This window comes from Schistocerca nitens, chromosome 2 (assembly GCF_023898315.1).
Source record: "Schistocerca nitens isolate TAMUIC-IGC-003100 chromosome 2, iqSchNite1.1, whole genome shotgun sequence".
Lineage (NCBI taxonomy): Eukaryota > Metazoa > Arthropoda > Insecta > Orthoptera > Acrididae > Schistocerca > Schistocerca nitens.
In genome coordinates this window covers 591,170,695-591,382,162 of record NC_064615.1, presented here as the reverse complement: position 1 = coordinate 591,382,162, position 211,468 = coordinate 591,170,695, and the positions used below count along the sequence as shown (strand labels likewise).

The window sequence follows — 211,468 nt, the reverse complement described above, 5'->3', positions numbered from 1 at the left end:
ATTCATTCGTTAGGGGTAAATAATTTTTTTTTTCAAAAAAATGTGTGAGAATTAGAGGCAATGTGTCTGAGGTTTTGTGTACTTAGTTACAGATTTTCTACTGCGCGATTTGAATTAAAGAACTGCGACATGTATTTAGCTTTTCCCGCAGGTGGAAAGGACTTTAGCCTTTAGCGGTGAGGCTTGATTGTACTGGCTTAAATAGCGAACGATTATGAAAATGTTTCTTTATTATTGGTTACGTATATCGTGTAGAACGCGTACGTCGCACACGAAATTGCAGCAGATTATGAGTCATAGTTTCTTGCATGATTTCAGTGACTTAAGACTTTTTTTCATTTTTGTTTATTTATTTATTTTTGACGCATGGTTGTCTACGCACAATGGCGCATCAACAACAACTAACCAAGAAAATTATATCTTGCCACTTTAATTCCAGTAAGTTGGTCTTTATTTCATTACATGGAATCTCTGCGACACTCAGGTGTTTGGGCTGTAATTTAAAGTACCTTTTTTTCCTGGCCTTATCCCATGTGTCGTCACGGGGAGGGTGTGTTAATCTGTATCTGGCAATGTGTTAGGAGAGGGTTGCCGGATGTCCTCCTTCCTGTCGCTACCCCCCCCCCTTCCCCCCACCCCTCCCGCCTCGGGCCGGAAATCGTGCGCCCCTTGTGTATGGCTCAAATGGCTTTGAGCACTATGGGATTCAACATCTGAGGTCATAAGTCGCCGACCCTTGTGTATGCGACTAGTGTTATCCATGTGAAAGTGTTAGAACTTTTTTTCGAAAATAGGTGATCGTCCTTTCCTCGCGCTTTACGAGATTAGAATAATAGAAAATTGTGATTGTGATTCGATGAAACCTCTCCCAGGAACTTCAATGTGATTTGCAGAGTATCCATGTAGATGTAGATAGAAATGTTTGCGGAGAGTGTAACTGAGGCGGGATGTGGATGCCAGACAGCTATTCATCTACTCACATGTGGGAAATTGCCTAAAAACCACGTTCAGGATGGCTTGCATATCTGCCCTTGTCGTTAATCCACCGGGTGGATTCGATGCGGGACCGAAGCGTCTCCCCGAATTCCGGAAGCGGCATGCTAACGCACGCGGCTTTTAAAGCAGATAGAAAGCAACTGCAGTACCAAGAGAACAAGTGAAAAAGTAGTGTTAACTTATCAGCTACTGAATACATATGCAGTGAGCTTTCAAAAAATTCCGAATAACTGTTAAGGTGGGCAGAAAGGTGACCTGGATAATGAATTTGATAGGCTCATTGCATAGTAATTACGATTCTTAGAACTTCAGATCACAAAAATTCTTTAGTATGTGTAATTTTCTTTAGCAAATACATACCATATTTTAATGTTGCTGTAAACATCAACTAAATTTCTGCTTTCTAGCCGCGCGGGGTAGCCGCGCTGTCTAGAGCGCCTTGTTACGGCTGCCCCCGTCTGAGGTTCGAGTCCTCCCTCGGGCATGGGTGTCTGTGTTGTCCATAGCGTAAGTCAGTTTAAGTTAGATTAAGTTGTTTGTAGGCTTAGCGACCGATGACCTCAGCAGTTTGGTCCCGTAAGACCTTAACACAAATCCAAATTTTCTGCTCTCTAGGTCCGGTAGTTTTGAATAACATCCTGACCGTGGATAACAAGACAAGTGAGTCCAAATAACAGTCTAACTATCCAAATTTACGTTTTTCGTTGTTTTGCAAAATCACTCCACCTGAATGTCAGGTGGTTACATTTAAGGCCACGGTTGAATTCTTGTCCAATCCACGCTGTTGCTACGTCGCTAATAACTTCATCGTCAACGGAACGTAAAAACTGAAACTTTATTAACTCTTTTAACCAATTATATCAAGGTTCTTGAGCCTACGACTGCCTCATGTGGTGGCTTCACAACGACACCTAACGGAACGGCAATTCCCCGTTGTAAGAGTCATTGGTTCATACCAGAGGTAACACAGAGTAGCCTTACGTCACTCCCAGAGGCGCTATTTCTCAGATGATCTCATTCTTGTTGGTCGAACAACTGAGCAGAACGAAAACAAGACTCCCTAGAAATTACACAAAGGATTTTTGTCCGAAATTTTCATAGCGAAACGAAAAGTGAGCAATAGACAATTGGAGTATCAAACTGACCAGTGAGAGATGTACTACTACAATCACTGTAATTAAGAAAAAATAGAAAACATATTGATATTTAAATATATTATATTTTTCAGAAAGACTTGAAAATTAAAAAAATTCAAAAGGGTCAAACGTTTATGGAAATGAGTAGTCTAAAAGTAAGAAATAAAATAGAGTATAGAAACATTTTACGCGCCTTTGAATAATGCTCAAAGTCATGTGCAGCAAATTTCATCTAGTACTCTTTACAGTTTTGTGTTAAACATTGAACTTAACATTCTCATCTCATTTGCTGTGCATGATTTCGAGCACAATTCAAACGAGAGTCAAATGTTTCTGTAATAAGCTTCATAACTTCTTTTTAGGCATATCTTTTCACAAAATATTTGACCTTTTTTAATTTTTTCAAATTTTGCAAACTTGTGTTTTGTTCAGTGGAACGGTAAAACGAATCGCGTTGGGACATTCCCTCGCTTTAAAAGCGGGTATGTGATGGGATCGACTGTCAGTGTGACTTCTAGTAGCTCATTCCACATGCTACGTCGCTGGGTAAACGAGAGAACTTGAAGAGTCCTCGTCGCCTAGAGATGTGTGAAGATATCTACTTCTTAAAACGATCGTTGTCTGCGTTGGAAACAGTTGTGAAACTTCCGTAATATCCTAATTCGCAAATGAAGACACACATTTATTTCCTTGTGAGTAACGTTATTCGTGTAAATCACAACAGGGGCTTGGTTGCGTTTGTTCGATGACGTAATCATAGTCGCGGCCACATCACCAAAATACGTTGACGTTAAAAGAGCAAAATTCAGTTGTTGCCATTATTAAAGAATAATGAATATAAATGAATTCGAAACTGACAATATATGTAAAGTTAAATTTGGCGCTTTTTGACTGATAATATTGCAGCACATGCAGGAATTGAATTCTCATCCTCGTGAGAAAAAAGAAACTTATGCAGGAACGCAGTAATTTAAAAATTTTGAAAGACGCCGCTGCATTTATAAAAATTTAAAGACAGAAATTTAATTCCTGATTTTTTTCAATAAATTTGTGATCAAACCATTCGGTTTAATTTCTGTGTAATGTAGAAATATAGGCTAATTTCCATTCCCACGTAGTGCATTGTTCAACAATTCACCTGTTCTGGACATTTACGTGCATATAGTACTTGAATCTCTGCGACCCAGCTTGCCACGCCAGATGAGATAGCAAAGCCATAGAAAGTAATCGTCCATTCTCGATCGCTCTGTCTCTCTCTCTCTCTCTGTCTCTACGGCCAATTCCTTGCCTGCCATTGACTTACTTCAGTTAGTGTTGCAACTCTTTGACTTCCCTTTCAACGAACAAGAAAAGATTCCACGTGATACAAGATACTAAAGGTTCGGACTCCTTCAGTTAGCGTGTTTGTATTATAACAGTGTATTTTAAGAGTAAGACGCATTAGCTGTGTCAAAACGCGTGCGCAGGCAAGTGAGTGTGTGTCTGTATCGAGATAGGATGAGAGTGAAGTGATGGGCTTTTATCGAAGGTATTATGACATCGATTTCTAAGTATTAAACAGCTAAAACACATTCCTCTTGGAAGTCGTAATATGGACTGATAACCACGATATTGCGTACTTACTCAAGCTGGTTCGGTATTTTTTTTGGCCAGATGCACTTCCTATTGCCATAAGGTCATACTAATCAGGGAAGGGCTGTGGGGAATGTAAAAATCGTTCACGCCACGATTCATCTAAATAAACTCATGCAGAAAGTTGAGTGAAGCAGCGTACTGCAGACTTGTCGAAAAATTCACTGGAAATCTTCGAGTGGTTGAAAGACACTAAATGCGTCGATTTTTCGTTATGTTGTTTAAGGAGAGATAGGTCCTCCAATTTGAAAAGAAGAATAAAAAAATGAAGTTAGTTAAAGAAGTCGAATATCTTGAACAATTAAAATTACAGAAACGTAAGTAATCAGAAATTTTTATTCTGTTTCGTAAACTTAATTGTTCGATGAGACTTGTGAGAAATACACTGAAGAGCCAAAGAAACTGTTACACCTGGCTAATATCGTGTAGGGCCCCCGCGAGCACACAGAAGTTCCGCAACACGACGTGGCATGGGCTCGACTAATGTCTGAAGTAGTGCTGAAGGGAGCTGACACCATGAATCCTGCAGGACTGTCCGTAAATCCGTAAGAGTGCGACGGGGTGGAGATCTCTTCTGAACAGTACGTTGCAAGGCATCCCAGATATGCTCAATAATGTTCATGTCTGGGGAGTTTGGCGGCCATCGGAAGTATTTAAACTCAGAAGAGTGTTCCTGGTGCAACTCTGTAGCAATTCTGGACGGGCGGTGTGTCGCATTGTCGTGCTGGAAATCTGTCGAAATCCACAATAGACATGAATGGATGCCTGTAATCAGACAGGATGCTTACGTACGTGTCACCTGTCAGAGTCGAATCTAGACGTATCAGGGGTCCCGTATCACTCCAACTGCACACACCTCACACCATTACAGAGCCTCCACCAACTTGAACAGTTCCCTGCTGATATGCAGCGTCCACGGATTCATGAGGTTGTCTCCACACCCGTACACGTCCATCCACTCGATACAATTTGAAACGAGACTCGTCCGACCAGGCAACATGTTTGCAGTCATCAACAGTCCAATGTGGTGTTGACGGGCCCAGGCGGGGCGTAAACCTTTGTGTCGTGCACTCATCAAGGATACATGAGTTGGACTTCGGATCCGAAAGCCCATATCGATGATGGTTCGTTGAATGGTTCGCACGCTGACACTTGCTGATGGTCCAGCAATGAAATCTGCAGCACTATGCGGAAGGATTGCACTTTTGTCACGTTGAACGATTCTCCTAAGTCGTCCTTTGTCCCGTTCTCGCAGGATCTTTTTCTGGCCGCACGATGTCGGATACCTGATGTTTTACCGGATTCCAGATATTCACGGTACACTCGTGAAATGGTCGTACAGGAAAATCCGCACTTCATCGCTACCTCGGAAATGCTCTGACCCATCGCTCCGGTGCCGACTATAACACCACGTTCAGACTCACTTAAATCTCGATAACCTGCCATTATAGCAGCAGTAACCGATCTAAGAAGTTCGCCAGTCACTTGTTGTTTTACATATCCGTTGCCGACCGCAGCGCCGTATTCTGCTTGTTTACATGTCTCTGTATTTGAATACGCATGCCTAACCAGTTTCTTTGGCGCTTCAGTGCATATTGTCAATTTTTTGTCTCCAGAGATTCCGCAAACATTGTTTTCAAAAATAAATTTGAAGATGACAATTAACAAAGAAAAATCACCTAAAATGCTCTCTTACTACTTAGTCCGCACATTGCTTCAAGTGACTGTACTAACTACGCTTACGACCGAAGATGAGCTGACAAAAACTTTTGTGATAAGAAATATATACTAATTTCCATGGCGCAACAGCTATGTAGCAGTTGTAAAATTTTATTTTATCATGAAACCTTGTCGGAATAAAATCCATAAAATAAATAACGTAGCCGTTCCACTCGACGAACAGTCACAGCTACGCCCTGTCACGAGTCACACTGTAGAAATATCGTGCAACAACAACGCTGATATCAGGCAGAATACCTGACACCTCAAGATATCCAAAAAATATGAATTACAAATTTTCTGCTCACAAGTATCCGAGCACTCCTAGACAACGCGGAACTGACTTGTAGATGTATGAGAGGCGGATCCACCACTATAAAAGGAGATGGGGAGTATTACGTTGTCAGTATGAGGCAGTAAACAGCAGAAACGGTCGGTCAGTTGAGTGGTCATTAGATGTCAACTGAGTAACAGATCCATCAGGGATATTTCAGCCTTTCTAAAGTTGCTCAAATCGGCTGTTGGTGATATGATTGTGAAAATGCAAAGGAACAGCTGCAGCTAAACCAGGGCCAGACAGACCTCACGTACCGACGGACAGGGACTGTCGAGCATCGCGGATGGTGGTTGTCAATAAGAGCATGAAATCAGCGGAAAGAACAACACGTGAGTTCTAAAGTGCTACCACTGAGAGGAATGATGACCCACGCTATACTCTATGGCAATCCGATGGAAGAGTTTGAGTCCGACGAATGCCTAGAGAACGTTATCTATCATATGTGTAATACCTACAGCGAAGTAAGGAAGAGGTGGGGTTACAATATGGGGCTGTTTTTCGTGGTTAGGTTGTTGTTCCCGTTATTGAGTTTAAGAAAACGCTAAATGCGGCAGGATATGAGCAAATTTTGGAGCATTGTGTACTGAGTACGATGCAAAAGCAGTTCGAAGACAGTGAATTTTTGTATCAGTATGACTCAAATTCTGAAGGTTGTAACCTCCCCGCAAGAATTTGAAAGTCTATGATTATAGAAATAAACGTGCCAAATGTTGTCTTCCCACAAAAGTGAATAATAAAAATGTGAGCCAAGCGTAACCTCCTTGCAAAATTAAAGAATGAAGATTGCTCATTAAACCCACAATAATGTTAATTAAATAATGAACCATGAACTGAATGTAACATCTCAACAGAGATAATTAAACCTGACAAATTTTATAAGGGCAGCACCGCTGACCTTCGGCCCTGTGAAATAATTAAACCTGAATAGAAAAACCAAAATTCTTACCTCAGTAAAAATGCATGTATATCTGCTCTTATTTTTCGGCACAGCTCCGTGCAATGCTGGCCTATATTTAATTCTGATTCTTGGAGGAAATGCATAGGAAATATTCTTTGAATTGAAATGAATGCTTTTTCTTCAAAAGAGTAGAAAAATTCTTTAAATTGAAATGATTACTTTTCTTTAAAAGATTTACTTTATAGAAAAATTATTATTGGGGCATTTTTAAACAAATTAATTACAATTAACATACGTTATTAGCTGAGCGCAATGCTGCTTCATTACCTTCTACAATAATACACACCGTTCACCACAATCCTGACCAGATTCGGAAGAACAGCACGCCAACGACGTATGGCGACGCCTGCTCAGTACAACCATCCACTCGCTACAACTACTGGCGACTGACTACTACTACTGCAGACAGAGTGCAACTCGCAACTGTTCCTGCCGACTCGCTACACGCAACTGCACCAGACTGCTACTACTCTCCAACTGTCGACTCGCGCGGTCAAGCGCAGACTAGCAATGATAAATAACTCTCTGGTCAGAGATTCTGTCATGCCTCGCCATCGCTGGTACTGAATACATACGTGTTTCAAGGTGGCAGGGGTAAAATACAGGGAGCGAAAGGCTATTTACAATTTGTACAGAAACCAGATGGCAGTTATAAGAGTCGAGAGCATGAAAGGGAAACGGTGGTTGGGAAGGGAGTGAGACAGGGTTGTAGCCTATCCCCGATGTTATTCAATCTGTATATTGAGCAAGCAGTAAAGAAAACAAAAGAAAAATTCGGAGTAGGAATTAAAATACATGGAGAAGAAATAAAAACTTTGAGGTTCGCCGACGACATTGTAATTCTGTCAGAGACAGCAAAGGACCTGGAAAGGAGGGTATAAGATGAACATCAACAAAAGCAAAACGAGGATAATGGAATGTAGTCGAATTAAATCGGGTGATGCTGAGGGAATTTGATTAGGAAATGAGACGCTTAAAGTAGTAAATGAGTTTTGCTATTTGGGGAGCAAAATAACTGATGATGGTCGAAGTAGAGAGGATATAAAATGTAGACTGGCAATGGCAAGGAAAGCGTTTCGGAAGAAGAGAAATTTGTTAACATCGAGTATAGATTTAAGTGTCAGAAAGTAGTTTCTGAAAGTATTTGTATGGAGTGTAGCCATGTATGGAAGTGAAACGTGGACGATAAATAGTATAGACAAGAAGAGAATAGAAGCTTTTGAAATGTGGTGCTACAGAAGAATGCTGGAGATTAGATGGGTAGATCACCTAACTAATGAGGAGGTATTGAATAGAATTGGAGAGAAAAGAAATTTGTGGCACAACTTGACTAGAAGAAGGGATAGGTTGGTAGGGCATATTCTGAGGCATGAAGGGATCACCAATTTAGTATTGGAGGGCAGCGTGGAGGATAAAAATCGTAGAAGGAGACTAAAAGATGAATACACTAAACAGATTCAGAAGGATGTAGGTTGCAGTAGGTACTGGGAGATGAAGAAGCTTCACAGGATATAATAGCATGGAGAGCTGCATCAAACCAGTCTCAGGACTGAAGACCACAACAACAACAACAACATGACAGTGCACCTTGTCATAAAGCAGCATCTGTGAGACTATCGTGAAATGGACTGTCTGCCGGGAGTTCCGAGCTGAACCCAATGGAACGCTTTTGGGATGAGTTAGAAAGTCGACTTCGCTAATGAACACAGCGTTCAACATCAGTATCTCCTCTGGCCTTGGTTCTTACGGAAGAATGGCCGGCCATTCCTCCACACACTTTCAGACACCTCATTGAAACTGTGCCCAGCAGAGTTCAAGCCACCAAAAGGCGAAGAGTGGACACAACCCATATTAATATCTGCCAGTAGATGACCGCATACTTTTGATCAATGCCTGTCATCTGCAGAGCTTTACGAACTGCCCAGTCTGTCAGCAAGAAAAGGTTATGCATCCAAAATAGCATAACGGCTCATACATGCGAAATATCCACGTCTACATCTGCACTCTGCGAATCACTGTGTAGTGTGTGGCAGATGGCATTTTTTATTGTGCCATATGTTAGAATCCCTTCTCGTTCCATTCATGTATGGGGAGTAGGAAGAATGACAGGTTGTACGCCTCTCTGCGAACAGCTATTTGCCTGATTTTATCAGCGCGATCTCTGTACGAGATACTTACACAGAGTGTTCAGGAATATTCGTAGTTTCTGCCATGAAAAACAACTCCTGAAGTCTTCCGAGCATGTTTTCACGAGGTGTGTGGTGTTTTCCTTTGTGTGGCCACCTATTAAGATTCATTAATATTCACGGTAAACTCTCTCGCCATTCAAAAAGGACAGTGACCATAGCTTCTCCCTACTTTGCATGCACTCGATGTTTCTTCTCGTCCAGTCTCAAGTGGATCCCATGCACTCGAACAACGTTCTAGGATGAGTCATACAAGTGTTTCGTCTGCAACCTCTTTCTATACGTCTGGAGTTCCCCAGTGTACTATCATTTGCTATATCTACAACTCAGCGTAGAAGGTCGTTCCTATTCATATATGCACACTTTGATACACTCAAACATGCGCCAGGCAATGTAAGTGTAACACAAAGTGAGAGGGAGCAAAATAAATTCCTCGGGCTGAGAGTGTATGTGATGTTGTTTCAGTGATTACAATATCGAGTCAAACTTATAAATAACCTGACGGTATGACCCCAGTTATAAGTATGACGTTGCATCCCCTGTGGTATGGATGCATGCACTGATTCGGTTCGGAATGGTGTTATGAAGCCATTTTACTCTCTCTAGAGGCAAACTGTCCCAAAACTGTAGCAACTGGTTCTCGATATTCTGGTCGCTGACACTGGGACGGAACTGACGTGCGAGCTGGTCCCTGGTTCCATCAGGGACAGATCTGGGATCCTGTCCTCAATAGGTAGATAAATATATATTCAGCGATCACAGGCCCTGCCTCCATTCCTTCCTGTTTTGTGCCCGGTTCCACCAGATGTCTTCAATTCACAGGGCTGCTAGGTCCTTCGCCAGGTCGTCCATCAAGCGCTGCCTTGGTCGTCCAATGGGGCGTTTGGTTTTTGGTTTCCCCGCTAGTGCCATCTTCGCCTGTTTTCCATCCTGCATACGGGCTATATGGCCCACCCATTGTATTCTTTTGCTCTTTATCTTCTGCAGGATAGTTGGTTGTCGCATCAGAAGGTAGAATTCCTCGTTTTTCCTCCTCCTCCATTCTCCATTATCTAAAACTGGTCCCCATATCTTCCTCATTACTCTTCTTTCAAATATTAATAGTTTTTCCCTTTCTCGCTTAGTCATGCTCCATGTTTCTGAACCGTACATTATTGCTGCGCGTACCACTGTGTTGTAGATTTTCATCTTCGTGTTCACTGAGATCGATTTAGAGACAAGCGTCTCTCTGATGGTATGCATGCATTTCGTTCTCATGCTATTCTTTCCTTGATGTCCTTTTTATGTTATTGTCCGTGGTAAACCACGATCCCAAGTATTTGAAGTGGTTTACTCTCTTGAACCTCTTGTCATCTATCTCAAGAAATTCTATCTGCTCTTGTCTTCTTCCTAATTGCATGAACTCTGTTTTGTCTCTATTCACTTTGAGCCCTACCTCTATAGGACTACCTCAAAATCATGCAGACAGTTTATAAAGAAACATGTCAAGTGTGGAGTATTGCCCTGTTGAAAAATGGCACCACGATATTGCCGCATGAGAGGTAATACGTAAGGAAGGAAGTCTGTGACGTATCGTTGTGCCGTCAGAGTTTTCTCAGTCACTACCATCCCGTGACATGAAGTCATACCCAATGACTCCCCACGTCGTGACGCCAGGAGAACACCGCTGTGCCTGTCCAAAACGTTGGAAGACTGGAGCCTTTTGGAAGACTGGGGCCTCTTCCCAAGTCTTCGTCATACTCGCCGAAGATGATCATCCGGGCAGAGCAGAACAGTGGTTCACCACTGAACACAACACGAAGCCATTCACCAGCAGTCCGTGCTTACAGGTACGGCATCACTACAAAACAGTTTTTTGTGTTGTGGTGTTAATGGCAGCCTACACATGGGACTGTAATTCCCTCATTCACTTCTGCTGGTCTCCGACAAATGGTGCGGATTGACACAGAATGTCGCAGAGATTCCATTCCATGTTCTCGGTTGTCAGTAGCAGATCTGAAGGGGTTACAATGCCCTTGCTGCACATTACATTCCTGCCGGTGGTGTGTACACTTTGACACTGACATCCGACCAAGTCTTCTGGTTGCTTCACTTTTCTCTTACTGGTTCCCACTGCTCCAAGGTTAAAATTATTCATAATGGTAAAAGCAAAACTGCAACTATTTAGTCTAGCAAATCTGCAACTTTGACCGGACATAATTTCGTCAGATGTAACTGTATAATCTTTGAAAAGCCTGAACCTGCAGTTAATGCTATTTGTTGAGTCATTAGTGTATAACATGAACAGCAAAGACACTGTTGACTTCCCTGGGGTACATAAGAAGTTTACTTCAACATACACAGCCTCTCTCCTTCTCAGTAATAGTTGAATGTCCGAACACTTATCGAGTTCCATTGCAGGCGTGTAAGCAATTTCAGGTGTCTTTCCACTGTATGAGTAAAGTTTCTTGGCGTCTTCAAAGGGCAGCTGACTATACTGCCATAAGCACGAAGAATTCTCATCACCTAATAGAGTACAAAAGAGAATCCTGAACACTTTACAGCAAAATGAGGAAATAATAAAGAAAAGAAGTTGACATTTGGGTGATAATCTTTCCTCTTCCTTTCATCGGAATCGCCCGTGACCATCAGAAATAAATGGCTTACGGCCTTGCACGAAAAACAATATACCACAAACTGTCATCGTGGAAAAGGTTAGTCGGTGTGAGTTGACTACTATCTACTGAAAGATCCTTAAGAGTACGAGACGAATCAGTTTCTTTCATCGTTCATTGAATAACTATATACTATTCAAATTCATATGATTTATCCCTGTTGGCCAAACGATACTATATGTTTACAGACATTTTGTGTCGTGATGAAAATAATTGCTCTTAGTGTCGTACACATTCACTGCTCTCCACGCCGGAATGTCTTATCCCCAACTCGTATTACGTATTTGCGAATTGCCTACGCACACAGTAAAAAAAAATCCGGCGTAAAAGCGTGTGATAATATGTTATCGCATATCTCTGAGAACAAGCTACAAATAAATTGTTGTTGTTTTGAACATGGTATGCACTGAAATTTCCAACTTATTTGCTCTGTCACTGGTGTGCAATCCGCTGCAGCAAGCTGTCTCGTATATTCGAATTATTGACAAGTTAAATATTATATCTGAACTGGAGAATGGAGCGAATAATATCGACGGGCAACACTCTAATTTAAATAGTGCCGAACATCGGCTTCGCTTCGTTAACGATTCTTTCTTTACTTTTATAAGTTGTAGCACTTCGTGTGCTGTACATTGGTTTCTTGTTTAATAACACTAACAAAAAGTAGTGATAAACTGACGTTAATTTACTCTACTACAGGAAAAATAGGTAGTGACTCATATTATACGGTTGAGCCAACTGTGGAATATTATACGTCTATTATTTGTTTCTTTTCTAGTGGGCCCGCAGCATACCTGAGGTCGAAGAACGACATATTTTTATTTTTTGGTAGAATCGCACTATTTATTTATTTACTTGTAGTGATACAAGTTACAGACGAGCCCATTTTGCCATTATAAAGCTTACTGCGAAGATTTCGTAGTAGGTAAAATATTTCTTGAAGGGTGTCATCTTGCTTTCAGCTGTCAGAATTTTATTTTACGACTGCAATTTCGACATTAAGCAATTTTCAAGCATTTACAAAACACAATACAACGTAATGAAAACAATTTGCAGAGGGGTTAACAGTAGGTACAACCAATCTTATAGTTTGTTGACATCCATACACCCTATTTACAGGATTTTGACATACAGGTTTACGTTAGGCAGGCATAACGACATAATATGTACATCAAAGAATGGTGAAACTCATGTAAGGTATTAATTTCAATAGACAATGTCTGAAGCACAAAGTGACTCCCAAATAGGTTTGTGTTCTGATAAATTCGAAACGTAGTGTTGCAAAACATTGTAAAAATCATGTAGTGAACGACTCTGGATAAAATGTGAAATACGTGACAGACTTAAACATAAGCAAGAGTTCAATAGAAAACTGTATCTGTGCCATACGACATCAGGAAGAGAAATTAGTCCGCTACGGTTCGACTCCGTTTATGAATTAATTCACGAATGCAAACAAATTATTAGTAGTGAAGTGGGGACAAGACATGCTTGTAAGCTGGACAAATTAAGGTACCTGCAGGCAAGTAATACTACTTTTGGATTTGATCACGCTGAATGCAATTTCAAATTTTTAAAGCCAGGCTAACTAATACCGCCGTACCTATAGCTGACATGAATATTTTAGATAAAGGGTTAAAGTACAATGCAACACCAACCATGAAGACAGAAGAGCTCTAGATATGTGCCAGTTACCGGTCCATGAAGAAAACGGAATTACGAACACAGTTGCTAGTATTATTGCAGAACAAATAAAACCCAACAAAGAGAGGGACACTAATAAGATCAAAGATGATTTTTACCGTATGTGAAATTAACAACAAATAAAGCTATTTTCCAGAAAGGAGATAAGGACACTCGTGTATTTATTATAAATGGGAATGATTATGTTATTAAGGTACATAATTTTATTGCTACTAATAAAATGAAGAAACTGAATAGAGATCCTACCAACAGATTCAATGCTTTAATCAGGAGCACTTTAAAAAGTGTAATTTCATCCAAACAAAGAGGGAAGACAATGAATGTTTGGTCATGAACCCACGAACACCCACACTCCGTGCTCAACCTAAGGTCCATAATATCATATATCCGATATGCCCTGTAAAGAATAGTATTGGTAGTCATGCATACAGAAATAGTAAGAAACTTAATACTATGATAAAAAATATACTTTTGAAACAGACTACAAGTTTAAAATGCCATTGATGTAGCTACCCAAATTAAAGAAATACCCCATACCTAAAAAAGGAAAATTTGTTCCATTTGATATAGTAAATCTATTTAATAATATTCCAATAATAGAAATCATTGACATTTCAAAAACAGAACCTACTCAAACACAAAAAATTGGAGTAGCTGAAACAGGAAATTATTGAGTTGCTACAGTTGATCTTATCTTTCAACTATTTTAAAGATGAGTATGTACTCACAACCAAATGGTGTTGCTATGGGCAGCTGTGTTGCTAGCACACTGGCAGATGTTTCTATAAATCATATAGAGAACCAGTTCTTTGAAAAATTTACTGGTACGTCTACTCAGATTTTATATTACAAAAAGTATTTAGAGGATGCTCTTGTTCTTTTCAATGACACAGTTGCTGAAATCGAAAGTATGCTTCCACAATATAACAGTGTACGTCCAAAAACTGTTTTTACTGTGGAGTTAGAAAAATCAACAGTCAATTAATTTCTAGATATGATAATAAAGAATGGCAATGTCGCCCACAAATTCGGAATATTTCGGAAACCAACTTGCTCTGACAGCATAATCTACTACATTTGGTGCGACCCAGAAATGCATAAGAAAGCCTTTTTTCACTGTTTGACCAACAGAATCATTAACCTCCCATTATAACAGAAAGAAATTACCGAAAAGTTGTATATAATAAAACATTTAGCACTAAACAACAGCTACAGTGCTGATAAGGTAGATAAAACGTATACTACTAAATTATATAACAAAAGTAGCAATATCGATAAAGAAATAACATTAACAAGAGAAGCAGAACCAGAAAAAACGAAATGCACTGATTTACTTTATTATGGTGCCATATCATAAAGAACAGCCGATAATTTTCGTAAAAGTAATGTACGAATCAGGTACCGCACGAATAGCAAAGTAGGGACAATAATAATCACGCACAGATCCCACGAAACAAAGCCATTTATACACTCCGGGATTCATAAAACCAAATGTGATGAATGTGAAAATTTCTGTGTGGGGCAAACAGGTTCCACCAGATTCAGAGAGTACACAAACATAAGCGAAAATTACGTTGTTCTCTCTGCCTAACATAAACCTATACGTCGAAATCTTGTAAATACAATATATGAATGTCAACAAACTACAAAATTGGTTGTACCTACTGTTGATCCCTCTGTAAGTTGTTCTCGTTACGTTGTATTGTGCTTTGTAAATGCTTGAAAATCTCTTAATGACGAAATTGTTATCGCGAGATAAAATTCTGACAGCTGAAAGCAAGATGACAACTTTTAAAAAAACTATATAAGTTGAGGACCCATATTACAAAAAAGTGAGGTATCATATTGTTCCTTACGTCTATATTAGTCTACGTGTATGTATGGCACATTATGCTTACGTCTTAGCTGGTTGACGTGGTCCATGTTGCATCCTGAAGCGTAAATAATGTCGGCTGTCTTTTTATTATGTTATGATCACGTTATTTGTGTATACTTCTATTTGCGATAACCTGATAAAATTATTTTGGACAGCCTTTTCGACATTTGCTAATCCAGCGTTGCGACATGTTAGGCCGGTATTACACTATCAAGTTTCTTTGTCAAAGATTTGATCAAAGATGTGATCCAATATTCCGTCCAATATATTTGACAAAGATCTTTGACGTAGCGCTACAAGGGGTATTACACTGTCATCAAATTTTTCGTCAAAGTTCAAGATGGCTGACAACAACTTGTTATTAACCGCAGCAGTTCTACGTACTCCAATTGCATTCTGTGCACATGCGGAAAAGAAGTGGGGGGGAAATGGAACCATACATACGAGGTTGACAGTCTTAAAAGTCCTGGGATTACAACTTGATAATAAATTCAGTTGGGAGGAGCACACCACAGAACTGCAGAAACGCCTTAACAAATCTGTATTTGCAATTCGAGTGTTAGCAGACATAGTCAACATAAAAATGAAAAAGCTTGCATACTTTCATTCCATAATGTCATATGGGATAATATTTTGGGGTAAATCTTGAAGTCAAACAAAAGTTTTCAAGGTCCAAAAGCGTGTAATACGTATTATTTGTGGAGTAAATTCACGGACGTCCTGCAGAAACCTCTTCAAAGAACTGGGTATACTAACTACTGCCTCTCAGTATATTTACTTCTTAATAAAATTTGTCGTAAATAATATATCTCTTTTTCCAACAAACAACTCAGTTCATACATACAATACCAGGAACAAATATGATCTGCACAAGGACTTAAAAGCACTTACTTTAGTTCAAAAAGGGGTCCACTACTCAGGAACACTCATCTTCAATAATTTGCCAGGAAACATAAAAAATTTAGTTAGAAATAAGGATCAGTTTAAAAGGAGCCTGAAAGACTTACTACTGCCCAACTCCTTCTACTCCATTGGCGAAATTTTTAATAGAAACAAATGATGTATTGTATTTATTCATACTATTAGTATTTTTATTTCAGCTTAAAAAAAATCGACATGTTCCACATCCACGAGGATTCCTCAGCACGGAGCTATGGAACGAAAAACTAATCTAATCTGGGTGAAGCCGTGGGTTTTACGACGACACGATAAAAGCATTCAACAAAACTTGTTACGTGAGCTTACAGTGGAAGACGTCAAGTCGTACATCAATTACTTAAGAATGGATGAGCATACATTTCTGTATGTGCTCAATGAAGTGTATCCTTATATCACAAAGCACAATTTTCACTTAAGAACTGCTACATCTTCAGAAGACAGGCTCACTATAACACTCCGATTCCTTGCTACAGGAGAGGGTTATGTTAGGTTATGTTACGTTAGGTCAGGTCTCCAATCTTCTTAATCTATTTTTGTATTCAGGGTGCCTCACGTTGTAAAGCGCCTCATAAGCTTCAGACATCTCTATTAATTCTGTAGTTGTCGGCACACACCAATTGTATTTACCGGCAATGGTTATAAAAACACTACAGACGACAGAACGCTGCAGCGATGCTAGCGCTCCGCGTGGTAACATATCGCATTGCAGTGAACAGAAGACAAGCGATTTCTTTGATCAAATATACGGTCTCGGCCTAGATTTGATCAAATATTGGACGACATTTGTCAAAGATCCCTATTACACTATCAAATATCTTTGACAAAGATATTGGACAAAGATATTGGACAAAGAAATTTGATAGTGTAATACCGGCCTTAGCAATGGAACTTTTGTTTCGTGGAAAGTCAGTGATTAAGTCTGATTTTCAGAGATATTGTTTTGTGGTTTTTGCAGACATGATATTTGTTCTGTTATTTTGTGTTTATCATCGTGTAACTTGTCTCACTACCAATAAATAAATATTTAGTGCAGGCCTGTACTAAAAAATAAAAATATGTCTTTCCATTTATGTTTTGTACATTGCACTCTCATGTGCTGGCACCATTTGCGACTGTAGAACAAATTTAGCAGAAATATTTCCAATGACGATCATACGGATGTATTTCTATTAAAATTACTTATTTCGCTGCTATGACGACATGATCTGTAACTGGGAATTATTCGTCTCGTGTCCTGTCTTGGATCTCATACTATCAATCTTTCCGCTTCCTTCGAGCGACTCGTGGAGCAACAACTCTAATTGGTTCAATAGGATGTCAGTAAGGGTCAACAGCAGCCCGAGTACTGAAGGCAGAAAACAAGATTCTCTTTCGTCACGACAAGAAACTGTGAAATAGACTGTGAGAAGACTCAGTCTGTGACCAACATAATTACCATCACTCGGCCGGCCGCTGTGGCCGAGCGGTTCTAGGCGTTTCAGTCCGGTACCGCGCTGTCGCTAGGGTCGCGGGTTCGAATCCTGCCTCGGGCATGGGTGTGTGGGATGTCCTTAGGTTAGTTAGGTTTTAGTAGTTCTAAGTCTAGGGGACTGATGACTTCAGATGGTAAGTCCCGTAGTGCTTAGAGCCATGTATCATCACTCGTTTCTGCGTTTCTGTACGATAACTAGACGCTGAAAGAAACCGCGTATGGAGCAACGGTCGCGTATCTGTCTGATGCATGGTAATGCGTCATTAAAACTCTGAACAACTTGAATTGGCCGATGTAGATGTAACTTTTATATTTAAAAATTAATAACTTCAAAATGTCTCTAGTATTGGTAAAAAATAAAGCATCCACTGACAGACATTGGCCACCGCTAAATTGGCTATTTATTTACATAAAATAAGTACAGTTTGAATCATCAGTAAAAATATTGATTCCTATTATTAAAAGCCTCATGCGAGTGAAAAGTAATTTGTAACACAATAAGAATAGATTTAGCATGGGACAATATATCTTACAAGCAATCTATAGATGTGCAATTCTTCGTAATAACTGATTAATCATAATGGTATGCATATACAAGGCACTCTGAGACTACACGCAGATCAGAGGCCACACGCAAGATTTACATGTGGGTCGCAATGAAGCTGACAGATTGCAACATTTCAGAGGTATTAGCCTGTAAGCACGAGTTGTGCGCTATATTTAAATGTGTAGCTTTTAATAGTAATATGAACAACAAATGCATATTGTGAGTTGTGCAGCTGCGCGGAATGGCCGCGCGTTTTAAGGCGCCATGTCACGGATTGTGCGACCCCTCCGGCAGAGGTTCGAGTCCTCCCTCGGGCATGGGTGTGTATGTTGTTCTTAGCATAAGCTGGTTTAAGTAGCGAGTAAGTCTACGGACCTATGACCTCAGCAGTTTGGTCCTAAAGAAATTCACACACATTTCAACATTTTGAGTTGTGCAACAGCAAATTCATGGGTGTTAAAGGACTGTAGTCATATTGGCCAGGTTCAGTCCGTTTTACGCGCTCGTAGAGGCAAGACCTGCAAGGATGCGCGACAAATCAGTCGCTTCTAAAAGTGTTAGAAGGTTTTCGTAAGGATCTGCAAAATTTCTTTGTTTCCTCGTGGACTTAGAAAAGTTTACTACTCTAAGCTGGAGCGTGATGTTGACGACAATAAATTCTAGAAAATTCGTACATTCCTAAAATTTTCTTATTGAGACTAAAGGACCTTTGATGATTTTCGTGGAACACCAAATTATTTTCAAAAAGTACCGCACTTACAACTCGAACACTGAACAGCAGTTAAAAGAGAAATCAAATAAAGTTGTCGTTGCACGCACACCATTAAGGCACATGTACAATACACATTTCGTTTAGTACGCTGCAGGCAAGATTTGTTGATGATGTTTATTTTCCCCTAGCCATATTCTGCGTGTAATTCAATAAACTACCAGGAAATATAACAATAGAAATAGGACGATGCGACGGGTGTGTGGCCGTCCTCAGGGCAACACTCACGAACATTAAAGCTGGCCAGACACTTTTATTAAGCCCTTGCACCAAAAGATTGTATTATATGGTCCCATTTCGTCTATGAATGTTTATTTCATAATTCTTCAGTAAAGTAAAAAATGTTGTTGGAAATGCATCGATAGCAAATGAGCAAAGGTAAACCTCCAACTATAGTAACTGGGGAAAAATGAGTATTCCTGTTTGTGACAGAAAAAGCAAGCCTTAAGAGGCTTTATCCTTTCCTTCTAAAAATAAATACTCTCTTGATTGCATAACCTATCGTCGTTTTACCGTATTGTCACCTCCTGCCTGTCCGCCCCTGGTAGCTGAGTGGTCAGCGCGATGAACTGTCAATCCTAACGGCCCGAGTTCGATTCCCGGCTGGGTCAGAGATTTTCTCCGCTCAGGGACTCGGTGGTACGCTGTCCTTATCATCATCATTTCATCCTCATCGACACGCAAGTCGAAGAGGCGTCAACTCGAAAGATTTGCACCAGACGAAAGGTCTACCCGACGGGAGGCCCTAGCCACACGGAATTTCCATTTCCATTACCTCCTGCCTAGCAGAGAGCCATATAAGCCTTCTATCGTTGCAGATGTAACAAACATATTTGATATTCGCATTAACAGAGTGCAATAGCAGTATCAGCAGTCACCTCGGGAGAAAAAAAAAAAACAGTCGTTAAAGTGCAAGTTCCAAAGACTCTGTGCTATTTGCCATATCATTAAATGTAATAAATTTAAATATAGTGCACATCTTTCGCAAAAACTGCGAGCCTTAATGGGCTCTAACTTTATCGTAGAGATGTACACATCTCATAGTACTGAAACTTTTTATGAGCATAAGGTCGCAACTTTTAGCAACGCCTCCAGGAACCTGAAACTGCCTTCGTTCTCTGACAGATCAGCATCCGCTTGGTAGAAAATAACTGGTTACTATCATACATAGCAGCCACACGTGATAGCCTAGTTGGTACTCCGCTATCTGAAGTCAATAACAGTGGCGTAAATAGGCTGGGACAACTGGGACCCTCGATGACGAAAGGCACCCAGGCACCCAAAATAAAGAAAAAGAAAATTTTAAAAATAAAAAGATAAACATATATAAATCTCTTATGTCCTTTATCTATATCAAAGATCAGTCTGCATTAGGAATCAAATGTCAGTGAACTAAATGTAGAGAACGAAAATGTCGAGATGTGAGCAAATGTTGGGGGCAGGATTACAGCGGAGCATACGTCGTGAGTGGAGCACACAATGGCGTGAAAAAGATAAACAAGTCACAATTTAATTTATGACGATTTCCTGATATGGTCAGCTGTGTTAGACGCGATATCCGAATATAAAGACGGTTGTTATTCTTATTGCAGCAGCTTATTCTCCTAGATCGCTCAAAAATACTCAATGATTACTACCTTCAGTGAAATTAATCTCCATCTTCAGATCATTTGTGCAGAAAAAATTTGACAGAGTCAGTCCACTTCTTCGATTGATCGCATTAGTGGGACACAACTTAGGGAGACGATAATCCCTAATATCGGCTCTCGTCGTACAATAAGAGAATAGCTGTGCGAAAGGCGCTCCATAGTTACAAATAAAATACATGAGACGCGTATAAAATGTTTTCATGCTGTGTCCTTGTTGACATCTGATAGGTCCCACTCTATAAATGTTTTGGAGAGGTCCAGTGGTGTTACTCGTGGTGTCATGGTGTGGGGAGCCATTCGGTATGATTTCAGGTCACGGCTTATAACCCTACCACTACTATTGTAATTTAGTATAATTTTACCTAAACAACAAAAAAACCTGTCTCTTGCTGTCACGTATACTACACTACTGGCCATTACAATTGCTACACCAAGAAGAAATGCAGATGATAAACGGGTATTCATTGGACAAGTATATTATACTAGAACTGACATGTGATAACATTTTCACGCAATTTGGGTGCATAGATCCTGAGAAATCAGTACCTAGAACAACCACCTCTGGCCGTTATAAGAGCCTTGATACGCCTGGGCATTGAGTCAAACACAGCTTGGATGGCGTGATGCCCATGCAGCTTCAACACGATACCACAATTCATCAAGAGTAGTGACTGGCGTATTGTAACGAGCCAGTTGCTCGGCCACCATTGACCAGACGTTTTCAATTGGTGAGAGATCTGGAGAATGTGCTGGTCAGGGCAGCCGTCGAACATTTCCTGTATCCAGAAAGGCTCGTACAGGACCTGCAACATGCGGCCGTGCATTGTCCTGCTGAAATGTAGGGTTTCGCAGGGATCGAATGAAGGGTAGAGCCACGGGTCGTAACACATCTGAAATGTAACGTCCACTGTTCAAAGTGCCGTCAATGCGAACAAGAGGTAACGTGAGACGTGTAACCAATGGCACCCCATACCATCACGACGGGTGATACGCCAGTATGGCGATGACAAATACACGCTTCCAGTGTGTGTTCACCGTGATGTCACCAAACACGGATGCGACCATCATGATGCTGTAAACAGAACCTGATTCATCCGAAAAAAATGACGTTTTGCCATTCGCGTACCCAAGTTCGTCATTGAGTACACCATCGCAGGCGCTCCTGTCTGTGATGTAGCGTCGAGGGTAACCGCAGCCATGGTCTCCGAGCTGATAGTTCATGCTGCTGCAAACGTCGTCGAACTGTTCGTGCAGATGGTTGTTGTCTTGCAAACGTCCCCATCTGTTGACTCAGGGATCGAGACGTGGCTGCACGATCCGTTACAGACATGCGGATAAGACGCCTGTTATCTCGACTGCTAGTGATACGAGGCCGTTGGGATCCAGCACGGCGTTCCGTATTACCCTCCTGAACCCACCGAGTCCATATTCTGCTAACAGTCATTGGATCTCGACCAACGCGGGCAGCAATGTCGCGATACGATAAACCGCAATCGCGATAAGCTACAATCCGACCTTTATCAAAGTCGGAAACGTGATGGTATGCATTTCTCCTCCTTACACGAGGCATCACAACAACGTTTCAACAGGCAACGCCGGTCAACTGCTGTTTGTGTATTAGAAATCGGTTGGAAACTTTCCTCTTGTCAGCACGCTGTAGGTGTCGCCACCGGCGCCAACCTTGTGTGAATGCTCTGAAAAGGTAATCATTTGCATATCACAGCATCTTCTTCCTGTCGATTAAATTTCGCGTCTGTATCACGTCATCTTCATGGTGTAGCAACTTTAATGGCCGGTAGTGTATATTCCAACAGAACAAATAGTAGTGTTACGGGAAAAGCCAAGTATAACCCTCTTAGTAAATTTCAGTTTACTTTGCAAATAAAGTACACCATGGGACGATGGCCCTGTTAATAGGAAAAGCTAATCAATAGAGTTACCCTTTTAACAGGATTTGACCGTGTGTTGTGTCTAATGGATAAGTAAATCAGACTATTCAATTCTTTTCCTAAGATTTTACCGAGCGGTTAAATAGAAACGCAGTAGGAATAATATTATACTGAAGCTAGGACAAAGTGGCTCCAACTTGATTTAGTGGCTTAAAACATTTACTAATGTTCGTCAGCCTATCGAGGCGATGAAACAGTGAAGTATTTGGAAAAGCAGACGTATGAATTTTGCCTACTTTCTTCCTACTGTTTAATTTGGTCCTTCAAATTAAATATTACTCCACGTAAAAAATATTGGTGCAGACACTGGAATTTCTTTTTGACTGCTATACCCTTATACATTACGTTTTTAAAAGCAAAAAATCGCAGTAGGTAACGTCAAGGAAGCTAAAAAAAATTGGCCAGGGGGGATCTATAGAAAAGCATTTTCTATAATAAAATACTTAAATACTAAAATATTTAAATACTAAAGTACACACGTTTTATACTGATCATCTCACTTCAAGAAAACCTCTTTCTCCCTGGAATTTACTTTCAAAAGGTATTATTCTTTGAACTGACTCTACATAGTCATTTACCAGATTGTAGTAACTTGGCTATACTCTGATTGAATTTTACTTAAGCAAACTTTTACTATAACATTTTGCAGTTGTTAAGAAAACACAAAAACAATTTAAATGGTGCCTCTTTATATTAATTTGGCACTTCATAAGTTTGTAAAATAGGATACTCGGATTCATCAAACACCAGGAAGGAACCCTATATAGGTGTATGATTATGATGAAATAACAGGGGAACAACTTTCTTTAAAGTTCAAGTATGTTTACTAAAACGCAGTTTAAATTAATGTACAAAAGTAAATTTACTATAAAAAGTCTTATCTGGTGGCTGTACGCTTGGGTGTAACGAAGAATTATGGCTGTTACACTATCCACAGTATGGCCTGCAAGTCTCTTGCCGCACGGGCTCAATTTCTCTCCTTGGCGTTGGTCAAATCTACGTACAGTAACCCAACAACTCGCAGCTTTGCCGTAAGCTGTTTGCAGTCTCCATCCGAGGCATTTTGTGCGAATTTTCAGGCAAAGCTTCTCCTGCTCCACAAAGGTGTTGCCTCAGTCACTGCTGCCCACAGACTGTGTGACTTACTTCCCAACTTGCTCTAGGTAGCGCGCCAATTCGCCCTTGCCACCTTTTCCACTCCCCAGAGCCACTTTCGTTTTAAACAAACTCACACTGGCTTTTACACAACACCTATTTCTTATACTGTTGCTAAGCGTGAGCATTTCTTAAATTGTCAAATTTACATCAATATGAACAATTTATAGTCGGCCGTTCTGGTCGAGTGGTTCTAGGCGCTTCAGTCGGGAACCGCGCTCCTTCTACAGTCGCAGGCTCGAATCCTGCCTCGGGCATGAATGTGTGCGAAGTCCTTAGGTTAGTTAGGTTTAAGTAGTTCTAATTCAAGGAGACTGATGACCTCAGATGTTAAGTCCCATAGTGCTTAGAGCCATTTGAACCACTTGAACAATTTATACACAGAAATATTTTTAAATACGAAAGGTTATCAGAAAATTATTTAACGGAATAAACAATTTACATAGTATTTTACGCACTGGTAAGCGGGCTCATATTGCCAAGTTCTTTGTTAATATCACTCGAATTTGTCATCGCTGAAATAACATCGCATACCCTCTCAACTTGTAAAGTTTTATTTCATTGCCCTCACCACTTTTGGGCTCTTTACTTTTTTTATCAGGTGAAGTAGAATGAGAATGTCACGCAGCGTAAACATCAAGGTAAATCGATGGTTACAGGGATAAATCACATTAAAGATTTAGTTGTAATATTGTAAGCAAAACCATCAGAGAAGAAAAATATATGTATTATCAAAGAAGAAAGAACGATTATGGTCTAATGTCCCGTCCATGAGGATGTCATTAGATACGAAACACAAGCTCGAACTGGGGAACGAAGTCGGCCGCGCCAATTCAAAGGAACCATTCAGACATATTCCATAAGCAATTTAGGGAAACCACGGAAAAACGAAATTTGGATGGTTAGACAGGGCTTTTAACCAGCCACTTCTCGAATAGCAGTATAGTGTTCCCACCGCATGCATTTTCAAGAAAAAATAATGTCAAGAAAAAATAATGTTTTCCAGCAAAAAGGTAAAAACTACCATGAACATATTTAAAAAATAATGTCAAGAAAAAAAGGATCACTGAAATGCGGAAAATATTCTGTAAGCAAATAACGAAATGGCAACGGCCTTGCCACAGTGGATACACCGGTTCCCGTGAGATCACCGAAGTTAAGCACTGTCGGGCGTGGCTGGCACTTGGATGGGTGACCATCCAGCCGCCATGTGCTGTTGCCGTTTTTCGGGGTGCACTCAGCCTCGTGATGCCAATTGAGGAGCTACTCGACCGAATAGTAGCGGCTCCGGTCAAAGAAAACCATCATAACGACCGGGAGAGCGGTGTGCTGACCACACGCCCCTCCTATCCGCATCCTCAACTGAGGATGACACGGCAGTCGGATGGTCCCGATGGGTCACTTGTGGCCTGAAGACGGAGTGCTAAATAACGGAATGATCAAAGGAAGTCACAAAATTGTAGACACTGTCACTAAGTTTTTATGGAAGCATCAAAGAATTTAGGTTGAACACTTCCTTAATGGATAGATTACACTTCCCAAGAAAAGCGTTCCAAAATCCAAAACAAATTTAATAATTTTCAGTGCTTGCCTTTTTTCCCTTAAATACGAGTATTAGGCGGCATACGCAGATCAGTTGCCAGTGTTTGTTGCATAGTTAATTTTCCATAACAGAATTCTCCGTAAAGTGGGGTTCCAAATATCGGTTTCAATTGCTTGGCAAATAATTCCTGCGTGGCGGGATCGATGAGAGCGGCGCCCGATTACGGGCGGTATTTCTGCAGAGACTGTTGGCATACTGTCAGCAATATACCTCCGTATGTGGGGTCCTGTATTGGGCGGACCTAAATTCTCTTTATAGATGTTGACGACAGATTCCTTGCATCGAAACAAAAACAAAATGTTTAGTAAATACGGGTTCTAGAATGCAAACGTAAGGGCTATGAGCACTTGCTTATCTTCGCTACTGTGAAAAACATCTCTTCTATTGAACACGTGCTCATAGCTCGTAAGATATTGATGTTAGAGCACATGTTTACTTGATATTTTTTGTTTTGGTCCTTACTGCCTCCTTCCAAAATACGGAAAGTAAAGAGCTTGTAGTAGAAGAGATGTTTTTCGCAGTATCAAAAATGAACAATTCCGCGTAGCTCTTAAGGTATGCATTTTAGAGCCCATGTTTACTAGACTTGTTTTTTGTTTTGGTGTAAGGAACCTACCCTCAAAGTCTGTAAAGGGAATTTAGTTACACCCTGCATGAACTCATCATCGACGGGAATACTTGTTGTGTCAGACCATGGGAACACAAGGCCGTAAGAGCTCATGAGCAAGTGATACTTACTATTATACATTACGAGGGCAGTTCAATAACTAATGCAACACATTTTTTTTCTGAAACAGGGGTTGTTTTATTCAGCATTGAAATACACCAGGTTATTCCCCAATCTTTTAGCTACACAACACTATTTTTCAACGTAATCTCCATTCAATGCTATGGCCTTACGCCACCTTGAAATGAGGGCCTGTATGCCTGCACGGTACCATTCCACTGGTCGATGTCGGAGCCAACGTCGTACTGCATCAATAACTTCTTCATCATCCGCGTAGTGCCTCCCACGGATTGCGTCCTTCATTGGGCCAAACATATGGAAATCCGACGGTGCGAGATCGGGGCTGTAGGGTGCATGAGGAAGAACAGTCCACTGAAGTTTTGTGAGCTCCTCTCGGGTGCGAAGACTTGTGTGAGGTCTTGCGTTGTCATGAAGAAGGAGAAGTTCGTTCAGATTTTTGTGCCTACAAACACGCTGAAGTCGTTTCTTCAATTTCTGAAGAGTAGCACAATACACTTCAGAGTTGATCGTTTGATCATGGGGAAGGACATCGAACAGAATAACCCCTTCAGCGTCCCAGAAAACTGTAACCATGACTTTACCGGCTGAGGGTATGGCTTTAAACTTTTTCTTGGTAGGGGAGTGGGTGTGGCGCCACTCCATTGATTGACGTTTTGTTTCAGATTCGAAGTGATGAACCCATGTTTCATTGCCTGTAACAATCTTTGACAAGAAATTGTCACCCTCAGCTACTTGACGAGCAAGCAATTCCGCACAGATGGTTCTCCTTTGCTCTTTATGGTGTTCGGTTAGACAACGAGGGACCCAGCGGGAACAAACCTTTGAATATCCCAACTGGTGAACAATCGTGACAGCACTACCAACAGAGATGTCAAGTTGAGCACTGAGTTGTTTGATGGTGATCCGTCGATCATCTCGAACGAGTGTGTTCGCACGCTCCGCCATTGCAGGAGTCACAGCTGTGCACGGCCGGCCCGCACGCGGGAGATCAGACAGTCTTGCTTGACCTTGCGGCGATGATGACACACGCTTTGCCCAACGACTCACCGTGCTTTTGTCCTCTGCCAGATCACCGTAGACATTCTGCAAGCGCCTATGAATATCTGAGATGCCCTGGTTTTCCGCCAAAAGAAACTCGATCACTGCCCGTTGTTTGCAACGCACATCCGTTACAGACGCCATTTTAACAGCTCCGTACAGCGCTGCCACCTGTCGGAAGTCAATGAAACTATACGAGACGAAGCGGGAATGTTTGAAAATATTCCACAAGAAATTTCCGGTTTTTTCAACCAAAATTGGCCGAGAAAAAAAATGTGTTGCATTACTTATTGAACTGCCCTCGTATTTTATCAGAGAGCTGAAACTGTATAGTGCAATGACGACTCTAGTGTCAATCATTTGATAGTCACATATCGTGATCGGTAACTGTGCTGTGTTTTGTGTACGGTGATCTATTTATTTACTTGTCTAATAAAGCTTGTTTCATCCAAGTTCTTCTAAGCATGTATTCCGACAATTGTGTGACGATGGAGAAGCTAACAAAGGCCTGCATCATACTCTGTAACATTTCCAAAACGTCAGGAGCATAAAATCGTAATTTTTTTCTGACTGAAAATGGTATGGTCAGTTACATCTTTTTTGTATGATTCAGTTTTTGACAGTTGCAGTAGGCGTTACTCCAACAACTGTATTTGTTGCTTTCTGAAAACTAAATGATTTCGCATTAGGAAGTATGGATTACAAGCAAAAAGGTCTTTAATTCCCTGTGGTCATATAGTTATTTGCTTTAAATTATTGTTTCAAATTATAATAGGAGCCCTTTTTACGCAAAGTACAAATTACTCTGTGAATCAATCTTGGTATGGTTTAGTGTTGCCAATCGTACGATCTGGATCATATTATACATGTACTTTAATATAAGATTTTGCATTAACATACGATCCACGCTTCGGATCGAACGTATATTGTACAGTCTTATGAAACGCTTATTATTGTTAAGATTTCAGCTTTTTTTATTATTTTAATTTATATGATTTGTTTAGCTTTTGTCAATTTTTTTTACAAATACGATTTGAGCAGCCTACATGCCAGTCTGTCCAGCTGCGCGATTCCCCAGTTTCATTACGCTGCAGTTGCATAAATCAGCTTAAGTTATTCCCCGAGATGAAGCCCTTGGGGAATTCGCCATATTGACTGCTTTGCATACTACGCAGTGCTCTTTCATAATCGAAAACGATTACTATTAACTTGTTGGCTCAGGTGAGGGCAGTGAGCATTTATAATGTGTTAAACAGTGCAAAACTGTGTCCATCGACAGAGAAGACAGTGAAAGTGGTCCTAGTACTCCCAATAAATGTACAACGGCCGCGTTTAAACGTAAGAGGCGAAAACAAAAATATAGAAAAGTCTGAGAATCTAATCCTGAATTTAAAGGTTGGTTGTGCGCTGATAAATCAAACTCAGAAAGGGCTAGATACAGAATCTGTAACATAATTTTTGTGTCTGGATCAGGATGTGTTAAGAAACATTCTAAAAGCGAAAATCATTTCAAAAAGGTGAAGGTGGTGTCATCTAAAAGCCAGACGATTTTTAGTAGATTTGTGAAATCAGCTACTACTGAAGTGTCTTTAAATAATCAGGCTCACATTGCTGAAATTAAATTGGCAGGATTCGTGGCAGAACACAATCTTCCTTTCTGTGCTGTAGATCACCTGGGTGGCGGAGTTGAGAATTGCTTTCCTGATTCTAAGATAGCCGACACTACCGTAAACGTTCCCAGGTCGTAAAGAACGTGATAGGAGAGAGCCATAAGAACGGACTTGCAGAAAACTGAGACATACAAAATTCAGTGTTCTTACTGTTGAGTCAATCAGACGTAGGCCCTGATGAAACGACGTGTGCCGTGGTTAGATGTTTTGATAAAGACACAAATAAAACTGAAAGTAAATTTTGGAATCTTTGTGGAATTTTTCAGCAGAGTGAATGTAATAAGGCAAACGAAGGTGCAACACGTAAAAATCTTTATCCTAATCTAATGCTTTCATTTGCTGAGTGTAATGTTTCTGAAAACAATATTATAGGATTTGCTTCTGATGTTTGTAATTCTATGATGGAGTCAAGAAACTCTGTTGCTAGGTTAAAAGAAAAATATCCTGGACTAATTATTCTCAAATTTATATGTGACTTGCTTCACATATGTGCCAGTGAATCTTGTAAATGTCTTCCCAGACGTTGTGAAGACCTAGCTAGGGACATTCATAACCATTTTAAAGCAGTGCTAGATTTGAAAAGTCTTTAGATATCAAAATTCATAAACTGTTGCGTCCATCGCAGACAAGATGGCTATTTTTGCAGGCCGTTGTAGTGAAATTTTTAGAACAGTTGAATGCTTTGCGTCAACATTTTGATTCTAAATACCTTGAGGAGAGGCTGGTCGCGGCAAAAGAAATTCATCAATCTCTCAATGACCATTTTTTAAAATTATTTTATTTATTTTTGACGTACATTTTATCGAAATTCACAGATTTATATTATCTCGATAGTGGTTGTTATTATTGACTTACATGAAAAGATGATAGAAGGGTACAAGGAAATGTTGCTTTGCTACATGGACCGACAGTATGTTTTTTGCGAAACATATTTAATTTTTATAAATCATTTCCTAACGAAAAACTTAAAACTCAATAGCGTTAAAATAAGGAGAAGTTAACGTGAAATAAACGGACGCTGCTATTTTTATGTAGTGCCAGTATAAAACCCCGGCCGGGGCCGGCCACGATTTCTCCCCAATGCACTGCAACTATCATTATAGCACTCTAATTCCGTTATCCTAGACGATAAGCATGTAAGTGAGAGAAGTTTAGAAAAGGATTGAAATTATGCTTGAAGTCGCTAAGTGCTTTCATTACGAAATACTGGATGATTATAGGATAGATAATTTGCGCTCCATTTTAAGCAGAAGTGCGTTTTTGACGCATCTCATTGTTTCTGATGTCATATCTCCTTATCTATTGGCTGCACAGTGTTATTAAGTTGCAGGTGCATTCAGTGATACTACGTATATGCAAAATGTGTGGCGAATGGCATTAATAGTAAAAGAAATGATAAATTTAAACGTCACGCCTGACGTTGACGTTTTACTGCAAGCCAATGTAAGCAGAAGTTAGCTTTTGATATGTCTAAGTGTCTACCACGTCATACCCCCCTGAAGTATGTGCCGTACAGTGATATAATTTTGCAGGTACATTCAGTGACTTAAGTATGAACTGTCCGCAAAGTGTGTTAGAAATAGCATTAGTAGTAAAGAAGTGAAAGATTAAAACGTCATGGCAGGTGCTGAAGTTTGACCACACGAACAGCAAAAATGTAGTAAGCGGTTAACTTTTTTCCTTCCACCATTTTGTAGGGGGTGTCAGCAAGGAAGAATTTCGTAAAGGTTCGAAGCTGTATGCAAAGTTTGTTGGAAGCTGCTAAGTGTTGCCATTTTCGAGTAGTGGATGAACAAAGTTCGAATATTTGAGTGCCATCAGCTTCAAGACAAATACTTAGTTTCTAATTTTAATTCTATCTTATAGTGTTAATACTCTTAATGAGTAGATCACAGTAGCATGCTAATTTTTTTTAAATTCGATCAATAAGTACGCGAAATATTGAAAATGAGCTTTTTGTTGCCCCTTAACGCCGTTAGATAGGCCACCTGCAACAAAAATTCCAGGCTGGACATCCAAAAACGGATTTTATATAATGTAGTTATGTTACGACCCCTTGACGAAATGTATGCTAATTTCGATGCAATTATGCGATCCAGTAACGCTGAAAGGTTGGCAACGCTGGTATGATTTTATATATGGTTTGTCATTTTACAAATTTCGGATCTACAACGGGTAGTTACACATTTTAAATTATGACCGATAATCATGTGGATAAGGTATAACGTGCAAAGTGTAAATTAATCTGCAATTGAATCTTAGAATTCTAAATGTAGAAGGGTAGTCATGGGGCTAAAGTGCGGTATTGGATGCCCTCCCCCATTCCACTCCCACACCTCCTCCCTGAAATCTTGTTGTGGAGAGGCTGACCTGTAGGAAAGCCCAACGTTTACGTTCATCCTTATCTAAGTGCACTTTTCCGTATTTAACGCACTTTTCGTCATAAAAAGTAAAACTGTAAGATAAATTCAGGAAACGTGTATTAGATAACGGGCAAGTCTCCAAGTGTTTCGGTAAAAAAAATAAACTACGAAAAATGTAAGGGGTGTCTGCTACGTAACTTTGCAAAATTTGGCTCTATATGTAACTATATGTAAGCAGGGTAATCTTTTCATGAGAAAGACTGTCATTTCAATAAACTTACGATCAACCAATAACTTCATTGCATATTCGACTGCTTGCATGGTTCCAATACACGCTTTGTGGGGCGGTGACACGGTGCTCAGTGCAAAAGAGTTTTTGCTTTGAATGTGAAATGAATTATACGACAATCGAAATCAACGTAATCTTGCTATACAACGTTCGTCTCTGAAATGAATGTTATTCTTTGAAATTTTTGTGTAGAAAAGGGTGTACTAAAACAGACGAAAATGTATCCTAAACTAAATTTTACAGACCGTATCTTTTACTTGTACATGCTCGGCCTGTGACCATCTGGGATTACAGGATTTAAATGAAAGCTGCTGACACTCTCAAGAGACGGCGTATATAAAGTATTAGTGTGCCATACACAGAGGAAATATTGTTAATAAACGGTAAGAGACACAATTTCGTAATTTTCTTACACACTATCACGTACTACGCCCCTTTCTTTTGACTTCCGAAAGCCTGGCGGAGGCTTGTTCGATTTGCTTCAGTGTGGTCGGGGTGTTGCCTCTGTATGGCACTCTACTTCTTTGGCTGCCGCTCTTTTCACTGTCGGTGATTCAACACTATCGCCACCACCACTTGTTTTACTGACTTTACGTCTTTCTCTTATAACGAATTTATCTGTCTTACAACATAAGTTAAAATTTGTATCGAGTACCACAATAATAAAAAGAAATTGAATGGCGATAGTTTAAAAATCAGTTCAGAAATAAAAAGATTGTGATGTGATACTTTGAATAAAGAAAACGAATCGGCGCATAGCAGTCACGAAAACACAGGGTGTAAGAAAAATTACGGCACAAACTGCAGGACACTTTCCTCTCAAGTAGAAGAAGAAATTATGTTATATGAACATGGGGTCTGGAAACGCTTTGTTTCCATATTACAACTCATTTTCTCCATCTCATTAATCATGGGAAAAACAGACGAACAGAATGCACCAGCATACCACATAGTGCTCTTTTTCACAGGAGATGTTGAATATGTTCAGTCTGATCTCTTTGAAGTGTCGCTTCATCTGTGAACAGTACCGTTGCACTAAAATTAGCGTTCACTCTTCGTTGAATAAACCATTCACAGAAGAGTACCCGTGCAGGATGATCAGCTGCTGATAGTACCTGCTCCCGCTGTAAATCTACATCTACATCAATACTCCGCAAGCCACCTGACGGTGTGTGGCGGAGGGTACTTTCAGTACCTCTATCGGTTCTCCCTTCTATTCCAGTCTCGTATTGTTCGTGGAAAGAAAGATTGTCGGTATGCCTCTGTGTGGGCTCTAATCTCTCTGATTTTATCCTCATGGTCTCCTCGGGAGTTATACGTAGGAGGGAGCAATATACTGCTTGACTCGTCGGTGAAGGTGTGTTCTCGAAACTTCAACAAAAGCCAGTACTGTGCTACTGAGCGTCTCTCTTGCAGAGTCTTCCACTGGAGTTTATCATCTCCGTAACGCTTTCGCGATTACTAAATGACCCCGTAACGAAGCGCGCTGCTCTCCGTTGGATCTTCTCTATCTCTTCTATCAACCCTATCTGGTACCGTTCCCACAGCGGTGAGCAGTATTCAAGCAGTGGGCGAACAAATGTACTGTAACCTACTTCCTTTGTTTTCGGATTGCATTTCCTTAGGATTCTTCGAACGAATCTCAGTCTGGCATCTGCTTTACCGACTATCAACTTTATATGATCATTCCATTTTAAATCACTCCTAATGCGTACTCCCAGATAATTTATGGAATTAACTGCTTCCAGTTGCTGACCTGCTATTTTGTAGCTAAATGATAAGGGATCTTTCTTTCTATGTATTCGCAGCATATTACACTTGTCTGCATTAGGATTGAATTGCCATTCCCTGCACCATGCGCCAATTTGTTGCAGATCCTCCTGCATTTAAATGGTGGGGATACAGCTGGTCCTCGTGTAACACTCACCAGACACTCATGTAGTCAACATTCAGTGTTGCAGCTACATGTCTTGTACTAACACTAGGGTCGTCGTCAAGAGCATGAAGAACAGCCGTTTCCACTGCGATGTCCTCCTCCTTCCAGGCCTCACCCGGTCGCGAGGATTCGACGACTCCACCCACTGGAAACCCCTTTCTTGTCCCATGCGGCCGTATACGAAAACCGCTATGCAGCAGCGGCGCTTCGCGACAGACTGTGGGAGGTGTGCTTAAGCCTCGTCCGTGTCGGCGCCGCCCACGACGCTACATTGACATACAGCATCTTTGCGGTGGTGGACAGCTAGCGTGAAGCTGGTCTATGAACGTTGACACCGCAACATACATACATATCAAGACACTTCTACGGTTAAGGACAGCAGCAGGGGGAAAAAAACATAAGTAATCAGTCTCTCTTTCTCGAAAGTTTCCTGTCACTTTTATTGCTTTCACAGGGGTAGAGCTGTGTACTTTCAAGTTATGTATACAAAAAAGAAAAAAGAATCAGTGGGTGGTCGGAACAGAAAAAGGGAAGATGGTGGGAAACAGTTACCCATAAAGAAACGCACGCACACACACACACACATAAGGTAGCCGGCCGGACTGGCCGTGCGTTTCTAGGCACTACAGTCTGGAACCGAGCGACCGCTACGGTCGCAGGTTCGAATCCTGCCTCGGGCATGGATGTGTGTGATGTCCTTAGGTTAGTTAGGTTTAATTACTTCTAAGTTCTAGGTGACTAATGACCTCAGACGTTAAGTCGCTTACTGCTCAGAGCCATTTGAACCACACATAAGGTATGTTACCAGCGGTTGAGCCTATTCGCCACATTTCATGCGCTCGTCAGCTTCGGCTAAGTGATGTAGTTCCCCTGACACGACCTCGTCAGGGTCCGAGTACCCACTTGAGACTCCACCACTGCCGACTATGCCTTCTATATGACTCGACTCCAAACTGCCCCCTCCACTCCCAGAGAGGCATGTCTCAACCTCCACCTTCATTCTTGGCTTAGCACTGGCTTGCCATCTGGAGTTTTCATTTCTATATACACACATAAAAAAAAGTTTTGCGTCACCTCGGTTCAGAGAGTTTCGGAACCTGTACATAAAACTGGAATAGAGATCAACATAAACATCATTTCCGCCCTTTTTATTCCTCAAGAAACCCCCACACTGCAAATTGTACAACCATACAGCGAGACCTTCAGAGGTGGTGGTCTAGATTGCTGAACACACCGGTACCTCTAATATCCAATAGCACGTCCTCCTGCATTGGTGCATGCCTGTATTCGTCATGCCAACCTATCTACAAGTTCATCAAGGCACTGTTGGTCCAGATTGTCCCACTCCTCAACGGCGATTCGACGTAGATCCCTCAGACTGGTCGGGGGGTCACGTCGTCCATAAACAGCCCTTTTCAATCTATCCCAGGTATGTTGGATAAGGTTCATGTCTGGAAAACATGCTGGCCACTCTAGTCGAGCGGTGTCGTTATCCTAAAGGAAGTCATTCACAAGATGTTCACGATGGGGACGCGAATTGTCGTCCATCAAGACGAATGCCTCGCCAATATGCTGCAGATACTGTTGCACTATCGGTCGGGGGATGGCATTCATGTATCGTACAGCCATTACGGCGTCTTCCTTGACCATCTGCGGCGTACGTCGGCCCCAGATAATGCCACCCCAAAACAGCAGGGAACCTCCACCTGCCTGCACTCGCTGGACAGTGTGTCTAAGGCGTTCAGCCCGACCGGGTGTCTCCAAATACGTCTCCGACGATTGTCTGGTTGAAGGCATATGCGACACTCATTGGTGAAGAGAACGTAATGCCAATCCTGAGCGGTCCATTCGGCGTGTAGCTGGGCCCATCTGTACAGCACTGCATGGTATCGTGGTTGCAAAGGTGGACCTCGCCAAGGCCGTCGGGAGTGAAGTTGCGAATCATGCAGCCTATTGCGCATGATTTGAGTCGTAACACGACGTCCTGTGGCTGCACAAAAAGCATTATTCAACATGGTGGCGTTGCTGTCAGGGTTCCTCAGATCCATAATCCATACTCGTAGGTAGCGGTCATCCACTGCAGTAGTAGCCCTTGGGTGGCCTGAGCGAGGGTCATCGACAGTTCTCTGTATCTCCTGCATATCCGAATTACATCGCTTTGGTTCACTCCGAGATGCCTGGTCACTTCCCCTGTTGAGAGCCCTTCCTGGCACAAAGTAACATTGCGGACGCGATCGAACCGTGGTATTGGCCGTCTAAGCATGGTTGAGCTACAGACAACACGAGCCGTGTACCTCCTTCGTGGTGGAATGACTGGAATTGATAGGCTGTCGGACCCCTCCATCTAATGGGTACTGTTCATGTATGGTTGTTTACATCTTTGGGCGGGTTCAGTGACATCTCTTAACAGTCAAAGGGACTGTGTCTGTGACACAGTATCCACAGTCAACGTCTATCTTCAGGAGTTCTGGGAACCGGGGTGATGCAAAACTTTTTTGATGTGTGTAGCTAGTTCTCTTTTCTCCAAAGATTTCTTTAATTTTCCTGTACGACTCATTTATATTTCCTATAGTTATGCGTGCTTTTACAGCTTTTTCTTCTCCCCTAGCTACTTCCGCTCTGCCACCATGCACTTTGTCTCAGTTTCATTTTTAGACGTTCGTATTCCCTTTTTCACGATTCATGTCCCTATTTTTGTAATTTCAACGTAAGTAATGATTGCTTTGGTTCTTACATGTTCTGAATTCTCGTTACGTTCATCATTAACACTGGACTCGCATTCGGGAGGACGACGGTTCAAACCCGCGTCCGGCCATCCTGATTTAGGTTTTCCGTGATTTCCCTAAATCGCTTCAGGCAAATGCCGGGGCGGTTCCTTTGAAAGGACACGACCAACTTCCTTCCCTATCCTTCGCTAATCCAATGGGACCGATGACCTCGCTGTTTGCTTCCCTCCCCCAGATCAACCAGCCAACCAACCTCATTATGTACCAGGGGACGTCATACTGGTATATTTCAGTTCAACGACAATTTTATGGAATACATATTCATTCCTGAAGCTCTAGTGCCGCTTCCGTGCAGCAGCACACAGGAAACAGAATGTATACTAACATCTTATGTTTATAAATTCACCATTCCGTTGCTGTCATGTCATTCACATTGACATCAAAAGGAAGCTCATCGGTATTAAGCGATTCATTCCTCCCAACGACAGATCCAAGCCTGGTGTGTAGTTGCCTTTTCAAACTAGCACGTAATATGCAACTTTGTTAGGAATATAACCGTTTGGCATGTACGTGCGCCAACATCAACAGTGACAGAAATTTATACATTTTGCAAGGATCATATAATATATATGATCTAAACCGATATTTACATCGTTTCGTGAAGAGTTGAACAATAAATGAAAATGCGGATATTTTTAAAAAATGAAATGCAGAACAACTGTTGACTACCGGAAAGGTAACTCTATCGGGCCCCAACAGACAGAATTGATCAGTCTCACAGATTGAGCATTTGCCTGATAGTAAGACAGCAAATGTGAACGGTGTAAAATTGAAGTCATTATCTGTTCGACACTAAACTGTTTCATAAACGCACACCGCTCTTCCACAAAGACTCATTAACGTGGAAACTTGTTCTGTTTATGACCTTGACAGAACTATGAGTCTCAGAGTAAGAAATCCACCTCGTAAATCAACAGCGTCGCTGCAGGAGATTACATAAAATCGAAACGCAGGCGTTCCAGCACATCGACACGTCACCACTGAAACAGCTGCTACTGTGTGCATTCTCCAGTCATGCAGCAATTGTTACATAACATTGTACTAAATACATAAAAAGAGTCGAGAAAATCAAGGTGGCGTCGCCATCGCCGCAAAGTTTAAATGCGCACTTGAAATTTCCTCGGGAGGACGGGTATTATGTAACGCTACGGGTTTATATTACTTTGTTTCACTTCGCTTCTGGTCACTGCAAAATAGGTCTGGATGTTGAGCACAAATCAGTGACCGTGCACAAAGAGCGGTTGCGTGTTGTGCCGAAGGCCGTTGATACGTTCGTTGTGTTGGACCTCGCTGTACCTAGCGGAATCCCTTTCGTACATTTCATCACTGGCCCGAAGATGGTATTCGCGGGTCCTCATTCTTCACTAAATACTGGTTCCTGAAAATTTGTAAGTAGGCTTTCTCGAGATAATTGATGCCTCTCAGAGTATACCAGTTCAGTTTTTCAGTATTTCCGCGACTCTGTCCTATGAATCAAACAAACCTGTGACAATTCATTCTGTCCTTCTTTGTATACGTTCAATAGTATCTGGTAATCCTATTTGGTATGAGCCCCTACGCTTGAACAAATCCTAAGACTGGATAGGGCAGCGTTTTGTCTCCTTGTAGACTGGCTTCATTTTCCCAGTGCCCTACCATTAGATATGTGGATTCTGTGAAATACAGGTATCTGAAATGCAAATACAAGATGCAAAATACCTCTTTTTAATTGGGTATTTGAAATATTTTTTTCAAAAAGCATTTTCTATTTTATTTGCAATAAATATACATATCTTATATTTGTAAAATGAAGAACGCTTCTCATGAATTTTTGTCATACTTTTTAGTTTTCATTCATTTAATGAGCAATTTGTTTAAGCAAAAATATTTCCACGATGAACAGGTATAACCATGACCCTAATTATTAGAAAAGGTAGGAAAAATTGAGTACACATCATATGTTCACTATTATTGTTTCTTTAATGTAAAACCTACCGAAACCATCATATAACGTCTAGCGATCTCGAAAGGAAGTGAAGGAAGGAGGGAGTGAGGTCAATATTGCATTTTTGTATGATTATGAGATTACTCACAGGCAAACCTAAGAGGGTCCATTCAATGTTACAGTGATGACTATACCTTTGTAAACAGCGTCTATATCTACACGGTAGCTGAAAAACTTCTTTTTCATATCGTCTGTAAGATTAATATCGATAGTTTTTATCAGCCAGCGATAATTTCGATACTACTGTTGTACTAACGATGTCAGTGCAGACAAAGATTTGAATAAATCGTTTAAGGCTTTAACTGAAGGTGCACAGCGTCCCACTAAAAATTATGTGCCGGAAAATATAATAAAAAGTTGCAGAACAATACATAGAATATGTAGAGGAAGCAAATGGAGCTTTCAGAAAGGTCAATATTGTATGTACCGCTGGTACTCGATCATCACTAAGAGAAGCTATGCGGGTGTAACGCCCCATTCGACTGATTGTGAAACATCTGAACGAAAAGGTTTACCTCTGGCTTGCAGGAGGTTCAAGTAAACACACAGTTAAAATAAAATAGCTGGACAGATTGTGGACACTCGTTCCGAACTTGATGTAAGGCTGACAAAAATCGTGAGAACTATTACTGACAATGGATCAAAGCTTTTAAAATATACGAAAAAGTTTCGGATACAGGAACAAGTGAAAGAGATTCAGCTCATATTCCAAACATTTAAGCTGTGCATGATAATGTTGTTGTTGTTGATGATGATGATGATGATGACGATGATGCTGTGTTGAGCCTAACAGAATTTCCGGCGACATCTGACGGTTCTGAAGAGTTGTAGCTGCCCAATCATGAAAGGTGCGCCACACACACACTTCATTCGACAGCATAGAGAATATGGATAAGGCCGGATCCCAAAGTAATTCATACATAAAACTTTATCATGCAGCCATGTCAAAAAATCAAACATTTTGGAATCTGTGTTCAGTGTCTCCTAAAGCTTGTGAAACCTATTTAGCATCAACTGGAAAATCCCCATCATATCCATGTCCAGCATAATGGAATTTGTACTACAATTCTATTCAAGATCCACTCACAGTCAAAGATTCTGCAAATGAAACTTTTATGGAACTGGGATCAGCAGATTTTAAAGAAACTGAAATACAGTTTTAATGAATACATAAGCTATTCAAAACCTACTAGTGACGGCATCAGTAGTTTAGAAGGGGACAAAGATACCTACTATGGATGTCTTTTGCCAGAATTAACTGAGAATGCAAAGGAGTCTAAGCAGCTTGCAAATGAATAATCCTAAGCACTGTGGTGTTCTGATAGAAGGTCTTAATAGGCGTTTTGAGGCAATCTATAAATTAGGGGAGCCAAAGGCAAAGGGAGCAATTAGCATCCGCATCTTATCCTTTTTTCAAAGTGAATGGGTGCCGAAAGGTATAAGGGAATACCTTAATGAACAGTTACGTCATAAGTGCGGAAGATGAAAGAAGAAGGAGAAGGAGAAGACAGGAAGAAGTTGCAACATTCTGATAAAAAAAGGAAAGGTTGAATCTTATTATATGTTTGTTGAGGACCCTGAGCAATTAGCATCCGCATCTTATCCTTTTTTCAAAGTGAATGGGTGCCGAAAGGTATAAGGGAATACCTTAATGAACAGTTACGTCATAAGTGCGGAAGATGAAAGAAGAAGGAGAAGGAGAAGACAGGAAGAAGTTGCAACATTCTGATAAAAAAAGGAAAGGTTGAATCTTATTATATGTTTGTTGAGGACCCTGATTCTGCTGTAGTCAGTGATAGTACCCATACTGCAACAGACCTAGAAACACTACAATATTTAAAAGATATTGACAGTAGTTTAGAATCCTTGAACAGATATTCAACTGTAGAAAAACTTTTCCTGAGATATAATACTTGTTTACCATGTTCTGCTCCTACTGAATAACTATTTTCCTTTGGTGGAATGATGATGAGGCCACATAGGTGGAACACGAAAGATGAAAAATTTGAACAGTTATTGTTGTTAAAGTCAGCGAAATAAATGGCGTGTAAAATGTTTACCAACTACAGGTATTTTATTTGAAAAAAGGTACTTTGAAAATACGCAATTTGCATTTTGTATTTAAATACTTTTATTTAAAACCATTTTGTAGTTACATCCGAAGTACGAGGCGTGTTTTTTAAGTAAATACCGTTTTGAAATTAAAAAAAAGACGTGCTAAGATATCTCAATACTTTTATTTTTACATGAAAGCCTGTACCTTAATCTACGCACTGACGCCATTACAGTCTGATTCTTCCTTGTTTGCGTTGTGTACCGAGTGTTTAAGATGCCTCCGTTAATCGTGAGTCCCGCCGACTGTGATGTACGGGCTGTTATAAGATTTCTTAGTGCTAAAGTCCTAAAACCGATCGATATTCATCGTGAGATCTGTGCAGTTCACGGAGAATGGAATTGTAAGTAAGTGAGTGTGAACATTTAAAGATGGCCGCACAAATGTCTATGATGAACAACGGAGTGGGCGTCCTTCGGTCGTTAATGAAAGTCTGGCGCAGGAAGTGGACAATAAGGTGAGAGAAAACAGACGCTTTACGATTTCCTCCTTGCGAGATGACTTTCCTAATGTTTCTCGTAGTGTTTTGTATGGCATTGTGACTGAGCACTTGAATTACCGAAAATTGTGCGCACGTTGGGTACCGAAAACGTTGACGGATGTGCACAAAACCAAACGTTTAGACAGTGCATTGACTTTCCGTGAGCGGTACCACAACGACGGTGATGATTTCTTAAGCCAAATTGTTACGGGCGATGAAACATGGGTGGCCTACGTCACACCAGAATCAAAGCAACAGTCCATGGAAGTTGAGCAAGGGCATCGTTTTGCTGCAAGACAATGCCCGTCCGCATGTGGCGAATCAGACCAAAGATCTTATCACATCTTCTCGATGGGAAACTCTAGATCATCCTCCGCACAGCCCCGATCTTGCGCCCAGTGACTACCATCTGTTCCTGCACTTGAAGAAACACCTCGACTGTCAGCGTCTTCAAGACGATGACGAAGTCAAAACACTGGTGATGCAGTGGTTAACAAGTCAGGCGGCAGACTTCTATGAGGAGGGTATTCAAAAACTGGTACAACGTTATGACAAGTGCCTCAATATTGACGGAAATTATGTAGAAAAGTAGATTAAGGTACAGGCTTTCATGTAAAAATAAAATTATCGAGTTATCTTAGCACATCTTCTTTTAATTTCAAAACGGTACTTACTTAAAAAAAACACGCCTTGTGGAACAAATAACCAAATATTTGCATTTTGAATTTAAACATTTTTAATAAATAATTTGCCCATCTCTGCCTACCATTTAATAAAAGTCTGTTATCTGCTTCACCTACAATTCAGCCTCTGTAATCATTCCATTGCATAACTACACAAATTGCTACACGCGTCAGGTTTTTAGAGATTCGTCATTTTGACAATTGTTTCTATGTTGTCTGCGTGGAGAACAGCTGTCGTAGAGGGCCGTCAGCTATCAAAAGTCTCTCCCATTCGGCATTAATATCCATTTACAAGTAGGACGAACCGCTCGAGTCTGTGTGTGTGTCCACATTCATGGGCTGCAACCCAAACTTTAGTATGTCGTAACTTGGATACTCCCAGGTGCCACTAGATGGTGCCAGCGTATAGGAAAGTGATGCATAAATATAACAGCACGTGGGCGGAACCGTGTCGGGTGATTGTAAACACAAAAACTGGACGACAATCAAATGCTTCGCCTTTCTGTTTACGAGTTTAAATTTGTCTACACAATAGCAAAGGGAGCCAAGAACACTGACAGAGTGAACCTTAAGCAGTACATAAACCACGCAGCAGTAATTCCAAAGCTGCTATTCGGTGACATGACTTTTGTTTGTAAATTCACCCACTCGAAGATTCTCGTATTTTATTTTGCTTGACAGTGTCCAAACTGGGTTACTGATGATTGGCAAAGTGCAGTGTAGGCCTATCTCAAAATTACCATTTTTTCTCGTTTACAAGACAGATGAACCTCAGTGTGTCCGACGCAAAAACACGCGAGAACAAACACTTTGCAACCACTAACGAAGAAATTATAGGTACGGCGAAGGAGGTGGAGGGGAGTGGGGAACAAGTAACTTTATTGCTGGACGAGTGTTTTCTTGATATTTTCTAGGAATATTATTAATCTATGTGGAAGGCATCCCCACAGATTTGGCTACGAGCTAATGGTTTCTCGATAGTGACGTTCATCCGTGTTAAGCGTTCTCCCTTGTCTATAACGCGCATACTTCCGTGTTGATTATTTTCCTTGGGAAGGAGATGACCTTTCAACGACATGATACACCCTCCTCGATTGTTGGAGGAGCACTATTGAGGCTTTAATATTAGCAAACTCTCCGGATCTTAACTGAATTGTTCATGACCGGGATCACCTTCATTTTTGTGCGTTGTCTCGATCACGTCAAGTCGCATCCATCAACAGACGCTGGAAGCACCACTCCAGATTGTTATGGAAACATATCAGTATTATCCTTCTTGTCTAGTACATCTGTTGTATGTACAGCAGACGGCCGTTACTCTGAACACTAACAATGGTGTGTGATGGTAGAGCATATGTGGCCGTGGTAAGGGAGCATTAGAGTGGGTTAGACGCCAAGTTCACTATATTCGTTCATCGTCAGGCATTTATTCCAATACAAGATGAAAATCTGTTCCAGGCCACCTATTATTACACTCACGCAATGCCTTGCCTTCATGTAATACTCATCTGCTACTTGCCATCTTTCATTATGTCGCCATCCAGGTCGTTTCTTATCACAAGAAACCCAACAAAATATTTTTCTTGGACCAAATTTCGTCAGTTTCTCTGGCGCAATGATACCCTTCTTGTCTGCCTTACCATTTACCCGTCTCCTTCTCCTTATCGATACTTACAACTCCTTTTTTAACGACATTTTGGTGTTCTCAGTTTTAGAATGTTTTACGTCCATGCTTCACTAACATAAGCTAAAACTGAAAGTATGTCTTTTTGAATAGCTGCATGCATATAGGCAATTTACATCTGAATGCAGGATTCATTTACCAAATCAGTTTGAAATCCTTTTTGTTCTCCTTTTTCTACCTTTCATTGTTCAAACTCTCGTCGTTTTCAGTTTCTCTGAGTACACGTTCGTCGTCTCAATCAATAACGTTATTACTGAGGTTCGTTATCTGCTTCTCGATTGAGTATCCAATCTTCCTTCGTGATCTTCTGCAGTGGAAATAAAGAAATTAAGGTCATTTATAAATAAATATATTTTAATAGCCTTTCAGAGACTGGTCGCCAAGTATTTAAGTTCTAATAATAATATTGGGAATATTTGTTTACTTGTTATCAGGGTCCAAGGTTACCGTGGACTGTATCACTACATGGTATTTTAAAATACCTGAAAGCACCTGAAAATCATTATGCAGGTAATGATTATTTAATGTAATCGTTAAACGAAAAGCACAACTTTTGTTAAAGCCCTCCGTTACCCGCTTGCTTGGGTCCGTCCTCATGTCACCATTGTTGTTCGCTTCGATTATGCCGCAGAAGTTTCGTTGGGATGCCTTTTTTAAACATCTTCCACACAGCCCGATCCCTTTCTGCACGATTTCTATATTTGTGGAGCCCTCAAGAAAGACATTCGTGGATGTCGATTTCCTTCGGAAGGATAGGCGCACTCCTGGATACAATCATCGTTACGCCGGCAATCCCAAATATTTTTCCACGAAGGCATTGACACAATGGGATAAGAGCATTAACAGTTACGCCGATTACTTTTGAAATAATAGATAGTTTGCTTTATTTTTTCCATCTGTCTCGTTTTCATTTGACTGCACCTTGTACGATCGTTCGCGACCGTTTACAAACGGTCGGTACACGAAAGGCGGGAAGTAGCTGTGCAGTGCTACAGACTGAGTGAAAAAATGACGCCTTCAGTCAACAAATTTATGGCTGCGGTGCCCACTATGAAGCGGATGTCCATTAGTGTCGTCTGTCACTGTCGATATTTCTCTTTTGACAAATAAAACAAAGAAGTGCACAGAAAGAATAAAAATACTAACAAGGCAAGAGGGTGACCTCGAACGCTCAGACACGTACGAAAATGTGCTTAGAATATAAATCGCTCATCTGAAAAAGAATGGTATGACACATCGCGTAATTAATATGGCGTTTGATATTGGACAGTTTGGATGCAAAAGTGACGCTGAATGTGAAAAAGCGGCTGTAGTCAGATGTGTATATTGTTCCGTTCCACTTTGCTTTGACCACTTCATTGAAATTCTACACTTGCTCTTTGAACAGTGAATAGCTGTGCAACACAATCAGAACGGTAGAATAAGTTTGTTATTCAGATAGCGTGATTATTTTAGCCAGAGATAAATACAGCAATACTTGACGTCATTTGAAAACGTGTCCTGTTGCAACGACATTTTGTTACTTTGCAGTACCAAAGTTTCTCTCTCTTAGAGCTTGAACAGGGGACCATTCAAAGGCCTGTGGTTGTAAGACGCACAGTATGGATGGGAATGGGTTATACTAATGTTTCTGAAATGAGCGATTTATATTTATCATATTTTCGTGCTGTTCCGAGCGTTCTAGGTCACGCATTCCCCTTACAAACCCAACAATGATCAATGTCATGTTCCATCTTGATCGATTACACACCGTTATCGCATATCAGCTTAAGCCATCACCAGAAATCTGCCAGATAAGAAAGAAATAAGCGGAGCACTTTTAAGAAAAACATACATTTTTCATATAGAAAAAAATATTGTTGAAATGGTGATACCTGAGGCCGCAGTGCATTGAAGTTGTGTAGTCAGTAAAAATAAAAAGCGATCAAGATGGAACAATGTGTTAATTGGTGCTTCTATGGTCATCGACTCGTATTACGATTTTGTGCTATTTATTGACAGTAACTTCTACAAAGACTTCAAGAGCTCTACATTAGAACAGAGAGGGACTCTTAGGATGAATACATGCTGGGTATGGGCGAAAATACGGGACACCAAAAACAGAAAACGTTACCACGCCCAGCAGGGTGTAGGACATTCAGTTCGCATTCAAAACAGCTCCCAGTCGTCTCGGAACGAATAAACACAGGTTCTCTATGGTTTTCAAGGGAAACGTACGCCATACCTCCTGCGAAATAGTGGCAAGTTTAGTTAACGATGATGGAGATGGATAGCGATGACGCACCCTTCTCTCCTAAGCAGACCACAAATTAATGTTGAGGTCTCGTGACTCTAGTGGCCAGGTCAGATGTCACATTTCATTCTCGTGCTCACAAAACCAGTCCTGGAAGACGAGGTCCCTATCGTCTTTGGACGCAATATAACCACCAGGGAACAGACGTTGTAGCACGGAAAGAATCTGATCAGCTACAATTGTCACATTACCCTTGGCAGTAAAGCGACCTTGCAGAGTAGTCATGGCGGCCATATTATACCACAATAAGGCTGCCATATCGTCACCGATCCACGGCAATGCTACACTCTTGGAATGTAAACTCGACCAGAGGTTGGAAATAGTGTGACGCACGACTCATCTGTTCAAATGACTTTATTCCGGTGCTCCATAGTCCAGGGTTTATGGCTTCGCCACCACGTTTTCCTGTTAACGAGCATTTGCATAACTGGTGAATGGTTTTGGAATTCCAGTTCATCCTACAACTTGCTGCTCATGGAGCTCCCTTCGTTGTACTCTGATACTGACAGGGTTCGCGAGTGTAACAATCAGTTCTGCAGTGACTTTGCAGCTGTCACCATCTTATTTTCCGTCACAATCCCCTTCAATGACTGTCACGATAACTCAATACACACTTTCGTCCGCGTTGTGACTTAGAGAATGATGTTTACCTCTTTCCAAGTATACGGCATAAATCTTCGATAGGGTGTCTCTTGAAACGCCAAACTCTTCGGCTCCCTAGGTTACGGAAGCACACACCACACGAGCACCAAGAATCTGCCCAAGCTCGAATTCACTAAGTTCCCACACAATGTACTCACAACTACGCAGAACACTGTTCTGAGCACGACTGATACTTGCAACGCATTGACGACGTTGCACAGGTGCCATTCGTAATCAGTAGAGACCGGATAAAAACAAAAAATGTCGTGTGACTAGGGCCTCTCGTGAGGGTAGACCATTCGCCGGGTGCAAGCCTTCCGATTTGACGCCACTCCGGCGACTTGCGCGTCGATGGGAATGGAATTATGATGATTAGGACAACACAACACCCAGTCCCTAAGCGGAGATAAACTCCGACCCAGCCGAGAATCGAACGTGGGTCCTTAGGATTAAGATTCTGTCGCGCTGACCCCTATGCTACCGGGTGCGGACAGTAGAGACCGGATATATGCATCATGAACATTAAAATGTGCATGAAAATGCTTAAAAATGCATGAAGAGTGTCGAAATATGCAAGATCAAATAATAAAAAACAGGTAGTTTCTGCGTGCATTACATCTCAAGGTCAAACCTGTGCATATTAGTTACGTAGAAGAGCGCCGGTCACGCGAAAAGTCGGTACATTTAGAGCGCTGATATTATTTTCTGTATACTTTCTGGCAGAAGTCAGGAAGGGGGCCTTTCTGGGATTATTTTCTAAAAATTCGCAAAACGGGGACGCATACCGTGTTTCAAGAATTGTTCCTTCTTTGTAATTGTTGTCGTTAACAAGGGGACGCGATGCGAGTGAGTCGCAGCGAAACAATCGATATGTACAGGACTAACTCTGAGATATATCGCAAGCAGAGGGGCACGGTCGAAAACTCCGTATTATTCTATTTGAAAAACAACATACAATCATGAATTTTTTAAACAGCGTAAACTTTTAATTAATACTATTGGACCAAAGCATCATTTACAATTTATTTTATATTTTTCTACTATTGCAAACAAAAACGACCAAACGTTCGGTAGTAAAATTGTGTATTCGATCACTGAAAACATTTTTATAAGCAGAAAAGGACCGTTCTACATCAACTGTGGTAACTGTGCAGTATTTGAATTTTGGTGCTATGTTAGCCCTTATTGTTTCTGGTAAAAGTTCAACTGTACCATTAATAAAACTGGGTTATTGTTTAAAATGCTTTCGAGCTTTTCTTTACGTTTTCTTGGGAATATCTCCGGCAATGGGGAATTTGCTAGAATAATTTTATTCATCAATTGAATAGATTCATTCAACCACAAACTTTGAGTTTCAATCTTTTTAATACTTTCATGGAATATGGGAAAAATGAGCGCTATCACAGCAATGTCTTTTTTAATACAGGGATCATTAAAAGCTTCCTTGCACTGGCAAACTGCCAAAGCCTCTGCACTATCGAAGTTGTTTACTACGCCTCCAATGACCTCGAAATGTTCACTGTAAAACAACACAGCTTCGACCCACGTACTCCTCTTTGTAGCTCTTGATACGAGGAGGAGCCTTTAGAAACACTTTCTTTGCGGATGAAATCAGTTTATTTACAATGACAAACGTGGAACGAACTTCTTCAACAAGAGCGATGTACTCCCTGTGCAAAGCACGTCCCATGAATCAAATTGGGATAAAATACTCTGACTGCTTTTCTTGCTTTGATCATATAGGGAGCAGCATCTTAAATAAACACAAACACCTATTCATCTGCAGAAGATTCTACAAATATTTTTTTAATACTCTCATTTACAAATCTGGCGATCTTAGAATGATTTACTTTTTCAAGATCTTTGCAGGCCGCTAAATAGGAAGAAGAAGGCTCTTCTTTTAAAGCACCAACAATTAAATTTGCCATATAATGGCCACAAGTGTCTGTAGTTTCGTCAACTGAAATCCAGATAATGCTGACCTTGAGTTCATTGCGTATTTCTTCCAGAAAAATTTACGTAAATTGTCGGTACGTAATTTTTACGCAATGTTGATTCATCTCATACATTTTGATTTATGCAGTATTTGAGTAGGAAGCCTTTGAGAATAGGGTTCGTAGGTTTGTGAAGAGGAATATTGCTTGCAATGAATGCTTCACATAGATCCACGTTAAATCAACTTTTTTGGTTACCTTTGGACAAAGACCTGCTACTGCAACTTGCTGTTGTCAGAAGTTGTTGTCATAGTCCTTTCTTCTGCATTCCTGCGATATGAGGAGTTGTCTTGACATGCTGGTCTATTTGAACTTTTTTGTTGTTGTTGGACGAAACGTTTTTCTCGCAAACTCTGCAATGTAAAACAATTCCGTCGTATGTAAACGTCCCAGGATGGTCAGCTATCCACGACACGACGTTTCTTTTATGGGCGGCATGGCGCACTACACGTCGTAAACTGGTTCAGCAGTGGACAAGTAAATAGAAAACGAAACTGAAACAATGGACGTGCCGACGTGTACGGTATGACAGAGGATGGGATGAACAGGGGAGGGGGGGGGGGAGGCGGATGATCATCGTTGACTCTGTCTGCCTATTCCTGTCCCTCATCTGTAATGATTTCGCTAGGCAGTGGCCTCTCGGTTAGCAACTGCAGGCAGTCCTAGCTCGCGGTCTATATGTGAGACATGAAAACTAAATCGAGCTAGAGATCGCCCGTCTAATTTTTTAAAATATTGTAAACATAGAGCGAAAATATGCATCGTCATTAATTTTTAGTTATAATACGCAATAATCGGTGACAAGGGGCCAAATGTGCAAATGCATATGCAACATGCAAATGCATACAATCCGATCTCTAGTGATCTGATCTTCCCCCATGAACCATGGACCTTGCCGTTGGTGGGGAGGCTTGCGTGCTTCAGCGATACAGATGGCCGTACCGTAGGTGCAACCACAACGGAGGGGTATCTGTTGAGAGGCCAGACAAACATGTGGTTCCTGAAGAAGGGTAGCAGCCTTTTCAGTAGTTGCAGGGGCAACAGTCTGGATGATTGACTGATCTGGCCTTGTAACATTAACCAAAACGGCCTTGCTGTGCTGGTACTGCGAACGGCAGAAAGCAAGGGGAAACTACAGCCGTAATTTTTCCCGAGGACATGCAGCTTTACTGTATGATTAAATGATGATGGCGTCCTCTTGGGTAAAATATTCCGGAGGTAAAATAGTCCCCCATTCGGATCTCCGGGCGGGGACAACTCAAGAGGACGTCGTTATCAGGAGAAAGAAAACTGGCATTCTACGGATCGGAGCGTGGAATGTCAGATCCCTTAATCGGGCAGGTAGGTTAGAAAATTTAAAAAGGGAAATGGATAGGTTAAAGTTAGATATAGTGGGAATTAGTGAAGTTCGGTGGTAGGAGGCACAAGACTTTTGGTCAGGTGATTACAGGGTTATAAATACAAAATCAAATAGGGGTAATGCAGGAGTAGGTTTAATAATGAATAAAAAAATAGGAGTGCGGGTTAGCTACTACAAACAGCATAGTGAACGCATTATTGTGGCCAAGATAGACACAAAGCCCATACCTACTACAGTAGTACAAGTTTATATGCCAACTAGCTCTGCAGATGATGAAGAAATTGATGAAATGTATGACAAGATAAAAGAAATTATTCAGGTAGTGAAGGGAGACGAAAATTTAATAGTCATGGGTGACTGGAATTCGTCAGTAGGAAAAGGGAGAGAAGGAAACATAGTAGGTGAATATGGATTGGGGGGAAGAAATGAAAGAGGAAGCCGCCTTGTAGAATTTTGCACAGAGCATAACTTAATCATAGCTAATACTTGGTTCAAGAATCATAAAAGAAGGTTGTATACCTGGAAGAATCCTGGAGATACTAATAGGTATCAGATAGATTATATAATGGTAAGACAGAGATTTAGGAACCAGGTTTTAAATTGTAAGACATTTCCAGGGGCAGATGTGGATTCTGACCACAATCTATTGGTTATGAACTGCAGATTGAAACTGAAGAAACTGCAAAAAGGTAGGAATTTAAGGAGATGGGACCTGGATAAACTGAAAGAACCAGAGGTTGTAGAGAGTTTCAGGGAGAGCATAAGGGAACAATTGACAGGAATGGGGGAAAGAAATACAGTAGAAGAAGAATGGGTAGCTCTGAGGGATGAAGTAGTGAAGGCAGCAGAGGATCAAGTAGGTAAGACGACGAGGGCTAATAGAAATCCTTGGGTAACAGAAGAAATATTGAATTTAATTGATGAAAGGAGAAAATATAAAAATGCAGTGAATGAAGCAGGCAAAAGGGAATACAAACGTCTCAAAAATGAGATCGACAGAAAGTGCAAAATGGCTAAGCAGGGATGGCTAGAGGACAAATGTAAGGATGTAGAGGCTTGTCTCACTAGGGGTAAGATAGATACTGCCTACAGGAAAATTAAAGAGACCTTTGGAGAGAAGAGAACCACTTGTATGAATATCAAGAGCTCAGATGGCAACCCAGTTCTAAGCAAAGAAGGGAAGGCAGAAAGGTGGAAGGAGTATATAGAGGGTTTATACAAGGGCGATGTACTTGAGGACAATATTATGGAAATGGAAGAGGATGTAGATGAAGATGAAATGGGAGATAAGATACTGCGTGAAGAGTTTGACAGAGCACTGAAAGACCTGAGTCGAAACAAGGCCCCGGGAGTAGACAACATTCCATTAGAACTACTGATGGCCTTGGGAGAGCCAGTCATGACAAAACTCTACCATCTGGTGAGCAAGATGTATGAGACAGGCGAAATACCCACAGACTTCAAGAAGAATATAATAATTCCAATCCCAAAGAAAGCAGGTGTTGACAGATGTGAAAATTACCGAACTATCAGTTTAATAAGTCACAGCTGCAAAATACTAACGCGAATTCTTTACAGACGAATGGAAAAACTGGTAGAAGCGGACCTCGGGGAAGATCAGTTTGGATTCCGTAGAAATGTTGGAACACGTGAGGCAATACTAACCTTACGACTTATCTTAGAAGAAAGATTAAGAAATGGCAAACCTACGTTTCTAGCATTTGTAGACTTAGAGAAAGCTTTTGACAACGTTAACTGGAATACTCTCTTTCAAATTCTGAAGGTGGCAGGGGTAAAATACAGGGAGCGAAAGGCTATTTACAATTTGTACAGAAACCAGATGGCAGTTATAAGAGTCGAGGGGCATGAAAGGGAAGCAGTGGTTGGGAAAGGAGTGAGACAGGGTTGTAGCCTCTCCCCGATGTTATTCAATCTGTATACTGAGCAAGCAGTAAAGGAAACAAAAGAAAAATTCGGAGTAGGTATTAAAATTCATGGAGAAGAAGTAAAAACTTTGAGGTTCGCCGATGACATTGTAATTCTGTCAGAGACAGCAAAGGACTTGGAAGAGCAGTTGAACGGAATGGACAGTGTCTTGACAGGAGGATATAAGATGAACATCAACAAAAGCAAAACGAGGATAATGGAATGTAGTCAAATTAAATCGGGTGATGCTGAGGGGATTAGATTAGGAAATGAGACACTGAAAGTAGTAAAGGAGTTTTGCTATTTAGGGAGTAAAATAACTGATGACGGTCGAAGTAGAGAGGATATAAAATGTAGACTGGCAATGGCAAGGAAAGCGTTTCTGAAGAAGAGAAATTTGTTAACATCGAGTATAGATTTAAGTGTCAGGAAGTCGTTTCTGAAAGTATTTGTATGGAGTGTAGCCATGTATGGAAGTGAAACATGGACGATAACCAGTTTGGACAAGAAGAGAATAGAAGCTTTCGAAATGTGGTGCTACAGAAGAATGCTGAAGATAAGGTGGGTAGATCACGTAACTAATGAGGAGGTATTGAATAGGATTGGGGAGAAGAGAAGTTTGTGGCACAACTTGACTAGAAGAAGGGATCGGTTGGTAGGACATGTTTTGAGGCATCAAGGGATCACAAATTTAGCATTGGAGGGTAGCGTGGAGGGTAAAAATCGTAGAGGGAGACCAAGAGATCAATACACTAAGCAGATTCAGAAGGATGTAGGTTGCAGTAGGTACTGGGAGATGAAGAAGCTTGCTCAGGATAGAGTAGCATGGAGAGCTGCATCAAACCAGTCTCAGGACTGAAGACCACAACAACAACAGTGATCTGATACAACGGGGCAACCTACAGGCTTGGCTATCAGTTGTACGTACGTTCAAGCAAGCATTTCTCGTGATGTTTCCATATTTTTGCCCAACTCCTGTACATATTCAATAATCTAGCAAGGCATGTTAAATGTGTTGCAGGCGATTAAGTGGAAGTCAAAAAAAGAAACAAATTTTTGTTGGGGAACTGCTTCTATGAGGTGCACCAATAAAGTAATGAGACTGATTTTCTTTGCAAGATGTGGCAACCCTGCTGGCTTGCGTAGGGACAGTATCTTTGTCCTTGGTCTATAAGCTGCTTCTAGTCCTAGTTGCACATCGATGCAAGTGCTCAGTCGTGAGTTATGCTGTTATAAGTTAACACGCGTTTGTGTCTCTCGTCACAGAAATGGAACCGCATAATACTGCGCAACCTTATGCCACTTCTTTTTGCTTTAAATTGCGTGAAAACGCGACGGCAACTTACGGTAAGATTCAGAAGGCTTTTAGAGAGGAGGTTATGTCAAGAGCTCAAGTTTTTCCTTGGCAGAAAATGGTTAGTGAAGGCAGAGCGAATGTGGAAGATGAAGACCGCAGTGGACGACCATCAACCTCACAGACGGATGTCAACTTGGCCAGGGTGCGTGAACTCGTACGATCTGATCGAAGATTATCCGTGAAAATGATTGCAGAAGAACTGAACATCGATCGAAAAATGGTTCGTCTAACAATAACTGAAGACCTTGGTATGAGAAAGATTTGTGCAAAAATGGTCCCCAAAACTCTCACACCACAACAACGAGAAACACGGAAAAATGTGGCAGCCGATCTGTTAGAGCAAACGGAAATCAATCCAGAATTGTTGAGCCATGTTATCACTGGTGATGAAAGTTGGTTTTTTCAGTACGGTCCAGAGACAAAACGCCGAAGTTCGCGATGGTACTCAGAGGGATCACCCAGACCAAAAACAGCTCGCATGTCAAAGTCAAAAGTGAAATGCATGCTTATGTGTTTCTTTGATTCCAAGGGAATTGTTTATAAAGAGTGGGTGCCTCCTGGACAAACAGGTAACCAATATTACTACAAACAAATTTTAGAAAGACTTCGTAAAAGAGTTCTTCGTGTCTGTGCCAACATTGCTGATAATTGGATTCTGCATACGATACTGCGCCATCCCATACTGCTCTGTCACTACAGCAATTTTTAACCTCAAAACAAATTTAGATACTACCACAGCCACCTTATTCACCAGACATCGCTCCGTGCGCCTTTTTTTCTATTTGCAAGAGTCAAAACGGCGGTCTAATGGTTTAAATGGCTCTTAGCACTATGGGACTTAACATCTGAGGTCATCAGTCCCCTAGACTTAGAACTACTTAAACCTAACTAACCTACGGACATCACACACATCCATACCCGAGGCAGGATTCGAACCTGCGACCGTAACAGCAGCGCGGTTCCAGACTGAAGCGCCTAGAACCGCTCGGCTACACTGTCAAGGGACACCATTTTCAAACAATACAAGATGTCCAAAAAGCTGTGACGAGGATCTTGGAGCATATTACAGAAGACGAGTTCTAGAAATGTTACCATCAATGGCAGAAGCGCTGGAAAAAGTGTACGCAGTCAGAAGGAGACAACACTAAACTTGACTAAAAGGAAAAGCAACTTTTTTTTAACATCAGTCTCATTAGTTTACTGTCGCACCTCGTACCAACCTAACGTTGTTGGTAACAGTGCATTTCTTATTAGCGCAATAGTTGTTGTTGTTGTTGTTGTTGTGGTGGTGGTATTCAGTCCTGAGACTGGTTTGATGCAGCTCTCCATGCTACTCTATCCTGTGCAAGCTTCTTCATCTCCCAGTACCTACTGCATCCTACATCCTTCTGAATCTGCTTAGTATATTCATCTCTTGGTCTCCCGGTATGATTTTTACCCTCCAAGCTGCCCTCCAATACTAAATTGGTGATCCCTCGATGTCTCAGAACATGTCCTACCAACCGGTCCCATCTTCTAGTCAAGTTGTGCCACAAGCTCCTCTTCTCCCCAATTCTATTCAGTACCTCCTCATTAGTTATGTGATCTAACCATCTAATCTTCAGCATTCTTCTGTAGCACCACATTTCGAAAGCTTCTATTCTCTTCTTGTCTGAACTATTTATCGTCCACGTTTCACTTCCACAAATGGCTACACTCCATACAAATACTTTCAGAAACGACTTCCTGACACTTAAATCTACACTCGATGTTAACAAATTTTTCTTCTTCAGAAACGCTTTCCTTGCCATTGCCAGTTTACATTTTATATCCTCTCTACTTCTACCATCATCAGTTGTTTTGCTCCCCAAATAGCAAAACTCCTTTACTACTTTAAGTGTCTCATTTCCTAATCTAATTCCCTCAGCATCGCCCGACTTAATTCGATTACATTCCATTATTCTCGTTTTGCTTTTGTTGATGTTCATCTTATACCCTCCTTTCAAGACACTGTCCATTCCATTCAACTGCTCTTCCATATCCTTTACTGTCTCTGACAGAATTACTATGTCATGGGCGAACCTCAAAGTTTTTATTTCTTCTCCGTGGATTTTAATACCTACTCCAAACTTTTCTTTTGTTTCCTTTATTGCTTGCTCAATATACAGATTGAATAACATCGGGGAGAGGCTACAACCCTGTCTCACTCCCTTCCCAACCACTGCTTCCCTTTCATACCCCTCGACTCTTATAAGTGCCATCTGGTTTCTGTACAAATTGTAAATAGCCTTTCGCTCCCTGTATTTTACCCCTGTCACCTTCAGAATTTGAAAGCGAGTATTCCATTCAACATTGTCAAAAGCTTTCTCTAAGTCTACAAATGGTAGAAACGTAGGTTTGCCTTTCCTTAATCTTTCTTCTAAGATAAGTCATAGGGTCAGTATTGCCTCACGTGTTCCAACATTTCTACGGAATCCAAATTGATTTTCCCCGAGGTCGGCTTCTATCAGTTTTTCCATTCGTCTGTAAAGAATTCGTGTTAGTATTTTGCAACTGTGACTTATTAAGCTGATAGTTCGGTAATTTTCACATCTGTCAACACCTGCTTTCTTTGGGATTGGAATTACTAGTACTATATTGTATTCCATAGTATACAGTATTCCATAAGGTATTCTGCTGTATTGCACCTAACTAAACTCCATAACACTGACATCATTGCAGATCGAAGATCTCCTGATTTGTGGAGAATAAGTTTCGCGTAATAAAGGGTGTAAAAAAGAGTGGTTGTGTTGTGCGTGCAGGAAGAGGGCGGCGAGGAGCGGAGCGCGTGCGCGGTGTGCGGCGGGCCCGCGCAGGAGGCGTGCGCGCTGTGCGAGCAGACGTCGTACTGCGGGCCGCAGCACCAGAGGCAGCACTGGCCGCTGCACCGCGCCGGCTGCTCGCCGCTGCGCGTCGCCACGTCGCCGCAACTCGGCAGGTCAGCCACCGGCGGCACGCGCTGAGGCTGGAGCAGTAGCCGAGCTCTACTCGACTGCAAATAAATGTTTCATAACCTACCAAAACTATAATCAAAATAAGAGGAATGCATAGAAAGCAAAGAAGATTAGAGTTTAGTGTACCGTCAATGTTGAGGTGTTCATAGACTTAGTACAAGATCGGATTGCCTGACGAAGAAATGAAAATTGGCGGGGGACATTTCAAATTTACCATCGCGGCAGTAGATCTAAAGTTTTAGCGAAACGCGGAAAATCTAAATCGTGATGCTCTGACGGGTATTTAGACCCTTCTTTTGTCCAGTACGAGTCCAGTGTTTCACACACAGTGCCATCTCGCTGAATGTTGTTGTTCTTGTGGTCTTCAGTCCAGAGACTGATCTGATGCAGCTCTCCATGCTATTCTATCCTGTGCAAGCTGCTTCATCTCCCAGTACCTACTGCAACTTATATCCTCCTGAATCTGTTTAGTGTATTCGTCTCTTGGTCTCCCTCTACGATTTTTACCCTCCACGCTGCCCTCCAATACTAAATTGGTGATCCTTTGATGCCTCAGAATATGCCCTACCAACCGATCTCTTCTTCTAGTCAAGTTGTGCCACAAACTCTTCTTCTCCCCAATTCTATTCAATACCTCCTCATTAGTTATGTGATCTACCCATCTAATCTTCAGCATTCTTCTGTAGCACCACATTTCGAAAGCTTCTATTATGCTCCCCAATTAGCAAAACTCATTTACTACTTTAAGCGTCTCATTTCCTAATCAAATTCCCGCAGCATCGCCCGATTTGATTCGACTACATTCCATTATCCTCGTTTTGCTTTTGTTGATGTCCACCTTATATCCTCCTTTCAAGACACTGTCCATATCGTTCAACTGCTCTTCCAAGTCCTTTGCTGTCTCTGACAGAATTACAATGTCCTCGCTGAATGTAACGGATATAAATACACTACTCCGCTACCCTTCCCGCAGTGCACTTCGTCTTCCGATATATTTAGGTGGAAACAATATATTGGTTGACTCTTCTAGAAACGTACGCACAGCATCTCTCTGTATCGTCTGCCACGGGAATTGGACGAGCAACTTACTAAACGAGTTCGTGAGGAGATGTCCGGGTCTTCTTTGAATCTTCTCTGTCTTGTCTATCACTCTCCACCCAGTAAGGGTCTCCACCTGTGAAGCAGTACTCAAGTACTGGTGGAAAAAGAGTTTCATAAGGCACCTCTTTCGTAGCTGCATACATACACTCCTGGAAATTGAAATAAGAACACCGTGAATTCATTGTCCCAGGAAGGGGAAACTTTATTGACACATTCCTGGGGTCAGATACATCACATGATCACACTGACAGAACCACAGGCACATAGACACAGGCAACAGAGCATGCACAATGTCGGCACTAGTACAGTGTATATCCACCTTTCGCAGCAATGCAGGCTGCTATTCTCCCATGGAGACGATCGTAGAGATGCTGGATGTAGTCCTGTGGAACGGCTTGCCATGCCATTTCCACCTGGCGCCTTAGTTGGACCAGCGTTCGTGCCGGACGTGCAGACCGCGTGAGACGACGCTTCATCCAGTCCCAAACATGCTCAATGGGGGACAGATCCGGAGATCTTGCTGGCCAGGGTAGTTGACTTGCACCTTCTAGAGCACGTTGGGTGGCACGGGATACATGCGGACGTGCATTGTCCTGTTGGAACAGCAAGTTCCCTTGCCGGTCTAGGAATGGTAGAACGATGGGTTCGATGACGGTTTGGATGTACCGTGCACTATTCAGTGTCCCCTCGACGATCACCAGTGGTGTACGGCCAGTGTAGGAGATCGCTCCCCACACCATGATGCCGGGTGTTGGCCCTGTGTGCCTCGGTCGTATGCAGTCCTGATTGTGGCGCTCACCTGCACGGCGCCAAACACGCATACGACCATCATTGGCACCAAGGCAGAAGCGACTCTCATCGCTGAAGACGACACGTCTCCATTCGTCCCTCCATTCACGCCTGTCGCGACACCACTGGAGGCGGGCTGCACGATGTTGGGGCGTGAGCGGAAGACGGCCTAACGGTGTGCGGGACCGTAGCCCAGCTTCATGGAGACGGTTGCGAATGGTCCTCGCCGATACCCCAGGAGCAACAGTGTCCCTAATTTGCTGGGAAGTGGCGGTGCGGTCCCCTACGGCACTGTGTAGGATCCTACGGTCTTGACGTGCATCCGTGCGTCGCTGCGGTCCGGTCCCAGGTCGACGGGCACGTGCACCTTCCGCCGACCACTGGCGACAACATCGATGTACTGTGGAGACCTCACGCCCCACGTGTTGAGCAATTCGGCGGTACGTCCACCCGGCCTCCCGCATGCTCACTATACGCCCTCGCTCAAAGTCCGTCAACTGCACATACGGTTCACGTCCACGCTGTCGCGGCATGCTACCAGCGTTAAAGACTGCGATGGAGCTCCGTATGCCACGGCAAACTGGCTGACACTGACGGCGGCGGTGCACAAATGCTGCGCAGCTAGCGCCATTCGACGGCCAACACCGCGGTTCCTGGTGTGTCCGCTGTGCCGTACGTGTGATCATTGCTTGTACAGCCCTCTCGCAGTGTCCGGAGCAAGTATGGTGGGTCTGACACACCGGTGTCAATGTGTTCTTTTTTCCATTTCCAGGAGTGTATTTTCAAATATTTAATGGGTCTGATCGTTTCTACTGGTTCATCGACAAGCGTGTTAACCTACGCCTATTTACACACAAAACGTTATATTTGTATATGTCGAGCGTTAACTACTAATCCCAACACCAAGCGTAGATCCTCCATTTCGCTACAGTTTTCTAGCACTGCGACTCATCTCCACACAGCAGTGTAATCTATCAACAGCGTCACGGAGCGTCATCCACTGGGTCATTTATATACGCTGCCTGGCAAGAATGTGAAGCACCCACAAGACATGATCGGACGGCAATGTAACTCTGTACATGTACACACCATCGATGTGAACGTAAATGATTAGAACTGCAATTCACCGTGATAGGGAGAACGGCTACCAGAGTGCATTAATATTCTTCGAGTTTAATGTTGTGAAACGCCTGCTAAACCCACTGGGCAGAACAGGTGATTAGGATTGTGGAAAGGGCCAAATAAGGTTGGGGTCAGTTACACCTGAAAATTGTAATTTATTGTAATTTAATAACACCTTTAAACCAATAGGGCACATCACCGAACCTTTAGAACTACGAATTTCAAAAAGCAATTCTTTCACCGCTGAAGGCCTCCAAACAAGAAATCTTAAAAATCAACAAGATAAAAATGCAGTTAAAATAGTAAATTTTATATATATATAATTTCTTTTAAAGCATTGGCTATGATAGATTATAAACAAACAATTAAACACCGGTGAGAAGGACAATAACAAAAACAGCACTCAGAAGCCCCCAGGGAGGTCGGTCGCCCTCGTTCACTTATGTGAGACAGGTGGTGAACCCAAGTACACTTGACCCGTCGGAACCCAACCAGGGGACAGCCACGCACCGATCGACAAAACGACCTGCTTGCCATCAATCGGTACATGAGAACTCAAACACGAAAGGTTACGAACGTAATTATCCACAATGAAATATGTATTAGCTGTCAAAACTACACACCATGTTGGACAGCGACAACAGGTGAGGAAAGGACGCTGCTTAAAATTACGTTAGTGACCAGGGCAGGTAGCGGGAACACTAACGGCCACAAGGTAGAAAATTCCGCTGGTACACTTGAATTTGAAATAAGATAATATAGTTAACTTCACCCAAAAGGAACACTACCTGAATTTACGTCAGTGGCCAGGACAGGTAACCAAAACACTAACGGCCACAAGGCAGAAAATTCCGCTGGTGCACTCGAATTGTAGTAAACCAATATAGTTAATTGAACCGCATGGCAGCTAAATTTCAGCAATAGAAACACTCGGTGCCGCTCACAGGAAAACCTCCCCAACAGCGAACCACCGAAACGAACCGCACAACATGAATGGACGTGGCTTGGTTAGTTGAAGCCGGCCGCGGTGGCCGAGCGGTTTTAGGCGCTTCAGTCCGGAACCGCGCGACTGCTACGGTCGCAGGTTCGAATCCTGCCTCGGGCATGGATGTGTGTAATGTTCTTCGCTTAGTTAGGTTTAAGTAGTTCTAGGACTGATGACCTCAGTCCCATAGTGCTCAAAGCCATTTGAACCATTTGGGCAGTTGAAACCACTACTCAACTTTGACGTCCTGGGTCGGTGAACCACGAAGCTCGTAGTGATCGGACAGTTCCACATGCGCTCCGACGCTGCGCAGGGACCGCCAGCAGACTCTGCCGACTGCTCGGCGCGGAGATAACTTCCCTGGTCCGCAGCAACCGACCGACTTCTCTCAGAATGCCGACAACATCTAAAATAGTCGTCAGTGGAAGTAACGCCAACTACACACACAACCTGACAAACACTTGCACGAAGACCTGAACGTTACCCAACACTAACTAAACACACACGAAGACAATTCGGGAGTCGATGCACACACACACACACACACACACAGCCGACTCATGAACGCTCGGCGAGCCAAAACGCGTCGTCCGGTAGGACGACCGACCGACGATCCACCAAGACAGTGGCCCGGATCAAGAGATGCGTGGCGGCAATGGTCGGGCGAGCCATGTCGACGCAGACCTCACTGCTGCTCCAACCCGACTGCACTAGTGCCGCATTGCAACTCCCCGACTGGCAGGTCCGGACTGCGCTCCAGGCGCGTTAAAACTGACTGGCCGACCCGAACTCGCGACCCGAACTGGCTTACGACAGACAACGACCAGGAAGTAATAGCAGTCGAGCAAAGATACTACGAGAGGGGATATATCGATACGCCGGTCAGTCAGGCAAAGCAGCAACTCAGTGACAGTAGTAATTTAAATTAACGTAGTGAGGTGGAAGTACGTTAAAAACAGGGTGTAAAGTACATGATGGCGGGAACACGAGCCACGCACGGCTCATGTTGTTAATAGGGCTACTAGGATACATAAGGGGTATTAACAGCATCGGATGCTGAATGACCATTGTGAAAGATACAGAGATGCCGTGTACTCGTATAATACAGCGTAATCAGAACCTGAGAGAGTCTGAATGGGGTCTCATTGCGAGCCTCCGTTCGGCCGACTAGTCAAATAGGTCAGCATCCATATTTGTAGATCATTCGGATATTACACTGACTTGAAGTTGGACTGCATGGGAACGTGAGAGCAGACATATTCATCGTCAAGGCTGCGGTCAACCACACGTGACCACCACAAGGGACAACTGCCGTACTGTGCACCACCCACATCGTAACACGTTCACATCTGCGTCATCCATCCGAGAACAACAACAGTACTCCCTGCAACTTACGGTGTCATCTTGCAGCGTTAGTCGGGGACTAGCACCGGCCAGGCTACGAAATTACCATCCCATGCGTAAGCTGTCGTTTGTAGTAGTGCCGCGACTGACAAGCGTGGACTGCTGATGAATGGCGTCATACTGCGTTTAGCGGTGAATCGTGGTGTTCCACTATCCTGGATGACAATCTTTGACGGCCAGCCCCTGTGGCCGAGCTGTTCTAGGCGCTTCAGTCCGGAACCGCGCTGCTGCTACGGTCGCAGGTTCGAATCTTGTCTCGGGCCTGGATGCGTGTGATGTCGTTAGGTTAGTTAGGTTTAAGTAGTTCTAAGTCTAGGGGACTGATGACTTCAGATGTTAAGTCCCATAGTGCTCAGAGCCATTTGAACCATTTTGATGAATATGACAGCAACCTGGGAGGAGGTCACATTCTTTCAATGCTTTGGAGAGGCGCAGTGACGCCATGGTATGGGGAGCCATCGCGTATGACTTCAGATCACGGCTGTAAGTGACAGAGGGAACTCTGCGGACAGAACTGTATGCATGCACATCCTGCATCCTCGGTGTTGTCCCTCATCCGACAGTATCGAGGTGTTATTTTCCAACAGGATAACGCTCGTCCCCATATCTCATCTGTATGAGCCGTCTGCGTGATGTTGAGGCGCTCCAGTGGCCAGCAAGATCCCCACATCAGTTTCCCATAAACACGTGTGGGAGCAGCGCAGACGTCAACTCCGTTACAGTACCAGTATCCGGGATATCAAGGAGCAGTTACAACAGCAGTTCACTCATGTGAGGAGACGACGACAGGTTCCTCAAACGAATCAGTGCATGCATTCAGGCCACTGGGGGTGCAACGTCATACTGATAACTGGGCTCATAGTGCAAAGATCTTTGTAAATTTGACTCGCTGTTGCAATAACTGAAATAACATCACATATCCTCCAAATTTATGAAGTTTCATTTCGCTTCCTCTTGCCTTTCTGGTTGCTTAACTTTACTTTGCAGTCATTGTATACCGGTTCCTGTCAGGTGAGTGACGTTAAGCGCTGTCGGACTTGGCTAGCACTTCGATTGGTGACGATCCGGTCTGCTGAGCGCTGTTGGCAAGCGTGGTGCACTCAGCCCTTGTGAGGCCAACAGAGGAGCTACTTCATTGAGAAGTAGCGTCTCCGGTCTCGTAAACTGACATACGGCCGGGAGAGCGGTGTGCTGACCACGTGCCCCTCTATATACACATCCAGCGCCGCCTGTTGACTGAGAATGACACGGCGGCCGGTTGGTGCCGTTGGGCCTTCATGGCCTGTTCGGGCGTAGTTTTAATTATTGTCTACTATGAACAGCAAAGTCATGGTATGTTAAAGGAGCCGACAGTATTAATGTGGATAAAATCGGGAACCGAAACCAGAAGCACTAACTGATACTGGTGAACAAACGGTAGAAACACAAATGCTTTTTCTGTGGTCTTCGTCAATGCAAATTCAACCCTCGAACTGCCTGGCTGGGTCACCAGATCGCTGCCGCGGAAGACAACTATTACCTTAAGACGATGGGTCTCAACTGGTCATGTCGAGGTTTGCAGCGACACTGTTGTGTCAGACTTGCTTGAGTACGTGGTTGCTAGCATCCACTCGTACGAACTCGTAACGCAGCAGACTTCTAGGCTTGGGAGAGATGAGCAAAGGCATTCAAGCAGGAGGTCCCCACTCTGGTGAAGGAGAAGTGCTATCAGTCAGTCCCGCCTCCAAAAAACGCCGCACAGGCGACAATTGTTAATATTATTTATACCAAAATAGACAAGGAACCCTAGTGCGTGTCGACACGCGAGGCGAAATGAGCACTCTTCGAATAGTTCCGTGATTCTCTGGGACATCAGTCACGAAGAAATGGCCGCCTGTTTACTACTCATGGAAGATGGAGATTAGAGATCTTTACCTATGAAAAGCCATGTCGTTTTGATTTAGAAAAGAAAGCTTTCTCTGCGTCATGGGTGCGCCGAACCAGCGACGGTCAATTTTCGACCTGTGGTGCAGAATGCTTCATTTGCGCATCTCGACTCTCCGCTCTTAGCGCTGGTACCACTATAGCTCTCGCAGCACATGAATTTTTCGCACCACCTACGTACTCCTTGAATAAATGCTTATGCTCAAAGGAAGAAAAGATATAGCTATTGAACTTCATTGTTCACCCAGGAAGTATGAATTAAAAAACACCTACAGCAACAATTTTTCGTATGTTATTAAGTACACGATCCTCTGTGGGTCCATCACCAGGTGTAATTTGTCTTAATGCATGTTTTATTTTTTTCTCTTGAATGAGGTGAAATGCTTATTTCTGTCATGAAAAGGTTTGATCTTAGGTTATGAGTTTCGTTAAATCAAACGCAGAGGATATGTGCGAAATAGTGGAAAAGATGAACAGAGTAAACTTGCCACATAATCCAAGAAAAGCATTTTTAACGTTTTAGCACAATCATGGGGAAAAGAATGTATGGCGGCGCTAAAACGTTAACAACACTTTTCTTGCAGTGTGTGGTACGTATTTTCCAGTATTTCGCACATATTTTCCGCGTTTGGCTTAACGAAATTCATAACCTAACATCAAACCCTGTCATGACAGGAATATAAATTTCAACTCATTGAAGAGAAAAAATAAAGCGTGTATTAAGACACATTACACCTGATGATCGACCCGCAGGGTCCGAAATGCATCGTGTACTTAATAAAATACGAAAAATTATGACTGAAGGCGCTTTTTAATTCATACTTCCAGTCCACTGAATAAAGTCACGTTTGAAGCTGCAAAATATGGATAAAATAAATTCAGTGCTGGTTCCCTGAAATTTTCCTTTTTCCCAAGATTTCCTCAATTAGCGGAGCCCTATACAAGCGTGCCTGCCATAGGCCACACAGCCACCTTAATTTTCAGCGAATACCTTACAGCAGATAGGTGACGAGCGCTTGCAACGCCTGTAGATGATGCACAGACCTTCAGGTCACAGTAGAAATGATCCTGTGTGGTACGCCTGAAGTCACTTTTACGACTGAAGATTCCTCTCCTTTAAGACAGACATGGTGTGTTGTATTTGCCAGGTGCTCTTCAGTCAAGTCACAAAGCTTGTCTGATATTCCGCACGCTCGTGTTTTGTTCTCGAAGTGTCACAACGGAACTGTATCGCACGTCTTTCGGAAGTCGAAACGCACGGCGTCAGCGTGGGCGCTTGTTTCTACTGCTTTGTATGTAGGTCTCGTGGACAGACAGAGAGATGTGAGTTTCAATGGATCGTTTCTTTCTGAATCCACCTTGACACCGACAGAGGAAACTTCCAGTCTCCTGGGAAGCATAAAATGTATTCCAAAATTCGATAATGAACTGACATCAGCGATATAGTCCTATAATTGTGGGAATGTGTTCGACAACGTTCTGATAATTGAAAGGATGTACCATAGTACGATATTCCTCAGTGAAACAATGCTGGAAAACGCAATTTAGTATTTCTTAAAATTGTTTCTCATATCGTAGATACAATATTACTTTCGAATTCGTTGAATGCTTAAAGCACGGCTACCCTTTACGCTTATTTTGGCTTCATTCGGTTTTTGTGTGTCAACAAGGCTCTTGGTAAGATCAAATCAGTAGTGGTGTTCTCTTTGTATTCGTAGCAGTTTTCTAAAACGGCTGTTATAAAGAAAAGAAACGACAGCGGTTCTTTCTCATCTCTCACATGTTGACTCGACACATACTTATCAAAGACCCACTGTACAATACTCTTGAAATTTGTCTACTTATTCTCAACATTTATATTGCTTTTAACCTGTCGTATTAGGGTTTGTATGCTTTTTACAAAGTGAACAGTCTGATCTTGTTCCCTAACTTATTCTGTTCGCTTTTAGAGGCAGGCGGTTTAGAATAATCCTGCAACTCAAATTTTCAGTAGGTTAACTCTTTCATCCTTTGTCGTAACCGTCGTTCTTGAAAGTCTGCAATAAGGCGTAATTTATTGTCCTAGTTGTAGTTCGGTAAACTTAGTCCGAAACTCATTAAGTTAGAACTCACCGAAAATATTGTCTGTTAATAAAGACAATCGGTAGTACTTTTCCTTGAAATTTTATTTCGTATTATTTTTCTTTTGGTATAGGAAGCAAATCGTAATTTACTGTGCCAGCAGTGACGATGCTACTTTTATAGAAATTGGCAAGGTCAGTAGAAGCATACGTTCGCATATGCTGTCTAACCTCGATTATCGTCCCTTTTGGGACCAGGAGATGGTCGCAACACTAAAATGACCGGATAATAAGAGAAAAACGAAACAAGGCATTTAAGGAATTCAAAATAATGTAACAAAATAAGATTAAGTAAAAAATTACATTTCTAATGAAGAGAATGGAAAACAGGAAACTTAAGCATCCAATTAATTTCTTAAACCTTGACTTTGCGACTGCATCTACCCCTTCTTGGCTCACAAAATGTCCGTAGATGATAGCGTTGGCTGTTGCTCCAAGTATATGTGGGCACTCTGGAATGCATCCTTCGCTGCAGACTGGCTGATCTTTTAGTCTTCTTCGTTTTATTTATCATCTGACTCCTCTTAATCAGCACTATACTGTTGCAAAACAAAATTGATGATCTGATCATCTTCAAGTTCTTCGTTGGTAACAGCAGCAACGTCTCGATCTGTGCAGGATGGATATAACTCTGAAGAATTTGTAAATTCTGCAGTGTCTGGGTCAAGAATTTCTCGAAGTTCTTCTCTTGGTTTAGACTTTGACAAAATTTCCTTCGTGATCTGTGTAGCCCGGTTTCTTTAAGCTGTTCCCAAGCTTGAGCAAGTGTGTAAATTGCATCTTTTATGTTGAAGCTTTTTGTTGCCTCAGTAAGAGCGCAACCCTCTTCTGTTTTCTCTAACAAAGCGCATTCTTCACCTCACCGTTTTTGGTGCAACTGATAAGCTTTTTTCTTTTACGATGGAACTGAAAGTAGGATTCCCTAACGTCTTCCACACAGCGACACCCAAGAGTTCAAGTTTGGGTTTTTTCAATACTTTTCTAGTTTCCAAAGTATTCCAAAACTTTCACGCTCGAAACGTAAATCATGTCAGAGATTTGATAAATTAATTTCAATAGCTTGTTGCTTCGCTAAATTAAATAAATTCTTGGGATTGATTTCTGCCCAATCATCATTTATATCCAGCATTACGAAAAACTTCCGTTGTTGTAAACACCCTAAACCTTGTTCCCCTGTCACCTCCGTAACTATAGTTTCAATAGTATAAAATTATGTCCCATTTGTGATTTTTGTATAAAGACGACGTACTGAATGTCTATCTTGCTGAGGTAATTAGTGTCTCAGTGGTCCAGGTTTTGATTCTCTGTCGTTATAAGTTTTTCTGGGGTTAAATGCACCTTCCCTTCGGGCGCGGGCGATGTTTTCTTTATGTCGAAATGTCAAGCCACGCTGCCGCTTGGATTGTGCCGTGAATTGTGGACCCCTCGATAAGCGGCTGGATGAGGTGGTTGACAGGGTCAGTAGCATCGTGCCATATAAATCACAGTGCTGTTCCAACCAGCTTTCTGGGTAATGCTTCAATTAATTACGGGAAGAAGGAATGCTTAAAATGTCCTATGATGTTGCAGAGCGACATCCTAGTCACAAAACTGATCACATTTTAAAATAAGATGGTGGTAATCGACGACGTCATGAGTACTTTGAAGGACATGATGAAACTGCCTCAGCTCTCTACACTCCAATGACGGTAAGACGAAGCCTAATGACGTCCTGCTAGCAAATCTACGTACTTGCAGCGTGTGTGTACAGTTATCAGAACTTCCTCGCTTGCAACAACTGAATTTGTTGCAGGCCCTGCAGAATAATTTCGCGAAATATGAAAATCATTCTCATTTAACTGAAAATTTGAAATCGCTAGCGCAGAGGCCTTTCCCAGGTGAGTGATCAGCTCGTCTGTGTGCCATGCGGAGGACTCTGATTTAATTCCTTGTACTCCCAAAATGAGGATGCTATTTGAAGCAGAAATAGCGGCTACGAGATCTGGAAAGCTGACAAAGGCTGAGGCCATGCTCCTCCATACAATATCGAAATGACAATATGTGGTAGAGGATGACATGACGCCCGGTCGCCATCAAGGGGTCTTCCAGGCCTTAGGTTTAGCAGACAAGAGCATAGCGAGGACCAGATTAGAGTAAGGAAGACAAGCGACTGTTGAGGTTTGACGTGGAATTGAAAACTTCACCTTCAGCACGTGGGCAGGAAGGAAGGAAAATGAGAACTGAGCGGCTCGTCGACAAAGTGGCGATTAGAGACAATGCACCTGATTAGTCGGCTAAGTTGGATAGATGGCGATGTAGGAGGCAATCGGCCGTTTTCCGTTTCACGGTAACCACAAAAAAGTTAACTCTGGATCCCGAGTGTGAAGCAACACAGGGCAGCAAAGGAAGAGCCTCGGAGCGAACTGGTGCTTACATAGAGAATAAAATCAGATAATTTTGGGCATAAACTGCGACATGGATGTTGATGGAACTCTCCCACCTGTCTCCGTCTCCTCCTCCCCCCCCCCTTCCCCCTCTCCCCACGCCTCGCCTCCTTCTCTCCCTCTCTGGAATTTCTCCGCTCTTTCCGTTACTCTTTCTCCCGACGCCGCTGCTCATGTGTGCTTGCGTTCAGGGACACCAGACCGAAAGGACGAATAATGAGGTCAACACGATCCAGATGTCGACGGAACATAATGAATCCCGTCGCAAATAGCAATAGTCGTAGATACACACACACTCATGTGCACGTACACACATACACACACACAGAGAGAGAGAGAGAAGGGGAGGGAAGGGAGAACGCAGATAATTCTCCAAAGATCAAGGAATCTAGTTATTGCTGACATGTTAATAGTTATGCTGATAACAAGTGAAAACTATAATAAAACCGACATTTAATTTCGTAGTATGATCCAGATGACAAGTATCTACGTACTGCGCAAGCAATCCATCTTTTCTAAAACTAAAACTAAACTCCTCCCGAACAGGCCATGAAGGCCCTACGGTACCGACCGGCCGCCGTGTCATCCTCAGCCCACAGGCAACGACAGCTGACAGCAGTCTCTTTCGAAGACAACTTTTCTCAGATGCTGAAAAAGACTAGGATGGCGAAATACGTAATATATCTTACAGCTCGTTTTGACAATAGGGATATTTGCTTTTATGCGCCTCGACACCATTTTGAAATCAATGCCGCTTCTGCTTTACGTGTTACGAAAGAATATGAAAGCATCTAGCACCTTTTGAATTACAGACGGTACGTGACTACTGCTTTTACACAGCAGTCTGTAGCTGCGCTGTTAGCAAGTGCATGGTTCAGCAGAACTCCTAGCAAATTCCAATTACGTTGTCCATAATGGTTGCACTGTTTGCTCGAGAGGGCGAACATTGTTTACATTTGTTGTGAACAGTCGAGCCTCTACTACTGGTGATTACAAACACTTGGATACAAAGCATGTGCATATTAACAACATTTCCAAGTGCATAGCTACCCACACTTCTTTTAATTAACACTGTTATCTGTATCAAGATGTTTTACATTGTGAGCTAAAATCCAAGCATGAACTCAAACAAATATAAACATGTCCGTATACTGTCAAGGTCCGCAGCTCGTGGTCTCCCGGTAGCGTTCTCGCTTCACGAGCACGGGGTCACAGGTTCGATTCCCGGCGGGGTCAGGGATTTTCACCTGGCTCGAGATGACTGGGTGTTGTTGTGTCATCATCGTTCATCCCCATTGCGGTCGGAGGAAGGCAATGGGAAACCACCTCCACTAGAACCTTGCGTAGTACGGCGATGCGGGTCTCTCGTATCGTCCCCTACGCTCTGTTACGGAGTATGGGACTTCATCATCATACTGTCAAGACCAATGCTGTTACGGGATAAAACTATGTTTCTCTGTGACTTTTTACATCTACATCTACACTGATCAGCCAGAACATTATGACTACTTAGTTAATAGCCGGTATGTTCACCTTTGGCACGGCTGACAGCCATGACGCGTAATGGCGTGGAAGCAGTGGTGTGTTGGTAGGTCACTGGAGGAAGCTGGCACCACATCTGAACACACGAGTCACCCAATTCCCCTTATCGAACACACGATAAGTCGTTCAGTTTCCGAAATGCTCGTCCCGAGCCTCCAGGCCATCACAGTCTCCCCTCTATCAAACTCAGATAGATCGTGCGCCTTCCCCGTTCTGAACACAGACAGCACGCTCACTGATACTATGTGCCCCGTGCGTGTGTCTGACAGTCATTTGTCGCCAGGCGACGCTACTGCCGCCTGGACAGGGCTATATTGACAGTAAGTCGGTGGTCATAATGTTCCGGCTGATCAGTGTTCATCTACATGACTACTTTGCAATGCGAAATCAAGTGCCTAACCACCGAACCACCTTCAAACTTTTTCTCTGTCGTTCCATTCTCTAACAACTCGCGGGAATAACGAACACTTGAATCTTCCCGTGAGAGCTCTGATTTCTGTTATTCTGTTACAATACCTTGGCGGGGTCACGGGTAGTAGATACCTTGAGAAGTGGTTCCGCAACAATAACATTTCTATTTTCAGAGTTCCTGGCAGATAAAAATGACCGTTACTAAAGCTTGAGAGACCACAAGCAGAGTCTGTTTTTATCGATACCACTTCGATCTCTCGTGCATATGAGCACCTCGTGGTTTCAGTTTTACAGTCATACCATATGTAATTTTTTACTCTTTTATAACGGCCTGTGAGAGAGTTGATGGAATCCTTTGCGCATGCTTTGCACGAATTCATACCTGTTTGTAAGCTCTTGATGTTGAATATCATCTTTAATATGCATGTATCGCAAGCAGACGTTATCGGTTTTGTTACTATCTTATATCTTATCAGAATTTTAGTTTCCCAGATTGAGACTGTGGATCGAGAATCGAAGACAATCTGCTAATTTTGGTAACTCTCACAGTTAAGATCCATATCGGTAAACTATTTTTCCTGCATCTCAGCTAAAATGCAACCTGTACGACGAAAACTTCGTGATTCTTGACTTTTCTATAACCCTATAGTCACAAGTTTTGTTTGCTCGTGAGATATCGTTTACACTGCCAACCGCAGACAGACAGCCACGTATTATCCTCGTTTAACAGAACGTTCACTGACGAAATTCTCCACGACACTGAGATTTATTCATCTCAAGGTAAAAATGAACTGCCACTCGACGGTTTTGCAGTTTGGTTTTGGATACAAAAAAGTGAATGCGAATTTACTTAAGGAGCACCATTTTTCAACAATCAACGGTATATTTCCTTTACTCTTGTTTCATGTGGTATACCTGTGAATATTTGGTATAGCTTTCTAGTAACTACGCTGAAACAGATTGCTTCTTCGGAGGGTCTCAATTATATGTATTCCTCATACTCCAATGGAGGCCACACAAACTCTTTAAACCCAATTTCTTTCCCAGACCAACTTAATCTTATCAGCGAATTGACACTGACATTTGTTTGTGCTTCCGATAATGTGCTCGCATTCGTGACAGTTAAATACCACCCAGCCAGTCAGGTTTGGATTCCATAACTCGCTTAAAAAAAGGCTGATACAGGACACGGCTTGTCCCATTTGCGAAAAGGAGTTTGTGCTTCTTCCTCTATGACCTTCTTGTCGACTGGACGTTGAACGCCAATTACCCGTCCATCCCTACACGTTTTTCTCTGCTGTTTCACTTCTGATCCGCACACATTTTGCTTTATTAATACTATTATGAATATGAAAGTAGGAGAGGGGATGAGTTACTATGAACAGTTCAGTGATAGCATTGTTCTCATCAGATTCGACAACAGACCAACGTCGACAACGATAGTTCAGGTACATATACCAACGTCGCAAGCTCAGGATAAGGAAATAGAGAAAGTGTATGAGGATAGAGAGTGGGTAATTCAGTATATGAAGCGAGATGAAAATCTAATAATCATAGGGGTAGGAGTAGAAAGGGTTACAGCAGAATACGGGCCTGACAGTAGGAATGAGAGAGGAGAAAGACTAGTTGAACTCTGCAATAAATTTCAGATGATAGTGTAACAGCGAATACTCTGTTTAAGAATTACGGGCGGGGGGGATATACTCGGGAAAGATCAGAAGGCACGGGAACATCCCAGTTGGATTACATCATGCTCAGACAGAGACTCCGAAATCAGTATTGGGTTGTAAGGCGTATCCAGGTGGAAATATAAACTCATTACAATTTAGCAACGATGAAGAGTACACTGAAGTTTAAGGAAATCGTTCGGAACAATCAGTGTGGTAGGAAGTGGGATACTGAAGTACTGAGGAATGGTGAGACGCGTTCAGAGTTCGCTAAGGATGTGGATACTGCGATAAGGAATACCAAAGCAGGCAGTTCAGTTGAAGATGAGTGGACAACTCTAAAAAGGGCAGTCGCAGATACTGGGCGGACAAACATAGAAGCAAAGAATATAACTCCGAAGAAACCTTGGGTAACAAACGAAATACGTCAATGGATAGACGAAAGAAGAAGTACAAATCTGTTTAAAGGAGAGGAATGCAGCTATATAATAAATCAATTAGGAATGAAATAAATAGGAAGCGGAGGGCAGCCAAGGCGAAATCACTGCAGGAAAAATGTGAAAAAATCGAAAAAGAAATGATCGTTGGAAGGTTTGACTCAGCATATAGTAAAGTTAAAACAATATTCGGTGAAATTTGGTTAACATTATGAGTCCAATGATAATTGCAGTGATAAACGCAGAAAATGGTGGGGATCGGTGGAAAGAGTACGCTGAAGGCGTCTATGAGGGGGTGGGGGACTTGCTGATGACGTGGTAGAAGAAGAAATTTGAGTCGACATGGAAGACATAGGGATTCCAGCATTAGAATCTGAATTTGAATCTCTGGAAGACAGGAGATCAAATAAGTAAGACGGTCAGATAACATTCCATCGCAATTCATAAAATCATTGCGGGAAGTGAAAATCAAACAATTATTCAAGTTGGTGTATAGAATCTATGAGACCAGTGAAGTACCATCATACTCTCGGGAAAATATCATTCACACAGTTCCGAATAAAGTGAGAGCAGATAAGTGCGAGAACTTCCCAGCATTTAGCTTAATAGTATTCGCATCAAAGCTGCTGACAAGAATTATATACAGAAGAATGGAAAAGAAAATTGAGGATCTGTTAGATAGCGGTTAGTTTGGGTTTAGGAAAAGTAAAAACATCAGAAAGGCTGTTTGATATTGTGCTTGAAAATGGAAGCAAGACTAAAGAAATATCAAGACGCGCTCGTAGGATTTATGAGTCTATAAAACGCGTTCGACAATATAAAATGGTGAAGATGTTCGAAATCCTGAGAAAAATAGAGGTAATATTCCCTCAAGAAAAGCGAAGAAGGATTACAGGATCTGGTGAATAGAGTAAACGGTCTAATGAGTACAGAATATGGACTGAGATTAAACCGGAAGAAGACAAAAGTAATGACAAGTAGCAGAAATGAGAATAGCAAGAAACTTAACATCAAAATTGGGGATCACGAATCAGAAGAAGTTAAGAAATTCTACTACCTCGGAAGCAAAATAACCCATGACAGTCGAAGCAAGGAGGACATAAAAAGCAGATTAGAATATAAAAAGAAGGCATTCCCGGTCAAGAGAAGTTTGCTGGTATCAAACATAGCCTTTAATATGAGAAATAAATTTCTAAGAAAGATCGGTTGGAACACAGCTTTGTATGATAGTGAATCATGGACAGTGAGAAAACTGGAAGAGACGAGAATTGTAGTGTTTGAGATGTGGTGCTACAGAAGAATGCCGAAAATTGTGTACGTTGAAAGGATAAGTAATAGCATATTCTCTGCAGAATCCCAGCGACAGGATCATAAGGAAAACTGACATCAGGTTTCTACGGGAAGCTGTAACTGGTAAAAACTGTAGAGGAAGACAGAAATTGAAATACATCCAACAAATAATTAAGGACAGAGGGTGAAGAACTACTCTGAGGTGAAGAGGTTAGTACAGGAGAGGAATTCATAGCGGACCGAATCAAACCAGTCAGAAGACGAATGACACAAAAAAATACTGTAGTGAATGCAGTGAAGCTTTTCTACATTTTTACGTTTAATATAGTTCAAAGAGCAAAATCTTTCTACGTTCAGTGTATTTCTAATTTTCTGTTATTGACCCCTAGGAAATGTAGATAAAAAAATACGCACAACATACCAAAACAAACGAGTAGAACAATGTGTTCCACTCTCCTGTGTACTAAGACACATACGCTAAATATAGTCACATGTCACATTAAACACACAAAGGCTCCTTTCCACTGGTGACGTATCCTACTACAACACGCCGAGAGAGGCTTGGTTTGACGTAGTTAGCTGGGTACAAATGCAGGAATAAGCAGAATAACAGCAATTACTGTCGTTCTTGCACGCTCTGTTTTATGCATTTGTTCCTGTATCATGGACACGATGCGTCTTCAGGCATTGGCTCCTTTACAATCTATTACAGACCCCGCCCTCTTTTTACGTTCTATGAGGGTAGTTTAGAAACTTAAAAAAATTCGGGAGTGGAACAGAGAAGGTGCGGAATGCTAAAAATAGTGGAAGTAACTTCGGCAACACAACGTAACGTGATCTGCAGAATATAGACGGGTATAGAGCCAACTGCCAATTTTCAGTCATTCTAAAAACTCTGATGGCACCCCCATGCCCATTTTCTTTAAGACTTTAAACCCTTTCCTCAAATATTCTAATGTTTCTTCTGTCACTTTGTTCGCACTAGTTTCAACTTGTTTAATATCACCATATTTCAAATATCTCTTTGAATTTCAAAGCCACGACCTGCGAACGTACAGTTGACAAAGTTATTATTTATCAGTTTGTTTATCTTTAGCCGTGAAAGGTGCCGCACTGGTTTCATTTTCGTGAGGAGGGGGACTCGAAGTCCGTCCGGCCATTTTGTGGTGTCCCTAAATCACTGTAGGCATGTATCGGGCTGTTTCCTCATCGATATTACGGACACTTTCTTCCATCATACTTTTCCAGCTAGGAATACCTAGACATCGACGAGCTGTTAAACTGAAACTTCCTTTCCCTATTCGCGGTATCCGTAGCGGCATGTTACGCACTATGCACTCGTGACTAGTCGACGCGCTTGTCCTGCTTTGAGTAGGAAATAAAAGATGTAAAAAAAAATCTTCAGAGGCTCAGATATCGAAGAACACTGCCTAAACGCGCAAGGAACTTGATATAGGTTTAATAGTAAAGATTATACTGAAGGCAATACTTCATTAGCTATCACACTCGGCTTTGCCGTCCATAGTTTGAAATATCGATACGTTTCAGTATTATTGCGAATCTTAAGGTAATTTCCATGAGTCATGAAAATAATATGTATTGTATGATGAAACATATGTACAGAAAAGTGGCTATTTACAGGGTGTTTCAAAAATGACCGGTATATTTGAAACGGCAATAAAAACTAAACGAGCAGCGATAGAAAGGCACCGTTTGTTGCAATATGCTTGGGACAACAGTACATTTTCAGGCGGACAAACTTTCGAAATTACAGTAGTTACAATTTTCAACAACAGATGGCGCTGCAAGTGATGTGAAAGATATAGAAGACAACGCAGTCTGTGGGTGCGCCATTCTGTACGTCGTCTTGCTGCTGTAAGCGTGTGCTGTTCACAACGTGTAAGTGTGCTGTAGACAACATGGTTTATTCCTTAGAACAGAGGATTTTTCTGGTGTTGGAATTCCACCGCCTAGAACACAGTGTTGTTGCAACAAGACGAAGTTTACAACGGAGGTTTAATGTAACCAAAGGACCGAAAAGCGATACAATAAAGGATCTGTTTGAAAAATTTCAACGGACTGGGAACGTGACGGATGAACGTGCTGGAAAGGTAGGGCGACCGCGTACGGCAACCACAGAGGGCAACGCGCAGCTAGTGCAGCAGGTGATCCAACAGCGGCCTCGGGTTTCCGTTCACCGTGTTGCAGCTGCGGTCCAAATGACGCCAACGTCCACGTATCGTCTCATGCGCCAGAGTTTACACCTCTATCCACACAAAATTCAAACGCGGCAACCCCTCAGCGCCGCTACCATTGCTGCACGAGAGACATTCGATAACGATATAGTGCACAGGATTGATGACGGCGATATGCATGTGGGCAGCATTTGGTTTACTGACGAAGCTTATTTTTACCTGGACGGCTTCGTCAATAAACAGAACTGGCGCATATGGGGAACCGAAAAGCCCCATGTTGCAGTCCCAGCGTCCCTGCATCCTCAAAAAGTACTGGTCTGGGCCGCCATGTCTTCCAAAGGAATCATTGGCCCATTTTTCAGATCCGAAACGATTACTGCATCACGCTATCTGGACATTCTTCGTGAATTTGTGGCGGTGCAAACTGCCTTAGACGACACTGCGAACACCTCGTGGTTTATGCAAGATGGTGCCCGGCCACATCGCACGGCCGACGTCTTTAATTTCCTGAATGAATATTTCGATGATCGTGTGACTACTTTGGGCTATCCGAAACATACAGGAGGCGGCGTGGATTGGCCTCCCTATTCGCCAGACATGAACCCCTGTGACTTCTTTCTGTGGGGACACTTGAAAGACCAGGTGTACCGCCAGAATCCAGAAACAATTGAACAGCTGAAGCAGTACATCTCATCTGCATGTGAAGCCATTCCGCCAGACACGTTGTCAAAGGTTTCGGGTAATTTCATTCAGAGACTACTCCATATTATTGCTACGCATGGTGGATATGTGGAAAATATCGTACTATAGAGTTTCCCAGACCGCAGCGCCATCTGTTGTTGAAAATTGTAACTACTGTAATTTCGAAAGTTTGTCTGCCTGAAAATGTACTGTTGTCCCAAGCATATTGCAACAAACGGTGTATTTCTATCGCTGCTCGTTTAGTTTTTATTGCCGTTTCAAATATACCGGTCATTTTTGAAACACCCTGTATATAGAAAGAATGGTTACTTAATAATGTCACACTGGCGTTCGATCGTACAGCATGTTCAAATTCACTTACCAACAGTGTAGTCAGGCAAGCAAAAGCCGAAAGTCAGCACCAATGGATTTGAAGAACGTAGATGAATACAGTCACACTCTCCGAACAAATGTATTGTAAGCATGGTTCTAGGTAACTAAATGTTTTGAGTTTGCGGCGTTCACAGTCATAGCTTCGAATTAGTAACCATAGCACTTACCACTATCCCTTCCACATTTTGGTGCATACTACGACCGCCTCCAACACAAACTAGAAAATATTATTTGAAGGGTTCTCGGATGTTCAGCCGCATACAACCGTCATATGCCCACGATATTTCGGCGAATTACCGTTCCGCCATCATCAAGTGCTGCATCAGCATAAATCGCGGGAAAGACTCAGATAACATATTACAAAATGTTAGTTTCTAAATCGCCGTAAATAAATGTTGGATTCAAATCTAGCCACTTCGCAGTTCAGTTGAAAGACATTGATAATGATAATAATAATTGGTGTTTTACAATTTGAAGGGACATAATGACGTAAACTAATTTTGTCCGCAATAGTAGTTGCTGCCCTGAGTGCATTCAACACACCGAAAGTATAAGATGCAACGCCTTCAGTTTCAAATATCCGTTCTTCACTGTATTATACGAAGCATTTCGGCCCTTGAAAGTCTATCGTCAGGTGTAATTAGATCCTTACATCAGTCCTCTCGTTCCTGTTACGATAAAGTTAAGCGTTAAATTTTGAAAATCCAGAACAGAAGAAAGCAAAAAAACAAAGAAGGCTAAAAAGAGAAAATTATGAGGGATTAACCGTAGAGGCGGGGAGAAACATTTCTTGACGCCGTGTGCCATTTATTATGGACAACGGCACTTCTAGATAGTTCAAGGCACACAAGTTCACGCACCCATCAAAACTATTCACGGATATGGTATACTAAGAGTTAAACTTTCTATGAAACTTTTCGTTCCGTGTATTTCTCGATTGGCAATCTACAGATTTTCTCTTAACTTGAGCATTTCTGAGGCGTCATCTCGCTTAAAACAAGAGATCGGATACATAGCAATCTAGTTACACGCTACGATAGGACCAAAAGGACCAAGGTGCATCGTGTAATATAAGAAAATACGATATTTGTGACTGAAGACGTTGCTTATTATACTTCCCTTGTAATGCCATAGCTCCTCTCCACTTGGATGTCGCCAAATTATTTTTCATTTTGAACTTTACGTTGCGGAAAATGAACGGGTAATACATGTGTTGGCGGTACACGCAACCATCTGATCTCTGTTGGTCATGAGGTGACCATTGTATGGTCGTCAGAGGCCACTACACTTTGCTGTCTTCAATTTTTTTCACCTTACTACCCGAGCATGAGAACTCCAGAGTGTGTGCAAGCTGTGATTCCCAGTGAGACGAGATGTTAGTGAACATTCAGACTATCTTCGAGACTTCGGCCAAGAGCGCTAATAGGGACACAAAAGGAGTGACCTTTTCCTTCTTGCATTTTTTATTTTAAAAAGATATCTAGACGAATCTTCCATGAACAAATCTAAACGAACGGCTGCCGTCTTCCTATTCAAAACAGTGTCAAATGGTTCTAAGCACTATGGGACTTAAACTCTGAGGTCATCAGTCCCCTAGACTTAGAACTACTTGAACCTAACTAACCCAAGGTTAGCGCGGTTCCACACTGAAGCGCCTAGAACCTCGTGCACCAGCAAAGCCTCCCCCTTGCCCGATGACTGTTTGCGCAGTCGGCACGATACCCCGCGTGCAATTGTTGATGCCACTTCTGATCATCACATCACAGTTTCTACAGACAGGCGCACCCCACGCGTCAAGCAATTCACCGACTTCGGTCCAATACATAACAGATACTCAGACGAGCATCAGGCCTTCTGGGTGTCCGAGGCAAAAGGGACAAGTATGAAACACTTATACTGAACATAATAAGGAATCCTAACAGTTTTGTTAACTAGTAGAGTGTCTGAGGAATTTTATTTTAGAAGCTGAAAAGAAAAGAAATTGTAAGATTTTTAAACAACTGAAAATGACAACGAATGCTGAAAAAGCGGAACTGAGGGTCATTAATGCAACTCAACGACGTTTCAGTGCAGAGTTCCACAGAAACTGTCCCGATACCAAGAGAAAAAGGCGAGGAAAACAACGTTTCCAGAGACAGGATCTGTTGCTAGAAGGCGTGGTGGCACATCGCCAAGTGCATCAGCGGAGATTGTTAGTCGCAATTCAGATACCTTTGTAAGAAGTCCGTTCGTATGGTGTCATGTGAGTTCGATGACCCAATATCAGCTGTCCACCAAGTGCTACACGAGTCCACAAAGCGGCCCGAATATGGGATAGCGAACGTCCTCATGACGCCATTAAGTATCAACGAGACAGGCGAAAGGACAAGCGTTTGATGTGGCCAGGAGGATGAAATTATTGAACCTTTTCTCTTTGCAGAGACAACTATAATTGGTCGTTCGTATCATGATCTGTTAGTTAATTTGTTCCCTGAGGTAAGACGTCGACACCCACACCTGCTCTTCCAGCAGGATGGAGCATCTACACACTGGAATGCGGAAGTTCATAAAGCATTAAGTAACGGATTGCCACAAAGATGCACTGGGAAAAGTGGTCCAATCCGATGGCCAACCCGGGCGCCTGACTCTACTGCTCTGGATTTCTTCCTGTGGGGCTATTTTAAGGATAGGGTGTACCGTATCAGACAGACAACTCGGGAACACCTTTGTTGGAGAATTAGAGCTACAAATGAAACAGACATGCGACAGACGACAAAGAATGCCTGGAAACAAACCGAATATCGATTATCCATACTCTGTGCCACTCTTTGTACTTATGTAGCAGTGTGAGGGTGAACAAACAAAACTTCAAAATTTGTGCATCCATTGTTGTATGTATCTTCTTTACGTATCGAATACATGTCGTGTTACAGACATTTCAAACTAGGGCGTTTCGTCTCCGACACCCTGGATTATTTAAAAAAGCCAACAGATAACTGCAATACCCAGTTCCGACTAGTTATGGACTCTCAATTGTATGGCAAATGAAACTGTGAACCATCTCCCAAATATTCCCAACTGGAATCTCCCCTGTCCCACCACCAAGCCAACTGGCATTTGACTCAAAAGAAGTGAGCTTTACAACGAGTCGGAACACGGGCAGCTCGCTATAGCCCACGGAGTAGAAAATGAAACGCACTGCAACTCATCACCAAACCGTAAGCACCAAACAGGTTGATTGCCGACAGGTACCTGGTGGCGACGCGCGACCTCAAGGCGGGGGAGCTGTTGCTGAAGGAGCAGCCGGTGGCGGTGGGCCCCCGCGCTGGGGGCGGCCGCTCGCCGCTGTGCCTGGGCTGCTGGAGGCGGCTGCCCGCGCCGCCCCCCACCTGCCCCCGGTGCTCGGCCGCGCCGCTCTGCCCCGGCGGCTCCTGCCAGCACGATGACTCCGAGGTGAGCGCTCACTTCAGCACTCAGTGCTCTAATATGAGGGACAAGGATGCATCTTCCCCTTTGAACCGGAAACAAAATACCGTCTGTACGCACTACTGTGCACGCTTACGCTTCTCATTTGGTTCTACACAAATACACTGCCTGATCAAAAGTATCCGGAGGCCCAATCTCAGATATTAATACAGGGCGTGTCTACCCTTCGCCTTTATACCGGATTGAACTCCGCTGGGGACACTTTCAGTGAAGTATCTGACTGTATGTGGAGGAACGACAACCCCTTCTTCCTCAAGAGCAGCAGTCAGAGAAAGTTACGAGGTTGGACGCTGGCGTCTGGAGCCAAGTCGACGCTCTGACTCATCCGAAAGGTGTTCCGCTGGGTTCAGGTCGGGACTCTGGGCAGTTCACTCCACTTCAGGAGTGTTATTGTCCACAAACCATTGCCTCCCAACATGCTGCGTTATGACAGCGCGCATCGTCATGCTGATACAAACATTATCTCCGAACTGTTCCTCTACTGTGCGCTGTTCAGAATGCTGTAGAATGTTTTCATATCCTTCCGTATTTGTCTTCTTAAGCGTAATAATGGGACCGCACCCTAACCGTGAAAAAAGACCCCATACCGTAACACCACCTCCTCTGTATTTCACCGTTTGCACTACACATCATGGCAGTAAGCGTTCTGCAGGCATTCGCCAAACCGTAATATTTGAATCGGATTGCCACGGGTAATAGCGTGATTCATCCATCCAATTCACCCGTTTCCAGTCATCCACTGTCCAGTGGCGTCGGTCTTTACAACATTTCAGGTGTCTCTTGGCGGTGAGTACAGAATTAGGAGGAGCTCCTCGACCGTTGTACCCCATTCTTTTTAACTCCGTGTGTTACAAATACCACATTCAAACTGTAATGTCGTCTTATTTCTCATCATTTGTTAAATGTATCTCCGCATAAAACCTTTATTTGCCCCTTTTTTCGTTCATGTAAGTTCATGTAACTATCGTAATGTTTTCCTAGATAAACACATTGTCATTTTTGTAGCTTCTGTATAAACAGGATTCATTTGACGCCTGGTGATCATCATAGAAGATTTTGGAGGTGATCAGGCACCAATGCACGTCCCAGGCATGCATTCATACGGACTCGGTAAGGAGGTGGCTCAGACACGTTTTGGGTCGATACGTAAGCCACATCTCATCACAATGAAGGGCTACTTGAGGTCTGAGTAATATCAGAAATGAATCCTTCAATCTCTTGCCCAACCTTACAGAAACCTGTGCAGATAATATGGCAGAGGCAGTGCAGCTGGTAATAAAGTCGTATAATGGCAAACGCAATTTTATTTCAGGTCTAACGCACTACGTGCGATGTAGGTTATGACAGTGATTCAAATGTATTAGCTACTATACTCTCTACTGCAAGAAGAAGAAATTATGTGCGATGAGCAGAACTCGTTGAGCTTAGGGCAGGCTTGAGGGTTTCTAGCAGAAGGTTAGTTTCTCAGCTGGACGCCCACACTGTGGCTTTAGTGCGAGTGATTGGTAGGGACCTGATTGTGGCTCCATGGAGAGAGCCGGTCGGAACAGCTTTTTAGAAACCGTCAGTCCCTTGATGGAAGTTGCTGCCACAGTTGAGTTTCTTACAGGACAGTGATTCGTCACTACACAGTACCTACACTATGTAATCAAAAGTATCCGGACACTTCGCTGAAAATTACTTAACAAGCTCGTGGCGCCCTCCATTCCTAATGCTGGAATTCAGTATGATGTTGGCCGACCCTCAGCCTTGATGACGGCTCCCACTCTCGCAGGCATACGTTCAATCAGGTGCTGGTAGGTTTCTTGGGGAATGGCAGCCCATTCTTCACGGAGTGCTGCACTGCTCTTCAACAGTAGGAAGTAAGAAGGTGCTTAAGACATCAATGAAGACCTGTGATATGATAGTGCCACGCGAAACAAAAAGGGATGCAAGACCCCTCCCTGAAAAACACGACCAGACCATAACACCACTGCCTCCGAATTTTACTGCTGGCGCTCACGCTGGCAGATGACGTTCACTGGACGTTCGCCATACCCACACCCTGCCATCGGATCACCACACTGTGAACTGTGATTCATCACTCCACACAACGTTTTTCCACTGTTCAATCGTCCAATGTTTACTCTACTTACACCAAGCTAGGCGTCGTGTGGCATTTAACGGCGTGATGTGTGGCTTATTAGCATCCACTCGACCATGAAGTGCAAGTTTTCTCACCTCCCACCTAACTTTCATAGTACTTGCAATGGATCCTGATGCAGTTTGGAATTCCTGTGTGATGGTCTGGATAGATGTCTGCCTATTACACATTACGACCCTCTTCAACTGTCGGCGGTCTCTCTCAGTCAACAGACGGGGACGGCCTGTACGCTTTTGTGCTGTACATGTCCCTTCACGTTTCCACTTCAGTACCACATCGGAAACGGTGGACCTAGGGATGTTTAGGAGTGTGGAAATCTCGCGTACATACGTATGACACAAGTGACACCCAATCACCTGACCACGTTCGAAGTCCGTGAGTTCCGCGGAGCGCCCCATTCTGCTCTCTCACGATGTCTAATGACTACTGAGGTCGCAGATATGGAGTACCTGGCAGTAGGTGGAAACACAATGCACCTAATGTGTAAAACGTATGTTTTTGGGGGTGTCTGGAGACTTTTGATCACATAGTGTACCCTCGGATATGATTACACTTATTTCTTGAACTAGCTTTTGAGGGCCGGCTGAAGTGACCGTGCGGTTCTGGGCGCTGCAGTCTGGAACCGTGAGACCGCTACGGTCGCAGGTTCGAATCCTGCCTCGGGCATGGATGTGTGTGATGTCCTTAGGTTAGTTAGGTTTAACTAGTTCTAAGTTCTAGGGGACTAATGACCGCAGAAGTTGAGTCCCATAGTGCTCAGAGCCATTTGAACCATTTTGAAGCTTTTGAGGTTTCTCAAGCTCATTTTCAGATGAGACATGTGGAAGTATAAATATTCATATTTTTAGCAATCTCCAACTTACTCGAGCTTGCTTCACTATAACAAGATGGAAAAAGGCTTTCATGTATAGTCTTGGGTTCTAGTTATACACTGAGGTGGCTATAGTCATGGGATAGCGAATTGCACAAATACAGATGGCGGTAGTACCACACAAGGTATAAAAGGACAGTGCGTTGGCGGAGCTGTCCTTTGTACGCAGGTGATTCATGAGAAAAGGTTTCCGGTGTGATTATGGCTGCACGGCGGGTATTTACAGACCTTGAACGCGAAATGATAGTTGGAGCTAGACGCATGGTATATTTATTTCGGAAATCGTTAGGGAATTCAGTATCCCGATATCCACAGTATCAAGAATGAGCCGAGAATACAAAATTTCAGGCGTTACATCTTATCCCGGCCTTCACTTAACGACCGAGAAAAATGGCGATTCCTAGAGTTATGAGTGCTAACAGACAAGCAACACTGCGTGAAATAACCTGAGAAATCAGTGTCGGACGTACGACGAAAGTAACGGTTAGGACAGTGTAGCGAAATTTGCCATTAATTGGCAAACCCGACGGGGCAGACGTGCCATTAATGGGCGGACGACCGCCGCAAGTACCTTTACTGACAATAGGACATCGCCTGCAGCGCCTTTCGTGGGCACGTGACAATTTTGGTTGGACCTAGACGACTGAAAAACAGTGGACTCGTCAGAAGAGTCCCAATTTCAGTTGCTAAGAGATGGTGGTAGGGTTCGAGTCTGGCGCAGACCCCACGAAGCCATGGACCCAAGTTGTCAACAAGTCGCAACGCAAGCTGGCGGTGACTCCATGCAATGGACTGGATCCTATGGTCCATCTGAACCGATCATTGACTGGAAATGGTTGTGTTTGGCTGCTTGGAGACCATTTGCAACCATTCGTCGACTTGATGTTCCCAAAGAACGATGGTATTATTGTGGATGACAGTGCACCATGTTACCATCCACAATTGTTCGTGACTGGTTTGAAGAATATTCTGAACATTTCGAACGAATGATCTGGCCACTCAGACCGCCCGACATGAATCCCATCGGACATTTGTGGAACATAATCGGGAGATCAGTTCGTGCACAAAATCCTGCGCCGGCAACACTTTCGCAATTATGGACGGCTCTAGAGGCGGCATGTCTCAATATTTATGCATGGGACTTCCATGCGACGTCTACTTGCTGCACTACGCCGGCTAAGGGGATGTCCGACACGATATTAGGAGATACCCCACGATTCTTGTCACCTCTGGGTATGGTAAGCTGTGTCGAAAAACCAATTTTTAGTTTACTGCGGTAGCATGGACGCTATTGGTAATAGCATCCACCTTGCGGCTTTCATTTTCGTTGCCTGGATGAAGCATTTTCCTATAACTATTTTAATGGTGTATGTGACGAAATTTAATTAATGTAACTGTCAACGAATAACTGCTTGCAGCTTCTGATAAAAATTCGAAACATAGCGCTTGTGGTAATAGTACTTTGGAAGATTTTCTGCTATTTCCCAGAAATTTAGCCGACTTACTGGTGCGGCCAAACAGATACGCTTACCGAGCGAGGTGCTGCAGTGGTTAGCACACTGGACTCGCATTCGGGAGGACGACGGTTCAATCCCGCGTCCGGCCATCCTGGTTTAGGTTTTCCGTGATTTCCCTAAATCGCTCCAGGCAAATGCCGGGATTGTTCCTTTGAAAGGGCACGGCCGACTTCCTTTCCCATCCTTCCCTAATCCGATGAGACAGATGAAAAAAATGGTTCAAATGGCTCTGAGCACTATGGGACTTAACATCTGTGGTCATTAGTCCCCTAGAACTTAGAACTACTTAAACCTAACTAACCTAAGGACATCACATACATCCATGCCCGAGGCAGGATTCGAACCTGCGACCGCAGCGGTCACGCGGTTCCAGACTGAAGCGCCTAGAACCGCACGGCCACACCTGCAGGCGAGACAGATGACCTCGCTGTTTGGTCTCTTCCCCCTAAACAACCCAACCCAACCCAGATACCCTTGTGAGACCGCAGCCACATTCTGCAAAAGTAAAGAAGTAAAGTCGCACGTTATTCTTGTCTGGGGGACCCCGAAGGACTGCTTCAAAATGTAATTGAAAAGACATTCTATCTTTATAGGACAATAGCACCTTTCGTTCGCAAAGTGAGTGAGTTGTATGTTTGAGTGTTTTGTGATAAGTGTAGATGGCTGTATTTGGTGTGTGAAGTGTGGTGTCATCTTTATTTTGAACGATGAAATGAGAAGGGGAGGGTGAAACCTGGTGCCGGCACATTGCCTGCTACTCTCAAATAGCATCAAGGGGGCTACCGAGCTTAACGTTCCCATCCAATGGACGGATCACCATCGACAGAATAACATGCCATCACTTCTTGAGACGCTGCAGGCAGGTTGGGAATATAATCCACGACATCGGCACAAATTCTGGTGATCCGCAACTTTGGGTCACTGCCCTTTCCTCCCCTTTGCGTAAAGTGCTTATATTCGCGAGTGCAGAAATGATAGCTTAGCATCGCACAGGTCACTGCGCCGTTATTTCCTCGTGCTGCCAGGGCGCTGTATGTGGTGTGGTGTGATGGTTGCGTGCAGTGCTGCGCGCTGCGGGAGGCCGGCGAGGCGGGGGCGCGGCTGCTGCGTGCGGGGGTGGAGGCGGTGCTGCCGCTGCGCTGCCTGCTGCTGGCGGCCGCCCGGCCAGACAACTGGCGCCAGCTGCTGCAGCTCGAGGCGCACGCCGAGCGGCGCGGGCCCGGCACCGCCGTCTGGAGCCACAACGACGCCACCGTCGTGCAGGTCAGCAACTACCGCCTGCGTCGTCAATGTTGTGGTTGTTATTGTGGTCTTCAGTCCGAAGACTGGGATAATACAGTTTTCGATACTAGTCTATTCTCTTCCTCTCTGCATAACTAAAGCAACATACACCACTGGCCATTAAAATTGCTACACCGCGAAGATGATGTGCTACAGACGGGAAATTTAACCGACTGGAAGAAGATGCTGTGATATGCAAATGACGAGCTTTTCAGAGCATTCACACAAGGTTAGCGCCGGTGGCGACACCTACAACGTGCTGTCATGAGGAAAGTTTCCAACCGATTTCTCATACACAAACAGCAGTTGACCGGCGTTGCCTGGTGAAACGTTGTTGTGATGCCTCGTGTAAGGAGGAGAAGTGCGTACCATCACGTTTCCGACTTTGATAAAGGTCGGATTGTAGCCTATCGCGGTTGCCGTTTATAGTATCGCGACATTGCTGCTCGCGTCGGTCGAGATCCGATGACTTAACAGAATATGGAATCGGTAGGTTCAGGAGTGTAATACGGAACGCCGTGCTGGATCCCAACGGCCTCGTATCACTAGCAGTCGAGATGACAGGCATCTTATTCGCATGGCTGTAACGGATCGTGCAACCACGTCTCGATCCCTCAGTCAACAGATGGGGACGTTTGCAAGACAACAACCACTGCACGAACAGTTCGACGACGTTTGCACCAGCATGGGCTATCATCTCGGAGACCATGGCTGCGGTTACCCTTGACGCTGCATCACAGACAGCAGCACCTGCGATGGTGTACTCAACGACGAACCTGGGTGCACGAATGGCAAAACGACATTTTTTCGGATGAATCCAGGTTCTGTTTACGGCATCATGATGGTCGCATCCGAGTTTGGCGACATCGCGGTGAACGCACATTAGAAGCGTGTATTCGTCATCGCCATACCGGCGTATCACCCGACGTGATGTTATGGGGTGTCATTGGTTACACGTCTCGGTCACCTCTTGTTCGCATTGAGCGCACTTTGAACAGTGGACGTTACATTTCAGATGTGTTACGACCCGTGGCTCTACCCTTCATTCGATCCCTGCGAAACCCTACATTTCAGCAGGATAATGGACGACCGCATGTTGCAGGTCCTGTACGGGCCTTTCATGATATAGAAAATGTTCGACTGCTCCCCTGGCCAGCACATTCTCCCAGTTGAAAACGTCTGGTCAATGGTGGCCGAGTAACTGGCTCGTCACAGTACGCCAGTCACTACTCTTGATGAACTGTGGTATCGTGTTGGAGCTGCATGGGCAGCTGTACCTGTACACGCCATCCAAGCTCTGTCTGACTCAATGCCCAGGTATATCAAGGTCGTTAGTACGGCCAGAGGTGATTGTTCTGGGTACTGATTTCTCAGGCTCTATGCACCCAAATTGCTTGAAAATGTAATCATATGTCAGTTCTAGTATATTATATTTATCCAATGAATACCCGTTTATCATCTGCATTTCTTCTTGGTGCAGCAATTTTAATGGCCAGTGGTGTAGATCTGTTCGAACCTGTACGTAGTGAGGCCTTGGTCTCGTGGTCAAATTTTGGTCTTCTGACGTTGCAATTTCCTATAGATCTCAGAATTGTCTGCAAACAGTGTCATGGAACTTCTGACATTATGTGCTCTCATAACCCACCTGTTCTGCTGCTGCCGGCCGCGGTGGCCGTGCGGTTCTGGCGCTGCAGTCCGGAACCGCGGGACTGCTACGGTCGCAGGTTCGAATCCTGCCTCGGGCATGGGTGTGTGTGATGTCCTTAGGTTAGTTAGGTTTAAGTAGTTCTAAGTTCTAGGGGCTTATGACCTAAGATGTTGAGTCCCATAGTGCTCAGAGCCATTTTTTGTTCTGCTGCTACTACTTTTCTGATGACAACGTAATGCTCTCTGCCTCCTTTTATACTGACGGATTCACCTCTCACGTCATCTAGTTTTCAGTTCTGCGTTACATACGAGTGTCCAGATATTTCTGGTCTGGTATTGCCAGATTAATTTAATTAACTGTGACGACTATGTGGAAATTCAGCACGCTGCCTGACCCAAAAAGTGAAGCACTCGTAAGCGGAGGCCACAACGAAACGAAAGTTCACAGTTCAGAGAGTATGTGATGTTATTTCAGTGATTAAAAAATGGAATCAAATTTACAAACATCTTTGCAGTGTTCGTGACTTGTCTGTATGATGTTGCGCACCATCTGCCTTGGATGCATGCAGTTATTCAGTTGGCAACATTGTCACTAAGCCAGTGTATCCCTTCCCGGGGCAAGCTGGCCCACAACTGCTGTAACTGGTAACAGGTATCCTGGATACTGGGACTGGGACGGAGTTGAGACTACAGTGGTCCGACACATGTTGTATTGGAGACAGATCTGAGGATCTTGCTGGCTGATAGAGTACATCGGTATCACGCAGAAAGTTCGTAGAGATATGTGCCATATGTGAACGAACTTTGACCTGTCGGAAAGTACTACAATGATACTGCACATGAGACGTAAATCGTGAGGCCTCAGGATATCTGTGACATACAGTTGGGACGTCAGAGCTCCCTCAATTACTATCAGCCATGGCCAGGATTCTTAGCTAATGTCTCTCCACATATGTTGTCAGGAGTATCACTGATGTCCTCTCCAAAACCTTGAACACTGGAAAAACGGGACCTCTCTCTAATTCGCCTCCATACTCACTGACGTTGGTCATCCAGAGTAGTGCAGAACTGCAATTAGTCGATTAACATTATAGGACACCATTCATCTGCAGTCCATATCTCTCCTTCACGGTAGCAGTCCAAAGGCAACTGTTTTCGTCGTAGTCTTAATAGTAGCCAAGGCATGAGATGGAAATTCCCTTGTCCTGATGTTGCTACTCTCAGACGAGTTGTGTGGCGTGACACAGAATGATCCATGACGTCCGTTACTTATTCTAAGGTCTGTGGCGCAGATGAGAAGGGGTTAAAATGGACTTCGTGTACAATACGGCGAAGCTCCATTGTGGCGGTCAGACTTAGTCGAGAGCAGCTTTGACAACGATTTCCCACGCAGTCCAACATCGGGCCATCGTCACACCCGAATGCCCCACAAATCTGTATATCGCTAGCCAGCGAAATGAACACAGAGTAAGGTCCCTTTCCAACTCTGTCAGGTGCTGATAACGCTGGTTAATACGAGTATATGTCCTTCTCAGCAAGCACTCAACATCTGATGCTACCCACGCGACTTAATATACTCTATCAGGCCTGGTAGCAACACTAAACACGAACAACACTTATGTACTAACCTGGCCGTCCTACCTGCCACAGGGAAATGTACGAAGTTACATTCATATCCGATCATGTCTTCCGAGTGTTTCACTTTTTTTGTTCAGCACTGCGCCTTCTAGTTTCTTATTGACTTTGTGTTCCTCTTTTATTTCCTCGATAATCGTTTTCTCGCAGAGGACTTGCGACCATACTTTTTCAACCATCTTCGTACACTGAACAAAAAAAAAAATGGTTCAAATGGCTCTGAGCACTATGGGACTCAACATCTGTGGTCATAAGTCCCCTAGAACTTAGAACTACTTAAACCTAACTAACCTAAGGACATCACACACATCCATGCCCGAGGCTGGATTCGAACCTGCGACCGTAGCAGTCGCGCGGTTCCTGACTGAGCGTCTAGAACCGCTAGACCACCGCGGCCGGCTACACTGAACAGCCAAAGAAACTGGTACAACTGCCTAATATCGTGTAGGCTTCCCGCAAGCACGCAGAAATCCCGTAACACAACATGGCATAGACTCAACTAATGTCTGACGTAGTGCTGGAGGGAATTGACACCATGAATCCTGCAGGACGGTCTACAAATCCGCAAGAGTACGAAGGGTTGGAGATCTCTTCTGCCTAGCACGTTGCAAGGCATTCCAGATAAGCTCAATAATGTTTATGTCTGGAGTGTTTTGTGGCCAGCGGAAGTGTTTAAACTCAGAAGAGTGTTCCTGGAGCCACTCTGTAGCAATTTTGGACGTGTGGGGTGTCGCATTGTCCTGCTTGAATTGCCCAAGTCCGTCGGAATGCCCAATGGAAATGAATGGATGCAGGTGATCAGACAGTACGCTTATGTAAGAGTCACCTGTCAGAGTCGCTTCTAGACGTATCAGGGGTCCCAAATCACTCCAACTGCACACGCCCCACATCATTACAGATCCTCCACCAGCTTGAACAGTCCCCTACTGACATAGAGGGTCCATGGAGGTTGTCTCCATAGCTACATACAATTGAAACGAGAGTCGTCCGACCAGGCGACATGTTTCCAGTTATCAACAGTCCAATGTCGGTGTTGACAGGCCCACGCGAGGCGTAAAACTTTGTATCGTACGGTCATCAACGTTACACGTGTGGGCCTTCGGCTCCGAAAGCCCATATCGATGATGTTTCGTTGAATACTTCGCACCGGCCGGAGTGGCCGAGCGGTTCTAGGCGCTTCAGTCTGGTACCGCGCGACCGCTACGTCGCAGGTTCGAATCCTGCCTCGGGCATGGATGTATTTGACGTCCTTAGGTTGGTTAGGTTTAAGTAGTTCTAAGTTCTAGGGGACTGATGCCCTCAGATGTTAAGTCCCATAGTGCTCAGAGCCGTTTTTGAATGCTTCCCACACTGACACTTGTTGATGGCCCAGCACTGGAATCTGCAGCAATTTGCGGAAGGGTTGCACTTCTGTCACGGTGAACGATTCTCTTCAATCGTCGCTGGTACCGTTTCTGTAGGATCTTTTTCCGGCCGCAACGATTTCGGAGATTTGATGTTTTACCGGATTCCTGATATTCAAGGTACACTCGTGAAATAGTCGTAAGCGAAAATCCTCACTTCACCGCTACCTCGGAAATGCTGTGTCCCATCGCTCGTGCAGCGACTGTAACACGACGTTCAGTACCTCTTAAATCTTGATAACCTGCCATTGTAGCAGCATTAACCGATCTAACAGATGTGCAGAACTATAGACCTATATCTCTAACGTCTATCAGTTGTAGAATTTTGGAACACGTATTATGCTCGAGTATAATGACTTTTCTGGAGACTAGAAATCTACTCTGTAGGAATCAGCATGGGTTTCAGAAAAAACGATCGTGTGAAGCCCAGCTCGCGCTATTCGTCCACGAGACTCAGGGGGCCATAGACACGGGTTCTCAGGTAGATTCCGTGTTTCTTGACTTCCGCAAGGCGTTGGATACAGTTCCCCACAGTCGTTTAATGAACAAAGTAAGAGGATATGGACTATCAGACCAATTGAGTGATTGGATTGAAGAGTTTCTAGATAACAGAACGCAGCATGTCATTCTCAATGGAGAGAAGTCTTCCGAAGTAAGAGTGATTTCAGGTGTGCCGCAGGGGAGTGTCGTAGGACCGTTGCTATTCACAATATACATAAATGACCTTGTGGATGACATCGGAAGTTCATTGAGGCTTTTTGCGGATGATGCTGTGGTACATCGAGAGGTTGTAACAATGGAAAATTGTACTGAAATGCAGGAGGATCTGCAGCAAATTGACGCATGGTGCAGGGAATGGCAATTGAATCTCAATGTAGACAAGTGTAATGAGCTGCGAATACATAGAAAGAAAGATCCCTTATCATTAGCTACAATATAGCAGGTCAGCAACTGGAAGCTGTTAATTCCATAAATTATCTGGGAGTACGCATTAGGAGTGATTTAAAATGGAATGATCATATAAAGTTGATCGTCGGTAAAGCAGATTCCAGACTGAGATTCATTGGAAGAATCCTAAGGAAATGCAATCCGAAATCAAAGGAAGTAGGTTACAGTGCGCTTGTTCGTCCACTGCTTGAATACTGCTCAGCAGTGTGGGATCCGTACCAGATAGGGTTGATAGAAGAGATAGAGAAGATCCAACGGAGAGCAGCGCGCTTTGTTACAGGATCATTTAGTAATCGCGAAAGCGTTACGGAGATGATAGATAAACTCCAGTGGAAGACTCTGCAGGAGAGACGCTCAGTAGCTCGGTACGGGCTTTTGTTGAAGCTTCGACAACGTACCTTCACCGAGGAGTCAAGCAGTATATTGCTCCCTCCTACGTATATAGCACAAAGAGACCACGAGGATAAAATAAGAGAGATTAGAGCCCACACAGAGGTATACCGACAATCCTTCTTTCCACGAACAATACAAGACTGGAATAGAAGGGAGAACCGATAGAGGTACTCAAGGTACCCTCCGTCACTCACCGTGAGGTGGCTTGCGGAGTATGGATGTAGATGTAGATGTAGAGAACAACCGCGCCAGACACATGTTTTCTTATATAGGCGCTGCTGAATGCAGCGCCGTTTTCTGCCTCTTCATGTATCTCTGTATTTGAATACGCATGCCTATACCACTTTCTAAATGCTCTTCCGGTGAAGTGACATGCTGAGTTTGCCGGCCACTGTGGCCGAGCGGTTCTAGGCGCTTCAGTCTGGAACCGCGCTGCTGCTGCGGTCGCCGGTTCGAATGCTGCCTCGGGCATGGATGTGTGTGATGTCCTTAGGTTAGTTAGGTTTAAGTAGTTCCAAGTTTAGGGGACTGATGACCTCCGATGTTAAGTCCCATAGTGCTTAGAGCCACTTTTTGACATGCTAAGTTTCAAGAAATGCGAGCAAAGCACACGTTTGTTTGCTGGTGCCGGCAGCCGCTGAAGGAGGCGGGCCTGCTGCGCGAGAGCGAGGAGACGTGCCAGCGCGTGTGCGGCGTGCTGGACGTGAACAGCTTCGAGGTGCGCGCGCCCCACGGCGGCCACGACCAGCTGCGCGCCGTGTACGCGCGCGCCGCGCTCATGGCGCACGACTGCGTCGCCAACACGCACCTCGCCGTCGACGACAACTTCGTCATGACGGTGCACGCCGCGCTGCCCATCCCCAAGGGCGCCGCTGTGTGCTTCAACTACACCAACGTCCTGCAGGTCGGTCTCACACACTCGTCCTTGTTCTCTTCTGTATAAAGCACTCCGGACACAAAATTAGTCACCCCTAGGAGACTACACTTTAATAGCGTTTGAAACCCTACATCGACATCTACATACATACACCGCAAGCCACCATACACTGCATGGCGGAGGGTAGCTTGTCCACTACTGGCCATTCCCTTTCCTGTTCCACTCGCAGATGGAGCGAGAGAAAACCACTGTCTATTCGCCTCCGTGCGAGCCCTAATTGTCTTGTCTTCGTGGTCCCTGTGCACAATGTACGTTGGTGACAGCTTAATCTTTCTGCAATGAACTGAAAATGCCGGTTCTCTAAATTTTCTCAATAGCATTTCGCGAAAAGAGTGTCGTTTTCCCACCAGGGATTCCCATTACAGATCACGAAGCATCTTCGCAATGTTCGTGTGTTGATCGAACCTACCGATAACAAATCTACTTGCACGCGTATGAATTGCATCGGCGTCTGCCTATAAAGCAACCTAGTGGGGATCCCAAACAATGGAGCAGTACTTAAGAACAGGTCACCTTAGCAGAGGAACTACGCTGTCCCAGAATTCTCCCAATAAATGGCTTCCTTACTATCGATCTCTCGTGTTTGTTCCATTTTATACTGCTTTTCAACGTTCCGCCTGGATATGCAGTCGGCATGAATGTATAAAGCATCACATTACTAATACTGAATTCAAACGTTTCGGGATTAATCATCTTGCCGGCCGCGGTGGTCTCGCGGTTCTAGGCACGCAGTCCGAAACCGTGGGACTGCTACGGTCGCAGGTTCGAATCCTGCCTCGGGCATGGATGTGTGTGATGTCCTTAGGTTAGTTAGGTTTAAGTAGTTCTAAGTTCTAGGGGACTGATAACCACAGCAGTTGAGTCCCATAGTGCTCAGAGCCATTTGAACCATTAATCATCTTGTGGTGTTGCAGTTCTTCTTCTTATGTCCGTGCTCGCTATGGAAATAGGACGAGGAATTCCGCCGTTTGCAAGACACCTTTTCAGTTTTATTTTACCAAGACATGTTTCAGCACTTTTTGTGCTATCTTCAGTGGGTTATTTTTTATTTTCTTGCTGTTAAATTATTGCTACATATTAACATTTAGTGGAACTTTTGGCCGCGCGGGAATAGCCGAGCGGTCTCAGGACTGTGCGGCTGGACCCGGCGGAGGTTCGAGTCCTCCCTCGGGCATGGGGTTGTGTGTTTGACCTTAGGATAATTTAGGTTAAGTAGTGTGTAACCCTAGGGACTGATGACCTTAGCAGTTAAGTCCCATAATATTTCACACACATTTGAACTTTTTTTTTTTTTTTTACTTCTGGTACATAATATTTACGATTGTGAATGAATAATTGTTGTAAAATTGTTGTAAATTTGTTGTAAAACTGTTCACAGTTCACAGCTGAGATATGCATTAACGACCTGATGCACTGTGTGTTGTTTATAACATTATGTCTAAAGTTCTAGTTATAGCTTAACTGGCAAAAGCGTGGATGTATGCATTAGTTTAAATACCTTACATGATGCTATTGGATATTTATGTTGGCAGCTAGTCTGCTACACAATCTACAATATTTCTCATCTGCAAACAGCAAAACGTAATTTTTATTTTTCTGTTTATTATGCATTTACAAACGGAAATGAGTATATATGACGTTTTTTGTGTGTAACTTACGGTTTTGGTGTTGTAGTGTATTCTCATATGTTGGAGGTGAATAGGCTGATTTCGTGACCTATGGTCGTTTGACAACGCACTTTGCAGTTTGAAGTGTATTTGGCGTTTGTTGTATTTGGTTTGTGTGCGTGTGTGTGTCTATGTATAGTTCTTCAATTGCAGCAAAGAGGATATTATTGTACAGTGATGTGTATTCATTTAGTACTTTCTTACCGCTGCGCCACGACGCTGTAGAAAATTATCAATCGTAGAGACTATTTCACAGCAACGGTTTATTTTAACTGTCGATTTTCTCGACAACGGCTGAGAAGTGCATCTTGGTGCTTTGCCACATTATACCTCTGGCCATGAGCTTTTATTATGCGCAGTATGAAATGAATCTGAATTTCACAATTGGCGGCCTCCCCTTGTTAGCGAGGAAGAGAGACCCCTTCTCCCCTTCCCCTCCCCCAGTTTGATGAGGTATGGCAAGTCCATCTGAAGCACCTAATTGACGATTAAATCCTGAAAGGCTACCACCTTGCGGGAACGATTATTGCTATTTTCACCCACTGTTGAAAATAGTCCCAAACATTTTCGATGGCGTTAAGGTCAGGTGTTTTAGTAGGGCGGACGAGATGCGATAAGGGTCCTGAGTCTTCAACAAACGAGGAATGTATGCGGCAGCTCCATGAGCATGTCATCTTGGAACACAAGGAATGTCCACAGTATACTAGTCACAAAGATATAGACGGAAGAGCAACACTTGTACACCAGTAATGTTGAAATAAACGCCCTAGTTCAGGTAGTGACCTAATTATACTGAACTGTAGGAGCCCGCCAGATGCGGAATCCTACGTGACTGTAGGATATTCGAGATGATGTATGGTGATGGAGTCCTCTAGAGTGCCGCGGTAGTAATGTGACATCATTCAATTAATAGTCATTCATTTCCGAGAGTTTAACAATTACTCTGTCTTCTTCCCAGTGCGGCCTGATGGCGCCCCTGCTGTGCTCGTGTTGAACAGAGGTGCAGGTTAACATATTGTTTCCCAGCGAGGAATCTGCTGGTGCAGGCCCCTGGCGTTGTCTCAGGTCAGTACTGCAGCCCCATTGTAGGAGGATACGGTGGCTGGAGCGTCCCTGCAGCTTGGCGTGGCTGTGGGCATCTCTCAGAGCCTCAGCGCTTTCATTGAAAGAAGCTGCGCTCAGGCTCAGCCTCTGAAATAACCATACCCCTGTTGTCGGTTGTCGAGCCGGCCGAAGTGGCCGTGCGGTTAAAGGCGCTGCAGTCTGGAACCGCAAGACCGCTACGGTCGCAGGTTCGAATCCTGCCTCGGGCATGGATGTTTGTGATGTCCTTAGGTTAGTTAGGTTTAACTAGTTCTAAGTTCTAGGGGACTAATGACCTCAGCAGTTGAGTCCCATAGTGCTCAGAGCCATTTTTCGGTTGTCGAGATGGCGTGTAGGCGTAGACCCAACAGTGACATGAAGGACAACCCATAAGACAGTACTTCCACTGCTCAATAGTGGCAGCACTGGCGTCTGGCTCCCATGTTGAACAACTCGTCGATGAGCAGATTGGTTCTTCATCCACAGAGGGTCAGCTCGTCCACCGTCTTCGGATGGTCACAGATGTGACCAGCAGGAATCCAGCTTGCAAAGTTGACGTGCCCTCCATAGCCAGTTGCCTCTGGACTCGTAGCAATGGATCCGAAGCTGGCAGTGGCTGGGAATAGTCCGCCTTATTCACCAGGTCATCATGCAACTAGTAGAGCCGACCTTCCATCGGTTTCCGTGAAACAGATGGAGTGGTCAGGCTCTGAGGGGAGGGCTAGGGTTTTATTGCTGTCAATGACGTGATTCTCCCCGTATGGGTGACCAAAGGCGCTCCTGTCAGCCCTCTTGGCTAGTCTACTGTTTAACTTCGGAGCATAACAACCACGAAAGTTGCCTCGAGCATTCTACTGTGAAACATCTTAACTATGACTGAGTCTACACATGGTTTCTTCTCAAGTGGTGGAAGCCAACACATGTAGAATAAAATGGCGACAACTCCCGCACTACTACTAATAAAGAAGTGAAGTCGACCATAAACTGTAACGGCACAGGGCTCGGATATCGTCTCTCCGGATGCAGTACAGTAATGCCGATAGAAAATGGTTCCACAGGCAACCTGACTGGGATAGTAGTAAAAACGGTTCCTGCTGCTTTCGGCCCATTGGGCACCTCGGCTTTATGGTGCTCACACTGAGGAACCTGCAGAGACGCCGATTCTCCGAATGCGGGCAGAACTATTGTCCCTATGTTTCGGTACAGTTGCAGCTTAAATTTGAAAGTAATAACCCGAACTCCTACAGATTCTCGATGTATTGTGAATTTTCTGAATTTATTGACGGGTGAACTTGAAAATTACTCCACCTCTCCAACATTTGATGGTCCTTTACTCAGGTGAGCCGCGGTGATTTCAGTTGTACAAGGAAAATTACTTTTAATGCATTGATTAACTGGTTGATTGCGCAGACTTTTTAATTAATTGATTTATAGGCTCCTGACTACTATCACTGAACTCCTGATTATTAAGCAGCCCGATTCGGATTGAAAACATGCTTTTAATTTAATTCAGTTCTCTTTCTTTGTAAGGGTACTGGACTGAACAGCTGCCGAGGTTTCTCCACGTGTTTAAAAGTCTCATGAAAGTCTCCAGGTTACACTCTCCTGGGGGTTAATTAATTTTTTTTAAATTCTTTATTTCAACGACAACATGATACATGATAACCCACCACCTAATACATTAGTGGATCCTAATTTATACTAATGATTACAATTACTGCAGTATTTGTTAATTAGTTAATAGGAAAGTTAGTTGTTTTACTTCCACTATGGGCATTCTAAGTCCTACTTGTTAGTTCTATTATTAATCTACTCTATCTGCAGCATTACATGCGTGCCTGCGTATTATAAACCTACTTTTTTGGCCGCGCCCACCGAGCTAACCGCAGTTGGCATACCCCTGGCACCAGGCTGGCCCAAGATGTTTGAGTCGCTGCAGTTTTACACTAATGGTGTTATCCTAACTTATCCCACGTCTTAACCTAATTCTAATCCTACTGTCAAATCCGGTGTGTGATCAATTCAGTCTGAGTGTGCACCCTCCTCCTACTCCTAGACGTGGCGGATCCCAGCCGTGAAGCGTCTGGCCAAATCCACGCCCCGGCAGATAGGGACAGGTGCACAGAGTCTGATCGGGTTTAAATCTGGTTTAATCTGTTATTGATTGTTCCTTAGGTATTCTTTTAATACTTTGCTTCATATCTCGTTAGCAAGATTGTTTAAGATTTGGAAATGGTCCTCATGCCTGAGCTAGTGGTACATGTCAAGATTTAGTAGTTGAAGTCTTAGTTGTGATGCGACGTCGTCGAAGAGGTCGCACTCCACTGCGGGGCCCCATAGTCACACGTTGGTGTAGCCCGTTTCCCAAACCGGCATAGGTATGCCGGGTAGGGTCCATGTCCCTTAAGAAAGTGCAGCAGTCCTCTTGATGTTTGAGCTGGAGTCGCTCCTTGATATCAGGCAGCAGTTCCTGTGTTCGACGACCTGTTTCGTCATCATCCCATTGCTCCTGCCGTAGCTCCTCCCCCCTACATTTAATTTCAGGTTTAGTGCCCAAGTGCATCCCCATTAGTTCAACTGTTTTATCCCTTTTTAACCCAATATCATGCAGCCTGTCCCCTGATTTTGATATCCAGGGGACAAAGCCCCATTAGTACTAGTAGTGCCCCTCCCGGTGTTGTCCTGTATGCCCCTACAGAACGCAGGAGCATATTTCGCTGCATTCTTCTAACGCCCATGGCGGGCATGACCCTCGTGAGCCTGTGGGCCCAGACTCCTGATCCGTGTCCTACAATTGATGTCAAAATGTTGTTATGGTACAGTTTTATTAAGTCAGGTGGCAAATGAAATCGCTTATGTCCAATCCCAATCAAGTTGTTTAATGTTTCCAGGGATCTCTGCGCCACTGTGTTAATATGTGATGTATAGTTCCACTTCTCATCGACGACTACGCCTAGGTATCGGGCCTCACGGCGCCGAAGAACTGGCGAACCGTCTAGTCTTACCGTAGGATTCTTGATTAATTGTCCCTTGAGTAGGAAGTATGTAGACTTACAAGGTGGTATCGTCATTTTGGTATTGTGACACCATGTAGTTAGAATGGATATGGCCTTTCAATTTTAGGTTCCAACTCTTCGCGGCTACGACCGCCGACCAGCAGGAGGAGGTCGTGTAATTAAAATTTGTCTGATATGCTTATAATTTCTCTGCAGTGGCGATGATGATTCTTTCAACAATACTCAGCTACAGTGGCAGCATTTATTTCAACAGCGGTGTCTAGTAAACAATTTCAACTCGTGCTAACCCCTCGTTGTCTCATGTTCGAGTGTATAACATCTACGGTCTCGTGAGAGCAAAACTTGCTGGCGTCTGAACTGTGTGGAGCTCAGCAGCAGCTCACCTTGAGCTGCGGTGCCTCCCTGATGGTCCGCCGACTGTCGTTCCCCGCCGCCTACCTGTTCTACTGTCAGTGCTAGCATAACCTCCACGTGCGCTTCCTTATAGGATATTCAGAAGGAATGCACGGGGCAAGAAGGCAAGAAAGGAATGGCGATGTTTTGCTTCTAAAATTACTTTGACACTATTTGCCAGAACATTTAAATAAGCTTTTGCTATTAACATAGTGACAATTCTTCCTGTACATTACACCTGGCACGAGAGGAGGGAAGCCAACGCAGTCAACAATTACATTACAGTACACTCCTAAAAGCCACCATTGTACCAAAATAACATACCATAGAACGATTAACGTAATCACTCTTGCAAACACAAGCTTACTGTACAATATACCAGATTTTGGTACTGTTACTGCTAGATGGGGGTTAGATAGATGCAGCACTGAGCGGCTGCACTAATTAGATACTTTTAAAGACACAAATCACAAGGACTGAGATCCACGGCTGATGACAGTCGATTGGCTCTCGCCATCCTTCACAGTTAATGCGAGATGCTAGATCGGAATATAGTTTAGCTGCGGCCTCCATTAATACATGGCAGTAGTGGCACAGAAACGCTAACGACTACGCAATGATCCAGATACGCTCACTGGCCGGCCGCGGTGGCCGAGCGGTTCTAGGCGCTTCAGTTCGGAACCTCGCGACTGCTACGGTCGCAGGTTCGAATTCTGCCTCGGGCATGGATGTGTGTGATGACCTTAGGTTAGTTAGGTTTAAGTAGTTCTAAGTTCTAGGGGACTGATGACCTCAGATGTTAAGTCTCATAGTGCTCAGAGCCATTTTTTTTACGCTCACTGCACCTGTATGGGTGCTGTAACGTCGTTCCTGAGCATCGGCTGAATGACGAAATATCGTCGTGACGCACTGTGCTGACACTGCCCCACAAGAAGACCGGAGACTGTGATGACAGTCTTGCTTATAAGTTAGCCTTCTCCTTTGGCACCGAGCGAGGTGGCGCAGTGGTTAGACACTGGACTCGCATTCGGGAGGACGACGGTTCAATCCCGCGTCCGGCCATCCTGATTTAGGTTTTTCCGTGATTTCCCTAAATCACTCCAGGCAAATGCCGGGATGGTTCCTGTGAAAGGGCACGGCCGACTTCCTTCCCCATCCTTCCCTAATCTGATGAGACAGATGACCACGCTGTCTGGTCTCCTTCCCCAAACAACCAACCAACCAACCATCTCCTTTGGCAACGCAGTTTACCTTATATATTCATTACTTAATTGCTTTCCAGTACTTGGTCTACCTTCAGTGATGGCAGAATTGATAGAATATTTGTAGGCATAGTTCTTTTGGAATATAGTTTTAAGGCACGCACTTATCCTTGCCTACCACTCCACTGCCTCTTTTGGTGGAGTCCATTTTTGCAGGAGATATGTTATCTGGTTGGTTGGTTGGTTGTTTGATTTAGATGCGAGTCCAGTGTGCCAACCATTAAGCCACTTCGCTCAGTTATGTTCCCTCACCTTTTAAAACAGTTCTTTCGTCTCCACAAAACAGGTCTAGTAGCTGCAACTTTATGGTTCCTCGTCATGCCACGAAGTCCTGCTTTGAACATCGTACTACGACCGAGTAAAGTAACACACCGGAGTCACATTCAGGAGGTTGACGGTTCAGATCCTCATCTGGGCATCCATGTTTGGGTTTTCCATGATATCCCGTCAAAACGGCTCCTCCGATTTTTTTCCCATCCTTTCATAATCCGAAGTTGTCAATGACATGTTAAACTGTAAACCTTTTTCGCTCATCTACATCTATATCTACATAGATACTTTGAAAATCACACTTGAATGCCTGGCAGAGGGCTCATAGAAACGTCTTCACAATAATTCCCTATTATTCCACTCTCGAACAGCGCGCGAAAGAAACGAACACCTGTATCTTCCCGTGCGAGCTCTGATTTTCCTTATTTTATTATAACGATCGTTTCTCCCTATGTAGGTCGGCGTCAACAAAATATTTTCGCATTGAGAGGAGAAAGTTGGTTTTTGAATTTTCGTGAGAAGACCCCCGTGCAACGAGAAACGATGAAATACATCGTAAATAAATATGTGAGGTTAGTTATTTACGCTGTATTTCATCGTTTGGAGGTTAGTTATTTTCACACAGGGCGCTTCTAAAACTGTTTTTCTACCGCAGGGTAACAACACACCAAAAATACTTCGCCACAGTGGAATAATAAAAATCGGAAACGGACGATAATGTAAAGTGTATCTTGAAAATCATGTGAACAACCGTCTGATGATGAACTTGCCAGTTCGAAACCGGTGACGGCGCTATTTACCTAAATAAGTAGCAGTATTAATAGCGGCTGGTTGCTGTTTTCTTCTTTGTAAGAATTAACCTACATTAACTGTACACAGCCACGCTCTCACCATGTCAGTTTTTGACAAAACAGCATCTCTCTCAAATGCTGACATCTGCATATATTGTTCAGGCGACTGTCTGTGAGGTGTAATTGCTGTCCAGATAGTAATACGGAATGAAATTCGAGAAGACTTTATGCCCTGGTATCGACATGTCCCCTGTTTACCATCATTGCCAGCTGCACAGTGAAATTGCGCTGCAGCGTCACACATTCATCCATCGGCCACCAAAGTATACAATTTTGTATTTTCCGTCGATACCTGTATGAATATCAGTTCGTGATCAATTTGCATAACTCCTACGTGATACGTCGTTTCTCTTTGTCTTAGAGTGTATTTTGAGAGTTACAACTGAACAGATCATTGCTTCCTGGAGATTTGTTTGGGAATGTGTTAATTGTTTGCGTAGCCACGTCACACACTGTGTACCACTATCACACTTTTCTGTGGCGCGGGGCAGGGCACGGCGGAGCGGCGCGAACACCTGCTGGAGGGCAAGTACTTCGAGTGCGGCTGCGCGCGCTGCCGAGACCCCACCGAGCTGGGCACCCACCTCAGCTCGCTGCGCTGCCCCCGCTGCCGGAAGGGACTTGTCTGCGCCCTGCAGGACCAGCCGTGAGTACGCGCGGCGGCCGCCTGCAAGCTACTGACACTCCAGCTGCTGATTTTACAATGCTCTGCCAAATAGTACTGTCTGGCAATTTCATTTCCCACTTCCTTGCACTTAGTATTTACATATCTTACCTGATGTTCTCAGAGAAACACGGCCTAGGTCTTCCAACAGACAATCATCCAGACGGATATTATTTATATGCTTGGTTAATTTTCCTTAATTCAGGGGCTTGACGAACTTGACAATCCCAACGATGACTCGTGGTTTTAATTTGAGATGTATTTTCTGGCCCTCTGAACAAACTGCAGACTGTATTTGTTAGCCTGTTTTACACGGGATGTTCGAGCTTGCAAGATTACTCATGGCGCACCGGTTCCGACGGCCCCTGCCGTGTAGACGGGGTCACTTGCAAAAGATTCAGGCGTACGGTCAGTGTTCGATGGAATAGACTGGATCCTATTCTCACCCGTATGAAAGTGCTTCGCTCATGCGGAGACGACCGAGTAAGTAACGGAACTGGCAAACAGCGCGAAGTTCTTTGTGAATTGTCCCTGCTGCTTAGCAGAACGTTGTAGTTCGTTCATCTCATGGACAGTTAACGGACAGAACATCTGCTTTAAGCATTCCCTGCAATTTAAACGATAAGACGCTTCTATGAGGAAGCGAATGTAAATCAGTGATCCGGATATACCTGGAACTGTTCTTCAAAAATAGGTGCTTATTCACTTGCGCATGAGCCTTAATACACTATGCGATCAAAAGTATCCGGACACCGCCAAAAACATACGTTTTTCATACTAGGTGCGTTGTGCTGCCACCTACTGTCAGGTACTTCATATCAGCGACCTCAGTAGTCATTAGACATCGTGAGAGAGCAAAATGGGACGCTCCGCGGAACTCACGGACCTCTAATGTGGTCAGATGATTGGGTGTCACTTGTGTCATACGTCTGTACGCGAGATTTCCACACTCCTAAACATCCCTAGGTCCACTGTTTCCGATGTGATAGTGAAGTGGAAACGTGAAGGGACACGTACAGCACAAAAGCGTACAGACAGACCTCGTCTGTTGACTGCCAGAGATCGCCGACAGTTGAAGAGGGTAGTAATGTGTAATGGGCAGACATCTATCCAGAGCATCACGCAGGAATTCCAAACTGGATCAGGATCCACTGCAAGTACTATGACAGTTAGGCGGGAGGTGAGAAAACTTGGATTTCATGGTCGAGCGGCTACTCATAGGCCACACACCACACCGGTAAATGCCAAACGACGTCTCGCTTTGTGTAAGTAGCGTAAACATTGGACGATTGAACAGTGGAAAAACGTTTTGTCGAGTGACGAATCACAGTACACAATGTGGTGATTCGATGACAGGGTCTGGGTATGGCGAATGCCTAGTGAACGTCATCTGCCAGCGTGTGTAGTGGCAACAGTAAAAATCGGAGGCGGTGGTGTTATGGTGTGGTCGTGTTTTTCATGGAAGGGGCTTGCACCCCTTGTTGTTTAGCGTGGCACTATCACGTCACATGCCTACATTAATGTTTTAAGCGCCCGCATCTCGTGGTCGTGCGGTAGCGTTCTCGCTTCCCACGCCCGGGTTCCCGGGTTCGATTCCCGGCGGGGTCAGGGATTTTCTCTGCCTCGTGATGGCTGGGTGTTGTGTGCTGTCCTTAGGTTAGTTAGGTTTAACAGTCTGCTTTCCGCAGCGCTGCGGCGAGGACGTCTTGTTTACGTCCCGTCCGCGCGGTCGCGAGTGCCCGTAGTTGTTTACTACTTCGTCGCGGCTAGTTTAGAGTCCATCACTACCGACGCAACATGGCACATTCATACAGACAAACCACCATCAAGATCAGTTTTCAAACCGATCATGCACGACCGCGAGCTTTTGAAGTGGAACGTTTTCTACGTGACGACGTTAAAATTGACCCGCGAGACATAATTGGTATCCATCTCTCTATCACGAGCAGTGTTGTCTACGTCAAGCTAGTAAGTGACGAGGTGTGCAACAGAATCGTGAGCGCACATGCGAACGATCTTAAATTCAAACATTCTGATGGCCATATTGGGGCGGTCTCTATCGATCACGCGGGGCTTGGCCTCCGTACGATACGCGTCTTCGAACTCCCTTTCGAAGTACCACCGGACGTAGTCACCGCGACTTTCCAGCCCTACGGCAAAGTGATCAGCCATATGGCCGAAAAATGGACCACCTTTACAACGTACCCCGTTCTTAACGGGGTACGACAGATTAAAATTGAACTGACCAAACATGTTCCGTCATATCTTGTCATCGGCGGATGTAGGGCGATCATTATGTATGACGGTCAGCCACGCACTTGCTCTGGTTGTGGCCAAGTAGGGCATGTCCGGTCGGATTGTCTCCGACGACGGCTTACTCAAATCCCGGCAGGTGAATCTATGACTCCTTCTACGGTGACGACCCTTCCTCTCAATTACGCCGAAGTTACACGGGCAGCAACCTTTTCCGATGCTGACGACAGTAGTCCGATAGCCGCCCCCGATGGAGAGACCAAAATGGCTTCTGCAGCACAGGATCCGGCCTCTACACCGGCGCCCCCACCTGAAGATAATCACCGACCGACCTTGCAAGAAGGCGTGGATGCCAGGATGGACATTGACCCACGGGTTGTGCCGACAGCGGCTTTTCTTCCAGACACCGGAGCAGCTGACGAAATCCACCCACATTCAGATACTGAAACACATGTCCGTAAACAGCGTTCCCCGCGAAAACACAAGAGACGGCGGCGTGCTCCATCGGACGAGTGTTTGCAGCGATCGTCTGACATGGACTGTGGAACTTCCGACGACGGTACCGGCGGTACAGAGGCCGCTGTAACTTCAAACTCAACAGATCGCCGTGGTGACGGCTTCAGCACTTCAGACCCCACAGCACAGCAGGATCACAAGCAGACAACCGCTGCCGCTTCCCAGCCAGCAGAGCCGATGGAGTCAGCGCCGAGTGCCGCAGCAGCCACTAACAGCCACCAACAGCCGATGGTGTTTCATGGCGACTGGGCGGACGACTGTGAGGAACACTCCTTGCCCATCGTGTCGGACGACACGGGGGGAAATTTACCCCACCAGTGTTGATCCTTTCCCGCCGTCAGTTACAGTGACGAGACAGCCTTACCAGGGTATTGATGGCCAACACGGATGCTGTGGATAGACCTCAAACTTATCGCGTTGCAACTATAAACATCAACACTATACGAACGCGCGCTAAGTTATCCTTGCTTCAGGATATGTTGAACTCTGCTTCCATCGACATAGCCCTTCTCCAGGAAGTGTACGTCGACGACTTCCCAGGCATGTACGGTTACGATGCTTGCGTCTCTCCAGCTTCCCCAACAGGCAGCGGTGTCGCTGTACTTCTTCGGGAAGGGATAGTGGCGGACGATATCCTGTTTCTGCCTGGGGCAAGAGGAATGGCACTCACAGTACTGGGGGTCCGCCTTATCAATATCTACGCACCTTCCGGGACGGACAAACGTCGCGAACGTTCACGATTCTTTGCGGAAGACGTCGCCCCGCTCTTCCAAGGCCGCCACGACCATCTGGTGTTTGGAGGTGACTTCAATTGCGTGCTGGCGCCCAGAGATCAACTCCCACGACATAATCTGTGCCCGGAACTCGGGACGCTAATTCGAGACCTGCAGATGGTGGACACTTGGGAACATCTTCACGGCCACCGACCGGGATTCACGCACTTCACAAGTCACTCTTCCAGTCGTATCGATCGGATTTATGTCTCACGCTCTCTCGCCGCTGGAACACAGGATGCGGAACTGTGGCCTGCAGCATTCTCGGACCACTCAGCTTACATTTGTGCCGTCACCCTGCGGCGGCAACAAGTGTGGAGAAGCCGCAGCCCGTGGAAATTAAACATCGCTCACCTGTCGTACCCGGATTGCCGCCAAGCCGTTGAGGATACGTGGCATTCGTGTGAAAATCGCCTCCGTGCATATCCCACGACGATCCGCTGGTGGTTGGACTGCGCCAAACCGGCACTGAGGCGAACGTTGATAACCTACGGTCGTGACCACGCTACTTGGCGAAGACATACACTCGACTTTTACTTCCGGGTCCTGCGCGACTGCGATGCTATGGCGCCGTCTCCGGAACGACAAACGGCGGTCCACCGTGCTAAGGCTCAGATCCTCGCTCATATGCGACGCCACCTAGAGGGGGTAGTCATCCGCTCGAGGACGCAGGATCGGATACCGAGCGAACGCCCGTCAATGTTCCACGTCCTTCGTGAACGTAAACGACGCCAACGAGCGCTGATACGCTTCATCGACACGGAGGACGGTCATCGCCTCACCACGCAACAAGGCATAAACACAGCGTTCTACAATCATTATTCCCAACTCTATTCCGCTCAGACCCCTGATCCGACAGCACTGGAGGACGTCTCTCAGACGATTTACGGCACCGTCACCCCGGCAATGGGAGCGGCCTTGATGGAAGAAATTACAGAAGAAGTGATCGACGCCATTAGAAAAGGTGCTGTCAACAAGTCTCCGGGTCCTGATGGCCTCCCCTTGGAATTTTACCGGACTTTTCAATATTTATTAGCCTCCCGATGGACGGACATCTGTCGCGAACTCCTATCCCCGGACGTGCCGCTCCCTGCGGCCCTTGTGGAAGGGATGATTATTCCTATTCACAAACCGTCCGGTGGCTCACGACTGCAGGACTACCGCCCGTTGACGCTATTGAACTGCGACTTTAAGATCTTTTCTCGACTGTTGGCGGCACGGATACGCCTGACCCTACGAAATGTTATCTCACCCGATCAAACGTCATTAGGAGGCGACAATAATATTCAAACAGCACTCAGTGAATATCGTGACTTGATCTCACTGGCGAGGGCATGTCGTCTGAAGGGTGCACTGGCGGCAATCGATTTTAGTCAAGCTTTCGACCTAGTGGACCACAACTATTTGGAAGCGGTCCTCCAACATATGCGGTACCCACAGCCATTCGTCACGGTCGTCATGCGACTACTCCGTGGCGCGACGTCCAAGGTGATCGTCAACGGCCGACCTTCGCAGCCCCTCACCATTTCTCGATCGATACGCCAAGGGTGCCCTCTGTCCACTTTACTTTACGCTGTGGCCATGGAACCTCTCCTCTGCGGCCTGCGCCAACGACTAACGGGTATGACGTTACGAGGCCACACTTTCCGGTGTAAAGCGTACGCTGACGACCTGGTGATTGTCATCCGCCACGGTGACGACACCGCTAGCGCACTAAATTGGATAACGAAATATGGCATGGCCACTGGTAGTCGTATCAACGTCACAAAATCGGTGGCGATGAACATCGGGGTCGGATTGTCTGAGAACAGTGTCACCCCCTTACAGCTCAGAGATAGTTTGAAATGTCTCGGCATTGACTTTACAGACGATATACGACGGACCGCTGCTCACAACTTTCGACGGCTTTTACGGAATGTTCGGACTGGAATTGCCAACAACCGCCTACGAGCCCTGGACATCGTCCAACGGACCCAGTATGTTAACACACATTTAGCGTCACGCATTCCGCACATCGCCCAGATATTACCTATACCGGTGATGTTAGCTCGCCGTATACTTGCGGCTTTTGGGTCCTTCGTGAGTTCAGGAATGCTTTTCAAGATCAAATATGAGACTCTCACCCTTCCCCCGGATCGGGGAGGGCTTGGCCTTTATCACGTTTATGACAGAGCGGTCGCCCTATTTGTGAGCACATTAGTCAAACTATGGCACCGCCGTCCGGACAGTCTGACCAGTTTGTTAATAGAAGAACTAGCACCGCCCTCCCTGTTGCCACCTGTGCCGATACACCACGTCCCCTCCTCGCTCTTCTACATCGGTGTCTTTTACCTCGAACTCAGTTACGTTCGACTTGCCTTACCAGCGACTCAAATGGCGACGGCAAAGACAGTTTATAGGGTCCTGCAACGTGGACGACCCGATAACGTCGTGGAGAGGAAGCACCCGAACGTCAACTGGCGAGTAGTGTGGAGGACAATTCACCACGTAACACTGGACACTGACGTCACGGCGATGTGGTATATCACTGTCAACGGTAAGCAGGTGACCAGATCAAGGCTACAAGCGATCCACATGGTAGACTCACCCACGTGCACGAGCTGTGGCGTTCAAGACGACGATGAACACCGTCTTAGCTGTGGCGAATCTACGGCAGTGTGGCACTTAGTGAGGCAAATGTCAGCATACTTCCTTCGGGTAACGCCGAATCATATCGAACCCAAGACTATCTTATTCCCGGATGAAACGTATTACCCACGCACTAAAACTAATGCAATGACGTGGCTTCGTGGACATGCAGTGCATTATTTGTTTCAAGACGGCACTAAGGACACTTTAGACTTTTGGAACTATTTGCAGGAACGACATTGCAAGATCCTCCGTAACCCTAAGTATCGCCAATATTTTTCCAATTTTTTGTGGAGTGCGTTCCACGACCCTCCACGTAGCTGGAACATCACGGGTAAGAGAAGCTAAAATTACATACGATGATAGAACACTACACGGTACAACGTGGGATCTACTTTCATCATTACGAGAAGTCATACCTGGATGATACAGCAGATGGAGAGTTTCGTTGTGAACCCTCACACTCTGTAGCAGTATTGGCCCTATTTCCTCTTTTTGTCCCCGGTGCGAAAAGGTCTTCGCAGTTTTAGTTTTCCCATCCGGTGCAAGATGTAGCACTGGTTAATGGTGGTATGGATTCCACCCTTCAGTTTTGTTTCATGGTTTCCTTCGCCCTGCACTTTGCTCTCTTTCTTTATGCCAAAAAAAAAAAGAAGTAGTTCTAAGTTCTAGGGGACTTATGACCACAGCAGTTGAGTCCCATAGTGCTCAGAGCCATTTGAACCATTTTTTTAATGTTTTAAGCACCTTCTTGCTATCTACTGTTGAAGAGCAATTCGGGGATGGCGAATTCATCTTGCGATACGATAGGGCACCTATTCATAATGCACAGCCTGTGGCGGAGTGGTTACACAACAATAACATCCCTGTGATGGACTGGCCTGCACAGAGTCCTGACCTGAATCTTATAGAACACCTTTGGGATGTTCTGGAACGCCGACTTCGTGGTAGGCCTAGCCGACCGACATCGATAGCTCTCCTCAGTGCAGCACTGCGTGAAGAATGGGCTGCCGTTCCCCAAGAAACCTTCCAGCACCTGACTGAACGTATGGCTGCGAGAGTGGAAGCTCCCATCAAGACTAAGGGTGGACCAACACCATACTGAATTCCAGCATTACACATGGAGGGCGCCTCGTACTTGTATGTCATTCTCAGCCAGGTGTCCGGATACTTTGATCACATAGTGTATGTCTTCCACGAAGGGAAAAACGTGAGTTAATCTAGTAAATTAACATTAGCAACAGAAAAGCAACATTTCTATTGGTTTGTCCATTATTTCTAGCTTTTATAGAGAGGTCGTTAACACATGTAAGTGACAGTTTCGCATAAACTGCACGAAAGCAACTAAGTACAGCGTCACAGTGTCCGTCTGATGGCCGAGCGGTTCTAGGCGCTACAGTCTGGAACCGCGCGACCGCTACAGTCGCAGGTTCGAATCCTGCTTCGGGCATGGATGTGTGTGATGTCCTTAGGTTAGTTAGGTTTGAGTAGTTCTAAATTATAGGGGACTGATGTCCTCAGAAGTTAAGTACCATAGTGGTCAGAACCATTTGAACTATTTTTTTGTCCCTCCTGAAATACAGTTAAATATATATTAATATTACAAAAGGATATACTAGGTAGTCACGAAAAGTGAATTTAAGCCGTCGGTTTGCTTGCTGAAAGTTGACGACAAAGGCAGTAGACACCTACAGCAGACGAGTAGGCAAGCACGTACCGTGTAAACGCTTTTTTGTAGTGGACCGCCTGTTGCGTGTAGAGCTGTAGTTGATGACGGTTCGTGTCGCATGTCCTTTGTGCCTCCCTCTGAGGGAAAGAAGCTGGCAGTGCTGTCTGTGCAGGAACGTGTGGCGCTGCTGCGACTGCGGGCGGTCGTTCTGCGGTGGAATGGCGCGCTGCGCTCTGTGGTGCGCGCGCGACGCCGTGGAGGCGGCGCTGGAGGCGGCGGAGGCGGAGGGCGAGAGCGGTGGCGCGCGCGTGCTGGAGGCGGCGCTGCGCCGGCTGGGCCGCAGCCTGGCGCCGGACCACGCGCTGCTGCTGCAGCTGCGACACCACCTGGCCGGCCGCTACCGCGCCGCAGCCATCGCCGCCGCCGCCACCGGCGCTCAGCTGCCGCGCAAGCTGCTCGCCCGGCAGGTGCAGCTGTGCCGCGGGCTGCTGCCGCTGCTCGCCGTCGTCGAGCCCGGCATCTCCAGGCTCAGGGGTCAGCTATACTCTGGTCAAAATAAAATAATTTTTTTTTCACTTTTCATTCCCTTCTCTCATGGAGGAGGGAGGGCTGTTCGAGGGCTTCCCTCTATACCCTATCAGCCAATGGGTTTTCCATTTTATTTTTAATCTACATTTATTTATTTAATGCAATGCAGTGCACATTTCATGTTGACAATACATTTGAATCTTTCATTTTGGTATTACAATTTGCATCAACATTGTGAAACTTGTGCATTGAAACTGTTCTTTATCGAAAATTTTGCATCGTACAATAATATTACACTACTGGCCATTAAAATTGCTACACCACGAAGATGACGTGCTACAAGCGCGAAATTTAACCGACAGGAAGAAGATGCTGTGATATGCAAATTATTAGCTTTTCAGAGCATTCACACGAGGTTGGCGCCGGTGGCGACACCTACAACGTGCTGATATGAGGAAAGTTTCCAATCGATTTCTCATACAGAAACAACAGTTGACCGGCGTTGCCTGGTGAAACGTTGTTGTGATGCCTCGTGTAAGGAGTAAAAATGCGTACCATGACGTTTCCGACTTTGATAAAGGTCGGATTGTAGCCTATCGCGATTGCGGTTTATCGTATCGCGACATTGCTGCTCGCGTTGGTCGAGATCCAATGACTGCTAGCAGAATATGGAATCGGTGTGTTCAGGAGGGTAATACGGAACGCCGTGCTGGATCCCAACGGCTTCGTATCAATACCAGTCGAGATGACAGGCACCTTATCCGCATGGCTGTAACGAATCGTGCAACCACGTCTCGATCCCTCAGTCAACAGATGGGGACGTTTGCAAGACAACAACCATCTGCACGGGCCGGCCGCGGTGGTCTCGCGGTTCTAGGCGCGCAGTCCGGAACCGCGCGACTGCTACGGTCGCAGGTTCGAATCCTGCCTCGGGCATGGATGTGTGTGATGTCCTTAGTTAGGTTTAAGTAGTTCTAAGTTCTAGGGGACTGATGACCACAGCTGTTAAGTCCCATAGTGCTCAGAGCTATTTGAACCAACTATCTGCACGAACAGTTCGGCGACGTTTGCACCAGCATGGACTATCATCTCGGAGACCATGGCTGCGGTTACCCTTGACGCTGCATCACAGACAGGAGTGGCTGCGATGGTGTACTCAACGACGAACCTGGTTGCACGAATGGCACAACGTCATTTTTTCGGATGAATCCAGGTTCTGTTCACAGCATCATGATGGTCGCATCCGTGTTTGGCGACATCGCGGTGAACACACATTGGAAGCGTGTATTCGTCATCGCCATACTGGCGTATCACCCGGCGTGATGGTATGGGGTGCCATTGGTTACACGACTCGGTTACCTCTTGTTCGCATTGACGGCACTTTGAACAGTGGACGTTACATTTCAGATGTGTTACGACCCGTGGTTCTACCCTTCATTCGATCCCTGCGAAACCCTACATTTCAGCAGGATAATGCACAACCGCATGTTGCACGTCCTGTACGGGCCTTTCTGGATACAGAAAATGTTCGACATTCTCCAGATCTATCACCAATTGAAAACCTCTTGTCAATGGTTACCGAACAAGTGGTTCGTCACAACACGGCAGTCACTACTCTTGATGAACTGTGGTATCGTGTTGAAGCTGCATGGGCAGCTGTACCTGTACACGCCATCCAAGTTCTGTTTGACTCAATGCCCAGGCTCATCAAGGCCGTTATTATGGCCAGAGGTGGCTGTTCTGGGTACTGATTTCTCAGAATCTATGCACCCAAATTGCGTGAAAATGTAATCACATGTCAGTTCTAGTATAATATATTTGTTCAAAGACTATCTGTTTATCATCTGCATTTCTTCTTGGTGTAGCAATTTTAATGGTCAGTAGTGTACTTAGAAATATTTTTGCTTTTTTAATGTTATACATTTTCTACAATTTAAATGTAATTCACAGATAATGTATGGAAAGGGGGGAGAGCGACAGGAGCGGGGTAATTTGGGCTAAACTTATTCCTAGTGGGGGGTGGATAGTACTGGTTGAAGTACTGGCTGGTATTTACTGTTTACAATTTTTTATAATTTTTTATTTATGATATTCTGTTTCTTAGAGCTGGAAATAGCTCCTTGGGAGTTCTTGGTCGTGTGTTTTTTGTAGTGTTGCATATGTGTGTTTGTGCGTGAGCGTCCATGTGTGTGTGTGTGTGTGTGTGTGTGTGTGTGTGTGTGTGTGTGGCGTGGTGCGCGCATGTGCGTTTGTGTATGTGCTTCAGTTGTCTGTTCTCTCGTCTACTTGAGGATGGGTTGTGGATTTGGTTGTGAGTGGTTCCAGGATTGGGACTAGGTCTTGGTATGTGTTTGCAGTGTTCAGGACTATTGCACTGGAACGGGTGATTTACTTATTTTAGTTTTCGTCAGGTTCTATGGTTGGTGGAGATGAGGTCTTCGACGTCAGGCCTTTTGTTCAGTATGTTCTGCCATACCGCGCTCGAAGCTCGGCCAGCCTGGTTTGGCGAGGTTCTATCTTGGTTATTTGGTAGACCTCATTGCTAGGTGTGATGTTGGGGAGTTTGGCGATACTGCTCTGGAGTCTCCTCTCTCTGCTGTATGGTCTGTTTGCTATTTGGGCATTTATGCCTCCCAGGGGGCTGCCGCATACTCCAGAATCGGTCTAATGAAAGTTTTGTAGTTGCGGACTGCGGTTTGTGTGCTGACTCTTTAGGCTAACGCACCAAAATGGATATTTTGGAACATCATGACTGTACCTTTATTGGGTGTAAATACAAATGACTGTGTGACTAGTTACTTACGAAATGTTTGTTTATTCCCATTAACAAGTTTTAGAGCATTTTCAGGCTCGTCTTCCGATGAGGCGTGCAGCAGTTACACATTCGTGTTTTTGTATCACGCTCGGTACTGGCAGCTGCTTCTCTGTGACAAGAACGTAGCAAACACTGTAACGCGGGGCCGGCTATGGCGTGCCAGACCTCACGCAAACCCGATGTGTGGGCCATGTCCGGGTGAGGCTCTGCCTATCTCGGCTTTTCCCGATCTTTTTCAGACGTACCCAGTACTTCTGAATTATGCAGAATTGCGGTGCAGCTTTTTTCAGTCAGCACTACTCTCTACACTTCGGCAGAATAGTGGTGTCAGCGCTGTTACCATTTTTCGTCGTATAAAAGAAGTTCAAACGTCCAGTGGCTATTTGCACAGAAAAGGCAGCCTTTAAAAATGAATGGAAACGACAGAAGAGAGGTATGAGAAGTCTCAGTATCTATTATGCAACTACATACTGGAAATTTGTTATGAAGCGACGTTGCAGTACCAAGCAGAAAGACTTCAAAGACTTGCTGTGAAGCGCCAAAGAAACTGCCATAGGTATGCGCATTCAAATACAGAGCTATGCAAACAGGCAGAATACGGCGCTGCGGTCGGCAATACCTGTATAAGACAACAAGTGTCTGGCGCAGTTGTTAGATTGGTTATTGCTACTACAATGGCAGGTTATCAAGATTTAAGTGTGTACGAACGTGATGTCGGCGCACGAACGATGGGATACAGCATCTCTGAGGCAACGATGAAGTGGGGATTTTCCCGTACGACCACTTCACGAGTGTACCGTGAACATCAGGAAACCGGGAAAACGTCAAATCTCCGACATCGCTGCGGCCGGAAAAAAATCCTGCAACAACGGCACCAACGACGACTGAAGAGAAACATTGAACATAACAGATTTCCTACCCTTCTGCAAATTGCCGCAGATTTCAATGCTGGGCCGTCAACAAGTGTCAGTGTTGGAACCATTCAACGAAACATCATCGATATGGGATTTCGGAGTCGAAGGTCTGCTCGTGAACACTTGATGACAGCACGACACAAAGCTTTACGCCTCGCCTGGACCCGTCAACACCGACATTGGACTGTTGATGACTGGAATCATGTTCCCTGGTCGGACGAGTCTCGTTTCAGATCGTATCTAGCGGCTGAACGTGTACGGGTGTAGAGACAACCTCATGAATCCATGGACTCTGCATGTCAGCAGGAGACTGTTCAAACTGGCGGAGGCTTTGTAATGGCGTGGGACGTTTGTAGTTGGAGTGATATGGGACCGCTGATACGGCTAGATACGACTCTGACAGGTGACACATTCGTAAGCTGTCTGTCTGATCACCTGCATCCATTCATGTCCTTTGTGCATTCCCAAGGACTTGGTCAATTCTAGCAGGACAATGCGACACCACACTCGTTCAGAATTGCTACAAGGTGGCTCCAGGAACACTGTACTGAGTTTAAACACTTCCGCTGGCCATCGGACTTCCCAGACAAGAACATTATTGAGCATATTTGTGATATCTTGCTACGTGCTGTTCAGAAGAGATCTCCACCCCCTCGTACTCTTACTGACTGGATATCCCTGCAGGATTCATGGTGTCAATTCCCTCCAGCACTACTCCAGACATTAGTCGAGTCCATGCCACGTCGTGTTGCGGCACTTCTGCTTGCTCGCGGAGGTGCTAAACCATATTAGGCAAGTGTATCAGTTTCTTCCGGTTTGCAGAGTAGTTGACAATGAAAGAGCAAAGTATTACGATGGTCAAGAGACAGAATTCACTGTTCTATACATCAAGTAGCACTTTGTGCTAAAGTTTTAGGAGCTTTAAGAAATTAGTCGTACGAATAATAAAATTTCTGAAGTCGCATGCGTTAGTTCTCTGTCAGCTGCAACAATTTTCGATGAAACTGAACGAAGACTATGGAGACTTCATACATTACTGCAAAGTACGTTGGTTAAGTCAAGGGCCACGGCTATGAAGATTTTTCTATTAAAAACCCTTTGTTGCTGAATTTATGAAGGAAAAGGAGGATAGGTACGAAAATTAGAACATCCAGAATTGATTGCAGACGTCACATTTTAGGTAGAGTTAACTGTAAACTTCCCACCCTAAGACACTGCAAGATAAGAAACAACTTGTTTCTGATTTGATGAGGACGCATTTAAGAAGAAAATCGTATTGTAGAAGTGAAAAACTCTGATAAAAAACACAGTCCAGTTCCTTAACCTCACTGGCGTTAAATAAAGTGAGACATTGAAAGAAATACAAGGGTAGTTCTCTAAACGTTTTAAGGACACTGCTAAACATCTGTTTTCGAGGCTGTTCGCGTTTCAGCTGAAAGCACACCTGTGTCTGTGCAGATGTAATTGACTGTTCTGCAGTGTAATTCCCATTTTAAAGACAAATCCTTTTACACTAGAACTGTCCGGGATGTCTACATTGTTTTCCTTAGTAAGAGTTTCCATACTGAGTTTGCAAATGTGATAAAATATTTCAATCAAAGTATGTTCCTAAAAGGCCGTTTTTCTGTTATGAAACTAAATGATTCACGATTACATGGCAACCTGAGTACGAAACTCTGTGAAACTGTCTACATTTGTCTGTATGCTGACAGTTTGTACCAGATAAAAATTGTATTATGTTTCGGTGCGACAAAGACAATTAAGTAATACTGAAAATTTGTTTCGTTTGTGATCGATGTCGTTGATAAACACGAAATATGAAACCAAGTCGTATGCATTGCAACTGCATTGCCATCTGAATGTGACGCGATCGCAGTTTCCTCCTCTTCCCCCTACTCACACTCAGACAGTGTGGCGTGGCGATGGGAGAAGTACGCAGTGAGCACTATGGCTCATGAGCCAGGGTCGGCTCATGGGCCGAGTTCTTGGACGCCGCTGTTTTAATGTATCGCCTTATGTATTTACCATATATCTTGAAAAACGAATTTCTTTACTCGCAACGGCAGTGTAGGGGTTGCTGGTGTCAGTTTCCACATGGAAGCTTCCATTTTCATTGCTTATCAACCAAAGAATTAACCATTATTCAATATAAAAGCCGAGTGTCACCAGAAACCCACCAGCATCCAGCTTGTGCTGTACTGTTGATATATACTACAAACACGAAATATATTTCGCTTGAAAGAGTTAATGGTTTATGTGTACATCAAAAAAATGTGTCGGTAGATATATTGATCTAGACTGGAATCCCTTCATTTCAGGATAGCAATTAAGCCCAGTGTACTCAGTTATCTCTTGTATTTACTCGTCTCTGTCTTCTCCTACAGTTTTCGCTTTCTACAGTTCACTCTGTTAGCATAGAAACTATTTCCTTGACGCTTAAAACATGCCGTGTCATCATGCCTCTTTTCCTAAGCCAATGTTTGCCATATATTTTTCTCATCGCTGTTTCTGCAGTTGTAATAAGGAGCTTACCCTACGTAAAACACTGTTGACACTGAAATAAGTTCAGCGATCTTACAAAGCAATATGAGGATCCAATAACATCCTCTGCGGCCACTTCGGCATACAAGTTAAGTCCGAATCCTCCCGGGAAACGATGCGTGTGAATATTAGATGGTGATGAACAAAATTCTACACTACTTCTCTCAAAGGTACAGCTGTCAATACTTCAGATGTTCTAACCATGTAACTGACATTTTGAGTACTGCAGGGAATAACCTTTCATATCAGTTAATTTTACAGTCTAGGTTTCGATTTGAGAAATGATTTTACGTACTTGAAGAATCTGCGAGAGACCGCCACAGAGTGGGTAAGTGAGATCATAGCAACCACTTCTGTCCACGGAAGAGGAATCCCGTTGAATCAGTTCCTCTAAGGAGACATAGAATCAAGTAAATGCATTATATGGAAAATATCGCAAATCTAGGGAGGATTAGTAGTGAAGGTGATAGTTATTAAGGCATTTCTATCTAAGAATGTGTACACGCTGACTTATTCCAGGTGTGTGATACTGTTCAGTGGCAGCCCTGTGTTACATTAGAGGGCTAGTTGAAGAAAACTTTTGGCCAAAGGAGCGGATTTGTGTCTATGGGATGTAAAGTATTTGTTTCTGTGCTATTGCTCGACTCTCTTTTTTGTAACCGATTATCCCGGGATTTTTTTTTTTTTTTTCGTGGTACGAGCCTATTGTAAGGAACAAAACGAGAAGATGAGTCGAGATTTCTGCCGATACATATTTTGTTCCAGTAGCGACATTAAGCACTCCGACTGAGAGCAGATAATTACAGAGCTCAGCTCAAAGATGTAACAGTGACGAAGAATTAACCTTATCTTACAGTCAAACTCGGATACAATTTAATGTACAGGGTGTTACGGGTATAAGTACAGATATTTTTACTGGTGACTGAGAACAGTGTACTGAACAACACTGCATCAGTATTTACTTCATTTGCAGACTAATAATTATAGCTATTAACAGTAGTATAGTTTTAGGTTGGTTAGTACCTCAAAGTGCATGTAGCAAGAGCAAACCATTAATGCGTATTTTCCCTAGGGCAGCAGGTAGTGTTGAAGTGTGGATGTATGGATACAAAACTGTTAGTGTATATATTGACAGGCTTAATCAGTTAGTTAGTTAGTTACGTGTTCCATTGATCAATAGCACGGAAAAACCGTTATGACGTGGAACAAGTCAAATGCACAATAAATGCGCACAGGAAACAAGTTTTTTTTTTGCATTATAGCCTTATACCTAAATATTTCTATTATCTACCCCATTCCCTTAAATGGCACAAAATGCATATATTATATCTCCAGATTTATTTACTAATATTCAAGAATTCATCTATGGTATGGAAAGAGTTGTCAAGGAGGTATGATTTCAATTTGTTTTTGAAACTATTATTGCTGTCTGTCAGACATTTTATTTAATCTGGTAATTTATCAAAAAGCTTTATAGCAGCATATTTTACCTCTTTCTGTGCCAAAGATGGGTTAAGTAAAGGATAGTGCAGGTCTCTCTTTTTTCTGGTATTGTAATCATGAATGTCGCTGTTGATTTTAAACTGGTCCATGTTGTTGAGAACAAATTTCATTACTGAGTAAATGTACTGTGAAGCAGTTGTAAGAATTCCTAACCTTTTAAACAGATGCCTACAAGCTGTGTGACTATGAACCCCACGCATTATTCTAACTACTTTCTTTTGAGCACAGAATACCTTTTGCCTAAGTGTCGAGTTGCCCCAGAATATTATTCCATATGACATCAGAGGGTGGAAGCATGCAAAGTATGTTAGCTTACTAATTTGTACATCCTCAAAATTGGCAGTTATTCTGATTGCAGAAGTTGCTGAACCTAGTTGCTTTAGGGGATCCAAAATTTGACTTTTCCAATTAAGATTCTAATCTATATATACCCCAAAAATTTAGTATGCTCTACCGTGGCTACTGACTTCTTTTGATGTGTTATGTCTATTGAAGGAATTATACTTTTTGCAGTCAGCAGCTCGTGGTCGTGCGGTAGCGTTCTCGCTTCCCGCGCCCGAGTTCCCGGGTTCGATTCCCGGCGGGGCCAGGGATTTTCTCTGCCTCGTGATGACTGGGTGTTGTGTGATGTCCTTAGGTTAGTTAGGTTTAAGTAGTTCTAAGTTCTAGGGGACTGATGACCATCGATGTTAAGTCCCATAGTGCTCAGAGCCATACTTTTTGCAGTAGAAAATTGGATGTACTGTGGTTTTTCAAAGTTCAGAGCAAGCCCATTCGCAGAAAACCAATTAATGACTTTTCCAAAGACCTTATTTGTATCATTTTCTATCGGACTTTCTTTTACGGGATTAGTAATTATGCTTGTATCATCAGCAAACAGTGTCAGTTCAGCATCTTGTTTCACATAAGAAGGGAGGTCATTCACATATATCAAGAACAGGAGGGGACACATGATCGAACCTTATGGAACACCTAATGTAATTTCACCCCATTTAGATGAAGTGGGAAACTCCTTTGAATCACTTGAAGCATGTAAAGAGACTTTTTGCTTCCTGTTCTGTAGATATGACTTGAACCACTCATATGCTGTTCCATTTACACCATAGAATTGTGATTTCTCTAACATAATGTCATGGTACACAGAATCAAATGCTTTGGATAAGTCACAGAATATGCCTGCTGGTGACATTTTACTTTTTAAAGACTCTATTATGTGGACAGTGAAATTGTATTTTGCTGTCTCAGTGGAACAGCATTTCTGAAATCCGAACTGTGATTTACTAAGTATCCCATTACTGTTGAGACGGCTAACCACTCTTGAGTACATTACTTTCTCAAAAATTTTTGAAAATGCTGTAAGAAAAGATACTGGCCGGTAATTATTGACATGTGTGGTTTCCCCCTTTTTGTAGAGAGACCTGACAATGGCATATTTTAACCACTTGGTGGTGCAGCTACGACCATGCAGAAAACATCAGGTAGTAAATTACTTCCCGCGTTTCCAGGAAGACTGTTAGACGAGGAGAAAAAAACAATTTATACACTTAAGTGGGTACATATTGCGATGCCAGTGATCGCAGTATCTTCACTTAGACCCGACACACCCTGTATATGGGAGTGTAGGTGGCTGATCTTGGTCAGATATTAAAATGATGCCTTTTGTCAGCGTGATTTAAATGCCGTGCAGTAAATTTGCGTGCATATAGCACGAACCACGTGTACAATAGGAGTCAACATTCTTTTAACTTTGCAGAAGGAGGAAGGAGTATGGCGACATCGCATTCAACTCTAGTGACTGTGCAGCCATGGAATACGTTTCGTATCATCCACACGCTCAGTGAACCCACATTTTATATTTCCAATCATATAAGAGGACGTATTATGACTGACTCTCGACTGAAAACAACGCCTATGGTACTAGATCAATATGGTCACCAAAAATGGATTAATGATCCGCACCAGTGTCTTCCACATACACTGAAACACCAAAACTTTATAACCACTTGCTCTCCAGCGTTTTGGCCCACCTCTGGAATGCAACATGGTAGGTCTTAGGAAGCATGTGGCTCCAAATGTCTACGCATAGATGACACAACTCCCTTAAATTTCTACTCAGTGGTCTGTGAGAGGACCAACGGCCTTGCCGCAGTGGTAACACCAGTTCCCGTCAGATCACCAAAGTTAGGCGCTGTCGGACTGGACTAGCACTAGGATGGGTGACCATTCGGTCTGCTGAGCGCTGTTGGCAAGCAGGGTGCACTCAGCTCTTGTGAGGCAAACTGTGGAGCTACTTTATTGATAAGTAGAGGCTCCGATCTCGTAAACTGACATACAGCTAGGAGAGCGGTGTGCTGACAACATGCCCCTCCATATCCGCATCCAGTGATGTCTGTGGGCTGAGTATGACACGATAGCCGATCGGTAACGTTAGACATTCATGGTCTGTTCGGGCTTAGTTTTTAGCGGTCTGTGGGAGGGTACTGGCGCCTGTTAACTCCCTAGATAAGTTCAATCCGGCTGATTTGGTTGCCAGTGCATCAACGTGACTTCACTGTAATGTTCCTCAAATCAGCACAGCACGATTCTGGTCTAGTGATACGAATCGTTATCCTGCTGGGAGACTGCATCGCTGCCGGGAGAAACATAAAAAAATGGTTCAAATGGCTCTGAGCACTATGGGACTCAGCTGCTGTGGTCATAAGTCCCCTAGAACTTAGAACTACTTAAACCTAACTAACCTAAGGACAGCACACAACACCCAGCCATCACGAGGCAGAGAAAATCCCTGACCCCGCCGGGAATCGAACCCGGGAACCCGGGCGTGGGAAGCGAGAACGCTACCGCCCGACCACGAGATGCGGGCGAGAAACATCAAACACGAAAGGATGCATGTAGTCCGCAATATAGTTCACACAGTCGACGGCTGGACTGGTGGCTTCGTTTCCTTACTTTATTTCCCACGAAAGTCCAGGTGAATGTCCCCCATTGCATAAGACTGTCCCCACGGGCCTGCGTCTGCGTTTGTGGCGTGGTGCAAGTTTCGAGCAGTCGTGCGCCTGAAAAGCAGCGTATTTGGACACGCATTCTCTGAAAATTATTTCGAGCAGTTAGTTCATGAGCCCACGCGAGTAGTAAACGGTTATCAAAACACACTTGACCTCTTAGCAGCAAATAATGCCGAGTTAATAACGAGCATCAAAACCGATACAGGGATTAGTGTACACAGGGTTGACCTAGCGAGATTGAATTTTGTAATCCCCAAATCCTCCAAAAATAAAAGAAAATTATACCTATTCAAAAAAGCAGATAAAAATTCACTTGACGCCTTCCTGAGAGACAATCTCCACTCATTCCAAATTAATAATATGAGTGTAGACCAGATGTGGCTTGAATTCAGAGAAGTATCGGCAGCAATTGAGAGATTTATACCAAATAAATTAACAAACGACGGAGCTGATCCTCCTTGGTATACAAAACGGGTTAGAACACTATTGCAGAAACAACGAAACAAAAATGGCTCTGAGCACTATAGGACTTAACATCTTAGGTCATCAGTCCCCTAGAACTTAGAACTACTTAAACCTAAGTAACCTAAGGACATCACACACATCCATGCCCGAGGCAGGATTCGAACCTGCGACCGTAGCAGCCCCGAGGTTCCGGACTGCAGCGCTAGAACCGCACGGCCACCGCGGCCGGCAAACAACGAAACAAACATGCCAAATTTAAACAAACACAAAATCCCCAATATTGGCGATCTTTTACAGAAGCTCGGAATTTAGGGCGGATTTCAATGAGAGATGCTTATAACAGTTTCCACAACGAAACTTTGTCTCGAAACCCGACAGAAAATCCAAAGAGATTCTGGTCGTTTGTGAAGTATGATAGCGGCAAGAAACAATCAATGCCTTCTGTGCGTGATAGCAATGGAGGTACTATCGAAGACAGTGTTGCCAAAGCAGAGTTACTAAACAGCCTTTCGAAATGGCTTCACAAAAGAAGACGAAGTAAATATTCCAGAATTCGAATCGAGAACAGCTACCAACATGAGTAACGTAGAAGTAAATATCCTGGGAGTAGTGAACCAACTTAAATCACTTAATAAAAGCAATTCTTCTGGTCCAGCTGTATATCAATTCGGTTGCTTTCGGAGTATGCTGATGCATTAGCTTCATACTTAACAATCATATACAACCGTTCGCTCGACGTAAGATCCGTACCCAAAGACTGAAAAATTCCACACGTCACACCAATATTCAAGAAAGGTAGTAGGAGTAATCCGCTTAATAATAGGCCCATTTCGTTAACGTCGATATGCAGCAGGATTTTGGAACATATATTGTGTTCGAACATTATGAACTACCTCGAAGAAAACGGTCTATTGACACACAGTCAACATGGATTTAGAAAACATCGTTCTTCTGAAACACAACTAGCTCTTTGTTCACATGAAGTGTTGAAAGCTATTCACAAGGGACTTCAGATAGATTCCGTATTTCTGGATTTCCGGAAACCTTTTGACACTCTACCACACAAGCGGCTTTAGTGAAATTGCGTGCTTATGGAATATCGTCTCAGTTACGTGACTGGCTTTGTGATTTCCTGTCAAAGAGGGCACGTTTCTTAGAAACTGACGGAAAGTTATCGAGTAAAACAGAAGTGATTTCTGGCGTTCCCCAAGGTAATGTTGTAGGCTCTTTGCTGTTCCTTATCTACATAAACGATTTGGGAGACAATCTAAGCAGCCGTCTTAGTTTGTTTGTAGATGACGCGGACTTTTATCGACTAATAAAGTCACCAGAAGATCAAAACAAATTGAAAAAGATTTAGAAAATATATCTGAATGGTGCGAAATTTGGCAGTGGACCCTAACTAACGAAAAGTGTGAGGTCATCCACATGAGTGCTAAAAGGAACCTGTTAAACTTCGGTTACACGATAAATCAGTCTAATCTAAATGACGTAAATTCAACTAAACACCTAGGTATTACAATTACGGACAACTTAAATTGGAAGAAACACATAGAAAACGTTGTGGGGAAGACTAACCAAAGACTGCGTTTTATTGGCAGGACACTTAGAAAATGTAACAGATCTACTTAGGAGACTGCCTACACTACACTTATCCGTCCTCTTTTAGAATGCTGCTGCGCGGTGTGGGATCCTTACCAGATGGGACTGACTGAGTACATCGAGAGAGTTCAAAGAAGGGCAGGACTTTTTGTATTATAGCAAAACATAGAAGAGAGTGTCACAGAAATGATAGAGGATTTGGGCTGGACATCATTAAAAGAAAGGCGTTTTTCGTTGCGACGGAATCTTCTCACGAATTCCAATCACCAACTTTCTCCTCCGAATGCGAAAATATTTTGTTGACACCAACCTACGTAGGGATAAACGATCACCACGATAAAATATGGGAAATCAGAACTCGTACTGTAAGATATAGGTGTTCGTTCTTTCCGCGCGCTATACGAGATTGGAAAAATAGAGAATTGTGAAGGTGGTTCGATGAACCCTCTGCCAGGCAATTAAATGTGATTTGCAGAGTATCCATGTAGATGTAGACCGTCGAGCTGGTGGAACAGTAAACATGGTTCTTCTGACCAGGTGACATTTTTATATTGGGCGACGGTACAATCTGGATGATCCCGGCCGGCCGGTGTGGCCGAGCGGTTCTAGGCGCTTCTGTCTGGAACCGCGCGACCGCTACGGTTGCAGGTTCGAATACTGCCTCGGGCATGGGTGTGTGTGATGTCCTTAGGTTAGTTAGGTTTAAGTAGTTCTAAGTTCTAGGGGACTGATGACCTTAGACGTTAAGTCCCATAGTGCTCATAGCCATCTGATGATCCCGTGCCCACGGTAATCGTAATGACGAAGTCGTTGGGGCAAGACGGAAACATGTGGAGGTTGTCTGCTACGGAGCCCATGTTCAACAATCTGCGCCGAACGGCGTGCTCTGAAACACCTGTGCCTGCACCGGTATTGTACTCTGTCGTCAGATCTGCCCATCCTGATGTACAGAGCGGGCAAGCCTCCAACCTCCAAGTTCTATGACGAGTCGTTGACATCAACACTTTGTCGGCTGCTCGTGATTTCACTGTCCTTCAGGCAGTTTCCATAGTTCCTCACAACCACAAATGTGCTCCCGACCGGATTCACCGATTCCGAGATGTTTCCAGGCACCAGGCCCTAACAACCTGCCCTTTGTCAAAGTTTTTGACGTTAGTGGATTACCCCATTTGCGGCCTGCATCATCAAAATGGTTCAAATGGCTCTGAGCACTATGGGACTCAACTGCTGAGGTCAGTAGTCCCCTAGAACTTAGAACTAGTTAAACCTAACTAACCTTAGGACATCACACACATCCATGCCCGAGGCAGGATTCGAACCTGCGACCGTAGCGGTCTCGCGGTTCCAGACTGCAGCGCCAGAACCGCGCGGCCACTTCGGCCGGCGCCTGCATCATCGCTAGAACGATTGCTCATTCGTCTTTGTTTCGGTTAGATATATTCTTTACCACGTCACTTCCCTGCAACGTCATCAGGCGACATTCTCTCTCGCGGTGAGCAGTGGTCATTAAGTTTCTGCTCATCAGTGCATATCTGCCTACGAGATCCAACGAAAACGACTGCCAAAACCATTACAAAATTTCTAGCCTGGGTTACAGCTGCAAGCAGTCCTGCGTGTGCGCTGCTTCTAGTGTTTCCAATAAACACATCCTGTGGCAATGGAGCAACTTAAAAGCAGAAGTGGGTTTAACGTGCCGTAGTCGACGAGCACTTTCAAGGTGGTGTACTAGATCTGATTATGGGAGGTTGCAGGAGGAAATTGACTCTGCGTTTCAAAGAAACCACCCTGGCATACTCCTTAAACGATTTAAAGGAAACCTAAATTTGGATTTGAATCACCATCCTCCCGAACACGAGTCCAGTGCCTTACCACTACACTATTTCACTTCATTAACACCAACGCTATAGAAGATGCAGAAGACCACATTACATGTTCCTATAAACCGATTGTCTAAGTTCTAATTTCATAGCGTAACTTTGTATTCGCCCGATTTAAAAGAAGTGAGCCAACAGCAGTCCTGCTACGAATTACCATTTGACAGTCTCCATCGGACAGTTCTCGAGACTCATATTAATATTAGTAAGTCACTCTGCAGCTCTGGTCCTTTTCTTAACCGAGCGAGGTGGCGCATTGATTAGCTCTCTGCACCCAAATTCGGGAGGATTGTGGCTCAAATCGCCATCTGGCTATCCAGACTTATGTTTTCTGTGATTCCCCTGCACTACTTAAGACAAATGGCTGGATAGTTGCTTCGGGATTACACGGCTGGTATCCTTCCCAATCCTTCCCTAATTCGCGCTTGTGCTCTGACTCTAATTTCTCATTTAGTTAAGTAGTTAGTTACATGTTTCAGAGATGGGCTGGATGATTCTTTTACCGAAATGATGTGGAAGAGGCAAGGTTACAAAACATGTGTATATGATTAGTCTCAACATTAATGAACACGCTATTTTTAGTTCTTTTCACGTAACTACACTTAAAAACAGTATTTTTTTAATTTTTTAAATATTTTTTCATAGGCAAGTAGTTTTACTAAATAGAAAATGGTCAATGGAATAGCAGGAGTCTCCCAGAAGAAATGATATTAGGTTAGATTTAAAACTTACTTTGTTACCTGTCAGACATTTTATGCTACTGGGCAAATAATAACAAAATTGTTTGCTGCATATTGAACTCCTTTCAGAGCAACTGAATGGTTTTATAATGGGTGATAAAGGTCATTTTTTCCTCAGCTGTTGTAAGTATGGACATTACAGTTCTTCTTACATAGTGGTGGATTATTTAATACGAATGTGTTAGCGAATAAATGCATTGTGACGGTGCAGTTAAAATGCCTAACTCCTTGAAGAGGTACCCACATCACGATCGCAGATGAACACCACATGTTACAGTATTCTTACTGCTTGCTTTTGTGATATCAGCACCTTCTTTCTAAGTGGTGAGCTTTCCCTGAAAATTACAGTGTAAGACGTTATTGAGTGGAAATATGCAAAATATGTCAGGTGATTGATTCGTTTGTTTCCAAGACTAGCAATTATACAAAGAGCAACAGTAGCTGAACTTTGTCTGAGAATTCAGTAACATGTTTCTTCCAGTTCAAGTTTTCATCAGTACGTGCACCCAGAAATTTGAGGCATTCTAGTCTTCTTTCCTTTCTTCTTCTTGTTAGCAGCAAGAAGCCTCTTTAATGCTCCAATTAGTAGTTTTACTTTTTGCTCCACTATTTTGTTGATCAGATGGGTTTTTTGCATATGTATATTTGCCTGACTAGGTTCAATAGCTCTAGATTCTTATAGTAGCGGAATAACGATTTTGTCAAGAAAGTACCACCTAAGCCTCCAAGGTCTGATATGCTACTAGATAAACACAACGCTATAACGATCAAGGAGGAGACGGCCGCTGTGACCGAGTGGTTGTAGGCGCTGCAGTCCGGAACTGTGCTGCTGTTACGGTCGCAGGTTCAAATCCTGCCTTGGGCATGGATGTGTGTGATGTCCTTAGGTTAGTTAGGTTTAAGTAGTTCTAAGTCTAGGGGACCGATGACCTCAGATGTTAAGCTCCATAGTGCTAAGAGCCATTTCAACCATTTGATCAAGTAGGTACTGGTGCCTAAGGACACATCCAGAGATTCCGCAGTACAAGGAAAAACAAAAGACAACATTAAAGTTTTACCGATTATTCAGAAAACAGCCGCCTCTAAAGTAACGAGTCACAAGAATATCCCTTTGATTTGTTGAACCCCCATTTATAGGCCACACAGCCTATAGAGATATGCTGAATGTTTCCACGCTTTAAGAAAAGTAAAAACTCTGTCTTCATGTATGCATTGTCCCATTGCGTTTCTGTAAACCCAAGTGTCTGCAGCTGTTTTGAGCAGTAAGACTCCGATGAATAAGTTTAGCAAGTGATAAATGTGATGCACTGCTTTTGACAAATAATCTGCTGTCTGAGCCCGTGTGGAGTGTATGAAGAGTAACTAGTGGAAAGTTAGAATCGTTTCGTGAGGCAGGCTCGGATAGTGTAAGTGGTAGTGGATCGGCTGCAGAAAGATGGGATCCAGGTTGCAGTATAGATTTCTCATACAGTATTAACTTGGCACATATGTTGACTGTGTCTTACTTTATTGTGTGTTAGTGAGCAACGCCTCAAGTAGGTTATTGGTATTTTTTACCTTTTGTTCCGTCATGGTAGGATCCCACAACAATGATCAGTCTTCATTCAAGATTTAGCAATTATTTTCATTGTTACTCAGCGCACAACGACCTTTCCTATCGCCCCTGCACTAAGAGAGGAATGAAATATGCACTATCTGTCTGTGAATAACGAAAACTTCATTATATACGAGTATATTATATCATTTTAACCATGTGTGGAGTGTTTCTGAGATGGGAATGGGGCACTAGCACAAGTGTGCGATAACCTCCTACAAACTGTTCTCAGACTTCTCTAAGTGCTGCAGCACCACTTACTGATGCATCAAGCAGATTCGATGCCAATCTGTCTCACTATCCTCCTTTCCTAGCTAGCACACTGAGCATTAAGCCACAAAAGTCTTGTCAGCTACTAAATATCCTGTCTATTAGTGGACACTAATTAGGGGTGTTTTAACCCTTCGTCTTTGTGACGGCTTACACTGTGCTGTGGACAGCTTCAGTGTTGTTACTGAATGTTTGTGGAAAAATGGCAACCCCTTTCTCCGTCAAGAGTGTAAATCAAAGTAGGTGATGATGCAGGACTCTGGTGTGTGGAGGGAAATCGATTGTCTCATCCAGTAAATGTGCCATTTGGTTGAGGTCTTGACTCTGGGCCGGCAAGTCCGTTTCAGGAATGTCATTGTCTTCAAACAATTGCCTGACAGATTCTACTTTATGACAGAGAGCATTCTCATGCTCATACGATCAGTCATCATCTCTGGACTGTTCCTCTACCGTATACAATGTGCTCACATCCCTTCGCATTTATCAGTTTCTTAAGCACAGTCATGGGACCACACCTTACCCACGAAAAACATCCACATACATAACACCACCTCCTCTTTATTTCACTGTAGACACTCCAGATGATGCCAGGTAACATTCTCCAGGCATTCGCCAAACCCAGACCCCTTTAATGGATTGCCACACGTTATACCGTGATTCATGACTCCAAACCACCAGTTTCCAGTCATCCACTGTCCAGTGGAGTCACCCATTACACCACTTGAAACGTCACTTACCATTGGCTACAGAAATATAAGGAGCTGATCGACCATTGTACCCATTCCTTTTAACGCCCTATGTACAGTCGTTGTGCTAACTGGAATGCTAATAGCACTTTGGAACTCATGAGTGAGTCCTTCTGCTGATTTCATGCAATTCTTCACAACCACCCTCCACAATACCTGACAGACCCTGTCCGTCAGTACTTGTGATCTGTCTAGTTTAGCTTTAGTTGTGGTTGTTACCTCACATTTCCACTTCACAGTAACAACACCAACAGTAGACTTGGGCAGTTTTAGAAGGATTAAAATGTACCTAATGGACTTAGTAGCCACGTGATATCCAACATTTGAAGTTACTGAGCTCTTCTGGCCGGCCCATTGAGCTCTTACTGCTTCTCTACCGCCAACTCAATACTCTCTCGTGACGTCTAGTAGTCAGTTTCGCAATATATGGGGGTGTCCTGGGATATTTTTGATCAGATAGAGAATTTGGTGAGAAGGTCATTTCACTCTCCTTCCAACATCACCTGGAGTTTCTCTGGGGAAATTGGATAGAAATTAGTTGTAGAGTAATTTCTCTTCCAGTGGTACCTGGATTTTGGTTTCAGAGCACGGGAAACAGCTGTGCTGAGTGGCGTGCTCAATATTGCAGGAATCGCACTGTACGAGCTGCAAGGACCTCTGGCGGAGCTGGCTCGGCGCGAGCACGCAGCCGGGGAGTTGACCCTGCAGCAGCTGGTGGAGCGGCTGGAGGAGGCGGAGGGCGCCCTCAAGGACGCGCTGGCGGCGCTGCTGTTTGAGCCCGCGCTCTCCCCAGAGGGCCGGCTGGCGCGCGCCGCCATGCTGGAGCTGCGCGACTTGCGCGAAGAGATCCACGACCTGAGGAGGGAGGCGCAGCCGCAGCCGAAACACCCTCAGCGCAAGGACAGGCGCCGCCACAAGTAGCTGCCGCTCAGTGGGCAGCATCTGGCTGCGTACTGCCTCCATATTGATAAGTTTTTGCGGGGAGACTTTGTTGCTTAAATTAGGTGAATGCCAGCTCCACTAGCAAACTTGCAGATTCTTGCCAAATTATAAGAGTGTACCAGAGGGGATGGCTCAGTTCTCTATGTTAGTCTTTCATTACAAAGATCATGATAAAGTTGTAACTGTCAGGAAGTTTCATTAAAATGCACACTCTGCTGAAAAGTGGAGCTGTTACTTTGTACAAAGCTCTCAGAGAGTGGCAAAGCCATTATTTTCAGATAAGCCTCATGTAGGAGAATTTTAAGAGGTAACTGAAAGAGCAGTACAGAGATACTTGCAGATCAGAGCCTCGAGATGGACTTAGCATATTTGGATTGTTCATATGTCCCCCAAAAGACCAAGGTACAAGGTCGAATCTCCAACTGTAACTCGGTTTTATTCCACAGTAAAATTTCATTCCAGCAAATACTTCACTTCAGAGTGGAAAATTCGTTATGACAACTTGTAACATGAAGTCTCAATGGTAGTGTTGACACATTGCATCATACTCCTCAAGGCACTAATTATACTGGAGATTCAACTTCATCTGCAACTGCCAACAACTGCCCACAACTCATGAGGACTGGTCAGAGCTGAGTCCATCAGGCTCACATATCGCTTGATGGAGCCTATATTGTGCTCAACAAGATTCAGCCTAGATGATCCGAGGGGGACCGCACAAACACCCTCATGGCTGTGGAGTGTTTCTGAAACCCTTCTGATACAGTTTAGGAATGAAGAGAAGATCCGTTATTTTGCTGAAGATAATATCTCAAGCCAGATTAAGAATATAAAGAAAAAGATGCATGTAACCTGACAGTATGGTACGCTGAAGAGAGGTTGGCAAACATAGGATGTGGCCCATAAATTAGCTGACCTCTGTTATCAAGAAATTGACGTCTCGGTAGTTGACTCCAGTGGCCGCAGTTTTCCTTCATTCAAGCATCACAAGATACATTCTTGACAAAGTAATGTGTGAAAATACAGTGCTTGCATAACTTTGTGGAAGGAATATTCCAGGCCACTTGCATTTAGCGTTATATGAGTGTGATTCATTGATGGGGGTGGGAAATGGAGGATGACAGTGAAAATTTGTGTATCTGATGGTGACTGAATAGGCTGCTCCTTCCCCTTTTACTTCTGATGCCTTTTCTGTGGGGAAGATCGTAATCGTCAGAATGCAGTACACATGTATACTATACAAATAATTCAACATTTATTGCAAAGATATTATGAACAGGAGAAATGGTGGCCAATTAGAGTTCAACAGTAGTGGAGCTATTAGAGTATGGGGATGAAGACACCCATCGTTCTCGTTAAGTAAACAAACTGGTCAGTTGCCCTAGCTTTCTTGTGTAGACACTTGAGCCCTAGTTTTGTTTCTTTCGGTCTTACTTAATGGACAATAACTGTCATTATAATTACTGTCATAACTATCATTACAATTGTCATAATTTGTAGCCAAGATGGCAGTTGAGTAGTGCACTTGTGCTCATGCTTACCCAGGTGTCTGTATGCTTCTAGCCAAAAGTTATAACTCTCATCATAAAGATGGTAATGCATGATTTAAAAAATGGCATCTCCCTTCCTCTACTTATGCAGTGTGCTCCCATTGGTCCAGCAACCATCGCTGCCACCCTTAGTGTCCCTAGAATCCAGAGAGGGGGGCTTGCCATTCTTGGTCTGTACATTGCTCAAGCAACAGCACCACTATGAAGCTTCAGAGATCATCCTCCATCTCCAAGGAGAATAAATGGAAGAAAAATGTTTCATTCAAATGTAATTATTAATTCTTCCTTCTCTCTCTCTCTCTCATTATTACATTATTATTATTGTTATTATTATTTGTCATTTGGTAACATTATAGTAATTATTATTTTTCCTATCTTGGAGTAGACTCCCAATGATAACACATTCAACAAGCCTGGCTTATGGCAGTCATTCGATTTTCCACAGCACTCACCAGATTTGTTGAGCTTCAGGGTTCCACCGCCTGTTTCGTTCAACTTTGAGGCTCCAGCGCAGCAGCAACGACAGCAGCTGTAACAGCAACAGTGGTCTGCAAGCGACACGTTTCAGGGTGATATAGGAGAACATCTTCTCTGATCATGTGTTAATTAATACCATCACCGATATAGGCAACACCACCTGTGCAGTTACCATGGCACACTTCAGATATTAAAGTATTTCTACTCACAGTTATGTATAGTCTAAATGTGAGTGGTAGTAAACATGTAGTCTCTGGTCATGGGTTCAGTACTCTAATAGTGATCCAAAATACTCAATTTAGCGGTAAGAATGTTATGCCTTCATCAAATGAGTGGTGATAGTTTGTGAGAATTTCTCAAAGGCCGCTTCTGTTCAACAATCAAATTGCATTCCCTGTCTTATTGAGTTGTTATACAGTGTTTGTCAGTGACTACCCAAAAGCAATTAAAATGTATGATGATGAGGATAGGTTAGAGTACACCCATTTACAGCAGGTAACATTCAGAAACTTGGTGTGTGCTGGTTCTGCTGCCCAGTGTTCAATGAATAATCGTGTATGGTAGTGAGATTGTGTGTACAGATTTCTTTTAGCAATGTTTTATATGCACTTTTAAAGCAGACTAATGAGAATACTTCTAGGATATGTTCACAAAAAGCCGGCCGCAGCGGCCGTGCGGTTCTAGGCACTTCAGTCCGGAACCGCGTGACTGGTACGGTCGCAGGTTCGAATCCTGCCTTGGGCGTGGATGTGTGTGATGTCCTTAGGTTAGTTAGGTTTAAATAGTTCTAAGCTCTGGGGGACTGATGACCTCAGATGTTGAGTCCCATGGTGCTCAGAGCCAAGCCATTTTTGTTCACAAAAAACTTTGATATATGTTGTGATGCTGTATGCAGTATATATGGTGCATCACTGCTACCTGATGTGGGCAAAGAAATGTGTCTATACTTTCTTCACTTTCCCCACAAAATTATCTGAAATTAAAGGAGAAAATATTTGACATGTACTTTTTTCAAGTAAATATACAGTGCCTTTGTATCTCAGTCAATAGCATGTTTGCACTAAGACAAATAAATGGGTGCCTCCATTACCAACTGACTAAGCTATGTAACAGCTATGCACTTTTATGTGCATTTTGACTAGCCAGTACATGTGATACATTTTTGTAGATAAGAAGATCAAGAGAAAATTATATATACATTTGACAATTTCTAGTTTATTCAATAGATATACAATAATTCTTTTGTAGAGAGGTACATAGCATTAACTATAAATTACAAAGATATATTTTTCCTTATTATATGTTTTCATGACTAGGTACTAATGATTAGAAAAAAACATTACACAGTTCGTTTCACAGACTTTTGTGACTAGAAACTTTCTTCTCACTACTGCTACATTTCCCACGCTGGTCTAAAATAAATGTCATTTTTTCTGATGTAATATTAGAGGAAATCTTTTTTGATATAGGTGACACAGCATAAGATGTTGTTTTTGGTGTACACTGAGGTGAAAGAAGTTGTGGGCTATCTCCTAATATCGTGTTGAATCTTATTTTGCCCAGTGTAATGCAGCATATCGACATGATAAGGACTCAACAAGTCGTTGGCACTCTGTTCCAGAAATATTGAACCATGCTGCCACGTTTTTCCAGTCGTCTAGGGTCCAACTGGTTTAGCACAGGCGTTTGCATCGATTGTCTGCGTAAGTGTTGCTGGAGCAGGATTTTGCGCATGAACTGACCTCTTGATTATGTCTCATAAATGTTTGATGGAATTCATGTCAGGTGATCTGGGTGGCCAAATCATTCACTTGAAATGACGAGAATGTTCTTCAAACCAGTTGTGAACAGTTGTGGACTGGTGACATGGCACATTGTCATCCATAACAATTCCATCGTTGTTTGGGAACAACAAGTCGATTAATGGCTGCAAATGGTCTCCAAGGAGCTGAACATAACCATTTCCAGTCAATGATAGGTTCAGTGGGACCAGAGGACCCAGTCCATTTCATGTAAACACAGCCCACACAATTAGGTAGCCAGCACCAGCTTGAACAGCGCCTTGTTGACAACTTGGGTCCATGGCTTTATGCGGTCTACGCCACACTCAAACCCTAACATCAGCTCTCACCAACTAAAATTGGGACTCATCTGAGCAGGCCACGTTTTTACAGTCGTCTAGGGTCCAACTGGTATGGTCCCGAGCCCAGGAGAGGCGCTGCAGGCGATGTTGTACTGTTAGCACAGGCGTTCGCATCGATTGTCTGGTGCCATACCACTGCATGCAGTGTTGCTTGTCTGTTAGCACTGATGCAAACGTCACTGTTCTAGGTCATTAAGTGAAGTCTGTCAGACATTGCATTGTCTGTGGTGGGAGGTAATGCCTGGAATGTGGTTTTCTCGACACACTCTTGACACTGTGAATTTCAGAATATTGAACTCCCTTAAGGTTTCTGAAATGGAATGTCCCACATGTCTAGCTCTAACTGTCATTCCGCATTCACAATCTGTTAATTCCTGTTGTGCAGCCATAATCACGTTGGAAACCTTTTCACATAAATCACCTGAGTAAAAATGACAGCTCTGTCAAAGCACTACTATTTTTTACCTTGTGTTCGCAATACTAACGTTGTCTATATAAGTGTATGTCAGTATCCCACGACTCTCCTCACCTCAATCTGTATGTTTTGATGAAGTTATCATTTTCTTCATCTTTGACAACAGACTTGGTATTTTCAAATGCGAGATGAATAGAAAGATATATACATATCTACATTAATAATACTGGGACAGGGAATAAAATAAACTATACAGACCAGTCACATTAACGTGACCACCGCCTATGTTCGACGTCAATGAGCAATAAGTAATCAAAGACGGCAGGTGGCAGCACTAGCAGTGAAGGGTGTATAAGGCGTGTTGAGAAGATGCAGAAAACAGTGCAGTCGCTGTCATTATGTGGAAACAAAGTGATTTATCTGACGTCCAAAAGGGCATGATCATTGACTTGGAGGCCAAAGCTGGAAGTATTTCTGAAATCGTTAGGTTTGCTACCATGATTAAAATATACCATGCATGGCAAAATGGTGTTATCCAAAGCCAGCGCTGATGCAGCTGTGGTGCACCAAAGGCCATAGATGACAAGGGTGAACGACATGCAACTGACCACCCACCTGAACCAAGGGACTACCAACAGTGTCTCCTCAATGACAGTAGAGCGAATGTTGCCTTGTAAAGGCTACACAGCCTGTGTCTGGTTCATGAAACCATGCTGACTGCTGTTCATCACCAATGAGGGTTGGAATTTGCACGCCGGTACCGCAACTGGACGTCCACTAAATAGTGGCAGGTAGCCTTTCCAGGTGAATCACATTTTATGTTCTGTCAGATAGATAGCCATTGGTGTGCACAGCATGAAACTTCTGAAAGTAGACATCATGCAACAATCGTTGGAAGGATCCACACTCGATGGCATTCCCTGGGTTGTCATTCTTGAAGGCACAATGGATCAACACAATTATGCATCTATCCTTCTGGACCATGTACACCCATACAAGCAGTCTGTTCTTCCTTGGCATGTTGTCATCTGTCAGCAGGACAACACAGTGTGTCACACAATTCAGAGTGTACGTGCATGGTTTGGAAAGCACCAGGATGAGTTTACCTTACTCCCCTGGCCACCAGACTCCCCAGATTTAAATCCAATCAAGAACTAAGGGACAACTTGAGTTGGGCTGTTCATGCCATGTATTCTCAACTGAGAAACATAGTGTAACTGTCCATAGCACTGGAGACAGCATGGCTCCACAACCCTGTTGGTGCCTTCCAGAACTTCACTAACTCTCTTCCTGCCAATCTCACAGCAGTTTGTGCTGCAGAAATTGCTTATTCAGCCTTTAGACTGGTAGCCACATAAATGTGACTCAACAGTGTATATACAACACATACATAGACATACATACTCAAACATGTGCATAGTATACCTCTATTACATACAATTTACATGCACACATGGTGTGCAGCCAACCCCATGCATGCAGGCATATAATATAAACATCTATATACTCATCCAACATCCATTATTACAAATAAATACCCATTCACACACTCAGGCGAATAGTATGAGTATGGGAGAGTCTCAATCCCTACTACACACATGAATTTTTATCATCATGATGGGTCAAACTGATTTTAAGTTGCAAAAGAGTTTACATCATATACACCTTTTGGCCTCACAATCGAATGCTCACTTGGTGCATCATATGTAGAGAAGAAGAAGAATCATCACCAGGTAGCAGTCACTCCAAGTAATCATTAATTAAGAGAGCCAGTGAGGCTGCATGACACATACCTGTAGTCTGCCTTTGGGTGGCACCTGTAAGGTACACATACATTTTAGATGTAAGATCCACAAACTCCACTGTCTCCCAAACATTCACCTTCTCTTTATCAGGCCAATAACCTACTGGCTTTGAGGTGTAATATTATAAGGCTTATTGGTCACATATCAAGACAGGTCGAACTCTTCTGGACTGTACCTAATTACTTCATATGGATCAATGTTTTTCACCCAGTATATGAAACACTCTGTATCCATAAAAAGTAAATATGAACCAGAATCATAGAGAAATCAGTGCATGTGGAGTTTGGGAAGATCCAGTACATACACAGCAACCTAACAGGTTTCGTGAATTTTATCGAAACCTTAGCCATCAATATACTCCTTCTACCAGAGTGACTGCTTGAAGTAGATGCTGCAGGTGAATGTAATTAGTTGCACTTCCAAGCTGAGACACTGCTGGAGGTTTGTACAGTTCATATTGTACTTCTGTTTTCCTGCAGCATCATCATCATCAGGTAGGAGATGGAACCGCTGCATGGGAGTAGGCGCTCCAGACGTAGTGGCAAGTCGCTGTGCACATCGCGAAGACTAGCAGGTTGTGCCAAGTCTACCTCCATGAGACTTCTTCTCGAGAATCGGCTGTCACACTCATGAAATCATCAGATCTGTGAATGGCTCCACTGGATAGCTATCAAATCTCTCCAATTGGCAGATATTTTTGCTTGGTGTACTTGTATAAGCTGTTAAGATGAAGCTACATGATGTAAGTCTCGTACCCAGATTCATTGAACTGTCCATTCATTCATGGGTTACTCATGTAGCTAAGCATATGGACACATTATCAAAGTCCCCTGTGAACCTCACGTTCGGAAAACAGTAGCATCTCAACAGCAGTCAATAATCCAGTGTTGACTCATACCCTTTTCAACACAGCATTCCATCAAAGCCCTGACAAAATGTAATAGGATGCAGGATTCAGAGTTTACGTCACCATGCATACATTTTGGAATTTCTCGAATATATCTGCATATATTCGTACATCGATGTCCATATATAGCTTTGCATACTCCCCTAAATCATAGATGTTGCGTTCCTGGCCAACATTCACCACATGCTCATATTCTGCATCCGTTATGGCATTGCCTGTAAGGTTATTAGTGAGTGAAGTTATGTTGGATAATGTGGTTTTGTTGAGTCTCTCCATTGAATCCAGGTACTGATAAGGAAAGACCCCCTTCTTCATCATAAGCTGAAACTTTTCATCACCAGGAAATACAACTCTAGCAAGATATGTGTTCTCCTGAAGCACTGTCTCAGCAAGCTTCTGGAGTGGTGCTTAAAAAAATCGAGATGTGTCCAGGAACCATAAGTTAATGTTTGGCATTGTTTGATTGAAGAACGAAATGTATTTCTCGACGCTCTCAGACAGGACGCTAAGCTGATCGTTGCACAAACCGAAATCACCTAAGTGCTCAGTGGTGAAATAAGCATCATACCCATTCAAATTGTGGAAGAAGACAGCTATGTGTCATGGCACTTGGTAGTTTAAGTTGCATGCATTGTGTGCTGCTCTGCCGAAATTCTCCATTAGAAGACAGTAGTTTCTGCTTTTCTGTCTAAGAGCAGGCCAAAAATAGGACTTTTGACAGCTTTCTCGTATTAGACATCATTCTCTCGTAAGTTGGTCATTGGAATGTTGGTGTTGTAAATGTGATGAACATGCCATGCAAGTCTTTCGAGCTCAGTGAGCAACCAGCTTGCAGTCGTTGGACAATACACAATGGATACAAGAGATCACTGGAGAACACTGTTCTTTTAGGTAATCAGTCCAGATGTAATCCGACACCTCGATATTGCAAATAATAGAAAACGCGCCATTAGAGACGAGACAGTCTTTTAACGCTTGTAAACTTAATTTTATTACAGTAAGTGACATTTCAAAATCACTATCACACTCGTTAGATTTAACAAAAGTCATTCCAACAATCTTTGAGCAAAATTAAATTTGTTTATGAACAAGAGATTTGGAGACAATATGTGAACTCATAAAGTTTTATAACAATTGGAAGTATTTTTACTATTTAGAAGATTTTCCCACACGTGTGAAACGTCGATCCTGAAACGAGTGGTTTGTCGTAAAATGGATTTTGATCTAACGATGACTGAGCAATTATTTGTGCACATCTTAGAACTTTAAACGACACACTTTTTTTTGTTTTGGATGCGTATTGAAACCAAGAACCTCTAGCCATTCTAGCGAACCAAATCTTTTGTGCCTAAGCGAGACTCGGATCTCATCAACGTTCGTCATTGGTGACTGGGCATAAAGAATGGTGAAATATCAGTCTTTTCACGAGTATCAGTTAGCAAATCTGAACTTGAAAATTTTTGTGCTCTGCCCGAAATTCTATCAAGACCCTTATCTCCCTAGTAACTAACCACGAAAAGCGTTTAACATAATTTCAAGTAACAAAGTTCGCACGCGTTTAAAACAAAGTATCACGATGTAAATTTTTGTCACGGAGTCACGAACCCAGCACGTAACCAGATTGTTAACTAAGTATAAACAGATGTCCCATATCGAATTTTTTCACCAGCAAGGAAATGTTTGAATTGGAGTAGAGGATTTATTTTTTGCCTGGTCGGGAATCGAACCAGGCACCGCCGTTGTATTTTATCCACGAATTGTTTGCTCACCAGTAGTGAGATGCGTGCATGTTTGACTAGAAATAACGGCACCTATCGTTATTGTTGACAACTCGTGAAGAGACTTTAAAAATGAAAATTATTTATCATTAATAGTCCGATGTGCGTGTTCTAGGGCTTGAAACGAAACCATGAATATTTTTGTGCTGGTCCAGGCTTCTAACTCACGTATGTGCCTTTCGTGGTGACTTAGAGGTATTTGCAGTATTGGAGAAAACAACGAAAAGCTCGAACTATATCGTTCCGTGTGGGTCAGATACAGTGAAAGAGGAGAGCCGAATTCGAGTCTTAGTCCTGTACCAAATTTTTCATAATCTGAAGTTAAAATAAGTTAAGAGCCCTGTTACCTTCTCCTTTGCTACCTTCGTGATTGTGGCATAGTGTAGGATGTGCTTAGCTTACAATTAGACACGCTACTGCTGTTAACTTCTTCATTCTGCTGCTGCTACACGCGTGCTTGAAGGAACCATTTAATACTACTGGTTATTTTTCGAATCAGTTGTCAAAAAAAACAGGTAAATACTTAGTTCACAGAAAATGATTGCTGTATTCTTTGGTAATTGGACCGTAACAAGTACTTATTTAGTTCTTTCCATGTCTAGCGAATGTTTTCCAAGTTAATATCGGACATCTCTAATTATTCGTACATTACATTAAAACTACAGCAACTGATGAAGACTTTACTTCATAACAAAACCTTCGTTGCATTACTTCATCTACTTGCGCTTAGCAACGACACTTGTAAAATGCTAAAAGTGGCGGTAAACGCCACTTTCAAAGCCAGAGGATGTTAATGTCTTTTGTTAAATGTCATGATCATTCTCTCCAGATGACTTGGTTGACGTCACCTATTTCAAGTAGTACGAGGAAGAAAATATTGCACAAGATAAATTGTTTTCCGTTGCAATAAACTGATTGTCAGTAGCCCAAGCTTACATTTTTGGGGACTTACTCTAATTGTAGTATCCACTTCAACAATGTAGAAAAATATTTCGACGTTGCAAAACTCACATCCGACTCAGAGGCTTCACACTTAGTCGCCAGTCAGAAATTCGATGGCACAACAGTTTCAGTAAATTGATGTAGTGAAGACTTTTTACCACTGCTCTTTCTCACCGGGAAATACGCAGCTGACTTGCTGGGCTCTATAACTATACTACAACGGTAATTTCGAGAACAAGCAATGCTTAAGAATTGCAGTATTTAATATTGCCGTGGCTTCCAGTTCTGAATATTCCTGATCTAAACTGGCTCGTACTACCATCTTAAAGTTCGTTTAATTTGATTTTGTAATCTCTGAAATAATTGTCACACGACCTCCCAACATGAGAGGTTTCGTTCCGTTCCTCCTTTCCTCCTGGGAGATTAGTTTTCTGGTCAGTAAGCGTCTTCCCTTTTAACTAGCGAAATGCGGCAGAAAGCGGCCAGTAATCGCTTCACAAGCCGCTATTTAGTGCTGTTCAGAAAATCGCTTCACGTTGTCGTAGGTGCAAGAATTTAGTTTATTCTTAAAACAACTTAAGCGCCAATGTTCACAAAATTAACCGAAAAAAAGAAGCTTATTGGAAACTGGTAAAGGCATGCTTATTCAAATACAGAGATCACTAATACGGCACTGCGCTCGATAACGCCTATATAAGATAACAAGTGTATGGCGCTCATGTTGGATCTCTTACTGCTGTTACAATGGCAGGTTATCAGGATTTAAGTGAGTTTGAACGTGGTGTTATAGCCGGCACACGAGCGATGGGACACAGCATTTCCGAGGTAGCGGTGCGGTAAAGTGGAGATTTCCCCGTGCGACCATTTCACGAGTGTACCGTGAATATAAGGAATCCGGTAAAACATCAAATCTCCGACATCGCTGCGGCCGGAAAAAGATTCTGCAAGAAGGGGACCAACGAAGACTGAAGTCCGCTAACGTGACAGAAGTGCAACCCTTCCGCAAAACTGCTGCAGATTTCAATGCTGGGTCATTAACAAGTGGCAGCGTGCGAGCCATTCAGCGAAATATCATCGATATAGGCTTTCGGAGTCGAAGGCCCACTCATGTACTCTTGATGACTGCACAACAGAGCTTTACGCCTCGGCTGGGCCCGTCAACACCGACATTGGACTGTTGATGCCTGGAAACATGTTGCCTGGTAGGACGAGTATCGTTTCAGATTGTATCTAGCGGATGGATGTGTACGGGTGTAGAGACAACCTCATGAATCCATGGACCCTGCATGTCAGCAGGGGACTGTTCAAGCTGGTGGAGGGTCTGTAATAGTTTGAGGCGTGTCAGTTGGAGAGATATGGGACCCCTGATACGTTTAGCTACGACTCTGACAGGTGACACGTACGTAAGTATCCTGTCTGATCACCTGCAGTCGGCCGGGGTGGCCGAGCGGTTCTAGGCGCTGCAGTCTGGAACTGCACGACCGATACGGTTACAGGTTCGAATCCTGCCTCTGCCATGGATGTGTGTGATGTCCTTAGGTTAGTTAGGTTTAAGTAGTTCTAGTGGACTGATGACCTCAGAAGTTAAGTCCTATAGTGCTCAGAGGTATGATCACGTGCATCCATTCATGTCCATTGTGCATTTTGACGGACTTGGGCAATTCCGGAAGGACAATGTGACTCTCCACATGTCCAGAATTGCTACAGAGTGGCTCGAGGAGCACTCTGCTGAGTTTGAACATTTCTGCTAACCACCAAACTCCCCAGACATGAAAATTATTGAGCACATATGGGATGCCTTGCAACGTGCTGTTCAGAAGAGAAAAAAATGGTTCAAATGGCTCAGAGCACTATGGGACTTAACTTCTCAGGTCATCAGTCCCCTAGAACTTACAACTACTTAAACCTAACCTAAGGACATCACACACATCCATGCCCGAGGCAGGATTCGAACCTGCGACCGTAGCGGTCGCGCGGTTTCAAACTGTAGCGCCTAGAACCGCTCGGCCACTACGGCCGGCTCAGAAGAGAACTCCACCTCCTCGTACTCTTACGATTTATGGACAGCCCTGCAGGATTCATGGTGGCAGTTCCCTCCATCACTGCTTCTGACATTAGTAGAGTCCCTGCCACGTCGTGTTGCGGCAATTCGGCGTACTCGCGGGGGCCCTACTCGATCTTAGGCAGGTGTACCAGTTTCTTTGGCTCTTCAGTGTAGTTTGCCTAAGAGGTATCAGGCGTTGTGTTCCTGTGCCTGTGGAAATCATTAGTTGAAACCCAGTTTAACATATGAGGTATGACATTGCTAAAAATACATGACAGTTAACAAACGAAGGCCAAGTTCGTCCACAAACAACAATTCAACTGCTGTATGAAGAGCTGTCACAGACTCCTGTGCTGTATGTAATATGCGAGGTAGCACAGTTGACTAAAATATGATTAGCTGGAACAACCTGCGCCATAACGTGAATCTAAATTTTACCTTTAATCTCTGAAAACGGTGTCATTATTATTACTACGTATGATGTTTAGAGACAAAATTTACGCGATGCTCTAAACTATACTCAAAAAGAACTAATTTATTAAATCTTTTTTCAAAGCATGTAATCGGGAATGAGTTCGACTTCTGAGGCGAATGAAGTGCTCGCCACCTTGTACTTCGTTTCCCCCTGACTTGTTAGTAGGTTCTTACTTGCGATACGTCACAGCACAAGGTCGCATTCTTGCGGGTTATGAAGATGGATACTGTATCAGCGCCATTCCCATATCCTAGGATACAGCAAATCTACGATACATCTCTGGGTGAAGAGGGTGGCGGAGGAAGGCCACGTCAGCAGTCATCTTCGTCCTGGACTTCCACGGACTATCACGGACAACCAAGACAACAGTATACTCCATTACCGTGAAGAAGACCCTTTCACGACTAGCATAGAAATTAGGAGCATCCTACAGCTAAGCGTGAGTAGGGCGACCATTTGTCGTCGTTCCAACGAGAAAGGAAGGTACGGACGAAAGTCGGTGGTTAAGGAGATCTTGAAGGAGCAACAAAAGCCTGTAGGGTTAAACTTGGCACAGGTGTAAAGAAGGTATAATTAGAGGTGTCCAATATTAAGGTGGAAAACATTCGCTAGAAATGGGAAGAACTAAATACCTCCTTATTACGGCCCAGTACGCTTTCGTGCTGGGAGCGAGCTATATTTACGGAGGAATTGTTTTCTACTGCACCAAATGCTTCAGCCCATGTATATCTACCAAGTGACGCAAAATTCGATAGCAAATGTGTCCATAAGAGACAAAGATGTGGCCGTCACAGTTTGTGAGCGGATATCAGCAAGGGGTTGCGGCGTTCTGTGGCAAGTGGACCGTCCATTTTCTAGTCATTACTGCTGCGAAATACTGGATAATGCTTCCTTCTGTTTGTCAGAAATTTTCTGGTAGCAGAATAATCTTCCAGCATGGCCGTTCTCCTGTCCTCACCGCGAATTGTGTAAAACAATGGTTTCAAATGAACGTATTGGACTCCAAAAGTCAATCCCACAGAGAACGTGTGAGCAGAGATGCAGAAAATTATTACGTGTTGAAGACCAGTATCGACATTCAAGCCAGTGCTGTCTGAAGCAGTTCATGACCCACGGAAAGAGTTGTCACAGAATAATAAATTCATCCGGAAACTTGCTGCCACTATTCCCCAGTGGCGAAATGCACTTGTAGGGGAGGACAGGAACTGGACACGGTACTAAATTATTGTGCTGATAGGGAAAATTTGTGTTTATAACAAATGACGTTTTGTTTTCCCTCGAAAAAGAGGAAAATTTCTTTCTCTTTTTTTAAAAAAATATAGAGTTTCAGACTATACATAAAAACTAGGCTGTCATTTCACTCTTTTCAGTCGTTCAGTAGACTCTTGATTTTAAATTATTTTACGACCATTGATCAAAAACACTGAGACAAACATGATACTATTTTTTTTATCATGTGGGGCATGACGTCAGTGCCGATGAAGGCATCAAAGAGATAGTATTTCGTTTTTTTATGTCAGGAGAAAGCATCGTAGGAATTTGTGTTCTCTTTATTTAAATGCTGGCAGGACGCCAATACCGACGAAAGCACAAAGGAGATATCATTTCTGTAGGATCTTGTACCGCAAGGAATCAAGGGAGAGGACGTTAGCCGGCCGGTGTGGCCGTGCGGTTCTAGGCGCTTCAGTCTGGAACCGCGTGACCGCTACGATCGCAGGTTCGAATCCTGCCTCGGGTATGGATGTGTGTGATGTCCTTAGGTAAGTTAGGTTTAAGTAGTTCTAAGTTCTAGGGGACTGGTGACCACAGATGTTAAGTCCCATAGCACTCAGAGCCATTTGAACCATTTGAGAGGACGTTGTCTTGGGTAGCCGTTATACTCTTTCTATAACACAAATGCACACGTGGATTAATATTCTTCTTTATTTAAAAGAACTGGATACTTTATTTAATTTGCATAGAGTCCATGTTTGTGATACAGGCTCATCAGCAATACTCCTGATATACACTCCTGGAAATTGAAATAAGAACACCGTGAATTCATTGTCCCAGGAAGGGGAAACTTTATTGACACATTCCTGGGGTCAGATACATCACATGATCACACTGACAGAACCACAGGCACATAGACACAGGCAACAGAGCATGCACAATGTCGGCACTAGTACAGTGTATATCCACCTTTCGCAGCAATGCAGGCTGCTATTCTCACATGGAGACGATCGTAGAGATGCTGGATGTAGTCCTGTGGAACGGCTTGCCATGCCATTTCCACCTGGCGCCTCAGTTGGACCAGCGTTCGTGCTGGACGTGCAGACCGCGTGAGACGACGCTTCATCCAGTCCCAAACATGCTCGATGGGGGACAGATCCGGAGATCTTGCTGGCCAGGGTAGTTGACTTACACCTTCTAGAGGACGTTGGGTGGCATGGGATACATGCGGACGTGCATTGTCCTGTTGGAACAGCAAGTTCCCTTGCCGGTCTAGGAATGGTAGAACGATGGGTTCGATGACGGTTTGGATGTACCGTGCACTATTCAGTGTCCCCTCGACGATCACCAGTGGTGTACGGCCAGTGTAGGAGATCGCTCCCCACACCATGATGCCGGGTGTTGGCCCTGTGTGCCTCGGTCGTATGCAGTCCTGATTGTGGCGCTCACCTGCACGGCGCCAAACACGCATACGACCATCATTGGCACCAAGGCAGAAGCGACTCTCATCGCTGAAGACGACACGTCTCCATTCGTCCCTCCATTCACGCCTGTCGCGACACCAGTGGAGGCGGGCTGCACGATGTTGGGGCGTGAGCGGAAGACGGCCTAACGGTGTGCGGGACCGTAGCCCAGCTTCATGGAGACGGTTGCGAATGGTCCTCGCCGATACCCCAGGAGCAACAGTGTCCCTAATTTGCTGGGAAGTGGCGGTGCGGTCCCCTACGGCACTGCGTAGGATCCTACGGTCTTGGCGTGCATCCGTGCGTCGCTGCGGTCCGGTCCCAGGTCGACGGGCACGTGCACCTTCCGCCGACCACTGGCGACAACATCGATGTACTGTGGAGACCTCACGCCCCACGTGTTGAGCAATTCGGCGGTACGTCCACCCGGCCTCCCACATGCCCACTATACGCCCTCGCTCAAAGTCCATCAACTGCACATACGGTTCACGTCCACGCTGTCGCGGCATGCTACCAGTGTTAAAGACTGCGATGGAGCTCCGTATGCCACGGCAAACTGGCTGACACTGACGGCGGCGGTGCACAAATGCTGCGCAGCTAGCGCCATTCGACGGCCAACACCGCGGTTCCTGGTGTGTCCGCTGTGCCGTGCGTGTGATCATTGCTTGTACAGCCCTCTCGCAGTGTCCGGAGCAAGTATGGTGGGTCTGACACACCGGTGTCAATGTGTTCTTTTTTCCATTTCCAGGAGTGTAGTCACTAATTCGGTCGATATGTACTGTCATCGCCTGTGATGAACTAAACCCACTCTGCAAGTAAACTGACAGACGCCAAACTGGATGAGTAAGTGAGTGAGTGAGTGAGTGAGTGAGAGAGCGTCTGAGCGAGTGAGGCCCTCTGGTCAGTGGCGGCGGCCTAAATACGTGCTGTCGAGGGGGAGTTGGCGGCGTGTTGCTTGCCGGTGTGTCTCTGGCCTCTCTCGTGATAGGCGCGCTTGATCCAGTGTCTACTAAAAGATCTTCGCCCTTCATCTTTGCCGACTGGTGTGCTGGCGACAGATTACGCCAGCACAATTTCTTTTAATGCCAAGCAGAAATGACAACACAAAGACGAAAAGTGATGCAAGATCGGCCGTGTAGCGGTAGAGTCGAGAGTTTGATTACATTACATCCTCAGATACATACCTATGAATATTTTAAAATGAATAATACTTGATGTTTCTCATTGTCATCCTAAACTAATAGCTGTCACCATGAATTAAAATTTATTGAAGTGACAGGATTCCAACCCCACCACCTGCAGATTAGAAACTGACCGCCTCAACAACTATGCCATTCTACCAATCGCATATGCTGCACTTCCGAAATTGTATGATTTGGTTTGTGATGTCACACCTTTTCCATGAAAAAGAAAACACATGCCGAGTGAAAGCAGCGCAGAAGAACATAATCTAATTGAAAGTGACACAATAGGTATTTTGCTAGGTTTTATCAGATCTGCTTGTTTTGCAGATCCCGTATGTGGCAGAGTGTGAGAATTTAATAGCTGCTAACGCAAGTATCATAAAATTTCAACAAAGTGATGGCAAAGTTACTCATGTGGAAATTGCCCATGTGAAAATGGCTTTAAAATCTTTGAAGCATATATTCTACCACCATGATTGAAATGTATCAGAAAATGCAGTTGAATTATATGTAGGTGGGAGTTGGGGTTACAAGGACCCTTTAAATATCAAATTGATAAGCAAATTAATTAAATTGATCAATTAACCACGCCTGCCACCACTCACACACACCTACGCACCCACCACTGGCCACTCCCACTCCCCTCCCCCCCCCCCACCGGATTATGTCACATGTTTTTCTCAGCCTGCACGTGTGACCCAGACCCCTCCCCCTCTCCACCCTCCCCGACACTATTCGTGGGCATTTCGAATTTTGGCAGGAACTTCTTCATCTCAGGACTCTGCTGACATCCCACCCCACCCGAACCTGACGGGAAATTAAAATTGGCGGTGCCCTTTCTGGGACTCAAACCCTGGTCCTCGTAAGTGGAAAGCCCAAGTGCACCCTCCTAACACAACTAAACCACCAGAAGCACTTGGAATTGACGGGAAATTAAAAAATGGTGGTGCCCTTTCCGAGATTCAAACCGTGACTCTACTGGATGGAAAGCCCAACACACAGAAACTATCCAGATGTACGAGAGGAATGTTAGTTTAGTGAACTTTATTTTGGTTGGGAAACTGACACGAAGATCGATCCTAATTACGTAATTAATCACAAGCTCAGGCCTAATTACACAACTATAGACATAGCGCTACACAAGGATGGTATAAAAGAGCAATACAACTCATAAATTGGCGACACCATACAACTGGTGTTATCATGCTGGTGAAAAATTTCGCAATACCACACTAAACTAGTGACAGACACAGTCAAACTCTACTCCTCACCTACATGCTGGTGGTAAAAAGGCAGGGGTGCAAGGTACTATCTTTATTCTTTCTGGTGGGAAATATGTTCAACTGACAAGATGCTGGTGTTGGAGAGAGGAGCAAGTTTGACTTTTGGCGGGAAAGTGCAACGCCGCCCCCCCCCCCCAGAAAAAAATGGCGGGAAGTTCAAATTCAAATTCCAAAAGGATAATGCACCACACCCCGGTTATCTCTACTAGGCAAAGAATATCGCGGGAAGATAGCTCACTTGGCCTACCTCCACTAACCAAAGTCCCCCGAGCGCCACCTTCACCTACCAACTGGCGCCAAGTTTGAATTCCAACATGATAATGCATCACACCCCTGTTATCTCTACTAAGCAAAGAAAATGGTGGGAAGACAGATCACTTGGCCTACCCCCACTAATCTAAGTCAACTGACCACGAAAGAAAAGACACTTGGACTAACCTCAGTCACCTGACCGCCATCTCCTCCTAAGGATTCATGGGAAAAGAACTTGGACATAAGTCTTTATTTAAACAATTCCATGCAGTATGGCCATCCAGTGTGTTCACCATTTGGCCCGCACTCCAACTGACATAGTACACATCTACACCACCAGAGGGCACTCTCATCTGTGATGTAATCCAAGATGGCGACACCCAGTGTGTTCACAATGAGGTCCAGAGCCCATCTGACTCATTACACATCGCCACCGCCACAGGGCACTACCGTGACGTCAGGTGATGACAAGTACCATTACCCAAGATGGCGGCAAACACTGTGTTCACCAAGAGCTCCAGACTCCAACTGACTTAGTACACAGTACTGACACCAGCGGGCGTTGTCGTCCTTAATGTCATCTGATGATGCGACTACCGTTATTCAAGATGGCGGCGTACATTGTGTTCACCATGAGCCTAGTACATATTGATACTACCAGAGAGCACTACTGTGGACTTGGAATGAATTTTCGCGAATGCCACACCCACGTGGACTTGGAAGGAAATAGTTAAAGTCTCCACCACGATCCTCAACCGACCCCCACGTCCCCTTACTGACCAATGTTGTCGGGCTAACGTACACTAACGTGTAGTAAAGTGCACTAACATGCACATCCCATGATGTCATCCAAGATGGTGGGGCTAAATGGTGGGAAAATGACTGCCTTTAATGGACATAAGTCTTTATTATTTTTCAAGCAATGTCTCCACCAAGAGATCTAGACTCGAGCTGACCTAGTACACATTACTGCCACCAGAGGGTACTGTCATCCCTCCAGTGACCAAATCCCAGATGGTGGCCTGTAGGGGGAAAATGGCGCGAAAATGACTCAGCCTGCACTGGGCTGCTGTATACAGTAAGGAAGGAGTGCACTTTATTTATCTTGAAACAATTTATTAAGGGAATGAGTATATTTATCACACTAACACAAACCACTAACACTGATGTGCTTGAGGTCACAATACACAGTCTGCAGACACACAAACAACTCCTAGTTTTCCGAAATAATTTTAGTACAGACCTGTAAACTGTTCCTAAATAATGCAGTACACAGATGTGCAGACACAAAATAAACTCGTAAACTGTCCAAATAGCGCATAGCACAGCCTAAAGGCCCGCTTGCAAAATAATGCAACAGACATGCATTCAACACACGCCACTGCCCCCTCGAATTGACGCTGCTGTCACATGTCAAAGCATACACAGATGTCCATTCAAGACCGCACGCACCATCACAGCCGCGACCCGCTGCCGGACGCAGGGAAAAGTTGTCTCTGTTTCCGAGTATACAGTCATGCTTATAACGACGTCACAGAACTCCAAGGCGTATTCACGTCTGTCTCATACTCGAGACACCTCAAGGCATCACTTGTCTTTATCGCTGATGACAGAATAGCACAGCCAGCTTTCCCCTTAGCGTTTGAAACAGACCATGCATGACATGTTCAGTTGTGCGTACCCGCCCCATCGTGGCTCACACCTCGCCTCACTGCAAAATGTCCGTGTGGCAACTTGCCATATAAAATGTTCTCAATCTGATTCTTACGTCACATGTCTTTGTAGAAAATAAAAGCCAAGTCGACCTCTCGTGAATTATATAGTGTCCCAGAAATAGTTAACGCTGGCTTTCTTGATGTCTCAGCTTGTACGCATGAAAATTCTTACCCTAACAGAACCTGTTTACGAAAATAACTCCGAATGCAGTCTTCCTCGCGGACCTAGTGTGCTACCCTTCCTGCTCTCACCATTCACAAATGTTCTCACCACTATGCAGAGGCTCCGATATCCCAGCACAACGCATGTGAATGAATTGAACATTATGATTGGCTCTTATCGAATTTCCCCATCGAATTACTGATGCCACCGGCAGCGAAGCACTGTCCGCCTCTTCTTTCTCACACTTTCAGCGGTAAAATTATTTTGCACTGACAATTAAACCAGTAAACTTGTCTATAAATCATCAAATACATACTAGACTCACAAGGATATTGGAAGCCAGGAACATATCTACCAGTGTAACTACAATTAAATATTACGATTACTGCTGCAGTCTGACACTGATCGTTGTACAGTTAATGTCTCCTCCTGACAGCGGTGCTTCTGGAACCAATTTCATTATCTATAGCGCACGTAATTTTCCACATAAAACAATCTCTCGCAGTTATCGATGTGCTGAATCTATACATCCCTCACGATAGCTCACACAGTCATCCTCTCTAGTCATGCCACAAATAAATGATAACGGGCTCAACTGAACGGCATTCGACAATGACCGAAGTATCGGAAATACACCCCGCTGTCGGCAGTGGTTCTGGAAATGGAAATATCTGTACCTTCCTTATGACTTGACAAACTCTTCCCTTTGCTATCACAGTACTCCAAGTCAAATCCATACCCTCCTTATGACTGGACATATTTCCTTTCCACAAACACATACTTTATAAGCCTGATGCTCAAATGTCAACATATCATGCACCCACCACTACTACTAAGTATAATACTTCGTAAATAACTGACTGCCTACGATACGAAATAATACAGACCGAAAAATCAACCACGGGTGGGCCTGTCTCTTATATTTTTCGTGGAAGTGCTACCACTGTGTCTTAGAAAGAGAGCCGTAATCGACCAGATGTTAAAGAAAAACCCAATCGCAGCAACTACCGTATATTACTGTCACAGGTGCACACAAGTATCCAGGTTAAAAGCTATATCCGCTTTACAAATCGAGATACGACATTACCTCTGAATGATGTGGTTTTTTCTGGACAAATACCGTGATGACGATCGTAGGAGTTTGTAAGCCCACGATGCACCCTTGGGATAAAATTACAGCATTTTGAAAGTGATTCGGCTAAGGAACGTAGTATGTAAGCGGTATTTGCTACTCCCTCATGCCACCCCAACTAGATAATTCTATACTACTTCTAGAACATTCTGTCTCAATACCATGTCAGAGGTTCTGCTATATATCCAATGAGTTATAAGCGATGACTGATTGAGAAGGAACACAAACAGTAGTAGAAGATGATGTGCTGATTGAGGTCGTATGAAATGTACACTAGCTTTTTCAGATCTCTAGTGTTACGCTATCCGCTAGAAATGATGTCCATCATTGGGAATCCGGTCTTTCCAGTCAAACACATGCCTGCATCGGATCACATCCACAAGTGAATCATATTTCTAGCTCTCTCATATCTCGAAACGAGTCAGCTTCCTCGAACCTGTCTGCTACAGTAAAATTGCAATGTGGTTTTAGTCACCCCCTACGCATCTTGCAACTGCTCCCATTTCTGCAGCTTTCCACATGTGATCGTTCCAATTTAAATCGGAACTGAGCAGAACTCGAAGAAAACCATACCCACCACCTTCTGCAACCCGTGTAGAAACAGAACGATCTGAGTTAGTGCAACAGGACAGTGTTTTGACCATTCGGTGGAAATTCGCGCAATGTGGTACGTCCCCAAACTACATACAAGTACTACAGATCCACGTCCATTCAGATCAATCAGCCCAATATGCTATCATCGATATTCTCTGCCAGCCAAAATAGAAAAATTACGAACTATTAAAGCTCATCCGTTTAGAAGTCACATAGGCACCGATGCTGGTGCAATGACGCAAAGCTGCGGTGGAGTCCAGTACAGAGAAAGAGATTTCATAATGCTCAGCCCAGAATATCGCAGTGTGCAGCCATCCAAGCATTCCTAACGGCATACCAAGTCTCTCACCGAATTTACACCGCAGACTGCTGCTGCTACTGCCACCTATTAAATACACAGACACCGCAGAGGCCACTTTAAAGTTTGATCACCTATACTCTAGGCGAATGATCGTATCCCACCGACTATACTAAGTCGCAAGAGACGCTCCTTATGATCCTGGTTCAAACACTAACACGCTTTTGTACAATGCCAAACATTTCGTTTTTCTGCCACGACTTTGAGGCCTGTGTTAGGCTCTAAACTGACATTAAGAAGTTCTGATCCACGGCCTTACGCAGGAAACTAGACGTTGCACGGAGTAAACCATATTCATACTGCGGATACCATAACACGCCACAAATGGGTTGATTTTTAATAAAAGACTATTATAACATAAGCAATCTGGAAGAATTTTGCCGTGTTGGCGTAGGTCTCCAAACTACAGTCCAAAGATGATTCACAAGCTCTACATTTAGACTCGTCTCTCACACTGACAGAATAGCTGATGACTATGCGTTACTTCCGACTGATTCCTCATATTGCACTCAATACGCGATCACTATTTCGGTGCTATCCACCCCAGAAGTTGCTGTTCATCCACCAAAACTTTTTCCCCAACTCAAACAAGCAATACCAGTCAATCATTATGTGGTAGCCAGTGCATGGATGGGATGGAAAAGACAACATCGCTGTACGCTAATAATAAGCATGACAGTTGATAGCGCGAACTATTTTGCAGTAACTTCAACACCTGCGAGTGATGTGACAGCATGTTTCCCCAATTTCAGTATCATAGCTAAACCACCTCTTCTCCACTTTGCGAGTATCAGTGTGAACATGGATAGATGACTGTGCAGTACTGCTATTCAGTGTTAATTGTCGGCCGGCCGAAGTGGCCGTGCGGTTAAAGGCGCTGCAGTCTGGAACCACAAGACCGCTACGGTCGCAGGTTCGAATCCTGCCTCGGGCATGGATGTGTGTGATGTCCTTAGGTTAGTTAGGTTTAAGTAGTTCTAAGTTCTAGGGGACTTATGACCACAGCAGTTGAGTCCCATAGTGCTCAGAGCCTTTTTTTGTTAATTGTCGAAATAAATCAGCAAAGACAACAATCCACATATTTCTATCACCTCGAGCATAGTTTTTAATTTACGATCTATCTCTCTTTGTATGAGAGTCACAGAGCATTCTCGCTGTCTCGCCTCCTCACACTGTCATTGACCAACCCACCCTGCAGCACCGTTACCGAATTAATCTGCAACCGACCAGAAGAAGACCGCTACACTCCACCTCTCGTGAATGAATGGAGCTTTCCGAGTCCTCACAAATCTCGAGATGCATCCATGTCGAGGAGCTTAGCACTCCTTATCGATGTATAGTAACAGACTTCAAAGTGCCGTGATGTAATAGCAGACAGTTAAGAAGAACAAGAAAGGAATGATTTTTATAGGCGATGGAGCTCCAGATGGATGGAGTTCGACGCATTTTTACGTAAATCAACCAAGCTATCAACTCTAAAGTACTGTTTTAGAGTCCAGGATCGGTACCTGGAAGGTATTATAAACACACGCATTCCTAAGGCTACAACGTTCTGCGCTTAAAACAGGCCTATAATGTTAGATCACCTGCGTTTCCGACTTATCAGACGTATCGAATGTAGCGTTGTTAATATTCCTTTGTGAGAAATATATTTCAAGCGCATGACATACATCCTCCTTCCCGGTTTCTCTACGAAAAACTGTGTTATCGAACCGTAAAACCCTTGCTCTGCATGATACGAGCATAATATAGCTTTCCAGAGACGTATTGTGTCCACTGTTCACATCCGAACACCGTTCAGAAATTATACAGTGCCTGAATCAGACATATATAAAATGATCGTTAGTAGTGGGGGGTACATCCTACAAGGAAACAAATAAACTCATAGCAGCAGCGTCCGACATGTGAAAATTACAAGTGATTCCATCACTAACTCTATAAACAGCACATCTGTTGGGCAAATGTGTACAGGGGGATTGCAACGCCTCTCAAGCTCCTATCGCTAACTTAGTTATGACGCTGAAGTCACGATTTTACACCGAAGATGCGATAGGGCGGATGGAATACATCACATAAATCAGAGTTCGTTTAGAGGAATGCGTCAAGTTGCATCACACATGAGACTGAAGTCCTCTGATGACCGACAGGTTTACTGTTAACGATCACAAGTAGACCGTGCTTTAAACCGCATACAGAACACGTGGCTGTATACGAATAGAGCACAGGCTATGTCACGTGACTGATGCATCAGGACAGAACACTCGAAAAAAATAGACCTCCAGCAATTTCTCGTCCTCTAGAATGAATCAGTCAACCATTAAATCGTACCTCGTTACAGCTCTATCTCAGTCGATCACCCCGTCCTCTCTCTGTTATCCTTTAACGCAGATGTAAGTAAGTTTAGAGGTGAATGGTTCTCTGACCTCCTGAAAAGCATCAAATACAGTAGTCAACTCGCTTGTATCACTGGTACCTCAACAGACATACATTGTAATACTGTTTCAATGGAAAGAAATTGACTACCTCCCCGATTCCCTTCGTTTCGATGTCAACGTTTTCCCAGATTCCTCCTGTTGCCGCATACTTGCTCCCATGTACAAATTGTTCGGCGCGAACCAGAAGATACGCAGGTACTTCCTCAATTTCACAGCATTTCAGTGTATATTTTGTCAATTTATATCTATTCCCTCGTCATTTTTGGCAATTCTATCGATTTTAGATCAGATCTATCCATGCGATCACGACATAACATCCCCTTCTGTGTTCTAAAATTGCCTGTAAATGTACCACAGCTACCAACACCTAGCCCAAATGCTCAGATCGGGAGGCGTAATGTAGCACTGTACTCGACTGTATCCAGTCACCCCCACATTCGGAGAGCGTTTGTTCTGTTTTCTGTATGTCTGTGTATATGCACGCCTCGCGATTCTCTGACTCTCACAGAAAGCAGAACATCGCATGGAATAAACTATACAGCTACCACAACACAGGCCGGTGGAAATAAAACACAGAGGCGATGTTTCTCATTGACAAAAATGTGGAATACATCGCAACATATAGAAACTGGAAGAGTTTGCGGTATTGTAGAGCGCTTCCAACATCTATTCGAAGGAGATTACCTGTACAGTTAATCTCATCTTCCCCACTGACAGGGTAGCGGATGTCTTGGTGTTCCATTTCGAAAAGCATTGTTCCTTCATATTGGTTCAAATGGCTCTGAGCACTATGGGACTCAACTGCTGTGGTCATAAGTCCCCTAGAACTTAGAACTACTTCTAACTAACCTAAGGACAGCACACAACACCCAGCCATCACGAGGCAGAGAAAATCCCTGACCCCGCCGGGAATCGAACCCGGGAACCCGGGCGTGGGAAGCGAGAACGCTACCGCACGACCACGAGATGCGGGCTTCCTTCATATTGCAGTCATGTTCATGATTACTGTTCCGGTGGTGACTATCGCTGGAAGGGACTGTTCACAACACGCGTGGCGTAGTACAAATAAAAAGAGGTACTGTCACCTTAAGGGTAAAAAAAAAAATAAAATAAAAAAACATGTGGTGGCATCGCAGCATATGGAAATAGGACCAGTCTGTAGCATTTAGGAACGCTACCAAACGACTGTATGGAGGTGATGACCTCTACATTTAATCCCATGCTCCACAGCGACAAGTAGCAGATATCCAGTGCTCCACCAACGCTCCCTCCAACTCAACCGAGTGGTGTCAGTCAATCATTACGCGGTAAACATCAGTGTACCCAGTGGACAGCCGGTACGGGAAAGACACCATTGATATGGAACGATGTGGTGTATAACACACACCGCAGTTGAGAGCGAGATCAATTTTACCCAGAAGTCGGAGAGAACTACTGTACGTCTATCACATTCTGCAACCTGTGCAGAAACGGAGTGAGTTGTGTTAATGCTATAGGACAGTGTTTCGACCACTGGGTGGAAATGGGAACATGTTGCCATAGCTCCGCCACCCATGTATGATGTGTAAGGTCAGCTCCAAACGAAGCCTGTTCCTACAACACGACGTAATATAAAAGACATTACGAACAGTTACAGTGGCTCACAGACACAGACATACAGAAAATAGAGCAAACGTGCTGCAATTCTAGAAAATGCGGATGGAGGTGACTGGTTGCAATCGTGTACAGTGCTATACTATGCCGCCCGACTAGAAAAAATAGTGCATTTGCGCCAGGTGTTGGCAGCTGTACTACATTTACAAGCAATTTTAGAACACGAAACGAGAAGTGATGTCGTGATCGCATGGATAGAAGTGACATAAAATCGATAAAACAACGGAAAATACGTATAAATTGAGGGCAAATACGCCGAAATGCGGGGAAATTGAGGGAGTACTTGCATGTATTCTGACTGGTGCAGAAGGATTCTTGTGCATGGGAACGAGTAAACGACAGCAAGAGGAATACGGGAAAACGTTGAGATGGAAGCACCGGGAACCGGGGAAAGAATCTCTTATTTTTCGTCGGGACAACATTCTACTGTATGTCTAATGAGGTAATAGTGACACGCCCGAGTTGACTGCTGTCTTTGATGCTTTCCTAGAAAAAAGAGAACAATTTGCCTCTAAACTTACTTGCATATGCGTTAAAGGATGACAGAGAGTGGATGGAGTGATTGGTTGAGATGGAATTGTAATGAGCTACGATTTAATGGTAGGCTGATGATGCATTCTAGAGAGAGAGGAACATGTCGCTGTGGATCATTTGATCAATTTTTTCTGTTGTCCTGTCGGGAAGAATCACTTGTGTGACATAACCTGGGTTCGACTCGCACACAACTGCGTGTTCTGTGTGTGACTTTGAGCACTGTCTACTTGCGATCGTTAACAGCAAACCTCTCGGTCCTCAGAGGACTTCCATCCTGTTTCGCCACATTCCTCTAGACAAATGAAGATTTATGCGACGTACTCCATATCCCTGCCGCAACTTGGGCATGAAATCGTGTCTTCAGTTTCATAACCGTGGTGATTCTAAGTTAGCGACAGGTGTTTGTGACGTACTACAATCCCCGTTTATACATCTGCCTTACAGATGTCCTGTTCACTGAGTTAGTGGCGGCATGACATGTGATTTCACATGCCAAACGCCGCTGCTATGCGTTTGTCTCTTCCTTTGTAAGAGGATTCTCCGTTACTAACGATCAATCTATACAGAACTGATGGGAGCATAGTATAATTTCTGAACTATGATCGGATGTGAATAGTGGGGGCTATACACCTCTGGAAAGCTATATTGTACATGCATCACAAGGAATCGATGTTTTAAGGAAGTAGTCTTTCATTTTACAGTTTATCACCATAGTTTATCGAGGAGAAACCTGCAAGGAGAATGTATGTCATGCGCTGGAAATATATTTCTCACATTGGGATAGCAACAGCGTTGCATTCTGTACGTTTAAAAGGTCGGAAACCGAAACGACCTAACATTATAGTGTGTTTTAAATGCAGAAACTTGTAGACTTAGGAGTGCTTGTGTTTATGTTTTTTCTTACCAGTACCTTCTTGGTAGTGACCCCAGGCTCTAGAACAATACTTTAGAATTTATAGCGCAGTTGATTTATGTAAAATACAGCAAACTCTGTCCGTCCGGAGCTCCAACATGCATAAAACCCGCCCATATCTTGTTCTTAACCATCTGTTGTATCATCACAAAAGATTCATATCTACTATACACTTGTAAGGGGTGCCAACCTCCTCAACATTCGCGCATCTGCAGGAATCTTGTGCTCTTGGATGGATGCGGGACAGCAGTTACAGCCACGGTTCGCACTGTTCCTACACGAAACGTGGAATGTAGCGGTATACTTTGGTCAGCTGCAGATTAAAACGGTGCCAGCGCTATAGGGAGCGTTGGTCAAAGACAACGGCGAGGAGATCTTTCGGTCCTTAAATTTATCCTAAGAAAACGAGAATGCCCTGTGTCTCCTATCCACATAGTGAACGATCGGAAATTATGAACTGTGATCGAAGTGCTAGAGATATGTAAGTCACTGTCTGGTATACTTTGGTGTGTATGTTCGAGAATTAATAATGAATGAACGTACCGCACAGTCATCTATTTACATTCGCGATGGTACTCGCAAAGTAGTGGGGGGGCTGTTTAGCGATGATACAGAAATTGGTACTCATGCTGCCGTGTCATTGTTCGGTGTTGAAATTACGACAAAAATTGCTAAAATTGATTGCACTGTCAACTGTGAGGCTTATTATCACTGTACATCGTCGGTGTCTTTTCCATCCCAAAAGTCCACTGGTACGCTGCTGATTACCACATAATGATTGCCAGACATCGCTTGTTTGATATGGAGAAAGAGTCTTGGTTGAGGAGGCAACACCTTCCGGGGGTGGCTAACACAAAACAGTGATGGCGTGCGTGGCAGCAGTATGAGGAATCAATCAAACGGAACATAGCGCCATCAGCTATCCTGTCACTGTGAATGATGAGTTTAAATCTAGAGGTCATCAGCCACCTTCAGACAGCAGTTTGGAAACGGTCTACAACGCCTCAAAACTCTTCCAGTTTCCTTATGTTGTGACTGTCTCTTATTTCAATCACCCAGTGTGTGGATGTGTTGTGAGATCAGCACAACCAACATCATATACTCCATGTGATGCCTAGTTTTCTGGGGGAGCCAATGGACCAAATCGTGTTATTGTCAGTTTAGAGTCTGACACAGACGTTGAAGTCGTGGTGGGGGAAAAAAAAGGTATGGCAGTGTACAAAGCGTGTTACAGCAGAAAAAGCAGAGTATCAAACAACAGAACAGGGACCCTCTCCTGCGACTGATAACCTGTGGGACATGGTTCTCTTACAGTACAGGCGATGAAACTTTACACCGGTCTGAGCAAGTGACATTGATCACTGGCCACCTGTCCAGTGGATAAGTACATGTATGTTTAATAGGCTCGCCACAAATGTTCGATACCGGCAAGTACATGGTATTCGTTTTCGATATATTGGAAGAGAGAGATGCGGTAAAAATCTGTCAGATGAAGTTAGTGGAGCTTTTATAGGTCGTACTTTTTCTCTGTTGGTTGGTACACAATAACTATAATAGAATGTTTGAGTGATAGACGTGAATGGACACTGAGGAACGCAGATCTGCTTTTCACTGCAGTATCTGTATGACGTTGAGTCTTCCTCATTATCCTAATAAGAAACACCACCGTAATTGTTCGTACTGTCTTCTATTCTACATCATGTTACAGGAGCAGGCATCGTTTGGCTTTGACAGTACACATCATACATGGGTTGCGGAGCTACGGCAACATGTTCCCATTTCCACCCAGTGGTCGAAACACTGTCCTATAGCATTAACACAACTCACTCCGTTTCTGCACAGGTTGCAGAATGTGATAGACGTACAGTAGTTCTCTCCGACTTCTGGGTAAAATTGATCTCGCTCTCAACTGCGGTGTGTGTTATACACCACATCGTTCCATATCACTGGTGTCTTACCCGTACCGGTTGTCCACTGGGTACACTGATGTTTACCGCGTAATGATTGACTGACACCACTCGGTTGAGTTGGAGGGAGCGTTGGTGGAGCACTGGATATCTGCTACTTGTCGCTGTGGAGCATGGGATTAAATGTAGAGGTCATCACCTCCATACAGTTGTTTGATAGCGTACCTCAATGCTACAGACTGGTCCTATTTCCATATGCCGCGATGCCCACCATATGCCTTTTTTATTTTTTTCACCCTCAAGATGACATTACCTCTTTTTATTTGTACTATCCCATGCGTGTTGTGAACAGCACCTTCCAGCGATAGTCACCACCGGAACAGTAATCATGAACATGACTGCAATATGAAGGAACAATGCTTTTCGAAATGGAACACCGAGACATCCGCTACCCTGTCAGTGGGGAAGATGAGATTAACTGTACAGGTCACCTCCTTCGAATAGATGTTGGAAGCGCTCTACAATACCGCAAACTCTTCCAGTTTGTATATGTTGCGATGTATTCCACATTTCTGTCAATGAGAAACATCGCCTCTGTGTTTTATTTCCACCGGCCTGTGTTGTGGTAGCTGTATAGTTTATTCCATGCGATGTTCAGCTTTCTGTGAAAGCCAGAGGATCGAAACCTGTTAATATCGGTTTAGCAGAAGCTGACACGGATCTCTAAGTCATGGTAGAAAAAACAAAGTGTATGGTGGTGTACACTGATTGTGCTACAACCGAGAAAACAATGTATTAAATTGCTTATGGAGGAACAATATAGGAACCCTCTTGTGTGATTGAATGTCTGTTGGATATGTTCACCCTACAGTACAGATGATAAAACTTTACACCGGTTATGTGGAAGTGACTTCGATCACGAACACCTGCTCCAATGAACCAATACCTGTATATTTAATAGGATCGCCACACATGTTTGGGTGATAGAGAAGAAAGCACCTTGAGAGATACAGATCTCCTTCGGACTGCAATACCTGTATGTAGTATGGAGATGTCACAATACAGTAGCAAAATCTTCGTCCTTCCTCCATAGCGTGTATGATGAGGAGTCTTCCTAATTTTCCCAACAAGAAATACCACCATAGCTCCTCATACTATCTCTTCTATATCCTCGTGTTGCAGGGGAAAGCTTCGTTTGGCGCTGGCCTTACACATTGTACACGGTTGGCAGAGCTACAACATGTTCCCATTTTCACCGAGTGGTAAAAACGCGCTCGTGTCGCATTAACTCAGTTCGTCGTGTTTCCCCACAGGGTGTAGAAAGTCTTAGATATCGCGCTCTCCGACTTCCGTTCAAGTCCGACTTAAATTAGGACGACCACGTGGACAAAGTTGCAGGGAGTGAAGGGCAGAGACCCAGGAGCCGTTACAAGATGCAGTAGGACTGTCTAAAAAACAGCGCTAAAGTTCTTGGCGTATGGGATCCTTACCAGATAGGTTCGAAAAAAGGTGACTCGTTTTGAGATACGAGAGTGGCACGAAAATTGTTCATCAGTGGCTGCAATCATTAAAAGACGTCTCTACAGGAGACAACGCAAATATGTGAACGAATGGATAGACTTGGTTCCAAATCGCAGACAGAATTTCTACCAGAAAGCGTAACACTATCAGCGACACATGTGTGCCTGTAGACTCAAGACTGCTTTTTTATGCAGGGTGATGGTAGCACAGGTATTATGATCGTGTTTTTAATGGCACACTTCTTACGTGAAATGTATATTGTGTGCTGTAGAATCCCTCTGTTGTGACCTTCAGATGTTATTTCCCAATAGGGTTCCGTGAAAAGAACATCGTTTTCCCTCCATGAATTCCCCTTTGACCTACCTGGTGAGTGTAATCCAACTACTGAAAATAAAAATTACTCGCCATGCAATCTGACTCTTATTACGTAGCCTTGTCAAATTGGTATCAGTGATATGCCTGCTGGTGGGTGGAGGAGATGGCTAGGGCACAATGTAATGATTCTTGACAGGTGTTTCTGTTTTTTCACTGCAGCAATATCTTTTAACGAAATTTCAGTCTCCCACCTACACAGGGCGAGACAGGCTCTGACGATCTGTTTCGAAAACGCTAGTATGATATGGCATCGTACTGGTAAAATGGGACCTGCCATAGTGTACTAAACAGCTACGTCCTCTTGAATTACAAGGTGCATTCCATAAGTAACGCGACCAAATTCATAAAAAATCATTTACTGAATATATTCGTACAAATAATCAAATATTTTCAAAATATCACCCTCTTGCGTCGATACAGTTCTGGAGGCGGTGTTTCCATGCCTGGAAGGCATCCTGGAATGCCTTTTCCGGAATGTCCTTCAGAGCTGATGTAACATGCGCATGGACGCTTTCAATCGTGTCCCAATGTTTTCCTTTCATGACTCCTTTTAACCGAGGAAACCAAAAAAGTCAGCGGGAGCCAGGTCAGAACTGTAGGGAGTCTGGGGAAACAATGTGGTCTTGGTTCTGGCCAGGAAGTCGTTGACAATGAAGGCTCTGTGACTCGCGCGCGTTGTCGTGGTGAACTTTCCACGTGTCCTTGATGTCGCTTTGGCAGTGCGAGACCCTCCTTTTCAGGCTTTGGAGTACTTACAAGTAGAAATCTGAGTTCACTGTATTCGCGGAAGGTGCGAATTCGTGGTGGACAATGCCTCTGACGTCAAAGAAGACAACGAGCATGGTTTTGATTCTGGACTTGCTCATGAGTGCCTTCTTGGGTCGGGGTGACGAAGGGGTGTGCCACTCTGAACTGTGCCTTTTTGTCTCAGGGTCGTACTCAAAGATCCACGATTCATCACCAGCGATAACTGAGTTTAAAAAATGAGGATCATTTTCACACATATCCAACATTTCTCGTCACCGAAGCACTCACATGTGCTTGTATTCGTTGGTCAACACTTTTGGGACGAGTTTGGCACACACCTTTCTCGTGTTCAAATCTTCGTTCACAATGCGGAAAACGGTTGTTTTTGATATGTTTAGAGTTTGTGCTATCAGTTGAAGGCTCAGCCGTCTGTCAGAGTTCAAACAATCGCACACACGCGTCATATTTTCGTCGACTCGTGCGGTTGATGGCCGTCCACTGCGAGGTTCGTCGGTGATCTTCTCCTGGCCCTCCATGAACGACTTGTGCCATCGGAAAACTTGTGATTTGGACAAGCAATCAGTCCCAAAGTAGTAATGGAAACGTTTCGGTGGCGGACTTCCCAAGTTTAACGCAAAATTTGATAGCGTACCGTTGCTCTACAGAATGATCCATTGAGCCGTGTTACATAAATTCAAAACGGGGTTGACGGAAACGCACGTCCTGACTCTCCGGCAGCTCGCAGCCGAATGAGACAAAGAGCGTTTTGAAGCTAACACCCCCCCCCCCCCCCCCCTTCAATTAACCCAGCCGGTTACAACACGCTGTTGTGTACCGTTGCGTCAGAAAACAATTGGTCACATTACTTATGGAACGCACTCTGTATAGCTTGTTGTTGTCGAATGTAAAATGAATGTGCTTTTTTTCTAACACGTGAGCCAATGGTGTGGAAGATTATCTGAAAAGTTTGCAACACACATGTGCAGGACAGTTTATTTACAAACACTGAACGTGAGAGATGCTCTCAGGTCGTGTAATTTGTTCAACAATATGAAAGAAATTCCTTAATATAGATGTTTTTTCTTCGTAGTTTAAATTATCGCTTTTTTCTTTATTCCTATGACGGTTTCGAGATAACAAGGACATTCTGCGGGGATCGGTAACTTTCGCAGCAAAATAGTCGAAGTTGTGTTTTCCTGATCTTATACATGGTGGACACGTCTCTGCTGATCATTCGTGACTGGTGGCGAAATACTTCGTTGGTCGTCACAAAAAAATGAGATGAGAATTGTATCCTGCAGTAGAATGTATATACTATACCGATTTTGCTCATAAAACTAAAAGAAAATGGACTTTGCCTATTTTTGTGGAAAGAGGAATTTATTGTTGTCACGGTTGTGTTTTCCTTTTTTAATACTTGCTTTATTATGTAAATCATGTTGATGTAAAACAGTCCAGCGCAGAACAGCGGCCTGCTGTGGGTGAGTCCCCTAAGAGACTACGGCTCTCCCATTAGATGTGTGAGGCTGCACTCGCTTTAGGCAGGAGGGGCTTCCTGTCCCGCACGCAGCCGACTTTTGAAACAGCCGTCTGTAATTTTCTCTGGAATGGTGGGGTTGTACTACTAAATTTCCATTTTGTGTTGTCTCGGACCGTCGCCTCAAGGCATTCTGGGTATCGTGTGTGACTGCGGAGGGCCTGGTGAGGTCTGCGGCCATAGAGGGGTCAGCAGGAAAACGGCAAAGCGTGGACCGTGGCCTGCTCGTGCCGCGATTCGGTTGGCGGAGCAGCTAGCCGTTTTAAGAAGCATGTGTCTCCACGTAGATGGATGGATGGAAGGAGATGGGGGGGGGGGGGAGGGGGAGGCGGTTTTCGGCAGTTTGTGATTGTGCATTGAGGAGAAAGTACGTTCAACTACCACCCCTCTTGCAGTCTTTTAAGACGATGAGTTTCCTCAGTACACGTGCTGCATTATAACGCATTCATTAAGACTGCTGGTTTCTACACAACAATTTCGAAGTGTAATTAGAACTGTGATGCATTTTTTTCCATCAGTTGTGGTAGCATGTATTGGCTTCGATTACCTGGGCTGCAGGATGGTTTTTGAGCAGGCATCTGTAGCGAATTCTGACATCAAACAGCGATAGATGCTGTAGGCTTACAGGTAATACACTTTTTAAACTCCTCTGTCCAAACCAGCATCTTGTCAGTTGAACGTATTTCCCACCAAAAAGAGCAAAGATAGTACCTTACACCCTTGCCCTTTTCCTACCAGATTGTAGATGAAGAGTTGAGTTGGCGTATGTCTGTCGCTATTTTATTGTGATATATAGAAATATTTTCGCAGCAGGATAACACCAGTTGTATGGTGTCGCCAATTTTTGAGTTGTATTGAGCTTTTATGCCGTCCTTGTGTAGCGCTATGCATATAGTTGCGTAATTAGGCCCGAGCTTTGTGATTAATTATGTAATTGGAATCGATCTTTGTGTCAGTTTCCCGACCAAAATAAATAAAGTTGACTAACTTACACGCCTCTGCACTTGCACTTGGGCTTTCCACCCAGTGGAATCACTGTTTGAGTCTCGGAAGGGCACCACCATTTTTAATTTCCCATCAATTCCAAGTGTCTCTGGTGGTTTAGTTGTGTTAGGAGAGTGTACTTGGGCTTTCTGCCTAGGAGGACCAGGCATTGAGTCCCGGAAAGGGCACCGCCAATTTTAATTTCCCGTAAATTCCCGGGTGGTGGGTAGGGTGGAGTGTCAGCACAGCCCTGGGACAAAGAAATTCCCACCAAAAATTCGAAACTCTCGCCAAAATCCGAAATTCCCCTCAAAATGTGAAATTCCCACCAGTAGGGAAGGGTTGGGGGGTGACGAGGACGGAGAGGGGGGAGGTGTCTGGTGCATACGTGCACACTGAGAAAAACAGGTGACGTCATCCAGGGGTGGGAGTGGGCGTGGTCGGTGCCGGGGGGGGGGGGCGGGGGCTGTGGTGATTAATTAAATTAATTTGTATATCAATTTGATAACAAAAGTGTCCTCGTAACCCCAACTCCCTATTACTATTATACACTTATCTATCTTACGACGGAAGTTTGATGTAATTAAAGAAAACTGTTCATTTCAATCACCGTTGTGAAGTGATTCAAGTACAAATGGTTCAAATGGCTCTCAGCACTATGCGACTTAACGTCTCAGGTCATCAGTCGCCTAGAACTTAGAACTAATTAAACCTAACTAACCTAAGGACATCACACACATCCATGCCCGAGGCAGGATTCGAACCTGCGACCGTAGCAGTCGCGCGGTTCCGGACTGCGCGCCTAGAAACGCTAGACCACCGCGGCCGGCGATTCAAGTACACTAAAACGCCAAAGAAACTGGTATAAGCATGCATATTCAAATATAGAGATACGTGAACCCGCAGGATACAGCACTGCGGTCGATAACACCTACAGAAGACAAGTGTCTGGCGCAGTTTTTAGATCGATTACTGCTGCTACAATTCAAATCAAGTAGCTCTGAGCACTATGGGACTTAACATCTGAGTTCATTAGTCCCCTAGACTTAGAACTACTTAAACCTAACTAACCTAAGGACATCACGCACATACATGCTCGAGGCAGGATTCGAACCTGCGACCGTAGCAGCCGCGCGGTTCCGGACTGAGCGCCTAGAACCGCTCGGACACAACGGCCGGCGCTGCTACAATGGCAGGTTATCAAGACTGAAGTGAGTTTGAATGCGGTGTTACAATCGGCACACTAGCGATAGGATACAGCATCTCCGAGGTACCGATGAAGTGGGGATTTTCTCGCCGACCATTTCACGAGTGTACTGTGAGTATCAGGAATCCGGTAAAACTTCAAATCTTTGATAGTGCTTCAGCTGGAAAAAGATCCTGCAAGAACAGGGTCAACGACGACTGAAGAGAACTGTTCAACATGACAGAAGTGCAACCCTTCTGCAAATTGTCGTAGATTTCAATTCTAGGCCATCAGCATGTGTCAGCGTGCCAACCATTAAACCAAACATCATTGATGTGGGCTTTCAGAACTGAAGGACCACTTGTGTACGCTTGATGACTGTACGATACAAAGCTTTACGCCACGCCTAGGCCTGTCAACACAGATGTTGGACTGTCCATGACTGGAAACTTGTTGCCTGGTCTGACGAGTCTTGTTTCGAATTGTATCAAGAGGATGGACGTGTACGGATATGGAGCAACCTCATTAATCTATGTACCCTGCTTGTCATCAGGGGGCTGTTCAAGCTGGTGGAGGCTCTGTAATGGTGTGGGGAGCGTGCAGTTGGAGTGATATGGGATCCCAGATACGTCTAGATACGATTCTGAGAGGTGACACATATGTAAGTAGCCTGTCTGATCACCTCCATCCATTCATGTCCATTGTGTCCGCCCCCGGCAGCTGAGTGGTCAGCGCGACAGAATGTCAATCCTGAGCGCCCAGGTTCGATACCCGCTGGGTTGGATATTTTCTCCGCTCAGGAACTGGGTGTTGTGTTGTCCTAATCATCCTCATTTCATCCCCATCGACGCACAAGTCGCCGAAGTGGGGTCAAATCGAGACTTGCACCCAGCAAACAGTCTACCCGACGGGGAGCCCTAGTCACACGACATGTCCAATGTGTATTCCAACGGACTTGGGCAATTCCAGCAGGACAATGCGACAGCCCACACGTCCAGAATTCCTACAGAATGGCTCCAGTAACATACTTCTGAATTTAAACACTTCTGACCGAGCGAGGTGGCGCAGTGGTTAGCACACTGGACTCGCATTCGGGAGGACGACGGTTCAATCCCGCGTCCGGCCATCCTGATTTAGGTTTTCCGTGATTTCCCTAAAACGCTCCAGGCAAATGCCTGGATGGATCCTTTGAAAGGGCACGGCCGACTTCCTTCCCCGTCCTCCGTAACCCGATGAGACCGATGACCTCGCTGTTTGGTCTCTTCCCTCAAACAATCCAATCCTTTAAACACTTCTGTTGGCCACCAAACTCCCCACACGTGAACATTATTGAGCACATCTGGGATGGCTTGCAGCGTACTGTTCAGAAGAGATCTCCACACCCTCTTACTCTTACGGATTCGTGGACAGCCCTGAAGGATTCATCGTGTCAGTTCCCTCCAGCTCTACTTCACACATTAGTCGAGTCCACGCCACGCCGTGTTGCGGCATTTCTGCATGCTTGCGGGAGCCCTATACGATATTAGGCGGGTGTACCAGTTGCTTTGGCTCTTCAGTGTATATCACACAGTAATCAAAATGAATATTTACAAAGAGAACGTCTGTCTTTCGATGCAGATACAAAAAGAAAGATGTGAAAAAGTTTGCAGTTCTACTATTCAATACTTTTGTCACCCCCAAATTGACCTCAATATGTCCATTGCTTCCGTCATGTTTGTAGTAGGTGATGATTTCCGAAATGACAAACAATACACATATTACTGTCATTAATGGTCCCTTGGAGCCTTTTCTGAGCGTTTCTGGTGTAGTAGCTCAGTATTTCCAAGGCAGATGCTTCTGCTCACTCCTACAGTGTATTGAAAAGAGGTTGAGAGATGCCTCATAATGCAGGCTGGTCTTATGATTTAGTCACTGAATTTTGCTCTGGCCGTTTGCAGATCGAATAAGGAAAACTAGAAAAGCACTTACAAACCGCAGTGTTTCTCCAGCGAGATCCGAACCGCCTTGCATATCAATTAGAGCATTGGAAATCAAGCGTGTTACTGCTAAGTCAACATGAAAGTGTCTCCTGACGTAGATTACTCGGAACGTGACATTAGGGAGCAGTCGTAGCTTAGGCGCCAAATGTCACATCTGTATTCAAGCTATGATTTTTACTTACACAGTGTCACATCTTAAATGGAAGCCATTCAAAATATTTCATCGAGGTGACATGAAAGTACAATATTAGACATAAAACCTAGTAGCCGGCCGGCCGCCGCAGAGACGAAGTCCAACTCGTTCACTTAAGGCGGCCAGTTTTCCCGGCCTCCATTAAGAATTGTTAAGTCCGCTCATATGCACGATCTCGCAACACTGTAGGAGGCAGAAGTGTATGGACGAAAGTTTTTCAGTCTTCTCGAGCAGTTAGGCCGGTTGCACACACGGCGGATTTTTCCGCAGCGGTCAATTGACCGTCGCCGCTGTTCCCGCAGTGGTGCACAGCAGTAAGTCAGAGCTTGCACATTAAGCGGAAGAAAAAAAGAGCGGTAAATCTGCCGTCGGCGGTAGCTGTGTGACCAGCGGCTGCCTCTAGCGCCGACGGCAATTCTACCGTCACGGCCAAAGTAGTGGCGAACTTGACCAATACATACGTAGCGGTTTTTCTACCGTCGACAGCTGTTTTGTTCAGTGTGAATAGAGTCGAGTCGTGGTGTTCACAGTTGTTAACTGGTTTCTTCTTTCAGACATGAATAATCTAGACATAGATAATGAAATTTTCATTTCATTAATTCAAGAAAGGCCTGTTCTGTGGGACAAAACCCTCGACATAGACAAAGACCGAGATGCTACCAGAAACGCTTGGCATGAAGTTTGCAAGGGAATTCGTAGCGACTTTGATGTGTTGGACGAAAGCGAGAGGAATGATTTTGGTAAGTACATGCTTTTTCACATATATGTACTAGAAGAAACTCGATTTATAGATTCTAGAAGTGATAGCGCTCACTCTTTGCAGTGGAACAGGATCTTCACATTGCAGGCGTTTCCTGACTTATTTATTTATTTATTTATTATAGTGACAACAATGGTGGGCTATTGTTAACAAATGTTCTATTTTATAAAAACGATCATTATTGAAAAACAGTAACAATGTCACATTTTTAAAAAGTATTATTATTTTTGCAACTTACTTCTAGTAATACAATAACGAAAAATAAGTCGTGTACTGGAATGCTTGTGTTCAATGTGAAGGCGGTCTATTTCACAGTTATCTGTTCTCGATATCATGCCGTTCGGAATGCCCTTATATTATGGATTTCTGCCAGGAAACGCTTCCTACACTTGAAACAAAATATTTACACAGAATGTGTCTCACACTGTTTGCTTTGAGGCATCCTCTTACAATATTTTCTGCCTGAATATCTTCCAGCCCTATAATTGACGTTGTATCCTCGACAATGTATCCATCTCTATCCCTAACTTAATTATAAAGAATAATCCAGGCTGTAACAATGTCATTGGCAAAATGTGGTTGGACATTTAATGGTCGATGGAGTATTCTCCATTTGTTAGTAAGAATGCCGAAAGCACAATCTATGTACCTTCTTACTCGGCGCAATCGATAGTTGAAGATTCGCTTAACGATTGCTAAATGTGTTCCAGAATAAGGCCTTAGCAGATGGTTATGTAGCCCAAATGCTGCATCACCAACCAAAAAATGTCGCACTTTCGGACTTTCTGTGCCTGGTAGGCACTTCTCATCAGGCAGATTTTTTGAACTGCTTTCAACAGATTTCCACATCTGAGTCTGTTTAAAAATCGTTGAGTCACAATCTTTTCCGTAGCTACCAATATGCACATAAACAAATGGGTACTTCGTATCTGCAATGCCCATTAACACAACTGAGTAGTAGTCTTTATAATTAAAATACATAGATCCACTTTCTGTTGGACTCAGAATGCGGATATGTTTTCCATCTACTGCCCCAATGCAATGAGGAAAGTTTGCTACATGCTCATATCCATTTGCTGCTGACTGCCACATTTCATTTGTAAGGTAAGGTATGCACTCGCTTTGCATAACATTCCACAGTGCTCGACAAACGTCTCTAACTATCACTCTTGCGGTTGAGATTCCTACTCTGAAGGAATAACGAAGGTCGGTGAAAGTACATCCACTTGCTAGATATCTGAAAAAAAAAATTAAAATGTGAAGAGTTAACGAATTATTATTCACAATTTTTTGTAATGTAAAGTAACTATTGTGTATTATATCGTAGCTAATGTAGGCGTTCATTATTTTCATTTTTAGGTAAGGAACTGGCTCACAAGCTACAAAAAAAAAAGAAAGTACATATTTCTTGATGAACTCCAGTTTTTTTAAAAAAATTATACGAAACAACTACAGAAAGTTTCAGCGTAGAAGAAAAGAACAAGAATGAAACTGATGCCCGTTCGAAACCTCGTCTGAACACAGAACGTGAAGTAAACGTAACCATTGGAACAAAGGAAAAACCACTGTCCGCCACTCAACATCGAAAGAAGTACAAGAAAATGGACGAAATAGATCTGAGGCTTTTAAAGGCATTGGAAAAAATATAACCTGAGGAACCCAACTCCCAAATGCCCTTCTACCACAGTCTGCTATCACTTACTGAGAAGTCTGATAATAATGAATGGCTACAGTTTCAAATGGAAGTTCTTAGAGTGATTTCCAATAATAAGAATCAGAAGGTTGCGCCTCATCACTATCAAAGTGACACCACACAATCCGTTTCCCACATCCAGCAACACAGCCAATCAACGCCATACCATCTCCAACAACAGACCAATCCACTGCCACCTCAACAACATTTCACTGCTATCACTTCGCAGTACTCACAACCACCACATGTCCCACATTATGCCCCACCAACGATTCCCTCAGTTTCAACTCAAAATGCACTATGTACTCCAGTATCCCAGCCGGGTCGAACGCATTCTGCATTCAGAACTCTGCCTTTGTATCCCTCACAAGTTCTACATCTCCCAAATTACGACCCACCATCGATTCCGTCGGTGTCTACCGTAGATGAACTACCTACTCCACCTTCCCAACCCACAAAGAAGAAAAAATCTGCAGCTGAACATTATGAACATTTTCCTGTGAGTGTTGAAGGAGATTTTGAAAGTAGTTCTTCAGTAAATTCGAATTCGTCACCTACAACGGACATCAATTTCTAATACTATATTGTGTACTAATGTGTGTTTATTTATTTAAAGTTTTGGTAATGTAGGTATTTTGTATCTTTCTTCGGAGTTTTATCAGTAAATACCGTTACTTTAAAACTAGTTTGAAAATGATTATTCCAAACTTACCTCAGTGTTATTGCCAGCATTTCTACAGGCTGAATACAATTCCTCATTTTGGTATTTTTCCGCTGAATAGTATCTTTCAACCGCCCATGGAGCCTGTCAAAGGCAGACAGCGACATTCTGAAATAATTGAAGAATTTCGTGTCATCCTGCCTCAACTCTTCAAACAACGTGTAGAAAGCTCCAGCCTCCCTTCTTCTTTCATTAATTGGATGAACCGAAATTAATCGATTATTTCTTCTCCTTTTCATTCGTCGACGTAATAACAATAAACTTATAATTCGCACTCTGTTCATTTCAGACGACACCGTATGCTTAAAAGCAGCAAATACTTCAAATAAAGTAGTAAACTTGTGTGAACTGGTTTGATCATGAACGAGCACTGCCAGTAAAAAACTGCCTGACTCGTTTAGATGCCCAAGCGCACCGCAAAGCGAATAGCCTGCAACACAGTAAGCTGCTGACGACGGAGATTTTACCGCCGTGTGTGTAAACGCTAGAGTTCTGCGAGCGGCGACGGTCAACTGACCGCGGCGGAAAAATCCGTCGTGTGTGCAACCGGTCTTATGGAAGCGTATCTGCTGGTATGGCGTTCTGATCTGTGTTGACGCTTTCGCCGGCATGGTAGCTCAGCGTATTCGGTCAGAGGGTTAGCTGCCCTCTGTAATAAAAAGAACTGAGTGAACGGACCAACGATGAACTTCAACGGGTGTTATGGAACGTCCGCCCTGAACAAATGCAACTAACAGAAACGAACAAAATGAGATCAACAAAAAGAAGTGTGATAACCTTTGTGCTCTGAAAACAAAACCTCATGCGTTCGAGTCCATTCCATTCTCTAGTTTCCTCAAATCGGAAATCGGATATCCGCTTAAGTTATCAGACTGATGGAAACTCAAACGTAGTCAGAAGTCTCCGACCAGGTGAATGTGGCGTGGCGCTCTGAATGTATTTACAAATGGAGATTTTCTTATTTGAAGTTCTTGCTATTATGATTTAGATTTTGCGTGCCTGAAACTTATGAACGTTGTTAAAATGTGATTAAATATAGCGGCAAGTGGAGGCAAGTGGAAAAACGCCTAACATTTGCGACATGTTGTTCGCTTTAGGTTTAGTAAAGGAGTGAAGGCAGCAGAGGCAGCCCTAAACGTTTCTATTTGTGTTGGACTGGTGCTTTTGGGCAAAACATGTGAGAAAAAGATTTTTTACTTCAAGTAAGATCGTTCTGGCACGAATGATTTTGCACATTCAGGAAGCCTCGCTAACAGACATACGTGATGAAACGCGACCATTTGAGTGTAGTGCGACATTTGCATTCAATAGACAAGGTTCAGAAGTCGGGAGCAGTAGTACTGCATGCTCTAATTTAAAACAACAAAAGTCAGTGGGATGTTGACAATTCATTCATTTTTGCATGATCGTCATCAGTTGGCGCGAGACTTCCAGTGCAGTATTCCTACTGGTGACTAGTTGTGTTGTCTCCATATTAACTTCTTAAGACGAATTAATGACTGAGCCCTAACAAAAGATATATACTCGTGCAAAGGGCAGTGTGAACATAGTGTTTTGCCTCTGGTGGCTCAAAAGGGTGTTGTACATTACAAAGAGCTCCTCAGCGGAGAGTATACTGCAACTGTTAGTTTTTGCCAACAACTAAGACACGTATCGGACGCAGTGTAAGAAAAACGACCTACAAAACTTCATCACATCTTGATAATCTACCGATTTCACTAACAACTCTCCAGGAGTTTGAAAAGTCATCCCTCACGCCCTTATCCTCCTGATCTCATGCCCTCAAATGTTTACCTTTCAAGCTCCTTGTCGAAAAACAGTCAAGAAAATTCATCTCTGGACGAAAATGCACTTCGGACCTGGTCTGATGACATCTTCAACTCAGATCCAGTAGGATTCTTCAGTCGTAAAATCGGTAAACTACCTGAGCGTTGTCAGGCTGTTTTACATAATGCGAGAGAATATACTCTTGATAATTCATTTCTCTCTGACGTTTACTGTTATTTTCAAAAGAACAACGGACAACGCTGTTAAAATATGAACTGTACTAATTCAAATGAAATTCAGATTACCACGATATCCTTATGACGATAGTCTATTTTAATAAAGCATATAGTAGTTGTAACAGGAATGTGCCTGTATCAGCACGAATTTCTGGACTTCGAAACGGCCTGTGTTTACTTGCTGTCCTGTGTCGCAATGAAGTATTACGGAAATGTGGTGTTTCTGTGGTGTCACAGCCAGACACCACACGTCCTAGGTGGTAGCTTAAATCGGCCGCGGTCCTGTAGTACATGTCGGACCCGCGTGTCGCCACTGTGTGATCGCAAACCTAGCGCCACCACAAGGCAGGTCTCGAGAGACTGACTCGAACTCAGCCCAGTTGTACGGACGACAGAGCTAGCGACTAGACGTACGAAGCCTTTCTCTCTCATTAGCCGAGAGACAGAATAGCCTTCAGCTAAGTTAATGGCTACGAACTAGCAAGGCGCCATTAGCCTTACAGTGATTGTAATTCGAGTCTCACTTGTGTTCACCATAGAGATGTACAAGAAGACATTAAAGATAAGTATATGAGAAGCTCCGTTCTTTTCTTCATAGCATTAATTACGTATCCTGTTCCAGTACTTCACGCCCGTCTGCATTAGTCTCGCGTGCTTTTTAAGCCACCTCTATTTACAAGGTGTTGGCCCAGCTGCCGACACATCACATGGCGACGAGGATGGGATGGATCTTGTGTTTTACTTTGCCCTAATTTCTTTGTGTCATGGCTTCGCCACAATCTCCAGATGTACTGTCCGAATTTTATCGCTTGCAGAATCAGCAGACGCAGGCGTTAGTGGATGCTCTTGGACAGCTCGTCCAGGGTCAACGTGCGCTGCACACCGATGCGGCCGCCGCCGCTTCATCGCTACCGCAGCCACAACATGCTGTTGCACCTCAATTCAGACCCTTTGATGCAACCCACGAGACATGGCAGGAGTGGTCCCGCCAGTTCAGCTTTCATCTAGCCGCCTACAGAATTCAAGGTAATGAGCGGCAGCCGTTTTTGCTTTCTTGTGTCGGTGTCTCCACCTACCGAGTGATAGTGAAGTTGTTTCCCCGGCGCGACGTAGCGACTCTGTCCTACGAAGAACTTTTGTCTGCTTTAGATGCCTATTTCAAGGAAACAGTAAATGTCATTGCCACAAAGTATACGTTCTTTCGTACGAAACGTATGGCCGGTCAGACTAATAGGGAGTGGGTTGCGACATTGCAAGGACTTACTAGGGAGTGTGCGTTTGAATACTGCAGTGAACTTGTTTGGTTTAGATTTATTTCAGTTGTTTAATTTGTCTATAGTAAATCAGGTCCTCTCAGTGATCCAGACTGTGCCTTCCGCCAGTGTTTCTAGTCTATGTGAGGAATTTGCAGACATTTTTGCACCGGGCCTTGGTTGCGCTAAGAACTATGCAGCACATTTGGAACTGAAAGGGAACGCGCAACCGAAATTTTTCAGAGCGCGCATTGTTCCCCACGCATTGCGTGATGAGGTCGCAAGAACATTACACGATTTAGAATCTCAAGGTGTACTTGAACGTGTGCAGGCTTCTCTCTGGGCCTCACCCTTAGTAATTTTGCCAAAACCTTCCGGAAAATTGAGACTTTGTGTGGACTTCAAAGCAACTGTGAATCCACAACTTGTGACTGCAACTTTTCCTTTGCCCCACCCGGAAGATCTTTTTGACAAACTGTGCCCGGGAAAATATTTTTCAAAGTTGGACCTAGCAGATGCGTACTTGCAAATACCTGTGGACGCAGAATCCCAGCGCGTCTTGGTGGTAAACACGCATCTTGGCTTGTATCGCTTCAAAAGACTGCCATTCGGGTGTGCGTCCGCACCTGCATTGTTTCAGCAATATTTACAAACTGTTTGTGCGTCGGTCCCTACTGCTGCGAACTATCTGGACGATATTGTGATCTCCGGAAAGACAGAAGCCGAACATTTGAAAAATCTCCGAACATTATTTCAGGTCTTGCGACAAAATGGTCTTCGCTTGAGGAAGGACAAATGTGTGTTTTTTGCTCAGGATTTACCCTACCTGGGCCATGTAATAAATGCCCAGGGCATCCATCCGAGTCCGGAGCACCTCCGTGCCATACAGGATTTGCCGTCACCGCAGAACTTGAAACAGCTGCAGAGTGTGCTGGGTAAAATAAATTATCATCATAGATTTCTGCGCAATGCTTCTTCCATTTCAGCTCCGCTTCATCGCTTACGCCGTAAAGGTGTTCCGTTCGTCTGGACGACGGAATGCGAACGCGCCTTTCGCCAGTTGAAATCGGCGTTGCTTTCACATACTTGCCTTACGCCATTCGATCCCCGACAACCCCTTTTGTTGATGGTCGATGCATCGGATTTCGGGATCGGTGCTGTGCTTGCGCACAAAGATGGATCGCATGATCGCCCTATTGCCTTTGCGTCAAAATTGCTCTCATCTGCGCAAAGAAATTATTCACAGATAGAGAAAGAGGCTTTAGCTCTCGTGTTTGGTGTTACTAAGTTTCACGATTTCTTGTATGGTCGTCACTTTACCATCATCACGGACCACAAACCTTTGACATCGCTTTTTCATCCGAACAAACCGGTACCTCCGCGTATGGCGCAGAAATTCATTCGCTGGTCTCTCTTCCTCTCGCAGTACCGCTACGATATCTTGTATCGGTCCACTGCTAAGCACGGAAACGCTGATGCGTTGTCCCGTTTGCCTGTTGCTGAGGATAAAGCATTCGATTCTTCCGAACTTGCTTGCATGTTCATTGATGCGGAAACCGATGACGTGGTCGAATCGTTTCCGATTGATTTTCGTCGTGTAGCTACGGCCACAGCTGTTGACCCTGTCCTTGCTACTGTTTTGCGTTTTGTTGCTACGCAATGGCCCTTGTCCAAGTCACGGATCGAGGATCCGCTGGTTCGCCGATTTTTTGCTCACAAGGAGAGACTTTTTGTACGACGTGGTGTTTTGTTGTTGCGTTCTGATAATGATCAGTCCCGAGTCGTGGTCCCACGTTCGTTACAGTCCTCTGTCTTACGGCTTCTTCACCATGGACATTGGGGTATAGTGCGTACAAAACAACTTGCTCGTCAGCACTGTACTTGGTTCGGAATCGATGCTGCGATTACGAATATGTGCTCCTCTTGCGTGGCGTGTGCCGAACAACAATCCGCACCGCCGCGGAAATTCTTCGCATGGCCGAAAGCCACTTCCCCTTGGCAACGCTTGCATATCGATTTTGCTGGTCCATTCTGGAATGCTCGTTGGTTGGTTGTGGTCGATGCTTTCAGTAATTTTCCTTTTGTTGTCCGGATGTCTTCCACGAGGTCTTCTGCCACAATCCAAGCCTTGTCTGCTATCTTTTGCATTGAAGGTCTTGCGCAGACTATTGTTTCCGACAATGGCCCCCAATTCATGTCCGCAGAATTTCAGTCCTTCTGCAAGGCCAATGGTATTCAACATCTGACGTCCGCGCCGTTTTCGCCTCAGTCAAACGGTGCCGCGGAACGATTGGTCCGGACTTTCAAGTCACAGATGTTGAAATTGAAAGAGTCGCATTCTAGGGAGGACGCGTTATTGCTCTTTTTGTCCTCGTATCGCTCTCAGCCCCGCGATGGTCGCTCGCCGGCTGAGTTGCTCCATGGTCGTTCTCATCGAACCTTGATGTCTTTGCTGCATCCGCCGCATCAGGTTCCTGTGCAGCGGCAGACTCCTGCTTTTGCTCCTGGCGACGTTGTCTTCTATCGCACCTATCGCGGTTCACGGCGTTGGCTCGCAGGGCGCATTCTTCGCTGCCTCGGCCGCGCGATGTATTTGGTTTTGGGGGCCTCTGGTGAGGTGCGTCGGCATCTCAATCAGCTGCACCTCTGTCGTCGCCCGGGTTCTGCCGCTCCCCGTCTGCTTTCAGCGACGGAGCCGTCAGGTCAGCGCCCTGGGGACCCATCTACTGGCTCGCCTCATCCCCAGGTGTTACCGACGCTGCCTTCCATTTTGCCTCATGGCGTCGCGCCGCAGCCGCAGCCGCCGAAGCCGCCGCAGCCGCCTCCGGCGCCGCCCGCAGTGGCCGCTTCGCTGCAGCCGCCACGCGCCTCCCTGGGTCACGCGCCGCCGATCGCTTCCCGTGCCCAGCTGTCCTCCGCCATGGAACTCTTGCCCGCTCCGGACCAGATGTCGTCATCGCGCGTCGGATTCTCCGACCACATGGAGGTCGACCCTTCGGCCCCTCCTGTCTCTTTACGGGCGCATACACCGCATGTTGACGTGCACCCTGGACTAGGTTTTCAGGCGTTTCCTAGCTCCCCTCGGACCGAATGGCCGGGTGCGGGTGGCACAGCCTCGCCTGTTGTTAGGCTCCCCACCTCATCGCATACGTCAACATGGGGTCCTCCCCACGGCGGGCGGAAGCCTTATCTCACGACCGTTCGCCGATTTGCGGGGGAGGAATGTGGTGTCACAGCCAGACACCACACGTCCTAGGTGGTAGCTTAAATCGGCCGCGGTCCTGTAGTACATGTCGGACCCGCGTGTCGCCACTGTGTGATCGCAAACCTAGCGCCACCACAAGGCAGGTCTCGAGAGACTGACTCGAACTCAGCCCAGTTGTACGGACGACAGAGCTAGCGACTAGACGTACGAAGCCTTTCTCTCTCATTAGCCGAGAGACAGAATAGCCTTCAGCTAAGTTAATGGCTACGAACTAGCAAGGCGCCATTAGCCTTACAGTGATTGTAATTCGAGTCTCACTTGTGTTCACCATAGAGATGTACAAGAAGACATTAAAGATAAGTATATGAGAAGCTCCGTTCTTTTCTTCATAGCATTAATTACGTATCCTGTTCCAGTACTTCACGCCCGTCTGCGTTAGTCTCGCGTGCTTTTTAAGCCACCTCTATTTACAAGGTGTTGGCCCAGCTGCCGACACATCAGTTTCATAAATAAAATTTACGTACTGGTTTTCGATCTGATTGCTCCCATGTAGCTCTGTCATTAAACAATTAAAAATGTATCCTTTAGCGAAACTGGAACCAGGAACCAAAGCAGCCCTCATTTTACAGACAACCACATTACCTTACAGATAGCGGAAAAGAGCAGCATCATGTTCTCCTTCCTTGCTCGAGTGCTAACTCGAACAGATAAGCTCACAATGTAAAAGACGAAATTAATTGCAATTTACCCGTCAAATGACTTTCCTGGATTCAAAACCATAAACTGATAACTTTATATAGCACTGTGTGTGCAAATCACTCAGCTTCTTTAATGGAAATAATACGAATATATCAAGTAAACATCGTAGGCTAATTCCGTGTCATCCAGGAAGTAACTCGTCGGTCACAGGGTTACTAAACACATCCTGCATTGGTGCCAAATTTCAGTTACACTCCTAGTAGGATGAATACCAGCCTTGATCAGTCTAGGAAATAACTACAGTTCATGCCTCAAAGATGTGTCAGTCGAGCGCCGAAATACCCAAGTATATGTCAATGATTCTTATTTGCGTTTCTGTAACTGAGTTTAGGGACTAGAGTGTCATCACTAATAATTCTCAGATGCGCCAACTGAGAACTAAACAAAAAAAATCATTAACTGTCACAAATATTTGTACGTTTCTGTCATAAGAGAACTGAAATGAAAAAGCTCATCGCCAGACATGTTTCACGTTTTTAGAACATCTCCAGTAGTTATAAAGTAAACGTAATGAGTAGGCAACATGTCTTTTTTATAGTAATAGACGCGGAAAATATTTTTCTTGGGGTCGATGTCAGTGGCACTACCCAAAAAAGATAGGTACACAAAAGAAGAGACAACACAATATCGATTGCAAAACTTAAAATACACAGGGAGACTTCGTAAGCTACGAACAACATGAAGTTCCCGATCAAGAACGGCTACTATACAGGAAACATAAGAAATGACAGAAAATACTGGCTTAAAATTCTGTTGAAATTAAACTAGCGAATGTATGCTGCGCAATTTCGATTCCAGCTTCTGCTAGCGCGAAAGAAGAAGCAATTGTTATCAGAAAATGGGACAAGGAACATAAAGCTCTAGATAACTCCTGTATGCCAAACTTTCTGAGTTGGTATGGTTCTTTCGTCTAAATATTGGTCTACAATTGAATTTCGTGATAGATGCGTAGTGGTCTGAATGTAAACCGGCGCTCTTGGCAACTCTTAACACAGAGTGCCTCCACCGCAGAGTGTCTACTTATAGCAACGTGATCGAGTTATTTTTCACCTCAAATTGACTTTGGTGACACCTATGTAGTTTTTTTTCTAGGAAGAGTTTTGAAGAATGTACATTTTAGTGCTATGTTACGCTGCCTGCATAGGCTAAAGAATCTTTTTCATTTGCATTGGTTCGTTTATGTGCAGGGAATTTTCCTATTATTGATCTGCACTTACGTTCTTTGCCAGTTTGTGCGTTAAAGTCTCCAAGTAGTAATACTGTGTTGTTGGATGGAATGTGTGTTTGACATATTTTGCCAAAAATGTCCTGTTCGCTCTTTCTGCATGCTATTTTTCTCATTTGTTGGTGCAAGTGTATTTAAACTAGTGCAAAATTTGTTTGATGATTTACATGTTAGTGTGGAAATTCTTTCATTAATCGATTTAAATTCCATTATTGAGTTTAATATATTTTTGTTTACAATTAAAATGTCCCATAATTCGATTTCCTGCTTTTCGCTTAAATACTCTGAATCCTTCCCAATCGAAAGGATGTTCATCAATAGATCTTGTTTCTTGTAGTGGTGTTATAATTACACTTTTTTCCTTTTTTGATGCGGTTTTCAATAGTTTATATTAAAAGTGGCTAAGTAATTTATGTTACTGTGTTTGTTGTTTCAGGTAGGTTTCAGAATGCTCCGAATCATTCTTTGCATGATGTCGTAGGCCCACAGAATCCGAAAGCCTACTTCTCATTTCGTTGGAAATGGGAGACTGGGTGCTGCCTGAGATAAAATCTCTAACAAAGTGCATCTTCACTGTTGACTGCTTGTTGAGGTAGGGAAACAGGTCCCCTAAAGATTAGGCGAATAATTATATGAAATATTGAAAACAAAATATTTGTTGCCTCTGGAAGCAGTCAAATAGGCAATCTGCAACTGGGACCGAGCACCATGATCAGTGAAACACGTTAGTCATTTAGTAATATTTATTTTCCAAATATTTTAGTTTTTGTCCAGTAATTTGTTTCCTATTTTGTTTACAACTTAGCTATTTCACGCCACGCTTCGTATTGGATAGACTACTTTTATATATGATTAATAGCTAGCATGTGCTACGATGACAACTCACAGCAAAATAAATGTCTACTTGTTCACGAATCGATAAGAAATACAACAACACAGCAGTTGCGACCAGAGAAATTAACAGTAGCCCTCCAAACGACCTCACCAATTAGCCAAAGCCTGTGCTACTGACAGTGCTGCCGCCTTCCATGTTTTCAAATTACATGCAGTTATGTATGTTTGTGTGTGTGTGTGTGTGTGTGTGTGTGTGTGAGAGAGAGAGAGAGAGAGAGAAAGAGAAAGCCTACCGAAAATTCAAGCGCTTATCAATATCCTTTGGCTTTTCAGGTTCATCCCCTATGAACACACACGTGCCCTCCACTAGAGATCACTGATACACAGATCACTGTGTGATGTGGTGTGGCCAAGAGCAATTCCAAAGATTTTATTTCAGGAAGGGAAAACAAATGACAACATCAGCACTTTTGTTATAAACCAGGAAGTAATCTCTGAAAATGGAGTGTTTATACTACCGTTTTCCTATTATTAAGGCCAACAATTGTACCTTTGTCGACAAGGACGACATGTTTGCAATTTATTGTTCTGTTCTACATAAACTGTGAGATATACGTACTCGTCTTTCGACAATATTTGTTTGTTGGGTCTGGATTACGTTGCCTGGAAACCTATTCTTCTGCTATTCGCACACTGCTTCCTCAAACTTTAGACGTGAATGCCGGGCAGATACACGATGATTCGCGGGAATGGCGAGCCTCAGACCGTCACTGGACGTCACGACACCAGGTAATTCCATGTTTCAATACTATTGTTTGGTAATCACTACCACGAGCAGCATCGCGGAAGTAACGGTCAATATAATGCCCCATACAACTACTCGTACTTTATGTGATTGATTTGTGAGATATGGACATTTTAGATCTATTTAATGCTGTCTTATCTGTATATGAATCGGTTACTGCAAAAAGGCAGCTAGCCTGAAATTTAAAAATTTTCGTTTCTTGACGACTACGGCTCCGAATGGATCAGTTCATTGTTTCCCTCTATAAGAAAACCTATTTGCGTGATAACAAGTTTTGCATTGTACAAATGAAGGTGCATTCTTTTATCGACTACAGTTCCTGGTGGCCTACATTCTGTAAAAGAACATATCCGAGTGATGATTTGTATGGTAAAGTCGTTCCCAGACACTTGCAAGGGATTCTCATTATTTCAAAATACCTTGAGATGACCTCGGCTGAAAATCCGCATAGTATTACGTGGAACATGAATATTGCTGGTTCGGTGGTGGGCACTTTTAGGCTGAGAAAAGCTTAGTATAACCTTTAGAACTCCCTTCAAAGGAAGCCTACACTTTCATATAAATAACAACATTTGGATGACATCAAGAAATCTTTGATCCGAATCCGTAAAGACAAGACGCAGTTTTGGGATTAAGTCACATCATGGGTGACAACATTATCTCGTGATGTAGATGAAGATAACTGAGTAATGCAACCATGCAAAACGTCAACTGTTATTCAGAGATATCTTACAAATATTGCTTATTACATAAAAGACGCTTGTATGTTCAGCTCTATTTTAAAACAGTAACTTAACCCTAAAATTAATTTGAAAATCCCGTGTACTGCAGAAAGCGAATATATCCAACACCAGCAAAGTCGTCGCCTCATTCTCTTCAGCCTTAGGCCTACTTGACTTTCACATATACGTAATAACCAAATATACCGACATCAAGAAACCAGAAATGCATATCACGAGATAAATTGGGTTAAGTCGGTTTTATTCAGTTTTTTGTCTCTGCTGTAAAAGTTTGTAGTAAGCGAATCATATGTAGTTAATGGCACAACACAGACACCAGAATTTTCCGACTTGATTATATTGTTGATAACTTATCTTAAACCCGTTCTGGTTCACTTGTTTTCAACGCAACGATTTTATCTCGCTCAGGAATTTGAAAGCTGCTGTAACGTTAAGTTCATAAGCTTGTGCAGCTCATATGGAAGACCGCCCTCTGATTCAGACCAGGTCGCATCTTCTTCATTTGCAAAAAGAATCTAACTAGAACACTGTCACGAAATTTAAAACGTTTAGGTAGCATAATCGGAAATTATTTAATGAAAGAGTGTTCATGCCCACGTTTGTCTTGAGTCTCCCGTTATAGGGTATCATTCTTTATAGCCCTACCTGAAATTCTGATGGCGAACGTATTATACATTCCTACTTGCACACTTTGCATATCCTTTACCAAACGTTGCACGTGCGTTCGCCAAGACTTTGCTCTGATTGTCTTTTCAAAGTTCTTTCATAATCCGTGAAAGCAATAGAATATCAAACGTGTAATGTCTTTGAGAAGTTTTAACATTGCAGCGCGTCAGCATTCGTGAATAATTTAATGATTATAAAGAATCCGCCTCGACTGCAAATAGAAACCGGATGTTGACCCAGGTTTCGGCGCGGATAACCACGCCTTCTTCGGAACAAACTAAAACTACAAACTGCCTAGTGATAGTATTTGATGACTACGCTAGGATAAGTGTGTAAAGTTACTATATTAAACTCTAAGTGCTATTGACCAAAAAGGTCAAATTAGTATGACAGGCTTAATGAAATTGCGTGAAAGGACGTACAACGTCGCCTTCACCGCCCTTAATATCTAATGACCGACGGAGGTCATTTTCAATAGTGCTATCGGATATGTACCAAAATAGTGTAACAAGAACCTAAAGCTGAACTAGTTTCTTAAAATCAGGTACTTTAACCATGAAGCTTAATCAAGTGAGGTCTGTGAACGCATATAGCGTGGAATACTATCACCGACCCCAAGTAATTGAAGAATGGGTTATTCAAACAAAAAATGGTTCAAATGGCTCTGAGCACTGTGGGACTGAACATGTATGGCCATCAGTCCCCTAGAACTTAGAACTACTTAAACCTATCTAACCTAAGGACATCACACAACACCCAGTCATCACGAGGCAGAGAACATCTCTGACCCCGCCGGGAATCGAACCCGGGCGTGGGAAGCGAGAACGCTACCGCACGACCACGAGCTGTGGACATGGGTTATCCATCCCCCATATTTTTAGCTTGCTTCTAGCTGATGGTATTTAGACTGTCCTGCGTGCATGCGTTTCGACCATCCGTGGAATTTGAGATCCCACATATATAGTTTCAGCCTATCCACGTTCTATAATTCTATAAAATCGTCCTCGAGGTAGGACATTATACATACACACGCATTAACTTCCTGCGCTTTTGACCCGGTCATCGGATCACTTTCGTAACACACTATGCCAGTCACATGGAATAAGACGATTTCTCAATTTGCGCATGCGCGTTTCTTTCTGACATTCTCACAGCATAGCTGTTTACGTGAGAGCCCGCGGTCCACCGAACGTTGGCTGGGGTGAGGAAACCGTTTATTTTACATTTTATGCGAGTCTTTTGCACTTTTGGCTGTTCTGTATTAATGTTGGACCATGCCTCTTTAGGCAGTTTGTAGATTTACTTTAAACCTAGGTCAACATCCGGTTTCTATTTGCAATCGAGACGGATTCTTTATAATCAACGTAATGTCTTTCGTAGACATATCTTCTCAGAACAATTTATGTAATAACCCTGCACAGACAAAGGATGCAAATGGTTTCTTCCCTCTGTTGTATTAATTTCCAGCGGTAGACACAATATGATATAAATCTTAAGTATTTGCAGAAGTCAGCGTCTTTCAATCTTTGTAATGGATCTGCAAGATGTGAATTACTTACACTTGCACAATATTGCGGCTGACACTATCACCTTAGTAATCTGTATAGAAGTAGTGTACTCTGTCTCCACTTGTTAGCAGCAAGTCTGCTAAGAACAGTCCAAATATTAAGCAGTTGGCTGAAAATTTATGCAGACGTGATTACGAGTTACACGAATAACAATATCAAGACATATCAGAGATATTTTACCGATTTTATCCGTTATGAACGTGAAACACTGCGATAGGGATGAAAAACGGTTTATTAGAAATGACTGCCACAAGGCGACTTTATAGAAATAATTACTGTAATTTTTATAGCAAACTGGGAACAAATGGTTTTGTGGGTATATTTTTATTTATGTACTGTTGTTCCGAGTATTAGTCTGATGCATCAACAGTGAGATCAGTTCTTTATAGGATCTGATTATGGTCACTGGAAGCAGTCTTGACTGTTACTATGTAAGCGGTGTAACTTGGTATCTTACGTACCTGTGCCTTCCTGTTAGTTGCGAAATGGTGAATATTCAGTCAGTCGGTGTTTCATACAATACATACTAATCGCTGTTCCGCTGTAAATAACGACTATTGATGTAGAAATGTTAGCTACTTTGCATCTGACACCCGCAGGGGCATCCCTTAAGATACAAATTATGTCACCAAAGGAAGTTGTATATTTTTTAACGCACCGTTTTGTAACAGCACAACTGTGGTTTCGACAGTTCAAACACAATATTTGTAATTTTATCATCTTCCAACCCGTCGCTTGTCAGATGGAAAATGTTAGTGACGAAACGGCGTGCATTGATTAGTGTGTGTGTGTAAGGTAGTACCATGATGTTTACATGCGTAGTCACATATACACATATCGTAATGGCGCCATGTACAGTAAATTTCTTTTTTTCTAATTTTGACCCATGAATAGTGGCTATAAATGTACACGTATTACATCCCTCCTACCGTTTCCAAATAAATATTTCGAATAGTCTTGATTTTATAGTTTTATTATTAAATATTTGTTGCTGACAGTACCTCGTAACTCAGTGGCTGCATTCTTAAGCCTCGTTTACATCGGAGCAAATGGAAGCGAACACAAGCGCATGTGCATTCGCAGACATCCGCTTGTACCTACGAACAAGCGTATTCACTGGAGACAGTACGAGACAATGATCATAGCGTGCCCGTCCTACGGACGCTGCGTTATTTTTATTTATTTATTTATTTATTCATTGACGCTATTACCGAGTCAACTCACGGTGCCAGCTTTGGCACCAACAGTGTTCGTTCAATCTGTGGATCGATGAAATGGAACTGGAACCAACGTCCGCCCCAGTATGGATACGAAACGGTTGCCTGTCGGTATTTCGAACAAACATCAAAGAACGTTGGCCCAGTATCGATACGCCGACCACACACTGGCGCCAACGTCGTTTGTTTTCTATTTTTTCCGTTTCGAAACCGAGTTTGTTTGTTCGTTCGTTCGTTCGTTCGTTCGTCGTCGTCCTGTTTATTTCCAAGTAGAGTTTTTTTTCGAAATGTCTCAGGAACAGTGGAGCAATATTATTCACGATCAAAACCGCAAATGCACCGGCCGCGATCTGTGTGTCAGACATTTACGTTGGCTCTATACGAATTCAGCTGAATGTGGGCTCCAGTTTGTGGACGCTGTCCCATAAATATTGGTCAATATTGGTGTCTGCATTGGCAACGAGAGCTACTTTAGTAATTGGTTCGCATTTCAATAGTTACTATATCTAAGATAGTTCTAGATAGCTGCAGTGACAAATGCAAAGAACTTCAAGAACTTTATCAAAGTAGCCTACACTAAGGAAGATCATTTCAGTTAAGTATGGTTTTTGAACTGGGAAATATAGATAAAACCTGTCACAGGCTGCTTGATAAAAACTGATATACAGTGGATTAGAGGGGAGATAGAGTGATCGCGAAAAGAAATGTTTAAATATTTGGTTTTTACATCAAAAACCGCGAAAATAGCAGTGACACATCAACGATTAATTAATTACAACCAACAAGAATGTAAGCACGGAGGATAATCGAGTCTTGTGTATATTTTTCATTGTAATCGGCATAATAGATTCGTATTCGTATGTGTTTGCCTTTCAAGGAAATTCATTGTGCTCTTCCTTTTCAGTAAAGTAAATACAAAGTTTGTGCTTATTCACCCCGTTCCCGCCTGATTAGTTTATCCTCTGTTCCACGTTCCAAACTTAACTTTTGAAAGCTTCGGCTATTTTGTACCAGTCATATTTCATTTTGTTCGGAATTGCATGCAGTCCATCGCTTGCATCCAGTGGCGGACACAGAAAAACCTCAAGTAGGGGGCGCTAAAAATATCTTGAGCTACCTTTACTTTTACCGTAATAACAAATAATCAAGTCACATCCAAAGTTTAAGAAAGTTTTATTTAAACAGATTATACACATGTACAAGACACTATCATCCTATGATAAGAAAAAGTTTCAGTTGTGGTTCTCTTCCTCAAATGATGAATTCTATGCGGCGATTCTTCCTGGAAAATTGGTTAATTATACATTACCATCTATGTGTAAGACAGAAACGTATAAAATACGCTGACCCGGTCGCGCGTGCTACATAGGAAAGTACAACTACTCGATAACTCGATTCAGTCGAGTCTACTGACTAAAGTAACGAACGAATAGCGTGCGGGCTGACTGGTGGGGGCGGCGCGGGTGGCAGCGCTGGCAGCCCCGCAAGGGAGGGGTGCGCGCCCCCCATATGTAACCACCACTGCTTGCATCCCACAAGCGTATCTGACAGGGTGATTCAGAATTCCTGTTACACAGTTATAGGTGTTGTAGAGGGTAATCAGGACAGCAATATTTGGTTATAAACTCATATCCAGAAATAGGCTGATTGTGAGATAAACGACTTTGAATGACGGAAGGCAGTATACAGTGACGACGATCGGTATCTCGTGTCACGTGATGTCTTGTGTAGCGTGATGTCAGGTGTACTCAAGGAACAATCCAATACGTTGGAGTGCAAGTACATCAGTTGACCCTGAGTGATCGAGAAAGACGGTACACAAACACTCACGAGCAAGATGACTCGGTCTGGCCTGTCACGGCCACAACCGCTCACGAGCGACATAATATGCTCTGGCCCCTCTCGGGCACGACCACTCACGAGCGAGAGACTCGGTCTGGCCATCTCGGCCACAAGCACTCACAAGCGAGACGACACGGACAGGCCCATCTCGGCCACAAGTGATCACGACCAAGACGACTCGGTCTGGACCGCCTCGGACACAAGTGCTCACGAGTGAGATGACTCAGTCAGGTCCATCATGGCCACAGCTTTCACAAGCAAGATGACTCAGTCTGGCCATCACAGGCCCAAGTGCTCACGAGTGAGACAACTCGGTCTGGCCTGTCTCAGCCTCAAGCACTCACGAGCGAGATGACTCAGTCTGGCCCATCTCAGCCACAAGCACTCATGGGCGAGATGACTCAGTCTGGCCCGTCTTGGGCACAAGTGCTCATAAGCGAGATGACTCGGTCTGGCCCGTGTCGGCCAGAAGTGCTTAAGAGCAAGAGATTCAGTATGGCCCATCTCGGGCACAAGCACTCACAAGTGAGATGACTCGTTCTGGCCTGTCTTGGCCACAAGCACTCACGAGCGAGACACTTGGGTCTGGCCTATCTCAGGCACAATCGCTAACAAGCGAGATGACTCAGTCTGGCCCGTCTCAGCCGCAAGCACTCACAAGCGAGAGACCCGGTCTGGCCCGTCGTGGCCACAAGTGATCACGAGCGAAATGACTCAGGCTGGCCCATCTCGGCCACAAGCGCTCACGAGCAAGACAACTGAGTCTAGTCCATCTTGGGCACAAGCACTCATGAGCGAGACGATTCGGCCACAAACGCTCATGAGTGAGACGACTTGGTCTGGCCCGACTCAGCCACAAGCACACACGAGTGAGACAACTCGGTCTGGCCTATCTTGGCCACAAGCACTCACGAGTGAGACGATTTGGTCTGGCCCATCTCAGCCACAAACACTCATTAGCAAGCCGACTCGGTCTGGCCCACCTTGGGGACAAGTGCTCATGAGCGAGACGGCTCGGTCTGGCCTGTCTCGTGCACAAGCACTCACATGCTAGATGACTCAGTCTGGCCTATCTCGGGCACAAGCGCTCACAAGCAAGACAAATTGGTCTGGCCCATCTCAGCCACAAGCGCTTACGGGTGAGACGACTGAGTCATACAATGGAAGGGAAATTGTCCAAGTGTGGTAATCAAAGGCATGCAATGAAAACTGCATGTGCAATATAAGGCATTTGAGATCATTACTGCACATTATTTTGATGTTTGCGTTTTCAAGCAGTCTTGTTTAGAAACATCCTACAAGCAGGAAATAGTCACATGATTTGTCTATTCAGCAAGTGCCAAGAAATAAAATTTTTCTCGCTACAATCAAACTCAATTTATGAAGTCATTTCGTTGGGGAAATAATATTCTTTATACATAAATGAAAAATTAGTGTAAAATTACTAGTGTAATTTCTGATCAATGGAATCAGTTAATGAAGTAGAGGCTGAAGATAACATGACATGGTACGTGACATCTATGTGTCTTCAATGCAAAAATCTGTTGGTAACAGAAACTACTGAATATAAACCTGCACACCGCATTTATATTATACAAGTGGAGGCTATTTTATCTGTGTTCCATCTCGTATGATATTATTGTCTTTATAAAACAATTTCCTTGTGCTTCTTGTTGTTATGAATTACCATGATGTCATTGACACATTCTGGATCGAACAGCAGCGCTTCTCTGATACAATTAAGGATGCCCTGCTAACGTTTCTTTTGCTTGCAGCGCTACTAGCGGTAATGTAGAGGGTTTTTCCGCCATTTGAAAGAGCTTGGGGAAGGCCCAGGTATTTTCCTTCGACCACTACACAACGTTCGTAAAGTATAACCTGGGATGCCCATGTTCAGATATTTCTCAAGTTCATCTTGGCATTTAGAAGTTGATGAACACGAGCCTCGGAACTTCTTTACTGGAAGTGGAATGGGATCTTCTTTCTATTCTTTCACGACTATACAATTTAGCATCTGACGAATAGTTTGATAAATGTTTTCTTTCTTTCTTCAGTCAGTACTGAGAGTTCCTTGAAATATGGGTGAAACTGCAACCATGTAATCAGAATCCTGTAGTTCGTTAACGCCCTTCTCTTTTAGTTAGCTTTCTGCACCTCCTTTCAGCGATTTAACTCCTGCATTGCCCCTTCACTTTGCCAAGTATCTAGTAAAATAAATGCCCACGGCACCACAAAAGGCATGGTCGGTTTTATTTCACCCTCCAGGTTATTTTAGATCTCTTTAAAAGGTTCAAGGAATTTAATTACGTCTTCCATTATATCAGGTTAATACGAAGATATCATTTCCTGCCTTTTCCAACAGCAAATTAGCAATTTCATTTTTTGTGAATGAAACGAATCCAACATCATGTAGATGCTATTCCATCTCGTTCCAACTTCTTGATGTAGCGTTGTTTATAAATTGTACTGCGCATGGCAGATGTTTGTGAAGAGCCTTCTTTATGTTGGGCCCTTGATCCGTCACAAATGACACTTTGTTTAGTTCCAGAGAAGCTCTATCTATTTTAGACAATTTTCCATGTAACACTGTAAGAATATTTTCACTCGTTTTTGAAACGTCGGGAAATTTCATTGTCAGAAGAGCATTGTGCCTCAGTTCAGTTCAAATCTGTGCTCAGAGTCTACAGTAATACTAAATGTGGCAGTCAGATAATGTATTTTGCAATAATTGTCAGTCCAAAGATCACAAGTCATATAAAACCCGCCCTGGTCAATATCTTCCTTTAGTTAGGCAATATCTTGTACATATCACGAGACAGTTCTCGGAGAAGGCAAGATTTCTTGAGCTCTCACTGTCCCGTACTTGACACCGACACTGACATCGATTAGTACTTGTGGAAGACATAATGTTGAACAGCCTTAGATCCAACACACATATTTTCACACACTTGTCCCTGGTCAGCTCTCACTGTCCTGTACTTGATACCGACACCGACATCGATTAGTACTTGTGGAAGACATAATGTTGAACAGCCTTAGATCCAACACACATATTTTCACACACTTGTCCCTGGTCATTTCTTTATCGCTGTTCTAAACTGTTGTAGGTATCAAATGTGTGGTACTTCTGCACGTATGTCTTTCCATGCTCGTGGCGCTTCCCTTGTATACGAGTGATGCTTTGCCTGCCTTTCTTCGGCACTGAACGTAAACCGCATGATCACAAATATGCCTTCCAGCAACTATCTGGATTTAAAAATAGAAGTACGAGGGCAGTTCAATAAGTAATGCAACACATTTTTTTTCTGAAACAGGGGTTGTTTTATTCAGCATTGAAATACACCAGGTTATTCCCCAACCCTTTAGCTACACAACACTATTTTTCAACGTAATCTCCATTCAATGCTACGGCCTTACGCCACCTTGAAATGAGGGCCTGTATGCCTGCACGGTACCATTCCACTGGTCGATATCGGAGCCAACGTCGTACTGCATCAATAACTTCTTCATCATTCGCGTAGTGCGTCCCACGGATTGCGTCCTTCATTGGGCCAAACATATGGAAATCCGACGGTGCGAGATCGGGGCTGTAGGGTGCATGAGGAAGAACAGTCGACTGAAGTTTTGTGAGCTCCTCTCGGGTGCGAAGACTTGTGTGAGGTCTTGCGTTGTCATGAAGAAGAAGTTCGTTCTGATTTTTGTGCCTAATAACACGCTGAAGTCGTTTCTTCAATTTCTGAAGAGTAGCACAATACACTTCAGAGTTGATCGTTTGACCATGGGGAAGGACATCGAACAGAATAACCCCTTCAGCGTCCCAGAAGACTGTAACCATGACTTTACTGGCTGAGGGTATGGCTTTAAACTTTTTCTTGGTAGGGGAGTGGGTGTGGCGCCACTCCATTGATTGCCGTTTTGTTTCAGGTTCGAAGTGATGAACCCATGTTTCATCGCCTGTAACAATCTTTGACAAGAAATTGTCACCCTCAGCCACATGACGAGCAAGCAATTCCGCACAGATGGTTCTCCTTTGCTCTTTATGGTGTTCGGTTAGACAACGAGGGACCCAGCGGGAACAAACCTTTGAATATCCCAACTGGTGAACAATTGTGACAGCACCACCAACAGAGATGTCAAGTTGAGCACTGAGTTGTTTGATGGTGATCTGTCGATCATCTCGAACGAGTGTGTTCGCACGCTCCGCCATTGCAGGAGTCACAGCTGTGCACGGCCGGCCCGCACGCGGGAGATCAGACAGTCTTGCTTGACCTTGCGGCGATGAGGACACACGCTTTGCCCAATGACTCACCGTGCTTTTGTCCACTGCCAGATCACCGTAGACATTCTGCAAGCGCCTATGAATATCTGAGATGCCCTGGTTTTCCGCCAAAAGAAACTCGATCACTGCCCGTTGTTTGCAACGCACATCCGTTACAGACGCCATTTTAACATCTCGGTACAGCGCTGCCACCTGTCGGAAGTCAATGAAACTATACGAGACGAATCGGGAATGTTTGAAAATATTCCGCAAGAAATTTCCGGTTTTTTCAACCAAAATTGGCCGAGAAAAAAAAAAGTGTTGCATTACTTATTGAACTGCCCTCGTAATAAACATCTGTTCTCAGAATGAAATTTTCACTCTGCAGTGGCGTGCGCTGATTTGAAACTTCGTGGCAGATTAAAACTGTGCGCCGGACCGCGACTCATATCTCGGGACCTTTGTCTTTCTCGGTGCCAGTGCTCTACCGACTGAGCTACACAAGCACGACTCTTGACCCATCCTCACAGCTTTAATTCTGCCAGTACCTCTTCTCTTACCTTCCAAACTTCACAGAACCTCTCCTGCGATCCTTGCAGAATTGGCATACTTAACATTCAGCTTCTGGTTTTTTTTTCCTCGATCCCTTTAACATAATTAAGCAATTTTTTCGGAAACTATAAGGCAACAAAAAGTAAAGCGGAAAATATTATGATTATAGTTCCCACAACATCACAAGTTGAAATTTAGTGGACAGTCCGTTCAGTACACTATAAATATCATTCAAATCTCTACGCAGTCGAAGGAACACATTCTCTACTTCCGTTTGCAAAAACTATTGTCGATTTTATTTAATTTTATTTTTCATCAGCGAACTTCGTTCGGGAATGAGCTTTTCAACTTTATGTGGAACTGAGTTAACTTAAATTAGACTGTGGGCGAAAGAAATGCATCGGTTTTTTTGGTTTGTAATGTGCACGTAAGCCTACAACGTTCTGGCTATCTGGCGTTGATCATGTTATCTAAGCTTTGAATTAAATGTAAATAAACTTGGCATCGGAGTATTAAAACAACAGCACGGGTTCTAAATTATGACGTGTTATCGTGTTAAAAACACACCAGATAAAGAACGAAACGTTACACTAAACACTACAACATTATTACTCCAGTAGAGCAAAAGGCGCTCTAAGAAATTTAGGCTTAATAGCTAGAGGCTCTTTGATAAACTTTCAGTCAGTGGAGCTGAAGGCTCTTCGCAAAACTGCGCATTCAGCGAAGTGCTTCACTAATTAATTCAACTTATGTGATGACGTGATAATTTAAATCATGCATTCAAAATATCTGGTAGACACTCATTTATTTTTCTATTAAATACAGACCGTACCTTTCTTATGAAGTCTTAAACAGACGAAGCAAACACCAGAACTACGAGATGAAATTAAATTTAGTTTTACTAGCTTTTTCGGTCAGCAAGTGGAAGCTGTTAGCAGCATGGAATACAAAAGTCTTAAGTCATCATGGCCGTCTTACTTCACTTAGTCGCAAAGCATATCTGTTAGGAGCGCGCGAAGTCCGCATTTGTAATAACATTCGCAAATAAACTGAACGTTTTAACAATATACTACAAGCCTTAACCAGCCACTGTTCAGAAAGTAAAAGGATACGAAAGTAAACCTTGAGCACTCTTGTTTGACTTGGCTTTAAGAGAGAAACTCCAGGAAAGGCGGATAACATTATAGTGGGTACCTCGTTCATCTAAAATGAAATGATACAAATTGGCTATAAAATTGAACTAATACCTTGAACTTACCCCAGCAGGATGTATCCCTGCTTTCGTCATCATATCTCCGTAAGAAACGGAACTGGAGTGTATGCGAGTCCCAAGAGTGCAGTGGAAACTCGTAGCAGGCGAACAGCAGCACCTTGTAAAAAGATAGTAATCTGGTCAGTTACTTTATGTTTTGAATTTATGAAAAAATATTTAGTTTTTAATGAATTCTATGAGATTTCATAAACGTTTTAAATTTTTTCAATTAATTTCAGGTGTTAGTAGTAGATGTCACTTTCCACATTGAATGCCATATTCAATATTTAGAGGTTAAAAACCTCAATTACACATCAGTATCTCTTTAAAGAGTATTTTGTGAGTAAAAGTGAACAATAATTAACGAAATTTTCATTTTGTAATTTTTTTGGGGTGTGCTAAAAGACATTTTCGGGTTCTGTACCCTACTTACACAACCGTATCTCTATAGAAAGTGTGTTGTTGATATAAGCCAACAACAATTAACACATTTTGGGTTTTTTTCATTTTTATTGTAGGCATAAAATAACTACTTTGGTAATACACGTTATGGAAAACATTCTCGTGTTGCTATTGAGTCGCCTAAATAATCTAAGAGTGGGCGTAGAGACTGCAATTGCGCTTGCAGATATCGACCGTATTGGCCAGCACACGAAGGTAGGCAAGAGAGCAGCAGTAAATCATACTCAGTTTGTAACTCAAAGACTAACAAGATTTTTAACTGGTTAACTGCCTGAAATTCGAGTAAGAAAGGGAGGCCAGCGTCTTCTACACCTACATCAACACGGTTACGTTGCAAATCACATATAAGTGGCTGCCAGTGTTTCATCGAACCGCTTTTACACTAATTTTCTATTTTTCCACTCTCGAACAGCGCGCGGAAAAAAAGAACGCTTATATCTTTCCGTGCGAGCTCTGATTTCCCTTATTTTATTATGATGATCGTTTTCCCCTATTTCAACAAAATATTTTCGGAGGAGAAAGTTGGTGATTGAAATTTCGTGAGAAGATCCTGCCACAACGATAAACGCCTTTGTTTTAGTGATTTCCACCCCAAATCCTGTATCATGTCCGTGACACACTCTCCCCTATTTTTCATAATAAAAACATACTGCCCTTCTTTGAACTTCCTCGAAAAATGGCTCTGAGCACTATGGGACTTAACATCTATGGTCATCAGTCCCCTAGAACTTAGAACTAATTAAACCTAACTAACCTAAGGACATCACACAACACCCAGCCATCACGAGGCAGAGAAAATCCCTGACCCCGCCGGGAATCGAACCCGGGAACCCGGGCGTGGGAAGCGAGAACGCTACCGCACGACCACGAGATGCGGGCGAACTTCCTCGATGTACTACTGAATCCTATATGGTAAGGATCCCAGACCGCGCAGCAGTACTACAAAAGATGACGGACAAGCGTAATGTAGGCAGTCTCTTTAGAAGATCTGTCGCATCTGCTGAGTGTTGTGCCAATAATACGTAGTAGTTGGTTCTCCTTAACCACAACGTTTTCTTTCTGTTCTTTACAATTTAAGTTCTTTGTAATTGTAATTCGAAGATATTTAGTTGAATTTACGGCCTATAGATTTGACTGATTTATCGTGTAACCGAAGTTTAACGTATTCGTTTTAGCACCCATGTGGATGACTTTACATTTTTCATTATGTTAAGTGCCAATTTTCGCTCCATACAGATATCTAATCTAAGTCATTTTACAGTTGGTTTTGATCTTCTGATGATGGCAACATAGTGAAAGAACTGGAAGCGAGGTGTAGCAAAGCTAATGCAGTGAGCGCTCAGCTACGATCTACTCTCTTCTGCAAGAAGGAAGTCAGTACCAAGACTAAGTTATCTGTGCACCGTTCAATCTTTCGACCAACTTTGTTGTATGGGAGCGAAAGCTGGGTGGATTCAGGTTACCTTATTCATAAGGTTGAGGTTACGGATATGAAAGTAGCTAGGATGATTGCAGGTACTAGTAGATGGGAACAATGGCAGGAGGGTGTGCACAATGAGGAAATCAAAGAAAAACTGGGAATGAACTCTATAGATGTAGCAGTCAGGGCGAACAGGCTTAGATGGTGGGGTCATGTTACACGCATGGGAGAAGCAAGGTTACCCAAGAGACTCATGGGTTCAGCAGTAGAGGGTAGGAGGAGTCGGGTTAGACCAAGGAGAAGGTACCTGGATTCGGTTAAGAATGATTTGGAAGTAATAGGCTTAACATCAGAAGAGGCACCAATGTTAGCACTGAACAGGGGATCATGGAAGAATTTTATAAGGGGGACTATGCTCCAGACTGAACGCTGAAATGCATAATCAGTCTTAAATGATGATGATTATGATGACTTTACTAGACGATGGACGACAGCACCATCTGCAAACAGCCTAAGACGGTTGCTCAGATTGTCTACTAAACCGTTTATAAAGAGAATAACAGCAGAGGGCCGATGACGCTACCTTGAGGAACGCAAGAAATAATTTGTTTTACTCGATGATTTTCCGTCAGTTATCATGAACTGTGGCCTCTCTGAAAGGAAATCACGAATACGGCCGCATAACTGGGACGATATTCCATAAGCACGCAATTTGATTTCAAGCCGCTTGTGAGGTAAGGTGTCAAAAAGTTTCTGGAAATCTAGAAGTACGGAATCAATTTGAAATTCCTTGTCGAAAGCACTCAACACTTCATGATAGTAAAGAGCTAGTTGTGTTTCACAAGAATGGTGTTTTCTAAATCCGTACTGACTTTGTGTCAATAGGCCGGGGACTAATGACCTCAGCAGTTAAGTCCCATAGTGCTCAGAGCCATTTGAGTCAATAGGCCGTTCTGTTGGAGGTAATTCATAATGTTCGAGCAGTTTCAAAATCCTGCTGCATATCGACATTAATGATGTGGGCCTGTAATTTAGTGTATCACTCCTATTGCCTTTCTTGATTATTGGTGTGACCTGTGCAACTATCTAGCCTTCGGGCACGGATCATTTGTCGAGCGAGCGGTTGTAGATGATTGTTAAGTATGGAGCTATTGCATCAGCATACTCAGAAAGGAACTTAAAAGGTATACAATCTGGACCGGAAGGAAATTGGAAATTTGTGGTAAGGTCTTATGGGACCAAACTGCTGAGGTCATCGGTCCCTAAGCTTACACACTACTTAATCGAACTTAAACTATCTTACGCTGTGGACAACACACATACCCATACCCGAGTACACCGGAAGACTTGCTTTTATCGAGTGATGTAAATTGCGTCACTACTCCTAGGATATGTGCTTCTAAGTTGCTCACTTTGGCAGCTGTTCTTCATTCGAATCCCGTAATATTTACTTCTTCTTTGGTGAAGGAATTTCGGTAGGCTGTGTTTAGTAATTCTGTTTTAGCAACTCTGTCACCGAAAGTATTTCCATTGCTGTCGCGCACAAGAAGGTTTTGGTTGTGGCTTTCCGCTAGCATCTTTTACATACGACCAAAATCTGTAAGGATTTCTTGCCAGGTTTCGAGACAAAGTTGCGTCGTGGAAGTTATTATAAGCATCTCGCATTGAAGTCCGCTCTAAATTTCGAGCTTCTCTAAAAGGTAGCCAATTTTGGGGATTCTGCGTTCGTTTACATTTGGCATGCTTTTTTCGTTGTTTCTGCAACAGTGTTGTGGACTGTTCTGTGTACCATGGGCGATCAGCTTCGTCGTTCGTTAATTTATTTGTCATAAGTCTCTCAATTGCTATCGATCCTATTTCTCTGAATTCAAGCCACATCTGGTCTATACTACGTTGTTAATTGGGAAGCAGTGGAGATAGTCTCTCAGGGAGGCTTCAAGCGAATTTTGCTTTTTTGAATAGCTGTTTTTTTTAGGATTTGGGGGTTACAACATCCAATATCGCCATGACAACCCTGTGTTCACTAATCCCAGTACCCGTTTTGATGCTCGTTATTGTAAGACGATATCTTACTGATTGGCACTCACTAGAATTAGTAATCTGCCAATCCATCTTTCGCAACACTGAAACACACCGAGCTTAAAGTTTTCCTTGTCGGAAACGCTCTGCTGATAGTCACTTTTCTTCCAGATTTCGACTCCTACACAAAGTCTCTTTTCTTTCAGATTTAGACTTCTACACTTCTTCGTTTCACTTCCAGATCTCGTCTTCAGAACTCCTGCTCGTCTGGGACGAGATGTTCTCTTCTGGATCAGTTAAACTTACGTGCAGGCAGAGAGGAGTTTCTGATACTGATCGTAAGTCAATCACTGATTTCGCAGCCACTTCAGGTGCAACTCGCAAATCCTAAGCGTGATGAGACGCAGTCACGACAGCGAAGTGAACTGTGGGGAAAGACAAAAAAAGTTTTCAAAACAGTGTTCAGTAATTCCAGCCATAATTTCGAAGATTTATTTGCAGTTAGAAGTTCAACATGGTTTCAACTCCGGCGGTAGATACACACGTATATCGTTCTATAGTACTTTCTATCTTAATGTCCTAATCTAAGGCATCACAGTACGACCTCCGCGAATGTATAGGTTTCTCTGAAGTACGCTTTTAATTTGATTTATCATTCCAGGTCCTTTTTTCAAGTTTGCCAGGTCGTTAGTTTATTGTTTTCAGTTATTATTAAATTCCTTCCTTGTGAAATTTGTTTACTTACGAGTAATAAACTGAGTTCACTGGGACATAGTTTGATTTATCAGTCAGATGCATTCCTTAATAATCAATTTCGTGAGTAATTATTTACTTGTATCAAATATTACAGGCTCAAATTAAACTCTTTAATTAAAGTATCCAATTAAAGAACTCCACCCACTCGATACACACGGCTAAGTTTACAATACGAACACCCGAAACTGATCACATTGGTGCTAAATGAGACTTTTTATGCAGGTAAATCTCTACAACAAAAGTGTAAGAACCTTAGGAAAAGTTTCAGTGGGGAATTAAAACATACAGCCGGTGCTAAAGGTGGATTTGCAGCTTCCCGTAAACTCCCGTGTATATATTTCGAACAGTTACTGTTTCTTAAAGAATCTGTAGTAAACAATACAGCTAAAGCTAGCCTGGATGCAACAGGCGTTGCTGAAAGTAGCGATGGGACCAGAATATCAATTCGTTAATCTTTTACCACAAAGAAGCAGAAAGCTATCGAAGACAGTTTTATTGATGTACTAAAGCAGAGTATCGCCGTGAGGGACGAGCGTGAAAGGAACCAAGAATCTGACTTGGATCGACTATTTCTGCTTTCGTTACTAGAAGATATTAAATAGATTCCGAAACATCGTGGGCTTACTACAAACGCGGAGGTAACTGAATTCAAAAAAAGAGCTCAGATGCTTCCACCGGAAGCTCATCACCAAAACTATTCTGTTTACCTGCCAGTAACACCAGTCACTACGTTATATAGCAGTAGGTATGAACTAGAAGCCTAGATGATGATGACGATGTTTGGTTTGAGGGGCGCTGAACTGCGCGGTTATCAGCGCACGTACAAATTCCGGACCTTTGCTCAGTCCAATCTCGCCACTTTCATAAATGATGATGAAATAAGGACAACACAAACACCCAGTCATCTCGAGGCAGATGAAAATCTCTGAACCTGCCGGGAATCGAACCCGGACCAGTGCCCGGGAAGCGAGAAGGCGACCGCAAGACCGCTAGTTGCGGACTAAAAGCCTAGAGAGTAGACAGCAATTTCGGCATGGACACTCAACACAGTCTCGTGGTGGGCAGTGGTCATAGTGCTTCGGTTCGTCAATGTATACGACATGGTGAACCATCGATGAGAGTTGGGTCTTGTACCTGGATGTCAGCAAGTTACATGAGTACGTCATGCGACAGTCGCCGTGAATTGGTGATATGATTGACCTGTAAGGAATCAGTGGCACACATATTAGACAGTGTTGCACATGACGCCAACATGGGCTATGCCTTACCGTATCCTAATAATTCAGTGAGGAGCACATCAATTCGGCAACATGTCTAAGGCAGAGGTCGTCGAACATTTTTGCTCAAGAGCCAATACTGACAGTGTGGGGCGGCACCTCGGGCTGCATGTGTAGGCCTTATTGATCTTATTATTAAAAGGTAACCTAAATAAGTTAGTATGTTATGAGTCCACAATAGATTAGCTATAGTAAGCGAGCGATAGGCCTGCCGCTGACCTCCAAATACTGACGATTAAAAGGCGACACCATTCAGAACACTTCGTATTGACTATTGTCTGTTGTAGACTACGCCCTCCCTCACCACCCCGAAATTGTGACACTGTTATTGCCTGAGGAAGTGATGCTGTGTTGCCTCTTTGTGAGAGGATAATTAACTGATTAATAACAGAAACTGTATTTATATTCAAATGCATTATGCAAAATGAGACACGATCACAAATGCATGAACATTTTGAGGCGAAAGGAATGGAAAGGAAACTGCCTGGCAAAAGGATAAAAAGGAAATATGACTTCCAGCCACATGGGGCATTGTGGCAATGCAATGGCGAGAGCAGAAAATTTGTGCTGCAACAGGACTCGAACCTGGATGCTCCGCTTCTCCATAACGGATACCTCAACCGCGTCTGCCCATCCAGACACACTTACCGTATGCCCCAATTCCCAACTTCCTGCTGTCTGCACCGCAACGACCCCTCCCACTAGCCCCCTACTCGCAGATTTCAGATTCCCGTAGGAGTTCAGAAGTTGTTTGCGCATCCACGCTGAAGCTTTGTCATCAAACAGACGTCTCGCCTGTCTAATTCTAGATATGAGTGGTGTCTGACATGTCCATGCTACAAACATATACTGATTTGAAGCTGACCGTCTCTACATTGCGCATTCACGAGTCCATCTTACAACCGTGTCAAAATTTATACCACGTGGATGATTCTGGTGTAAACGTGTCAAGTAAGCAGGCGATCATGCAACGGCGATGCATTACGAGGTGCATTCAAGTTCTAAGGCCTCCGATTTTTTTTTCTAATTAACTACTCACCCGAAATCGATGAAACTGGCGTTACTTCTCGACGTAATCGCCCTGCAGACGTACACATTTTTCACAACGCTGACGCCATGATTCCATGGCAGCGGCGAAGGCTTCTTTAGGAGTCTGTTTTGACCACTGGAAAATCGCTGAGGCAATAGCAGCACGGCTGGTGAATGTGCGGCTACGGAGAATGTCTTTCATTGTTGGAAAAAGCCAAAAGTCACTAGGAGCCAGGTCAGGTGAGTAGGGAGCATGAGGAATCACTTCAAAGTTGTTATCACGAAGAAACTGTTGCGTTACGTTAGCTCGATGTGCGGGTGCGTTGTCTTGGTGAAACAGCACACGCGCAGCCCTTCCCGGGCGTATTTGTTGCAGTGCAGGAAGAAATTTGTTCTTCAAAATATTTTTGTAGGATGCACCTGTTACCGTAGTGCCCTTTGGAACGCAATGGGTAAGGATTACGCCCTCGCTGTCCCAGAACATGGACAACACCATTTTTTCAGCACTGGCGGTTACCCGAAATTTTTTTGGTGGCGGTGAATCTGTGTGCTTCCATTGAGCTGACTGGCGCTTTGTTTCTGCATTGAAAAATGGCATCTACGTCTCATCCATTGTCACAACAGACGAAAAGAAGGTCCCATTCATGCTGTCGTTGCGCGTCAACATTGCTTGGCAACATGCCACACGGGCAGCCATGTGGTCGTCCGTCAGCATTCGTCGCACCCACCTGGATGACACTTTTCGCATTTTCAGGTCGTCATGCAGGATTGTGTGCACAGAACCCACAGAAATGCCAACTCTGGAGGCGATCTGTTCAACAGTCATTCGGCGATCCCCCAAAACAATTCTCTCCACTTGCTCGATCATGTCGTCAGACCGGCTTGTGCGAGCCCGAGGTTGTTTCGGTTTGTTGTCACACGATGTTCTGCCTTCATTAAACTGTCGCACCCACGAACACACTTTCGACACATCCATAACTCCATCACTACATGTCTCCTACAACTGTCGATGAATTTCAATTGGTTTCACACCACGCAAATTCAGAAAACGAATGATTGCATGCTGTTCAAGTAAGGAAAACGTCGCCATTTTAAGTATTTAAAACAGTTCTCATTCTCGCCGCTGGCGGTAAAATTCCATCTGCCCTACGGTGCTGCCAATGAACGCAGCCTCATTTTAAAACAATGCACATGTTTCTATCTCTTTCCAGTCCGGAGAAAAAAAATCGGAGGCCTTAGAACTTGAATGCACCTCGTAGCTCTTCCTACAGGCTACGGAGCGAGAGAATTGCCACACAAGTTGGAGATGCTGTGTCAGTTGTGCAACAATGCTGGCATCGGTGGTGACATGAGCATTCCACACCCGTAGACGAGATTCTGGATGTCCACTCAGCACAGATGCCCGCCAGGATCGTCGTACTGTAAGGGCAGCAGTAGCAGATCGTACAGCTATCACAGCACAGATAAGAGGGCTTGTGAGCCCAGACTTGGTCAACACGAACTGTTGCGAACCGTTTATTAGCAGTGTGGCCATGGACATGCACACCTCTAGCCCGTCTTCCACTCACGCTACATCGTCGTGCACGTCTCCATACTGGTGCGATGAGAGGATCACCTGGAAGATAGAATGACGCGCCGTGGTCTTGAGCGATGAAAGCAGATTCTGCCTGCACGCAAATGATGGGCGTTTGCGCTTACAATGTAGACCTGGTGAGCGCTGTGTCGTAGACTAAGATAAACACAGAGCACTTTCTGAGGCAATAATCGGCAATATGAGCTCACATGTTGCTAGGCATTGTCACAAGCGCCTCCTGCCCCCCCCCCCCCCCCCCCACACACACACACAAAAAAAAACTACGTGTACATTTCAGCTTGGTGATGTGTAACTAACAAAAGAACACCACTGGAATCATGGGCATCTAATACTTTAGAACAGAAATGTAAATATTTTTATTTTTGAAATGAAATGAATATAACTGACTTATTTATCAAAATGAATAAAATACACATTTTACCTCTTTACAGTTACACTTTTGAATCTTCTTTTATAATGTTAAGACTTTCATATCATATGGACAGTTTTATAATAACAGTAGAATCATTGAACGGTTGTGCAGTGGATTACTTGTGACGTCTCAAGCTCTGTGGATGAGTAACAGTAGTACTGCACATTTAACACGGGGTTTACACGAACCTGAACAAATCCGGGAATTTTTTCATCCGCGCGAAAACCGGAAAAAAACCGGGAATTTTTTAGAATTCCCTGAATTTTTCATTGTTTTAGTTTTCAGTTAAATTTTTGTAACTATGACTGGTAAGAACCAATATTCTAACAAAGGATATTACTGTATCTCGCTACTGCAGAATAATACTGCAGCAATAAAACATGAACGAAAAAAAAAGACGAAAATCAAACTTAAGTTGCAGAGGAAATGCGCCATATACAACAACAAAACACAGTGCTCATGCAAGCGTCTGCCAACAGCAAAATGTTTCAAAGGCTTTAGGAAGACTATATAATGCTTCATAACAACAAATTACCCCCGATGATCGTGACGTCACAACTGCTTACATCGGGTTCGTCTGAGTAGGTGTGAGCGATCTCATGCACATGCGCAGTTGAGTCATGTACGAGAAGTACCTTCTCCCGCTTCCGGGTACAGAAGCTGTGTAAGCAATAGCAGCAGGCAGCAACATGATAACCAGAAATTTTACTGGCGCTCCCAAGCTACCAGATTCACGCTTGCGCAACAGGCCCGGATCTATGGGGCTGGGGACAAACCAGGGTATCTGCCCCGGGCGGCAATTTCAGGGTGGGGGAGGGGGGGGGGAGCGCCAAATTAATTTTCTTAAGGAAAATAACCTTTTTTCACAAAGCGCCTAGCATCCAGCCCACGTTGGTCTATCGATTACTCATATGATTTTGAAACGCTTCCCTCCCGGTTTGTGAACAAATTTTGATTTCTGAATGAATCATACGTTGATTTTTGAATGAGTGCATAGCGTGCGTGATGTCTGGCAGGGGAATCTCCGTTGCATCTAGAAATAAACTTTCCTGCAGACAAAAGGGGACGAGGCTATACGAGCTGAACGGAATAAAGCCGAATGGGTGAATGCCAATCACAGTTTATGTGGTTGACTGGGTTTGCGAATGACCAGCGTTGTTATAATTACTAGCGAAACCCATAGATTCAGACTACCAGAGTGGAAATTAACGAATATCAGGAATAAACAGGTAAAAAAGATTACGTATTATCTTCTCGGTGTATCCAAGAAAATGAAATGTTGAACGAAAATTTTTGGCCACACCGCTACACTAGTAAGGGACAGTTGTACAGTTCCAGGCCAGCAGCCAAAGCTCTGTGTACAGAGCAGCAGCTAGCTAAAGCTCTGTATACAGAGCTTTAGCTAGCAGCCGCTAAAGTTGTATTCTTTCTGGAAGTAGCGCGGAAAACGCGTTGTACGAACACGTAATAACACCTAACCAGAGAATAAACGTGGGATAACTAAACCAGTGATTGTGGCAAGGTTAGCGAAGTTAACCGGAGAAAAAATTTTGACACTGACAGGAATAGTTACAGAATTAGTGACGACAATAATTTTTGTTAGAATGAGGAAGGAGAAGAAACGGGGACACCAAACAAATTATTTGCAAGAATATGACGATTTCAAAATTATATAAAAATTTCATACTACGACTTTTCGATCTCATGCGTCAGAAGCCATTATCTAGTATTGTCCTGGTTCGGAAATATCGTAGATCTGGGGCTGATGCACAGAGCATTCTTGAGTTGTAGTGGGGAGGTGGGTAGTCTACACGTGACTCGTGTTTACGTTTAGTGATTTTGCTGTCTCCTGTTCGTTTATTGCTCTTACGTCAAATGAAAACAAGTCGGATTTTTGTGGTGGGAGCTATAAAGTGAACTAAAACATATTCACATAATTATGGAAGGCTAAAATATGTTATTAGTTTCAGATTTTATTTTATTTCCGCCTTTCTGACAGTCAAGCATTAATCGCCTTGCAGAACAATGAAGTTATTTTTGTCGGTTTGCTAAAGAAATTTGGCTTTTATTAATCTTTTCCGCTCAGGCAGTCAATTTACTTGAAACGAAGTTTTTTATTCCACACTATTGGCTAGTTTCAACTGTTCGCTAGATTTCAAGTGCACGTTTTCACCTTCTAGCACGTATGGAATTAAGCCATAATAAAGAACCACACATGAGATACTGGTACTCCAAGAAAATTTACATCCGAATCTGGACATACGAATGTGCACTTTAATCCGAATTATGCATTTTAGTATGGTTCACGAAATTCCGATGCTCTTGGAGTATCCTTTAATGTCTTGTTTCTTTTATGATATAATGTAAGATCTTTTAATGTTTTACACGTACGAACATATGGGCTTCCTGCGTCATCGTAGCTGCGCAAGCGCGGTGACGCCTGTTATCTGGAACTCTGGCAACTAACAGGTCGCGGGAAGATATTGCGAAAGATTGTTTGAAAAGCGTTACTTTGAAAGTAAATTACCTTTTACGCAAGATGAACTATGTGCGAGAATGTTCGATGAATTTCTTAAATCACAGAGCGTTTGACTCTCGTTTAAAAATCAACTCTTTGATGACGACCATTTAGAATAGTTTCGTACCCAGAAGATCAGACGTTTATATCGCTGTTAAAAATTTTACTAGCACATTTGTGTGACGTACTTAAAGTGTAACACGCGCAAAAAGATCTACATTATATGTGAAAGCTTAGTTTCTCTTGCAGCCTATTAATCTTCGAGACCAATATTAGGTGTGAAAGCTTTTCGTTTCTTGTAACAACACTGTGTATATTAATTTAAGCCAGTAACTTTTCCTATTTGTGTGCTGGTGCTACTTAACAGTGATGATGTTGCTACTGGCTGACTACACAACGTGTCCTATGTTCTAAATATCGGCTGACGAGATCACGCTACGTGAGCTATGACTGGGTTACAAAATCGCATCGCAGTCTTGATTTCAATGCTTCGGAAAGTAACATGCAGTGTATGGTGCAATTCGAAGTTACACTTTCGTAATACGAAACTATGCAGTGTACATCAGACATCTATCCAAAACGTGTTTTCTTCCCCGAATTTCGTTTTCTAAAGTGCCGGTGTATAACATAATAACCATTCAAAGGATTGACAAGTTTTACAGTTCAGAGGAAAAATATACTGTCACTTAACACGGAAAAAGTGTATTTTCACTCGGGAGGAAGTGTATTTTTAACCAGGAAATCCGGGGAAAATCCGATAATTTTTTCCTTTTCCGCGTATACACCCTGTAAACATCATGCAGAAAGCAAAAAAATTGACAAGAATAGGGAACTCCAGTGAGGTAAAAATTGAATAAGGCACCAATGCTAATCTGTTATCTTCAACTTCAAAAGGAAAAACGTTTTTGTGACAGAACAAGTCCACGGGTAGCATTTCCCAAAGACGAAAATCCCATCGTGAAATGTTATTTTTAAAAGTGTGCTGAAAAGGCGGTTTCCAACAAGAATGTTTAATAAAATCGTAGCTTCAGCTTGTGTACCAAGAAAAAAACTAAAGCCACTTTGTTGTGCTGTAGGTCAGACAGTTAACAGGAACAAATTTTTATTTAATATTTTATTTTGTGCGTGAGTGGTGAATACATCAAAACCCTGACTATTGCTAATGTGCTCTCTCTATAAAAGAGCAATTGTCATTCTGATGCAATGGCCTAATGGAATGGCATACAGTATGATGGAATGTTTCTAACCTTTACACATTTTTAACAGATGGGAGTTGTTACAGATTCCATAGATTTTCTCGTTTTAAGCCTAAGAAGTATGACTTCCTTTGGGCACATTATGATGGATAACACAGAGCGACTGCTCCAGCCATGTGCGTATGAGTCTGGCATGTGTGTGTGTGTGTGTGTGTGTGTGTGTGTGTTTGCGTGAGCTCACGTAATTCAAATCGTTTTGGTACTTCAAGTCATTTGGATACTTCTGCTTAGAATATGTCGAAATAAATTGCATGGGTTTGCGTGGAATGATTTGTATCTTCGCCGTGACACACAGCACTGAAGCTGCCGGAAGAAAGAGATGCTGATGGTAGTAGTCTACACAAACAGGATGCCATCTGAGTGAACGAAGCTCCAGATCGCGTCTCATAGGCAGTGCGGCGAGCAAGATGAATACATCGTGCAGCATCTGTGTGACGATGCTGGAGGGGGGGGGGGGGGGGGGGGGATGCAAAGACGGCCACGCATAGGGGTCTATGTGGTTATGGCGCAGACTTTTTGTTGGGAAAAGAAGTACAAATCAGATGGCTCTAAGCACTATGGGACTTAACATCTGAGGTCATCAGTCCCCTAGACTTAGAACTACTTAAACCTAACTAACCTAAGGACATCACACACATCCATGCCCGAGGCAGAATTCGAACCTGCGACCATAGCAGCATCGCGGTTCCGGACTGAAGCGCCTAGAACCGCTCGGCCACAGCGGCCGGCGGAAAAGAAGTACAAACTTTTGTACTTTCTCTGGTTGGAGAAGCGCTCACCTCTCCCATTGACTATCAAAAATGTAGTCTATCCAGGGAACTCCTTGGCGCTAGTTTTTAATAGCAACTAACCTCACACCCATCTAACAGTCATTGTCTAAACTGCCTAGGGTAGTCTCTAGTACTATATCAATGCCAGTTACCCTCCCACACTTCGCAGCCAGAGGGAAACAAAAATTATTAAAGTTAGCTTTTCTCTCAATACTCACATGATGGATATCTTGCACCAAAGAGTGTTGAGAGCTCACAGCAGGAGGGTATGTCAACATTTTGCCGCCAAACAATGCACCACCATGTAGCTCTTACTGCCTTTTTTTCACGCAATTCAGATGTTTTTATATATATTTCCGCTGTTTTGTAGCTTTGAAAACAACACATTTCCATCTATCAGGGGCTTGTCCAGTGTACCTTAGCAAAGAAAATCATTCTCACGTTTTCTAGAGAATTGAAAAGTATGTCACTGGCTAAATACCAGGTGGTTATAATTATAGTTCAGCTACTCAAAGAGGGCCATGGTGGGCTTTAATTATCATATGGCAGTGAAACTTAGTAGATGTGGTGCACATTAATGTGGAACCGATTTACACTGGAAAAAATCAGTTCCAGTTTTGGCCACCAGGTGTAATCTGGCGCTATACACAGTTTGTATGAGGGTATGACATCCACATTGTCATTTGATAAGTCATAACGTGAGTGAACGGTATGACTATCGAGAAGAGAAACCCTGTGCTGTAAGTGAAACTGTATTATGTGAGCAACACCAGTTACAGTGTTGCATTGGGAGATAATCACCAACTGAAAGATCTGACGAGAGGCCCTATTTCATTAAATGGTTCAAAGAAGAATGCCGGCCGTTGTGGCCGAGCGGTTCTAGGCGCTAGTCTGGAACCGCGCGACCGCTACGGTCGCAGGTTCGAATCCTGCCTCGGGCATGGATGTGTGTGATGTCCTTAGGTTAGTTATGTTTAAGTAGTTCTAAGTTCTAGAGGACTGATGACCTCAAGCAGTTAAGTCCAATAGCCCTCAGAGCCATTTGAACCATTTGAAAGAAGAATGATAATGAAATTTGGAAACATGGTTGAGCTTGGAGTAGCAGCTCGAAGAGGAAGGCATCCTATCTCATTGGAAGTTATTGACGAAGTCGCTGTTGCTGTAACTGACCAGTGAAGCATGTGCCATGGCTAGTGTTAGTGGTCATACCGTGTCATGAGAATTGCCTATCCTATGGTCAACAGCACGGAAAGTTTTACAGTCTGTTTTACTCTAGTACGCATTTAAGATGCAAAGGTGCGTTAACTGACGTAGCGAAATTTGTGACATATGGTCGGACTATATTCAGTGGAGTGACGAGGCACATTTTACGCTACAGGGTGCAGTGAACACACAGAACTGCCCAGGTTGGGATACTGTTAAACTGCGTGCTGTGCACAAAGGCCTAGTGCATTCGCAGTATGCAAACTGTGTACTGCGGATTCACAACCAGCGTTATTCTTCTTTTAAGACAGTACATCCAGATGGCCTGTCATGTGTATTGTGACGCCTCCACGTTATCAAGACCTCTTTGTTGAAATCATCTGAGATGAATCCCTGTGACTTTTGGTTCTGGGGTTATCTAAAAGAACAAGTATACCAAGGATATGTTCGATTTCTACCCGATCTGAAAGCCAGTATACAGAACACTTTGTTCATATTCCACCAGAACTGGTGCGAGCAACTGTAGATAACGTGTTATGGATGCAGCATGTCTACAGATGTAGCATCTCCTCGACGACTCTGGTGCACGTATTAAACAAATTGTATATGTGGCAGTTAATAATAAATTCAACATTATGCCTTTCTCACTTCTTTGAACTTTACTGCCCACGTCCTGTTCCTAATATATTGCGTATGGAAACACTCCTACACATCTTTCTCACATTCACAGCGCCAGATTTGCACCTGGTGGCCAAAATTGGGATTAATTTTTTTCCATTTTAAATCAGTTTCACATTAACCCATCTTCACATCTACCAAGTTTCGCTGCCACACATTAATTACAGCCCACACTGGACCTCCGTAAGTAGCTGCACTTTAATTATAACCACCTAGTAAATAAATATAATGTATGTGAGAGATTAAGTAGGGTCGCATAATTTTGCTCGAATTGTTCGACGTACGTAACGTCCAGTAGGCCTGCATCATTTCACATGAGGGTGTATTGTGACTTACATCAAGAATAGGCCCAGTTAAATACATTCAGACAGCCTGCTTGGATACTTGTAAGACGCATTTTCCTGGAGTTATAAGCCTTTTCAGGCTAGTTTTCACTATAAGCGTTAGTATCTATAAGCATCTTCGGTCGTCTCAAGAGTGTATTTAAGCAAAACATATCGTTCTGTTGTTTAAGCGACATATTGTAATAAAAAACCTTCTCCCTTCCTAAAATTGAACACCTTCCTTCCTCCCTCCATAATATGGTGTTTATCGTACATTTTTTATCAGGTGATAATGTTACTCAATAGTTGAGTAAAGTCAATAATGTTACTCAATAGTTGAGTAAAGTAAATACAGTCTCTAAATCTTCTAGAGAGACTGGGTGTACCTGTTGTGATTGCAGACATTGTGGAGAGTTCAAATAACTTCCGGGGATTCAGCCACGTAACACTTTCAGCGACCGCCGATGTTTAGGCGGGAGAACACCCCGCCATTTTCAAGGCAAACTGCAACGGACAGGTAGCGTACATGCAAATTTAAAACCTCGGTTCTCGGACTGAAGCAGGAAAGATAACACACAACTGAACACTAGTGTCACCAAAGATGACCAAAGTCAGACCTATCGATAGTGAGACTACGAATTCGCAGGTGAGGTAGCGTTGACTCTGTCCCTCTGTTTTTTGACAAGGGAGAGAGCCGGATTCCAAACAGAGTTTAAACAGAAACCTCCATCCCTGTTAACGAGGTTGCTCGCTAATTTAATCTCAACTGCCTCCCTAATAACACTGTCCCAATAGCTGGACGTGCATGCCAATATCTCGGTGTTATTATATAACATGGGGTGACCAGTATCCAAGCAATGTTCGGCAATAGCAGATCTACTTGGCTGCTGTAATCATGTGTGCCGTTTATGCTCAGTACATCGGTCCTCCACGGCCCTGATAGTTTGACTAATATATGCCATGCCGCAGCTACAAGGAATACGATATACACCCGCCTTACGCAGTCCGAGATAATCCTTAACGGAACTCAAAAGTGCTCTCATTTTAGATGGAGGTCGGAAAACACATTTCACATCGTATTTCCGTAAAATACGACCGATCTTGTTGGACGTGTTTCCTACGTAAGGCAAAACGGCTGTAGACTTAGGTGTTGACTCAGAATTATCATCAATCACCCGATGTACAGATGGTCGATAGCGCAACACACGTTCAGTTTGTCTATCACTATAACCATTTTGACGAAATGTAACTTCAAGATGGGACAGCTCAGCTGACAAAGTCTCAGCGCCAGAAACGACATGTGCCCTGTGTACCAGGGCTACACGATATGTCGGAGCGCCAATGTTACTCACTATAGAACGGAAAGGAACCCCTTCCTTGTGAACCTTCGGAAGGTCATATAACCTAGGGGAACAGCACTATAGGTGTTAAGACTCTTGATAGTGTCCTGCGACAAACCACTTTTCTTCAGGAGGCTGTTGGTCTTTCTCTCAACACTTTTTGTGGGGTCAGCATCGATTCTGCGATACGCTGAATCAGATAGTAAACGTTGCATCTTTTGTACATAATCATGTTTATTTAAAACAATGGTGGCATTGCCCTTGTTCGCGGGTAAAATAACAATACTAGGATCAACTTTCAGAGAGCGTAAAGCAGCCCTCTCTGCTGCTGTTACATTACTCTTGGGTGGACGAGCCCTAGTCAAAACAGAATTGTATCCAGAAAGAGATTTTCACTCTGCAGCGGAGTGTGCGCTGATATGAAACTTCCTGGCAGATTAAAACTGTGTACCCGACCGAGACTCGAACTCGGGACCTTTGCCTTTCACGGGCAAGTGCTCTACCATCTGAGCTACCGAAGCACGACTCACGCCCGGTACTCACAGCTTTACTTCTGCCAGTATCTCGTCTCCTACCTTCCAAACTTTACAGAAGCTCTCCTGTGAACCATGCAGAACTAGCACTCCTGAAAGAAAGGAGAGCTTCTGTAAAGTTTGGAAGGTAGGAGACGAGATACTGGCAGAAGTAAAGCTGTGAGTACCGGGCGTGAGTCGTGCTTCGGTAGCTCAGATGGTAGAGCACTTGCCCGCGAAAGGCAAAGGTCCCGAGTTCGAGTCTCGGTCGGGCACACAGTTTTAATCTGCCAGGAAGTTTCAGAATTGTATCGTTTTCATTTAGTGGTTGCATCTGAAGTGTCTGATTGCACTTGGGATTGGTTGGACGGTGCCTCATGCTGACTGGGAATACCACTCCAGCACTGCCTGGCATTTGGCGGAGTTTGAAAGTTTTCATTGCACGGAGTTGAATGTTATATCTCGACGTTCTGTGATAAATCTCACAGAGAAATCTTTTGACGACGCAACCTCATCCGTGCTAGGGAATGGTTTAAATTTTGCACCCACCCCATAGAGTTTGCCGGTAGTTGATTTTATTAGTTCAATTGAACAGGCAGTTTGCAAACTACCTCCTGACGCTGCAGAGGAGGTTAGGAGGGAGGCATGCTGTATTTTGACTAGGGCTCGTCCACCCAAGAGTAAAGTAACAGCAGCAGAGAGGGCTGCTTTACGCTCTCTGAAAGTTGATCCTAGTATTGTTATTTTACCTGTGGACAAGGGCAATGCCACCATTGTTTTAAATAATCATGATTATGTACAAAAGATGCAACGTTTACTATCTGATTCAGTGTATCGCAGAATCGATGTTGACCCCACAAAAAGTGTTGAGAGAAAGACCAACAGCCTCCTGAAGAAAAGTGGTTTGTCGCAGGACACTATCAAGAGTCTTAACACCTATAGTGCTGTTCCCCCTAGGTTATATGGCCTTCCGAAAGTTCACAAGGAAGGGGTTCCTTTCCGTTCTATAGTGAGTAACATTGGCGCTCCGACATATCGTGTAGCCAAGCATCTTGCTTCTCTGTTGAGTCCACAAGTAGGTCAGTGTGAACATCATATCAGGAACTCAGCTGTTTGTTTACGTTGTTTGGAGGGGCTGAGGTTGAATGACTGATATTTTAGTGAGTTTCGATGTGGTCTCTCTCTTCACTCGTTTGGTGCGGAATTAACTAATCTCTTTCGGCATGTGTTGACATCCACTTACTTTTTATTTAATGACCAGTATTACGAGCAGACAGATGGAGTTGCGATGGGTAGTCCGTTGTCTCCTGTGATCGCAAATTTGTTTATGGAAGACTTCGAGGAACGTGCATTGGAGTCGGCGCCTTTGAAACCCGCCTGTTTCTTTAGATACGTTGACGTTACCTTCGTTGTTTGGCCTCATGGTAGGGAGAATTTGAATGTCTTTCTAGAACATCTGAAATTGATCCACCCGAACATTCGTTTTACGATGGAGCTGGAAGAGGATGGTTGCCTTCCCTTTCTTGTCGTGTTGGTTAGGAGGAAGGATGATGGATCATTGGGACATGCAGTTTACAGGAAACGTACTCACACCGACTTGTACTTACAGGATAATAGTTGTCACCATCCGGCACAGCGTGAAGGCGTACTTCGTACCCTGGTACATAGGGCACATGTCGTTTCTGGCGCTGAGACTTTGCCAGCTGAGCTGTCCCATCTTGAAGTTACATTTCGCCAAAATGGTTATAGTGATAGACAAATTGAACGTGTGTTGCGCTATCGA

General features: G+C 43.7%; 1 protein-coding gene and 1 pseudogene across 1 annotated transcript; both read left to right on the top strand.

Annotated features, from left to right (window-relative positions):
- The first annotated feature begins 1,406 nt into the window (after nucleotides 1-1,406).
- LOC126235183 (SET domain-containing protein SmydA-8-like) lies at nucleotides 1,407-132,143 on the top strand. The gene is made up of 9 exons (XM_049943914.1): nucleotides 1,407-1,503; nucleotides 55,408-55,583; nucleotides 79,310-79,514; nucleotides 85,207-85,341; nucleotides 92,020-92,289; nucleotides 101,357-101,511; nucleotides 109,541-109,727; nucleotides 109,788-109,902; nucleotides 128,594-132,143. Exons 1-9 carry the CDS (start codon nucleotides 1,480-1,482, stop codon nucleotides 128,884-128,886), a joined length of 1,560 nt encoding a protein of 519 aa, XP_049799871.1. The 5' UTR covers nucleotides 1,407-1,479; the 3' UTR covers nucleotides 128,887-132,143.
- On the top strand, nucleotides 24,783-24,899 carry LOC126238503 (5S ribosomal RNA; annotated as a pseudogene).
- Nucleotides 132,144-211,468: the final 79,325 nt, after the last annotated feature.

What these genes read in the sequence shown, in the direction of transcription:
- LOC126235183 (XM_049943914.1), top strand. Translation starts at nt 1,480, where the DNA reads ATGGGTGTCTGTGTTGTCCATAGC. An exon ending in GCCAGCACGATGACTCCGAG is followed by an intron (nt 79,515 to 85,206) that starts GTGAGCGCTCAC and finishes GTGGAGGCGGTG; the next exon opens with CTGCCGCTGCGCTGCCTGCT. An exon ending in ACTACACCAACGTCCTGCAG is followed by an intron (nt 92,290 to 101,356) that starts GTCGGTCTCACA and finishes GGCGCGGGGCAG; the next exon opens with GGCACGGCGGAGCGGCGCGA.